Source organism: Equus caballus, chromosome 11, assembly GCF_041296265.1.
Source record: "Equus caballus isolate H_3958 breed thoroughbred chromosome 11, TB-T2T, whole genome shotgun sequence".
NCBI lineage: Eukaryota > Metazoa > Chordata > Mammalia > Perissodactyla > Equidae > Equus > Equus caballus.
In genome coordinates this window covers 42,243,658-42,487,450 of record NC_091694.1, presented here as the reverse complement: position 1 = coordinate 42,487,450, position 243,793 = coordinate 42,243,658, and the positions used below count along the sequence as shown (strand labels likewise).

Genomic DNA, 243,793 nt, shown 5'->3' with positions numbered 1-243,793 from the left:
GTAGAAATTTCACACTTTTGCAATTATCAACAATTTTAAATAAAAATATAAGGCACAAACACACACCTTGGTTAGCTGAGCAGGTTTAAGTGGGAACAGGTCAATATATTTTTTCTAACGTTTATCTGTGATGAACTTAAGTTTCAAAGTGTTATATGAGCAAATCATAATGCTCTCTTCTAAGTGATGAAAGCCAGCTTTCTTATTTAAGCATTATTCATATTAATAAGGCTTCCTTGTAAGTAATTCCTGCACTTAATAGGTATTCTAAGTGCAAGTTTGTGCAAAGTTTGTTGGATAAATAAACTAATATGAGTATTTGTATTAATTTATACGAGTTAGAACAGTCAACTCCCCCCAAGTCAAGGGAAAAATAAGTGCATTCATTTTGCTAAATCAAGAAAAGATAGGGAGAAGTACATGCCATCTACAAACCCAAGAGCAATGTAGCTTTGACCAGCCTCAGGGAAAGTGTCCTGAAGTTAGGCAGCCGGGTGTCAGGTGTTAATTACACCACCACGCAGCTGGGACTTCTTCTTCAGCCGGAAGTACCTTTGGACTGCCAGGAGCAGGAGGCAGAAAGGAAGAGGAGGGAGGGGATCAAGTCCCCTCAGCAGTCTGTTTTATCCAGAGCAGTCCATTTTTATTTGTTTAATATATTGGACTCCAATATATTGGAGTTTGATTTCAGGTGAAAATAGGGTTCTTTGCTTAAAAAAAGTTTGAAAAACACTGTATTAGACTCTAAGGTCTGGGAAGACTTTCAAATTGTATGTATTTAAATCACAATGTCTTTGATATTGGTTAATTAAGTTTTCAATATGTTTGGCAATCTAAAGTTTCTGGGAAGATTTTAAAAACCACAACTAGTTTCCTCAAAGATCAAAATAGAAATATAAACAGGAAGTGTCTCAAAACTTTGCAAATCCAGAATACAAGCTATGCTGAAGAGAAAACAAAGGGAAGGAATTCAAATAAAACAGATGACACATCTTTTTCAAATGTCACATTTAATGTTTTCACCACTGTACTTCAAATCTACATTGTACAAAGTGACCAGTAAGTGTGCCACGGTAATTGACCAACCTCTGAGATTGTACCTTTCACACCAGTGTCTTCTTGGGCTCTTTTGATACTAAACACGTTTCTCATTCAAGTGAATTGAAATGCTTCAGTTGGGTTGATTCTCAGGAGCCTCATAAAAAAAAAACAAAGATATTGCACCATCTTTGTTTAGTAATTCAATGTTTGTTTCTTTCACAGCAAATAATTACTTCATTGAAGTTAAAACTTCCAAACATAACTTATTAATAGTCTTCAAATTCAGCTCAGATCACTCAAGATGAAAATACTCTGCTAAATACAGATAACTTACAATAACTTTAACAGTTAATTGTCCATAACACACACCAAGGTTTTTTCCTAGACCAATTTTAAGACGATCCATTAGTATTCCTTGTACAGGTGAAAAACGATCTTCAATTTTCTTGACTTTTTATTTTTAATATAAAAGTTGGAAGGGACATTCAAGTTTCAAGTCTCCACATTGAACTTAAAAAAAAAAATAGTCATCATCAGCATGTGGAGGTAAACAAGCCAAGTTGTATAACTCCAGGAGGTAGAGGCCTTCAATTTGTATTCATATATACATATGCACAGAAGAATTCAGTGTTCCAACAGAAAAAAGAATTTGTCAAAAAGTAATAAGTTATTTACTACTGTGACATTTCAAGACTCCCACAGCTTTGCCTAAGGACACAAACACATTTGACATAATTCCCTATGTGCCTTTTTTTGTGGCTTTAAAATTTTTTTAAATTTGTTTTTGTATTTTATTTATTTATTTTTTACTGTCCAGTGCAGGAAAAGTCTCACAAAATTTCACAGACCTAAAATGTGCAAGCTAGTTCTCTCTCTATACAGCAATGTTGGAATTCTTTTGAAATTAGCCCAGAAATGAATTATTTACACACATGAAAGATGCATGCTTGGGGGTTCTTTTATGTAAGAAAGAGCAGAAAAACTTCTAATAAAAATAGATTAAATATATATATATATATTTATACTGGGTAAGGAAAACAGAAGTTTAGTCTCTCCTAGTCACAAACTCATTCTCTCTACCCACAACATTGGATTTTAGACAGCACACATCACCGTCACGGCTCTAATGAGAAGCTAATTAGAGGGCTTGATCCTTAGGTGGCATGCCCCTCTCCCTCCCCCCGAGGTGCAGCCACGATCAGCTCACGTGGCTCCATGATTGGTCGCAGGCAAGGTTTCTAGATTCTTTCATTTTAGAAAACCCCAAATTTTCAGGAATGGCTCAAATATCAAAATGTATGACTGTCCTTTGTGTGTGTGTGTGTGTGAACAATCTCACTTCATTTTAAAAAAGAAAAACAAAACAAAACAAAAACACAAAAACCCAAACTCCCAAATTTGGTTCAATTCTTTTGTTCTGAGGTGAGCCATAACAGCTGCACTAAATTCATAAAACATGTGCAACTCTGGGTAAAATATTTTTCTTCTAAAAGCACAACCACTTTACAAGATTAAAAGTCTAGTAACATTTCTAAATATTATTCATATCATACAAGTAGTGGTTGTTAATTTAAAACTTCATTAGTAAAATTACAGTACAAGCATGATTAACCTCCAGAATTGCAAATCCCAGACTCCAGTGGAAAGCTACATTACATCTTCAGTAGTACATTATCTTCCACCGTCACTCCCACACCAGAGGAGATGGGGGCATCTCAGACGGCTGAGCAACAGTGGAACTGGAAGAAAATGGAGACATGGTGAAATCAGCTGTTAACACCACAAACGGCAAAAGGGCAAGTCACTGTGCCTGTTTTGCTCTCTTCCTTTAAAAAAAATTGTAAAGTCCATTTCTGGATTTTTATTTGCTTCTTTTAGCTTCTCTAAAGCTGCATTTGTTCCAAATTGTTCGCTTAAGGACCTGTATCTATAGGGAGGCAATATGGTACAGTGGCTAATATGTGGGCTGGAAAACATGTCATTACTAGTTGTGTGACACCGAGCAAATTCCTTCATCTTTTCTCTTTTGGAAAGGGATAGATAATGCTATCCACCTCAGAGGATACTGTGATTAACAAATGAGATAATGTATGGAAAGTGCTTTCCACAGTGCCTACTTCATAATATAAAGTAATGGTAGCTATTAGTAATAATAATGTCTATAACCAGTCAGGAAAGTAACCTTAAAGGATGCAGAATTATCCATTTAAAAGTAGCCTCTCAAAATACAGTGACTTTAAGTGGGGATCTATTTTGAATGAGCCTCATAAGCATCCTTTTATCAAGTATTAGGTAATGGATAATCATTTAGCACTTGTTACCCACAGATTTATTCTACTGGTTATTTCCCATATCTGTCTAATGGTGCAACCAGATTCCAGACTTGAGGGTGTGTGTGTGGAACTGCTTTGCTTCCCGAGGGCCCAGGATACTGAACAACCTGCACCTGAAAGGTGTAAAACACCTGACTGACTACATCACTGACTCTTAGGGGGAAAATGTTCAAACACAATAATTTTAAACTGGAGAAGGAAAAGTGCAAATTAATTCCTTCTTTCTACAGAAAAATACATGAAAGAAATGACAGTCACCCTGGTTTAAAAAATTCTAAACAAAAATTTTTGACTTTAGTTCAATAAATTCAATCAACTTCAATATCACGTCAAAGCCAATTACAAGAGAAGTGAGAGGAAGGGAAAGAGAAGCAGGGAGAAGAGGGAAAAAGGAAAGGGAGAAAGGAAGGTGGGGAAGAAAGGAGGGAGAGGCTTCTCAGATCCAAATCCACCCTTTGTGTTGCTTTGTGATCCCGGAGCGAAACCCTGTTCACACTTCTCCTTTGCCACCTGGCTTGATGTTAGCCTTTGTCACCAGAGGGCGCTGGAAGGGCACTGCAGGGCCGCAGCACTAGGAAGCGGCTTCCCTTCCTGGTTCTGGTGTGCTTTTCTCCTGGAAGGCCTAGCTTTGGTCTACCCAAACTTTCTGGCAAGTTTTTCTGCAACTGAGCAGGCCTCTTTGATGGACCAGCTCTGTCCACACCTTTCGGAAAGTTTCTTCACCATCTTCACGCTGTGTGTTCCTGTGGCAATTACATCCTCTCTAAACCTTATGAGCCTTGGGTGGAGGGGTCTCCTCTAAGTTCTTAATTTCTTCCTTGTTGATTCTGCCTCAGTCTAGAGAGAGTACCTGCTTTCTGCATTTGCTACTTTAGGATCCTTCAGAATCCTCTTTCATGCCTTTTAGTAGTTAACCATTTTTTCCTAGTTAATGTTTCTTGTTATTAAATTTTCCCTGCTTATATTACTGGGTGTGTTTTTTCCCTCCTGACTGGACCTTGAGTGATACAGGGAGTTAGGGAAAAAGAAATCAAGAAGGAAAGGACAAAGAGAGACAGAGAACGAGGCTTGCTAGGTTCCGAAGTTGGTTTCTGGCTCTTTAACCACTAAGCCTGCTGGTTTCTCCTCCGAGTAGGACACACCAGCAGCCCACCTATGAAAAATACTTTTCTTGCTTGGTGGTGGGGATGGCAGTGGGAACCAAGATGAACATGTCTAACTCTAGGACAGTGGCTGCCACACTGATGCTCAGGAAGATCCCCATGTACATGTCAGGCAGCACAATGGTCATTGAAGGAAAAACTGCCAAAGCAACCACAGTGAATTGACGCCAGTGTAAAAACTAATGCTTAGATTTTTAATATGCTTTTGATTAAAGCCAAAGCTCAAAACAGAAACTTTGTGTTGGGTCTTTTATCTATGTTATCTAATCTAAATAAAAACAGAAATATGCTGAATAACAAAATCACAATGGCATCCTTTAATTCTAACTAGAAAGTTAGAATTACATACTTATAGTTACCTAATAAAGCTCTTAAAAGCAGCAGACTGAGGGTTGATGCAGAGAGGCACTCTGTTTCCTTTCTGCTGTTCCAAAATGAACTGGTGAATAATTTCTGTGGAGAAAACAAACAGCATACAACCCATGCCAATTTGTAGGCCTGGGAGCAGAGGATTCTCAGCTAACTCTAGCCAGCATCTGAACAGCATTTCCTACTAGTTTAGTTCAATCAAACACACACACCATTTAACAGGCAGAATCCAGCGGAACTTGCCCGAAACCAACATGACCATCGCTGCTAAACACAGGAAAAAACCCCCAAAGTGGCATTACATGGGTTGGAAACCCCATCAGGAGGAGGGGTAAAATGGTCTATAAATTTGAGAGTGACTGCACAGAGTTGGCATTATGAGTGAACTCTTCTAAAACTGGTAATTATGGTCTTTTTGAAAATCACTTAAAAAACCTCAGTTGGTGTCAGGTCCATTGTTTTGGGCTGGTTACTTTGGGGACTACTCTCCTTTCTAAAATGTCCTAGAGCAGACACTAAAATCATTCAGAATTCTGGATGTCATTAACCCCCAGCCCCACCCCACAGGAGATCATGTCGGGAAATTTCACAAGTAGACTATCAGAAATTCTCTTCTATTTTACCATCCAAGGAATGATTCCCTTAGTGGATGTTTATCCTTTTTTAAACTTTGCATGTTATATAAAAAAGAAGTCCAATATATTTCATTCAATGAAATCACACTGAGTGAATACATATTAAATACAGAGTCACACTCACTAAATAAGTCAGCTTTGAAAACAAGAAAACATCCATTTCTCTGCCTGACCTTCCCCTGGATGTAATATTAAATCAGCATTTTTATAATATGCATAGCTTTCTTGGCATATGTGCCCTGGACAAACAGCTAGGTGCAAGCTTGTAAAATAAAAAAACAGAGGAGCTTTGGTCACCATCCAGATCTCAGCTTTTCACGGCCTCTTAATGGAAAATGTTACTAGTTGTCCTGTCTGGCTGAAGGCCAAAAAAGATACTCACCTTTAACCTGTCGAACAGAACTGAGGTTCTTCTCAAAAGTGTCATCAAATTTGGGATTGGTGACAGGCTCAAAGTCACTGGTATAAACTCTTCCAGTAGAGGTGGAAAAGCAACATTTACACATACACGTGTGATATCGTAGTCGCCCTTCATCTAGGTAGGGGTGGGCTAAGGCATCCTTAGCGGATATTCTTTTGGACTGAAATCAAATTTAGAGACCAGCACATCAACACTACAGATAAACATGACTGTCCGCACAGGATCTTTCACAAGACATAGTAACAGTTTTACACAGTTTACACTTAATTTACAGTACACCCTGTATAAAGAGGGATAATTGAATTTGGAGGTGGGTAATGTAACAGTAGAGGAAGGATATGACTTAGGACAACAAACTACTGTTACAATCCCCCGTACGCCACCATGAAGCACTTAGAAGTGAGTTTCTGTTAAGATTCCGAGAAGTTCCTACCTTGAAACAGATGTCTGCAGGCTCAGAAATGACCAATATCATGACGTTTAAATCTGTAATGCTTTGGAGGGGATAAGTTTACATTTTCAATAACACTTATATTTTCTAAATATGTCTCAGTATTTAGAAGAGATGTGATCATGGCTGCAATTTTACGAGGCAGCCTGAATCTTTTATTCTCTTAGAATACCAAATCAACTTAGGGCAAAAGCTTGTCTGCAAGCTGCTGGAGTTAGGCAGCAGGGAAAGGTCTGAATGCCATGTTTTGATACCCAGCTCAGTTTGAATATCAGCAGCCTGTGGTTTTCTGGCACTTCAGATCAGAATACTTAATATACTAGTTTCAGGTTTACATAAACTCTTATACTTATTTCTCCATTAAAAAAAAAAGAAAAAAACCTGTCCCTCCTTTTAGCTCAGTGAACACATAAGTATTACTGAGACAAGGTAGATTTTAAAGGATTTAAGGATGGACTCAACAGTAGAGAGTAGAACAAAAACTGACACTTTGCCCTGCTTCCAATATGATCAAGCACTTCACATAACACAATTTAAAACGAGAAAACCATTTTGCACTCAAATAAACCAAAAATAACTAGATCATCCCGACTGGTTCTGGTCCCCTAAATAATAAAATGCTAAGTATTTCCCATAAACCTGGATTCCCTAAAAACATTTTTATCTCTGATTTTTTGCAATGCTGATGTTAAAAGGCATGTCATGACCTTACAGGATATGGTAATCACAAAAGAAAGCTGCTGTTTATCCACCACGAGGAGACAAATGTAGACTTGACAACCCTGGTTTTGTTCTTTTCGCTACTTGTCATGTTTTGTATTTGGTGATCCAGCTCTTCTGAAGTCTGACTCACTGGTACTCTTAGCAAGTAAACTCTTTCTTTTTTTCTAAATGAGTGCAGCTATTCTGGAGGTTCCACTGGGATAAAGGTGTACTGTCAGAACCAAGAGAAACAAGCTGGCTGACAGTGCACCTTGCTCAGGCCTCGACCCCTCTGAGATCTCAGCATCCCTGGCCAGTCTCCCAGCGGGACCGAGCTCTTGAGCCTCTGCATACTAAATCTGGTTCCTGGCCAAGTCTGCTTCTGTTTCTGATTGGCATGGCTGAGCGTGTCCACACAGGTGGCAGCAGTGATTGAATGTGGGTTTTAATTTTATCATCTGACCATTAAGTAATTTCTTCCAGGTGGCAGATGTCAGGAACTGGGTCCCTGTCAGCTGCCACCAGCAGCTGGAATCTGGTTTTCCTGTTGGTCTTTTTTCCTTGTCTTTGGATTCTGATATTTCCTGAAATTTGAGAATGCAGGGTTGAAAAGATTTTGGTATTTTCCCATCTATTGATAGCATGCTCTGTTTGTATGTTCTGTGTGCAACTATATATGGGGTCCTCTAAAAGCATCTTGCCTAAGAGAAGCCTTTAAACAAAAAGTAAACCAAATCCCTAGCATGTAATGATCAACTGTGATTTCCCTAAACAAATTAATGTCTCTTTAGGACATGTTAAACAAGGCTAAAGAAGGGAGACTGTCATTTTGTAAGGGGTATGAACACTGAAAAGAAAAAACTGTCCTGCTAAAATGAGAAAGAAATCACAAAATTACCCAAATTTTCAACAATAATGTTCTTTTGAAGAAACTAACAGTGCTTAATTATGTCCTATATATCTCAATTACATATCGTACATATCTTGTTTCTTTGATCAACATTTGTAATAGATATGAACATTTGTTTCTATCCTAGAGTTTGTTGCTTCATTGAAATTGGCTCTTCTAGTTTTTTCGTTCTGTTTTTTTGGTGAGGAAGATTGGCCCTGAGCTAACATCTGTTGCCAAACTCCCTCCTTTTGCTTGAGGAAGACTGTCCCTGAGCTAACATCTGTGCCAATCTTCCTCTATTTTGTATGTGGGTTGCTGCCATAGCATGGCTTGACGAGTGGTGTGTAGGCCTGTCCCCAGGATCCTAACCCATGAACCCTGGACCACCAAAGTGGACATGTGAAGCCAACCATTACGCCACTGGGCCAGCCTCTGGCTCTTCTAGTTTTGAATAAGGATTGATAAAATTTTCCACTTTAGAAATATGAAGTAATTCTAAGTAAACAAATTGATGTACTCTGTATACTTCTGACAGGAGTTAATACATCCTATTATGAGATTTCTAAAAATCAAATGGAGCAAACTCCTATTCCAATTAGCTTTTAGAAACAATATTAACACATTTTAAAGACATACAAAGGAATGGAAAGATTTTAGAAACATTATTCTTCCTTATGTATTAAATATGTTGGCACTTTAGAAATTCTTTCTTGCTTAAGTTGTAAATCAAAGATTAAAAAAGCTTTAACTGTGAGTTAAAATAATAGTCTTGGTTACTAGATTATAAAGTAAGCAGCGAAATATTTCTCTTAAACAACTTGAAAGTTTTAATATCTGGTATATAATTGTATGAGATAAGGAGGTCATGCGATAGTCCTATGCAAGATGACTCATTGGACATATCAGTCTGAGTTAATAGTTATAAAAATTTAAAACATCTCTGTTTTCTTCCTGATTTTACTGCCATGCACAAAGAATGCTAGCACAATATTCTAGTTTATACAAAGTTTAGGTTTGTTTTCTCACAAAAAGCCTAGTCATTTTGAATTTGATTTTTTTTCCTACTGTTTTTGCCAATCAGATAAACAAACTAGTATCATTTGTCTAAGATTATGGAAGTGCAAAATTGTGTTCAACTAAATTAGATGAATGACAATAGGTAATGTGTTTCTAAAAAGAAGTTAGTTTTTGGAATGCTACAAATGATAAGGACTTGATGTGTCAACTTAAATTTTAATCTCCTGATTCTTAGTTAACATTAAGACCTTACTAATATTAATTTGAGTTAATAACAGTCTTTGGATACCTGGACAACATAATTTTAATATACTTAGGCTCTTCATTAATACATTATAGAGTAGTCATCAATAAACAGTTAAAAAAGATGGGCAAGGGGCCAGCCTGGTGACGCAGTGGTTAAGTTTGCACGTTCCGCTTGGGCAGCCCAGAGTTCACCAGTTCGGATCCTAGGTGCGGACATGGCACCACTTGTCAAGCCATGCTGTGGCAGGTGTCCCACATATAAAGTAGAGGAAGGTGGGCATGGATGTTAGCTCAGGGCTAATCTTCCTCAAAAAAAAAAAAAGGTGCAAATACCTTTAGGTTAAAGTACATATGTATTTTTTTAAAGAATGTAAAAGAATGTGTAATGGTAGGAAGATGTGTATGCAAGATAACATATATATATATTTTTTAAAGATTGGCCCTGGGCTAACATCTCTTGCCAATCTTCCTTTATTTATTTATTTATTTAAAGTGGGAGGACATTTTATTTTATTTTATTTTATTTTTTTAAAGATTTTATTTTTTTTCCTTTTTCTCCCCAAAGCCCCCTGGTACATAGTTGTATATTCTTCGTTGTAGGTCCTTCTAATTGTGGCATGTGGGACGCTGCCTCAGCGTGGTCTGCTGAGCAGTGCCATGTCCGCGCCCAGGATTCGAACCAACGAAACACTGGGCCACCTGCAGCACAGCACGCGAACTTAACCACTCGGCCACGGGGCCAGCCCCAATCTTCCTTTATTTATTGATTTCTTTTCCTTCTCCCCAAAGCTCCCCAGTACATAGTTCTATACTCTAGTTGTAGGTCCTTCTGGTTGTGCTATGCGGGATGCCGCCTCAGCATGGCTTGATGAATAATGCTAGGTCTGCACCCAGGATCCGAGTCAGTGAAACCCTGGGCGGCTGAAGCAGAGCACGCAAACTTAACCCCTCAGCCACAGGGCTGGACCCAACAGATGTGTTTTTATTTGTCAAAAGAAAAAAGTGAATAATTCTGTATAAATTCCTAATAGCTATTGTTGTGCTTTAAAAATATTGCTTGTAGGGGCCGGCCTGTTTGCACCATGGTTAGATTCACATCCTCTCCTTTGGCAGCCTGGAGATTGCTGGTTCGGATCCCAGGTGTGGACCTATGCACCACTCATCAAGCCATGCTGTGGCAGGCATCCCACATATCAAGTAGAGGAAGATGGGCATGGATGTTAGCTCAGGGCTAATCTTCCTCAAAATAAATAAATAAATAAAATAAAATAGAATAAAAATAAAAATAAAAATATTGCTTGTAACTATTTATTGCCTTTAGATAAATTAAGATCTTTGGAGATTTGTTTACTGTCTTCACTACTTTGAGGTAATAGTTAATTCCATCTTTACAAATTGATTATTTATTATATCCCGTCCTTTCCAATATTGTTGATGTTATTATAATAAAAGAACCAGAGCCCTTTAATCTTATCATCCTCTGGTGGTTTCTGCTTCTTCCTTATATTTGCCTAAAGGCTTCTGCCACAATCTAAAGGTCAGGAAATAGTTCTTCTGTAAGAACCACCACGAGGGCCCCGGTAAACCACTGTGGTCAGGTACTCCTGACTATCGTCTTCAGGTTATAAACTGATGGTATAGCTGATACCGTGCCCACAGATGGCCACCTCTTAGACTGAGTAACTGCGGCAGGATTTCCAGGAATGTTTCAGTCCAGGAGCAGACACATGGCAATAGACTGCTTAACCCAAGATCAACAAAATAAGAATTAATTGATTACCTCAGACTAAATGGATAAATAAACTGATTTAATTATGGTTAATATTCTATTTTTAACGGATATTTTAAAAAACCCACAAAATTCATTTCTTTCTTCTTAATAAATAACTCTCAATTTTAACAGGTTTTAAAACCAGAATGACACACTCCTTAAAAATGCTATCTATTTCTAACTGAACCCTCAGAACTGGAAAGAAAAGAATTCTTAATATCAATCATAAACAAATAAAGCATCAGGCCAATTTAAAAATAATAATTCTGTAAAAAAATAACATATTGGTTGGCCTTGTTCTACAACACAATGATAAAAATGGTTAAATATTACGTAGTGTGCTTTACTAAATTCTTCCTTTTTTTAAAATGACCATGTAGTTATCTATATAGATTCAGTAAGAATCCATACCTCCTTCTTATAGATAAATCTAATTTGTAACTATGACCACACCGAAAGTTTCATTTAATTAGGCATGACAATTAAGGGATAAGGACTTCATTTCACGTGTAGAACTGACACCTAAAAGGCCTCCCAGGAACCCGCTTGGTATCCGCTCTACGGCTTAGGCAATTCCAGCCTCAGGGCTGTAAACACTATGAGCTCCTGGCAGGTCAGGAGCATTAATAAACATGGGATCTCAGAGAAAGAGGATACCTTACAGCTATAAGTCCTACAGGTAAAATCTGGTACAGGTGAGTCACATGGTTCTTGGTTCCTAATCTAAATAGAACTAATAAAGAGAATAACATATTTCTGACACTCAAAAGTAAATGTTAACCTCAGGGTCTTTACAAAATCCTCTCAGAGCAGACAGAAATTACCTCTGAAGCTTGAAGTTCTCTAGTTTTGTTAAGGATACAAACGCCTTTATATATTAATCAACATCTCTTATTAACTATGTAGATAAACTTGCTGAACAAAAGATCAAACTAAGACACTAATCACTAGCTCATGGAGAAAGTTATGTGGCTGAAACTGTCCTTAATGGCAGGAACGTGACCACAAGGAGGGACTGTGGAAGCAAGAACTGCCACTTTGTCTTGCTTCTTGTATCACTAAGCACCTCACATGCCAAAGTAAACAAAGGAAAACAAAAAATAAACACTAAACAAACAAAAAGTCCACTTTGTCCTCTGGAATGTAACAAAAAAAACTTGGTCACTCTCATTGGTTCTGGTCGCCCAAATAATAAAACCTTGACTATTTCTCACAAACCTGGACTCCCTAACAAAACATTTTTATCCCAAATCCTAGTTATGCTGATGTCTGAAGACAGTTCTCATCTTTGTGGATTTGATAATCATTTGAGAAAGCTGCTGTTTTCTAATCATGAACAGAACAACGTAAACTTAATAACTGGTAATTTTACAAGTTTTCTCTCCCTTTAAATACCTGTTGTGTTTTTATTTGGTGACTTCCTTGTATTCTCAGCAAATAAAATTTCCCTTTCTAAATGCTTCCAGTTTTGAGTCGTCTTTGACAACAGTTATTGGCACACACATGAATAATAAATATTCTTTGGATGAAAAAGTAAATGAAGAGCTGAACTTTGTCTCAGAAGAGCCAAGTCTAGAAATGGCATTTGCAAAAGCTACCATCTCAACAACCCAAAGAGTAAACATTTCCTTATGCAATATAATGGGCAGGCTTTTGCAAATAATGTTAAAAATTTTTTTCTCCTGATTTAACTTAGTGACAAACTCCTTTTACAAATATCAAGATAAACAGGATGGTACACTTCTTTCTCTCTCTTCACCTAGACACTTATGTGTTAATAATCAAACTTCTATGCGATGAGTGAGCATGATACACATGAACTGGGGATTGAAGTTTCTTTTGAAAAGTCATTATTTACATTGCCCATCTATTCAAAGCCAGGATATTTTTCTTAGAACACATGTATTTTTAATTCATAAACAAATAACAAAAACAAACACTACTTACTGGATCAAAGACCAACATCCTGCAAAGGAGATGAACAGCTTCATGTGTAGCCTGGCTAGACAGGGTATAAAGTACAGGAAGAGATGGCTGTGAAAAAATAAAGAATTCACATATGTGAGTGAGTCTTTGTGTAAGCAGATATGGAATACAGCCAATTTATGACAAGGTAAGTACCCAGCTCAAAAGATGTTTGCAGATAAATCTAAACTCAAAAAGAATGCGTATTCCCTTCATTATCCAGTCTTCAAAAGCAACACAAGTCATTGACTTCCAGTAGTATATTTTATATTGCATGATGACCCATTGTCGGTCAGAGCACAGAAGAGCCTATGAAAAATGAAATCTAATCCCATAAATATGGAGCTCCTGTTAGCCTTATGTTGTAAATGCTCTGGCAAGAAGGGAAGACCAAACATGCCTAGGGGTGGGAGAAAAGATTTAAAAGCTTGGCCACAGGCAAAGTTAAACGTGTAAATTGTGCAAAGTAAGCATATGAACTATATCTTGAGGCAACATTACCATAAAGTTGCTAAAACACTAGTCCTAAAGTAGCTATAGGATACTCAGGAATTTACAGAATCTTCTAAGAAAGTATGTCACTGCTTCTGCTGGTTCCACCTAGACTGCATATCTAACCCTCCTGCACTGTGGCAGTGAGATGGCTCTGAGGACCTGAGAAGCCGCAGAGCTTATACAGCTTGTTTCACTGCTCGGAGAGCCAGGGGCCAGAGCAAGTGACTGGCCTCACTGCTCGGTCTCCCCAACAGCAACACTAAAAGGTCTCCTTGTATCTCAATCACAGCCTCAGAATCCTGCTATGACAACTATTAATATCAAGTATTTTTACATATTTGCCTCCTTCCACCAAAGCCATATAGGGAAAACCAACAAGATCAGGAGGTTAATTATTCACTTTCAGAAAACCTGAAGTTGTCTTCAGGATCGAGGAGTAATAGAGGTAAGATGAGATGGGGGTTCTAGTTCACCAACTAATTAGATAAATTAACATGTGTGAATCTCAGTATCTTTACGTATAAAATGAGGTTGGACTACATGATCTCTGAAGTTTACCTTAGGTCTAAAGTTGTATGAGACTTGATAAGATTACTACAGATAAAAAGCATTATGTGCACGGAATCCATAGATAGTTGGCATTCAAATATTTGTTGACCAACTTGCTATTCCTTGGTACATTTATTTATTTATTTAAAGATTGGCAACTGAGCTAACAACTGTTGCCAATCTTCTTTTTTTTTTCTTTCTGCTTTTTCTCCTCAAATCCCCCGGTACATAGGTGTATATTTTAGTTGGGGGTCCTTCTAGTTGTGGCACGTGGGATGCTGCCTCAGCATGGCTTGATAAGTGGTGCCAAGCCTGCACCCAGGATCCGAACCAGCGAAACCCCGGGCCACTGCAGTGGAGCGCGCAAACTCAACCACTCGGCCATGGGGCCGGCCCCTCCTTGGTACATTTATATGTTTTCAGATAGAGAAGTTATTTCTTGTTAAAAATATGTAAGTCTATGGTAGCTCTGAAATTTCTGTATTAGTCAAGATAAAGGTATGTCTACAGAGACTGTGGGGAAGAGCTTCTTACTTAAGCTTAACTTACATATATTTTCCCAAAGAATTCTTTTATTGTGTAAAATGAAGTAATTTGATATTCTTGAAAGATGCTGATTCTTAGTTTGACTGTGAATAGCTGTCCTCTTTTTCACTGGCTTGTGTACGCTGGCAGCCAGATTCCAGTCAATTTATACTGACCAAAATGTCTCACCATAAGCATTTTTTCCTTTCTACTCGCAAAGTGAATTTACCCCTCATGCTATTTTTGTGGTGGAGGTATGTTATAGCATAGGGAACGGAACTCTGGAATGAGTACTAGAAGATGTGAGTTCAAACTCCAACTTTGCCATCACCAGACTCGGGTAAGTAACTTGACCCTGGCTTTCTCATCTAGCAGAGTGCACCAATACAGCTCTGCCTACCTACCAACATCATTACTAATCATCTAACATCCACCAAATGTCAGGCCCTGGGCTAGGTGTTGGGGCAACAAAGACGAATAACATCTCTTTGGTAGGTGAGGAAAACATACAAACAAGTGGTTCTAGAGGCCAGTGAATGGAGGATAGAGAACAAATTAGAAAGCAAAATTTGTAAGAATTGAGGATAATGGGATATGGGATGGGGAGCTCGTGAAAATCAAATGAGTGGATGTTAAGGCTACCTGAGATTTACCCCCCCCCAAATTTTATCTTTCTTTACAGAAATACACTTCAACACATACACTAAAAATAAGGCAAGGCTTATTTAAAAATCTAGGCTTCATTTCAGTCTAGAACAGTCATATTATAGGCTTTCTCCTTGTCTGTCTTTATATGCATGCTAAAAAAGGCACAGAGAAAACAACAGTTCAGTCATGCCAATACTGCTGCAGAAAGATAACCATTAATAATTTAGTTTCTGGGCCAGCCCTGTGGCCGAGAGGTTAAGTTTGCACACTCTGCTTCGGCAGCCCAGGGTTTTGCTGGTTTGGATCCTGGGCACGGACATGGCACTGCTCAAGCCATGCTGAGGCAGCATCCTACATGGCACAACCAGAATATGCAACTATGTAGTGGGGGGGCTTTGGGGAGAAGAAGAAGAAGAAGAAGAAGAAGAAGAAGAAAAGAAGATTGGCAACAGTTGTTAGCTCAGGTGCCCATCTTTAAAAATTTTAAAATAACAATAATAATTTAGTTCCTAGGATTGGCTCCACAGGAAAGATGCTGCATTTCTAATTCCATTTTCTTCCACTCTAATACACCAGCCATTATGGTTGGAACCAGTTGGGCCCAGGGTATCAGAATTAGACAAGAAGTTTATATTTTTCTTTTTCTGTTTTTAAAGATTGGCACCTGAGCTAACATCTGTTGCCAATCTTTTTATTTATTTTTCTTCTCCCCAAAGCCCCCTAGTACATAGATGTATCTTCTAGTTGTAGGTCCTTCTGGTTGTGCTATGTGGGATGCCACTTCAGCATGGCTTGGTGAGTGGTGCCATGTCCGCAGCCAGAATCTGAACTGGTGAAACCCTGGGCTGGTGAAGCAGAGTGTGGGAGCTTAACCACTGGGCCATGGGGTTGGCCCCAAGAAGTTTATATTTCTTATCAAGTGCAATTGAATCAATTTGAATAGGAGAAAATTAGAATGCTTAGAAATATGCCCTAAATATCTCCTTTGGAAAAAAGTTTTTGCCAATTCCTCCAACATTCACACACATTACCTTCCTCCTTTAAAATATACCAGTCCATTTTCTGTTGTTCTGCAAGTTTATAAGTCACTTAGCAATGCAGGAGTGAGTGAGTGCCAGTGCTGAAGCATGAGGAGAGGAAGCGTTATAAAGAAAGCTCTTTCAATGACTGTGATGAACTGTCAGTGAAATGAAGCAATGATGAGCTTCTGGACTCGGGTGAGAGGCCCTAAATGACATGCCACAGTCATCAACAAGCCAACAGCAGAGTGCTGGTCACTGCAGTAGTTGGCCAGGCCGTGCAGGTCCTGTTAGATGTTCCTGTTAGTTTTCATCTGGCAGCAAAGAAGCTGTGATCATCAGTCAACAAAGTTAATTGAGTATGAACAATGCACAGCGTACTATAGTAAGCACTTTGGGGATATATAAAAGAAACCCCAACCTGAAAAATAAGAAATTTGAACTGAATGAACTAAGATACTCTGATTCTATTAACTGTAAGATAGGGTTCCTGCCAGGAGACAGGACTATTTTCACCTTAGTGAAAATATTTTATCTATTTCTACCACAATTAGCTGAGAACAATCTGAGGAAAAATGAAGAACTAAACCTTATAAGAGATGAACAAAAGAACTAAGGACTGATAATAGGCTTTTCAATCCTATCAACAGGTCAATGCCTCAACAAAAATCTACCTGAATAGATACTTGGGCCGTTGCAACAAAGATTCCCTTCATCCAAGATTTTGAGTTGTAGAAGAGACAAATAAAAATACTGTACAGTGTTTTTGCCTGCCCAGCATTCCCTGACCTTTAGGGAACCACTCCCTTGTCACTTTCAAATCAAGTAGTTTGTCTGGGCTTGCTATCAGTCTCCCAACACCAAGGATGGGCACCTGACCCACGCCTGGCCAATCAAATGATATATTCCCCTGAGCAACATGACTGGATCCAGGATGGGCACAAGGTTTAGAACAGGTAAGGGACAGAGAATGGAATGGCTAACCCAACACATACCTCTAATACTCTTCTCCCTTATCTACTTTTATTATATGGGATAGAAAACACTTTTTTTTTAGTCTGTCTTGCTTTTGGGAGGCCACATATTACACAGTTCTGGATAATGACTTGTAAGCAAAAGTTTGCTAGGCATGCTTCTGGGAAAACTTTTGCTTTCTGGATAAAAGGGACAGATATTTCTAGTGCTCCCTCTTTCCTCCATTTTCTTGCTTTGAATGAGGATATGATCTCTGGACAAGCTACATCCATTTTGTGACCATGAAGTGCTAAGCAAGAGAGTATGAAGTCAACATTCTAAAGATGACAAAGCAGAAAGAAAGAAAGAAAATAACTAGATCCTTGATGACGTAATTGAGCTGCTATACCAGCTCTAGGCTGCCTACCTCTGAACTTCGTGATTCGACGAAAAAAATGAACTCCCATTTCTTTAAACCACTATAACCTAGATTTTCTATTACTCATCAAGAAACACGTTTCTAAGTGAATCAGAGACCTTCCAAATGTTTTTTCTGGATCTATTTGGGAAAGCTCTTTCCCAAAGGATTCATACGCTAGTCAAACATAGGCCTGGACTGCTGGTTCCACTTTTGCAAACACATAGGGGAAAGCCTGTCTGAAAATGAAACCAGTACACAGGAAAACAGAACAGAAAAGAGAGTCAGATTCCTGGCATGGAACATCACTTGACTGCCTGAATCCAACAGGGCCTGAAGTCAATTGTAGCTCAAGACTTTTCAGCTATATGAGCCACTAAGTTCTCTTTTTTGGCTTAAGTCAGTTTTAACTGAATTTCACTGGAAAGAGTCCTGACTGACACACCACATGGAAGTATGTATATTAATCAACTAATACAAGTAAGTTAATTTGAGGCAGTAATCTGTGACTTTAAGAAGATAGCCAATTAGGTTCTCCTTCTGCGTGTATATATATATATATATATATATATATATATATTTAAAAAGTCCCAGCAAACAATAGCACATATTTCTGTTTGTAAATATATGTAAATAAATGCATAGAAAAACATGCCTGAAAAGATATTATCAAATTAATCCAGGGGACTGGGATGGCATCAGAGGTAGCTAAGGATGACTAACTCTCTGTAAACTTCTTTTTACACGTACTCACATATTACTTGTGTATATACAAATGAAATTAAAAAACAAAAACAAAACAATCTGCTGTGAAGGTGTATGTGTCAGGCAGTGTATAGTGGCTGAGAACACAGGTTTTAGAATTAGAGAAATCTACTTTTGAGATCTGGCTTATGACCTTAAGCATATTATTTAACCTCTGTAACCCCTTATCTCCCATCTGTAAAAACAAACAATAAATGGTACATTATAGTGTCAGTCTAAGAAGTGGTTAGGACAATGACTAGTACACAGCAAACTTTTAACTATTGTTAGAAATGATTATTATAAGTAGTAAAGTGGTTATTTCCATCTAACTTTGAGTAGCTACTTAAATGGGAACTACTTGAAAGAAGCTTAGTTTTTCTTTTTATAGTCCAAACTCAAGAACTTGTATTAAAATTTTAGCAATCTAACTCCTATATTAAGTAATTTAGAATAAGTATATTAAGATACAGCTTGTCCCCTGAAGACCTCCAATTAGCTTAAGCAGCTTCACTGAGGATTACCAGGAGTCTTTTCTAAAAGTTAGAGGTTCTTTCTGTGTGCGTGCATTTTAATTTCATGTAATTAGTAATGTGTTATACATTCTGCCTTGTTCATAAGCTTAAAGAAAATTCATCTTAAATTTTTCTATAGGTTTTTGTAAAGAACTTTCATCATGGTAATACATAAAAAGGATCGAACCTTATCTAATGCCTTTTCTGCATCAATTGAGATAATCATGATTTTTCTCACTTAAAATGTCAAAGTATATTAATAGATTTTCTGCAGGTGAACCATCTTTGCATTCCTGGGATAAACCCCACTTGATCATAAGGATTATTTTTTTAAAAAATTATAAGCTATATCTATTATTTTAGAGTGATAACTTTGCTAATATTTATTAAACGTTTAGAATGCCAAACACTAGTCTATGCTCTCCTTACGTGCACTCTCTCTTCATCATTATAATAATTTAATGAGATAGGAACCATTTTTATTCCCATTTCACAGATGAATGAACTGTGGCACATGGAGGTTAAGTAATTTTCCTGAGGTCACAAACTGAGTTACTAGTAGAGCCAGGATTCGTATTCAGTCTGTCTGAAAATGGTACCGTACAACTCCTGGTACTCCATTCAACATGTTGTGCAGTGTAGTGAGCCTAACACTGATAGCCTACACTCTTAATCACTACAGTCCAGAGAAACATAAGCAGAGTAGGTATCTGGGGCAGGGCACTGAGCTAAGCATTATGCCCGTTGCAGAATAGTCATAATACACAGAACTGCATAGCTATATTATACACATTGCATTAGGGACCAAATTAATCTTTTAAAGTTAAAAAAAAAATTTAAGTGGCTACATTCTAAATCTGTTTGTGTGTGGGTGTGTATGTGTCCTCCAACCTCAGCTCTAAATGGCTATAACATGAATGGAGATACTGGCAAGGAGCTGCTAACAGTTCTAGGTACTTTTGCCATAAGCATCTTTGCCACAAACATTTCTACCACATAACTAATTGGCCGTAAGGCAATTTTGCCATAAAAGATAAAACAATGAAAAATAAGATAAAAGAAAGACATTAAGGACATAATGAAACATGTAGCACATATCTGCACTACATTTAAATGTTCCATCACAAGCCCAGTCCTCATATTTCACCAAATCATCCAAGCCAGATTCTATGCCAAATACCAAAATTCTGGCCACCTCATGTTCTCCACTATCAAACAGTAAAAAATTCTCACAAAACTTATACTCATCAGGAATCACATAGCCATTTCTTTTTCTTTGGTCGGAGGACAGGAGGAAGCTCTTGATTATTCTTTGCCTCCAACTTCTAATATTGCATGATAAATTTGGTAAAGACAGCATTAGAGAACAAGCTGTTATATCTAAATTAGTTAATGATAATTAATACTCTTGAAGACTGCTGTGAATGACTTGCCATAGATTGGTAAACTTTTGGTTTTGATGGGTGGGAGGGATGACTGTGCTCATGAAGGATTTGCAAACTGGTATGTTATCATTTTCCAGTATAGAATGCAATCTGGCTTTACACTCTCTTATTTCACACTTAAGTTTTATCACCGTTTTTCTAGTTGAAACCAAATTGTCAACCAGTTATTTTAACTTTTATGGCAAAATTGCCATATAGCCAATTAGTTATGTGGTGAAAATGCTTGAGGCAAAAATGCTTGTGGCAAAGATGTCTATGGCAAAAATGCTTATTGCAAAAAATACCAGACACGGCTACAGTTCTGGCAAACATAGTGGACACGGTTGCCAACAGGCTAACAAGAGGCATATAAGACATGCATCATGGACTAAGGGAAGAAGTAGTGAGCGGGAAGGGAAAATGTAGAACCTGACTGATGGCTTAAGGAAAGAGCTTCAAGGGTCTGTTAACTTGACAGCAGTGGTGGTATAACGATTAACTAGCAAATGTAGATAAAAAACTGAATTTCCATACTGGGGGAAAAACGGAACCAAGTAATATGCTAGGTTCATTTACATTTAATTATATATAGTAGGTTTAACTTATTCTATACAAATCAACCTGGCTTAGTGTTCAAGACCATGAACACCTGCCTAAGGAGACCATTTCCAGCACTGGTTAAAAGCTGTCTAAAGACGAGACTTTAAAGTCCCTGCAAAGCATTTCTAGCCTTTGAGCAGAAACGGTCTCCTAGTTAGTTTTACCCCATCGGTCTTCTGTTCAAAATCAAAATATTCCAATGCCAAGACTACCAGAGCTACCCCTAATCGTGGTGCTCTCTTAAGGCCATCACTAAACACAGTGAGAAGCAAAATGTTAAACTCTAAGAGGCATTACTTTTAAGAGGCCAATTCATGTAAAAATGTACCAGAAAGGATTATGCTAAACATCTTAACCTATTTAACTAGTTAAATAAATATGGAACTTTAAATTTTCCTTTCTTTCCTCCTTTGTTCTAGACAATAATATATTTACTATTTTTTACTTAATTGAAAGTTCTAGTTATCAGATTTTCAAAATTTCTGGTAGAAAAAGGACTCACTTGCCAGGAGTACTCAAAGGAGCACACACTGACTTTTGGTGCAGTAAGTTATATTTTCAGGCTGTTCTGGACAGCAGGCAGGAAACCCCTTAGGAAGTCTTGCTCTCTTGAGTGTGTTTAGCGATTCTTTGACATGAGAGTTAGCTGGCAACCAGTCGCAATAATAGTTAAAATTCCTCTAGAAGTGGGAGGGTGGCACCAGGGTGTCTGATCTTCAACACTTTTCATCATTGGCTACCTTTAGCCAGGCAAGATTTACTGACCTTTTAAAGAGGTCACTAAAAGAGGAAAACTATTTTGCTACTTCGAAGGACATATTTACCATGAGGTGTTGATAAATTAGTTTAATATTCCCAAGACTGGCCAATAAACAGATCATAATCTTTTTAGTTCCTTCTACAATAGAGAACCTCTTTCTAGGTTAAGACTTACTGTGCTCTTCTAAGGGTGTTAGCGCCTCATATTATTTTATTTTAGTTCTAAACTCAATGCAAGAGCAGGATGTAACCAGCAGGCGGCTATGTAAAATACTAGCATCTACATCTCTATTTACTAGTTTGGGCTGGTGCTAGAAGAAAACATGCTTTACCCACTGCCCTTCATGCCTGTGAAAAGGGAAGCTCTGGAGTCACACTAGAATGACAGAAAGGGGATGGCAAGGCCTTGACCAAATGTTTGGCTGGTAGTTTGAGAGGAGTGTCCAACTTGGTCTGTCATTTGGTCAATCAATCATATCAATCAGATCTTGTAATGATCAATCAGATCATCTAAATGCCCAATTTAAAAGAAAACAAGGCAAAGCCCAGGAAAACTAGTTGCTGAGTCTTCTTGTTAAAGCCTTCTCTGTTTCCGTTTGTTGTTCCTAGGAAAAGTATTCTCCTTACTCACTCTTCACATCATTAAGCTGTTTTGTCCAAAGGAGATTAGGACAAGTAATGTTTTCGTTTAACAATTCTCAATTCATTATTCCATTGGAAGGGAAATCCTGCCAAACAGATGGTTACCAAATGCAGATTCCGCCCCCTTTACCTGTTTATGAGGACCCCTGAGTATGTGTGCCTTAGCGCCTTCACAAGCCGTCCTCATTGCTTCCAGTGATGGTGTGCCCAAGAGATCCGTGATCAAATCCAACTTCAAGGAAACATGAAATACAGGTGGATGGTAAGCTCATGGAAACAATTTTTCATTACTCTTAAAATCATAGCATTAGAGATGAGGACCAAATCGGGGGGTGTGGCGGAACACTTTAAGGCAAGCTCCAGATTAACTGATAGGAGTCTCTACTTTCACTTTCTGGACTATTAAAAAAACAGAAAAATGTTTATTAGGAATCCACACGATAGAAATACAGAAAGTATGTTTTGGCAAGCATGGCCTTCTAAGGCTATAGTAGTTTAGGAGTCTGTACCTACCTGCCCTGAGGTCTTGATACCATAGCTATCTATGATTCTTGCAGAGGTGAACTGCTCTTTTGCTTATGGCTAATGACTGTCCTTTTCAAACAGTTAATGAATGGATTCTGATGCTTCAAACAGATTCAGGATCATCGAGAAGCTAATCCACAAATCAGCCACCTGTGATTTAGTACATACTCAGAACACTCACACCTGAAATGAAAGCTCAGCTATCAATGTTTGGGCCAGTACACACTCTTTACATTTTAGTTATGCTAGAAATCTCCTACATTGGCAGAAAACTGTGGTACTTAGAAATCTATGACACTGCATAAGGCCACATTTAGCTAGCTGGGCACAATAAAAGAGACCAATAAAAATGGTCTTCTCTTCCAGCCACAACTAGAAGGACCCACAATGAAGAATATACAACTATGTACCAGGGGGCTTTGGGGAGAAAAAGGAAAAAACAAAATCTTAAAAAAAAAAAAAAAGGTCTTCTCACAAACAAGTCTTTGTAGGCAGCAAACTACTGTAACAATTTTCTATAGTGCTACAATTGTTCTAACTTCATAACTAATCAGCAATAACATTTCATTCAGATTCCTCCAGGATGGAGAATTCTCACTAGAGAATACTTCTTTTCCTGGTTCTGGGGTTGCCAAATATAAAGTACTATTCTCTGCACTTATCTAAACCATGGGGTAGCCCTCAAAATCACTGCCCTCCAGCCTAATGGAGATACTTGAGAAGCTTGTTTTCTATAGAAGTAAAGATTTCCTTACAAAGCTTTTTGGGAAAAGGGTGTTGGTGATACTTTTGGACCTCTAACAACTACACTAAAGGCAGAAGGAAAGGACTGGCTCATGAAAACAAAGGGAAACATTCAGATAGTTGTCTAAAATAGGTCAGATCCATGGATGAGAAACATTTTTATGAAGTCTGCTGGTACTACAGTACCTAGGGTATTTATTTCTCAAAGACATACAGAAAATGGTACAGAAAATAACTATGTCCATTTAGAAGTTAGACTCTTGTCCCATTTTACATCTTGATTTCTCACCCCAAAATACACTGAAGATAGAGTGAGTTCTCCTTCAATGGCTACGTCAGACTGGCAAACTCAAGACCTACGTACTTCTCTAGAAAATGAGATATCTGAATCCCATTCCAGTTGTTTCACACGTTCCTTTATATATTCATTTCAGCAGCAACTCAAGATCCTTGTTCAATATATGGAATTTGAACAACCATTTAATTTTTACTTAAGCTTTTCTGCCAGCTTATTATGTCCAGATTTGATAGTTTTACAGGTAAGTCTGTTAAACTCTAATTTCTAAATTGAACAGTAAAGTAGATACTGTCAATAGTACCCAACATTAGATTACATATGATAATTTTTTATCACCAGGATTGATTTTTAAGATGCATATTTTTAAAAAGTAGACTTTGAATGTATAGCAGAGAAATAAATTTAAATGTTGATTATAGCATATATAGTTCCTAATGTATCGGTTAACGATTCTTTGTAGAAAGAGCATAAAAGAAATGATTCCATTTTTGGTCAAGTGCATGAATTATTTACAAAGATACACAGTAGTCAGGGTGATCTTTTAAATGTGATCAATCAAATCTTAACACTCCTTTGCTCCAAATCCTCAAATAGCTTTCCATCACACTTTGGATAGAATAAAATCCAAAATCCTTCTCAGGTCACCATGGTTGGGCTCTTTCTCTCTCTCTGACCTCCTCTCATATGTCCTCTTCCTTGATCATGCCATCCCTCCAACACGCCACACTTGTTCCTGCCTCAGAGGTTTTACTATGCTGGTTGTCTCTTTTCCTGGAACACTCTTTCCTAGTATCTTGCTCCCTCATTTCACTGGGGTCACTCCTCAAATGTTATCCCTTCAGAGAATTCTTTAATATTGCTCTGTTCCATCATCATTCTCTAGCCCTAACCTGGTTTAATTTTTTCTGCATAGAATTTATCATTAGTTGAGATTATATTTATTTGTATACTTATTTTCTCTCTCTTGTGAATGTTTCACAAAGGCAAGAACTAAGTTTGTCTTATTTACTGCTGTATCCCTGGCATCCTGGCACACCACCACCATCATAATTGCTAACATTTGCTGAATGCTCACCATGTTCCAGGTCTTACTTTCAGCTTTACTACTTCATTTAATCTGCACAAAAATCCTCAGAACAATTTAACTTGCTCAAGATTTAAAAGATAGTAAGTGGGAGAGCTAGGATTTGAACCCACCAATTTGATCCTACAGTCTGAGCTCATTTTTACATTATTTTCATGCAAACAGAAAATACGTGTAGTAATGAATTAGCTATAAAGGCAAACAACGCACATGAATGGTTTCTTAAACTACATTTTAATCAGCTTCTGATGTTCTCTGCTATACTTAAATATTTTAGCCAAATAATAAAGGTTGGAAATGTTTCTAAATGTTCAGATTTAAAGAAATCAATGCTCAAAATTTATATTCTAAGCATAAAGTATATTTAGTCACCAAGTACATTTTCAAGTCAGACCCATTCAGGTATAAAGAAGAGAGGCCCTCTAACAACTGAAGATTATACCTGTGCAAATTGTTACAGCAGAGTCCGCTGCTATGCATCAGTGCATGTAATAAAGTCAACACTCCCTCTAATAGGCTCGTAAGTTACAAAATGAATCTCTCTGTAATATTCAACTTCATAACTTTCTGAATTTTAAGTGAACCTGAATTCGCTAAAAGCAATTCAGTAAAATGAATAAGCCCAAGACATGTGTGCAAGATGGTTTTTCCTTTAAATCTGTAATAGAACTGAAAGCTACTAAAGCCTGAAGTGAAATCATACCTGCTGAATGGGACTCTGTGCCTGAAAGAGTATTCTTCGTCCTAGTAGTTCTGCAAAGATACATCCGACAGACCAGATGTCAATAGCATTGCTGTAATGACGGCTGCCCATCAGGATTTCCGGAGCCCGATAATACTGAGTAACAACTTCCTGAGTCATATGACGAGATTCATCTAATTCTTCCACTCTGGCCAATCCAAAATCGCAAATCTAAACAGAAAAGATTATCAAAATATTGTCAAATAGACAAATATATTTAAAAATGGAAAAGTAAAACAAAAAAACAAAAAATGAAGATCTTGATAGACCTCTAAACTTTGAAAAGCATTCAATAATACGGGTAGAGTAAATTTGTGTCAATACAGTAGTTGCCTCCCCTTATCCACGGTTTTCGCTTTCTGTGGTTTTAGTTACTCGAGGTCAATCCGAAAATACTAAATGGAAAATTTCAGGAATAAGCAATTCATAAGTTTTAAATTGCATGCCATTCTGAGAAGCATGATGGAATCTCCTGCCAACCCACTCCATCCCACCCAGGACATGAATCACCCTTTTGTCCAGTATATCCAGGCTGTATATGCTACCCGCCTGGTAGTCACTTAGAAGCTGTCTGGGTTATCAGATTGACTGTGTGGTATTGCAGTGCTTGTGTTCAAGTAACCCTTATTTCACTTAATAATGGCCCCAAAGTACGAGAGTAGTGATGCTGGCAATTTGGATATGCCAAAGAGAAGCCATAAAGTGCTTCCTTTAAGTGAAAAAGTGAAAGCTATGGATTTCATAAGAAAAAAACCATATGCTGAGGTTGCTAAGGTTTATTACAGTATAGTTATAATTGTTCTATTTTATTATTATTGTTCTTAATCTCTGACTGTGCCTAATTTATAAGTTAAACTTTATCATAGGTATGTGGGTGTAGGAAAAAACAGTATATATGGGGATCAGTACTATCTGTGGTTTCAGGCATCCACTGCAGGTCTTGGAACAGATCCCCCATGGAGAAGGGGGGACTACTGTATATAATTTGACCTTATTTGTATGAGAGGGAAGAAAAATCTCAAACTTCCATATTTCAAGGTAAAATAATGTATCTTAAAAATATGCTTCTCATCTTTAATCTGTTTTCAATTGATAACTAAACCAAAAAAACCAGCTGAATGCATATTTCTAGGTTTAATGTAAAAACAAAGCTATCTATTTTCAAGGCTATCTTATTGAGGAAGATATTATAAGAAAAAAAAGATATATCTTGAAGACTTCCTAAACTATGTTCATTCTCTTTATGGAATACATATAGAAAAATTTCTCTAAAGCTATGGGTTTCAAACTGAGTCCTGGTGAATCCAATTCTGAGGAGGTACTTCAGGAGTTCCATAAACATTTTACTTAAACTCCACATCTATCTATCTATTTAAAATACTAATTCATAGCCAAATGTTTGAATATGTCAAAATACAACACTGTAGAATAACAATGCTACTAGGTTCATTCATTTTTTCATGCCATAAATATTTAATTGAGGGCTTGTTATATTTTAGACAGTATGCTAGAACCTGGAGACATAACAGTAAATGAGAAAGGCTGGTTAATTTATGTGCAGACCTAGGAATAAATCTTTTCTTGCTATTTCTGTTTAACTGAAAAGTATGCTGAGGTTGCAAGGTGAGCTATTAGTAAACAGCAGCAGCACACCACCAGCAAGTTCTGCTTATTTTCAGGAATTAAGGTTTTCTTGATACTGGGCAAACAAAAAACAAAAACTGGGAGCACTGAAGATGAGATAAGAGAGTAATGGCCATCTAAAAGCTCCAGCATTCTCACTGATTAACTTTATGAGTCAATATTCTAAGTGGCGAAATAACACTTTTTGTTTGTTTTCTAAGTTGAGTTCCCAGGATGAGATTTTGTTTGAAAAAAGGGTCTGGCAACTTAAAAAAAGTCTGAAAACCACTTCTTTAAAGGAAACAAATTTTATCCCTAATTTTTGGCAATCCTCTCCTTCTGTCTTGAATCTACTACGTCTGGTCACATCAAATGAATCCATGTTTGTATGTGGGGATGAATCAGTATAAAGCAAACATCTTTAAAGCTTAAAATAGAAATAAACATTTCAGACCACAGAGAAAAACCATACCAAAAAGGAGAAAAAGCGTAAGCTGTTTATCAAATCCTCTCTCAAAGGCTAGTGTTCAAATAACACACAAAATTTAAAAACTCTATTACTTGGCCATGAATTTTTTTTTGATATCTTTTAAAACAAAACAAAACCAAAGGAAAGAACTTAAATCCTCTTTCCTATATATTTCTTGTATTTATATTATAAAAGAACTAACCACCCACCCGACAACAAACGTTTTCTGTTATAAAGCAAGTCCTTTGTTAAAAACACCAGTCTGATCTGGAGTCATTTTTGGTCATTTATCTGGAAGACAAACTAAACTCAAAGTAAGAAGTTCATATGATCAGATGACCAAAACAATATTGAGATTTCCAGCAAAATTATCCATTTTGTGCTTAATAGGAAACAAAATATATTCACAATATGAAAGCATACTAGTTTAAAAGAAATGTTTTATCCAACACATGGATAAGGAGAACAGATTAGTGGTTACCAGAGCAGAAGGGGGTGGGGAAAGGGTGAAAGGGCTAAGGGGCACATATGTATGGTGACAGATAAAACCTAGACTATCGGTGGTGAGCACAATGTAGTCTATACAGAAACTGACATATAATAATGTACACCTGAAATTACACAATGTTATAAGCCAATATGGCCTCAATAAAACAATCAAATAAAAAAAGTTTTATTATAATTATTTTTGATGAATTTGTACATTTGAAAAGAGAGAGTTAGTGTCCACAGCCTGGCGCTCTACTGTGGCTTTTAAAAATAGGCTGCTAAGACAAGTCAAAGGAACTGAACAAAATTTCAATTTGTCCTGATCTGTGCATTGTTTATTCCATAAACGACATTTTCCTTTAGTTACTCATTTATACAGTCAGAGGTTACAATATCATAACAGATGATTTGAAAAATGGACTTCAAGCAGTTAACGGCAGCAAGCATGAGAGGTTCTATACAAAATACTTCGTGAAGTTCTCCAAGTTTTTATTTATCTTTTTAAAATTAAAATGGATTATGAGGATAGGTTGTAGCTCTCTTTAAAATGTACAAAGGTGGCAGGGGAATGAACTCAATGACCTATAGAAAGAATATTTACATTAGCGGATTTGGGGAACAATTAATTTCTCTGTGGGAACAAAAGACTAAACTATAATATTAGTTGTTTTCAGCGAAAATATGAAAAATAGGGTTTTTTAATATATCTAGAGTTAAAACAGGAACAGAGTTCTTCAAGGCTATTATGAAGGGAGAATTTTTATTCAAAAGCAGTATAACACACCAGCTTTTAAAGAAAATTGGCCCACAGTTTAAAGCAAGCATTTAAAATAAAAAATGAAGTTAATATACTTATATACTTAGTTTTAATATTTAGTCTAACTGCCAACAAACTAAGTAATAATGACAATCTTGATTACTTTAAAGTAGGCAACATTTAAAAAAGTTTTTTTCTTTTCAAGTTTGAAATGTTAAGAATATTTACTTAATATAATACTGTAGCCGCTCATAAAATAGAGGAATTTTCATTTGCTTACACAGAGATGACACGGCTCTAGGAAGGACCTTAACTCTAATTTCTATGATGGGGAAAAGATGCTGGGCCTCTCACTAGTTAGGAGTTCTGCTAATACAAATATCTCTCTGAGATGGAGAAATGCACATATGTGGATTTTTCTATTTGTGAGCCACTCGAACAAAAGACAATGGGATCGGGGTGGTACTGGGGTAAAAGGAAAATTGAAACTGACAATTTGAGATTTCGGGGCTGCTAACTATACTTAATCCTGTAATCAATTCGCCTTCAGAGGAATAACTGGGGATTGGCTACTATATATGTGGAAATACATTTGACCCTTTTCTGGCTTCGTATTTTCACTTTTAAATGTTTCCACTTCCCTACTTTACTACCTCAGTCAAACAGCATATAAAAATGTTAGCTGTGCAAAAACATGAACAGCCTTCTTAAAAGCCATACTTTCATTCTCATATAAATAGAAGCTTACTGGTCTTCCAATAATTCTTCTGATATACACTTCCTTTAATGATGGAATAATATGGGGAAAAAAATCACCTTCTCTATTCTTCTTTGTAGTCACATTATAACTCCAATTTCAGTGTTTCCGAAAAATCATGAAAAAAGCCAAGATTACAAATTAGTTATTGTCATGACTGATGATACTGCTAGAGAAAACTGGGTTCCTTAATTTTTGGTAAAGTCTTGAAAATAAATTTAACTATTTCTTTCACAAAAACATGTTGTTTCTTAAACTTGCCTTGACCTTCTGATTTTTTTCTCACATATTTAAGTAGATTGAAAAGCTACCTTTAGAACACAGTTGCTGTTCACAAGGAGATTCCCTGGCTTAATGTCTCGATGTAAAATGCCAGCTGAATGGAGATATTTCAAACCTGAAATAGCAAACAGATTTAATTGCAGATATTTAATTCCTTTTACTCAACCAATAATTTGGGGAAAACCATAGAAACTCAGAGTACAGGATTTAAAACTGTTCCCTAAATAACTGCACAATGAGCATTATTAAAAGCTTGACTTAGTCCTACCTCAAAAAACTATAATTTTGTTACAGTAAAATAAAGTGTCATCAAAGATTTGCACTATCTAGAGATAATGTCTATAATTCAAAAGATTATTTAGGTTTAAGTATAGATAAGGTTTTTAGGCACTGGATTTAAGGTTGACCATACCAATATCCTTGAATTGCTCATAAGTGTGGCTACTGGAGCTCTGCTATTGATACTTTCAACCTGTGATTCTGAGTTTGCTCCAACAAAATAGTTCCCATTAGCCACCGGGGAGCCTTTCCCCAGACAGATTTTCATTGATGAGACAAATGCAGAAACTTGCCCAGGTTTGTTGGTAGTATTCTCCACCACTGAGAATCAAGAGGGTAATTAATTACTTTAAAAATATTTTTAAATATTAAAAAAAGACTTTTAATATTTTCGCACTGTTGATAAAGGTTACAGCTTCAGGGTTGAATCTTCTGAATAAGATATAGCAAATCAGATTTTTGACAAGTGTAAAAAAAGATCCAATACCTAATATCTTCTCTCCACACCCCCCACCAGAGAATGTCAACAAATGTATGGAAGGCGAACTTTCTAGTTTTAATATTATTCATGTGTTTTAATCCTTTCGGCAGATACTTTTCAATCTTTATAAAGAACGTCTTAATTCTACGAATCCCGTGGGAGAAAAAAGTATTTTGCTAGGTAAGAACACTGTTTCTTTACACAATTCTACATTTGTAATAACAAAATTCTGAAGGACAAACCCGATGGCCAGAAGCAGCTCTAAAAATGTCGGCTCAAATCACTTCTTTATCAAGTCAGTGGTCTTTAATGAGCCAGTCTGGAGAATTATTTAGCTGGCTATTTCAACCAGTCTCCTCCATGCTTTGGCTTTAAGAGTCATTTTGTTTTTTTACACTTGGACTCAGGTATGCTAGCCAACATTCTGACCAGGTTGGCTTGAAGAATGGATCTCATCCCACAGTTACTTTTCAGTTTAGTCATCTGATGCCAGCCACATACTCCTACTAATGGCTGTTTAGTAAAAACTTTGTGACAAACCATCTTGCTTATTTACCTACCCTAGATTAACCCACTCAACTGCCTAATGTATTAGATAGGGCCTTCTCTTACAGTGCTGAAAATAAGAACCATTTGGCCACCCTTAAAAGCCTCTTATTTAACATCAAGTATAGAGATTATTAAATATACCTTGGTTAAAAGAAAAAAGTCTTTAGGGAAAAGGAAAGCCTTGGAAAGTCAGATTAAAGTTCAAATGAGAAGAAAAATATTTCATTTATACAGTGACACAAGCTTTTTCTACAGAAAGAAAATCTTACCTCGCAAAATCTGATAAAGAAAAACTTTGACATGATCTGAGCTGAGTGGTTGAGGAGAGACGATAATTTTGTGTAGGTCACTCTGCATCAATTCTGTGACAACATATCTTGAGGTCTTAAGTTAAGGAGAGTTCAGAGAATTTAGCCCTCAATCCCCTCAGAGTAGGCACCAGGTCTAAAGAGTAACTTCCATTGTTTTTTTTTTTTTTTAAAAGATTGGCACCTGAGCTAACAACTGTTGCCAACCTTCTTTTTTTATTCTTTATGCTTTTTCTCCCCAAATCCCCCCAGTACATAGTTGCATATTTCTCATTGTGGGTCCTTCCACTTGTGGCATGTGGGACGCAGCCTCAGCATGGCCTGGTGAGCGGTGCCATGTCCGCACCCAGGATCCGAACCAGGGAAACCCTGGGCCACCGAAGCAGAGCACATGAACTTAACCACTCGGCCATGGGGCTGGCCCAAATAACTTCCATTCTTAAGGCTAAAAAATGCTTAGGGAAACAAAGCTTCTAGACAGCATGAGAGAGATGAGAATTCCATTCTTCACAAGATGAAACATTGCCAAAATTAAAGAATTTACTGTTTAAAAGTTAGCAAAAGTAAACAACCAAGTGCCTTTCCTGTAATTGGCATAATAAGAGAGAAAAATTATCGTCAACATTTTAAATGACAGCCAGGCTGAATATAAAGAGTGTGAAGTCTCAGATTCTATTCAGACATGTAACTGGAGCATCCTTTGAATGCAAACAAGAGAGAGTTGGTGGTCTCACTCTGCTACCATGGCACCAATGGAAAAGATGACAACCTACCTGTCAACTGTGGCTTAAGCTACTTTATGAAGGACGTACTCCTAAAAATGTGTAAAATAGTTAGTTCAAATCCAAGTCCTCTCTACAATCTTAACAACTTAATTCTTTTATTATTTATTATTTAACTTTTTATACATTTATACCTCCTTTCTAAATTTTAAGCTTTCTATGCTTTGTGATCTGTTATATCCTCAAGGCTTTGCTCAATCAACACGGGGCAGATGATCAAAGGCTGGGGCCTGGGGAGCACTGGAGATGTCTAATTCAGAACTCTCATGAAGGTCTTGTCTTTTGCTATATCTAGAATAGGACAGATTCATGTCCTACCCTACCCACAGTTAAGAACTCATTAAAAGTTTGGGTGAGTTTTATGATTTAAGTATAATCTTCCTTAAGACCAATGGAAAGGGCCCTTGACTTTAGGAGGTTCTTAACAGGTTTCAAATTCTTCTGACACCTTGTAAAAGTTAGTTTCGCATTCTGAGTAAAACACTAAAGCTTCCCTAGCCCTGTGCATATGAAAACAGGGAAAGGCACGACAAAAAAAAAATGGCATAGTTATTTTGCTTTCTTACATAGTTCCTCAGATCTTAACTGTCTTCTTCCAGGGAGATATTATGGAATCCTTGAAAGGACAACCCATCTGACACCCTGTAAAACACCTCTTATACTAGTCCTGTTCCACTGCTACTCTTAGAAGAAGATAAGCCATCTCAAGGGGCAGCTATAGTCTCAGAGTGCTTAGCATTAGCCATAAATAAACTAAGAGGGTCCTGGGACTCCTGTTTTAGCATTTACATGCTCGTTGTAAGGGTAAATGCATATAAAAAATAAAGATGAGAAGGAGTCTGCCTTCAAAACTTACAATAATTTTTAAAAACTGCTGCTTGGTCCTCTTCTCTTTTCACATTCACTCTCTTGGATAATCCAATCCCATGACTTTAAATAACATCCATGCTGATGACATCTAACTTTATATCTCTAGTTAACCTAGTTAATCTTCATTTTATTTTTTATTTTACACTTTGTCTATTTATTTTTTAATTTTCATTTATTTATTTTTTTCTGAGGAAGATCAGCCCTGAGCTAACATCTGTGCCCATCTCCCTCTACTTTATATGTGTGACGCCTACCAGAGCATGGCTTGCCTAGTGGGTGCCATGTCTGCACCCGGGATCCGAAGCAGTGAACCCCGGGCCGCTGAAGCAGAATGTGCACATTTAACCTCTGTGCCACCGGGCCAGCCCCAAATCTTCATTTCCTAAGTCCAGTCTTGTACATCAGACTGTCTACTCATCATCTCCACTGGATGTCTAATTGACATCTCAAACTAACATGTCCAAAACTATTCTCTAGCTTTCCCCCAAATACTTTCTAGCTGAAGGCTTTCCCACAGCAAACCTATTTTTCAGGCAAGTTGCTCACACACCACAAGCCTTGGAGTCATCCTTGATTCTTCTCTTTCTCTACCTCCAATCCATCAGAAAATTCTATTGGTTCTTTCAAAATTTAGCTACAGAATAGCACCATTTCTTATCATGTCCACTGTTACCACCCTTAGATTTCTAAAACACAGAGCCAGAATAATTTTTTTACTGTTACTTTTTTGTCTATATGTTGATGCTTTATTACATAGAATATATAATTTTTAAGGTTTTTACACTCTTAGTATGGTTTTTCTCGTAGGTTTTATTAATCAGATTCTTTCCAGAGAAATATATTCTACTTCATAATGAAGGTTGGTGAGGAAATGAGATTTGGCATGTAGAATTTACTTATAGGACAGCTTTTAGTGTCATGTTAGAATCATTCTATAAAAGGATACATATCAGTTAAATTACAATATTATCAGAAATATTTTGTTTTTCTTAATAGTTTAACATTTTTTCTTATAAAAATTTTGAAACACACAGAAAACTTGAAAGAATTAAACACTGATCATCTCTCTATGTCCACCACATTGATTCTACACTTAACATTTTGCCATATTTGCTTTAGTACACATTTATCCATGGTTCTCTCTATTTACCAATTCGTCTTACTTTTTGGATGCATTTCATAGAATGATCTTTTAGGATGAAAGCCAGATTATGTCACTCTGCTGCAAAGGCTTCCCATTTCATTTAGAGTAAAAGTCAAAGACTTTAAAATGTCTTTAAAGGGCTATACATGATCTGGCCATCTTACGTCTCCAAACTCCTCTCTAGTCACTTTCCTCTTTGCTATTCTCTGAACACGCTAGACACACACTGACCTTAAGCCTTTGTTCTAGCTGTTCCCTCTGCCTGAATTGTGCTTCCCCAGACATCTTCTTGGCCAACTGTTTCACCTCCTTTGTGTTTTTCCATGACTCTTCTGAATGAGGCCTACCTTGACCACTCTAATACTGTGTCCTGCACTCCTTACCCAACCCCCTCAACTAGCTCTACTTTTTCTTTTTTCCTTTAGTACCTATCCTACATAATTTACTTACGTTTGTTTGTCTATTTCCCCAACCCTGCTCCATGAGGGCAAGGGTTTTTGTTTGTTTTGTTTGGTCTATCCCAAACTCTCAGAAACAATGCCTGCACAAAGTAAGTCCCCTATAGCTATCGGTTGAATGAATGAACTAATATATATTGGATACCCACTAGATACCAGCCACTCTAAGTATTTTAAATATATCATCTCATTTAATTTTCATGGCAGTCCTACAAGGTAGCTGGTGGTATCCCCATTACAGATGAGGAAATTGAGGTTAACAGAAGACAAGTAACCTGCCTAAGGTTACACAGTAGCGAAATTTGGATTTAACTACATTTAAAATTCTTCCAATGGTTCTACACAATTTCAGATTTTATCTTATATTCTTTTTTTGTTATATTTTGAAAAACTATAATAAAATATGGTAAATGTTCATTGTGTTTTTATGGAAGAATTTCAGCTAATAAATGCAGAAGCAACGTCAGATTAGGAAAAAAAAATCACCACTGCAACTTCTATGATATTATGGATCTAGGCACTATATCAATGGCTGGTAAAACCACTTGAAAGAGATGAGGCTGACATCACCCCAATCTACCACTCAATCTTAGCAGCACTTAATGTGGGACAAGATATTATGTCCCTGTGATATGTACACCACTGCCTAGAAAGTATTCATGCCTTAAAAACCTTAATATATGAATCCTCTAGCTCTAATTATCAGTTTACAAGAAATATGGGGAATAAAAGAACAAAAGACACCATGAAGAGGGAATCAGCCAAACACACAATGTGGATCATCCTTCACGAAAAATTTCTCCAACAAATCAAGGACAAAAAATAAAATGTGTGTCTGAGGGGAAGGGAAGGTAGGAAGGAATGCTTGGGATAAAAGAATCTCAAGAGATATAATAACCAAATGAACTTTGTTTAGATCCTAATTCAAACAAATCTGATTTAAAAAGATCTTTGAGGCAATCAGGTAACGATAGTAAAGAATTAGCTAATTTTATTAGGTGTGATAATGACATGATAGTTACGTTTTTAAGGTCCTTATCAGTTTGAAATGCTTATTGAAGTATTTATAGGTAATACAATGTGATGTTTGGGATCTACTTTAAAATACTGCAGCCCTCCTTCTCAATAAAAAGCAATAGAGGAAATGAGATTGGCAAAAGGACTAATAATTGTTGAAGATGGGTATTGGTATATGATAGTTATTATACTAATGTTTCTACTTTTGTGTATTTTTGAAAATTTCCAAAATAGTTTAAAGCAGAATTTTTATAACTATATAGTGTTCTAATGTATCAACATATTATAATTCACTTAGCCAAACTGTCATTTTTGAAAATCCAAGTTATTTCTAATTTTTGTGTGTGTGTGTGTGTGTGTGTGTGAGGAAGAGTGTCGCTGAGCTAACATCTGTGCCAATCTTCCTCTATTTTATGTGGGACACCACCAAAGTGTGGCTTCACAAGTGGTGCTAGGTCCACACCCAGGATCTGAACCTGAGAACCCCAAGCCACCAAAGCGAAGCGCGTGAACTTAATTACTATGCCACTGGCCCAGCCCCTCTAATTTTTTTTTTTTTACTATTTTAAATAATCCTGAGATAAACATCCTATATATAAAGCTTTATGTGAATCTTATTTCCTATTGATATATTTCTTGAAGGGAAATTATGGTATCAAAGTAAATTATATTATACTTTTTTCTTTCATTTAAAATATCTTGTGAACATCTTTCCATGGTATACAATTCTTTTATATCATTTTAAGTGCTTAAATAGTATTCCATTTTATGTAATCTGTCATGACTTAAGCAATCTCCCATCACTGGACATTCAGGTTATTACTGTTTGACTGTAATGTAGCTCTGTGGGAGGGCTTAGAGCTTTATAGTTTGGTTTCATGAGGGATCCTCAATTGTGTATAGATCCTCTCTTGGGTTAATCCATTTCTCTAGAGAAGAGCCCTCCAAATTTCTGTCTCAGAAGGCTTAGGCCAGGCTGCCAGGGTTCTGTACAAGTCGGGGGAAGGGCCAAAGGCACCACAGCTCAGCTCATGCTGTCTCCAGGGAATAAAGCTTTTAGTCTTCTGTAGGATAGGAGATGATCATCTGAACACCTTACTACTTCTTACACAGGCTTGCAACCAATTCTGCGTTTAGGGCTATCTGTATCCCTACTTTCTGAGATACTTGATGCCTCCAATTTCTGAGCTGTTCTGATGTTCTCCAGCAAGAACCAACCTGTTTCTGGGTTCTCACTACTGCCAGCATAGGTTTTGCCTCTTCTAGTTTGAGAGTTAACCCTTCACTGACATTTTAGGGGAACTGCAAGAAGGGACTGCAGTAAAGATTTGTGTTCTTATCAACTTGTTTTTAGGTTGAAAATTGTTTACATGTTTATTGACCACATATATGTGTGAGTATGAGAACGAGAGTATGACAGAGTGTGAGAGAACTGTTTCTGCACTTTGCTCCATTTTCTACTGGCATGATAATTTTTATTTGTAAGAACGCTTTACATATTAAGAATATTAACCCTCTTACATACACTGAAAATTTGTTTTCCCACTAGGAAATCTTAGAGACAGAAAAAACCTTCTATTTGCACTATTAAACCTTACTCAGAAGTCCCAAGATTATTAAGCTGGTTCCAGAAATCTCAAGGGACAAAAACAAAGGCACATTACACAGGAAAAACAAAACAACAAAACAAAAACAGAAAAACTTCACAACTGTCATCACTGTATTAAATGCTGTCAACTTGAGGTTTTACCCAGGAAAAAAAATCCGTAAAGAGAGTATGAACCACTTATATGTATGGGATGTCAGTCATGTCTGCTGAGTTTATTGACAATTTTCTGTTCCCACCAGGACTGAAAAGTTCTTGCATGGATGTGAAGATCAGGTTATATTCTATTTTGCCTCACATATCTACAAAACTGGCAGCCAAGTTGTAATGCCAGGATCTTTCCTGTTAGTGACAGTTGGTATGCATGCAAGCAGCAGACAGAAAACATTTTAATTTTCAAGTTATCAGGTTGAATTCATAGTGCTGGCACTTAAAAAATCTTGCTTTGACTTATAAAAGGAACAAACTGATACAAAAGCCAAAAACATTCTGAAATAATGTCATATGCTTTCTTCTAACAGTGACTACATTTTCAAAAAAGGGGGAAAAGGAAAACATTGGCCGGCTGGTATGGGTACTATTCTAACCAGATATTTTATAATTACTCATTTCAGAAAAAAAACCCTTACATTTCATTTAGCATTACAAAACATTTATTTCCAGATCAGGGTGTTGTTCACCCTAACCTACTGAATTTGAACTGACGATACTGAACCATTTTTGACCAACAAAAGTAATTTCACATGTTCAACCTAACACAGAGCAAAGTATTACCAGATATCAAAAAATCAAAAAGGCATTCAAAATGCATATAGAGCATGATTTCAAATAAGTCAATTCTTCTATACTAAGACCATATACACATGTGCATAATTTCTCACTAAATATAAACCAGCAGGTATTCCCTTTGCTAAACACAAATGACTGGATTACCACATCACTGTCCTCAAGATCCGTGAACTTGAAAAACCTTTCACTCAACCTCCTGTTATAATATTTAAGAGAGAGTTTAAGAGTGCTACTATCATATCTCTGCTTCTTGAGAAGATGACAGGCTGGTTAAAAAAGAATGAAGGTAGGTTAATAAAGTCAATTTAAATAGAAAGTCCAGGGCAAAACCATAGAGAGCCCCTGTCCGCCTTCCTCATTTTGTTTACCCTTGTGCAGAGATGCTTTACCCTCCTCTAATATCTTTTAAACATAAAAGATGTAAAAGAGTGAAAAATTTCAAACATATAATCTTTACAAAGTGATTAAAACAGCCACTCTGCAGAGAGTAAGTTTTGTTAAGCTTTAGTTTAACAAAGTAAATTCTTCAGGAGAAATACATTTTTTTACTCCATGAATAAAAGTTTTTTCTTCAGAGAAAACAAGCCAACAACCAGGCTAATCTTTTAAAATTTTATTTCTCTGGAAAATACAATTCCTGAATTTGAAGATAGCTGCAGAAACTTAGAACCAACACACACCACTTTATGATAAGGTTTCTGCTTTGCTATAGCTAAAATCCTCTAAGTCTCAATCCCCAGCATAATGTCTCCCAGATGTCTCAACTAGTTGCCATGCCAACTAAAGCAGCTTAAATTAAATGAGGGCCTGAAAAGGCACCTGCATCACTCCAGGTCTGTTGCGCATTAAATAAAGCTCTCTTGACAGGGACTCAGAGGTGCCATTAACTTGAACAGCAGCTATCTGATTATTGTTTCTGAGTAATTTAATGAGGGTCTCCAAACAAGAGGGAAAACATGGTGCTCTTTCTCTTTCCTGGTCCTTCTAAATGGGACAGCCTCTCCAACAGCTGGTGTACCCATTGGTCAATGACTTTGCCAGGGCCTTTTAAGTTCCCACTGCGTTAAAGATAAAATATAGGACCAAAGATAGGGCTTTCAGGAGAATATTAACAGATTAAACATGTTTCCCTATTAAAACTCATCATTAAAAATATGATTGTAAAAAACATACTGTGCATGGTATGCCAACCTCAGAGTGATTTGAACGGCCCTGCTATAAAATAAATTGCCACTGATTGCAGCAATTAGTTAAGAAGCTCCATGAAATATGGATTTCAAAATGTACTGATTTGCTTCAGAAAAACGAATGATGCAAATTAACAATTATAAATGCATGGGGGGTGGGGCATGGCAGCTCTGATGCCTCAGGCGCCCAAGAGAAACCACAGTGTTTCTGTGTTGTTTTAAAGAGTTAAATTTTTTTTGTGATATTGATTATTTTAGAAGATTCTTTATAACGGGGCAGAAAATAGTCCTTTTGCTGCTTTCTCAAATATTATTAGTCACTGGGGAATATTACTTAATAGAAACACAAACTCAGGATAAAGAGGTTATGTGATTCACCCAAGGTCACATTCACAGTAAAAAGCCAGACTACCCTACATTTCCTGACTCCTAGCCCAGTGCTCTCTCTACCCCACCAAGCTGCTTCCCATAGGAGCTTGCTACTGTTCCCATTTCCTAACCAAATATCATCATAGTATGCAGATTACTTTGAAATAAAGAAAGGCTGAATTATTTTTAATTATGTGCTATGAGGAGAAGGAGAAAGGAAGCTAAACTTTTGCTGAAGCTACTTATGTGCCACTTTATATGTCACCTCATTTAATCCTCATAATACCTAATTTGTAACTATTCCTATTTATGAGAAGAGCACACCAAGGCTGGGAGAGGTTAAGCTGCTGACACAGAACTTGGATTCAAATCTAGGTTGTAATGATTCTGAAGTCTGACCCTTTCCATGAAATTTTGCCTCTCTCTGTTTACTATTAAAGAGACAAAATGAAATTCATGAGACCGACTTACTTGCATGTTGCAAAAACCAAGTTTCAAGCAAAACTCACAAATTCAATACTGCATTGCATGAAGCAGCTTTTAGAATCCCTTCCTAGCCATGTGCTTTAAACGGGAAGTCACTCATCATTCTTCAACAAATATTCTGAACAGCAGCATGTGCCACACATAGTTCTAGGCACTGGAAACGCAATGGTGTACAAGGGCATCACTGCCCTCACTGAGTTTACAGACTAACAAGGGAGATGGACAATTAAACAAGCAATTACAATATATTCACTCAAAGAGTGCAACAATGTTATGGCTGTTAAGCTCATAAAGCCCTTTAGGCACTGCTTTGGGATTGAATATGCCAGACTTGCCATCACATTGCCAACAGAAATAAGAGAAACAAAGTGGCACAACCAACAGATATTCTCCTAAAGAGATAAGTCTTTAAATTATTAGAATTGCTAAATTCCACTAACTACAGAGATTTAAACCTTTAGTTAAACATGTGAGAAACCATCAACGTTTCTTCAGCTCCTGCAGAATTTCTAAATTAGATGCACATTCTAACTGGCAATTTACCTATATATGTAAAAACACATACATACTTACATTTTATTTCCTAAAATGCTTCACTTAAAAAATTTTTTTTAAAACACGAGCTATAATAAAAATAAAAGCAATTAACATTTATTGAGTTCTCACTATGTGACATGCTCTTTCTAAGCACTTTATACGAATTATCTCTATGAATTCTCACAACACAGTGGCACGTTATTCTAAAGAACTAATTGTTCTCTTTTTGAGTTTTAAGTCTTTCCTTTTGGAAGGAAGTGAATCTGAAGATCTCTGAAGTAATTGCTCAAATCCACCCAAGCACTCTTATTCATTTCTTCTAGCACCTGAGTTGTGGTCTTAGTACTGTCACAAGAGGTTACAACCTCAAATAAGAAATAATCCCACAGTTTGCTTAGGGATTATCTCAGTTTGCTCAAGAAGTGTTCTTGAGCCTATACTATGTGACACTTTTAACATAGCTCACCTCATTTAATCCTCAGAACAATTTGGGACTATTCCCATTATCAGATCTAGACTGGGGATGAAGGAATGCCAGGTGGACAGGGCAAATAACGATATTCCTTTTGCCAAAAACTGAAAAATACAATGGTTAAAAAAATCACAGGCAAGTTTTTCTACCTCACACTCTCTTTGCCTCTGTCTCTTTCTACCTCCTGAGTATTTACTTTCTTCTAGTCTTATTCCTTTCACCCTTCTTTAGTCTAACTACAAAGCTTTTGACAACTCAATAAACATTTTCCTGTATCTATGAATCATATATGCTTATCTGAATACCTTGTTATTCCCTATTATTTTTTTTACTGGATGAGAACTTAAAAGATCAGCATGTATGTGTGTGTGTGTGTATATATATATGCGTGTGTATATACATATATATAAAACAGGGACCCCTGGTTAACTTTTTCCTTAAAACAACATAAATTTATTCTCTTACAATTCTGGAGGTCAGAAGTTCAAAATTAGTTTCATTGGTTTAAGGTCAAAGTAAGTATTCTGGCTAACTTTTTGTGTGTGGGCTGACAGAAGGCTAGACTAGTACCCTTGACAAGAAAACAAAACAAAACAAAACAAGTCTCAACTAGAGATTGCTGAAAATATAGGACAGACCTTTGGCGGGAGGGCTAAGTTGAAAATTAAGTTTGGGAATCATTAGATAAGGTGAGAAATAAATAACAATCTCTACTTTCTAAAACTAAATGAAATCTGCCAGAAATGAGGCATTAATTTTGCTTTTGGTTACAATCTTCTTTTTCTTTGCATAAAGTTTTTTTAAAAATTTTTTTCATTTCTTTCTTCTATTTTAAAAATCTGGATATTGAAGTTCTGAAGCACATCACCATTAATGGGTTATAAATTCAAACTTGAGGACATTCTTTAGAATAATGCACACCAGTGTCAACAGCAGAGCTGTTAGTGCAAAGTGCCCAAATATAATATGCAGGACACCCTGCTAGACTCCCACAAAGATTGCTGAGGAATAAAAGGTGTCCATGGCGGACAGTTTAAAGCAGGAAAAAGCAAAAATAAGGAATCTTCTGAGGATCAAAGAAAGGAGGTAAGAATATATTAGAGAAAGGCAGAGAAAAGAGAGGGGTGTTTAGGCTTAAAAACAGTTTTGTACAATCTTTGATGCAAAAAAGTTTATAGGCAAGAAGACTGGGAAACTAATCTAGGCTGCCAACTGCACCTCAATGGTAAGCCTCCTCTGACCTCTGGTATTGATTAAAGCAAACCTGTACTATGATCAATATTTGATTAACCCATCTTTATGTTGCTGTATCTGTTCTAGGAAGTAATTTAAGAATGCATGATAATCAGCCCCATGCCAGAAAACCTGACTATTTCAACTGTCAAAGGTAATTCTGCACAAAAAGCTACATAATCACCACAGAAACAAATGCTGACACCAAATTCTGACCTTCAATTATGAGTAAGATGATTGAATCCTTTTCTGTTTTTAGGAAGTCATGATTACTCAAGCAGTCTCAGAGGCTGCAGGACTGGTGCCAACAGCATCTTTGTTTAACCATCGTTATTAGCATCAATAAATACTGACTGGGTACCAAGTGGGTGTAGAGAGCATGCTAACTCAATGACAAAACAGAGAAACAAGGTGGATGAATACAAGGCAACATTCAAGAGGTTAGAAAAAGACTGAGATTGATATGTAAAAATCAAGTAGAGAAAACAAGAAGCAAAAAGATTTTGACGTACACGGACACAGAAACTTGATCAAAAAAAGAAAAACAGGTGATATTTATTGAGAGTTTTCTATGTGTCAGACATCCAGCTTTGAATTTGTTTTGCCGCATCTACTGATTACTCTAAGCGAAGAGGTTTAGAGAAGTGAAGGAAGGAGCCAAAGGTCATAGGCGACATGTGGCAGAGTTGGCACTAGATCCCAGTAAACCTCAGAAAAAAGGTGAAAGAAATAATTCTACTTTAGAAGAGAGAAAGCCAGGAAGCTCATTTTAAAAATGAGGAGTTACAGGATTGAGGCAGTGGGAGGCAGCGCAGTGTAGGCTTTGGAATCAAAGCCCACGTTAGACTCTTGACTCTGCCACTTCCTAGTTTGATAACATTAGGCAAGTTGAATAACTTCTCTGAGTTTGTTTCTGCATTCATAAAATAGGCACAAGGATATCTACGACACAAGGTTACTGCCAGGGTTTAGATGATGTACGTGAATCACATATAAATGTCTGGCACATAGGGGACAGGGATTACACGGTAGCTGTGCTTTCATGATGATCATCATCATCGTTATGAAAGGGAGGAACGGTACTGAGTTTATTAAATATCAATATGCCAGGCACTGTGCCAAATGTCCTACATACATTAACTCATTTATTCCTTGCAACAGTACTTCGAGGAAAAATATCATCTCCACTTATCACTAAGGAAACTGAGGCTCAAGGAGGAGTATTCAAAAACCTTTTTCAAGGTCAAAAGGTTAGTAAGTGACAGTAGTGGGGAATCAGAATTTGAACTTAGGATTGCCCGATATCAAAGTCCATGCCTTTGCCAAAATGTATGCCTGTGTTCTTATTTCTTCCCAACATTTCCCTCTCCCCTCAGGAAAAAGCCAAAAGAATATAAGTAAAAAAGAAACACAAAACAGGCAGCCAACTGAAAAAGCTTAAAGCTATTGATCCTAAAAGGAAAGATCAGGCAATCTCAAAAGGATATCACTGCTGAAGAGGAAAATTTTATTCACTTATTAATGGGGTCTCATGCCATCTTTGCTTTGTTTCGTTTTGAGGAAGACTGACCCTGAGCTAACATCCCTGCCCATCTTCCTCTACTTTATATGTGGGACGCTTACCACAGCATGGCGTGCCAAGCAGTGTGTAGGTGCACATATGGGATCCGAACCGGTGAACCCTGGGTCACCAAAGTGGAAAGTGCACACTTAACCGCTGAGCCACCGGGCTGGCCCCTCTCATGCAGTTTTTTGGCACCAAAAATCACTATGTCCATGATTGCCACATTCCTTCATATGGGGACAAAAAGATCTTTTCTTAGACCAAGAAAAGTTTTCTACAAGGCATATCATTGAGAGAGAGCTGGGGTTGGTTTTGGACAGACTGGAAACTGAAGGGAGCAATTAAAAGTGCTAATCTCTGTGAGACCTCTGTGAACCTCCACACAGGGACTCCTGGTTTTGGCAAAGAGCTTCTGGTAACCTGAAGAGTTTCTCAGTCTTGAGCTCAGGGTAGTAAAAATTAGCTATCAGATTGGTATCCTGTAACTGATTAGTGTCCCACATATCCAAAACAACACATACACACAACAAAACTTTGCTTGGCTCATGTATATCTTATTTTCCTTTGGAAAAAATCCTACTTCGACCTAATCCTGTTTTCTACCATCTGATTCTCTTGCCACCTCTAAGTGATCTATCAATAAAAGACTGTCAATGAAACACATAATTATTAAACCCATCACCAGTTGTACAATTCAGTGCTCTTAATATTTAATAATGACATTCATATCGTAGGCAGACAGCAAACTGATACAATAAGTAGTAAATACAGATTTGTGCTGGTGTGCTGTAGGTCTGTTAAGTTCCCCGAAGTACTGTTTTCAAATAAATTGAGTTGGTAGCAAGAGACTCAGCTGGTCTATGAAGTAGCTAAAAGCCCCACTGCTTCCCCATATCCTCCAATTAAGGCAGGTCTGATATATTTAGTGGCTTCTGAAACCTCTGGATCTCCACGTAACACATGCCTCCTGGTGTCTAGCAACCTTAAAAAATAGAAATAAAGTTAGAACAGTGGGATATGACAAAAGGATCAAACAGTCCTATGAGCGTCCCTAAACTTTCACACCTGAATTAAATATGCCAAGTGGCTAATAATCAGAAGGTTAACCAGAAGGTTAAGCAGTTCAAGAGAATGATAATGGGGTTATGAGGCTTTTCAGAGCTCAAATTAGGCGTGGCTTTGTTGCTATTCAATATTACCCTCTAATAGTTGGAAGGCTTAACACCAATTTATTCCCACCAGCTGGGAAGTTTGAGAGATATATTTATTTTTTAATGGAGAGGTGAAAAGACTAGATTCAAGCTTTAGATTTTTTTGGCTTCACCTGGAACACAGATGTTTCAAAGAGCTAGTGTGAATAAGTTGCTCCAACTATAGCGACTCTCTTGAAAGCAGAGGGAAAAAAAAATTCCAACTGTGAGTTGGAACTTTAAACCATTCTTTAAACAACCTCAAGATTTGCTAATACATTAAAGCTGAGGTAATCTTTATGCAGCCCGGAAGGGACTACAAATAGGAGGCGTGACTACTACTATAAGGCATAAGAAGAGGAGTGATTCCTGGGATGGCAGGCTGAAGGAGGAAATTATGGCCTATCTTTCTAATTAATAAGAAGGTTTGGTTAAGGTAATGGAAAAAGCAGTGAGATAGATATAATGTGGATGCAATCTGGATGGAGGGTGGGGGGTGCTAGTGAGTTGTACACTGAATATATTTTGAGGGAAGAGGAGACCAGGTAAGGGAATATGAGGTACTGAGATTAACAACCCATTCCCCATTAACAGTTCACATCTTATTTTTTTTTTAAACCTCTCTATAAACAGGCTAGGTATGTTACTAATAGGTCATTATGAAAGTCCATTTGTGTGTGATGAGTAGTTGGAATGCCATCTGTTGGTAGTGGGCGTGACACACTTTGCATCAGAAAGTTCATAGGAGTTCCTATTGTCTTTCAGCTTCATTAAGTTCTATCTCCTCTATAAGGGCTTCCCATACTACTTTTATAGCACTGTTCTGTCTGTCTGTCTGTCTGTTTACTTATCTATCTATCTATCCATCCATCCATCCATCCCAATTTAATCCTCAAAATAACTCTATGAGGTAGGTATCATTATTATTCTCATTTTATTAAACAGGAAATTGAGGAACAGAGAGGTTAAATAACTTGCCCCAAATCATACAGGTAGTGAGAGGCAAAGCTGGGCTTCAAATCCAGGCAGTCTGGTTCCAGACTCCATGCTCTTTGCCACTATAACAGATTTTCTTTTTCTCTTCCTTCCTTCCTTCTCTTTCTCTCTTTCTTTCTTTTTTTGGTGAGGAAGATTGGCCCTGAGTTAACATCTGTGCCAATCTTCCTCTATTTTGCATGTGGGACACTGCCACAGCATGGCTTGATAAGCGGTTTATAGGTCTGTGGCCAGGATCTGAACCCGTGAATCCTAGGCTGCCAAAGCAGAGCATATGAACTTAACCACTACACCACCAGGCTGGCCCCTAGATTTTCTTTTTATTACCTCAAGCCAGCAGAATGCTGACTAGGTAGGCCCTGAACTAATCATAAGGATTTTGAAATAAAGAGATGAGATCTTGTTCCTGTTTCATGATATGATAGTAAGTCACTAAACTCAAGACTGCTAAGGTCAGGCAGGAGAACTAAGGGAAGACCGAGAGTATGGCAGGCAGAAGGAATGGAGAAGGGGACTGACTGTAAGTGCTGCTATTTAGGCTCCAGTACCAAGAACATTGGAGTATTGGAGGAACCACAAAGGCTCTGTAGGGAGAAAAAAGGGAGACACTCACTGGTGAGTTTCCTAACATAACAATCCTCTAAGAACATGGGATGAAGGTCAATTTTTCACATTCCCATATTCAGGCTTGCCAACCAGTCTATGACTTAAATTGTTCCCACCTCTCAGACAAAAGAGAAAGAATAAAACTGATCCATTACCCAGCTTCTATAGTCCATAAGAACCAGGGAAATGTATAAACTATTAGGAATAAATGCTTACTATTGATGATAAGGTGTTGTGCAAATATCTAATAAGAAAGTACTGCTAAATAGCACTTCAATAATAACCATTTTGGCCAACTCAAGTTGTGTATATGTACAAAAATTTGTGATATGGTCTTATGTAAAAAACTACTTACTAGGTTCAAAACAATCTAGAGTTCAGAACAATAACAGGCTGACCTGCCTGCTTAACTGAACTGAAGTCTGAGAACAGATTTAATGTTCTGTATGCAATGAGAGACTGATGTTACATGAAAAACTATTAATGATGTGTTAAAAGCTTTCAGATAGCAAAATAAGGGTATTTAACTGGTTTAGCTGGATTGGGAGAAGAAAATGGAGAACGTGCCATATCAAATTATTCCCCAAAGAATGAATATGGACAGAAAGCTTTGAAAACACAATTTTAATCCCTAGTCTTCACTGACTTCGGATAATGAAAACTGGATCATTCTTTCTTCTGTTTCATATAGGACAGAGACCAACACCAAGCCAGATTATAAAAGAGAAATCTTGAAATATTAAATATTTATCAAGTAGGCACCATATTGATCAACAGTTCTACAATTTTTTTTTAAAGAGTCTTCATCTTTGTGTGATGCATGTTCGAAGAAACATGAGAATCAGGTGATTTTTCGAAAAAAACAGTGACTTTGTGGTTTAATAAACTGTAACATGCAGATACCCAAGTCTGGCTCCTTAAGCCATGAATTCTCTTATATGAAAAGTCCAAGAATGAAGCTAAAACATGCTTAAACCCATGTTAAGCACTAATTCTGAAATCCTGCCATTTCTGTTTGAAAGAAGAAAATCTCATAACCATAAACATGTGAGACTTAATAGTATCTCTTTCCTCACATTTTTTTCCCTGCCAAAATCAGGTCCACAGAAGAGGGAAATTTCAACCTAGATCTCAGGTAACTGCCTCTGAAATAAAAAGTGAGGACATTAAATAGCATGGATAATGACAATCTGGTTTATGGATATTGTTGATTACAAACAATGCTTTCCACGTGAAAGAAAAACAGCAATGCATCACAGAGAGAACTGCTTTCTCTTGTAATAAATGGTCAGCCCTAAATCTCATCATCATCTTTGCAACAAAAAGCACGGGCGCCTTTGCAACTAGAAAAAAATCAGTATGTTCTTCAATTAGAATCACTGACCTTTTCTGAAGCATGCTTGTGCTTCGCTATAGAAATCAATGGAATAAAAGGTCATGTTGTTAAAATGTTTGAATACAACAATCTCTTTCCCAGGCAAAGGCAAATTCCTTTTCTTTTTAAGGTAACTAATTTATTGTAAAGAATGTCAAAAATTAAAAAATTAAAACTACTTTTAATTTGCAATTTAAAAGTGACTAAAAAAAAATCAATTCTACCACTGGAAAAAAAAGAAAAAAATCTGGAAAGCTGTCATTCTACACACTCTGTCATAGCCCAGAAGGTTCTGTTGGCTGAATCCTTGTCATTATGGCTATAAACGCATATGCAATAAAACGGAAAGGGCATCCTAGAGAAAATGATGTTATTTCAAACCTCAATTCTCTTCTTCCCAAAGTGCCCTGAAGAGGGCAAAGGCAAGCTGTGTCTGTCAAATGTAGATGGTAGAGCTTGGTGATTACTAATCTTCCACCATCATAACCCTCCAGAGCAAATGCACATAAAACCCACAGATCAACAGCCAAGTAATAGAAGCTGAAGAAATGACTAGAATAGTCTCTACTTTTTCTGAATATAAAAAAAAATTTGAAGTAAGCTTCTCTACCTAGATTAGAAACATTTTACTTCTCCAATTTTTTTAATTCAAGAAGAGAAAGGGAAAATTCTTCAATCATCTCTTAATCCATTCAGACGATAAAGGATGCACTTATCATTCATATAAACTGTATCATGCTTCTTATGGCCAATACAATGAATCTTAACACTTTCTCCAAGAGATGAATCCTCAAATTAGACCCACCCACCTTTTCTTAATGGGTCTGAAAAACTTCTATGTCCAGACAATCTGTTTTCAAATGTTCTTGTGCCCAATAGAATTTGAGAGCAATTTACTCTAGTCTGATCTATTGTAAAGCTGCAAGAATGATGTCACTAAAACCTGAGAGCAGACTGCTATCAGTGGTATAAACCAACAAAACAGCATTCTTAAGGGCAGACAAGCGTCTCGATACACTGAGCTACGGATGCCTCCTTAGTACACCTACCCAGTACTACCCATCACCAGTGAGACTCATTTTCGGTTGAAGATTTTAAAAGATAAAGTGATTAAAAGGAACAGTTATGAAGGGCAAAGAGGATTCAAAATACACAGAGAACAAAAAATCGAGAAGAAGAAAGAATCTAAGACAGGTATATCAGAAGTCTGCTTCTGAGTACTTTTTATGGCAATTGAGAAGAGACGAAATAAAGCAGTGGTCCATTTAAAGCGATCAGCCTCCTCTGTCAAGATATAAAATCTGTTATATATCAAGTATATCTCAATAAAACTGAGGGGAAAAAAGATATAAGATCTAACATACCTTATCCATTTGTTCACAGTACCCGCTTTCTAACATTTACAGAATAAATATTCTATTATGCATTTTGATGTACCACCTATTAGCACTGTTCCATATCACTATTTAATTAGAACACCTATGCAAAAAGGGTTACATGGACCGACAAACAGAAATTAGATACTGCCTAAAATTGTGTGGAAAAATAAGAATACAACTGGAAATATTGAAAATATATTTATCCTTTAATAGGATATAATTATGCATATTAATTATGTAATTGATCTTGTATGGACTGATATAGGAAGGACTAGTGAAAATGTTTTATTTTATGAAAATTATAAGTTCCACATAAGTCTTCCAAACTCTTTTTGGGGGAAAGGGAAGGAAGGCAGAGGAGTTTTTATATGTAAGAAAATGTGATGAATATCTCTATTGCAAACCTGATTACTCAGATATTATAATTATTTGGAAATTATCAATCATCACCATTGAACCATGAACTCCTTAAGGACAACAGCAATGGCTGTTACACTTTACACTACCTGCTGGTGCATCTTTCCTGAGGGTAAAGTTCTAAAATTAGGGCATAAAACGAATACTGAGTATCACAAAAATCAACTGGGAAGATGTCATGCTGGAGACCAATATATCAAACTCTCATTAAACTCAACAGCATTATGTTCTCTGGTATTGGAACAGAGTGCTGTTTCTTTGATTGAACTCCATATGAAATAGCTGACTTCTGTTAAGGGGTCATGCTATATATAAGTACCTCTCTCAACACCAGAATCACACTCAGTTTGGTGACATGCTCTCACTGCAGGAAGCCTATGGGAGCTGAAACTACCCGAGGAACAGCACATTCTTGATTCGTATATCACGCTCACATTGGAAAAGAAGCTAAATGAATGCAATTAGGCATAAGCTAATTAAATTATCTCTTTCTCTTCTAATCATGCTAAAAAAAACCCCATACTGCATACACTTCAGTTTAAATGCATGAATCTGTGACGTCAGCAACATGGCAGTGTGAGCTCACCCGGAACTCTCTCCCTGTCAAATTACAACCAAAAAGAGCAACTGCTTTCCAACCCCAAAAAAAGAATCCTAATAACAGAAATTGTCAGAGACCCACAGCAGCCAAATGACGGAGGGCAGAGAGGCTGGAGCCACCCCTCGAGGAGCTGGAATGGGGTAAGAGAGAACTTCTCTCCCTCCCCTAGAGACTGGGATTGCTGCCGTGGGTGAGGGAAGGAGCCGGGGAGGGGCCATGTGTCCGGGGATCGTCCAGGACTCCCACCACCCGTGCAGCAGAAACCCTCTAATGGGGGAAAGCTTTTGCATGGGAGAACCCATCAAGGCAGGGCCCCGGGAGACCAGAGAGCGAGAGCTGATCTGCATCCAGGTTGGGCACAAGAGAAAGTGCCCCTCCTCCCCCAATCTACACTGCGCACCGCCATGGCGGCTGAAGGCGGAGGGCTCAGAACATGTGGCTCTTGAGCCCCATCTAGTGGCGACAGGCTGTAACTGCAACCAAATAATAGCATGCGCAAAAACCGCTCCTGTACCATCCAGCAATTTATAAAAGCTCCAGTCCACAAGAAAAACAATAAAAACACAGAATTATGTCCTGAGGACTTCGAAATAGGCAAACTAAGTGAAAATGAGTTCAAAATAGCTATCATCAAAATACTCAATGAGGTAAAGGGAAATATACAGAAACAAGTCAACGAGTTCTGGACTTACTTCACAAAAGAGATTGAAACTATAAAGAAGAATCAATCAGAAATACTAGAGATGAAAAATACAATGGATCAGATAAACAGAATACAGAGTCCCTGAATGTCCATGTAGACACCATAGAGGAGCAAATTAGTATAATCGAAGATAGACAGGCTGAATGGCTCCAGAGGAAGAAACAGAACTAAGAATGAAAAAAACTGAAGAGAATCTCCAAGAAATAGCAGACACAATGAGAAAATGCAACTTAAGAAAAATCAGAATTCCTGAGGGCGTGGAAAAGGCAAATGGAGCAGAAAGTGTGCTCAACAAAATAATAGAATAGAACTTTCCAAATCTAGGGATTGAGAGAGAAATGTGTGTGGAGGAAGCTTTCAGATCTCCTAGATTTGTCAATGTAAAAAGACCTACTGCAAGGCATATAGTAGTAAAAATGGCAAAACTGAATGACAAACAAAGAATACTCAGAGCAGCAAGGCAGAAGAAAATAACCTACAAAAGGAACCCCCATCAGACTTTCAGTGGATTTCTCTACAGAAACCTTACAAGCTAGGAGAGATTGGAGTGACATATTCAAAACTTCAAAGGATAAAAATCTTTAGCCAAGAATACTCTATTCAGCAAAAATATCCTTCAGATATAAGAGAGAAATTAAATCTTTTCCAGATAAACAGAACCTAAGGGACTTCGTAGCCACAAGACCGCCACTACAAGAAATCCTCAAGAAGGCTCTCATACCTGAAAAAAGAAAAAAAGGGAGAAAAGGGTCACAAAACACAGAGTAGGGAGACAAATAGATAGAATCAGAATAGGACAGCAAATATTCAACTATAGCATTAGGATAAAGGGAAGTAAATCACCAAAGCAAAGACAATCTTATCACTCTAACCACAAACTCACAACATAAGTTGGAATAAGAGATGAAAATAATAATTTAGGAGGGGAGGAGGAAAGGGACTGAAACAGTCTAGGCTAAGTAAGTAAGAGACCACCAGAAAACGGACTATGTTATACACGAGATTCTGAATACAAACTTCAGGGTAGCCACCACTAAACTAAAACACAGAACAGAGAGACAAAACATAAATAAGAAAAATTCTAAAAGACCCAGCATAAGAAATTGCAGAAGTCAATGGGTAGGCTAACACACAGGACGAGAAACAAAGGAAACACAGGAAAACCAGAAAACGAGCAACAGAATGACAGCATTAAGCCCTCATGCATCAGTACTCACCCTCAGTATAAATGGATTGAACTCTCCAATAAGAAGACACAGAGTGGTAAAATAGATTAAAGAACAACATCCAACAATTTGTTGCCTCCAGGAAACACAGTTCAGCTCCAAGGACAAACACAGGCTCAGAGTGAAGGGGTGGAAGACAATACTCCAAGCTAATAGCAAACAAAAGAAAGCAGGGGTTGCAATACTTATATCAGACAAAACAGACTTCAAGATAAGGCAGGTAAAGAGCGACACAGAGGGCCAATATATAATGATCAAAGGGACACTTCATCAAGAAGAAATAACGCTTATAAACATCTATGCACCCAACACATGAGCACCAAAGTTCATAAAGCAACTATTAACAAACATAAAAGAAGATATCAAAAATAACACAATAGTAGGGGAACTCAACACCCCACTCACATCAATGGACAGATCATCCAGACAGAAAATCAACAAAGAAACAGTGGAGCTAAACAAAAAGCTAAAACAGTTGGACTTAATATATAGAACACTCCATCCAAAAACAGCAGAATACATGTTCTTCTCAAATGTGCATGGAACATTCTCAAGGATAGACCATATGTTGGGAAACAAGGCAAGCCCCTACAAATTAAAAAAAATTGAAATAATAACAAGCATCTTCCCCAATCATCATGCTATAATGCTATAAAGCTAGAAATTAATTATAAGAAAAAAGCTGAGAAAGGCACAAGGATATAGAGACTAAACAATATGCTACTGTACAAGCAATGGATCATTGAAGAAATTAAAGAAGAAATCAAAAAATACCTGGAGACAAATGAAAATGGTAACATGCCATAGAAAGTCATATGGGATACAGCAAAAGCTGTATTAAGAGGAAAATTCCTCGCAATACAGACACATCTTAATAAACAAGAAAAATCCCAAATAAGCAATCTTAAACTACACCTAACTGAATTAGAGAAAGAAGAACAAACAAAGCCCTAAGTGAGCAGAAGGAGAGAAATAATAAAAACCAGAGCAGAAATAAATGCTATTGAAACAAAAAAGGCAGTAGAAAGGAGCAATGAAACAAAGAGCTGGTTCTTTGAGAAGATAAATAAAATTGACAAACCCCTAGCCAGACTTACAAATAAAAAAAGAAAGAAAGCTCAAATAAACAAAATCAGAAATGAAAGAGGAGAAATAACAACAGACTCTGCAGAAATACAACGGATTATAAGAGAATACTACAAAAAACTATATGTCAGCAAAATGGATAACCTAGAGGAAATGGATAAATTCTTGGACTCTTACAATCTCTCAAAGCTTAGTCAAGAAGCAGCACATAATTTGAACAGACCAATCACAAGAAAAGAGATGGAAACAGCAATCAAAAGCATCCCAAAGAATAAAACCCCAGGACCAGATGGCTTTCCTGGGGAATTCTACCAAACTTTCAGAGAGGACTTAATACCTATACTTTTCAAGCTATTCCAAAAAATTAGGGAGGATGGAACACTTCCTAACACATTCTACGAGGCCAACATCTCGCTGATTCCAAAGCCGGACAAGGACAGCACGAAAAGGGAGAACTACAGGCCAATATCGCTGATGAACATAGATGCAAAAATTCTCAACAAAATTTTGGCGACCTGAATTCAGCAATTCATGAAAAGGATGATACATCATGCTCAAGTGGGATTCATACTAGGAACCCAGGGATGGTTCAACATCTGCAAATCAATCAACGTGATACACCACATCAACAAAGTGAGGAATAAAAACCACATGATCATCTCAATAGATGCAGAGAAACCATTTGACAAGATCCAACAGCCATTTATGATAAAAACTCTGAACAAAATGGGCATAGAAGCAAACTACCTCAACATAATAAAGGCCATATATGACAAACCCACAACCAACATCATACTCAATGGGCAAAAACTGAGCACCATCCCCCTGAAAACAGGAACGAGACAAGGATGCCCTCTATCACCACACTTATTTAACATAGTACTGGAGGTTTTGGCCAGAGAAATTAGGCAAGAAAAAGGAATAAAAGGAATCCAAATAGGGAGGGAAGAAGTGAAACTCTCATTGTTTGCAGATGACACGATCTTACATATAGAAAACCCCAAAGAATCCATTGAAAAACTTTTAGAAGTAATCAACAACTACAGCAAAGTTGCAGGGTGTAAAATCAATTTACATAAATCAGTAGCATTTCTATACTCTAATAACGAACTAACAGAAAAAGAACTCAAGAACACAATACCATTCACAACTGCAACAAAAAGAATAAAATACCTTGGGGCAAATTTAAGGAAGTGAAAGACTTAACGAAAATTACAAGGCTTTTCTGAAAGAAATGGATGATGACATAAAGAGATGGAAAGACATTCCATGTACACGGGTTGGAAGAATAAACATAGTTAAAATGTCCATTCTACCTACAGCAATCTACAGATTCAACGCAATCCCAATCAGAATCCCAATAACATTCTTTACAGAAATAGAACAAAGAATCCTAAAATTCATATGGGGCAACAAAAAACCCCGAATTGCTAAAGCAATCCTGAGAAAAAAGAACACAGCTGGAGGCATCACAATCCCTGACTTCGAAACGTACTACAAAGCTACAGTAATCAAAACAGCATGGTACTGGTACAAAAACAGGTGCACAGATCAATGGAACAGAATTGAAAGCCCAGAAATAAAACCACACATCTATGGACAGCTAATCTTTGACAAAGGAGTTGAGGGCGTACAATGGAGAAAAGAGAGTCTTTTCAACAAATGGTGTGGGAAAACTGGAAAGCCACATGTAAAAGAATGAAAATTGACCATTCTTTTTCACCATTCACAAAAATAAACTCAAAATGGATAAAAGACCTAAAGCTGAGACCTGAAACCATAAGGCTTCTAGTTGAAAGTGTAGGCAGTACACTCTTTGACATCAGTATTAAAAGGATCTTTTCGGACACCATGTCTTCTCAGACAAGGGAAACAATAGAAAGAATAAACAAATGGGACTTCATCAGACTAAAGAGCTTCTTCAAGGCACAGGAAAACAGGATTGAAACAAAAAAACAACCCACTAACTGGGAAAAAATATTTGCAAGTAATACATTTGACAAAGGCTTAATAGCCATAATATATAAAGAACTCACACAACTCAACAACAAAAAATCAAACAACCCGATCAAAAAATGGGCAGGAGACATGAACAGACATTTCTCCAAAGAGGATGTATGGATGGCCAATAGGCACATGAAAAGATGTTCATCATCACTGTGCATCAGGGAAATGCAAATCAAAACTACACTAAGATATCACCTTACACCCATTAGAATGACAAAAATAACTAAAACAAATAGTAACAAATGTTGGAGAGGTTGTGGAGAAAAAGGAACCCTCATACACTGCTAGTGGGAATGAAAACTGGTGCAGCCACTATGGAAAACAGTATGGAGATCCCTCAAAAAATTAAAAACAGAACTACCATATGATCCAGCTATCCCACTACTGTGTATCTATCCAAAGAGCTTGAAGTCAGCAATTCCAAAAGTCCCATGCATCCCAATGTTCATTGCAGCATTATTTACAATAGCCAAGATGTGGAAGCAACCTAAGTGCCCATCAACAGATGATTGGATAAAGAACATGTGGTATATATATATATATATATATACAATTAATACTACTCAGCCATAAATAAGAACAAAATTGTCCCATTTGCAACAACATGGATGGACCTTGAGGGAATTATGTTAAGTGAAATAAGCCAGATAGAGAAGGACAATCTCTGTATGACTCCACTCATATGAGGAATTTAAACATGTGGACAAAGAGAACAGATTAGTGGCTACCAGGGGAAAGGTGGGGTGTGGGGTGGGCAGAAAGGGTGAAGGGGTGCACCTAAAACACGACTGACAGACAATAATGTACAACTGAAATTTCACAAGATTGTAACTTATTATTAACTCAATAAAAAAAATAACTAAGTGCAGGAATCTGACTCCACCATAAATTTAAAAACTCATTGTTCAGGGGCTGGCCCCGTGGCCGAGTGGTTAAGTTTGTGCGCTCTGCTTTGGTGACCTAGGGTTTCACTGGTTTGGATTCTGGGCGCAGACCCAGCACCACTCATCAGGGCATGCTGAGGCAGCGTCCCACGTAGCAGAACCAGAAGGATCTACAACTAGAATATACAACTATGTACTGGGGGGCATTGGGGAGAAGAAAGGGGGGGAAAAAAAGAAAAGATTGGCAACAGATGTTAGCTCAGGTGCCAATCTTAAAAACAAAAACAAAACTCATTGTTCAAAGAATGAATAAAGCAGAGATTTGGGGTTAGCTCAAGGTCTTGAGATAAAGCCTTAAACTTTTGAGACTTCACTTTGGATCCTGCCCTTTCACTGTCGATGTTGCCAGAACAAAAAGTTGCAAGTTCTGGCCTAAAAAATGATGTATTCTGACTTTCTTAAAGTTTAACGGCAGATGAATTAGGTCTTGTGGTTTTTAAACATTTGTAGATCAATCACAGTTAATTTGGTCATCAGAAAGTATTTACAATGGATTTACATGAAAAGCATCAACACATTTTGATAGTGGAGAGCTCACAAGTGGAGGAGTAAGCTGCATCCTTCCCTCTTACCCTTTCATACTACAGTTGGTCCCACTGCTATTGCTCAAAGATCTCTTAAAAATTACATGAGAGGGGCCGGCATGGTGGCATAGTGGTTAAGTTCGCACACTCCTCTTCGGTAGTCTGGGGTTTGCCGGTTTGGATCCTGGGTGTAGATGGGTTCACCAGTTCGGATCCCGGGTGCGGACCTATGTACTGCCTATCAAGCCATGCTGCGGCAGGGATTCCACATATATAGTAAAGGAAGATGGGCACGGATGTTAGCTCAGGGCCAGTCTTCCTCAGCAAAAAGAGGAGGACTGGTGGCAGATGTTAGCTCAGGACTAATCTTCCTCAAAAAAACCAAACCAAAACAAAAAAAAACATAACAGAAACTAATTCCATATGCTCTTATCCTTGTCTTTTATAACAGCCTTTACAATAATCCCAATCTTAGCTAGATGACACAAATAGCTGGTTCACATTTGCATAGTCAAATTCCCTCCAGTGGTCACTGGTAACTTCAACATTCATGTTCATACTCATTCTAATGCTTTAGACTAGTGGAACCCAACCCTGAGGGCACACTAAGATCACTGGAGAGAACTTTAAAAATACTGATTGATGCCTATGATCCAACTCAAACCAATTAAATCAGAATCTCTGGGATGTGGGGTCTGGGTATTCGTGCTTTTTAAAAAGTTCTCTAGGTGATTTTAACGTGCAGCCAGGGTAGAGAATCTCTACCCCTCAGTTTCTTAACCATCTGAACTCTAAGAACTTTCATTATAATTCTACTTCATCCACCTCAAAGCATGGCTCTACTTTAGATCTTGAAGTACTACAACTTGTTCTAACCACAAATTCCTCTCTTGGAACACAATCTCCATATTCAAACCACACTACTACTCCTGCTGAACCTGCTGTCTGCTTTCATCTCAACACTTGTCTTTGGACCTTGCTTCTCCCCTTTCTCACAGTATACCAAGTCCTCTTCTGATTTCAACTGCTTCATTTCCTTGTCCTGCCTCTGTAAATACCCAACTAGTAACGAAGATCAAAACGCAGAATGTTGAGTACATGGCTAAACAAGTCCCAATCAACTTCCAAGAATCCTTCTGTTCTCCTTTCACAATAGTCTGTGCACAACACTCACTGCCTCTCAGCCCCAAGAGTTGGGTCTTTGCTAAGGTGTTTTTTAATTTTTTTAATTGTGGTAAAATATATATAACAAAATTTACCATTTTTACATGCACAATTCAGTGGCATTAAGTACATTTAGTGTTGTGCAACTATCATCACTATCCAATTCTAGAAGTTTGTCATCATCCCAAATAGAAACTCTTTGTTAAGTTTGTAAAGTACACTTCTGATTCTGTCATTCCTCACCAAAAAATCTTCCACTGGGCCCTCAAATCCCTACTGAATAAAAATGAATTTCCCTAGTTCAACATTCAAGGCCCCCCATGACTTGGCCCCAACTAGCTTAATTTCTCATTATTCATGCATTCTAAACTCCAGCCAACTGGGTGATTTGCCATTGCCTAAAAGATGCTCCTGATACTTACTCCCTCCATCTGGAACATCCATCCTCCTCAATGCTACCCATCCAAATGCTTTTCATTCTTTAACACTCATCTGAAATGTCTTTTCCTCCATGAAGTCTTCTTATTTTTTTTCTACATGGAGGAACCTCTCCTTCTTTTAAAGTCCCACAGCACCTGTCTATATTCTTTGGGTACATTCTACTATATGTGATAGTTATTTCTTTACATCTTATCTCACCCACAGACTGTATTCTTCTTGAGGGAAAGCATTAAGAGGCAGCAGTGGGTTAACAGCACTCCCACCCCAGTGGACCAGTCAACATGGGTTTAAATCACAGCTCTGTCATTTCTAAGCGACTTTGGACAAGTTATTTACCTCTCTAAGCCACAGTTTCTTCATCTGTAAAATGAAGATAAGAGTAAAGTATTTAGAACAGTGCCTGACACATTAAATTAAAAAAACATTAAACAAATGAACAATTCATCTTTATATCTCGCCCCCCAGAGATTAGTACAATGTTAAATACAAAGGAGTGCTAAATGTTTGGCTGAATGAATAAATAAGGCTGAATGAATAAATATTGACTAAGTGGGGGTTAAAGTCAGGAATTTAGCTGCTCTTGGATTGTCTGCTAAGCTTTCCTCTGTTTTGCCTTTCTCTGCGTTTCTGTCCTAACCTTCAGAGGTAAAGAGCCAGAATTGGTGACAGTGGGTAAGTGAAAGTTTTTGTTTCTGTTTTAAATCATCAAATGCTTTTCAAGTAATCCAGCTTGGAAATGAACATGGGAAACAGTAAAAATCAGACCCCCAACGCTCTCAGGATACACTGATTCTTTTCTATCACTACACTTTCTAACCTATGTTATATTTATTATTTATATGATTGTATCCCCCGCTAGATTACAAACCTGGAGGACAGAGACTATCTTAGCCATTCATTTAACAAATATTTATTTAGCACCTACTATATGTTAGGCACTGTTCTAAGTGCTGGGAATACAACAGCGAGCAAAAGAGAAAAACATTCCTGGTTCTAGGAGTATAACTGATGCTTATGTTTATGGAATAAATGAAGAGGAAATTCTAATAATATAGGAATCTTCAAAGCTCCCAAGATGTAGATTTCTGGTCCTTTTTGGTACTGTTCTTGCACGAAGAATGCACTTACATATGCACATACACATTTCATTGTTTGTTCTTAGCTCTTCACTGACTCCTAAGATTCCCTGAGGGTTTCAAAGCACCAGGGAATCACGCATTGTGTTTCCTTTAAATTATAAAATGTTGCTATAAAATATAGTATACAAAAACTATCAATCAAACTACTACATCTGGGGAGCTAAAAACTACGTTACTACCTACCAAGGACTCTAACTGGCCGAAATGGACATATAGGTTTCCTCACTGTCTTTATGACAAGAGATTCCTGTTTAAACACCGCCTGCACAAGCCAAATCTATTATCCAAGCAGGGTCATTTTAGAAAATGAAAGGAAGAACTTGTTAATAATTATACTAGGACATCAGTTAAAATCCACAAATCCTGGCAAACCAGGACACATGGTCACTCCATTAGACTTCTCATTTCCACTGGTTTTAGGTTGTAACTGTTCTTTGCACAGAAGACCTGCACCACTCATATTCTTCTCCATAAAATGCTAAGATTATGTTTCAAGTCAAATATAAGCTTTTCCCAAAGCGAGCCAAATTTTTTATTTCCAACCCAGTAGGCATCCAGTACTTTCCAGGAAGGGGCTTGTTTATGTTCAGAGTCCAGAATCCTGACTGAAGCATGATAAATAATGTTTTCCAACCCAACAATCAGAACTGGGTTCTCTTGGATTAAATTTCAGTAAGCTCAAAGTAATTAAGTGCCAAACTGTTTTCATACAGATTTCCAAATAGAAACTCAAAGTGCAAATCCTTTAACAAGCTAAAAGTTCAACTCAGAAAAATACATAATCTTTCTTAATCATTAAAGAATATATTTTCTAGGTTGATATATTAAATTTTAAAAATATGAAAACACAAAAGCTAGAAGATACAGAGATCATGGTAGAATTTATTGCTCCTTCCATATCTGACTTGTGCTAAATCTGTTGCACCCTGTAGGTAGATTTATAAACAGTTATAATCCAGATACTGTCTTTTTAAAAGTTGCTTAAAGAGTTATCTAAAGATGTATGGTCTTTCAAAACCCAAGACAAATTTTGGGTGGGCACGGATGTAATCATTCTATTAGTTTCAGGGAAAAACATGATTGCATGATAGCATATGCTGATACTCTTACTGTACACTTGATTACATCAAAATGTTCATGGATCTCAGATTTTCTAAAATGATATTAACTATTCAATTAGTTTTAAGGAGACTTTCTGGTTTAAAATGTTTGTCTACTAAAACTTACATATGCAATATAACATCCAAATTTCCTAATCTTAGAAAAAAGTATAATGATATGGTATGTAGAATGGAAGACTACTTAAGGTTCTTTCCCTTTACAACTTAAATAACATGATAAATGCATATATATTTGACTCTATGAACTGACTGCTTTATCACGTAACTAGAACATCCATTAGATGCACAGCAATACACTTAGCACTTACCCAAAATGACAGAGCCTCAAACAGACCTCAAAAACAGTTTCTACAAAGCACAATTTCATGATCAAAGCACATATTTAAAACTCAAGATAATATTTATTCTAAAATCTGCAAAGACACAACAATCCTCCAATTTAAAAAACCACTGTCTAAAAGCACATGTAATGCGTATGCCATGTTTTTGAGATACTACAAAGGGAGCTAGTGATACATATTAAGTTGAAATCAAATAATAACTTGAGATCCTATTAATCTTCAATATAGTTTTAAAATTTATTTTATTTATTTTAATTTTTAATTTTTAATTTTGCTGAGGAAGATTGGCCCTGCGCTAACATCTGTGCCCATTTTCCTCTATTTTATATGTGGGACGCCTGCCACAGCATGGCTTGCCAAGTGGTGCTAGGTCCACTCCCAGGATCCGAATCAGCAAACCTTGGGCTGGCGAAGCGGAGTGTGCAAACTTAACCACTATACCACTGGGCTGGCCCTGATTAATCTTCAGTATTTTGTGTTTTAGATAGTAAGTTTTATTTTTCAGAGGGAAATTAAGGGAAAAAATTTTTTTGCTTTGGCTGCAACAAATTTGTTTGTATTAAAAAGCATATGACAGAAAACTTCCTATTACAATATTAAAAGAATTAGCAAAGACAGAGCACATATGTAAACAGGCATTTCTTACATATCCATTCAATAGCTGTTCTATTAATTTTTGGTATCCTGTACTCCAAACTAAATCATGCCTTCCTAAAAAGTCTTTATAATCCTGTGGCAATTACAGGTTTAATTTATTTATTTTTATTTTTATTTTTTTTGGTAAGGAAGATTGGCCCTGAGCTAACACCTGTGCCAGTCTTCCTCTCTTTTGTATGTGGGATGCTGTCACAGCATGGCTTGACGAGTGGTGTGTGTAGGTCTGTGCCTGGGATCTGAACCTTCAAATCCCAGGTCGCCGAAGCGGAGCACATCAACTTAACCACTATGCCATGGGGCTGGCCCCTAATAGTTTTTTATGTTAAGAAGATTCAGTGTTTTCCAAATGCCACCACCACTGGAAAATCATTTTTTTCTGTGCATCATTTTACACGTAGCTAAAAATTAGACAACAGAAAACAAAAATATTGAGGTTTACATTTGGAAGATTTTTCCACATCTGTAACCAGCAAATTACTGTGAAAGCAACAGATGTCAATTTTTTAACCTGAAGGTAAAAAATCTAGTAAAGAGTAAAACATTTAAGTAAATGTTTACCAGAGGGTCCCACAAATATTTTCTGGCAAAGGCTTTAACATTCACGAACAATTCTAGAGAAGGGAATTTCATAGAATCATTCCGCTAACTAATGAAATGGGCTGAAATCAGCTACCAACGCTATTATACCACCTATACCACTCATGGTTTTAAACAATAACTATGCTAATTTTTCCTCTGCTCTGCAAGTATTTGAAATAATAATGAATCAAGGATCTGCCAGACTCAATTAAATTATGGTCAATAATAGTAAATGATTGAGAACTCCTAGCTTATAGAAGCACACATACGGTTTTTAAAGGAATGACAGACCCAAGTACACAAAATTAATGCCTGATATAAACAATTTGTGCTTGAACTATAAGACAGAAATGGATATAATGAATTAGCTAAGTTCAGTAAGGAGACTCTAAATATATATGGCATTTATAAAATATACTCATATTCACCTATTATCTTATATGAAAACATTTTTTCCCTACAGATGGCCTATGTGCAATAAAGGGTTAAGTCAGCAGAGCTGGGCTGCCCAAAACCTAAACACTGTAGAAGACTTTTGGACTAGCTCCTGACCAGCTCCTAAGAGAAATAACCTTTGAGCCCTTGCAACATCCTGCCTCGTAAGAGTGTCTTAGTATACCCGGGGCTTTGGCCACACCAGATGGTGAGCTTCCCTTGTTGACAACATTTGCCTATGTTGCTATACTTTGTCACTGGGAGAATTAAGCACTATCTGTGCAATTCCACTGGGAAAGGACAACTGGAACTTTGTGCCTGCTTTCTTCTGGACTCTGCCTTACGCACCTTTTCCTTTGCTGATTTTAATCTGTATCCTTTTGCTGTAATAAACCATAACTGTCAATAGAACAGCTTTCCTGGGTCCGGTGAGTCCTTTCAGTGAATCACCAAACCTGAGGGTAAATTATTCTTTTAATAAAAAGGATTCCTTCTAATTTCAAGGTTAGTCAGCAACTTTATTTCCATTAAGGCAGAAATAGTATTTCACATTCATAGGAATGCCTTCCAGGACATGGATTCCCCTCCCATCAATTAAAAGGATAAAGAAGGTGGCTCCTGGCCAGGTGTAGGAAGTTAACTTCTGCTGAATGAAACAAGTACTGCCTCACTGCCACCAGCTCCCTCCTTTTCTTCAGTGAGGACCTAGGTAATCTTCAGAAAGGCTATGAAATGGAATCATTAATGCTTTCTCCTCAGTTGCTACTACTGACCTATAGTTGAGGAGAAAAGAACTTTCTTAATTCTTCTATCCTCAGTTAATTTTGTACTTTTTAAAAAAGGGTTGGGGCTGGCCCCGTGGCTGAGTGGTTAAGTTCGTGTGTTCCACTACGGGGGCCCAGGGTTTCACTGGTTCGAATCCTGGGCGCAGACAAAGCACCACTGGTCAGGCCATGCTGGGGCAGCATCCCACATGGCACAACTAGAAGGACCCACAACTAAGAATATACAGCTATGTACTGCGGGGGCTTTGGGGAGAAAAAAGGAAAAAATAAAATCTTTAAAAAAGGGTATGTCAGAACCATCTGGCCTAGCTCAAGAACTCTGGTATACAGAGACTCTTTATTAGCCAGGGGCTGGTCAAGGGCCAGTCTTTTCTTCGGAATGTGCAGGGCTGGAGCACCCAAGTCCTTTAAGTTAACCCTTTAACGCACAAAGGAATTAATTCCATAAAGGATTCATGGGTTACATTCTCACCAATAACTACAGCATTCAAGAGCTTTTGGTTTGTCAGATCAAAACATTCCAGAAGTGTTGATCAGTAACAATTCTATCACCTTATAAGGTTTCCCACTTCCCTAGTCAGCTTAACCGTTCTCTTTCCCTTCGGGAAGTTCTTAATTGCTCCCAGTTATCAAAGAAATTTTCAAAGACAATTGTCTAATATGGAATTACCTACCACCCGTGTAGAATGAAATTTTAGTTTATCTCACTGCTGAATCAGCAAAAGCGTCTTGCTATTATATTGGTTTCCATTCTTAGTCACAGGTCTAGTGTTAATAAAAAGCCTGGAGTGAATAAACTGTACTATCATGAGCTCACCAAATTCAAAGATTTAGGATTCCCTGTCCTTCACTTAAAGCTTTCCCAAGTTAAATACAGCACGATAAATGGTGATGCTTTGCCTAGAAACATCAGATGGACTAACCTATGTCCCAAGTTTCTTCATGCACAATCTCAGGAACTATTACCAGGCATTATTTTACAATTTATTATTATCCATGATACCTAACATACTATTTTTACACATTAACAGTAGTAATAGTGAATGTAAAAGCCTCTATCCTAAGAGAATCATATAGGCTGGGGCTGAAATCAAGAGTATAGAGTCAGTATACTGCCTGGAATTGAACCTCAATCCCAACACTTACTAGCTCTGTGATCTTGGTCAAGTTTTTTATCTTTTGTGCTTCAATTTCCTCTTTTGTAAAATGAGAATAATCACAAGATCTTCCTCAGATGGGTGTTATAGGGATTAAATAAACACATAAGTGTAAAGAACTTAGAATTGTGCCTGGCATCTGATAAAAAACTTATGTAAGTAATGGCTATTACCATCACAACCACCATTATTCCAAGGAACTTGGGACATTTAACTTGCCCTCTCTCTTTAATTTTTACCTTACTGCAAGTGGTAGAAAAAAGGGCAGTATTATCCTCTTGATTGACAGGCAGTTGTTGTATAGTGACAAGAGCACTTTATTGAGTTCCACTACAACACAGCTATCTCACTGATTTCATCTGCAAAATGGGGATGGTAACCACCTATCTCATAAGGCTTTGTGTGATGTAAGTAAAATATCTGTTCAGAAGTCCTGTTTTGTAGTTATCACCACTCAGGATATATTGGTAATATTACACTCTGTCAGATACTTGGGATTTCAAAATTACCTGGTTCCAGGTACTCAATCATTTCTGCAAGGATGAGATTTAATATACTTCAAGGCATGAACCCCAAAAGGTGCTATAGAACAAATTAATACAAAATTGTCCCCTTCTTTCACATTCTCTGGTTAGGATACATTTCTTCAAAATAGTCTATGTGTGGAGGTTGGAGGATGTCAAGGGCAGAGAGTACCTGAGAAAAGGAAGAAAAAAAAGACAAATTTAGAGAATTAAAAAGGAAACAAAATATGACATAAATGCAAGTAAATACTATTAACTCTTAAATGATCTAAGGATTAGTTACAATTTCCCACTGAGAGTAACTAAATTTATCAGTCAAGAATACAGTCCTAAACATTAAGATGGGTTTGTAAACTTACTATCTAAAAGACAATTCTACCTAAACCAAAATGAGAGAGGCAATTGGGTTTATACTACATGCTACCAGTACCCATGCACAGGAGAAAGTGTTGGAAAGAAACACCCTATTTTGAACAATCAGTGTTGCTCTAAGAACATGAGGAAACATATACGTACTACTCATTCCTTTATTTCTGTTCAAAAAATGTTTACTAAGTGTGTTCTACTTGGTAGGCTCTTGGGTTATACTGATAAACAAAACTGATATCGTCCCTGCTCTTGTGACTAGAGGAGAGGAAGGCATTAAACAAACAGTTACACAAATATATTATGACATTGATTATTATGAAGGGAAAAAGTACAGAGGAATGGCGAGAAAAATCTTCCCTGAAGTAATACTAAGGGGTGAAAGCCAAATCGGAGTTGGTCAGGCAATGAGGGTAACATAAAGGCACTGAGGCAAGAAAGTACCAGGAAGATTCTAGAAATAGAAATGTTAGTGCTTATGGAACATAGTGGGTGGGAGGAAAATAGACTGGGATAAAATAGAAGAGGAAGGCAGGGAATACACCACACAATATACCTTTAAATTATGTTAAGCATTTTGGATTTTATTCTAAATACAAAAAAAGAAGGCACTAGGGTGGGAAAAAAGGACTTTCAGGCATCTAGAATTCAAGTCCTTTATAAAAGGAGCATACTACCAATGTAACTTCTGCCATCAAAACATAACAGGCCTACTTCCCCTACTAGCTGTCTAGCTACTCTTTGAAGTCCCGTCTATGATGTCACAGCTAAGAGTCTGAACCTATCTTGCTAATGAGAAATACCAGGCTCACAGGATATGGAAAAAGTTATTTAACAGGAAATAAACTGTGTGGTACAAGTTCAAATTTTCTGATCTTTAGCTTAGTTTTTTAAGGAAAAAACTTTTATTATGGAGAACTTCAAACATATAAAAGTGGGAAAACAGTATAAAGAATATTCATGCAATCAATACCTGGCCTTAGTAGTTATCTACATATGGCCATTCTTGTTTCATCTATACCCTCTACTATCCTTAATAATTTTGAAGCAAATACCAGAGTTATTTCAGCCATACATCAGTAAGTATGTCTAAAAGATAAAAACTTAAAAAAAATACAGTTACCGAATCTAAAACAATGTTTTTAATACCATCAAATATCCAGTGCTCAAATTTCTAATTTTCTCATTTTTTTAAAAAAGTTTGTTAGTCTAAATATTATGGTTGATTGATGTCTTTTAAGTTTTAACCTATAGATTTCTCCTCCATCTCTTTCTTTTCCCCTTGTGATTTACATGTGGAAGAAACCTGGTTCATTTCAAATGTTATTCTTTTTTCAGCCAAGCATTTGTCACTTTAAAATTTTAAATTAAACTAAAATCTCCTGTAATGAAAAAGCCTTCACTCACTTTAAAACAGTTAAACAAAGATTTTAAAATAGTTTAGATGTTTTATAAAGAATATCTATCTTTCCTTTCTGAATTAAAATATTTATACTTGGAATCTTGGTATAAACAGAAAATAAAGAGATTTTCCAGTTTCTTAAAATAATTTTTATCATATGAAAGATAAATTATTTCAAGTATATTTTTAAAAACCTGTAATTAGTGTCACAAATTCACGTAAATTCATTTCTCATTATGTGATAGAACAATTTTTAACATGAATATTTGATGCTTGAGGAAGGCAGTTAGAAATCAGTGTTTTGCTTGACATCTTTCGGACTCTAAACTCTGTATCTGAACAACACACATCCTGTCTTGGAGGAAAACAGAATGCAATGAGTGACAGCGTCCATTGGACAAAGCTATTTTACACTTCAAATCTATCTTCTATAATTAGAGGTTATCTAGAGGAAAGTGACAACCATACATTTTAAACCTTGATAGAGAAGAATGAGGCTTTCTTACTCCAAATTTGATGAGGATTTTGGAGAAAAGCTATATAAAACAGGGTTAGACATTTGCACTAAAGCATTTAGCTGTGATTCTTAGCTTCAAAGGTACAATATTTTAAACTCTGCCTGGAACTTTTTAAACGGCTGTTGTTTTATACTCCCATTCTTTCTACCTCAAAATGTTTATCAGAAGACAGCATTCCACAGCGTTTCCAGGTGGTAAAAACAGTGCTTAGACCAGTAGAAATGATCCAGGAATCTCAGAAGTGTTGTAAATGAGTAAGTGGGAAGGAATAGTAGCAGAGTTTCAAACTCCAGACTTCATGCCTGACTCCCTATTTAAATAGCCCGAGAGTCCCTCTATAGCCCCACCATTATTTGTGGGAATAAAGTGTGTGAGATTAGCCTTATGATGTAAATAGAAGGACGCTTGTAAAGGCTCTGACTTGTAAAAAGTCAAAGTATCCCAAAATACCACCGACTCTTCAAAGGATCTGAAATACAAAAAAAGAAAGCAGACTTGTCTAATTAAAAAATGAACTAAAGTTACATCCTTAAATAACGGTCATTGCCGAACACTGTTCAGCACATTTCTCACATCTTTTAAGAATTGGACAAAAGCTCATTATGGTAGCTGCTTTTTAGAATTTTAACCTCTGCGATGTTAGAAGATTCCCTATAAATTGGTTACATGATGAGTAAATGGCTTAGTTTTTTCTAGCCAGCCTTTTATGTCTTTTATCAATAAAACATTTGCCACGAATAATCTCAAATCCTAAATATAAGGACTAGAAATTTAACTGTTCACAGAATCCAGTTAAACCCCATGTTTAGCAAAGGACCTATCCCCTCCTCATTCTCTCATCTCCCAGTAGAGTACAAGTTCTTTAAGGTAGAGACTACGTTACTATTATTTCTTATAGAGTTGTAACATATAGTAAAGTACACAAATCCTAAGTGTATAATTTGATTAATTTTTACACAAAGTGCATAATATGATGAATTTTGACTCCACAGTTAAAATCTAGATAAAAAAATTAAGCATTTCAACATCCCAGAAGGCCCCCTTGCTCCTTTCCAGTCAAAACCCACCCTGCTCAGAGGTTACCATTCTCATTTCCATCACCATAGATTTGTTTCGCCTGTCCTTGAACTTTACAAATTAAATCATAAAGAGTGAAGTCTTTTATGTTTGGCCTCTTTCATTTACTGTTATGCCTGTGAGACTCATCCATGTTGATGGAACAGAGGTTCATCCTTTTATCGATGCATAGTATACCATTATATGAGTGGAATATAACACAACGTACTTAGAGTACCGTTGGCAAACATTTGAGTTGTTTCCAATTTCTGGGTATTATGAATAAAGCTGTTATGAACATTCTTGTACATGTCTTTTGGCGGATTTATAGAGTCATTTGTCTTGAGTATACCAAGGAGCAGAACTGCTGGATCATTGGGTAGGTATATATTTAGCTTGAGTAGAAACTGCCAGTTTTCCAAAGTGGTTTTACAAATTTACACTCTCACAAGCAACGATAAGAGTTTCAGTGGATTCATATCCTTGTCAATACTGTGTATTGTCAGTCTTTTTGATTTCAGCCTTTCTGGTGGGTATATAGTATCCCATTATCTCTTAATCTAAGTCAGTTTCCTCATCTGTAAAATTGACATATCTCATAGGAATTTAGTGAGGATTAAGTGAAAGAAAACATGCGAAGCATTTAAATAGTACCTAGCAAATAATGAAAATCTGTGGTTTTAATTTACATTTCTCTGATGACTAATGACTTTAAGCATTTTGCTATATGTTTATTAGCCATTTGGTTATCCTCTTTTGTGAAATTCTTGATTAAGTCTTTTACTGATAGACAAAAATTCTTGATTTGTAGAAGCTCTTCATTAGATATATGATGTTTAGATACAGAATTTACAGTATCAAAAATGTCAAGTAAAATATTTATTACTAATGGACTACCTCAAATGCTAAATATTAATTTAACAAATTGTGCTATCACATAACATATTTTGAAAACAAGTTGTTTGTTAGATATATGTCTGAAGTCTGTCTTCTCATTCTCTTAACTTTTGATGAGCACGCGGTGTCCAGTTTAACAATTTTTTTGATGGTCAATGCTTTACTTGTCCAGCTAAAAAAATCTTTGCTTATCTTGAAGTCATGAAGATATTTTCCTAAGTTTTATTCTATAAACTTAATCATTTTACCTTTTGCATTTAAGTCTATGATCCATTTTGAATTAATTTATGCATATGTTGTGAAGTAGTTTTTTCATATGGATATCTAATTGATTCCTATTTATTGAAATGCCCATCCATTAACCAATGGATTGCAGTGGTGCCTCTCTCGTAAATCAGGTGAACATATATGTGTATATCAGTTCAGAGACTCCCTATTCTGTTCTATTAATCTATTTGTCTATCCTTGTGTTGCCTCGATTTCTGTAGCTTCATATATATCTCAGTATCTGGAAGTGTGAATTTCCAACTCTGTTCACCTTCTTCAAGATTCTCTTGAGAATTTCAGGTCTTTTCCATGTCCATAAACTTTAGAACATTTGTGAATTTCCACATATGCATACTCACAAAACCCTGCTGGGATTTTGATTGGGACTACACTGAAGATACAGCTCAACTTGGGGAGAACATGTTAACCACACTGAGTTTTCCAGTCCATGAACATGAGAGACTGTATTATTTTAAATGCATCAAGAATGTGCCCAGTACCACAAATTTTAGGTACAGAGCAAATAAAACCAAATCCACTGGAAATTAATCTACTCTACAGCATCCTTTGCCTTTTCATACTGCTTAGCAGTAAAACCATTAGCACTAATACTGTCTGCAGCTGAACAGCATGTCAGCATTCAGAGAAGGGTCCTATTGGGTCTCATATTGGTATGATTCTTTAGCCTGCTTATGAATTCAAAGAGGCCTTGTTTTGCGTCAGGTCAGACTATACAAAGGAAAGTGAATGATCATTCTTTGCTCCGCTGCCTCCTCTTTGCCTCCTCTACCCCTCTCTGGAGTACTCCAGAACTAAGACTGGAGAAAAGTAACTCCAAGAGAGATCACTGAGGTTATCCTTCCAGACTCCGAGATTTTTTTTTTCTATCACTTACATTTACTCACTCTTCAAATAGACTGACTGCCTACTGTGTGCTCAGTGCTATTGCCTGAGGACAAGAAAAAGCCCAAGACTTGTATTACAAGGGCTCTTAGCACAAATCAGTGGACTCTAACAGGGCTCTAAATGCACTTTAGAGGACCAGCGAAAGCCTAAAATGACATAAAAATTGTGTATGTGCATTTTTCAAAGAAAGGGTTCATAGGATTCATCAGATTTTCACAGAAGTACAAGACTGAAAAAACCTCAATTATCCCTTTCCAAGCTGATAAGATGACAATTGTGTGTGTGTGTGTGTGTGTGCATGCACAAGTGCATAGGCGAGAGAACTAGAAAATATTTTGCCAGATTTTATAATAGCTCAGATTCTGACTAGACACTAGTGATAAGCCTAAACAACATCAATCTTTAGAAAGATTGATTTCTATTTCCCTAAGTTACTACATCAAGGTGAACCTATTCTTTAAGATGATGAACAACCTGTCCTTTAAGAAGGAAAAAAAAAGTATAAATATGTGTGTGTGTATATATGTATGTGTGTGTGTATCTCAATCAGTCAGATCACTTGAAATCACTGAATTTGATACAGTGACTTTGAAGGTTCTGTTCAAAAGAAAATCCAAAGCCTTCTAGGGCTTTATAGCTATTTTCTGACACATAAAAAGCCACCCAAATTAAAATCCAACCTTCCTACAACAGCCAGGTTAATCTTTCTAAATGCCATTTTCATCATGACATTCCTTTCTTCTCCTGCTGTTTAATCAAATCTTAATCTCAAAAGGCTCATCTTAAGGTTTGCCTTCTCTATGTTTACAGCATCATTGAGCTTCTAAGTCCACAACAATTACTCTCTTTTCCTTAATATTTGGCACTTGTCTGCCACCATTCACCAGAGAAGTTTTTTAAAAAGCAGATACCTGGGCCTCAACCCCAGAGATTTCACTTGAGTAGGTCTGGGATGAAACCCACAAAACTGCATTTTTAAGGCTCACCTGGTGATTCTAACATACTTCTGGGTTTGGTTGCCCAGCTTTTTGCTATGCACAGAACACAGACTGTCCTGTACTAATGTTTAACCATGCAGGCAGTCTTCCCATAGCCCCGTTATCATAGTATTCATCACATTACAAAATTCCCTGAGGGTGGAAACCCCTAGAAGCTAACATAGTTTAGGGATATAGGATGTGCACAATAAACGTTCACTGAATCAATGAGTACAGGCTCTGAAGCAAGACAGATTTAGACTCCAATCTTGTGCCACCTTGACCTTGAGCAAGTTACTTAACTAAGCTTTGGCTTCCTCCTCTGTAGAGATAACAACCCCTATTTGACAAGATTTTTAAGGATTAACTGAATTAATGTGTGTAAATCGTCTAGCATACTTTCTGATACACAGTAACAAGTATTAAGCACCTGGTCCACCCTCCTCAACAAAGGACCATGTTTTAAAACTTTTTTGTATCCTCCACATGACCTAGCACTGTACTCTGTACACAGGACACAATTAATAAACATTTGTTGCCTGAACTACACCAAATACCAGTTCCCTCTTAGACTGGCATTCCACGCATTTCAGGGATGCCGGCCTTGAGATGCTTTTAGAGATAGATCTCAGAGAGCACAGCATAAATTCATTACACAAACAGTGGTGCCATGTCATCTTCATCTCCAACTATCTGCCTCACTTTTGAACATCCCCACAGAAGTCACAAGCACTCTCTTATGATAGTGCTTAGGAGCTCTAAACAGTAGTTGCTGTGTTTTAATAGGTATGATTTTCAAGAATTCAGTTTGTTTCTTTTCTTATACTACTCATTCTGACACTATCTTTGTAACTTAATTAGTTACTCTATAGGAATGAGTCATAAGCAAAGATACCAATATATACAAATAGCAGCCTATTACACCATCCCTCCTTTACAAAAGAAGCCAAGATAGGTCTGAATATAATAAACCATTGAAATCCTTAGGAAGCAAATTTCTGAAGCCTCATTTGAAATTTTCTTCACCATGTATATCTTTACTTGAGTCTCTGACAATGTATATAAAGTTTGTACTCTTTGATGTTGGGGTGGTGCTCAGGCGGATTCGAGAAATAAATAACTAAGCAAGCGCTAGACATCATTCTGAATCACTTTCAAAATCTGAGGAGCAAGTCATAAAATAGCAAATCGAGTGATATTTTGAAAGTTATTAAAACAAACACACTGCTGAACGGTTCCAATTGACTGAAGGACAGTAATAACTTTTTAAAAAGTTTAAGGAAAAGAGATTTCAATCAATAAAATGAAACACATCAAACCAAGGAGCTTCAAGTAAATCTAAGTTTGATACTCCTAGTTTTACCAAATAGTTCAAACTTTTACAAATCTCTCTCAAAGTGAGATCCACACTTTGGCCAAAATTTTAAAGGTTCCTGGGCAAACAAGTTTTTACTTCCGCAATTAAAATAGCATAGGTTGAGTACCAAATACAGAATGTGAGGCAGTTTTTCTTTTCACATGAAGTTGAAAACTAAGCGTCCAATGCTAACATCCTCCAGGTAAACTCTAACCGTGTCAAACTTTTAATTCAGGATTAGTTGAGGAGGAGCTATATCTCACACCACAATAATTCTATTTGCCCGTGAGTCTTGACATCTCTAAACACAGCCATAAATAAGCTAAGCTATGTTACTTTAAGAACTGTACTATTTTTTAGAGGAGATATTGTCTTCCTACATCTGTAACAATCTCTGATTAAAAAGATTAAAGGATAAAAATAAAGCATTTAAAATTAGGGGCCAATTATTTCCACTTAAATCACTACTCAGACCACATATTACACTGTATTTTTATGCTGAATATTAGCGTTGTTCCTCAGCTAAATATTAACATTTGCTTTATATCAATTAATATTTATCTGTCAATCGATAAATCTTAGAATTCACTTAAATTTGCTCATTGCTCACAAAAAGAGTCTAATTTGTCTCAGATTTCCAAACCCCTTAATAACTTACATATTCCCCTTTTAACTCTCTTTTGCTCTTTACTAATACAATTAAGCATGCTAAGGGAACAGTTCATCCCAAACACCAATTTCACTTACATTATCATGTTTAAAAAAACACAACATCTTCAATTCCCGGAAGACCCTTTTGCAAGAGACCAGATTCTGGAAGACGTTGGGCATCTTTTTGAGTGCTACTCTCTTTCCATCTCTTGGATCTGTTACTGACCTGAAGAAGCAATATTTGGGAGGAGAGGAAAAAAAGAGAAATCAATTCCAAACCTTGTTCTTCAGTGTTTCAGAGCATGACAAATATCTTTAAAACACTCAATATTAAATCCACTTAATGTGTAAGGTGTCAGTGAGAAAGAAGATTTTAAAAAAGTACACATCTATAATCAAAGAGAGTGTTTAGCCCACCCAACTCATCTGCCATGTTTTTTTCTTTTTCTTTTTTTAAATCCCTGTCTAAATTTCTAGAAACATTTACTCTTTCAGAGAGGTCACTTAGCAATACATCTGAGGTAGGAGGGCTATTTAGTGGTAAAGTCATTTTAAAAATGGAGGGAAAAAGTATATAGTGGAACATTAACATGGCTGAGGTCAAATTAGTTTTATGCTTTATTTTCAGAACCAAACTCAAGATAGAAGAGATGTTCATTCAGATTTTATCACAGTTAGTTTAACATAGAGAACACAGTTTAAATATTTCGGTTTCTTCTATAAATGAACATCCTTTAGTAATAAAGATTTCAGTACCATCAGTAGCTGAACAGTATTCCCTCCTCAGAAGTCTAAGTGCCAGCTTAGGGCTGTAGCTTCTAGGTTATGACAACCTCTTTTCTTTTGTTTCTCAGCTTTTAGCGTGGTAGCCGCCTCCTGTAGTTACTAACTGTCAGCTCGGTGTCCCCTTTTTTCCTCTTTTAGCTTTCTAACACCTGTATAACAAATTCCCTGTATTACACTTCCCTCTGTTTGAAACACTAGTGTGGTTTCCACTTTTCTGACTGGACCCAATTGATACATATTAATCAAATAGTTAAAAGAAACAAATCAATAAACTTGGAAAAAATATGACCAATTGGCCACTTGGCAAATTGATTTTCCATGAATTAACCTACAGCTTTTTTTCCTTCTACTTATCATCTACGACTGGTTGTCCTTGTAGAATTTATTCCTATCAGACCAGATTTGTTTTGCTAGATTCCTGCCTAACATTCCTAGCTACCATTATCTCTCAGTTCCTGTTTCAGTCATCCAATGCTTTGACTATCCCTCCCAGATATGTGTCATTTTAAAATCTAATATATGTCATCAATGCCTTTATCCAAGTTACTAAAGTTTAGAACAGGACTGAGAATAGATCTCTGCAACAGATACAACACTAGAAACTATCTATGAGACTGGCATCCAATCTTCAATTGTGGGTATGGTTATTCAATTAATTACTTATTTAATTAACCACAATCACTCAGTTTCTTTCTTTCTCTGTCCACAAGGAAATCAGACACTCATCAAATTGCCTTCCTGAAAATAAAGCATTCTTGTTATCTACCTGTTTGTCTGGAAATCATACCAAAATTTTCTATGAATTCCATGACTTCTTTATAAATTCATCTTAGTGATCACTAACTACTTCCTTTCCTAAGCGTTTGTGAAACTCTTAAATGGTGCATTCTAGTATTTTTAAACAGCATGAAGGCTCTACTTTCTTCCACTGATTGAAAATTTGGTAAAACATTAAGTATGATCATTTTTAAGTCTTCAATAGCTTGAAATGTAATTCAACTAGGCCAAGAGACCTAACATTCTTGACAGTTGCTTAAAAAATACCAATCAAAATCCACAACCCAGCTTAAAATCCACATAAACTAGGAAAGCAAAACAGGAAGGAACCTGAATTTAATATTATATTCAGACTGTTAAAAATATTTTTTTTTCCATGCAAACACATCACCTCTGTAGCTAGATACTAGAAAAGAAAAATGTCAATGAAATAGCAAGGAAGGAAAATTTTGGACTATATATTGCATTTAGTTGTCAATGTCTCTTGAGTCTTCTTTACTATAGAACGGTTACTTTGAATTCTTTGTTTTTCATGACATTGTCATTTTGGAAGAGTACAAGCTAGTTATTTTATAGACTTTTCCTCAATTTGAGTTTGTGTGGTGTTTCCTCATGATTAGATTCAGGTTATGCATTTTTAACAGGAATAACATAGAAGTGATGTCTTCTCAGTGCATCACATTAGGAGGCACATAACATCAATTTTTCCCATTACTGTTGATAACTTTGATCACTTGGATGAAGTGTCTGTCAAGTTTCTCCACTGCAAAGTTACTATTTTTTCCCTTTGTAACTGTGTAAATATTCTATTCCTTATCAAATTTTGACCCACTACCTTTAGCATCTATTGATGATTTCTGCCTGAATCAACTATTACTATGATGGCTGCCAAATAGTACTTTATTAATTTTAATCTTTATAATAGCTAGCTTGCACAATAAATATTAGTTTTAAAAATGGCTAAATTGATTTAACACAATGCCCCTTCCAAAGGCCTCAAACAACAATACTTCTTCCCAACTTCTGACTTCTTACTAGTCCCGACCCTACTGTGGTGAGGAAAGCTGCTTTAAGATAAACCCACTCCTGGCTCAAGGTTAGTACTGCGCCTTGTAATGTTTTACGGTAAAATCCACAAAGCCACATTTTATTATTCATGCAAAAGCCAGTCATGCTGGTGGCTGGTAACAATATAACTCTAATGAATGTGAATGGCAGTGCAGTAATTTCACGCCATGTTGAGTTTGTTCTCTCTTAACTTGAGGTAGCAGATGCTTTAGTTCAGCACAAACAGTACCACAGAACACAGATAAGTGTGGAAGCCTGTTACACAGGAATTCTTTTATTTTCTTTGTTACTGAAAGGCTTGCTGTGCTTAGTTTCTCTGCTGCTGCAATATCCTGGTTATTCCAACTGCACTTGTTAACAAAGCTCCAGCTGTAGAGATAATGAACAACATTTAGGGCAACTTTCCTCATTTCAGAAAAAAGGAGCCATCCTTCGACCTACAGTTCACTTACTGGTCAGTTACTTTCTCTAATAAATACTGGGTGCCCTAAACAAAGAGCATCTGTCATTTCATCTGATTACCTTCATAAGCATTCAAGTTATAGTATCAGGTATTTAATTCCTAAATTTTAAATTAATGTTTAATTCTACACACACTACATTAAAAATAAAGTTTTAAGGGTTGTGAGAAAGAATCCTTTCTTACATTTGCCCAGAGTACATCAATTCTTCTCTGTACTTAGAATACAAGTTCAACTGTTTTTTAAACAGCCAGAAGAATCCAGGAGCCATTCTTCAGGGAGACACAGAGTGAGTCAAAAGAGTACAATACCAAAACAGGAAGCTTTTTAGATCTGGTGTGGTCATTCTGTTGTATTTTCTTAATCCCAGGAAACTGTGATCATTGCCCCAAATCTGCTTAAATTACTGACAAGCAGAAGGGCTAGAATGAAACAAGAGTGAAACTTACTAGGGGGATACTTTCCCAGGCACTAGAATTTTACATCATAACATCTTTAAATTAGTATAACTAGCCAACAAGAATCTCCAAGAAATTATATGCTCATTTATTTTATGTAAAGAATCTTTTCTCCACATTTTAGCAGTTTTAAAGTTCATGTTTCTGATACAGGTTTTTAACTATTCAAAGCAAATAAATAATTTATAATGTGAATGCCTCAACCTGGATTAAGAAAATCAGGTTCTTCTAAACTATTTACATAAACTTGTAATCAGTGATCATCTATTTTTTGCTATACATACTACAATTACTATGTCAACTGTACCAACACTGCACACATCTCAGTAATAGAACCTCCTAACTAGACTCTAAATATTTAGATTATTACTTTCACATTCATTTTGAAATTCATTTCCTTAAAAGTTATTTTTACTTATATTTAGATTAAGTCTGCTTGGGAAAACAATAGCAAAGTCTGAGGCAAAAATTCTGACAATAAATAAGTCTAGAAAATGTATCTTCTTTGTACCTTAGTCCTTGTTATATGTTCAAGGACAGTATAGGTTAAAGAAAAAGGGGTTTATATTTGTCTCTCTGGTCTTTTTAACCACAATTTTAACAGACTATGGTTTGTGTGGTGACATAATTTACAGAGTTGCACGCTATTTAGAAGAACAAATCTTCTAGGATTCCCTGCCCCTACCCCAACACATAAAAAAGGATTCTTATCTTTCATATTTAGATAATTTGTTCCTGTGTGCTGACATAATTTACAGAGTTGCACGCTATTTAGAAGAACAAATCTTCTAGGCTTCCCTGCCCCTACCCCAACACATAAAAAAGGATTCTTATCTTTCATATTTAGAGAATTTGTTCCATCAGTTGGGGTTTTCTGATGTTTATGTTTATCCAAATTTGGTATTTGCTGAGTTAGCTCTATGCATAAGAAAGAGATCCTTTTTGTTTTTTTCCAGATACTTATAAAATGGTCCCCAAACTTGTTAATCTGATATTCTAAGGAAAAAAGGCCTTATACAATAGCTAAACCAAAGCAGTGAAATAGTTTAGTCTTTTTCTCATATCCTATCATAATACTATTGATCAGAAGCAAAACATCTACATTTAACTGGAAGAGTTCAATATGAACTTAAACATCCTTTAAGTCTACATTTAAATAAGTATAAACAGCAGTGATCCCAGCAGATGAGAGAGCACTGGGCCATTCTGATAAGGGAGGAGTAACAGGGAAGAGGCAAGCCCTCCAATATCAGGCTGTCATATTTATTTTCAAAGACTTGTGACTAGTGAATAAGACCTAACTTTTAAGATCTCCTCAACTCCCCACCAACAGTTATTGGTTAAGGTAAAATATAGGTGAAAAATCATTTTTTGCTGATTGTTGTTGTTTTAGGAATATTTTATTGTTCTTTAGACCATGAATTAATTAGTTCCATCCTTATTACAGATGCTGGGAAGATATAGAGACGACTCCTCCTCAGTCACTGTCAAATATCTCTGTGAGGAGTCTGACCGGCCTGCAGGAAAGCTGCCACACCGTCTTTTCAGTGGAGATTTTCTCATGTTAGAGGGTGAGCATGACAGAGCCCAGTCTGCCAAGTCTAAGAAGTTTTCATGGCCCACTAGCCACACTCCTCTCCTTAGAAACAGATCTATGAATACTGTGGCGAGGAATGGTGAGGAAAACCAGTTGCAATGAAGGAAAAGTTTCTGTACGAAGTCCCAAAGGAAAATAATTCACAACTGCATCTCCTTCTTGCATTTAAGCAACTTTGGGCAAGAAGAGGTTACAAAGGGTAACCAAAGCTAAAATTGTCATACAAAAGTGTGCTTGCTTTAATCCCACTGACGACTTCCTTAAGATAGGTGTTCAGTAATAGGACTACTTAGGAATATAAAGATTTTTTTAAAAACTAAAGAATGGCAATTGGATGCACAGTAGGTTTATAAATACAAAAGCCACTAAATGGAAGAAAAGGACAGTTTTATTCACACAGAAGGTTTACAACAATATGGCTTTGCCAATGTTAAAAATTGTAATGGATTTAGAAAGTTCACTTCATCAGAAAAAAAATTGTTTTTAGTTGCCACAAAGAGTGCTTTATCATGTAATCTTTTAGTGGCTAAGCTAAAATTTTAATAATTACTTAACATAAAATGTAAGTCCCAATATGCTATTAGTTAAAAGTAACTGAACATACCAATAGTAAAAAGTCATCTATGAAATAAAAGGGGAAATTTGCATATGGCTTAGAATTATGGCTATAAATTAAATGTCCATATTTTCTAGAGATGTACTCTTAAGGATATAGAGGTAAAATGACATTGAGATCTAAGATTTGTTTTAAAATACTTCAGTAATAAGGATTGCTGAAACAAATGATCATATCTTGATAAGCATTGAATCTGAGTGATGGGTATAATGGGGTCTAACTAAACAAAAGTAAAGAAAATGTATGTTTGAAAGTTTTCAAAATAAAAAATTGAAATGAAAAAATTTTTAAATACTACTTACATTAATATAAAAAATATCCTATATCTGGGATTAAAGCTAACAAAAGCTATGCAAGACTTCTACACAAAAAGACTGAAAAACATTATGGAGAGAAATTAAAGACATAAATAAATGGATATACTATTTTCATGGATTAGAAAACTCAAGATTGTAAAAATTTCAACTCTCCCCCAAAATGATTTATAGATTCAGTGAAATTAAAAAAAAACAAAAGGTTTTCTTTTTGTGGAACTAGAAAAATTAGCTCTCAAGTATTTATGGAAAGGCAAATATGCCAAGGACAGCTAAGACACTCTTGAAGAAGAATAAGGTGGGAAAAACTGCTCTACCAGATACGAAAACTTATTATAAAGCTACAGTAACTTAGTGTAGTTTTGCTGCAATAGACCAATGAAATAGAAATATGACCCAGAAATAGATTTTAACATATACAGACATTTGGTTTATCATAAAGGTGGCTCTGCAGATGCAAAATTGCACCTTACGCTATTGTTTCTCAGCTTCAAACCCATCCATCTAAACAGGGCTCTGCAATACTAGGGTTTTGGTTTTGCCAACTAGCTCGAAGTTAGGCTCTGACAATAGGAGGCTTTAGAGCTGGAGGAGAAAAAAAGGACTTGCTTCTTATTGTGAGCTTCCTGTCTGTCTCTGGTTTCTGTGTCACCCTATGACACAGCAGTGGTAGTGCCTTCCTATATAGTAGCAGCTGAACACAGTTTATAGTTTTCCCAACACATGCAGAACCAGCCTCACCGCATCCTCCACCCCAAACCCAGCAATAGTGAGCTAGTATCCTCTCCTTAGACATCTGAATTTCTGCAGGATGAGGTTCTAAGTCTTAATAATTCCAACCTCTTCTCTTTATTCTTCCAGTTGTGCAGGTGTAGCTGCTACTTCCATGACACCTTAGTGTCCTCTTCTTGTCTTTTTAGTTACCTACAACTTTAAACTTTAGTTACAAACAACTTTACAGCTAATTAGCAACCGCCCCCCTCTATCATTAGACTCTGTTTAAATGATTGGTGTGGTTTCTTCCTCCTGATTGGACCCTGACAGATACAACCTTCTTTTCAATGTATGGTATTGGAACAACTGGATAGCCATATGGAAAAACAGAATGAACCTTCAACCTTACTTCACTCCATAAACAAAAATAAATTCCAGGTGGATTGTAGATATAAATGTGAAAAGCAAAATCATACAACTTTAGAAGATAACATATAGAAGAATATCTTCATGATATTGGGGCAGGGAAAGATTTCTTCAATAGGAAACAAAAAGCCCCAATCATAATGGAAAAAAATTGATATATTTGACTACTTTAAAATCAAGAACTTCTTTTCATATCTGTACATTGTTAAGAGTAAAAAGTCAATTCACATAGTAGGAGAAGATGATTGCAACACACAAAATAAGGAACAAAGGGCTCTTATCCAGATTAATACAGAACTTCTACAAATCAATTTTTAAAAAGGGCTTGAATAGGCATTTTAAAAAAAAGGCTAATCCAAAAGGCCAATAAACATATGAATAGGAGCTTAACCTCATTAATCATTTGGGAAATGAAAATTAAAACCACAATGAGAAAGTACTATATAATCACCAGAATGGCCAATATCTAAGTCTGAGAATACCAAAAGTTTGGTGAAGACATAGTGCAGCGGCAATTCTTATGGACTGCTAATAGGAATGTAAATTGGTACAATCACTTTGGAAAACAGATTGGCTTTATATACTAAAATGAAGATACGTATACCCTGTGACCCAGCAATTTGACTCACATACCCAAAAGAAATGCGTACACCTATACACTAAAATACATACACGTGTGTTCATGGCAGTGATATTTGTAATACACTTAAAACTGGAAACAACTCAAATATCTATGAACAATGGAAGAGATAAAATTGCTGTATATTCATATAATGGAATACTCTATGGCAATTAAAATGAACTACCACTACACGCAACACAGATGAATCTCACAAACATAATTTTGAACAAAAGAAACCAGTCACAAATGAATAGATGCTGTAAGATTTCATTTCTATAATATTAAAAATATAAGCAAAGTGGAACTCTAATGTTTAGGGATGCATACACAGGAGACAGAAACTATTAAGAAAGGAAGTAGCTACCGTAAAAGTTAGGATAGTGGGGTTCTTAGGCAAGGAGGGCGGGAGATAACGATGGGGGGGCAAAAGAGGACTTCTGTGTGCTGGCAATGTGTTATTTCTCACATAGATGGTGGCTAGAGAAGGGTGTACTTTGTGATAAATCACTGAGCTGTATATTTTATTTTGTGTATATTTCTGTATGTGTGTTGTTATATAAGTAAAAAAGTAAAACAAACTTCCCAGTTAAATTTTTGAGCATAAAAAGCATTTTAGATTGAAATCTGTATAATGAGTAATTTTTAAAGAGGATGATTCTTTCCATTATTTTTCATACAGACACACATTTATAACAGCCCAATGGATTTTGTCTTATTTTTCCCTGTGCCACTGGCTCATTCTGTAGGGAGGAGTATACATAATATCTTTCTTCTGTTTTGGTAGAATTCCAAAGGAATTTGCTCGCTTCAAAAAAGTAAACGTTTTCTGTACAGAAGAATACGCTATTAAGAAACATTCCACAGGAGAGTGCTGTCAGCAGAATTATAGCAGAACTGCAGCCCCACCCCTAATCTCATCACTATCTCCTAACTTCTTCCATTGTGAAGCAAAATGCTGAAGCAGCTACAAATATATAGATGTGCTTCAGGTTTTTAATTAGTTAGCCTTTTAAAAATAACCAAAATGAAAAATATTGCAAATACAAAACAGGAGGCAGGACTTCCAGCTGTGACAAACTGAAGAGGTCAGCAAATCCTCTCCCCCCAAAACAACTATAAAACTGTCAAAACCAACCATTTCAGGGCTCCAGAAAACAACCAAAGACAAACGCCAAATTTAAAAGTGTTTATTTATAAAAAATTGTGGAACTCAGGGTAAGAACAGTGGGAGTCAGTGGCATTACTGCTTGAAGCTGCTCCTTACCCACCCCCGTTCTCCCACCCAAGCCTAGTCCATGTAGTAGTTGTACCTGAGCAGGGCTGGGCATGAAAACCAGCAGCTTCCCTGCCTGAGGCTGCCGATGTTTTTTGAAGTGGAGGGCAAAAATCCCACACACAGTGGTATTGAGAGTAAAAGCATTAAACTCAACAGACAAAGCCTACAGCTCTGCTGGCATGAGGCTGCTGTCCCAGTCGGGAAGAGGGGTAGACTAACAGAAGTCCAGAAACTTAATAAAGAAATTCTGGAAATGAGAGCCACAGGGGACTAGGTAAACTCTTCACACATCCCTGGCTAACTAGAGGCTACATATATGCTCAGAGTTGATCAGAGACCCCTAAACTCTCCACGTATCCATGGCTGACTGTCAGGCTCCCCACGTGTGAAGGGAATGACTGAGATGCTCAGAAAAAATCAAAGCTGGGCCATACTTGAAAACTAGATGAGCTCCCAAAAATACTCACAGATGGATCAGCAAAGGGTAGAAGCCTTACTGGCTCAAGATGTTTGAGTACAACTTTTAACCAATCACTGGCTAACCACTAAACTATGTAGACACAAGGGGGACGCCAAGAAGGCCAGGTTAAAAATTAAAAAAAAAAAAAAAAATGTGCAGAGACTTGAGTGGCTGCACCTCACAGGGGAGAAAGATTCTGCACATTAAGTCCAGTCCAGTTACTTAAATATGAGTGAACATACAAATAACAGTAATAATGACAACCTTGAGGGTGGGGAGGGGTACTGGGGAGGAATCAAATCCTGAGTTATTACATATATTATCAAATATGTCCAGTTTTTAACAAAAAAATTACAAGACATGAAGAAACAAGAAAACATGACCTATACTCAGGAGAAAAATCAGTTAATAGAAACTATTTCTGAATGGGCCCAGATGTTGTATTCAGAAAGACTTCAAAAACAGCTATTATAAATATGTTCGAAGAACTTCAGGAAAAGGTGTTTAAAGGATAAAAGAAAAATATGGTGACAATGACTAAACAAACAGGGGATCTCAATAGAGACATATAAACTACAAAAAAGAACTGAAGCAAATTCTAGAGTTTGAGAGTAGAATATTAGAAATAAAAAATTCACTAGATTTACCCAGTAGCAGATTTGAGATAACAGAATAATCAGTGAACTTAAAAGACAGATCAACAGAAATGATACAATTTCAAGAACAAAGAGGAAAAAGCTTGAAGAAAAATGAACAGAGCCTCAGAGACCTATGCAATAACACTGAGTATATCAACATCTATCTAATGGGATTACCAGGAGAAAAGGAGAGAGAGAAAGGGGCAGAAAAAAATATTTGAAGAAATAATGGTTTAAAACATCCCAAATCTGATGAAAAACAATCTATAGATCCAAAAAGCTCAAAAAATCCCACATAGGATAGACACAAGAGTTCTGCACCTAGATACTTCATAGTCAAACAAAGAACAAGTCAAAGACAAAGAGAAACTCTTAAAAATAACAAGAACAATACAATTAATGACTGACTTCTCATTAGACATAATGGAGGCTAGAAGCAGTGGAATGCCATATTTGCAGTGGTGGTGGTGGGAGGCAGGCAAAAAAATTCTATATCCAGCTAAAAAAGACCCTACCCTTAAAAAAAAAAACAAAAGGCAGAATGAAAACATTCCAAGATAAGTAATAACTGAGAGAATGTGTTGCCAGCAGACTTGCCTTACAGGAAATAATAAAAGAATTCCTTTAGTCTGAAAAGAAATAACCCCAGAGGGTAACTGAAATCCACAGGAAGAAATGAAAAACTAGAAATGGCAAACACATGGGTAAATAAAAGAAAACATTGTTGGGTTTATAACATATATGGACATAATACACATGACAATAACAGCACAAAGGTGGGGGGGAATTGAGTTCTATTAGAGCAAAGCTGCTGTATTTTATCAGAATTAAGATAGTAGTAATCTGAAATAGATTGTTCAGAAGTTAAGATGCATACTGCAATCCCCAGAATGATCAATGAGAAAACTAAAAAACCAAAAGGATTAAAAAATCAACAGATAAGTTCAAGTGGTCAGCCAAAAAATAGTTGTTTAACGCAAAAGAAATAAAGGAAGAATGTATGAACTAAAGAAACATGAGATATATAGAAAACAAAGAGCAAAATGGCAAATGTAAATTCAATCATATCAATAATTACACTAAATGAGAATGGACTAAACACTTCAATCAAAAGGCAGAGACTAGCAATTTCAAAAAAGCAAGATTTAACTATATGCTATCTATAAAAGACCTACTTTAGACTCAAAAATAAAAACAGGTTGAAAGTTAAAGGATGGACAAAAATATACCATACAAACAGTGACCATAAGAGAGTTGGAGAAGCTACATTAATGTAAGACAGAATAGATTTTAAGCCAAGAAATATTACTAGAGACAATAAGGGACACTGAGTAATGATAAAAGGGTAAAGATACCAGGAAAATATAACAATTATAAATGTATACATACTTAAAAATAGAGCCCCAAAATTCACAAAACAAAACTTGACAGAAAAGAAGAAACAGACAATTCAACAATTATATTTGGAGGTTTTAATACCCCACTCTCAAAAGTAGAACTACTAAACAGAAATTAAGTAAGGATAGAAAAGATAAATAACACCATCAACCAAACTGACCTAAATAACATTTGTAGAACCCTCTACCCAACAAGAACAGAATACACATTCTTCTCCAAGTACCCTTAGAACCTTCTCTAGGAAAGACAAATGCTAGGTCAGAAAAAAGTCTTAAAAAATTAAAAAGGACTGAAATCAGTTGCAGAATGTTTTTCATCCCACAACAGAATTACAAATAATAGAAAGAAATCTCGGAAATTTCCAAATATGAAAACATTAAACAAAACATTTCTAAATAATCCACGGGTGAAAGAAGAAACCACATGGGAAATTAGAAAATATTTTGAATTGAATGAAAATTAAAACACAATATACCAAAATTTATTGCATGTGGTTAAAGCAGTGTTTAGAGAGAAAATTTATACTTTTAAACAGCTATATAGGAAATAAAGGATTCTAGTAATATATAAGCTTCTACCTAAGGAAAACTAAAAAAAAGAGCAAATTAAATCCAAAGGAGGCAAAAGGAAACAATAAAATCAGAATAGAAACAACAAAATAAACAAAAACAAATCAAGAAAATCAATGAAATAAAAAGTTGGTTCTTTGAAAAGGTCAAAAAATTGAAAAGCCTTTAGCTAAACTGATCAAGAAAAAACAAAGATACAAATGGACAAAATCAGGAATGTAAAAGGGGATATCATTATTGACAATACACAAATTAAAAGGATTATAATGTTTAAGAACATCTTTGTGCCAACAAATCAGAAAACTCAGAAGAAACAGAAGAAGCCCAATAGAGGGGCCGGCCCCATGGCCGAGTGGTTGGGTTCGCGTGCTCTGCTTCAGCGGTCCGGGGTTTCACTGGTTCAAATCCTGGGTGCGGACACAGCACTGCTCGTCAAGCCATGCTGAGGCAGCGTACCACATGCCACAACTAGAAGGACCCACAACTAAAAAAATATGCAACTATGTACTAGGGGGCTTTGGGGAGAAAAAGGAAAAATTTTTTTAAAAATCTTTAAAAAAAAAAAGCCCAAGAGAGAGAAAAATTACTGAAAATGTCTCAAGAAGAAGCAAAAAATGTGAATAAACCTCTAACAAGAAATTGAATCAGTAATTTAAAATATTCCCTTAATGAACAGCCCAGGTCCAGATGGCATCATTCGTCAATAGCTCAAACATTTAAAGAAGAAATAGTACCAGTCTTTCAGAAATTCTTTCAGAAACTGAGAAGGGACTATTTCCCAACTCATTCTATGAGGCCAAAGCCAGACAAGATCACAAGAGATAAAAACTACACTTCAATATCCTTCACAAACATAATGCAAACATCAGTAACAAACGAGTAGCAAATCAAGTCCAACAACAAAATCCAACCCCCATTTATGATAAAAATATTCAATGAACTAGAAATAGAAGGGAATTTCTTCAACCTGATAAATGGCATCTATGAAAAAACACAGAGCTAACATCTTACTTCATAATGAATGACTGAATGCTTCTCCCTAAGATCAGGAATAAGGCAAAGATGTCTCTACTCCAGACATTTCTTTTCAAATTTTACTGGAAGTTCTTGTCAGTGGAAAAAGGCCCCAAATAAACAACCCCAGCAATTAAAGGTATCCAAATTGGAAAGGAAGAAATAAAAGTGGTTTTATTTGAAGATGACATGATCCTCTATGTAGAAAATCCTAAGGAATACACAAAAACGCTGTTGGAACTAATGAACAGGTTTATCAAGGTTGCAGGACACAAGATCATTATGTAAAAACCCATTGTTTTTCTATATACCAGCAATGACAATCTGAATATGGAATTAAGAAAACAATTCCTCACAACAAAGTTAAAAAGAACAAAATACTTAGGGAATAAATTTAACAGAAGAAGTGTAAGATGTATACACTATAAACTACAAAACATTCTTGGGATAAATTAGAGAAGATTTAAATAGAATATTTCATATTCATGAATTGGAAAACTCAATGTTAAGATGGCAATCCTCTCCACAGTGATCTAGATATTGAAGGAAATCTCAATCAAAATTGGAACCCTCATATATTACTGGTGGGAATGTAAAACAGTACAGCCACTTTGGAAAATAGTTTGGCTGTTTCTTAGGAAGTTAAAATAAACTTACCATATGACCGAGAAACTCCACTCCTTATGTATTTACATAAGGGAAATGAAAACATATGTTCACACAAAGACTTATATGTGAATATTCAAAGCAGTATTATAGACAAAACAGGAAAAAGTCAAATCCATCAACTAGTGAATGGATAAACAAACTGTGGTACATTTATACAACAGAATAAAAAGGAAAAAACTATTACTTACTAACACATAGATAGACCTCAAAAGCATGCTAAGTGAAAGAAGTTAGACACAAAAGACCATGATGAATAGTATCATGATGAATGATACTATTTATAAGAAATTTTTGGAAAAGACAAATTTACAGACACAGAAAGCATTTCAGTGGTTGCTCAGGGTGTGAACTGGAACAGGGAATTGACTGTAAATGGTTAAGTTTTTAGGGTGATAAAAATGTTCTAAAATTGGGTTGTGGTGATGATTGCGCGACAGTGGAAATTTACTAAAAATCTCTGAATTACATACCTATGATGGGAGAATTAGAGCATGTAAATTACACCTCACTAGAGCTGTTAAAACAAAAACAAATCATTACTTCAGAGTACCAACTATTTACAATATTCTAGGCTCTAATCTGAGTTTTTGCTGTATAATTCCTCCCCTTGATATTCACATAGCTTCTCCATTTATCCACATAGATCACATACTAATCACTTATTCCAAGAATAAGTGATATGTTTATAAAAATATAAACCATGAATCAACTTTTGGAACTGCTACTTTGTTCTATGGTTTACTTGTTTATTTTTCAAACAATACTATTTGATAATTATCATTTAATATGTCTGACAACCTTTTCATATACACTTCATTGCCATTTAATCAAATTCTTTAAAGTAGCTACCATCAAATTTAACATAGCAGAATCAACTGGTGGGCTTTAGAAAAAGAAACACAAAAACCAAAACAACTCTATTTCATTAAACTTGCCGCAGGCCTAAGCATTTGTACTTTTAAAAGCTCCCAGCTGACTCAGACTTTTAACCAGATTCAAGAACTATCACTTTAAACACAGCGCTTTTGTAACTTCAATGTACATAAGAATCACCCAGAATTCTTAAAATTTTTAAATGTAGATTGATTCACTATGTCTGGGGTGGGGAATGGAGATTCAGCATTTCTAACAAGCTCCCAGGTGATGCTGATGTTACTGGTAGCAAGGCTTTAAGACATGTCAGTATCTTACTTGGTTAAATATTAAACATACTAACACAGTAAACATGAGACTTTAATACATTTGGCCTTCCCATTAGCCAGGGTACAACTCCTCATTTCTTGAAACTTCTTTTATTCTGGCCATTAAAGCTTTATTGTTTACAAACACACATATTAAGCTAAAGTATTGTGTCTGATGCCCTGATTTTTGCAACTGCCACCTACAGGACGCCTTTTGATCACCTGGCTCTGGAGGCCAGGGGAGCTCACGTTCCTGGTCCCGTGGGACTGTAACGATTGGTGTCACCCAGAAAGGAGCTCATACTCCTGTTTGGCACCCCAATTTTTGTGACAGCTGCTGGGGTCACCTGTACATTGTCTGGCTCTGGTGGCCAGTGGGGCTCACACTCGTAGGTCCTACAGGATTGTAATCAATGGAGAAAGAGTTAAACAGCTACCACCTCCAGGACACAGCAAGAGGTAATACACCTCAGAACTCAGTCTTTCTGTGGAGGTCTATTAGCTAATCATCTTAATTACAGCCTGAGGGACAGGCTTCTAATTAAACATGCATCTAGGGGCTGACTATACTCCTCTCCAGAGAACTCACAGGGTGGGCGCTCTATTTGTGCTTACCCTATGACACACTCCAGGGCACCAGTGTCTCCTGGATGGGAGCTTTACACGCGTCTGGTACACCGTTTTTTGCAGCTGCTGCCCATGGGCAGTCCTTGATCGCCTGGCTCTGGGGGGTAAGGAGGTTTGCATTTCTGGGGTCCACAGGAGTGTGGCAATCAGAGAGATGGTTCTTGGTGGGCTGCTGTCCCCAGTGCAGTGCATAGACAGCAAACTGAGGCACACCCTCCAGTGTTTCTGTGAAGGAGTCCTCTTTGCTTGTCCTGGAGCTTTGGCCTGAGGGGCAGGCTTCAGGTTTGGCACACATATAGGGCCTATAGAGCTGCTCTCATGGAATAGGCTGTAGATGCCATCTTGGTGCTCTCTCTCTGCCTTGCTCCAGTTCACTGGTATCATCCAGAAAAAAGCTTATACACTCGTCTGGAGCTCTAATTTTTATGAGTGCCACCCAGGGGACACCTCCAGATCACCTGGCTCTGGTGGCTAGTAGGGCTTATGCTTACAGTTTCACAGGACTGTATATATTTGCACATTTTTAGAAGCTGATGTCTGAGGATCTGGCATTCAGTCAGCTGGAATCCAGGTGCTGAGATCCTCCACTTTGGGACAATAACAGGTCTTGGCATGTCCTCAACTACTGGGAACTATTGAAAATATAACAGGCTGTTTGAACAAGCACAAAGTTTGAGAGACAACCAAGAGGTGGGCCAGGGTTGAACAACAAAGCTCATCTCTTACCCTAGGCCACTCCTTCAAGATTGGGAGAGGTAGTTGTTTCACCTACTGTATAGAAACCAATTCAGAGAGTCAAGCAAAATGAAGAAACAGAGGAATATGTACCAAATGAAAGAACGAGCTAAAACTTCAGAAAAAACCATAATGAAACAGAGATAAGTAATTTACCTGATAAAGAGTTCAAAGCAATGGTTACAAAAATGCTCACTGAACTGGGGAGAAGAATGGATGAACACAATGAGAACTTCAACAAAGAGATGGAAAATATAAGAAACTACCAAACAGAAGTCACAGAGCTGAAGAATACAATAACTGAACTGAAAAATACACTAGAGGGGGTCAACAACAGACTAAATGAAGCAGAAGAAAGGATTAGTCAACTTGAAGACAAGAAAGTGGAACTCACCCAATTAGAGCAGCAAAAAGAAAAAAAAAGAATGAGAGCCTGGCCCAGTGGGGCAGAGGTTAAGTTCACACGTTCCACTTTGGCGGCCTGGGGTTCACCAGTTTGGATCCTGGGTGCGGACCTACGCACCGCTTGTCATGTCATGCTGTGGCAGGCATCCCACATATAAAGTAGAGAAAGATAGGCATGGATGTTAGCTTGAGGCCAGTCTTCCTCAGCCAAAAAAGAAGAGGATTGGCAGCAGATGTTAGCTCAGGGCTAATCTTCTTCAAAAAAAAAAAAAAAAAAGGAAAAAAGAATGAAAAAAAGTGAAGATAGCTTAATGGTCTCATGGGACAACATCAAATTGCCCACCATTTGCATCACAGGGCTCCCAGAAGGAGAAGAGAAAGGAGCAGAAATGTTATTTGAAGAAGTAATGGCTGATAACTTCCCTAACCTGGGGAATGAAATAGCCAGATCCAGGATGACCAGAGAGTTCCAAATAAGAAGAACCCAAAGAGACCCATACCAAGAAAAATTACAATTAAAATGTCAAAATTTAAAGACAAGGAGAGAATATTAAAAGCAGCAAGAGAAAAACAACTTGTTCTGTACATGGAAACTCCTATAAAGCTATCAGCAGATCTTTCAGCAGAAACTGTGCAGGCCAGAAGGGTGTGGCATCATATATTCAAAGTGCTGAAAGAAAAAAACTTCCAACCAAGAATACTCTACCCAGGATAGTTATACAGGAGTGAAGGAGAGATAAAGAATTTTCCAGATAATCAAAAGCTAAAGGAGTTTATCACCACTAAACTGGCCTTATAAAAAATGTTAAAGGGACTTATATCAGCTGAAAAGAAAGGGTGTTAATTAGTAACAAGAGACAATATGAAAGAATAAATTTCACTGTAAAGGTAAATATACAGTAAAGGTAGTGGATTAACCACTTATAAAGCTAGTTTGAAGGTCAAAAGACAAAAGTAGTAAAAATAACTGATTACAATAATTAGTTAAGGGATACGCAAGATAAAGGGATATAAAATGTGCCATCAAAAACATTAAACATGGGGAGGACAGAGCAATAACATTGAGCTTGACAATGAGATCGAACTTAAGTTAGTAACTTAAAATAGGCTGCTATAAGTTGTTATGTGTAATCCTTATGGCAACCACAAAACAAAAACCTATAGTAAATACACGAAAGATAAAGAAATATAAGCATACCACTAAAGAAAGTCATCAAACCACAAAGGAAGAGAGCAAGAGAAGAAGAAAGAGAGAAAAACTACAAAAACAGCCAGAAAACAATTAACAAAATGGCAATAAACACATACTTATCAATAAATTATTTTAAATGTAAAAGGACTAAATTCTCCAATCAAAAGACAAAGAGTGGCTGAATGGATAAAAAAACACGACCCATCTATATGTTGCGTACAAGAGACTCACTTCGGATGTAAGGACACACACAGACTAAAGGTGAAGGGATGGAAAAAGACGTTCTACGTAAACGGAGACCAAAAGAAAGCTGGAGTATCTATACATATATCAGACAAAATAGACTTTAAAACAAAAACTGTAATAAGAGACAAAGAAGGGCGTTACGTAATGATAAAAGAGGTCAATCCAACAGGAATATATAACATTTGTAAATATTTATACATCCAAGATAGGAATACCTAAATATATCAAGTAAATATTAAAAGACCTAAAGGGAGAAATAGACAGCAATACAATAATAGGAGGAGATTCTGACACCCCACTCACATCAATGGATAGACCATCCAGACAGAAAATCAATAAGGAAACATAGGCCTTAAAAGACACATTAAATCACTTGGACTTAACAGATATTTAGAGAACATTCCATCCAAAAGCAAGAGAGTATACATTCTTCTCAAGTGCAGATGTAACATTTTCCAAGATAGATCATATGTTAGGCCAGAGAATAAGTCTTAATAAATTTAAGAGGATTGAAATCATATCAAGCATCTTTTTGGACCATAATGGTATGAAACCAGAAATTGCTTAAATGAAGAAAACTGGAAAATTCACAAATACGTGGAGATTAAACAACATGCTACTGAACAACAAATGGGCCAAAGAAGAAATCAAAAAAACACTTTGAGACAAATGAAAATGGAAATGTAACATACCAAAATTTATGGGACGCAGCAAAAAATGTTCTAAGAGGAAAGTTTATAGTGATAAATGCCAACCTAAAGAAAAAAGTCTCAAATAAAAAACCTAACTTTACACCTCAAGGAACTAGAAAAAGAAGAACAAATGAAGCTCAAATTTAGTAGAAGGAAGGAAATAACAAAGATTAGAGCAGAAATAAATGAAATAGAAACTAAAAAGACAATAGAAAAGATCAATGAAACTAAGAGCTGGTTCTTCAAAAAGATAAAATTGACAAAACTTTACCTAGGCTAACCAGGAAAAGAGAGGACTCAAATAAAATCAGAAATGAAAGAGGAGATGTTACAACTGATAGCACAGACCCCAAATAGCCAAAGCAATCTGGAGAAAGAAGAACAAAGCTGGAGACATCATGTTCCCTGATTTCAAACTATATTACAAAGCTATAGTAATTAAAACAGTATGGTACTGGCATAAAGACAGACATACAGATCAATGGAACAGGATAGAAAGCTCAGAAATAAACCCACACATATTTTGTCAATTAATTTACGACAAAGGAGCCAAGAAGATACAATGGAGAAAGGATAGTCTCTTCAATAAATGGTGCTGGGAAAACTGGATAGCCACATGCAAAAGACTGAAACTGGATCACTATTTTAAACCAGACACAAAAATTAACTCAAAATAGGTTAAAGACTTGAATGTAAGACTTTAAACCATAAAACTCCTAGAAGAAAACATAGGCAGTAAGCTTCTTGACATAGGTCTTAGTGATGATTTTTTTGAATCTGACACCAAAAGCAAAAGCAACAAAAGTGAAAATCAACAAGTGGAACTACACCAAATTAAAAAGCTTCTGCAGAGCAAAGGATACCATCAACAAAATGAAAAGGTAACCAACTGAATGGGAGAAATATTTGCAAATCATATGTTTGATAAGGGGCTAATATCCAACATATATAAAGAGCTCATACAACTTAAGAGCAACAAATAATCTAATTAAAAAATGGGCAGAAGATCTAAATAGACATTTTTCCAAGGAAGACAGACAGATGGCCAACAGGTACATAAAAAGATGCTTTACATCATTAATCATTGGGGAAATGCAAATCAAAACCACATCTATTATAATAGCTATTATTAAAAAAGAGAAGAAATAATAAATCTTGGTGAGGATGTGGAGAAACAGTAACCTTTGTGCACTGTTGGTGGGAATGTAAATTAGTATAATCACTATGGAAAACAGTATGCAGGTTCCTCAAAAAATTAAAAATAGAAATACCATAGGATCCAGCTATCCCACTACTGGGTATTTATTCAAAGAACATGAAATCAACAAGTCAAAGAGATTTATGAATCCCTATGTTCATCACAGCATTATTCACAATAGCCAAGATGTGGAAGCAACCCAAGTGCCCATCAACGGATGAATGGATAAAGATGTGGTGTGTGTATATATATATGTATATATATATATATATATATACACACACACACATACAGACGAATAATAGTCATAAAAAAAAGACAAAATCGTGCCATTTGCGACAACATGGATGGACCTTGAGGGTATTTTGTTAAGGGAAATAAGTCAGACAGAGAAAGAGAAATGCTGTATGATTTCACTCATATGTGGAGAATAAACAAATACACAGATAAGGAGAACAAATTAGTAGTTACCAGAGGAGGATAGGTTCGGGGGGAGAGTGAAAGGGATAAAGGGGACATGTGTAGGGTGATGGATAAAAAGTAGACTATTAGTGGTGAACACAATGCAGTCTATACAGAAACTGAAACATAATAATGTACACCTGAAATCTATACAATGTTATAAGCCAATATGACGTCAAAAAAAAAATTAAAAATAGAACTATCATATGATCTAGCAATTCCACTTCTGGGTACTTACCTGAAGAAAATGAAAACACTAACTTGAAAGGATATATGCACCTCCATGTTCACCACAACATTACTTACAACAGCTAAGATATGGAAACAACCTAAGTGTCCATCGATGGATGAATGGGTAAGTAAACTGTGTTTTATATGTGTATACATATAAAAAATGGAATATTACTCAGCCGTAGAAAAAAATGAAATCTTGCAATTTGGGACAACATGGATGGACCCTGAGGACATTATGCTAAGTGAAATAAGTCAGAGAAAGACAAGTATCACACAATCTCATATGTGGAATCAAATAAAAATGGAGGAATGAATAAATCATAAAACCAAGCTCATAGAACAAAGAACAGATTAGTGGTTGCCAGAGCTCGGGGGTGGGGAAGTGGGAGAAACGGGCAAATTTTTTTTGTTTGTCTAGTTTAAATAAATTTTTAAAAGACTAAACATTTAGCAAAATAGAAGGGATTAGACAATAAGTATCTGTATAAATGTTATTTTTCCAAAACATAAGAAAAGCATCACCAAAAGGTGATGTGTTTCATTGTAAATAAATGTATATTTATTAATCTATTGTTAAAATATAGTAGTATATTTTAAATTTAAAATTTGCAGTGTTCCTAAATTCAATTGTTATGCTATTGAATTCTTTAGATTTTCTAGGTATGTTACTATCATTTGCATTGTGATAATTTCCTTTCCTTCTCACATATAGAAAGAAATGTGGTTTCTTCTTTTTTTTTTCCTTTAAACATTGGCTGATATTTGACAACAGACAGCATTGTTTCATTTATTTATTTTTTCATGGAATATGCCTCTACTTTTCCATTTTGGCTAATGTTATTTTTAATTACAAATATATAGGGAAAACTTTTCTACATAGGAAAAAACTATTTCCTTTATACTTTTTAGAGCTGTCAGAAATGGGTGTTGATTTTCATAAAATATTTTTAGAACATTTTAAAAGATTTTGGGCACATCACGATTTTCACTAGTTTTCTTTTTTAATTTACCAGCTTATAATCCTTGAGAGCAAGGACTCTATTATACGTATCTTTGTATCCTCCCAGTGCCTAGAACATCTTCCCTATCCTACGTCAATGAAGGTTGGTTTAACTGATTTTACTATTTCTCCTAGTAATGGAATGGATTATGTTAATAGTTTTCCTTACACCAAAGCAATTTTGAATTTCTACACTAAATCTCACTCAGTCATGATGAATATTTTCTTAAAATGTTGAATACCTTTTAATATGCATTCCATTTACATTATTTTACTTAGAGTTTTTTCAGCTATGTGTACCAAGAAGATTGGCCTTCATTTTTATGTTCTGGCCTTATCAGGCACTGTATCTGTTTGCCTCACAAACCAGTAGCCTTCAGTGTTTAGTACTTATTTATATGACATAGGTATTACATGTTGAAAAATATTCAGCAATGATTCCAGCAAATTTTCTTGTTTCTTAACGCAACTGATTTATTCAAAGTATCTAGTTGTGTAGTGTTCTAAATGTTTACAGTCTAGTATCTAAATTTTCATTAAAAACTATCGAGTTCAGTAGTTCTCATCTTAATTTTGTCTACCCTACTACTCTGTTCTGTTCTTAGATCCTTTTGAGATTAACTAGTCTATTATTTATAGATTTTGTTCTTGTTGAAACAGGCACATAGAGTTGAACAAAACTCTGTTTAGCTTTGCCAGGCTTATGAGTTGAATAATTGGCGTTAGGTTTTTTATGTCTTTTAAGCAGTATAGCTTTTTGTAGTATGTATTTCCTTTCTCATTTGGTTGAAAATCTGCTATGTTTTGCTACTCACTTCTAATCTTATTGCACCATAATCTGAGGATGCTTTATGTAAAATTTATGCTGAAAGTATTTACTAAGAAATTGTGTTTATTGAAATCTGTGCATTTAAAATAAAGCACATACGCCTACTATTTCCAGTTCACTGTCTCAAAATTATCTTATACTGAGAGCAATTAATTTTTGGTTTATTTGAACTAAAATTCTGAGTGAGATACTGTCTCCTCCTTGAGTGTTCTGGTATATAGCTCTTGTATTTATCAGTTTTTCTTTCTCACATTTTCCTGTTATGTAATCTAGAATGCATCTGATGGCATATAAGAATCATGATGTGTAAGACATATCTCAATTTTACAAATGAAGTTTTGGGATAAATACTTTATGTATTTTCATTATATATGAATTGAAAATAATTGTAAAATGGTAATATACAGGAAAACACTGTTTTGCTCATATAAAAAAGCACACTGTATAACAAACAGAATTAACTTGAGGATAATAAATTCTGAATATGCAAAAATATTCTAAAAACTAAAAATATTGAAGAAATCAATCTTGTTTGAGGTGTTTTCAATAAAATAGTTATAGTGAGGTGCACAAATCATTATTCTATGTATTTCACACTAGGTTCTTCAACCACGATAATGGATGCTTTAGGTTCAGGATAAATTTTGGAAAACATATTTGGAAAAAATGCAATAGCAAATATTTTAATTTACTCCTAGTTTTTAATTATGGTAAACAGAGCAATAAACGAAATAAATCACTCACAATAGGAACATCAAACACTGCAAATAATTTTTTTCATATTTTAGAGTTCTAAAACAGGGCTGCATGCAGCCTTGGCTCTGGGCACTGAAGCCTGCTGGCATCACACAGGGAGCAAAATGGCTCTAAATGAGCAGGGTGATCATAATTAGCTAATAGGGTCTACCCACACCCACCTGGGGAAATGGGAGTGGGCTCAAATGTTGCTAGTAAGAGATAACAAGGGCTTTCTTCTATAGTCAATCTCTGGGTAAATCACCAGGTCTTTTTCACAGATCCCTTAAGAAGGGGTAGGGGGAGAATCTGGCTGCCCTAACACCTGGCAGGGGTGTACCTGACGACTGAGATCTTTACTTTTTCCAAAACCCATTTTTCACCAGAAAATGACACCTGCAACCCTTTGAAGAATAATCCGTATTTTCTCCCACTTGAAAAGACAGCTGGAGGGAAGGAAACGAAAACAGAATTCCAGGTTTAGATCTCAAGCACATCAGCTTTTGGATCAAACAATTTAAAAATTTTATATTATCAGTTTAAACATATGTAGAGATTAATATAATAGATTATATAATTATAAACTATAAAATCTCAGGTAAAGAGGAGCGTCAGCTTCAGCCACAGCTCATTAGCCATGTTAGAGAAGCCACCTGTTATGCCACAGCTAGAATTTCAGGTGTATATTACATGGCAGGAGGATTTTCAATCCTCCTTTGGGATATGAATTTGAAAGACAGCGATGGGTGAAGGGAGGTGCCTATTTCCTTTCGTTATAGCTGAAACAGAAAACCTTGAACCAAGGTGAAGATTCAAGGTAGCAATCAGAGACAGTCAGCAGAATGTGGGTGAATACAAAAAAACGGTCTGCTGCCTGGCATTTTACTGAGGAGAGGGACAAATAAAACCACTGGAAGAATGGAAGCCTACTAAGTCAAGCAGGACTAAAGTGGGATTCAATGGTGAACAGGTTTAGTAGTAGGAGTTCAGAAAAGGTGGTCATAAGAAAGCCATACAACAGATTTAGAACCAGGACAGCATCAGTTTGTTCTTAAATAATTTCTTTCTTTCGATACTTATATCCAAAATACCATTCCAGGGAAAAAGAAAGGCTTTCCTGAACCTACAGGATTTCATATAAAAAAAATCTCAAGGGGCCAGCCCAGTGGTGCAGTGGTTAACTGCACACGTTCCACTTTGGCGGCCTGGGGTTAACAGGTTCGGATCCTGGGTGCAGACATGGCACTGCTTGGCAAGCCATGCCGTGGTAGGCGTCCCACATATAAAGTAGAGGAAGATGGGCATGGATGTTAGCTCAGGGCCAGTCTTCCTCAGCAAAAAAGAGGAGGATTGGCAGCAGATGTTAGCTCAGGGCTAATCTTCCTTAAAAAATAAAAATAAAAAAATTTTTTAAATTAAAAAATTTTTAAAAATCTCAAGACTATTACTACCACCTCCTACCAAATGATTGCCAATTACTTCCACATGGATCCTGAATCGCTCCATGAGAGCCTTGCTCTGCTTTTGTCAGTTTCACTTCGGGTAGGATGAAACTAACCATCAAAGTTATGAGGATGAGAAGTGTCATGTTTGTTTGCCCAAAACAGTCTATCTGAAAACTACTGCTTACAACATACAATAAAGATAACTAAAACCTAGCCCCTGTCTTCCATTGACTGGCTCCACTTTGATAAAGAAAACATGATTGTTTCTATATAGCAACTTGTCACCGGGTCACACAAATCTCCAAGAGAAACAAACCAGAGAAATAAGAAACTGCCACGGTCTAACTGAGAAAAAGGCTAGAAAAGCAGCTTTACATACTTCTATTTCAAGACTGTATCTCAAAATCCTTGCCTGTTTTTAGAGAATATAGTAGTTTCAGTGAGCAATGTAATAAAGTGAACATCAGGCAGGAAACATATTTGTCACTAGATAAAGGGTCAATGGGGGATCTCTTTCAAGTTGAAAAGGAATTCTGAAGTGTTTCACTTATAAAAGCAGCAACTACAACCAATAATAGAAATAGAATGAGAGTATACAAAATGATAAATGTATGAGTCAAAAAATTAGCAGGTAAAGTGGTCAGAATAAATGTTTCAAAGAGCTTATCAATTTTAAAACTGGTTCCCTTGAAACTTTAGTCTAACCTACAAACCTGCTAAGTTGAAGAAGATAGGACATTTTTGCCTCTTTTCAAAAGTATTTATTCAGAACTTGGTTTTAAAAGTTCATCACTGACATATTAATTTGCTACCACCATGATAACCAGATAAAATTTAAAATCTAAGCAGATTTCCAAATCCATTATTATCTCATCTGTAAATACACATAAAAAATTTCCTTAATTAAATCTTTAGAGCTTTAAATATAGTGACTATCTGAAGCAGCTCTTCTTGAACTGTTTTTAATATATGGCTGAATACAACTTTCAAACAAAAATTTTCACATTAACAAAAGTTCCAAAGATCAGAAAAAAGGGTAAATCAGAATCTTAGAAAGTGAGTGCAAAAGATTTTAACTCATAGTAAAAAGGTATGCAATGCATAATCTCAACGGTGGCTGGTTTACTAAAGTTCTATATTTTCAGAGAGTAATCTACAGGATTCATCCTTGTCAATCTCAAACAACATTTTTAACACACATATAAAGTTGCAAGAAACAAGGTAGGAATCACACATTACAAAATAAAACTTCCTTCCACTACACCATTGTTGTTTAGGACAGAATGGTGACTTCTAAACTCCCTTATGCTGGACCAGAAATCAGAAGTGCTATTCCTTTTTCAAATGGCTATTCTTAAGCACATAGCTTAAAAGTCCTCTAAAGAGTTACTAGAGCATATAATGAAGACAGATTAAATTTATATAACACTAGAAATGTTCTATTACTCTGCTTTGCAAAGACAAAGCTTTTTCAAAGTCAAAATCATACCAAAGATGAAAAAATAATAACATGGAAAAAAGATCTTCAATGACCCAAGATACACAGGAATAAATCTAATAAAGGATGAAGATAGATAGGTAATAGATGGATATAGATGTATAAAAATGTAAAATTTTACTGAAAAACACAAAAGATAACTTGAATAAACAGACTTAGAATAAAACACATTCCTGAAAGAGAAGAGCGTGGCAGACAGTATTTTCAAAAAATGGCCACAATCATACTACCAGTCCTACATGCTCTTCAAAACCTAGCCCTTCCTCTTATGGATGCATGGGCCCTGTCTTCTTCCCTTCCCTTGAATCTGGCGGAAGGCTTGTGACCAACAGTATTATTCAAATGCTGAAATTCTCCCAAACATAAACCAATTAAACAAAATCCCTCTCTCAACCTTTGGCTGAGCCATCATGTAAGAAGTCCAGCTATCCTGCAGCCACCATGCTGAAGTGACCACACAGAGATGCCTGAGAAGCCCTTGCTGTTTCAACCCTGGCCTATTTAAATTTTCACAGCCTAAGCATCGTTTATGTAATAAGCCTTCAGTTGATTCTAGCCTTCAGCCTTGGAGCTGTCCAGGCTGACACCAAATGGAACGGAAACTAGCTATCTCCACCGACCCTTCACCAGACTGCAGATTCACAAGCATGTTGTTTTTAGCCCTAAGCTTTCAGGTGGTGTTATATAGCCATAGTTAAGTGGGAAAATATTATTAGGATACAAATTACTAATTCATCTATAAATTCAACAAAATTACAATTAACACTCCCACAAGATTTTGGAGAAAATCTGATAAAATAATTCTGTGGTAGATCAAAGACGGCCACAAATTCCTGGATCCTAACCCACTAACCCTTCAGACTAAACCAACTCAGAGATGAATACCACTAAATGACCCTAGTTAATGTCATGTGGAGTAGAATTCCCAATCAACCTTGCCTGAATATCTGACCCACAATTGTGAATAAAATGATTGTGTTTTAAGCCACTAAGTTTGGAGTGGTTTACAATGCAGCAACAGATAATTGGAACAGGTTCTAAGATTTATCTGAAAGAATAAATATTGATAAATAGCTATGAAAATGATAAAAGAAGCAGATACTTTGCTGTCCAGATATAAAATGTAATAAGCTACAAAAGTTACAACATGATGGTATAGTATTAGAACAGATATACATATCAATTTTAAAAAGTAGAAAATTCTAAAACAAACCCAATTAGATATGAGATATTTGAGAATGCTAAATGTATTTCAAATCAATATGGAAAGGACATATTATGCAATAAATGGTACTGAGAGAGCTAACTAATTACTTTGGGTTGGGGGGAGGTACATATTTACCTTACATTTTTTGCCAAAACAAACAAAAGTACAGGTAGATAAAATATTTAAAGGTAGAAAATAAAGCCATAAAATCACTAGAGAAAAAGACAGATGAATATTTATATACTCTTCAAATGGGCAAGACCTTTCTAAGCACAACAAAAAGTAAGTCATAAAATAAAAATCTGTAAAATTTGACTATATAAGAATTATAAGCACCATAAGAAAAAAGAAAACCAAGAAAACATTTAAAAATATGATACTTACCTTTCATATATAAAGAATTTTATAAATTGATTAGAAAAACAGAAACAGCTCAATAGAAAAAACGGGCAGAGGGCATAAATATGGACTTCACAGAAAAATATATATGGCCAACAATTAAAAGAAAATTACCTGCTTAAAAAAAAGAAAACAATACTGATTGGAGGAAGGTAACAGAATCCAGACTGTCTATAATACAACATTCATAATGTCCAGGATACAACCAAAGATTACCTGACATATGAAGAACCAAGATAATGGAATCTCTATTTTGCTCAAGAGAAAATAAAATTCATCAAGTGTGACTCTGAGGTGAACCAGATATTTAAACAAAAAGACAAGGATTTTTAAATGGCTATTATTATGATCCTTAAGGTAAATCAAAGCATGCTTTGATAAATGAAAATTTCATCACAAAAATAAGAAATATCAGTACAAAAATAAAAACAAAAAGACAAAAGGAAATTACAGAGTTGAAAACTTAAGTTTCTGAAATAAAAAGTTCATTGAATAAACTTAAGAGGCAAATGGAAATGGCAGGGGAAAGAGTATATGAACATGAAGATAGGTCAATAGAAATTACCCAAGATGAAAAACACAAAGAAAAAAATAATTTTTTTAAAGATAAAAGAACCGTCTCGGGGGCCAGCCCAGTGGCATAGTGGTTAAATTCACATGCTCTGCTTCAGCAGCCTGGGGTTCTCCAGTTTGGATCCCAGGCACAGACCTATACACCACTCATCAAACCATGCTGGACTGCACCCCACATACAAAATAGAGGAAGACTGGCACAGATGTTAGCTCAGGGACAATCTTCCTCAAGCAAAAAGAGGAAAACTGGCAATAGATGTTAGCTTAGGGCCAATCTTCCTAATGAAAAAAAAAAGGGACCCTCTCAAGGACCTATATGATTAGATCAAATAGCCCAACATATTTGTGACTGAAATACCAGAAGGAATGGAGAAAGAAAATGGAACAGAAAAAAAATTATTTTTAGAAATAATGGTTGTAATTTTTCCAAATTTGATAAAAGCATCATAGTCAAACTGTTGATAATCAAACACTAAGAGCAAATCTTGAGCAGCAAGAGAAAAAGAACATATTATATACAGGAGAAAAAATAAACTGATTCACAACTTGCTTCTCATTAAGAACCATGGAAGGCCAAAAGAAAGCAGTATAACATCTTTCAAGTACCTTTAGAGACAAACAACCCATATTTCTGTATATTCAGAGAAAACATCCTTCCAAGAATAAAGGCAAAACATAAATATTTACAGATTTAAGAAAATAAAAAAATTAATTGGCAGTAGACCTACAATTCAAGAACTGCCAAAGAAAGTTCTTTAGGCTGAAGGCAACTGATACCAGATAAAAATATGGATCCTTACAAAACAATAAAGAACACTGAAAATGATAAATACCTGGTTAGCACAAAAACTTATTTTTTCTGTTTGCCTTTTCGAAACTCCTACTTCTTTATAAACCATAAAACAGTAACTTATTATCACTGTTTTGTGGGGTTCATAATGCACTACATATAACAACTATAACATAAAGGATAGGATGGTTTGGGAGCTATAACATTGCAAGATTTCAATATTTTATGAGAAGTAGTACATTATTAATTTAGGAGAGCTGTGAAATGGTAAGAATGTATACTGCCATTCCTAGGGCAGCTACTAAAAACATAATGTTTAAAGAAGGATGGCTAAATAGCCAAAAGGAAAACTGAAATCAAATTCTAAAAATATAATGCAAATAATCCAAAAGTAAGGAGAAGGCAAAAAGGAACATAAAAACAAAAACCAGGAAACAATAGAAAATAAAAAGTAAAATGGCAAACCCAAATCTGACTATATCACTAATTACGTTAAACACTAAGGAAATAAAAATTCAAACTAAAAGGCAGAGACTGTCAGAATGGATAATCAAACAATATCCAACTATTTGCTGTCCATAAGAGATACAGTTTAACCATAAAGACAGATAGATTGAAAGTTAATGAATGGAAAAGGAGATATCATGTAAACAGTAAGCATAAGAAGGCTGGATAGATACAATATATTTCAAGACAAAATTTATACAAGATATAGAGACATTGTACATACATAAAGGGACAATTCAAGCCAGCCCTGGTGGTCTAGTGGTTAAAGTTCTGTGTTCTCACCACTTTGGCAGCCCAGGTTCCTTTCCAGGTTGCCAAACCACACCACCCAACTGTCAGTTGCCATGCTGTGGTGGTGGCTCACATAGAACTAGAAGGACTCACAACTAGGATACACAACCATGCATTGGGACTTTGAGGAGGGGGAAAAAAGGACAACTCATCAGGAAGAAAGAGGAATCATAAGTGTGCATGTACCCAACAACAGAGCTTTAAAATAAATGAAGCTAAAATTTACAGAACTAAAGAGAGAAACAGACAATTACAAAATCAAAGCAGTGATTTTAACACCTCTCTTAGTAATTGGCAGAACAGCTAGGCAAAACATCAGAAAAGACATAGGTGACCTTTCCTTAATTGGTATTTATAGAACATAACACCCAACAACAGCAGAATAGAAATTCTTTTCAAGAGCACATGCTATGTTTACCAGGAAAGACCATATCCTAAGCTGTAAAACAAGTTTCAATAAATTCAAAAAGATTAAAATCATACAAAGAATCTTCTTTGGCCACAATGGAATTAAATTAGAAATCTATAACAATAAGATCAAGAGAAAACACAAATATTTGGAAATTAAACAACATCAGTGAGTCAAAAAAGAAATCAGAAGAGAAATTTGAAAATATTTTGAATGGAAGGATAATGAAAATACCACAATGCAAAATTTGGGATGCAGTTAAAACAGTGTTTACAGGGAAATTAATGGCTTTGAATGACTGTATTAGATAAAGAGAATTTTCACTTAAGAAGCTAGAAAATGAATAGCAAACGAAACTCAAAATAAACAGGAAGGAAATAATAAAGAGCAGAAATGAATTAAAGAAAAACAATAGATAAAAATCAATGAAACCAAAAGCTAGTTCTTTAAAAAGACTGATAAATTGCTAAGCCTCTAGCAGCATTGATCAAGGACAGGGGAAAAAAAAGAGTAAGAGAGGCCACAATTTATCGGTATCAGGAATCACTAAGGGAACATCCCTATAGATCCTGCAGCTACTGAAAATACAATAAGAGAATATTTTTTAAAAATTTTATGCTAGCAAATTTAACTACCTAGATGAAATGAATACATTTCTTGGAAGACACAAATGACCAAAATTGACCCAAGAAGAAACAGATAACCTGTATAATCTTATTATCAATAAAAGAAATTGTGTTCATAATTTTAAAACTTCCCTTAAGGAAAATTCAAGACACCGATGGCTTCTCTGGTATATTCTATCAATGTTTAAGGAAGAAAGAAAACTAATTCTACACAAACTCTTTCAGAAAATAAAGGAGGGAACAATACCCAATTCATTTTATAAGGTCAGTACTATCCTACTATCAAAAACAGACACAGACATCACAAGAAAAGAGAATTACGGACCAATATCCCTGAAGAACATAAAACGTAAGTTGCAAAGATCCTTAACAAAATGTTAGCAAATTGAATCCAATGGTATATACAAAGGAAAATTCATCATAATCAAGCGGGTTTAACCTGGGAATGCAACATTGGTTTAACTTCTGAAAATCAATGCAATTTGCCATTACAAGAAAAGAGAAAAGGAACACAATCATTTGAATAAATGCAGAAAAAGTACTTAAAAAAATTGAACACTTTTTCATGATTAAAGGTAGATGATAACTTTCTCAACTAGATTAAAACTGACAGGTAAAAATCACACTTAATGATGAAAGGCTGAATGTTTTCTAAGATCAGGAAAAAGGCAAGGATGTCTACTCTTACCACTTCTATTTATCAGTGTATTGGAGTACCCAGCCAATGCAGTAAGGGGGGAGGGGAGGTGGGAATAAATACAAAACATATAGGTGAGAATTTAAGAAGTAAAACTGTCTTCATTGACAGATGGCATGATCATGCATATACCAAACTCTAAGGAATCTACAACAAAGCTGCTAGAATTAATAAATGAATGTAACAAAGTTTCAGAATGAGGTTTATATACAAAATTCAGCTGTAACTATATACTAGCAATGAACAATTAGAAGATAAAAATTTTAAAAAACAACCCCATTTACAATAAATTAGAATGAAAAAATTATATACTTAGGAATAAATTTAATGAAAGACAGGCAACATTTATTCATTGAGAACTAAGAAATACTGCAAAGGGAAATAAGAGACAACCTAAATAAAGAGAAAATACAATGTCCATGTATTCATGTTCATTGGCATCAAAGACTTAACACAGTTCAAATAGCAAATCTTCCAAAATTGATTTTTAGATTCAATGCAATTCCATGTCTAGGAATTTACCCAGCAGCAATGAAAATATATATCCACATAAAGACTTGTACACAAAAGTTCATAGCAGCATGATTCATAACAGCCAAAAATTCAGTGCTTTCCAAATGCCCATCGAGTGACAAATGGACAAATTTAGAACATCCATATTATAGATGTTACTCAATATTACAACTCAATATTACAAACAAATGAAATATTAATAAACAAAGCAATGCGGACGAATCTCAAAACATTATGCTAAGTAAAAGAAGTCAAAGACAAAAGACTATGCACTACATGATTCCATTTGTTTGAAACTCTACAAAAGACAAAAAAACTACAGTGACAGAATGGTTACCTGAGATTGCAGGTGGGAGAGTGGACAAAGGACTGGGAAGAAACTTTTTAGTGTTAGAGACTCATTCTATGTCTTGACTGTGGTGGTGGTTGCAAAATTGTATATAATTACCAAAATCCATCAAACTGTACAACTAAAATGAGTAAATTTTATTGTATGTAAACAAAACCTTAATTGAAAAATAAAAGGACACACAATCAGAAAACAAAAGAAATGGTGCTCCACTTCACCAATAAAAGAAATGACATTGCAACCATGAGCTATTGTTTTTTCTCCAAAAGATCTGGCAAAAATTACACTTGTGATGAAAGGTGTTAATTAGCACATTTTTGTAGCATACTTCAGCATTGTATACCTAAACTCTTGAAAAATAAGTGGACCTTTTGACCCAGCAATTCTAGTTCTAGGAATTTTTACTACAGAAATAATCAGTCGAATTAAATAAGACTATATACAGAATGGTATTGGAAAGCTTTTCATAACGGTGACAAATAATTGGGAAAAAGCCCTATACGTCCAGCAATAGGTGATCAGTTAAATACTAAACTATCCATCTAATTAAAATGATGTGGCCAATAATATAAATGTGTCCTTACTGATGTAGGAAGATACACTCGATGGTTTTCTTCTCTTTTCCTGCATTCTATGCTGGTAGCTTTCACAAAAATGTTTACTCCCTACTTGTGAGAATTATGGTACAAACAAGTGACTAATAACTATCATAACACTCAGATTTCTAACATTAGAAGAAAAATAATCATTCCTGCCCTCTTTTACCCCACTTTGGGCATATGAGGCTATATTTTAAGTCTAATTCTTGTGATGACTAATGAGAAAAAAAAAAGAACATTTGGACTTTACTCACTATTATCAGAAAAGATTTGACATTAGCAACTGTTTTATTTCAAAAATGCTCTGGCCCACAAATTTAATTACTTTTAATAATTTACTGACAGTTTGCCCTGTGATAGATAAAGCAGTCACAGAAGGTTCTAGTATAAACTTTTTAGTTTTGTATTATTTGGGCCTCAGTTCCTTATATATAAAAGGAAAATCACAGGGTGCAGGATTAGGTCATTTCTACCTCTAAGGAAGGTTAACCTATTAAAAATCAGTCAACAGCTTTCAAAAATTATAGAATTGACAAATGCAAAGTGCCAAGAAATAAACCTTTGTCAACTAGTCTGATATACCTTGTTAATGTTAAAGAAAAAAAAGGAATAGGATCCTTATTAAATCTTGGTGAATTTAAACCCAGGGAACATTCACAATAACATAAAATGGAAATTCAATCTGTCAAGGAGACTAACAAAGACAGGAATCACAACTGAAAATCCTCAATGGTTTCCTAGTTGCTAAAATCTAAAGTCAATTACATTACTCGAAGACAGTGAAATGTATGAGTATCTGTCATTATAACCACATCAGCATCAGGTAACAAGAGGTCTAATACTCCCAACAACAACATGTAATTTCAAACAGGAAAGATCAATATGCTAGTTATTCAAGGTTAATAATTTATTGTGTCTACTGTAAAATAGTTTCCCAATCCAACTATGTCCAGATATTCAAACCAAGTAAGGATAATTCATTTATAAAGATGAAATATAACTTGGGTCTCCACCTCACAAATAGTACCATGTCTAACAAACTTGTTGTGCAACTCAGCATATCTTAATTCAAAGAAAAGGGTAAATAACCTACGTAAAATGTTTGTAAATTTGACTGTAACGAAGATTTAAGTTTTACTCATTTAACGCCAAATCAAAGAAAACAAGTTAAATATATACATATACACACAAGAAATGAAACTCATTTATTAAATATTTTTAATAAAGGAAACAATTACATTGAGGAGAATGGCCAATTATAACATTAGCGTAACTTAAAAATTTCCATAATCAATCAAGTAAATACTTTGGTATCCAAACATTTTTTATGCAGTTGCCTTCAGAAGTTACATGATAAAAATAACTTGTAGTATGGCTCTTATACTTTGGTGCCTCATTTTTAAGTTAAATTATATCCCAAATCAAAGTGAAATACAAGCAATTGGCTCATGCGAAGTTCCTCTAGATGAAGAAAAATAAAACTATCGTTAAGTCTGGCTGGAGATGGTGGTGGTACAATATGGTGCTGCAACATACAAGACATAGCCAGACAACACAAAGCATGAAACCAGGAAAAGGCTCCATCCTGTCACTGTTTAGAGCGCAGCGTCTCACTTACGTATTCTTCAAGGCAACTGCTGGGAGAAGAATGCACCTCTTATTTTCTAGCAGAAAAGGAAATGATTCTTTATCTACCAGTAGTAAGGGGTTTCTTAAACTGTTTCCCTGACACCAGTGATTTGTAAAAGTAAATTTTTATTACGGTCTCATTTCTCTCTCTTTTTTTTTTTTTTGAGGAAGATTAGCCCCGAGCTAACTGCTGCCAATCCTGCTCTTTTTGCTGAGGAAGACTGGCCCTGAGCTAACATCATGCCCACCTTCCTCTACTTTATATGTGGGACGCCTACCACAGCATGGCGTGCCAAGTGGTGCCATGTCCGCACCTGGGATCCAAACCAGAGAACCCCAGGCTGCCGAAGTGGAACATGTGCACTTAACTGCTGCGCCACCAGGCCAGCCCAGGCCTCATTTCTTTATTGAGGAAAATAAAGATGTCTCAATATTCTCTCTCTTTCCCTCTTCTCTCTGCTGCTTGGAAACAGGTAGAAGTAGGGAACTAGAGAAGTGTCTTCAAGATCTACATGGGCTTTTTACTGATTTATATCAACGGCCCATTGGAAGTCTCTCTTTTGATGCCCAGGTGTCAGGATTCCAATATCAAAGTTCAGGTAACCGTCTCAGTCCAAATGCAATGGTGGACAGACATTTTCTCCTTCTGTAATACTCCTTTGATTATATCCCCTTAGGTCTAGAGATCTGAGGCTATACTGTAGGAGGATTTAAAAAACATAAGAACACTTCGTTTTCAAAAACTCAAGTCTATACCAACTGAGTCACAATAGTAACAGTTCTGCAGGGTTTGGTCAGGCTACATTTTCTAGGCCTAATTATGTAAACTAGGCTAAAAGTAATATTACTCATGTGTGAAATTAAAATTTTACATAGTAGAATCAAGGACTTAATGTATTTTGTCATCCTCTCCAAAAATCAATTCCTATTTTAAGTCAGTATGAAGTCTAGAGTGCTATTTAAACTAGATTCTTCTGAAATCAGGTAAGTAGCCACCATTCTTTTTCAACTTTTCCAAAAAAGTATACTCTTGACCTATAACAGAATGCTTCTGCTGGGGCTGGCGCCATGGCCTAGTGGTTAAGTTTGGCGTGCTTTACTTCGGCAGTCTCAGTTCGGTTCCTGGGCGTGGACCTACACCAATCATCAGCAGCCATGCTGTGGCAGTGACCCACATACAAAATAGAGGAAAACTGGCAATGGACATTAGCTCAGGACTAATTTTCCTCAAGCAAAAAGTGGAAGATTGGTGACAGATGTTAGCTCAGGGTGTTATCTTCCTCAGCAAAACAAAACAAAAAAACACTTTTGTTGACAATTTCTTAAATATCACTATTTAATAAGGAAGGCATCATCATGAATGTGCAATTACACTTCATTTGTGAGGGAGACTTGGATGGAGAAACACATGGGAAATTTTGGAAAAGTTGAATTCTCCATTCTGGTTTTTTGATTTTAAGATAAGTGCAACAGTTAGAACACACAACCAAGAGAAAAGGACAGGAACATATTTGGAGAAAAGATGACTTTTCTATTTGAGCCAACTATTTTAGAAAATCTTAGAATACTTACAAGTGAGTGTCAGAATGCCATCTGGCTGTACTATTGATGTAATTTTTAAATGTAACTTTAAGGATTGATGTAACTGGGGGGACAAGGAGGAAAGAAGAAGATGCCTAATGGAATAATCACTTCAACTATATTTATTTTAATTGCAGCAAGTCTGGAATCATGATACCGTACATCCTAACCAAGAAGTGAATTTTACTGGCACCTTGCTTTATAATAAAGCCCCTGAAGATGGGGGTATACAATTATACTACATCCTGAGCAGTGGGATCCTTCACTCTAGAAGTGAGACTTGGATAGAGCGAGCTCTAAATTTCTTCCACAACAATATGAGTTATAGTCTAGAAAAAAAAAAAAGGAAAATAATTCCATCACATGTAGAAGCTACTAATCTGAGTTAGGAATGGAATGAATTGGATACACTACCATGTAGAATGGTCAGCAAACTCTTCACTAGCATCTAGGCCACTGTCCATGTTGACTACCCTCCTACTTTGAGGGGTACTGCACTGCTTAGGGGAGAAAGGAGATAAAACGGGAAGACTAGGATAAGGAGGCAGTAGTGTAGTGTAACACTTAACAGCACCATATATAACTCGTAGTCTCTTCTCCCATGAAGCCAGTCCTTTCCTACTACACAGAGCAACAATTTCTACTTGCAGTGGCTGATGGCTGTTACTTGTGCCTTCCCAATGTTCTTTCTCATCTTATTCGGATAAGCAGATCACATCCCCCCATCCAAAAAGACTTCTTAGGAAATTGAAAAATTGGAGCTGAGAAACGTCCCCTTTTGTCTTTGGTTAAAGAAAGGCTGTAAGGATGGGTACTGGAAGCTGCCTCTGCCACATCGAGAAAACAATTCAAGAAACGAAACACAATTTGCAGAGAAAGAGAAAAGAGACAAGAATCCTGATAATATTCAAGTCTTACATTTCAGATATATCTAAGGCTAGTTATACTTCTATCTATCTTGAGGTCTAGTTATGTGAACCAACAAATCTCTTTTGCTAATTTGAGACCCAAGTCTTATACCAACCTTTACTGGATGCTCATTTTCATACCTGTATAAAAATATTACTTTTGTCTCTCCTTCCCCTTCCCTTACAGATCACAAACACTGTAATTTTCCCTTCTAGCAAACCTCTAAGAGATGGCATTGTTTAAAATAATCCTTTTCAGATATTTAATCTGTTCATGACCGATCTTATGTTATATACTACCATGGATGCAAATCAGTAGCTCCTTCACCAAGAACTCCACTCATCTCTCCCAATGCTACTTCCCTTTCTGGTATGTAAGCCTTGGACTTGGTAAGCAAAAGACAAGTGGCTAACATGTCAAAGAATGAAAACTAAACCATTCTTTCTCACCATTCACAAAAATAAACTCAAAATGCATCAAAGACCTAAAGGTAAGACATCAAACCATAAGGTTTCTAGAAGAAAATGTAGGCAGTACATTCTCTGACATCAGTATTAAAAGGATCTTTTCGGACACCATGTCTTCTCAGAAAAGGGAAACAACAGAAAGAATAAACAAATGGGACTTCATCAGACTAAAGAGCTTCTTCAAGGCAAAGGAAAACAGGATTGAGGAGCTGGCCCCGTGGCCGAGTGGTTAAGTTCGCGCACTCCGCTGCAGGCGGCCCAGTGTTTCGTTGGTTCGAATCCTGGGCGCGGACATGGCACTGCTCATCAAACCACGCTGAGGCAGCGTCCCACATGCCACAACTAGAAGGACCCACAACAAAGAATATACAACTATGTACTGGAGGGCTTTGGGGAGAAAAAGGAAAAAAATAAAATCTTTAAAAAAAAAAAAAAAACAGGATTGAAACAAAAAAAACAACCCATTAACTGGGAAAAAATATTTGCAAGTCATATATCCGACAAAGGGTTAATATCCATACTATATAAAGAACTCACACAACTCAACAACAAAAAAATCAAACAACCTGATCAAAAAATGGGCAGGAGACATGAACAGACATTTCTCCAAAGAAGATATACGGATGGCCAATAGGCACATGAAAAGATGTTCATCATCACTGATCATCAGGGAAATGCAAATCAAAACTACACTAAGATATCACCTTACACCCATTAGAATGACAAAAATAACCAAAACAAATAGTAACAAATGTTGGAGAGGTTGTGGAGTAAAAGGAACCCTCATACACTGCTGGTGGGAATGCAAACTGGTGCAGCCACTATGGAAAACAGTATGGAGATTCCTCGAAAAATTAAAAATAGAAATACCATATGACCCAGCCATCCCACTACTGGGCATCTCTCCAAAGAGCTTGAAGTCAGCAATTCCAAAAGTCCCATGCACCCCTATGTTCATTGCAGCATTATTTACAATAGCCAAGATGTGGAAGCAACCTAAGTGCCCATCAACTGATGACTGGATAGAGAAGATACAGTGTATAAATATATACAATGGAATACTACTCAGCCGTAAAAAAGAATAAAATCATCCCATTTGCAACAACATGGATGGACCTTGAGGGAATCATGCTAAGTGAAATAAGCTGGATAGAGAAGGACAATCTCTGTATGACTCGACTCATATGAGGAATTTAAACATGAGGACAAAGAGAACAGATTAGTGGCTACCAGGGGAAAGGGGGGGTGGGCACAAAGGGTGAAGGGGTGCACCTACAACACAACTGACAAACAATAATATACAACTGAAATTTCACAAGATGGTAAAATATCATTAACTCAATTAAAAAAGAAAGACAAGTGGCTATAGCTGGGTTAATAATGCACTATTTATAATATACATGACAGTCATTCAAAGGTGCAAAAGAGAAAGGCAGCCTTATTGAAACATGTTCTTATTTTTAGGTTCCTAGGACAGAAACAATCTGACATCAACTTTCAAACTACTTGGGTTTGAAACTACTTTTGTTTTTGCTTTGGTGATGTTTTTGCTCAGAAAGCTGCGGAAAGAATCTAGCCATTCAAAAGACAGCAAATCCTAGGAAGTTGTGAAAGATTATAGCCTTTTCAGAGAGCTTAATTTTACCTCACAGAAACAAAACCAAAATTATTTCACTTGTTCAGAAGTTATTAAGTATCATCTAATGAGAATGTAACTGCTCCAGGCAAAATTTGTGAACCTATCATATTCTAGTAAAAGTATTACAGCTTCTTGCAGCTACCCTTGTTACTGAGCAATAGCCATTTTTCGCAATCTTTCTTGTCATTCTCTTTTTAGAGATATCGGGCTGAAATTCTACTGTATTCTAATGGAGACCATATCCTGACTTATGCAGTCTGACAGCTGAATAAGGCCTGACACACTGTTCATCAATTATTAACACTAGCAGAAACCATTAAAGAGTCTAGTACAACATCAATAAATTAGCTGAACAAATGAAATATATGAATAGTGAGAGCCTTTGATGTGCAATTTTCATGGGAAAGATTGTTACCTTCATTTTTCAAAAAAGAAAATTGACGCACAAAGAAGTTAACAAATTGGCTTTGGGTCACAGAGAATAAGTGACAGAACTCGGATTGGATTAAAGTCTGTGGGACTCTACAGTATATGTTCTTTTTTCTATACTAAGCTGCTCTCTCTGAACTCTCAAGTTCTACGAAGCAGCTATTACAAAACTGTCCCTCTCTATCTTCTAAGGAACCCTTTGACCACAATTATGTTTCACAGAATTCTTCTTTTTATTACAAATTTCTCCTCTTGGTATGCCTATGGAGTAAGTTAAGAGGAATATGCAGTGAGAACAGGGAGGGAGAGTTAACGGGGACCGCCCACAAAAGCTCTACTTTTGGAAGTGCTATTATATATAGATCAGCCTACTTTAGGAGTGCTCAATTTTGGTTTCATTAAGTATGTACGTATTTCAAAGCCAGAACTATATTTAAGAAACCTATTGTATATTTTTCCAGCATTTGGTCACAAGAATATTTCAAAGAAACCAAAGTCCTTTGTTTCATTAATATATGTCCCCACCTCCCCCCAACTCCCTTCCCAGTCAGTTGGGAGAGAGCATTTCTCAGAAATCTGGTTCAGGAAAACTTTAAAAATATAACAAAAATGAAACCATTTAGTTTCTTAGCTCTTTCTAACACAAGGACAGGACAGTCTATTCTGCTTCACCCTTATCTCGCCATCACTTGTTATACAATAGGTGTTTGTTGAAAGGGAGGGCTTTACTAATGTAAATCTGGTTAAAAAACAAGGAGTTTTAAAATATTGGCAATTGACTCCACTCATAGGTGGAAGTTAACATATAGACAAAGAGAACTGATCGGTGGTTACCAGGGCAAAGGGGGAGGGGGTAGGGGGAGGGCACAAAGGGTGAAGTGGTGTACCTAGAACATGACTAACAATAATATACAACTGAAATTTCACAAGGTTGTAAACTACCATAATCTTAATTAAAAAAAAAAAAATACTGTCAATTGAGCCTGAAGATGGAAGTACCCCAATAGGGGAAAGAGAAATCCTAAAATTCCAAAATATTTATATGGTTAATGGGAACAAGAAAATTCCCTTGCAAACTATGGCTTCCTCCAAAGAAAAAAATAAATATCACCAAAATGGAAGAATTACCACATACTGAGTAAATGTTCTAGATGTGTTTTTATTCTGTTGTAAAGAAACGTGTAGGGGCAAGCCTGGTGGCGAAGTGCTTAAGTTTGCATGCTCCGCTTTGGCGGCCTGGGGTTCACAGGTTCAGATCCTGGGCGCAGACCTATACACCACTTGTTAAGCCATGCTGTGGCAGCATCCTACATACAAAGTAGAGGAAGATTGGCACAGATGTTAGCTAAGAGACAGTCTTCCTCAAGCAAAAAGAAGAAGACTGGCAACAGATGTTAGCTCAGGGCTAATCTTCCTCACCAAAAAATAAAAATAAAAAATGATAAAGAAACATGTATCCACAAGTTTTCTGAAACTGCTAACATACTGTGTAAACATTTCAATGACCTAAATTCTTTTTTGAAGACAAAAATGCTGACAAGGCTTCCTTTTCCCTTACCCTCTATTCTCCCCCTTTCCTTTTTTTTTAATGCTATGATTAACACATCAATCTTAATATATTAACCTGGAAGCATGAGACCAAAGAAAAGTTGGTTTCGACAGAGGGACATTTTACTTTAGAAATGGGAAGAAAAAGCCACTGTGCAGGTGCTACATGTCACCAATCCAAAAAGGTTTGCTCTTTGGCAGCACATTTAAGAAAAACTTGTATATTGTTAGTTATAATGATTTCTAGGTCTTTCTTGCTCCACAAGGGGAGCCTCCCTGGCAACATTTCAAAAAATGATAAAATGACATTCAGGACATAGAAGACACACTAGTTGTCAAAACAAAAAAAAAAATCTGATGCCAGCATGACAAAGACTTTTTATTTTGGAGGATATGTAATAAGTACATTACTTAAAAAAAGGCTAAGAAGGCGACATTAACCCAGTATGTTTTACTTGGATTAAATGCCATAAAACTTGCAATGTCTCTTCTGGGATACCTCAAAGTGAAATCAACATGGGTCTCCTAACAGGAAAGAAAATGGTCCCACAGAACAGTCTTATTGGTCATTACTTTTTAAAGGAAACTAATAGGAAATAGTTCTTTTATCTATGCGAATAACTTTTATTTGGTAGATTATTGAAATGTAACTAACCGTGTGGATGAAAGTTATGCAGGGACAGTTATTTTATATTTAATAAGATAAAGCCATAGAAGCTGTAAGAACTATACTGACCTTTGTTCAAATCAGTGATAATATATATCAGACACATATGTAAACAAAGAAATTAGACACTTATTACCCAGATAAAATGTTTGTCATATCTGCTTCAGATACGTTTTGTTAAAATAGTAAATGCTATAGAGGCATCAAAAGACTGCCTGTCCCTCACTCACCATTATCCTGACTCTGGTGTGAATCCTTGATATTCATAGTTTTACAATTTTGATACATATGCCTATATCCATAAAAACATATATATTGTTTTAAAATTTTACATAAATGGCATCACATTGGCCTGAGTTTTTGCGTGTAACTTGCAATCAGCCTTGTTTTTAACATTTATCCGTGTTGATCCATCTAGATCTAGTTCACTTATTTTATGTGTAGCACAGTATTCCACTTTATGAGTACACTGTAAGCCCACAGATGCAAGAAATTCATTGAACCCCAAGCAGAAGAAACATGAATAAAATTATACCAAGACATATCATAATCAAATTGCTTAAAACCAGATGGAGGGTGGAGGAATTGGATGAAGGTGGTCAAAAGGTACAAACTTTCAGTTATAGGATAAAATAAGTAGTGGGGATGCAACGTACAACAAGATAACTATACATAACACTGCTGTATGATATATTTGAAAGGTGCTAAGAGAGAGAAGATCCTAAAAGTTCTCATCACAAGGAAAAAATATTTTTCTCTAGTTTTTGGTATCTGTATGAGATGATGGATGTCAACTAAACCTACTGTGGTAATCATTTCACAATATATGTAAGTCAAATCTTTATTCTGTATACCTTAAACTTATACAGTGCTGTAAGGCAATTATATCTTAATAAAAATGAAAAAATGCTTAAAACCAATGACAAAGAGAAAATATTAAAGCAGAGAATGAAGACATATTACATACAGAAAAATAAAGATAAGAATTACAGCATATCTCTCATTGAAAACAATGCAATCTAGAGGACAACCGAGTAACATCTTTAAAGCATTTAAATGAAAAAAACTGTCACCCTAGAATTCCATATCCAACAAAAATAACTTTCAAAACTGAAGATGAAATAAAGACTTTTTCAGACATGCAAAAATCAAAAGAATTCATCATCAGTAGACTTGCACTGTAGGAAGTGGTAAATCCATAAGCAGAAGGAAAATGACCCCAGATGAAAACCTGGATCTACACAAAGCAATGAAGAGCATGGGAACAATAACATAAGTAAATGCGAAGATTTTCTAGTATTACTTAAATCTCCTTAAAAGATAACTGACTGTTTAAAGCAGAATAATAACGTAGTGTGGGGTTTAAAACATATGTAGAAGTAAAATGTATGACAACAATAGCCTAAAGGTCAGAAGGAGAAAAATGGAAGTAGATTACTGTAACCTACATAAGTAGTTTACTTATGCTATACATAAAGAAGTATAATATCAACTGAAGGTACACTGTGATGAGTGAAAGATATATACTATAAACCCTAAAGCAACTACTAGAATAACAAACAATTATAGCTAAAACGCCAACAAGAAAGATACAATGGAGTCATAAAAAATACTCATGATCCATATAAAAAATTGATAAATTGGAAGTCATCAAAATTAAGAACTTCTCATCTTCAAAAGACTTTGTTAAGAGAATAAAAAGACAAGTCACCAACTGGGATTTACTTGAAAATCACATAGCTGATAAAGGATTTGTATTGAGAATTAAAAAAACTCTCAAATTTCAATAAAAAGAAAACAAACACAATTAAAAAAAAAAAAAGACTTGAACCAATACTTCATCAAAAAAGATATACAGATGGCAAATCACTAGGTCTTAGCAAAATGCAAATTCAAACTACAGTAAGATACCACTACATACCTATTGAAATTATCTAAAATTTAAAAGACTGACCCTACTAAATATCAGCAAGGATGTGGAGGAATTGGAATTCACCCACTGTCAGAGACATAAAATGGTAAAACTACTTTGGAAAACAGTTTAACTTAAAAAGTTATATGTACACTTACCGTATTATTCAGCGATTCCACTCCCAGGCAAAATGAAAACATATGTCCATGCAAAGACTTAGACATGAATATCCAGAGCAGCTTTATTTGTAGTAGCTCCAAACTAGAAATAACCTAAAACCATAGTATATCCCTACAATAGTTTACTACTAAGCAATAAAAAGTAACTATCAATTTGCACAAGATGGGTCGATCTCAAAATAAATATGCTGAGGGAAAAAAGTCAGATGAAAGAGAGTACATCCTATATCATTCTATTTACATAAAATTCTAGAAAATGCAAACTAATCTATAGTGGCAAAAAGCCTGGAGATAGCAGGAGGGGAGGGGAGGTAGCAAGGTGTGGAAAGGAAAATGACAAAGGGACAAAGAAAGCTTTTTGCAGCGGTGAATATGTTCAGAATCTTGATTGAGGTGACAGTTTCATGGGTGCATACACATATCAAACTTATATTGTACAATTTAAATATCTGCAGTTTATTGTATGTCATTTATAATTTAATAAAGCTATTTAAGTAATCAACCTGTTTTCTGAAAGGGTACAGACTTTCTAAGAGGAATAATTCTGAGGATCTAATGTATAATAAGGTACAATAGGTGATAATACTGTATTGTATAACTGAAATTTGCTAAGAGAGGACATAAGAGTTTTCACCAAAAAAAAAAAAGGTAAATATGTGAGGTGATGGATATGTTAATTAATTCAATTGTGGGAACCCTTTCACAATGTAAACTTCTATCAAATTATCACGTTGTACACTTTAAATATATTACAATTTTGTCAATTATACCTCAATAAAGCTGAAAAAAAATCTTCACCTGTTTTCATTAATCACATTATTGGTGTTGGTATGCTGAGTGCTGTGTATGTACTGTGAGATGAAACAAATGAATACTTACGTGATGTTCTACTTCTATCATTTCTGCCACCATTGAAAACCAGGATTCTCAAGATGTGAGAAAGGAGATTCAAGTGTAGGAGTCAGAGTTTTAATAATTAATTTCAATTTGAAGTATCAGTATGAGTTCCTGATGTCATTTTATCTTAAAAAGACCCGTGAAAAACCCTTGGAAAAAATGACCAATCCAAAAGGAATGAATACCTCTAGTGCACAGGGGCCATTGGAAAAATGGTTGATTCCAGGTGTGAGGTAGGAAATGTACAGGATGAGCCTGGAACATTTTGTCATATCTAGGCTACCAGGATTATGTCAAAAGGATTTGGGAGCCCAGTGCCAAGATAGTATAATTTGTACATCAATAAAGACAATAATTGCAACAAAATGAAAATATTTAGTTTAAATCTATAAGTTAATAATATTATTGGATCAATAATATTAATTGATCCTTAAGTTAACAATATTAATTAATGTTGGAGGATGCTAGTGAACCAATTCATTATTTTGAACGTGAATAAAGGAAACAAATTATGCATTTATTCCACTTTTCCTATAAAAACTATGCCTACCAACAAGTAATCAAAGAGAAGATGAAGTTTCACTTAATAGAAATATTTCAGCTACTAAATGAAGAGCAAATAGCAGAATTGGATTATCACCATTTTGTAAACCTTAACAAATCAATGGATCTAGGCATTAATCATCGATGTTTACTAATATCACCAAAAGAGAGACAACCCATATTATGTGCCTCCTGATTAAGTACATACTGCTACCTAGTGAAGTAGTCATGCCTACCTATGAAAAAAAGGAAAAACCAAACATGAATGTGATCAAGACTCTAGGTCCAACTACTAATAAACAGAAAACAGAACAGAATAACATGCTAAACCACATGGATGCAACCAGTAAATCTCAGTAAACTCTAAGAAAAAACCACCTAGACTCCTTAAAATTAAATTATAAGAGGGAAAAAAATGGAGAACTAGGGAGGGGGAACCACTCCTTGCTGTGGGCATTCTCAGAGTAGTCTAACCTTTCCTTCTTGGTGACCTCATCCACTGAATTAAGGTATAAACCTTATGACTGACAGCTAAATCTCTCAAACTGACACCACAGAGGTTGACATGTCTAAAGCCTAACCTCATCAGGGTTATAAATTCATGGTACTAAAAGGAATCTGAGAGATCAGCCAGTCTAACCATCTACCTAATATATTCATCTAATGCAAACAAGATCACTTTCCTCTTCAAAAACTTTGAACAAAATAAAGATGAATAAAATCCAAATTTCTTATCCTAACACTCAAAGCCCAATCTCTGTTTCTAGTTTTATCTCCCTTCTTCTCTTCTACATATATCCTATTCCACTGCCACACTAGGCAATAGGTTTTCCCCAAATATGCCGACATGCCATTACCTCATGTGCTTCCCTACCATAGCCCCATCTACTACTTGCCTTAGCTGAAACATTTCCATCGATGAGATCACAAATGATTTTCTTTCTTGATTTACATGCCTCGATACAACAATAATGGTGAATTATTAGCATTTCTGCAGTATCTTTGATATTAAGGATAAGAATATAAACACACAAAGGAACCAAGATATAACCAAATCTATGTTTCCAAGTTCAAATCAAATACCACTTGTTAATGCCTGCATAGCTGTAATTCACCTCTGACACACATTTCCCAAACTCTCTCTCATTTGGTACATATAGGCAGCCTATATAAAGGCTAAAAAATCAAATCAGATAATTTTTGAAGCTATAAACTCGAGGCATACTAGAAATGGGATAATAACCTTCACATAAATGTAAGATGGTTAACTTTTCTGTCTTTATGAAAACTCACTTATTTTGCCTGCCTGAGAGCAAAAGACTCATCACTCATAATCCTTATAAAAAGCATTTTGCTTACAGTTATACTCAATATCAATTTAACTCTTACTTTCAAATGAGACATAAGTATAACCAAGGTCTTTCTAACTTCATTAGAGTCACGCCTTATGCTGGAATTAGATTCTAAAGTTAAGGCAAAAAAAGTAAGTTCTTTAACTTATACAAATTCAATTATGCAGGTTTGGTAAAGAGTAACAAAACAATACAGTAAAACTGTATTTCCATATATTGTTGGTGAGTGTAAATCAGAACAATCTCAGGCAAAGACTTCTAGTTACCCTCCAACAGCAAGATCTCCTCCTTTTCCTAAGAAATAGAACTGCAATTTTTTTCAAGACAGCAATGCATTCAGCTAAAAGACCATATTTTCCTGCTCTTCTGCAGCTAGCATGGCCAGATGATTCAATTTTGTCCAGTGAAATATAGATGGAATTGCTGTATGATTTCCAGGAAGGATCCTTAAAAGGAAACTGTAATATGTTTTTCTTTGCCTCTAAGAGGGGTAACTAAGTGACTGAGGAGACAGATGGAAGAAGAAAATTTTGTAAACCCTTCTATATCTTTTGAATTTTGAACTATGTAAATGTCTTATTTTTTTTTAAAACCACATTAATTCTAAAAATCTATAGAATGAGGCCGGCCCAGTGGCACAGCGGTTAAGTGCACATGTTCCACTTCAGCAGCGTGGGGTTCGCCGGTTTGGATCCCAGGTGCAGACATGGTACCGCTTGGCAAGCCATGCTGTGGTAGGCGTCCCACATATAAAGTAGAGGAAGATGGGCATGGATGTTAGCTCAGGGCCAGTCTTCCTCAGCAAAAAGAGGAGGACTGGCAGCAGATGTTAGCTCAGGACTAATCTTCCTCAAAAGAAATTAAAAAAATAAATAAATAAAAATCAAAAAAACTATAGAGACTTTTAACTATTACAGGTTTAGTGAAGAAAAATTGCAATTTCAGTATTTATAGAATATCAGAAGGGATATTTGCTGTGGATGCCAAGTAAACTCTCTCAATTAACCAATTAATACACTCACTCCACAAGAAAGCAGCAGTGATTTTTTTAAGGCATCACAGAACCCAGGTAAACATTCCAGTACTCTGAATCTTATGTTATAAAAACATATACAAAATTAGTACATTTGAGTTCAGAACATGATAAAAAACAAACTCTAGTTATTTTCCCAAAATAAACCTAACAAATGGAAATGTATACTCCTCTTTCCTTGTTTAAATTTATTTATTTGTCAATGATGCTGTGAAAAATGCCCTTTGGGGAGGAATAGTATTAGAAACTCCCTTTTTGCAGGTTGAGGTAAACTTTATTTACTCCATGAATTCAGTCAGAAAATTTGCTAATAGAATAGTGTCAATGAAAAAACAAAGCATAAAACATGTGATACTTCGTACCTAATCAGATAAATTAAAAATTCTGAGCAGCTGAAATAAAGCAATTTTCTTGGCAAGACTTTTTCTGATTAGTCATATACTGAACTCTAATGCACTAAAATTGATTTCTGCAGCACACAATACTGCAAAAAATACAAAAAGCAAGGCTACAGAACTTATACCCCTGTTGACAAGTCACAGCCCAGACAATTCAGAAGCCTGGAAGACTTAAACCCCGTCACTGCCCCTTTTGGACTGGCAGTTGGGTGTCTGGGTTCTTTCTATTCCTAACTCTATCACTCACCAGGTTTCAGACTTTGGGTTAGACATTTAACAAAACAGTATTTTCCAACTCAAGAAACCTGTTTCATCCTTACAAGCTAGTGAAGTCGTATCGCAACATTTATTGTCATATGTGAACCTTTTTTATATACAATATCTCATTTAATCTTTATGATAACTGTGTAAGGTAGGTTCTTTTACTTTCACTTTACAGGTGAGAAAACAATACTAAAAGGAGTTAAAGAAGGTGTTCATAGTCACACAACTACTCAGTTCAGAACTTAGATACAAGCCAGGCTGCTGCCTCAGGGTCCAGTGCTAAACCCACTACACTTAACCCAGTGGGCTTTAATCTTCTCAAATACTGGGCTAATGGATCTTCTACACAATCTTAAACAACTGTATTATGATATGGTTTATTCATTCCACATTTGTTTTGTCCTAGGCATTGTGCAATAAGCAATTCTCGGGGCAGCTTGCTATCATGTGGGGAGAAAATTGGGGGACCACTCAACATATCTTAAACCTCTTCTCTGTTACTACTACTGCATGTTCTCTTCATATCTGTATATTACTCAAAGGTCATACAAAGAATTTTCATGGTTATTTGGTAATATGAAATCACACCTCTAAAAGAAAGATATAATATTATCAATTAAATGGCCAGTGAGATTTAAAATAATTAATGTGCTCATGACTTGTATTCAAACTCAAAATATTTAAAAACCCATGTCACACAAAGCAACGATTAACTGCTACAAAAGTATCATAAAACATACCTTCAAACAATAATATACATTAGAGTTACTGGTAAAGCTTTTTAAAAATGGATGTCTTTACTTCTAGAGATTAGAATTTAGCAGGTCTGGGCTGGGAACTAGACATCTGCTGCACATCCCTGGTTAACACTCACTACAAAAGCTTAGACTCTATATTTTAAGTGTATGTAATAATCTAGTACAGCAACCTTTGTTTTTCTGAATGGGATATAAAGGTCACTTCCCGTCAGTATCATATAGACTCACATTCTCCTCTATTCCAAAAACAGATTTGGTTAAAAAGTAATCAAAATCTCCACATATAAATTCATGTTTAGGGGTATAATCCAAAGAAGGGTGATTAATTAATTTATTAATTCAGCAAATACTTATCAATCACCTACATGGTGCTATTAGACATTATCACATACACAAAGTGAAGAGATACCAATCCAGACATCGAGAACTTTTCAAACTAACAATCAAACAAATACAATTAGATTCTAGAAATTGAGTTTCTTTATTGGTGCACATAATTCTGAAAACAAATGGAAGACGACACAAGTTTCTACATATCAACCAGCACAAGTGATAGTATAGAAATGATAGTATAGGAAAATGCAGATTGAATATACAACAAGGGATGTTCTTTTCCTCTTTTTATTTCTAAACCACATGACCGTAATTTCAAATAATCTTCTGCATACAATATTTGTGATCAACCAAAATACTTTTTAGGAAGGGCCACAACAGAAACCTTGGCATAGGGGCCGGCTCCGTGGCCGAGTGGTTAAGTTCGCATGCTCCGCTGTGGCGGCCCAGGGTTCAGATCCTGGGTGCGGACATGGCACCGCCCGTCAGGCCACGTCCCACATCCCACAACTAGAAGGACCTGCAACTAAGATATACAACTGTGCATAGGGGGAGTTTGGGAGATAAAGCAGAAAAAAAAAAATTGGCAAGAGTTGTTAGCCCAGGTGCCAATCTTAAAAAAAAAAAAAAAAAGAAACATTGGCATTAAACTACACAGTATAACCCATTCCATTGGTTAAAAATTCCCTTCTAAATGACTATTTAGGTGTAACTTTTTGGATAAATGAGAAATTTCTAAGACATACACCTGTATATGTTATGTTACTTTAGTTATTACAAACACAGTATTTCCTCAATGTTTACATTTTAAAGCTTTTTCAGCCAAAAGCACTCTACTCAATTCAAAATTGACAGGTTTTAGTGAAGACAAATAAACCCTTTTGGACCATCGACTTTAGAGGTCAACGTTATATTCTGCTCTTCAATTTCATCTCACAATCCAAACTGATCCCACAATAAGAAGAGCTGTAGCAAACACAGGAGACTGTGCTTCCGCTTTTAACCCCACCTACGCTTTTCCCCAGCCTCCTGTTCACAAGGACAGGGAGGCAACCTGGTTTCAGACAAAAAGAAATGATAAAAGTTGGATGAATACATTAGCAGAAACTCATAATTAAGCATCTGGGACTTGCAAAGCATTTTGCCAAACATTTTCTCACAATCCAGGTAACTCAAATGAATTTTATATGCCATGCTAGTATCCTTTTTTCCCCTTTTTAATAGCTAATAATGTTTAAAAAACAGAAGATTACATAGAAAACTATTTTCTTTGGCTGGGCCTGTCAGGAAAAGCCAGTCTTAATATGTTGCAGGTGCAAGATTTCTATTTAAGGAGTTACTTTAAAAACAGTGTGAACTTGGAGGAGGCGGGGTTCCCTTTATGCAGTTGACAAGCTTTCAGTGATGGGGTATAAAAGCATTCCTAACACATGCTCCTGAAGGATGATTTACTTAGGGACACAGAATTTGCTTGGAGATGTCAATTATCACACGCAAATCTGATAACAGGTAACTTTCAAATCAATGTAAAACCTGATTACCTTTGTTCTGGGTCTATGTGAAGGGTTAGCAGAGAGGCTTCAGGATAAAGCTCAAAGGTAAGCTTTACTCAGTCTTGCCCCATCATGGAATAGACCTTCCTCCACTTCTCTGTAATTTATATCTGTTGTCTGTGGGGAGGTGATGGGGGAAGGTGGACATTCTAGTTTTTAAAATTCATTTAATGCTGTACTATAATGACCGTTCCCCCCACCAAGAATGTATAACCATTATCACTTATTCTTTAAAAATCCAGGCCTAAAACCAAAATTGATTACCTCAAGGAATCAAATTTCTTGAACAAAAAGCATACAATTAAAAACATTATCTTTGGACCAGAGAAACCTTTAGAAGCAACTAGTTCTACCATTTGAATGTTTGGTTTTCTGTTTTCAACAAACTTCCAAATATTTGGCAAGACTATATATACTATGCTGACCTGCCAACCTGATCCATGAGATACTGCAAACTAATCAAAGAGCTAAAATGCCTGAAGATGCTACACTTGATACTGGTCCCACCCTGCTTCTCACTGAGGTTCTCCACTTCATTAGCATCATGAACTTATCCTGAATTCATAAGTGTGCTATGTTCCAATAATAACCATAATTTTCCCTAGACAGGCTTAATAATAAATTTAAATAATTACCTCTTTTGGACTGTCATAGTCCTAGCCTTGAGTGTCGTAATGTGGGGGAGTGTTAGGGATCACTTTCAGAATCTGATGAAAGTTAATGGATCCTCTTCTTAAAAAGAGACACACACACACAAAATACTGCATACAATTTCAGGGATTCACAGATCTTCTGAAGCTGATGCTGACCTGCAGGTCACAATATTATTTGTAATATTGGGAAAACTAGATATCCACATGCAAAGGAATCAAGTTGGACCCCTATCTTACACCATCTGCAAAAATTAACTCAAAATGGCTTAAAAACCTAAATGTAAGACCTGAACCTATAAAACTTATAGAAGAAAACATAGGGGAAAACTTCACAATATTGGATTTGGCAATGATTTCTTGGATATGACCCCAAAAGCACAGGTTGCAAAAGTAAAAATAGGCAAATGGGCCTACATCAAACTCAAAACTGTACCGCAAAGGAAAGAATCAACAGAGTGAAAAGTCATCCTACAGAACGAGACAAAATATTTTCAAACCATCTATTTTATAGGAGGTTAATATCCAGAATAAATAAAGAACTCCTACAACGCAAAAAAACACAAATAACTCAATTAAAAAAGGGTCAAAGGACTTGAATAGACATTTCTCCAAAGAAGATATACAAATGGCCAATAAGCATATGAAAAGATGCTCAATATCACTTATCATTCTGGGAAATGCAAATCAAAACCACACTGAGATACCACCTCACATTGTTAAGATGGCTACTATCAAAAAAACAAGTGCTGGCAAGCATATGGAGAAACGGGAACCCTTGTGCATTGTTGGTGGAAATGTAAAATGACGCGGCTGCTATGGAAAACAGTATGGAGGTTCCTCAAAAATTAACAAGTAGAATTACCATATGATCCAGCAATCCCACTTCTTGGTATATATCCAAAGAATTGAAAATAGGATCTCAAAGTGCTATTTGCACACCCATGTTCACTGGAGCATTATTCACAATAGCCAAGAGGTTTGGAAGCATCCATCCAGCAACAGAAGAACAGATATGGAAGATATGGTATATACATAAAATAGAATATTATTCAGCCTTTAAAAAAAAAAAGGGAAACTGTCATATACCACAACATGAATGAAGCTTGAGGACGTTATGTGAAATAAGCCAGTCACAAAAACAAATACTACATAATTCCTTTACATAAGGTATCTAAAGTAGTCAAAGTCATAGAAACATAAAGCAGAATATAGTTACCATGGACTAGGGGTGCATGGGGGATGGGGAGTTGTTGTTCAATGGGTATAGTGTTTCAGTTTTGCAAGATGAAAAGTTCTAGAGATCTGTTACACAACAATGTGCATATAGTCTGTTACACTACTGTACTGTACACTTAAAACTGGCTAACGGTAAATTTTATGTTATGTGTTTTCTATAATTTGAAAAAACAGATTAAAAAAAATCCTTAATAGTACAACAAGTCTAAGAAGAAAGGCTAAAGTTGGCTTTTAGGGAACCTTTAATGCCATGCTAGGGCTATGAATGAACTTTATTAACAAACGATTGAGAGAATGGGGTAGACAGGGTGCTATAAACCAAAATTTAATGACTACTCTGAGTCTGGCACTTGACTAGGCACATAAAATGCATCATCTCATTTAACCTTCCAAAAAGTCTGAAAATGAGTACAGAATAAAACGGAAAGTGGGTCAAACTGGTGATAAGGAGCCAAACTATGAGAACACTACAGTAATGCTGACATAAGGACATAACAGTGATAAAATTTACTAGTGCTGCAGCTGGAATGATCACCCAAAAAAGTCTTGAACAATTTCCTAGAGCAGGTTTAATTCTGCTGCCAAGAGGAAGATTTTGTGGGGTTTTGGTTTGTTCCATATAATTTCCTTTTTTAAATGGCAACATAATCATACAATCCCACAATCACGCTTCTTGGTATTTACCCAAATGAGTTGAAAACTTATGTCCACACAAAAACCTGCACAGGAATGTTTATAGTAAAGACTCATAATTACCAAAACTTGGAAGCAACCAATATGTCCTTCAATAGGTGAACGGATAAACTGTGGAACATCCAGACAATGAAATATTATTTAGCACTAAAAAGATATAAGTTATCAAGCCACAAAAAGACAAGAAGGAACTTTAAGTGCATGCAGGCATAGCTTGGAGATATTGCAGGTTCAGTTCCAGACCATCACAATAAAAGCAAGTATTGCAATAAGGTGAGTCACATGAATTTTTCGGTTTCTCGATGCATATAAAAGTTATGTTTACACTATACTGTAGTCTATGAAGTGAGCAATAGCATTATGTCTAAAAAAACAATGTACATACCTTAATTAAAAATATTTTGTTGCTAAAAAATGCTAACCATCATCTGAGCATTCAAGTCATAATCTTTTTGCTGGCGGAGGATTTTGCCTCAATGTTGATGGCTGCTGACTGATTATGGTTGTGGTTGCTGAAGGGTGGGGTACCTGTGGCAATTTCTTAAAGTAAGACAACAATGAAGTTTGCCCCATCAATTCCTCTTCCTTTCACGAACAATTTCTCTACAGCATGTGATGCTGTTTGATAGCATTTTACCCATAGTAGAACTTCTTTTAAAATTGGAATCAACCCTCTCAAATGCTGCCACTGTTTTATCAACTAAGTGTATGTAATATTCTAAATCCTTTATTGTCATTTCAACAATCTTCACAACATCTTCACCAGGAGCAGATTCCATCTCAAGAAATCACTTTCTTTGCTCATCCATAAGAAGCAATTCCTCATCCGTTAAAAGTTTTATCACGAGATTGCAGCAATTCAGTCACATCTTCAGGCTCTACTTCTAATCCTAGTCCTCTTGCTATTTCCACCACATCCACAGTTACTTCCTCCACGGAAGTCTTGAAATCCTCAAAGTTATCCATGAGGGCTGGAATTAACTCCTCCAAACTCCTGTTAATGTTGCTATTTTGATCCTTTCCCATGAATCACAAATGCTCTCAATGGCATCTAGAATGGTGAATCCTTTCCAGAAGGTTTCCAATTTACTTTGCCCAGATCTATCAGAGGAATCATAATGTATGGCCTTCCTTACAAAACGTATTTCTTAAATAATAAGACTTGAAAATCTAAATTACTCCTTGATCCATGGGCTGCAGAATGGATATTGTATTAGCAAGCGTGAAAACAACATTAATCTCATAGTACATCTCCATCAAAGCTCTTGGGTAACCTGGTGTGTTGTCAATGAACAGTGATATTTTGAAAGGAATCTTTTTTCTGAGCAGTAAGTCTCAATAGTGGGCTACAATATTCAGTAAACCATGCTGTAAACATATGTGCTGTCATCCAGAATTTGTTGTTCCATTTCCAGAGCACAGGCAGAGTAGAATTAGCAGAATTTTTAAGGGCCCTAAGATTTTTGGAAAGGTAAATGACCACTGGCTTTGAATTGAAGGTGCCAGCCCCGTTAGCCTCTAACAAGAGAGTGAGCCTGTCCTTTGAAGCTTTGAAGCCAGGAACTGACTTCTCCTCTCTAGTTATGAAAGTCCTAGCTGGTACCTTCTTCCAATATAAGGCTGTTTCAACTACATTGAAAATCTATTGTTTAGTGTAGCCACCTTAATTATCTTAGCTACATCTTTTGGATAACTTGCTACAGCTTCTACATCAGCACTTGCTGCTTCCCCTTGCACTTTCATGTTATGGAGGTGGCTTATCTCCTTCAACCTCATGAACCAACCTCTGCTAGCTTCAAACTTTTCTTCTGCAGCTTCCTCATCTCTCTCAGCCTTCATAGAATTGAACAGTTAGGGCCTTGCTCTAGATTGACTTAAGGGAATGTTGTGGCTGGTGTGATCTATCCAGACCACTAAAACTTTCTCCATATCAGCAATAAGGTTGTTTCGCTTTCTCACTTTAAGGCTGCGTATATGATTATACATTTGCCAAAACACATAGGATATACAACACAGAGTGAACCCTAACGTAAACTATGGACTTTGGGTGATAATAAAGTGTCAATATTGGTTCATCAATTGTAACAAATGTACCACACTGGTATAGGATATTGATAGTGGGGAGGCTGGCGGCGTGGGGCAAGAGGAGATGAGACGGATAGCTATGAACTCTGTACTTTCTACTTAATTTTGCTGTGAACCTTAAAATTCTCTAAAAAATAAAGTCTATTAACTTTTTTAAAATGGTAACAATCTATTTTATAAGATAATCAAAGGAGATTTTACAGTCATTTTTATTTCAATGCTTGGAAAAAAGGCATGTTACATCAGGAAATCTTCTAACAAGTAAATTTCAATTTTCTTCTATTGGATACGCAATGATCTAAACTCTCATTCAGCTATCTTTACCAAAAGTAATCACTACATTTTCTAGGAGAAAAAAAATAATGTACAGACTTTCCTGGATTGAAGCAATACTCTATTTCAGAATTTGAGCTGATTGAATAGAGGCATTAATAAGCTTCATTCAATGCCACTGTATTTGCTTATTCTTTTCAGTGTTTAAATAACAAATGTACACTTTAAGGTAGAAACACCCTTGTAAGAACTCTGTTCCATAAATCCAAACCATAAAATGCTTGAGAAAGACTAGAACTTTCTGTGAATCTGTATTTGTTAAAAAGAATTAATCTTTCAAAGCTTACAGAAGAGACACTTATGATAGCAACGTAATGTAAGGTTGATGTTATAAAACACGAAAATCTAGAATTCGTTTATCATCTCTAGTATGAATGAATAATAATTCATCACTGACAAGAAGCTGAAGTTTCCAAACATTTTCTTATTAATTCCCTCCTTATTAATGCAAGGTTTAATATAATAGTATTCTCTGCATCAAATTGATCAAGATGCCCAATTTTAATCTCTAGATTAATTAAAGTTTTAGATCAATTTACAGTGCCAGATGCCTAATAGGCTTAGAAACAGCTATAATTTAAGTATTCCAAGACAATTCTCCAGAATGACTTTTGTCCCCAAGGGTCGGCAAACAGAAGAAAGAAGGGAAAGGAGGTATGCATCTAGTATAAGAAAGAGAAGTACAAAGGAAAGACAGACAAGAACAGGAGAAGGAAAAAAGGGGCCATAGGTACTAACAAAAGAAAGCAGCAAGAAGAAACAATAAAAAAAGAGCTTAGGAGAGTGACATTAGCATCATGGCACAGTGAGCTCTTCCCTTAGTCTCTCCCCGCTAAGATACAACGAAAAGACATTCATAGACCAACAGAGGACATTCACACAACACAATAGACATCTGAGAAATCCATGCAGTCATACGTCTGAATGTGGGGGTGCTGGACCCCACGGGAGGCTGTGGAAGGAGGTAAGCAGATCTCTTCTCCCTCCCTAGTGGCAGCAATCTAGGGCACAGGAACTCACACGGTGGCCAGTGGGCAACTCTGGAGAAAGGGAAAAGGTACCCCTCCACTGGAACTCTTTCACTCTCAGGGTTGCCTCCCAGCCCAGAGGAATGCTCTAGACCAAGGTGGCTAAGCAATTGTGGAGGCATCCCCACCAAGCTGAAGAGCCCACGCAGGCAGGCAGTGAGTACAGAGCAGGAGCACATGGGATCAGGCACACAAAACAAAGCACCTCTCCCTGCCTCCCACCTGGCGCATCAGCTTGGCTGGTCAGCCAGAGCAGGTGATCCACACCAGAGCACCTGTGCTTATGTATGTAAAGCAACAGCAGCCAGTGGGCAAACACAGGCAGGCCCTGTTGGCACAGCTTCCACTGGAAAAGCACAACTGCCAGGGGTCATGGTGGGTTCAGAATACACAGCTCCTGCCCCCTCCAGTGGTGGCAGGTGGAATCTGCAACCAAATACTACCACTATGTGATGGCAAAAGCCCATTCCATCAAATAGCATGAAGAAGTATATGAACAGTTCAGACCAGAAGGAAAATCACAAGTACCAGGAAATCAATCCCGATGTCACAGAAATTTGCAATCTAAATGACAGAGAATTCAAAATAGTTATCATAAAGAAACTCAACGAGTTATAAGAAAACTCAGAAAAGGCAATTCAATGAATTCAGGAATAAAATTAATGAGCAGAAGGAACTCTTCACAAAAGAGATCGAAACTATAAAAAAAAAAACCATTCAGAAATGTTGGAGATGAAGAACACAATGAAAGATAAGGAAAAATCTGCAATCCTTAAAAAACAGAGCTGATATTATGGAGTACAGAATTAGTAATTTAGAGGACAGAAATATAGAACCGCTTCAGGCGGCAGAAGAGAGAGAACTAAGACTTAAAAGAAATGAAGAAATTCTCCGGGAAATATCTGATTCAATTAGGAAATGCAACATAACGATTATAAGTATTCCAGAGGGAAAAGAGAGGGAGAAAGGAGCAGAGAGATTGCTCAAAGAAATAATAGCTGAGAACTTCCCAAACCTGGGGAAGGAGCTGGAATTACATGTAACAGAACTCCTAATTAAGTCAATGTAAAAAGACCTTCTCCAGGGCATATATTAGTAAAACTGAAAAAAGTCAATGACAAAGAAAAAATATTAAGGGCAGTAAGGCAGAAGAAAATAACCTCCAAAGGAACCCCTATCAGGCTTTCAGTGGATTTCTCAGCAAAAACCTTATAGGAAAGAGTGGAATGATATATTCAAAATTCTGAAAGACAAAAACTTTCCACTAAGAATACTCCATCCAGTGAAAATATCTTTCAGATATGATGGAGAAATAAAAACTTTCCCAGATAAACAAAAGCTGAGAGAGTTCACTGCCACAATACCCCCCCCCCCACCACACCCCTACAAGAAATGATCAAGAAGGCCCTCATACCTGAGGAGGCAAAAAAAAGGTTTACAAAGCCTTGAGCAAGGAGATAAACAGACAGATAAAATCAGGAAATTGCAGCTCTCTATCAGAACAAGTTAGCAAACACTTAATTATTACATTAAGGATAAAGGGAAGGAAACATCAAAAATAACTATAATCACTTCATTTAATGGAGTAAGTTGTGACAACAATAACTTAAGACAGGGAAGAGGAAAGATAGAACCTGCTTAGACTAAGGGAATAAGAGGCTATCAGAAAATGGACTATCTCATCTATGAGATCTTTTACACAAACCTCATGGTAACCACTAAACAAAAAATCAGAATACAGACACAAATGATAAATACAGAGAAAACCATCATATAGAATCACCAAACTGAATTGGTAGTTGGAAATACAGAGGAAGAGAAACAAGGGAAATACAGTACAATGAGAAAACAAGTGATAAAATGGCAGTATTAAGCCCTCATATCAATAATCACTCTAAATATAAATGGACTGAATTCTCCAATCAAAAGACACAGAGTGGCTAGATGGATTAAAAAACAAGACCCAACAACGTGCTGCCTCCAGAAAACACATCTCAGCTCTAAAGACAAACAACACAGACTCAGAGTGGAGGGATGGAAGACGATGCTCCAAGCTAATGGCAAACAAAAGAAAGCAGATGTTGCCATACTTATATCAGACAAAGTAGACTTCAAGATAAAAAAGGCAATGAGAGACAAAGAGGGGCAGTCTATAATGATAAAAGGGACACTCCACCAAGAGGACATAACACTTATAAATATATATGCACCTAACTTAGGAGCACCAAAGTACACAAAGCAACTATTAACAGAACTAAAAGGAAAAGTTAACAGCAACACAATTAATAGCAGGGGACCTCAATGTAGGGAAAAGGGAACTCTCATACACTGCTGGTGAGAATGCAAACCAGTGCAGCCACTATGGAAAAAAGTATGGAGATTTCTCAAAAATTAAAAATAGAAATACCATATGACCCAGCTATCCCATTACTGGGTATTTATCCAAAGAACTTGAAATCAACAATTCAGAGACTTATGCATCCCTATGTTTGTTGCACCATTATTCACAAAAACCCAAGATGTGGAAACAACCCAAGCGCCCATCAACCAAAGAAGGGATAAAGAAGATACGGTGTATATATATGTATATAATGGAACACTACTCAGCCATAAAAAAAGACAAAATTGTCCCATTTTCAACAACATGGATGGACCTTGAAGGTATTATGTTAAGTGAAATAAGCCAGACAGAGAAAGAAAAACACCTCATGATTTCACTCATATGTGGAAGATAAACAAACTCATGGACAAAGAGAACAGATTAGTGGTTACCAGAGGGGAAGCAGGTTGTCGGGTGGGCATAAGGGTAAAGGGTCACATATATATATGGTTACTGACAAATGATAACGTACAACTGAAATTTCACGTTATAAACTATTATGACCTCAATAAAATAAAAACAAAAGATTTTAAAAAGCTGGTATGAAACACAGCATTAGATCAGTATAATTTTATGTATAGTTCTGACTATAATTCTCAATCTTCCATGCTACATTGTTACTTCAGAGGCAGAAGACATAGGTAGAGAGAACATAATATGCCAATGGTGAGATGAGTCCAATCACCACTTAGGATTCAGTTTGGTTACAGAGAGGACAAGTGTTTAAAATACATGTTACCAATGACAGCTGACCCTCTCCACCCTATTTCTTTCCTTCCATTGTTTTATAAACCATAGGTTCTCTGTATTTTATTAGCATAATTAACTTTCAACTTAAAACACATACACAGAGATGCACAGAAATGAGGGTACTTGTCAACCTTTTCCATTTTCAGGCAAAATACCAGGAGAAAAGAATCTTTTCTGGTAGAAAAGAATATAGCTCTCTCATACTATTTCAGCTCATCAATAGTAACTAACTTTAAAAATCATTCAAATTTTTAATTACCATTATCATTTTCTTTGAAAACCCAGTTCTAAATTAGAAATAATTTGAAAGAGCTCACAATCCTTTTTGGTCCCAAAACACTAGAACCATCACAATGGCAGCAAAACAAAATTCTCCTTTCCTGGGCCTGGCCTAGTGACATAGTGGTTAAGTTTGCACACTCCACTTTGGCAGCCCAGGGTTTGCGGGTTCAGATCCCAAGTGTGGACCTATACACCACTCATCAAGCCATGCTGTGGCAGGCATCCCACATACAAAATAGAGGAAGATGGGCACAGATGTTAGCTCAGAGACAATCTTCTTCAGCAAAAAAGAGGAGGATTGGCAGTGGATGCTAGCTCAAGGCTAATCTTCCTGACCAAAAAAAAAAAATTCTCCTTTCCTCAAAACAACTCAATTCATTTAAGACACATATGAAGAAAGGAAAAAAAAAATGGACTATCCATTTTACCTGTTTCAATTTGCTGTTTTGACTACATGGGGAAAGTTTTTAAAAGACAGATTTTGTTTGTTGATGGTTTTAGCCTTTATTTATATCCCACTCCATTCCAAAACAAATGGGAGGTAGCTAAGGAGGAAACATACAGTATAAGATTTAAAAAAAGAAAGAAAGAGAGAAGAAATAAGAGTCTGGGAGAAGGGGAAAACTGGGTAGGAAAGTTACGAAGTGAGGGTGGGGGGCTAGAAGGAGGTCTGTATGCAAAACATAAGCTAAAATATTCTACGTCTCTTGACCACAGAGGCTGCACATTTGGCTATGAGCTTTATAGCAGCCAAAGCAAAAGAGGAACACTTATGAACGGTTTTTAAATTACGGTATTTTCTCTCAAATACCCAATTTTGTCAAACAAGACAAGTAAGTCTGTGGGCTCAAGAGTTATGTCCAAATTCCAAAGAGATTGAAGACTACAAAACAGAGACAAACTTGAGGCACAAATTGTACAGAGATGCTGTTGTTTAAGCAATGCTAAGAAGTTGCCATACAGTTACTCTTGCCTAATAAATAATATGTAGGTGCTGCAGGGAAATAGCCCCTCAGCTAACATGGATGGAGAAAGGTTACTGCCATTTCTATCTAGTGATTACTTACATTTGATTCAGAATGTCCAGCAATTGTAAAAACAGCCTGTTCAGTAGTGGATCTTTTACCAAAGTAGTTGCTAGTTTCACATAAATCACCTTAGAGAGCAGGTTTCTACTGGAATATCATCAAGAGTCAGTTTGACAGATCTGTTTAATGCTAACAGTCTATTTCTGAATGTTTTAAAAAATTGATTTGTCTGCCAGATCACATAATGTAAACTAACAGGCTATAACAACCAATACCCCTCCTTACGAGCAATGTAAAGTTTTACCATATTTCATTTTTTTAAGATGCTAGCAATGGTAAATGTGCCATTATTTTATGTACCACCAAAAAGGAAAAATACACACACTATTTATTAAGATAGACTGATTATAAGAAATATTCCAATTGTGGAGATGTTAAAACAAAAAGTGGATATTACACAAATGTTTACATGTGAAACATGCTCCTTCAAGCAACATGAGCCAGCTTGCTGTCCATTCCCCAACCTCTGGTACTGGCACCTCCTCTTGCCTTCTTCCCTGATCTGCACCTTCCTCTGTTGTTAAATCAGCCAACCTTTGCTCTAGTTGGTCTTCTCAGCAACCTGTCTCTGCTCTCTACCAGGTTTTCTTCCCATCTCTTTTTCATACTGCTCCTACTTAATTCTTTTCTTCCTCTGTACATCTTCAAATACGAGAACAAATGCTAGGCAGAAGGGATATGTTTTTACAAAATCAGCTTCTCCAAAAGACACTCTTTTTTAAAATTGCGAGACAAGTATGATAGTCGCAAAATTCATAGAAAAAGAGACAAATTCAGGCAACAGGAAACACCACCATCTACACCCCCACCCCTGCCAAAGTAATCAAGATCATTTAGAAAAAGTCCTTTTTTAATTTTTTTAAAATAGTGCCCCAAAGCCAAAAATTCTCTTTGACGTTCCAGACACAAATTTTGCTTCCAGAAAATTCTACACATTTCATAATTTTAAAGTGAGCTAGAATTTAGAATTGGGATCTAAATCTCCATTTGTTCCAAAATCACACCACGGCAGCCCCTCTGGAGACTATAAGACAAATAACATTTTGGGGCTGGTCCCGTGGCCGAGTGGTTAAGTTCGCGCGCTCCGCTGCAGGCGGCCCAGTGTTTCGTTAGTTCGAATCCTGGGCGCGGACATGGCACTGCTCATCAGACCACGCTGAGGCAGCGTCCCACATGCCACAACTAGAAGAACCCACAACGAAGAATACACAACTATGTACCGGGGGGCTTTGGGGAGAAAAAGGAAAAAATAAAATCTTTAAAAAAAAAAAAAAAAAGACAAATAACATTTTAATCATACTTTAACATCTCTTTAAATAAGACCAGCCCAAGCAACTTACCAAACACCAAATAAAATTATTTTATCTTCAATATGTTGAATAAACTTTGCTTTAGAAGTTATTTTCTAAAAATAAACAGCACACTAAGTTATAACAGTCCTAGCCAAAAGCTTAAAATTTCAAGATGTGTTACAAAGATTTTGAGAGCTCGATTCAATAAACTTTAGTGAATGCCTATTATATACTAGGGACATAGAAATAAATAAAATCCAGTCTCTATCTTTGTGTCTACAGGGATATCTCCTCCTTAAGAAAGATGTATATAAAACAGTATGGAAACAAATGTAAGAGATTAGTTCATTCTGTTGGGGGTATAGATGGCAGTGGGAGTTGAGCCAGAAGGGGAGATTACCCAGAGAGAAGAAGAACATCTGAAATGAGTGACAAGTAGGATGCTTTTACCACAGTGGAAGTGAGGGAAGAACATTCTAAGCTCAGAGATAAGACTAAATGAGGACTTTATATTTCCCCTTATACTAAACTTTCTCACACTTCAAAAACAACTAGAGGTAACTCCCAAAGATACAAAGAGCATAGGGTAAAAGGAAATTAAGTTGAAAAACATACGTAAAATGCTGGATAAAATGTATTTTAAAATATACATATTTTTAAATATATGGCTAACCTTAAGGGGGAAGGAAAGGAATTCCTGAGGGCAGAAACAGGAAGAAAGCATAAATTCGCAAGAGTGAGGAATGCTATAGCCAGAGTGTTCCCTGGAGTTACTGGCCAGTCCTTGGGGGACCAAAGTCTAGGTTTTAATGGGCTAGATGACAGGAGGCCACCTCAGGCCCTACCATGGAGACAGACTGAATTAACAACACCTGTATAAATATGCCAAGATTCTCCAAAAGGCTGCATCCTTAGTAGGTGAAATAGGAAAAAAATCATTCTGCAGAGGGAGATGATGGGATTAAGGGTCTTTACTGGCTTTGGTTCATGGTAGAACAGTAAAACAGAAACGTCACCACTGCAAATTCTTAACTGCAAGTCTGTACTCCTGTGGGGCTAGAATTCAAACTAGTTGCGTTCTCTGAAAACCTAAGGTCAAAAATTTACTTAAAAGTAGCTAGTACCCCTAGACACACAAATCATCTCCGAAAAAAATTCTAATTCCTAGCCTCAAAAAATTATAACAAGTTCCAAAGACTATGAGCTCACAATTTTAAAACTCAAGAAGAAACAAGCACCTATGAGCCAGAGCTAATGAATAGCAAACTACAGAATTAGACCAACAAAGACTACAGATAACAGAATTATCAGATACACAATATGAAATAAGTATTTTTAATACAGTTGAAAAAATAAGGAGAAAAGTACGATGCAAGAATAGGAGACTATTAAAACTGGGTGGGCAGATTTGAAAATAGACAGCATATATTACACACAGACTTTAAATATGCATGTGAAAATTTCTAGGGCAACTGAAAGAACATAAACAAGGTATGAAACTTACAAATTAGGGTAAGGGGGTGGGAAATCTCAAGCAATTCAAAGCAAATAAAGAGAAGAAATATGAAAAGCAGGACATACGGAAAATATAAGATGGTAGAAATAAATTCAAAAAGATCAGTACTCATGATTGATATAGATGGATTAAGTATTTCACTTAAAAGATTGTCAGACTAGATTAAAAAACGTAAGCATCTTTTATTTACCAGATACATATAAAATATAAGAACACAAAAATGTTGCAAGCACAAGGGTAATAAAAGAGAAGTTAAAAAATATACCAAAACACTGAACAAAGAAAACTGCTGGCAAGTTAACTATTTCCAATTAGGGTGTAGAAATTAACAAAATACTTCTAACAAGGGGCCGACCCTGTGGCCAAGTGTTTAAGTTTGTGTGCTCCACTGCAGGTGGCCCAGTGTTTCGTTAGTTCGAATCCTGGGCACGGACATGGCACCGCTCATCAAGCCACGCTGAGGTGGCATCTCACATGCCACAACTAGAAGGACCCACAACTAAGAGTATACAACTGTGTACCAGGGGAGCTTTGGGGAGAAAAAGGAAAAAAGTAAAATCTTAAAAAAAAAATACTTCTAACAAAGAAAAAGGGTTGGATAAGCAACAACATCATAGTTTTGTGGTTGGTTGTATATGTGAAAGCTGAGAATTCAAAGAAATGTAAAATGAACTAAACTCCAGAAAGGGATATGCCCTTCCTAAGAGAGAAAACATCCAAAGCCCCTTTCATCCTGAGACCCAGTGGAAGGGGAAGAAAGCTGGCCACTAAGAAGGGTAAGGAGAAAACAACAGAAACTTTTTAGCAAACTTTTATTGTCTGAAAATGGGTTGGTTTGATTGACTAGAAACTTGAGGATCTCCAGTCCCAAGGTTTGTACCTTTTCTGCCCATTCTTTCTCATGAGGCCTTCAGTAAGACAGAGCAGCAGGACTGCTGAGAGAGATCCCCCTCAAGTGCCCATGGTGCCTTAACTGAGTGAAAGGTCACAGGCGAGGCAGGAGGGCCTACAACTAGTCAATGGCATTAAACAATGAAATTAAAAATAATAATACCATTTCCAATAACATTGAAAAACACTGACTACTTTGACAAATTAATTCTACAATAATACGGAGTTGCAATGGTTCTAGCATAGGCAAAATAATCCTGAATAACACCATGAAAGTCAGAGGATTTTCACTACCTGATTTCAAGAGTTACTTTAAAGTAGTAGTTCTCAACTGAAGGTGATTTTATCCCATAGGGGACATTTAGCATTGTCTGGAGACATTTTTGGTTGTCACAACTGGGGGATGCTACTAGCATCTAGGGGGTAGAGGCCAGGGATGTTGCTAAACATCTTTTAACACATAGGATAGTCACCCACAATAAAGAAGTACGAGGCCCCAAACGACAATATTGCTGAGGTTGAGAAATCCTACTCTAAAGCTACAATAATCAGTACGGTATTAACATAAGAATAGACAAAAAGACCAATGAAATAGAAAAGTCCAGACTAGACAATATTTACACAATCAAGCAATTTTCCACAGCAGAGCAAGGTAATTCAATAGAAAAAAAGTCTTTTCAATGAAAGGTGTTGTAAGAACAGGTTATCAATATTAAAAAATAAAAAAACCCTTAAAATCTTTATCTTACTCCATATATAAAAATTAGTCTGAGTTGGAAAAGTGACCTAAACATTAAAACTATAAAATTTCTAAAAAAAAAAAAAAAAAACCAAAGGAGAATACTTTCATAACCTTGGGGTCATGAGGGCAACATGGGTGAATTGCAAAAACAGGTAGAGTGAAAGAAAATTAGTACAAATGAGTACATATTGTATGATTCCATTTATATAAAATCTAAGAACAAGTAAAATTAATCAAAGATGATAAAAACAAAAAAAGTGGTTGAAGAGTGCATGGTGGAATTCACCGAGGTGAACTTCCTGGGGTGATGAAACATCGTACACCTTGATTTGGGTGGTGCTGACTACTGTCAAAACTCATCAAACTGTATACTTAAGATCTCTATAGTCTGTTGCATGTAAATTACCATAGCAATTAAAAAATTAATGTTAAAAAAAAGAAAAAATGGCAGCTGCATTAAACTTTAAAAAACTGTAAAAGATAAACTTTGTGAGAAAATAGGTAGTACATATTTGGAGGGTCAATCTAATAGAAGGATACAAATTCTAAACTTGGATGTAATAAGAGCTCCAAAATATATAAAAGGAAAAATTGAGAGAAGAGGAGAAATAATACAAATTCACTAGAGTAAGAGATTTTAACAATATATTTATCAATTGAAAGATTATGAATATAAAAATACATTTAATTACATAAATATTTAATTATATAAAATATATAATATTTAAATAACACACTTAACAAAGTTTATTTAATGGACATACACAAAACACTACACTAAATAACTGAAGAATAAACCTAAGTTTCAAGCACAATAGAATATTTATAAGAAGTGATCACATACTAGGCCATAAGGTAAATCTTGACAAATTCAGAGAAAATGGTATCATGCAAATCGCATATTCAAATCACAATAAAATAATATTACAAGGTAGTAACTTCAAAATAAGTATCAGTTTTGAAAATGAAAAACACACTTCTAAAAAATCTATAGTTTAAAGAAGAGATAAGATATACACAAATATGGCCAACCAATTTTTGAGAAAGGTGCAAAATCAGATCAATGGAGAAAGAACAGGCTTTTCAACAAATTGTGTTGAACAGCTAGATATCTATATGTAAAAAAAGGAAGCTCAGCTTAAACATTACACCCTAAATAAAAATTAACTCAAACATGGACTATAGATCCCAATATAAACTGTAAAACTATACGACCTTTAGAAGAAAACATAGGAGAAGTCTTCAAGATGTGTCAGGCAAAGAGTTTCTAAATGACACCAAAAGCATGATCCATAAAAGAAAAACCTAATCAACTGGACTTCATCAAAATTTAAATGTTCATACTTTGAAAGACACTGTTGAGAACTGGAAAAAAGCAACTACAGATTAGGAGAAAATATTTGCAAATCACACATCTGAAAGAGGATGTATATCCAGAATATATAAAGATTGCTCAAAGCCCAATATTAGAAAACAAACAACCCAATTTAAACACAGGCAAAGGCTTGAACAGACTTTACCAAGGACAAAGAAATGGCAAATAAACATGTGAAAAGACAGATGCTCAACATCACTAGCCACTAGGGAAACGCTAAACCGCAATGAGACAGCACTACACAGCTATTCAAACAGCTAAAATTGGGTGGTGGGGGGGGGGGGCAGGGGCGATGACAATACCAAATGCTCATGAGCATGTGGAGCAACTGGAATTCTCATGCATTGCTGGTGGGAATGTAAAATTGCAATCCCTTGGGAAAACAGTTTGGCAGTTTCTTATGAAGTTAAACATATACTTATCATTTGACTCAGCATTTACTCCTAGATATTTTACTCATGAGAAATGAAAGCGTAGTCCACACAAAGATTTGTATATGACCATTCATTGTGATTTTGTTGGTAATAGCCAAAAACTGGAAACCCAAATATCCATCAACAGGTGAATGAATAAAAAAGTTATGATATATAAATACAATGGAATATTATTCAACAGAAAAAAGGAGCAAAACTACTGATTCACGCAACATAAATCATAAGGACTGAAATGTTTCCACTGGATTTGGTACCTAGCTGCTAGTCAATAACAGGTTACTGGTCATTTATTTGTCAGAGCAGTTTGAGCTGTACAGTATGTGTAGGAAAGGAGTATATAGCAGACTGGGTGTAAATGAGAAGTGAAGAAGTAGAGACAATAACTGAAGACTAATCTTTCAAGGAGCTTGGCTGTGAAAGGAAAGAGGGAAGTTAGGTTGGTAATTCAGAGAATCAAAGATTGAATTTGGGGGTGAGCCTTGACCAAGTTTATAGGCTAAGGGGGAAAGGTACTATAGAGAGGCAGAAGTTGAAAATCTGAGAGAAGATGACAGATGGAACAAAGCCCTCAGAAAAACTGGAAGAGAATAGGATCCAGAAGCAGAAAAGTGGAGGAAAGCTGAGTAATGCTGACACACATACTTGTCTGTGGGTGGAACAGCAAGTTATCCAGTTCCGGCATCCTCTGGCTTTATTTTCTCTGTGAAATAGAGGATGAAGCCATCTGTGGAAAGTGAGGAAATGGTGGAGTAGGAACTTGAGGAGATTGATACAAGTTTGAAATAGCTGCTGTGGGCAGTAGAGAAAAGAACTGACTTGAGACAAGTGTGAGACTTGCTAGAGAGACTGGAAGTCCAGCAAAGGTTACAAACCACAAACTAAGTCAAACTGCCACAAAAGTTTCTAAATGTCTAGGGATGAGCCTCAAGCAAGTTACAGGATAAATGGAAAGGTACTCTCACCACTTCAGGCCTGTAATAAAGTCTGCGGTCCACACTAGGAGTAGCATTGACCTAGACTACTACAGTTGCCTTCTCCCAGCTTCTAGGCCTATTCCACTGCAAACCATTCTCCTCAGTACTGCCTGAATACACTATAAAAATAAAACTGATCATTTTAATCATCTGTTTAAGTCAGTCAATAGTGTTCTAGATTCAGATAAAATCTGAAGGTATTAAAATAGCAACAAGGTCATTCTTAATCTCATCTCTGAGCAATCACTCTCATCCATCTCATTTCATCTTTCACTCTAGTCATAATGAACTAATTCCAGGTCCCCAAAGGTACCATGGTTTCTCATGTCCTCATGACTTTGTACATGAAATTCCTTCTGTCTCAGATATCCTTCCCGCTCATACCCTGACCTTTCACCATCAAAATTTAACCTAGATATCATTCCCCTAATTTGGCCTATTACAAAAAAATGCACTGCATAATTGCAGGGGCTACCATTCACAATATAATGCTGTTAGACATGTTCCCTTGGAATTGTACAAACTGAGGGCCCAGGGATCTCACCTATCTTCCCACAGCAAGCATCCTGTGCCTATCTAGATGTGTATTTTTTTTTTTTTTTAAGATTTTATTATTTTCTTTTTCTCCCCAAAGCCCCCCGGTACATAGTTGTATATTCTTCGTTGTGGGTTCTTCTAGTTGTGGCATGTGGGACGCTGCCTCAGCGTGGTCTGATGAGCAGCGCCATGTCCGCGCCCAGGATTCGAACCAACGAAACACTGGGCTGCCTGCAGCGGAGTGCGCGAACTTAACCACTCGGCCACGGGGCCAGCCCCTCTAGATGTGTATTTTAACTGTAATTTGCTTACAAAGATTCAAGCACACCTTCTTCAAGGTAGGGAATAAGTCAGGGAAGCTTCCTTGGCCTCACAAATTAGACTAGGTACCATAATCACTCCGTTTTCTTCCACAAAACAAAGATGGTAAGTGCTAATGCAGAACAATAAAAACAGTTAATATTTATTGAATGTTTACTATGGGAGAGGCATCATACTAAGTATTTTATATGTATTGTCTCATTTAATTCTCATAAGACCCTGAGATAGGTATCATTATAATCCCTATTTTACAGAAGGGGAAACTGAGGCACAAAGAGCTAAAGCAACATGCCTAAAATCACATGGCCAATAAGTAGCAGAATGTGAATCTAGGTAAATTATCTCAAGAGATCTGTTATGTCTCAGTGCTCAAAGCCTAGTACACAGGTCTTCAATAAATGCTTGCTAAATTAAAGATCATTCTAAATTCAGACCTTTACATTTAGCCCTATTACATTTATTACATTTCTACTTGTCAATTTCTGCACATTATTCTTATAAGTGCTCTCTCTGAATACTTGTCATCTATTATGTTAGCCATCTTTCCTAGATCCTATTGATTTGGAAATTTCATAAGTCTTCTATGTTATTGTCCAAATTATCAAAAAAATGTTGCAGAGTCCTATATTTAGGTTCAGAAAATTATTTTTGACATCTCAAATCTGGACATTCATCCAATTGTGATTTCACTTAAGTAAAATCACAGCTATTTAAACTACTTAAAAAGGCTAACGAGTAGACCCATTACTTTGGTAGGATTTTCCATAAAACATGATTTTGCCTTAACTTTCCTCAAGGTTTGCAGTTTTCCAACAGGTAAATAAACACTCTTTTCTCATTTCATTCAGTTTAATTATTTATTAGCTTCCAAATGCACTTCTTAGGGTTTCTCATTTTGTCATGATTCCTTTCTGCTAACTCCCTATTTGTCATAGAAGGTCCAGAAGAAAAAGCAGGGAATAAGATGTTCCATATTACTGATTGAACGTTTATGAGGGTGCGGGGAGAAGTCTTCTGTAAGTTTGACTCTACAAATGACATCTTTGGAGAAAGGAACTAGGAACTTTCTTTATATAGACAAATACAGACAAAACATAAAAGGACTTTCAGACTATAAAATTATCTCCCCTTTCAGGAGAGCATTTTAGCAAATACTTTGTAAAGAACAAAGTTCAATAAGAAAGATACAAAAAATGACTAGTTTTAAAAATCCAAACTCTGAGAAATGAAATGAGAAAATGAGTAGAGTGAGGAAAAAATGGTGTACACACATAAGTCATCTTCAATTTTAAAATATTTTTCCTCTTGGAGGCTACATTAACTTTTATAATTGAAGTATGCTATCATCAGAGATTAATATTACTCACCCATGATGTTTATTTGGGGGTAAATTGTTCCAGTTGTGTTACCAAACTGACAACATAACAAACAGAAAAAAAGATAGGGGTGACTTAATCATTGTCTTAAAGATAAAACAGTTGTCAATCTGTCATAATTTAATAATTTTTGCTAAAAGTATTTATCATAGTTTACTGTGTTAATTATACAACACACATGGCTTTAATATTAAACTTTTCATCATTATCCAAAGACACCACAATACATTTTAGTAAATTTAAAATGTTTACCTAAAACATTGTACAATTCCAGGTTTTGATTTTAATAAGTTAAGGAATTTCTTTTAAATCTATAAATTCACTTTGAGAATCCTCAGTCACCCTCAGAGACTTTCTAAGTGTTATAAGAAGCTTAATAATGGTATTTACATTCAGTGAAAGAGAACTAAACGAAAGGAAATAGGCATAAAGTTAGTATTAGATACAGAATTCTTTTGGCCAGAAGGGCAAGAGGACAATAAAACTCAGAATTAAGCCACAACAGACTATGGAGTTACCGCTGCAGGAATTCTAAGAAAAAATGCCAACAACCTGCCCCATCTATAATTTTCTCTCTCTGGAGTTTCAATACCCTATTCTTATTTATGTAGTTTCAATAGGTATCACCTCTCAAATTACAAATTACATTCCATTAATTTTCTAAAAAGTTCATTTTATAATAATTTGAGAAATCCAATATATCTCCTGAAAAGCAAAACTGAAGGAAAGACTCATCAATGACTAGAGCATTAACTGAGTGGACTAGATGAAATGATATTTCTTTGTGTCTCTTCTACCTTTACGACCACATAATAAAGTTTTTAAGGAAATAAACTGCATTTCTAGTTTTGAAGAAGAATGGACCCTCATTAGACACTTCAATGAAGTACAGAGACACACACCCCTGCCACCCCGACAAACCATAGGATAACTTATATCAGTCTCAAACCCAAGTTAGGAACTCAAGTGATAGTGAAATATCACACAAATTGGCTGGTGCTACTTCGTCACTAGCACGGTTGAATCATAACTTAGGCAAGATAAAAATCATCTCTGGGATTGTTCAAAATCATTTTTCTAAACGTCTTTTTTCAATTGTAACTATAAGATAATGGACCCCCTTTAAAAATACCTCATAGAATTAGAGAATGGTAAAACACTGAAACTGGAAAAACGGTACTTCAACCTTCAACTCTCAACGACTTGAATCACTGGGAAAGTCTATGTAAAACGAACTACTCTTATTACCGTCTCTTATAGACCATGTTCCCACAGCATTTTGCTAAGAATTAGTTATTCTGAAGATGAAGTTTTTAAATAATAGCATGTGCTCAATATTGAAATTCAGAGGTTATTTCCTAAAATGAAATTCCCCAAATCTCAGATTCAAAAAATAACTGAATCATAGTGAACATGACGTAATCTACATAGAATTCAAAATATATTACGATGTACTTGAAAAAGAAAAGTAAAATATGTATGGAAAAAAATAACAGAATCATTACAATTTAAGTAAAGAGAAATACAATTAATTTTAATAGAAAAGAATTATTTTATTTGGTAACGTAAAGAAAGTGGTGAAACTTAGGCAAATATCTCTGAAGCTATCATAGACACCATAAAAAGTTAGCCAGAGAGAAATTTAAAAGGTATGCCTCATAGAACCATTTTTATATTTAACCTAGTTTGGCATTTCCTCTGGCTTGAAGAGCTTGAATAAATGGGGCAATCGTGCTCTAAGTACACAGATTCTGCATAGGCTCTTATTCATCTATTCCCTCAAAGATTCATTAAAATGTTGACAAAGAATAAAACAAACTCATCTCAATTATAAAGATTTGATTTTTCCTTTTTCTCCCCAAAGCCCCCCGATACACAGTTGTGTATTTTTTAGTTGTGAGTCCTTCTAGCTGTGGCATACAGGATGCTGCCTCAGCATGGCCTGATGAGTGGTGCCACGTCCATGCCCAGGATCCGAACCGGCGAAAATCTGGGCTGCTGAAGCGGAGCGTGTGAACTTAACCACTCGGCCGTGGGGCCGGCCCCAACTCATCTCAATTCTTAGTTATATTTGTTAACTACAAAAAAAGGAACCAAAATTTATTAAGTTACTGCATTCTCTATTTACACCTTTCTCTAAGGAGCTCAAATACTTAAAGTCCATTTAATCTTTATCATTTGTATAAAGCCCCCCAAAAAGCAAAACTAAACAATATATTGTTTAGGGAACTTGCGGGGGGGTAGGGGAGTGGTGATGGTTGCACAATTCTATAAAATTACTAAAACCCAATGAACTATATACTTTAAATGGTAGAATTTTATAGCATGTAAATTATACCTCGATAAAACTCTTTTAAAAATAAAGCATCAAAGAATGAGAAGACAAGCCACAGACTGGGAGAAAATATTTGCAAAAGACATATCTAATAAAGAATTATTATGCAAAATAAACAAAGAACTCTTAAAGCTCAATAATAAGAAATCAGAACAACCTGATTAAAAAATGGGCCAAAGACCTTAACAGACATTTCAATAAAGACATATAGAGGGCAAATAAGCATATGAAAAGATGCTCCATATCATATTTCATCAGGGAAATGCAAATATGAGATACCACTATACACTTAGAATGGCCAAAATCCAGAACACCAACAGGCACTCTCATTCATCACTGGTGGAAATGTAAAATGGTCCAGCTACTTTGGAATACAGATTGGCAATTTCTTACAAAACTAAATACACTCTTACTATACAATCCAGCAATTGTGCTCCTTGGTATTTACCCAAAGGAGCTGAGAACTTATGTCCACACAAAAACCTGCACATGGATGTTTACAGCAGTTTTATTCCTAATTGCCAAAACGTGGAAGCAACTAAGATGTCCTTCAGTAGGTGAATGGACAAACGAACTGTGGTACATCCAGACAATAGCATATTATTCAGCACTAAAAAGAAATGAACTATCAAGCCATGAAGAGACATGGAGGAACCTTAAATGCATACTACTAAGTGAAAGAAGCAAATCTGAAAGGCTACATACTGTGATATCACCTATATGACATGAAAAGGGAAAACTATGGAGGCAGTAAAAAGATCAGTGGTTGTCAGGGATCAGGGGGAAGGATAAATGAATACACAGAGCACAGAGGATTTTTAGGACAATGAAACTATTCTATATAATACTACAGTGGTAAATACTTGTTATTACATGTTTGTAAAAAACCATAGGATGTACAATACCAAGAGTAAACCTTAATGTAATATATGAATTTGGGGTGATAATGATGTGTCAATGTAGGTTCATTCATTGTAACAAATGTATCACTCTGGTTCAGGATGTTCACAGTGGGGGTGGCTGTGCATGGATCAGTGGGTTTACGGGAACTCTCTGTGCTTTCTGCTCAATTTTGCTGTGAACCTAAAACTGCTCTAAAAAATAAAGTCTATTTAAAACAAAAACAAAAATATGATAAAATAAAATAAAGCAGATTATACACTATGATTAAGCGGGATTTATCCCAGGAATGCAAGGTTGGTTTAACATTCAAAAATCAATGTTCAACATGCTTTCATGATAAAAGCACTCAACAAACTAGGATAAAAAAGAACTTTCTCAATCTGATACAGGGCATCTGCAAAAAACCCACAATTAACAACATAATTAATGAAGAAATACCGAATGGCTTCTCCTTAAGATCAGGAACAAACAAGTATGTCTTGATTAGGCAAGAAAATGAAATAAACGGCAGCCTGATTGGAAAGGAAAAGAAAAACTATCTCTATTTGCAGATGGCATGATCTTGTATATAGAAAATCATAAGGAATATACTAAAAAACTATTAGAACTAATAAAACAAGTTCAGCCAGGTTGCAAGGCAAGATCAATATACAAAAGTCAATTGTATACACAAGCAATGAGCAATCCAAAAGTGAAATTAAGAAAACAATTCCAATTACAATATCATTAAAAACAATAAAATAGTTAGGAATTTAACAAGAAGCATAAAACATACTCTGAAACTACAAAGTTGTTGAAAGAAATTAAAGAAGATCTAAATAAATGAAGAAAATTCCATGTTCGTGAATTGGAAGACAATATTGTTAAGATGACAATATTCCCCAAATTGACTTAGATTCAATGCAATGCCTATCAAAAATCCCTTCTGGATTTTTTGCAGAAATTGGCAAACTGATCCTAAAATTCATACGAAAATGCAAGGGTCCCAGAATAGTCAACACAATGGTAAAGAAAAGACAAAGTTGGAAGACTAACATTTCCCAATGTCATAACTTACTACAAAATTATAGTAATCAACAGTATGGTACTGGCACAAGGAGAGTATAAGTCAATGGAAAAGAGTTGAGAATCCAGAAATAAACTCTTACATTTACAGTCAACTGATTTTCAGCAAGGGTGCCAAGACCATTCAATTGGGAAATAACAATATTTTTTCAACAAATGGTGATGGGACAGCTGGAAATCCACACACAAAAGAATGAAGCTGGACCCCTACCTCACAACATACAAAAATTAACTCAAAATGGATCACAGACCTAAATATAAGAGCTAAAACTATCAAATTCTTAGAAGAAAATACAGGTGTAAATCTTCATGATCCCAGGTTAGGCAACACCTTCTTAGATATGACATTGAAAGTACAAGCAACAAAAAACAAATAGATAAATTGGACTTCATCAAAATTAAAAACTTTTCTGCTTCACAGGACACCATCCAGAAAGTGAAATGACAAGCCACGGAATGGGAGAATATATTTGCAAATCATCTATCTGATAAGGGACTGGTATCTGAATACATAAAGAAATTACAACTCAACAACAAAAAGAACCCAATTTAAAAATGGGCAATGTACTTGAATAGACATTTCTCCAAAGAAGATATACAAATAGCCAACAAACACATGAAAAGATGCTCAATATCATTAGTCATTAGGGAAATACAAATCAAAACCACAATGAGGTACCACTTTACACCTGCTAAGATGCTTACAATCAAGAAGACAGATAATAAACGTTAAAAAGGACGTGGAGAAATTAGAACCCTCTTACATTGCAGGTGGGAATAGAAAATGGTTCAGCCACTGTGGCCTCAAAAAGTTAAATACGGAGTTATCACATGCTAGATGACCCAGCGATTCCACTTCTAGGTATATACCCAAGAGAAATGAAAACATATGTTTACATAAAACTTATACATGAATGTTCATAGGAAGCATTATTCAAAACACCCCAAAAGTGGAAACAATCCTAATATCCAACAACTGATGAATGGATAAACAAAAAGTGGTACATCCATACACTGGAATATTATTCAGGCATAAAAAGAGATATAGTACTGATATATGCTACAACATGGATGAACCTTGAAAACATTATGCTAAGTGAAAGCAGTCACAGAAGACCACATATTGTATGATTCTATTTATAGGAAATGTCCAGAATAGGCAAATCTATAGAGATAGAAAGATTAATGGTTGCCAGGGGCAGGGAGAGTGGGGAGTGATTTACTAGTGGGTAGGAAATTTCTTTTGGTGATGATGAAAATGTTCTAAAGTTAAAATGAAAATTTACCGTGAATATACTAAAAAACATTAAGTTATACAGTTTAAATGGGCAAATTGTATAATCTGTTAATTATATCTCAAGAAAGCCATTAATTTTTTTTATTTTTATTTTTTGTGAGGAAGATTGGCCCTGAGCTAATATCTGTTGCCAATCTTCCTCTTTTTTTGCTTGAGGAAGACTGTTGCTGAGCTAACATCTGTGCCAATCTTCCTCCATTTTATGTGGGATGCCACCACAGCATGGCTTGATGAGCGGCGCTAGGTCTGCGCTTGGGATCCAAACCTGCGAACACAGGCTGCTGAAGTGGAGCATGCAAACTCAACCACTACACCACCGGGCTGGCCCCAAGAAGGCCATTTTTTTTAAAAAGTAGGTAATAATAAACACAAAATTCAGGAGGGTGGTTTCCTCTTGTTGGGGAGGTAAGGCAGATAAGTGGAATGGGGAGGTGCTTAAGGGCAGCTTCAACAGTGCTGGTTTTATGTTCTATTTCTTAGGCTGGGTTGTGGGTTCATGGATACTTTTTTTACTATTTTTTGTAACCTCCATCAGATATATTTTAAATATATCAATATTACATTTATTTGCTGGTTTAGGGAGCACAGGCCTGGGTGGAACCCCTTTTCTGCCACTTGTTAGCTACAATGCCTTAGGCAAGTTACCGAGCGGTAGCTTCCTACTCAAAAACAGGGACACTATCATGCACATCCTTAGGGTTATTCTTTAAAGAAGTTATTATTACAAAATCCAAAGTGAAAATCCTCTATACGTTTACCTCACTAAAATAACCATTATTTGTAGATATCCTTCCAGACTTTTCTAGAACATATGATTAAATTTTTTTATATTAAGAGGACAATCTTTAACACTGATTTTCACTTAATAAATTGTAAGCATCTTTCAAAGATAACCACTGCATTATTCACAGACATTTAGGTTGCTTTCAATCTGGGGGGATGACAAATAACAGTAAATAAACCATCCTTATATCTTTGATCGAAGTTCAATGATTTCTTCAGTCAAGGGGTGTGTGCATTCAATTTTGAGAAAGTGCTCTCCCAGGAAGTCTCTATCCATCTACACTATCATCAAAAGTTTCAGAGTAGTTGTTTCACCACAACATCTGCAACAATTGGGGAGTTATCGCCTATTTTAAAATGTTAATTTAGCAGATTAAAAGTGGTATCATTTCTGCCTTTCTTTATTAATGAAAGTGAGACTCTTGTAACGTTTTTAAACAAACTTTACTTCTTCTACAAACAGCCCGTCTCTAGCTTCTGCCTATTTTCAGTTAGGTTATTCACCTTTATTTCTTATTGATTTTAAGAGTTCTTTAAACATTAAAGATATTAACTTTTGTCTTTCATATATGTTGCCAATATTTTCCCCTAGTTTCTGGTTTTTCTTTTAGGCATTTTTACCAAACACACATCTTAAATTTCTACACAGACAAATCTAATGCTCTTTTCTTGCTTTGAAGCCAAGGTAAAAAGCTCTTTTCCCTCCAAGATGATAAAAAGTTATCTACATTTTCTTCTTATTTTGGCTTTGTTTTTTACATTTAAATCTTTAATCCACTTGGACTTTACTTTTGTACATGATGAATATGGATCTAACTTCATCCTTCCCCACCACTGGCTAAATATCCCCACAAAGATACAAAATAAACCAGTGGTGTGTTGGAACTGGTTCATACTGGCTCCTGAGAGACTGTTACATTTTCTGGAATTTGCAAGATGACTGTAAAACAGAGCCATTACTAAAAATCAAATTATATAAACTTCCAAGGAAACAAATCATATTTAAAACAAAGGTAATAAATACTCAGAAATCATTGCTTCCTAATCATTTCATTATGATTTATGCTCTTAAGGTTATTTAACGTCTATTTTATCTGTATGTGAAAATACTTTATAATGGTGTGCTACTTTGTTTCTTTTTCCAACTCAACATTTAGTGACTTCATCTTGGTAGCCTGAAATTGGCCATTATAGGAATATTTACACCACAGAAATTGGCAAGCCCTACCAACTAGGGCTTTCTTCTTTTTTCAGAGATCCTGTTGTTAAACATATACAAGCACACCACTGAAATAAGCCATTCTTTCCTCACTAATTTTAAAGAGGATCTCTAGCACTTACTAATTTGCCATTTATTCCTAAATTTATAGAAGAGAATAAGGAACTTAGAATTGAATGTATTTTTTTTCTGTTCTAGCATCACAGACTGCTTTGGTACGTTTTCATGTATTAGATGAACCTTTGGACACAGTTTCTATTTTTCTAACATGAAATCACAGCACAGCTTTGAGAATGTATTTTTCCTAAACAATTCAACAGCATTCTTAACTTTATGTAGATTATAGAAAGGAGTTAGCAAAATAAAGAACTATTTCAGGGAATAGTTGGTTACTGTATACTATTTTTAGATTAGGGCTCTTTACCGTTAAAAAAAAATCCAAACGCAAGAAAACAAAAATCACTACCATGGGGTAATCTAAATACCACTCTTGGTGTTCCCTCATAAAAATTCCTCCTTTGTATGAGGAAATAGGGATCTACACAATGGCAAGAGCCAGTGAGAGCACTCTTCTTTGACAGTCACCATCACGTAGAAAGTTAGCATTAGCAACTTTCAATACAACAACAAGCGCTTAATAAGAACACACCCAGGACCTCATCAGACTCTGGAGATGCAAATGAGACACTGCCCCAGCCTTTGAAGCTCTCCTCAGTTTTAGTGGATCAGTGGGTAGAGAATGTGTCACAAGTAGTTATAAGCATTTGCTTTTATTAGCACTGAGAGGGAAAGAGAGACAGAAACAGAGATTGATTTTGATTTGCCTTTTGAGAACAAGCATCCACTTTAAGAGGAAAAAGAAAATCAAGGTATCAAAACTGATTATTTAAAGTTTGCCCACCTACTGAGACAAGCTGATACGCCTTGGTAACTAGATCTTCAACATCTACACCAGCTAAAAGGGTGTCCCTATTTTAATGTTTTTCCTGCTGAGGTACTTTAAGAAGTCAGTGATTTATCTGCAGGTACCAATATCAACTACATCAAGTAAACCAGTATCTATTGCCTATGTATTTCCTTACCTGTCACAAGCCATTTAGATTTGAACTCTAGCTACTTCATTCTAAGTGTTTACGTTATGAAACTATGTAACAGCTCAGCAGTCTCAATAAAACAACCCCTTTTTGCACCAAAACCCAAAGACTTCACTTTTAAAGACTTGCTGTCAGTTGGTTTCTAGTAAGCATAATATCTCATATTGTAGCCTAGGGAGCAAACACAGCAGCTCCCCTTTTCATATACACAGTTGTGACTTGATATACAGAGTGATAATTTCAACCCTTTCCAATCACTAACTAATATTTTACACTTTAAAATCTACTTCTTAGGGATTTGTGCTATATATAGAAATAACCATTACCCTTTGGGAAACAATGGCTCATTTACTGAAAATGAGTTTAACAAAGGAATTACTTGGTACCAAAAAATACAGAGCAGTGAATTGGGTGACACAAATCACAGCCTCATCAGTTCATGTAACTGTATTAGGATAATTTACTTAAAAAACAAAAAAACTACAGTAACTTAAAATTTAGCTTCAACCATGTAATATCCTCAATCATGTCCTCTGTCACAAAATCGTGAAACCAGATCTTAGGTTCTTATTTTGAAAATGCCCCTGAACTCCCAATCTGAGAAAAATACCACAAAAAAAAAAAAAAAAAAAAACTTTGCAGAATGCACTATTTCTTTTCTGCCTGCAGCCTAGTTTTGACTGGTCTATGTTTCAGTTACACATTTGATTCACACTGAATTTTGTTTTAAGTATTAAGAGAATAAAGAGCATTCCAAAAGTCACAAGCTTGAAAACTTCCAGTTCCTTCTCTAGTTGGAGAGCTTGTAAAACTTATTACATGGAACAGTGAGTTGATGCAGTGACCATAAATTTCTTAACATTGTAAGTCTAAATTTAATCAAAACCCAGTCTCAGCAAGTTCTGTAGAAATAGCCTCAAAGCAGATAAAGCAAAAGTCACAAAATGTTATCCTAGAAGAATATTTTATGGGTATATCATTACATAATTCTTTCAAATTTTCTGAGGTTTAAAATTTTTCCAAAAATAAAAGGGGGAGGAGCACGATATCCTCAAAGCAGATATACAACACAATTACATTTAAAGCGAAAAGACTGAGTTGTTTTCCACCAAAAGTCTGTAGCTTGTGACATTAAACTTTTACCAGAAACCCTAGAGTCACTGGCACACAAAAGCAACCAACAGAGTATTCTAAACACTCCTTTTTTTTTTTTTTCAGATGCATTGTTCCTGGTTTCATTTATAGAGTTTTTGGTTCTATTTGTTTTGTATTGCGTTTATAGAACACTTCCTCCACTTTCAATAGGCAGTAAGTTGGACAGGTATTACTGGTAAAGTAACAAAAGAGCAAAGGTTCTGGCTCAGCCTCTAACCAGCTGTGTGACCTTGAACAAATCTCTTAGCTTCTCTGGGTCTTAATTTTCCCATTTACAAAATGAGGCAGTTACACTAAACTCATTCTAAAGTATCTTCCGACTCTTAATTCCTTTCTGATAGAGCTCTAGGCTTGTGAGCGTGAAAAAATTAGCCCTCCAAGAAAAAGGCCAAAATCTACCTTTGTAATGTTAGTAAAACAAACAGGATACAAAATTGTAAATACACAATGTAATCATGATTCCAACTCTAATAATATTACAAACATACACATTCCAGGTAAAAAAATTGGAAAAAAAAATACACCAAAATGCTATCAGTGGCTATCTTTGAGTTGTAGGTTACAAACAGTTTTTCTGTATTTTTCGTTTCCTACAATAAACATATTATTACTTTGATTAACAGAGTGGGAGGATGGAGTTAAAGAGATTATTTAATTTTTTAATCTCTTTTTTATGTATTAAAGGGAATTTTACATTTGGAAGGCATTCTAGAATTTGAATGAATTTTTCAAAAACAGTTGGAGTTAATCAGAAAAAAAAAATCTCAGTCACATACCTGATCTCTGTCAACAATTATACAAAAGCTGTTGGTTATTTGCCCTACATTAGTAAACTTTAAGGAGGTACTATATTTTTTCACTTATACTGAAACCAGTAATAATGATAGCTAACGTTTACATAGTGCCAGGCATAGTTCTAAGATTTTACATATATATTGATTCATTTAATCCTCACAACAACCCTATGAAACAGATACACTACTACTACCATTTTACACACGACAACCGGGAGGCACACGGAGGTTAAATAATTTGCCCTTACCTAATAAGGGGTAGAGTTAAGATTTAAATCCAGGCAGTCTGTCATCAGGGTTCAGGCTCTTAACTACTAAACCATACTGTCCCTCTGTACTTAAATGTTGTCCTCCTCAGATCATTCTTTAACTGCTTTAGCTCTCAAAGTCCTTCTAAACTACTTTTCTTTAAACTGAAAATAAATAATATGTAAGTACTAGGATAAAAAGACTTGCCAAACTTTTAACTTGCTAGCTTAAAATTATGATTCATTTCTAAGTCATTACTTCAAAGCTACAGGGAGTATAATTTAATCTCCATACCTATTACTCTGGTAAATAATATTACAACATCTGAGGAATTAAACTAAGTTTAATATCTAAGTTTATTAAGATAATTACTAAGTTTAATATCAGAATGTTTTAATAAAAGAAGGTGCTTTATTGATTGACTTTATTTGTCCTCATGAGTCTTCTGGGAAAAGAGTCCCTAAATCCAACTGTTGTACCTTTCTAAAATTTCTACTTTATTGAAATACTTTAAACTGTGTTGTAATTAATTAGTTTGGTTTTTAAAAGAATACACATCAATATTTTAAACACTGGCTTTAGTACACACCCAATTAATATCGCAATAACCCCAGTTACTATGACATGCAGAACCTGGGATAAGAACACAGAGGAAGCCAACCAATTAAACCTGGTTGAAGGTTCTCACCTAATTCTCTTAGGCAATTCAAACCCAAACCAAGTATACATGTGTCCCTTTTTCTGTACAGTATCCACATTGCTTGCCAATTTTTATGGGTTCAGGATTACTTGTAATAAAGCTCAAATTTCCCCACATCTGTATTACTAAATTTCTAGCCCTGTCAAAGTAAATATATAAATCGACAGTTTCCTATTTTAAAAAATTACAAAGAGAGGGAAGTAGAGGAGAAAATGGGGGGAAAAAAACTTTGCACCAGGCTGCCTATTAACTTAGATGTGCAATGAGACAATCACCAGATAATTGTACCCTTTGGGTACTCCTGTACTGGTAAGATAATAAAGTGAAACAAAGTCACCTGGCTTATTTCAATTTACTTACACAATTTGCAAATCTGCAGCTCTCTGCCATGGTACATTAACAAAATTAGCATGTAAGAAAAATCACCTGCTTATGTAAATTGAAGGATGGTTTTTATCCATGCAGTCGGGAAAGAAAAAAATTAGCTGCAATCTGGGTCAAATGACTAATTTTATGTATTTGTTCAAATGTCTCTCTTCACCTTTTCTCTGTAGCTCAGAGCAAGAATTTTAGGTCAAGGAATGAACGGATAAACAAAAAGTTTCTGTGTTGTCCATTCCCCTGTAAGGGGTTTGCTGCCTGACACAACTGAGCTCTAAACTACTTAAATTGAAAGCAAGACTGAGAACTTTATCTAGATAACAAAACCACAACACTGAGAGAAGAAAGAAAAGAAATCAATGGGGGATATCTGATCTAACTGGGAAGGAAAGCAAACATGGCAAGGATCAGGTACCAATTTTACCTTCTGCTACTTTAGGCAAACAAGGCTTCAGAAAAGAAAAGGAAAATACTCCAAATAATTCAGGGCAGGCAGGACGACTTCTCCACAGAGAACACTATTTCAGTTTGCCCTATAATGTACCCAGTCAAGTTCTTCTGAGTTTGGTATAAGTTAGATGAATTCGTTCTTGGTCATTAATGACTGCTTTCCCAGCATCTGATGCTGGAATTCATCCCTCCTATTTAAAACAGACTCCATCTCCAGGTCCAGGGGTGGACCTGATTGCTCCAAAAGTAATCCTATCTCCACTGACAGTGATTGGTTCAGAAATGAATATACAATCCAATAAAGGCCAAAGAGACTCTAGAACTGTGCTGGTTAATAAGGCAGTCAGCAGTCATAATGGGCTACTGAGCACCTGAAATTTGGCTAGTCCAAATCCAGACATGTTGAAAGCGTTAAGATACACACTGGATCTTGTACACTTTGTATCAAAAAAAGAATGTAAAATATCTAATAATTTTTACAGTAATAACATTGAAATGACAATATTTTGGATATAGTGAGTTAAATAAAATATATTACTAAAATTAATTTCACCTGTTTCTTTTTACATTTTTAACGTGGCTACTAGAAAATTTAAAATCACGTATGTGGCTTGCATTATATATCTATTGGGCAGCGCTATGGGTTTGCTGAGGGCTTCTGTGAAAGTGCTCCCATCCTATTGTGAAAGAGCTTTAGGAAGTCACGCCCCCTCTCTGTCTCTGGGCATTGTACACCCTGAACTGCTACAGCCTTAAAGCTGTGACACAGCTTATTTTCTGGGAGGTCTGTCTGCAAACTAGTAAATTCCCTACCCAAATTCAGAATATAAAAGAGATTCCCCCCAAAAAACCAAAACATTTTAAATCAACTTACTAGTTAATGTAAGCACTGGCCTCCAAGTCATTACTAACAAAAAAAGACAAAATACTTAATATTCGACTTTATTTAAAAATCACTGCTCCAAGTATTTAGGAAAGCAAGCAAGTCTAAAGCACTAAAAAGGTAACGTACTATCAGGAAAATAGCATCAAATTTACATTTAAGAAGGAATTAATTGCCCATTTGCAAATAGGCAGGCTCTTCACAACTGAACCACAATATGTATAATCCTCACCGATAAGTCAGTAATAGGAAAATAAGTCTCTTGGACAAACGGCACATTTAAAATCTGATTCCAAATTTGAAAACTCTATGAAAGTTATCACACTGGAACAGGGTTACATTTATCTCATTCTTCCTTTAAACAACTTTAGAAGCTATTCAACATCAGTAGTCCTGAACAAAGTTGTCTGGTAGTCACTAGCAGACTCTACATGTCCACAAATAATGCCATGAATTTACAAATTTTGCTTTTGCTTTACAATTAAAATGTGCTTTACAAATTTTAATGTGATTTTATAATAGAAATTTAGAAAACACAGGATTTTACAAATGAGGAAACCAAGACAGAAAATTTAAATAATCTTATCAAGGTCATAGAATTGTTGACAGCAAGGCGGGGACCAGAACCTTGGCTCCTAACAAATTTAGTTTAGTATTCTATTATCCTACCATTAAAAAAAAATTCTTCCCAAGGAAACAGCACCTTGAACATGATAACCATCAAGTTCTCTGGACTATTCAACTAGAAATAAAAACAGGATTTAGGAGAATTTTATTAATAATAAAAGTGCTGCTTATACTTAAGATATTCCTTAGAATCAAACATATATATACATCAGAGGGAAAAATATCATACACACAATCATCCTCTCGAATGCCATCAATGATCTACTTGCTAAATTCCATGGCCTTTTTTCCACCCTCATTTTCTTTGTCTTTTTTATCTGCATCAAAAATCACTCCCATCTTCCTAACAATCTTCTGCCATGCGTAGTTGTCAATCACTACGAACACATTTTTCTATCTGACTGCCCTTTAGATCCAACCTCCAATAATTTCTTCCACCTACAACAGAACATTCCCTAAGGCTCAGACCTCAGCTACCTCTACTCTTCTATTTATATATCTAAAAAATAAAAAAAAAAAACCATCAGTTTGAATAAATCACTTCCTTACTTAGAAACTTTCAATGGTTGCCATTCCCAGTGTTTCAACCTTTTTCATTATTGCCTCCTCAAGAGTGTTTTTAGACATTTTTCTCCCTAATCACCCCCCGACTCCAATGAAATTTTAATACCATACATATGCTGTATAACTGTTCATGTGGTGTATGTATATATGTGCTTTTTTCAAAAAAGAGTCAGATTTTTTTGGTTTCTCTCCCAAGTACCAGTGGGGTCTCAGCTCTTCAGCAGGACAGTCCAACCTTTTCAGGATCTAGCCCTAGCCTGCATCTCCACCTTTATCTCCTATCACCCCCTGCATTGCATTTTATATTTCAGCAACTCCAGTTCTGGAGTCTCCTGCATATGGCCCCATCCACCTAGAATACCTTTCCCCATTAGTTGACTCGATCATTCTTGAAATTCAGTTGAGGTATTATCTTTTCTAGGAAGCATCCACACTTTCCACAGAAATCCCTCCTCATGTTCCCATAATATCCATGGACTATCTGTATTGCTGCATTTATGGCAATGAATTATAATTATTCACTTACAAAACTCTCTCCCCCACTAGATCATAATCTCCATTAAATCCCTATCATCCAGCACAGTGCCTGGCAACAGTCAACACACAATAAATGAGTATTCTAAGAACAAGTGAAAATAATATTTTCTCATGTTTTTATTTAACGGTTTCAAATTTAGTTTCAACTGTCCATCAAGACTCCCTGAAAGCAGGGATGTATCATTTTTCACACTGTTTACTTAACTGTAAGCTCCTTCAGGACAATATTATGACATCTTTATATCCCAGTACCAAGCACAGAACAGATAATAGCAGAAGCTTGGTAGAGGTTTGCAAAATTATTTCTAGAACTAAACATCCTCATTAGTGCCTACAATAGTGCTGGTCCATAGCAGGTTGACAATAAAAATGCACTGACTAGAGATTTCCAACAATATCAAAACCTTCTACTTTTTGATAGTAGATATGATTCAACCAGCAAACTAATTCAAAACTCAGATGTGAAACTGCTTTTAGGTAAAGAGCATCAATCATGATCAATGGCAGACATCCCTGTATACACTCCCTCTACTCACACAATAACAACTATTAAAGCTCAACTCAATGTAGTTTCCTTAGAAGTCATCTTTTCATAATGCCAGAGTGCCAGTGCCAGAATTTTTTCTAACGTCTCTTTGCTAGGTACCTTAGAACTACTGACTATGTCTATGATGACTTGTCACATGCTTATTGACAGTATTACAACTATTGCCTCAGGCACTCTCTGTGTTACCCCCAAGCAACAAGAGGATCAAACTGACAAGCTATTTTAGTTAGGAAATCATTGTTCATCTGCACTAGATGACCCAATCAACAAATAATTCACTGGAGTATTATGGATGCACAGAGAATCCTAAGTAAAACCCAAATATAATCTTATAATGCTTCTACCCAATGGCTTCTTTCTCTTTCGTTGGATGACAAATGGAAAAGTTTCTCTGGCCTTGACAATTTCCATCAAAGAAATCCAATCAGCATATTAAGGAAATATACAGTATATAAACAGTTGATTCTTGAACTGCCAGGATCATCAACAAATCTAATAAAAACCACCAAGAATAGCCACTCAATTCTACAATATAGAAGTCAGTGAAAACTCTAATGCTCCAAGTTGTGAAGATAATAAAACATTCCAATACTCCATTAGAGGACAGCTTTTTATATCAAGGAACATTTCTATAGTTGCCTATGCTTTGAGGGTAAAGCCCCAGAACTTAGATTCAAACAATATTCAGTTGATACATTTTGCAAATATTCTTCTTCTAACATAGCATATGAAAGGGAACTATAGGGGCCAACCCCGTAGCTGAGTGGTTAAGTTGGCGCGCTCCAAATCAGCGGCCCAGGGTTTCTCCAGCTTAGATCCTGGGTGCGGACCTGGCACTGCTCATCAGGCCATGCCGAGACAGCATCCCACACAGCACAACTAGAAGGACCTGCAACTAGAATATGCAACTATGTACTGGGGCGGGGGGAGGGGGGGGACTTTGTGGAGAAGAAGGAGGAAAAACAAAAAAAAAAGAAAAAGAAAGGGAACTATATTTGCCCCCAATTCTTCTTCAAGACCTGCACCAGTGGTACTAATTGATGGCTAAAAACGTTGTATATAATTTCGAGGGATACTGTTGTTTCAGCTTGTTTGAAAAGGCAATTCTTTCTGAAATGTCTTTTTTTAATAAAAAATATTTGTCTTTCTTCTTCTAAGCTGATATTCAACAGTGTAACATGAAATTTCTCCCCAAGAATAAAACGAGTTTCTTGTGTTGTGGTTTTGTTTTATTTTTGGTTTTCGAATACAATTTGGGTAATCTTCTCAGGAGCCTAAGTACAAAACGACTTCCAGACTGTGGAGTTTCTATTGCCAAGAAACCAGTTCGATATCATTAGATTGTGTTACTTTATTCTCTAACTCTCTTTGCTTTCTCTACTCTATGACCATGAAACTACAGTTTCTAAAAGTAAGTTCGTTTGTAGTTAAAATTAACAATATAGATCTCCACATTTCTGGTTTCACACGGATGCTTTGTTATGTCTAGAAGAGCAACCGTTTCCTTTTTACGGTGCAGGCTTCGCTTCTTCGAAGCCCTTTTCACAAAGCAGACCCCGCAAAGAATCCAGCTGTGGCTGTTAATCTTGGCTGATAGAGAACCTTCTCAATACTACAGATTCTTAACCTGTAAAATAGGTTAACAGTTAATAACAAAATACACTTTAGTATACTACTCTTTCTGATGCAACTAACTCCAGGATTTGCCCCAAACATATCCCAAAAACATTCCCCATTTTTCCAAATTATAGTTTGCTATTTGAGGAGGAGGAGGAGGACCAGAGAAAACATCAGAAAAAAATGATGCCTCTAATTTTCACAAGATGAGCAAGCTCGACAATCTCCGCCATACATAAGGATTTACACTGAATAATTTTTCATTAAATCACACATATTTCCCCCATCTCACTGGGATCTTCTTTAGCTATTCACACATTTTCATCCAAACAAGCAAAATGAATTTCCACTAAAGCTGAACTTTGACAATGAGGATGTCCTTCACTTGTTATATCCTGAGAAGAAAAAATTAATTTCCTTCTCAGTACGTAAATCCATAATACTTTCTAAAACAGTGCAAATGATCTAACTAGAACACCTATCAAGTCCACACAAACATGTATATTATACAATTTTTATGTGTTTGTTTCTAATTGAGAGAACAGGACAGAATACATCCCCCCCAACTCTAAATTCAACCTTCCTATCTCCCTGGCAAATAGTACAACTAAGGGGACACTCCACGGTATTTAAAGTCATGTCTCCAAAAATAGTCTGCATGTTGATTTCACCTGGTAAATCGGACCATTTATGAAGCCACTTCCATGCACATTAACACGACAATTTGATTTTTCTACCAACAGTAACTATGACAAAAACAGCTAACATTTATTGAGTGCTTACTGTGCTAGACAATGTATTCATTGGTTTAGAAGGATTACCTCATTTAATTCTCGTACCAATCCTATGAGACAGGTGCTATTATTATCCTCATTTTATAGATGAGGAACAGAGAGGTTAAACAATTTATCAAGATCACACAGCTAGTAAGTAATTAAGTATCACTACAGTGATGCTTATGTTTTGAATTACTTAAAGCAACCTGCTGAAAATATTAGACTAATAAAATTCAAGTTTTCCAACATTACTTGGAGGACAAAGGCAAAAGACCAAATGAATCACAGGTTCTTTGATCTTTCAATTAATCAGATAAGTAAAAAACACTAATTTTATAGAGTAGAAGGTTTTCCCAGACTCACTCTTATCAAGGTGGCAATAATGTGCCATTAATTCAATCTATGATATTTTAGGTTGCCAGTGTCAAAACTGCCCAGGTTTAGCAGTCCTCAAACCTCTCTCCATGTGGTTAACTTCCTCCAACTCTCTAAAGTATACACTTCATGAGCCCCTGAATTACAGTATTATACTGGAATACTCTTTGTCCCAAAGTTGTCACATCTTTAAGCACAGCATACTTATTTTCCTCTGGCAAATGTGAACTACAGACAAAAAGGTATTTATAATATCCTCACCACATGACTGAGGTTTCTGTTTCTGGGTGGTTTTGTGTTTTGGTTTTGCATCATGAAAATGTCCATATAGGCATTTGGAAGGCTTGATATCTGATAAAGAAGGTCAAGGTATACATGATCCTTTGATAACCCATGAACAATATTCTATCAGTGGCAATGAATGTATCTTAGGCTACCCCATGATCATATTACCAGGTAAAGTGGAACTCTCTGAGATAAAACACAGCAGACAGTTGTTAATGAAACCTTAATTGAACTGTCAAAGCACCATCTTGACCAGCAAGCTAACAAGTAATTCACCAGTTTTACACAACTGTCCAATACTGATAAGTTATTCCACTAGTTAAATTCAGCAGAAAGATAAATCAAGCCTGGTAGACTAAACTGTTTAGCGACAAATCTGAATAGCAAAATGCTGTATCACTTCTACAAATATCTCTCCTTGTCCACACAGAGGAACAACAATATCCCTCAAAATTATAAGCAACGTTTTTAGCCATCAGTTAGTACCAGTGGGTGCATGTCCAGAAAAAGAAATGAGAGCAGATACAGTTCCCTTTCATATGCTATGTCAGAAGAAAAATACTTGCAAAATACATTAAATATATTTGAATCTAAGTGAATCTTATAATGCCCAAGTAGTTACATGGTGCTTTGAATCAAATGAGGTATCGCTGGAAGAATATTTCTACGTTCCATTTTAATCATTTTAGAAAATAGTTTTTTCAGACTCATTAGGTGCTTTGTAAATTAAAAAGAAAAATTCTGGTTCAGTTAGTTAAAAATATCTTTAGTTTAGGTTTCAGAATCCTAGTGCAAATTCACTCTGGTTTGGTGTTCAAATCTCTAGTTTTAACAATCTTACTCAGGTCATATAGCAGTTAAATTCCAAATATAATAATCAATTCAGACAGCAAGTCATCAATATGTAAATACAAAAATAGAAAACCATTTGCATACTAAAATACACACCTGGAACTCTTCCCCTTTTTTCATGCCAAATTTTATTTCACCTGTGACAGCTGATAAAAACATTCAACGCAGCTAACGAGAAAAACTTGGTTAAAGAACAAAGAAGGACCTGACCAGGAGATCAAGTAGCCAAGTAGCACAGATGCCCCAGCACTGTACTAGGTGCTGGGGAGAAAAAAAACGTTCTCTAGTAGACACAGTCCTTACCCTCAAGGGGCTTACAAATGTAGCCAGTGACACAAGGCAAACAAAACAACTGGTGTAGGACAGAAGATGGTAGGCAGAAGGAGGTACTTCAAGTGCATGGAATGAAGTCCACACGGGGCAAAAGGGGTCAACCAATGAAAGAATCTAGAATGGTTTCAAATGAAACACATTCGGATTTTCATATATTGGTAATTCAGAATACCCACTACCAGAACGTTTGCTGTGGGAGATGTTTCAGTACTCCACTTCCTCTCCTCCCTCCCCTTTAAAAAAAATCCTTTCCCTTAGCACCGACTTGAAGTTAAAACTTTTACAAGTCAGAGCACCATTTGATTGAAATGTAGGTGAATAACACCTTTAGAATATAGTCAAGAACGCTGCAACCCATTTCCCTGTCAGTATCTCATTCTTAGCACTGGATGCAAAGCACTAAAAAGAAAGAAAGCATCCAGGTCTAAGAAAATCCAAACAAATTCTCAGTAAATCAATGACAAAATTTAAAGCAAGAAACAACCTTTTTCCTGCCCACCCTTCCCCCTATCCCTCAAGCTTTGAAATCCTCAAGGGTAAGGCAAGGAATGGAAGTTCACAGTGCAATCCCTGAGGATAGGATACGGAAGGGAAGAGAGGAAGGCAGGAACAGGCAGGTCCCTGAGCAGAGCGACTGAAGAGGCACCATTATTGACCACACTCTTTCCCACCAGGAAATCCCACACACCTTGGAGAAGGGAGCGCTGCAGCAGCAACCTCCATGGAGAGCTAGCTGGGAAAACACCGGAATCTACTAGTTTAAAAAAATATCAGATCACTCAGTAACCTAGACGATAAAATCTGAAATAAAAATAAAGATGGCCCGATATAATGCAAAACATGATACTCATATCAATTACAGCCTGAAAGACAATGACAAAAGGAGATATCTACCAGGCTAGTTCCAAAGAGTTCATTTTCCTGTGGTTATGGGGGCTTTTCTAGATGTTAACAACAATCTATTTTCGAATGCACTGAAAACATCAATTCATCTATCCACACCAGAATACTTAATCCTTGGGAAGAAAACTGTTTGCTCTAGTTTTGATAGGAATAGGACCCTACAATGATAAATACATTTTATTATAAACTACTAATCTTCATCAGAAGGGTAAATAGACGAAGTGTTGCACATAAGAAGCCTTTAGACTTTCAAAAATATCCTAGCACTAGCAAAAGTAGAGTAGTTTCATATGTTTAAAAAGTATACTTCCTACTACAGCAACCAACGAACAGATAACAGCAATTTAAGAGGCACTAAATGACACTAAATAACACTAAAACATTATACTGAATGTGGGCCACTGCATAGCTACAGTCTACTGACCTCATTTGTGGTACTCATGTGTGATGCTATATTTAATGCATTCTTATCAAAAGGCTAAAGCTACATACTTCCCAACTGTAGCTTTATGGTTTAAAATAAACCACTCAAGCAACAACGTAACTGGTTCAAGTAAGAACCCTATCTTCCTTCTGGGGATCAAGATCACAAAGTAAGCAACGAAAAGACGGGAAGGATAGCAAAGTATATCCCAATGACAAGGCTATCATAAGGAATCCAGTCTGGGTCAGCTGTGACATTTGCTACAATTGGACAACTGATTTCAAACTAAATCAAACATGAGAGATGACCAAGGTCTTTGGAGGAATAAGCATTTCATACATTCATCTATTGATCCTGCATTCAGTGGCTTGCTAAGGTTCTAACCAAAAGTTTGGTAGACAGCAAACTTCTTGTGTATTACTCATCAGAGGGTGCTCCACCAAAATGTGCCATGACTCAGAAAGTGTAAGCGCAGATAGCCAACGCAGTAGGCCTCTTTACCACCTAAGCGGGGGTAAGTGGCTTCCTACAACTGAGTTGAGAAGCTTGCTCCACTTGGGTCAACCTGGAGAAAACCACGAGAGATGACTCTCCCAGTCACAACCATAAGAAACCTCGAGACGTTGAGTCTTTCCTATGATACTCACCAGACGACACCAAAGGCTCCGTATCCGATAGGTCTATCCGGCTCAATATCCAGCTGCTGTTGTGGATGATGCGAGTGCTGATGATGGTGCGCCTTAACTGTGGCAGCTGCGGCAGCCTGTACCTGAGCTGGGGCTGCTGCAGCTGGTCCAGGAGCCTGACCCGGTGCCGGTGATGGGAAATATGGCTGTTGTTGCCCAGGGTTTAACATGGCTGCAGCTGCGGCCGCTGCTGCGGCCGCCGCAGCTGCCGAAGAAGTATGCTGCTGGACAGGGTGTACCGCAGCAGCCGACCCCGGATGAAGATGGTGTTGAGGGTGGTGGTGGTGGTGGAGGTGAGGAGGAGGGAGGTGTGGAAGGTGGTGGTGATGGTGGTGGTGGTGACCTGCTGCTGCTGCAGATGTACCGCCATTGTAAGCCGCCATCATTTTTGCGTTGGCTCTTGCGCCACAAAGAGACATTCAAAAAAATGCCCTTTGATTGGAAAGCAAACTGGGTCAAGCTGTCATTTGGCCATTTAAAAATGAAGAGAAACCACTCACTCCACCTCAAAAAACATGGAGCGGAACTGGCTCTATGTCTTCATCAGTCAATCCAAACGAGTTAGAGGATCGTGGTGTTTAATTTTGGGGTGAGCGTGTGTGGAAGGGTGTGGGTTGCCAAAAAAATAAAAGAACATAAAAAAAGGAAAAGAAAACAAAAAGGAAAAAGGGACCCCTTCCCCCCAGGCTTCCTGCCACAAGTGGGTACTAAAACTCCATCCTTACTTCGGGGGAGGTTCCAACTTTGAATGTGGGAATAAAGGCCAAACCTCCCGACCCCCTGAACTCCACACACGAAAAGGATCAGGTAACACACCACCCTTGGAATCTTGTAAGAGGGTTGACTCATCTACCCCTTCCATTCCCACATCCTTTTCTAAACACCTACCACCTCCTCAAAAATACAACTGTAAAAAATTCCAACCACCCCAAATTTTAAAAGATAAGGGGAAATTTTCAGGGAAACCAGCTCTCCCCCCCGCCTCGAACTCTCAGGCCTTCCTACATCTCCCCCTACTCCTGGTCAGGCTGACCTGATTGGAGGGGGGGGGTACAAAACTTTCCCGAACAGGAAAGAGCCAGGGAAGGAGGCAGGAGGGACCGTGAGCAGAGGAGGCGACAGGGCAGGACGGAGAGGAGAAAGAGAACCGGGGCAAAGTGAAGGTAAGGAGGTGCAGGGAGGAATGAAAGAGAGGTGGGCAGCTCTCGGACGCCCAGAGGGAACCGCCCCGGGATGAGCTCAGGGACCCGGGGCCAAAGAATACGCGCCCCGGGAGGCGGGCGGGGTGCAGTCGGAAGCGGGCTGACTCCTGCCCCCGCCGCCGGCTGCTTCTGCTGAGGAGGGTTGGGGGGGAGAGCGGGTGGGTCCCCCCAGCGCGACGGCCCCCGCAGGGCTCAAGGCTGCTCCGTCTCCCCCCCTCCCCCCCACCCGGCTTCCGTCCCCGCGGCCGCTTTCTCCTCAGCCGCTGCGGCCGCTTTCTCCTCAGCCGCCGCCTCCTCAGCCGCCGGTGCCGCCGCGGCCGGACTCACCTCCCCTAGCAAAGCCGGATAGAGCGGAGCCAGCGGCGGACACGCGCAACCAGCCGCCGAGGCCCCGCCCCCGCCTCACACTGACCGGCTGCCCTGGCCAATCCACGCCCACCTGTCCGCGTCCGCCTCCAATCCTGGGCCGGGAGCTTCAGACAGGCGCACTGTTCGACCAGTGGCAACAAGGTGTGGGTCTCCTGGGGAAATCCCGCCTCCGACCCGCGATGGACAGAGAGAAAGACCAATCAAAAGGCAGAGTTTGATCTGACCGACAAGGCTAAAAGCGAATTAAAAACCAACGATCTCCGTGACATTTTCATTTGCCTCTCTCCTCTTTTCTTTTTCTTCTTTTATTTTTTTGGCAGGAGCAGGAAGCTGCGTGATAATCCCGCCTGCAAAAGCTGGAAGAGAGGGTGGAATGAAAGAACCAATCATCAGCCGGGAACCAAGAACAGAGCAACCAATCCTTGGCTTGAAGATGAAGTGGGATGGGACTGGGGCCAGATAGACACTTGATTTGACAAATGGAAAAAAAGATTGAGCTCGGTCCCACCCTTCAGATCTCCTATAGGTCAGGATTGTGGAGAATTCGCTGTCATATCAGCGACGACCTCTTCAGGGGGCGGGGCCAAGTAAAGGGGTGTGGTCTACAGAAAAGGGGCGGGGCCGAGACAAGGAAGGCGGGGTCCAGATCATCGCTGGTCTATTGACAGGAGCAATCTAGTGTCCCATTTTAAGATGTAAGAATTGGAGAAATAGGATGAGCAAAAAGGGGTGTTGAGCTTGAGAACCTGCAAGGTCCAAGGTTACTAAAGAAAATAGTCATAGAAGAAACTAAGTAGACTGATGGTTCATAGCCCAAGGCTGGTTCTCCATGGCTGATCCTGATCTTGGCAAAAAGAGGCATTATCTCCAGCACTCACATCCACTCTCAGTGGACATAAGGTTATCCATACAAATTAAAACAACGACAGTAATACACTTAACCACAAAAATGACAGTTTTCTCCTGTATTTTCTAAGTCAATAAGTTCTTGTCATTGAACTCTTACTAAAATAACATTTCTTTCACTTTCACATAACCTCACTCATCTGAATTTACTTTTCTTTTAAAATATGAAACAATAAGCTTACAGATCCTTATCCTTATTACAACTCTGCACTCAGAACCCTGGAGATCGTCTATGATTCCTCTTTTGCCTGCCCACTCTTCCCCTTCTAATCAATCATCAAGTCTTAAACACTTTGAAATACTTCTAGACACCCCATCTTCTCCCCAGTTAGCACAGTACTGTATTACCCAAACTTACATCACTGACATCTTTAACAAATCTCCCTGCCTACAGGCTAGCTCTCCTCTAATCCATCCTCCACTGAGAGCATAGCATTCTTTTAAAAATACAAGTCTGACCATGCCCCTACCCTTGAATAAAGTCAATAAGTTTAAATAGCGCAACACCATCTGGTTCCCGCCTTCCTCAACAGCCTTATCTCTCACCTCCACCCTCTTTGCTTCAGACATTCTGAACTTTTTTCAGTACCTCAAATGGTTTGTTGCCTCCAAGCCTTCCTGAATATCTTTGGCCCAAAACACTCCCCACCCACCTTCCACTCCTCTAACTTATCGTTCAGGCTCCACATAAATTTTACTTTCTTTTTCTGGAAAGCTTTCCCTAACCCTGTTGCAGACTATGAATTTGGTTCTGTATCTCCATGGCACTGTCTCCCTCATAGCACTGAGAACTCTATATTTTAATTGTTTACTGAGTTTGACCAGGATACAAAGCCTGTCTGTCCCACTCAGTGTCATATGCCCGGTTCCTAGGGCAGTGTCTAAAAGGTGAAGAAACTCAATTAAGATCTGCATGAGTTACGGAGTGCAGGAGAAGCGGGTACCAATCCAAGCTCTGCCATTTACTAGCTTTATGGCTTAGGCAATTTAGCTAACCTTTCTGAGTCTCATTTGCCTCAACTGAAAATGAAGATAATAATATGTGCCTCATCAAGTTGAGGTGAAGATTAAATGAGGTGATGTATTTAAAAGTTCTTGGTAAATAGTGAAAGTTCAGTATATGTTCATTCTCTTTCCCTATCCCCATCTTCACGTAATATTTGGGATGCCTTTCCAATTTCCCAGTGCATGTCAGTGTCCTCCAAAGAGTAGTTTCCTAGAAACTTCTTAGAAATGCAAAGTCTCAGGTTCTACCCTAGACCTACTGAATCAGAATCTCTTGGCTGGGGTAGGGGGCCAGGAGTCTGTTTAACAAGCCCTCCAGGTGACTCTTACACTCAACAAAAGTTTGAGAAGCACTGGCCTAGAGAAAAAGGGCTGAGTCCTCTTTAACTTTGTTTACTTTTCAGCACCCAGTATAGTACCTAGGACCTTGAAAGTGCTGGATACATGGGAAATAAAGAAATACATCCAATCCACCAGAAAATGATTACATATTAAGAGCTGCTTATTCCTTCCACAAACATTTATTGAGCTGTGTCTAGGCATGGTGCTAGGTTCAACAATGGGGGAGGGGAGGTACATGAATTAAAGTCTCTGCCCTCTGGGAGCTCTAGGTCTGGTGCAGGAGTTTCCAAAATGGTGTGTGCACACTCCGGGTGGTGCACAAATGAGCCATTAGGCTCCAGGAAGAAATTAATACAACTTCTATTTCTGCCTATTTTTTATTGCATCTTTTAAAAATGTCCATTTTGTCAGTGTTTTATAATGTACATAATATATGTAGTGTACATACATATAATTTATACATAAATAAAAATACATAAATTGGAGATACATGCTCAAAAAATTTTATCAAAATTATTGGGAAATCACTGGTCCAGTGACCATTTAATGTTTCTGGTTTAGATCAGCTTTGGCCGATGGAAATAATGAGAGCCCCATATGAACTTTTAAATGTTCTGAGTCAGATTAAAAATTTAGAGGAAACAGGCAGAATTATTTTTAATACATTTTATCTAACACAACGTATTCAAAATATTATAATTATAATATTATTATACCATGTTACGTAATCAATGTAAAAAATTGTATGTGTATTATATTTTGATACTAGGTCTTCAAACTCTGGTGTATATTTTGCATTTACAGTACATCTCAATTTAATTAAAAATTCAATTTCCTCAGTCACACTAGCCACATGTCAAGTGCTCATTAGCCTCATGGGGCTCATGGCTACCATATTAGACAGCACAGATCTAGATCATGGGTTTGAATCCCTGTTCTGCCCCTTACTAGCTCTGTGATCTTGGGTAAGTTCCTTAACCTGTCTTAGTCTGAATTTCCTTGTCCATAAAATAGAGAAGATCCCTGACTTCTCCAGTCGTTGTGATGATTCGAATAGACAATAATGGAGAGCACAAAGCCCAGGGCCTGCCTGGCTCCTCATCAGTGGCAGTAAGTGGGGTGTTTATTATTAGTATTACAATCCAAGGCAAAGTGTCTTAAGTGTCAGATGAGAAATACACTTTGGGCACTGCTCAGCTCATGTCCCCAGCATTCCATCCACGTGGAGCTGGTCTGACAGCCACCCAGTTCCCCTGAAACACATCACCAGACAGTACAATATCCGGCCCTCTCCATTGCGTTCCATTTTCAGGAGCTGAGCATGATGAACGGAGAAGTCGGAAGTGAGTCAGCAGGATAGCACTTAGAGCCTAAAAAAGCAAGCAGGACATCAGAATGCATAAGCAGGAATAGAATGTGCAGGAAGTGGGAGGTGATCCCTTTTTTCCAAGAACTGGCTCCCCCAATGAGTTGTCTGTGGAGACTGTACAACTTGGGCCAGGCCTGGGGGATTACAGGACTACAAAGGGAGCAAGTCACAGTCAACAGCGCTGGGTGCTCAACACATGTTATCTCATGTGATAAATCATCACTACACTCCATTTTTAAAATGAAGAAACAGATTCAGGAAGGCAAAGAAACTTACCGAACTTCACAAAGCTAGGGAGTGGCCGGCTCCCCAGTGTGTAGTCTTCCCACTGCACCACACAGCTAGAGGGAATGGTGGGGGAAGCGATGCTCTGGAGTACAGGGAAGAACAGGCCGAAAATCCTTCCATTTTTCAAGCCTGACAGCCAAGGGGCTTCCTCACTGGGTCCATGATACCTTGTCAACATTTTTTATCCAAAGCTTCCGGAGGTGGGAGGGAAGAACCACCACTGGCCTTTCAGCGGCACACCCTTCTGGGTCATGCTTCCTCCTGCAGGCCTGGAATATCCTTCCACCTCTTCTACCCAAGAGTTACTCACTTTTCAAGGCTCTGCTCCTGGAACCTCAGATCTTTTGTAAAGCCTTTCTCTGATAGGAGGCCTCCTGGATCTCTTCCTCTAAGTGGAACTTAGACCTTCAATGTCTGCAACATTTATTTGAAATACGTGATGCTGTGGAAGACTTTCTACTATGTGACTTGGGGCACTTAACATTTTTGAGCTCCAGTTTCTTCATCTGTGAGATCAGGGTAGTAATATCTATTTTGAAGCAGAAAGTAATACAATCAGCCTTCTGCATCCCTGGATTCAACCAACCGTGGATCAAAAGGCCTGAGATGGTTGCGTCTGTACTGAACATGTACAGACTTTTTTTCTTGTCATTATTCCCTAAACAATACAGTATAACAACTATTTACATAGCATTTACATTGTATTAGATATTATAAGTAATATAGAGATGATTTAAAGTATATGGTAGGATGTACATAGGTTATATGCAAATGCTATGCCGTTTTATAAAAAGGACTTGAGCGTCCATGGATTTTGGTATTCACAGGGCATCCTGGAACCAATCCCCAGTGGATATGGAGGGACAACTCTATCTACTTTGAAGAGATATGGAGAGGATTCAATAAGGTCACAGCATTGATATGAAACACCTAGCACAGTGCCTGACACAGAGTAGACACTCAATAAAGGTTGCTTCCTTCCCCACTTCTATGTATTGTTTACTGATCAATTTTTTTCCTGGCGTCTCCATTTCTAGTGCTCTTCTGTTTGGGGAACTGGGTGGGGGGACGAAATGTGATACTTAAAACTTAGTAAACTAAATTGCTTTTCCTATTTCTCCTCATCCATTTTCCTGTGCCCCTTCAGGCTCTCTAGAGCCTTGTGACAGGGCATGAAGCTGTCACTGCCAAAGTAAACCTGGAGGCTTGATAAAGCAGAGTGTGAGCAAGCCTGCAAACCTTTGAGCATTTGGTCAGGCTATGGGACAAAGGGCATGTCCACAGTCAGTTACAGGGACACATAACAAGGGAAGCCAGACAGGACAGTGGAAGGATCAGTCTGGGGGCAATACAGCATCAGAAGTCAGGAGCAACTAAAATAGAGATGGGACATGGTAACAAGCTGGAAACTGGATAAGGCCAGACAAATCCAAGTTCATGTGTTGTCCAGGTCTTCTGCAGAGACTCTGGGCCTTCTTCTGCCACAGCTGGGCCTCTACTCAACTCAACAACACAGCCCGAGCCTCACAAGAATTCCCTTAGCACGTGTCTGAGGACTTTGGCCTCATCTTACCTCTCTCCATCTTTCCATTCCAAAGCCCAGGACCAAATCTTAGCCCTGACCCACATCCTTGACCGTAAGAGTCAAGCAATGTCCAACACTTTCCCCCTTCCCAGGTGAATCAGTGATGAACATCTTATCCCAAAGTTAGTTTTATTTAAAAAGTTGCAATATAATATAATAAAAGTGTTATGCTTAACATTCGTAGGTGCCCTTTATTACTTGGACTTCTTAAGTCAAGAAATGAAAGTTTAACTCACATGCATTGGACATACAACAAAATAGGAATGTTTCATAATGTTATACAGGTAAATGTCCTATGGATCCATTTTCAGCTTAAACTCCAAATATGGCAAGATACTTTTCACTAAAAGGGCAATGACAAGGCTTGCACAAAACTTCCACTTATCCGCTCCCAACACGTCAAGTTACAGAGCTCAGCTTCGAGAACAGAATAAAAGTGGCCCTACCCGTAAGTCCTCAAAGATGGTGGTCCCACATCAGAAAGAGAGCTGCAGCCTTAAACAGCCACTCCTAGAGTTAGCAGGTGAAGCCAAGTTCTCCAAGACTACAATGAGAATGGGGTAGGCATAAGCCTGGTTCCCAAAGCCTGGTTCTTGCTGCACACTGGAGTCACTTGGGGATCTTTAAAAAATACTGATGCCTGGCTTCAGAGGTGTGCTAGTATATGTTTAACAATCAACTTTTTAGAAAGAAAAAAAGCGCTCTGATTTGTGCCCATTTCTGTGTTATAAAAACTTCCAACATAGTTGATTTCAAGCTACTGGTATGACTTCCCTGAAGGTGAAGAGATATACACAATAGGGTCTCCCAAGCCAGGTGGCAGCTGACCACTGCTTAGCATCCATCTCATTTAATTGGTATGGGCTGTGACCTGGGCATCAGGATTTTTAAAAGCTTCCCAGGAGATTCTAACGTGCAGCAAAGCTTGGAACCTCTGGGCTCAGGGGCCTCATAATAAAGGTCCAGAAGGAAGAAACAGGCCACTTGATTGTCTTTCAGTGACAAATATAGCCAACGGCTAGCTTGTAATACTTGCCTCCTCACACCTATCCATTTTCTCCCTCTAGGAAACTAAATCATCAGCAAGAAGGTTGCTCAGTGGGCATGGTCTCAGAGCACGAGTTGGTGGGAGTGGGGACGTGGAGGGGAGGCTGGTGGGAGATCTGAAGAACCAGGGTCATTGTGCCAATGTAATTGTCTGACTGGAAATTTCTGGTGGTGCTGGAAACACTGATAAATTTCTGTTCCAGAACACCCCTCCAGGATGTCATGAGTCCTCTAACCATCTTTATTCTGACTGAGTGGCAAGCACTTGATTCACTTAATTCTTAATCGTTATACCTTCAGCTGTGCTGATTGAGCCCTAGGCGTTTTGGTTGAAGTGTTCCTAAATCTCCACAGGGGAGGTGGGGGAGGAATGACGTTTTCTTCTATAGATGGCCGCCTGGGCCCCACCTCTGGGTTCCCACAGCCCCTTCTGCTTATTTCTGTCAGGGTACTTATCACACGGCATTACAGATGTTTACTTGTCTGATGCTCTGGGAGCTCCCTAAGGGCGGAGACTGTGTTCCTATTTTTCTCTGCATCCCCAGTGCCCAGTGTTGGTTCTTAAGCTGAAGAAAACTGAGCTCATCTATCACACTATAAAGCACTTTAAACTTATGTTTAAAAATGCAAATAGATTCTTGTTTTAAAAATTTCAAAGTTTTCTATTTAAGCAAAAATCTCCCTTGACCCTCTCATCCAGTCCTACTCTCCTCAGAGGGAACCACTATTACCAGTTAAGTGTGCATCCCAACTAGATGATTTTATGTGCATTAACATGCACACATGCACACCGCACATGTAGAAATATATGGTTTTATTTTTTGTTTTTAAAATGCATGCTATTATATCACACATATAGTTTTTATCAGAGGCTTTTTCACTTAACAGTATGTTTTGGTGATCTTTTCATAATAATCTATTTATTGATATGTTTTGTTCTTTCAAATTGCTGAATTCAGAAGGAGCCCCTCAGACCAGGATTCAAGTGCAAGTACTTTATGTGGGAGGTGATCCCGGAAAATGCCAATAGGGGAACAGGGAAGTGGGACAAGGAAGGGAAAGAAGCCAATAAAGGGTGTTTTATCAAACAATCATCACTGTAGGTAACCAGAGCTCGAGTCCACTGGAGAACTCTGAGAGCCAATGTACGACACGAGTGTAAAACCCTCTACCTAAATAGAGCTGGAGTATTTATCCATCAACTCCCATCTACCACTGGTTGAGGACTGCTTCAGAGAGGCATTAATTCCCTAGTACTTTGGGCTTGCCAGACACCTGGCCAGAGAGGGCTCTGGTGACCAGAGAAAGCCCTCAGTCAAGCAGATGCAGGTGCTGGCAGTTGGAAGTCTGCCAGTATACATACACATGGTAAGTCCTGGGTTATATCGGTGGAGCACTGACAGGGTCTACTACAGAACAGACGTGCCTCACTTTATTAATCCATTTCCCATTTAAGTTGCTTACATTTTTTGGTTTTTACAAATAAGGCTTCAACAAATGTTCCCATCCATGCTCCTTAGGCACACGTGCAAATATTTCTTTAGGATAGATGCCTACAAGTGGGGTCCATCCGTTACAGTGTTTCTCTCTAATTTTACTCTCCTAGGCTGGGGGACGCCTACTGAGATGCGCTCTGAACTCCAGGCTGCAAGAGTGTGGACTTCCTCTCTTCCTTAATCTCTCAATTTGCCCTTTCAGGAATTCTTCCAAGATTAAAGAGCTGAGAGCATGCAATGACTTTCCTACTACACTGTATGTGATTGTCATGGTCTCATCTTTTCTCTCTACAGGCTATCCCTATGACTCTACCCTTGTCTTCTTCCTTCAAAACCTGTTGCTGCTGGTATATTCAGATTGTAAGTAGTATTCTAGTAATAAAAATAAAATTTTGGAGCAATGGGTTTCTTCTAATGGTTGGATCTTTCACCTCTATTTACCTGCATAGGCAACCCATCATTTCCAAATAAAGAGCACATGTTCAGAACCTGAGACTGCATCTGTGCAATCCTTTTTACACAGCAGCTAGTAGAAGGACACAATTAGGAATTTATAAAAATTTTCAATTCAAAATTTTATTTGTACATTTTAAATCAACTTTATTGAACTGTAGTTTACATCCAATAAATATTTTAAATTCAATGAGTTTTGACAAACATATAGACCCATGTAATCACTACCCCAATCAAAATAGAGAACATTTCTATCCTTGTCCCTTTCCAGTCAATCCTTCCCACTCCTGACCCAAGGAACCACTTATTTGCTTCCCATCACAATAGATGAGTTTTCCTGTTCTAGAACTTCATATAAATTTTGAGATTCACCCATGTTGTGGGTTGCATATATCAATAGATCTTTTCTTTTTTATTACTGAGTAGTGTTCCATTGTAGAGAAGGATCACAATTTGTTTATCCATCCACCAGTTGATGAACATTGGGATTATTTCCACCTTTTGACAGTTATGAATAAAGCTGCTATAAATATTTGTGTATAGGTTTTTGTGTGGACATCGGTTTTCATTTCTCTTGAATAAAGACCTAAAAATAGGATTGCTGGATCATAGTGTAAGTGTATGTTTACCTTTAAAAGACACAGCCAAACTATTTTCCAAAGTGATTGTAACATTTTACATTCTCACCAAAAGTGTATGAGCGTTCCAGTTGTTAATCTTCACCAGGGCTTGGGACCATAGTCTTTTGAATTTTAGCCATTCTAGTGGATGCATAGTGGTATCACTTTGTGGTTGTAATTTGTATCTCCCTTATTACTGATGGTGGTAAGAATATTTTCATGTTTTCGTTGGTCATTTGTATAGCTTCTTTTGTGAAGTGCCTATTCAAATCTTTTGCCCATTTTTTAAATTTAGTGTAGGTGTCCTTTATATATTCTGTATACAAGTCTTTTGTTGGATATATGTATTGTGAATATTTTCTTTCAGTCTATGGCTTGTCTTTTCAAATTTTCTTAATAGTGTTTTTGTAGAGTAGTAGTTTTAAATTTTGAAAGTGCAATTTATCCATTTTTTCTTTTATGGCTTTTGTGTCCTGTCTAGAAATCTTTGCCTACCCTAAGGCCATAGGATTTTTTTCTTATATTTTTATCTTTTTACACTTAAGTCTATGATTCACTTAGAGTTTATTTTTGTGTATGGTGTGAGGTAAGGGTCAATGGTTCTTTGAGTCCCCCCCCCCCAACTTAGATACATAGTTGTTCTAGTATCATTTGTTGAAAAGATTATCTTTTCTCCACTGACTTACCTTGATACCTTTGTTGAAAAATCATTTGACCAAGTATATGTAGGTCTATTTCTGGAAACTCTGTTCTGTTCCATTGAACTGTGTGTCTGTCCTTACACTAATACTACATTGTCTTGATTAATATGGCTTTATAGTATTTCTTGAAATCAGGTAATTTAAGTCTTCCAACTTTGTTCTTTTTTCCAAAAATTGTTTTGGTTATTTTAGATCATTTGCACTTCCATATAGATTTTGTAATCAGCGTTTCAATTTCTACTGAAATAAAATGGCTTCTGGGATTTCGATTGATCTTTCATTGAGTCCATAGATGAACTTGAGGATAATTGACATCTTAACAATACTGTCTTCCAACTCATGAACATAGTATATCTCTCTGTTTATGTAAGTTTTCTTTAATTTCCATGAGTAAACATAATCTTAACCATAATCAGATCTTAAACATAATATGTTATATTTATCTGGAAGTATTTCAAGATTTTGTAATGTTATTATAAATGGTATTGGTTGTTAAATTTCATTTTCCAGCGTTTCACTGTTGATATATAGAAATACCATTAATTTTTATGGTGACTTAGTATTCTGTGGCCTTGCTAAATTCATTTATTAGTTCTAGTATCTTTTTTCTAGATTCTTGAGGATTCTCTAATCTTATTAATTTGTAAATAAAACAGTTTTATCTATTCCTTTCCAATATTTAGGCCTTTAATTTCTTTTTCTTGGCTTATTGCACTGGCTAGGACTTCCAATGAACTGTTGAATGGAAGTGATGAGAACAAACTTCCCTGTCTTGTCCCCAAGCTTAAGAAACTGTCTTCTACCATTCAGTCTTTCAGCATTAAGTATGATATTTTGGTAGGTTTTTCACAGATGCTCTTTGTCAAGTTCAAGAAGTGCCCCTCTAGTTTTAACCTGTGAGTATTTTAAGTTCCATTTGTTTACATTTCAACATGCTACAAGATATTGGGACTCTAAGTCTTGGTTCTCTTTTCTTTAGTGATTTGGTATACAGAACATGGTTTTGGAGTCAAATAGACTTGAACCCTGCCACTTTCCAGCTATGTGACCTTATTCAAATTCACGTCTTCTGCCTCAGTTTCCTCACTTGTGGAATAAAGACAACTTAAAATAAAGATAAAATTTAAAAGAATTAATTTTGGGGCCGGCCCCGTGGCCAAGTGGTTAAGTTCATGCGCTCTGCTGCGGCAGCCCAGGGTTTCGCCAGTCCGGATCCTGGGTGCGGACATGTCACCACTCATCAGGCCACATTGAGGTGGCATCCCACATGCCACAACTAGAAGGACCTGCAACTAAGATATACAACTATGTACGGGGGAAGTTTGGGGAGATAAAGCAGGAAAAAGAAAAAAAGAAGAAGATTGGCAACAGTTGTTAGCTCAAGTGCCAATAAATAAATAAATTAATTAATTAAAATTATTAATGTTTCAAGGTTATTGTGAGTGATATTTGGTCTGCCTGTGTATATCTGACACATAGTAGACACTCAAAAGAAATTATTATCCTCTCTCCATCCCTTGCCTTCTCTTAGTAATATGCTTTTGACTTTATAATGACATTTATAATGTCTGCCCAAATTTTGCAATAGGGTTTTTTTTTAATGGGTATTGGTCACATAGGAAGGTCAAGGTCTCATCAGTGGATGACAGCTCCATGGGTTGCATCAACAGGTGACATCCAATCAAGTACTTCCCTTTGCTGACTGCAGATTCCATAATTACTCCCAGGCTCAGATTTCTTGGGATTAACATGTTGTCCCAAACACTACAAAAACAAATGCACTCTTCCAAATGATACCTAATTATATCACGTTCACTGCTTTTAATAGTATATCCAGAAAGAATGATTCACAAGTCTTGGCTCCAATTCAGATATACAGAGAAACTTTATTGTTAGTCCATACACATGTCTTCTTGGGCCTGGAACTCTCCAGCTCTGAGCACAGCAGGAGTCAAGGATACTAGGGCAAAAAGTGTAAAAATGATGTTATAACTCCCAGAGCAGTGATTCCAAATGCCAGTCCCAGAGCAAGTGCCTGATGGAGTGTTTCGTACAGACCTCTGTAGAACAAGAAATACGAGGATGATTTGTGAGTTCTTCATAAAGCTAAATGTGATTCCCCTTATTCTAAGATTCTATCTCTCCTACCTTTTTGATGTGAAAATGTCCCTATGTTATTGTTTTATGATGATAATTATTTATTATCCTTGTTTAGTGAACTAAGTTAGCAATCTTATCTTTATCTACCACACACCACCAATTAAAAAAACAAGCTCCTGGCCTGAGAAATAGCAAAGTATATTTTCCAGGAGAACCTCAATATGCCTAGATTGGTGCCATGGTAACAGATTGTCTATCACTGTTACTACTCAGGGCAACTATGGACCTGCTTGGAGTCACTTCAGAATTCCAACCTCCATCCTCTGACCAGGGAGCACTGGCTTCAGTGATAGAACTGCAAGGAACTGAATACAGAGGGCCTATGATGCTCTAGTGGATTTAGGTCAGTCTCACCTGACCTGAAAAAAGTATAATTGTCAATTTTGTGCCTTTAAACAGGGGGATGTATTGGACAAGTTGAAAAAGATATAGAGATGGATAAATACCAAGAGAAAGGGCCCATGTCAACATGTTGAATATTTGGGGGAACCTCGGATTTGTGGCAAGCCTGATGTAGGGCATAGAGACAGGATCATGAGTGCGAAGAAGCTCAGCCAACTTGTCTGAGGCTTAACCTTACAAGCCTCCGTTTCCATAGCTGCTAAGTGGAAATGATCACCCTGCCTTGTCTCTCTGGAGTGTTTGCTTGTGGATTGAATGATAATGGATAAGAGAGTACTTTGCAAACTAGAGCATCCCAGACAAATTTAAGAAATGACTTTTTTACGTTGTTGACAATTGAGAAGGCAGCATGTCTAGACACATGACATAGCTCCAAGCAATCTCTTTACTGAGAAAAGATGATGGAAATGTACACGGCCTGTAGGCTAAATACTGTCAGAACATGTTATCTATCACCAAATAAATCTGGAGAATCACATTTTTAACGCCGTGTTCCTAAACCAAGTAATTAGGCAGAGAGGCTCAGCTCTGGTGAGATGCTGGTTGCAAAGTGGGGTCTGAGATTCACAAAAGGACTCCCAAGGTCCGTGTCAACAGCTCACCCTTCCATATTCTGGATAAACTTCTCAGACCATATTTGGGCTGCAATGATATGCTGGTGTAAATTCAGAAGATGGGTCATCTGAAGACTTATCCTAGCATAAGAAGATTTTTCAAACAACAGTAAATTATTTTAATTGCTCTGAAGTCCGTGCTGTTAGGATATATTCAGATCATAGTCAGTTCTTTAATAATAACAGTTATCATTTATTAAGTACTACCTAGGCAGGGGTACAATTTTAAGTTCTTTGTATTATCTCATTTAATCCTCCCAACAACCCTATGAGGAAGGCACTATTGTTGTCTCCTTTTTTTGTGTGTGAGGAAGATTGGCCCTGAGCTAACATCTGTTGCCAATCTTCCACTTTTTGCTTGAGGAAGATGGTCCCTGAGCTAACATCCATGCCGGTCCTCCTCCACCTTGCACATAGGACACCGCCACAGCATGGCCCAATGAGTGGTGTGCAGGTCCGTGCCAGGATCAAGTTGCCAATCCCGCCACTGAAATGGAGCGTGCAAACCTAACCACTATGCCACTGGGCCAGACCCTCATTGTCTCCATTTTTAAGTTGAGGAAACTCAAGCATAGAGAACTAAGTACCTTGCCCAAGGTCATGCTTTTAATAAGTGATGGAGATTGGGTTTGGACAAGGCAATTTCACCTCAAGTTTAAACTTTACTGTTCCTTTCTTTTCATTAAACACATGCTCTATTCCAGGCACTGGACCAGAAAGCTACAGAAATTAATAAAACCAAATCTATGCCTATAAAAAACACTCAATGTAGTGGGGAAGAGGGAGGCACAGATAATTATAACACAATGTGGCAAGTACTACGATAGACATACTTCTCTCTCTTACCCTGATGTAGTTTCCTCCAAAGCATCCCTTATGGCCACCTAACAAACTACATATTTGCTTGTTTATTTATTCTCTGGCTCCCTCTACTAAAACTATAAACATCATGAGGGCAGGGTTTTTGTTTCGTTCACTGTTATATCCCTCTATCTAGAGGGAGTTCTTGGCAAGTAAATATATTTAGAAGCTGCCTTCGAGGCACAGGAGTGGAAATTAAATAAAAATGAACGAGAATGTCTCAAAATGTCACATGATTCTTTTTCGGTGATCTGGACTGACAAGATCTATGTGGAATGCTGTGTGCCGAAAAGCTTCAGGGAGAAGAAAGAACATCAGCTGGAACTTAGGCAGCGAAGTCTCCCTTTAAATATCCTCGAGTTGTTTTATGTGTGTGGACATATACACTCCAGTCCATCCCCCCACCTCCCTCATCCTCTCCAGTCATGTCGAGCAGATTGTCCCTTTTCCACAAACTGACATACCTTCACACATTCTGTTCCCCTTCCTAGAGGGCCCTTCTGCCGAGCCCCCTCCTTTCCTCCCCTCCCCTCTGATTTACCACCTCAGTTTATTTATGTTGAATAAACATGAGTTTATTCAAAACTCATGTCGGCTGTTGCTTCCTCGTTGAGATGGCCTACCTCTGTGCTCCCATAGCACCCTCTACAATTATTTGGTACTGGAATCACGGTTTTGTCTCTGGCCTTACACTGAAGGCTCCTTGAGAGCTGAATCCATGTCTTGTTCAGCCTGTATTTCCAGAACCAAACACTGTGCCTGGTGTGAGAATGACACTCAGGAAATATTTTTGAATGGCTAATGGGAAAGTCAATCATCCTCTCTCTCTTGACACACACACACCTCATTGCAAGGACTATGTCCTCTAATTCCAGGACTCCTTTCACTAAGCTGATGAAAGTGCTCCACATGGAAGTTATTCAAGATAGTTTGGATAAAAACAACCATAAAAAATATAAAGGATAATTCCATGAGAGTACTTGTACTACTTGTACTTATAAAACATGGTACACACTTATACAAAGCTACAAAGTAAAGTAGTGTGCTCATTTTGCTAGAATTAACAGGAAAATCAAGGAAACAGAATAGAAAGCCTCTAACAAATAAAAGTATGTATAAGTATTATTTTATGAAGGTGGCATTTTCCAATCAATTAGGAAATGGTGGATCATTCAGAAAAATTCTCGGACAAATTGGTTAAAGATCTGGGGTGAAATGAAAACTTAAATCCCAATATCATACCATTTGTTAAAATAAATAAAGAAGAATTTAATAACAAGTCATACTATTGTTTACTGTGTACTGACCTAATGCCAAGCATGTCACAAACATTAACTAATTTGAGTATCATGACAACTCTATGAGGTTGGTACTATTCATTTTACTTCTGTCTTCAGATAAGCAAACTGAGGCTTAAAGAGTTTAAGTTGACCAATTTCTCGCAGTTAATAAATGGGGGAAACTGGTATTCAAACCCAGGGCCTCTTACTCCTGTAGCTCTTACTCTTAGCTACTACTCTATAGTACTTCTCACTAAAGAAGTGCAAACTCTTGAACCACAGAAGAATTATAACTAAAAGAAAATACTTGGGTGCCATGTCTCCTTAGCCACTTCTGGTCTGTGATAGTTTATCAGACTTTTCTTGTTCTTGATGACCTAGAAGGTTTTGAAGGGTTCTGGTAAAGTATTTTGTAGGATGTCCCTCAATTTGTGTTTGTCTGATATTTTTCTTATGGTTATACTGGGGCTATGGGTTTTGGTAGGAAGGTCATAGAGGTAAAGTTCCATTCTCAACACAGCAAATCAAAGGCATGTGCTATCAAGATGACATGTCACTGTTGATCTTGACCTTGGTCACCTGGCTGAGGTAGTGCTTGCCAGGTTTCTCCATTGTAAAATTACTCCCCACCCTCCTTCTCTCATAGTGGACTCTTTGAGAGCAAGTCACCAAGCAAAGCCCATACTCAGGGCAGAAGGGGACTGTCTATGTCCTTTTGCTTTGTTGAGGAAGACTGGCCCTGAGCTAACATCTGTGCCCATCTTCCTCTACTTTATATGTGGGATGCCTGCCACAGCGTGGCTTGATAAGCGGCGCCATGTCTGCACCCGGGATCCGAAGCAGCGAACCCGGGGCCGCCATAGAGAAACGTGTGAACTTAACTGCTGTGCCACCAGGCCGGTCCCTTGTATGTGTCCTTTTGATATAGCTTCCTGACTTCCTTAGCAAGGCAGCTCACCACAGAACAGCAGCCGCTTTTGGAGCCTCTACTCTCAGAGAGATCCCTGTGGGTGGTCTATTGAAAATTTTGGAGAGGGTGATATTTAGAAGCCTTTACAAACCATACTCAGCTGTAAAGGGCTTTGTGCAACCACCCTGAGATTAATAGTAGGGGAGAGAGGCCACCAATGGACAGATTTCCAGGGCTTGTTGATGACCTGTCCCCATTCTAGATCCAACTCTTCCCAGCTAAGGCCATACCCTTTATCTAGTGTTTGACCCCCACCAATACCTGTATAGTAGGGCTCAGTAAATGTTTATTGCCTGGTGGATTTTTTAACTTGAATGTACTCATTTGCCCAATTGCAAGATTCTCCAAGGCTTTATGTATGCTGGCACAAGTCAACACCTTTTTTATTTAATGGCATTGATAAATATTCACTTAAATAAATTAATGTACCCATCTCAACTGTTCCCTTTGTCTATATGGACAAGTTCACATTCCAAAGCATGTGACCCTAATGCTAAAAATAAAAATGATGCTTCAGGCTTTATGTTGATACATTTGTTGTGAGCATTAGATGAGATGATGTAAAGCATTTTACACAGTACCTGGCTCATAGTTTGCACTCAATAAGTATTAGCTATTGTTATTGAGAAATAGCAGGCCTTTTTTATTCTTATTTTTCTTGGCATTTGTTAAGTTATGCCATTGTGCCAGAAACTGCATGGATGGAAAGCTAAAGAGAGAGTAAGGAGATGGGATGAGAGGCGTTTCAAGATTTATTAAATTATGAATACAAGAACCTCACTTCTTATAAAAATAGAAAAAGTGCTAGAAATGCAGCAATAGGTAAAGTATAAGAATGTGCATCTGAAAGTAGTGATATAAACCAAGTATATGAGAAAGACCAGCTGGACCTGACCTTGCTTTTGTGTGTATATGTGAGGAAGAGTGGCTCTGAGCTAACACCTGTTGCCAATCCTCCTCTTTTTGCTTGAGGAAGGTTGGCCCTGAGCTAACATCTGTGCCAAGCCACAGCATGGCTTGATGAGTGGCGTATATCTGCGCCCAGGATCCAAAACTGTGAACCCTGGGCTGCAGAATTGGAGCATGCCGAACTTAACCATTACAACACTGGGCCAGCCCCATGGCCTTGCATTTTGATTTATTTATTTAAAAATATTTAATGATAATCTACTAAGTGCCAACCATTGCATTAGGTGTTGGGGATACAATACTGAACAAGAAAGATTTGGTTCTTGCCCTCATGGAGTTTACTGTCTACTGTTTACTATTAACTGAGACAGCAGTTAATAAAGAAGTAAACAAATGAATATGTAATTACAAATTGTGATGAATACTGCCTATGTCTAATAGACAACTCAAACTCAACTTACCCAAGCTGAATTCTTTGTTTTTCCTCTGCACCTTGTCCAGTGTTCTTCATCTCTGTAAATGGAACCAGCCTTCACCAGTTACTTAGGTCAAAAACCTTGAAGTGATCCTTGACTCAGCTCTTTTTTAATATCCTAGACAATTCTGTCCTTTGGCTTTACTTTCAAAATGTATCCTGAATCCAACCTCTCCTTGTCATTCCCAAGACGACCCCATTATCCAAGCCACATCATGTCTCACCAGGAATACCCAATACATCTCTCTGCTTCTATCCTTTCTTCTGGGAGATCTATTCTCCATACAGCAGTAAGAATAGTCATCTTACTTATGACTTGAAATAGTCATTTTAGCATCTCCTCAAAAAATATAATACCCAGGAATAAATGTAGCCAAGGAGGTGGAAGACTTGCACACTGAAAACTATACAGCACTGCTGAAAAAATTTAAGGAAGACTTAAATAAATGGAAAGATGTCCATGTTCATGGATTAGAGACTTAATATTGTTAAGATGGCAATACTACCCAAAGTAATCTACACATTCAATGCAATCCCTGTCATAATTCCAATGACCTTTTTTTTTTTGCAGAAATGGAAAAGCCAATCCTCAAATTCATATGGAATTGAAAAAGGCTCTGAATAACTAAAACAAATATTGAAAAAGAAGAAAAAAATGGAAAAACTTACACTTCCCAATTTCAAAACTTACTGGAAATGTACAGCAATCAAAACAGTGTGGTGCTGGCATAAGGAGAGACATACAGGGGTCAGCCCGGTTGCACAGTGGTTAAGTTCGCACGTTCCGCTTTGGCAGCCTGGGATTCACTGGTTTGGATCTCGGGTGCAGACATGGCACCACTTGGCAAGCCATGCTGTGGTAGGAGTCCCACATGTAAAGTGGAGGAAGATGGGCATGGATGTTAGCTCAGGGCTAATCTTCTTCAATAAAAAAAAAAAAAGGATAGACATATAGACCAATGAAAGAGAATTGAGAGTGCAGAAATAAACCCATATATTTATGGCCAGTTGATTTTTTTTTACAAGGGTGTCAAGGCCACCCGATAGGTAAAGAATAGTCTCTTCAACAAATGTTGCCAGGAAAACTAGATAACTACATGCAAAAGACAAAGTTGGATCCTTACCTCACACCATAAACAAAAATTAGCTCAAAATGGATAAATAACCTAAATATAAGAGCTAAAGTCATAAAACTCCTAGAAGAAAATGGGGATAAATCTTTATGATCTTAGATTTGGCAATGGATTCTTAGATATAATACCACAAGCATTAGCAACAAAAGAAAAAACAGATAAAACTTCATCAAAATTGAAAACTTTTGTGCATCAAAGGACATTATTAAGACAGTGGAAAGACAACCTAGTTAATGGGTGAAAATATTTGCAAATTATACATCTGATAAGGGCCTAATATATGCAACATATGAAGAACTTTTATAACTCAACACCAGAAAGACAAACAACCAATTTAAAAATGCACAAAAGATTTGAATAGACATTTCTCCAAAGAAGATATACAAATGGCCAACAAGCGCATGAAAAGATACTTAACATCTTTAGTCATTAGGGAAATGCAAATCAAAACCACGATGAGGTACCACTTCACACCTACCAGGATGACTATAATAAAAAAGATAATAACAAGTGTTGACAAGGGTGTGGAGAAATTGGAACCCTCTTATGTTGCTGGTGGGAATGTAAAATGGTTCAGCTGCTGTGGAAAACGGTTTGGTAGTTTCTCAAAAAGTTAAACTTAGAATTATCACATGACCCAGAAATTCTACTCCTAGGAATATATTCAAATGAATTGAAAACTAGTACTCAAATAAATACATGTACACGCATGTTCATAGGAGTGTTATTCACAGTGGCCAAAAGGTAGAAACAACCCAAATGTCCATCAGAGGGTGAATGGACAAGCAAATTGTGGTACAAACATGCAAAGTAAAGTTATTTAGCCATAAAAAGCAACAAAGTACTGATACATGCTACAATGTGAATGAACCTTGAAAACATGCTAAATGAAAGAAGCCAGACACAAAAGATCACATATTGCATGACTCCCTTTATATGAAATATTCAGAATAGGTAAATCCACAGAGACTGAATGAACATTGGGATTGCCAGGGACTAGGGGAAGGGAGAATGAGGAGCAACTGCTTAATGGGTACAGGGTTTCTTTTTGGGGTGAAAAAAATGTTTTGGAAGATAGAGACGGTGTTTGCACAACATTGTGATTGTACTACATGCCACTCAATTGTTCACTTTAAAATGGCTCATTTTATGTTATGTGAATTTCACTTCTTTTTTAAAGTCCTTTTAAAGAGAAAGTCACATTATGTCACCTTTAGTGGTTTTACATGAGGTTGAAGGGTCAGCTTGAGCCATATCAAGCAGAACTTTATGATCAAGCTTCATGGGATGATAAATCATGATCAATCAAAAGCCATTTATCTCATGAAAGACCACTGTCTCAGGGACCAGAGACAGCACTTTCTCCACCTATAAGCAGGGAGGTCAGAAGGTTGCTTGAAGGAGCAAGGGCTTAGCCCCAGGGATAATAGATTGAAGGATGGCTACTGACATCAGCCTTGGGTGGACTGATTCATCCTTCTCGTGATAGAGATGGTTTGGCCAATGGTCCATGATGCTCTAGATCTGATTGTTGAGGCTCCCTTAGGGATGGGCATTACTAATCCTTGCTTCAGCATCTTGCTTTTGTCTATGTTCTCCTGACTGACCAACTTTCTCTTTCCTCTGCACTACCCACTTGTTTAATATGACATATTATTTAGGCTTGTTAGTACCTTCTCTTATAAAGAGGAGCCCCTGTCTCGTTCAGGTTATTATGCATGTGTCTAATCCCGTTCATTATCTCCTTTAAGGTCTAAGTTGTCTGTGTGTGTATGTATGTGTGTGTGTGTGTGTGTGTGCGGGTGTGTGTATATGTGTTAATGGGCACCTCATTGTAGACTCCATGTAGCCACAATACTCTCAAAGTAACCCTGGTGGCTGGGTAATTCTCAGTTCAATGGTTCTCAATTAGGACTAGAGGTGAGGGTGTTGCGTGAGTAAAACAGGCAGTGAATCCAAATCACCTCTGGAGCTTTTCTGAACTTTACATGGTTGACACCCTACCCCACCGCCAACTCTGACAGACCAGAGGGTTGGGGTGGGTGGAGAGGACAAGCATGAGTATTTTGGATAAGCTCCACAGGCAATTCTGAAAATCTTTCTCCTCCTCCCCAGTCCTTGTGAGAATCCTCATAGACGTCAAGGAGCCACTGATTGTAGCTTGGAACTTGAGACGCATAGACCCTTGTATCAAAGGAACTATGCCTTTAATCTGTGAATCCAGAGCCCAGTTGCTTTTGAAGAGACAGGAAGATCCCACAAGACTTCCTTGGATACTTCTCCATCAGCCAGGTCTTTGCCACTATTTTTGTTTCAGAACCACCCACCTAGTTGAGGCTTCTTTCTCAGGAAAGACATTTAACCACCAGAGTTCTCACCCACCAGAGAGTGGGAAAGAAGAGGCCCGGTGGCAGTGGGAGTTGCAAGGCAAAAAGAATATCTGTCCCCTGATGACAGATTCCACCCCTCCTCCTTTTTTGCAACAAGAAGACTGACTAAAGGGTTTTAGAGAGTGAAGGAAAGTAAATGACTCCACGATCACTTTTGTGGTGGTAGAGGGCAAAGATGCAGGTTGAATTTCTTTGCAAATGATTGGATACCCCAACTCACTTGGAATCTGGGTTGGTGAGATAAGCAGAGTGTGATGCCAGCTTCAAAGTGTTCCAATTGCAGAAGGTGGTGCTTGTCAATAGAGGTGATGCTTTTCCATGGGAGATTTGGAATATATACAAGAGGAAAAGGAATCAGCATAACTGTTGGAATTCTAGCAGTATTGAGTTGGCTGTTTGATTTTTTGGGTCTGAACAACAGTAAGATATGAGTGGTTTTTGCAGTGGAATTTTAAGTCTATCGGCATATCAGTAAAAAAAAAATGCTTTTAGCGCAATGTACCAGAGCATGTTCGGTGATAGTGAGAATTGGCTCTGCCCCAACCCTTCTCCCTCAGTTTCTCTCCCTACAACCAAAGGCCACACTAAGAGCCTCACCCTAACAGGTGGCCAAATTAACACAGCATGGGATGACTAAGTGCTTTAGAATTGCAGCTTCCAAAATGGAACTGATTCCTTGGACAGACACGGCCAGGTGTGGCAGCCTGCTCTCAAGCCAATCAAAAATCAGGAAAGAGTTGCTTTCTGCTGAGTTTGTAAACTGGCCAGATGTGGCCTACAGAAATCTTTTGTTTGGCCCACATGATATTTTTGAATTTTAATTCGAACAAACATTTGGAAATCTTGATTTCTGGCCTTTTTTATTTTTTTAATCAGAAGCTCTGGAAATACTGAACCTGTGTTTCTGCATGGCAAGGATTGACTGGAACTGAGAAGCATCATCTCCCTTTAGGCAGTTTGCCTTAGTCCCCACTACTCATGCAGCTCATGAATGTGCTGTTATACCCATTTGAGCTCAGACTTCCTTCAGTGTGCAGGCAGCAGTCAACATGTCCCAGAATGTTCAAAACTGATAGGAGAAGCATCAGTCCCCTATGTAGAAGATCCCAAAGGGAACCTCCAAGTGCAACCCCCCTCAAGCTGTGATGGGGGAAACACATGGGAAGTTCTGTGGAGATAAATTAGAAGCCCTCCTGGAAGAAACATATACCAGATGGCAAAGAATATAGTGGCTCCTCTGTAATAGTGCAGAAGAGCTTAGCATTAATCCCCGAGGAAACAGTTTATTTCTAGGCTCATTGGATATGCAGTAATTCTCAACTGAAGTGAGTGTGTTGGGGCTGAGAAAGTGTCACTAGTATTGACACATGCCTTCTGATTGAGAACCTCTGTCCTAACCAGCCTCTAAGTCCTGTGTGATCATTTCCATGGGGACTGTAGTTCCTCTTTCAGAATTGTGCCTTGGCTCTGAATCCCCAAGGATTGTTTTATAACTAAAGGCAGAAGGGGGAAGCCTGAGGCTTATAAATGTTGCCAAGAGAAGTGCCTCCCAAATCTGTCTGTGCAGCAGACTCACTTAGAAATCTAAAAATTCAGATTCCTGGGCTCTATTCCACACCTACTGAATTAGAATATTTAGAAACAGGGTACACGTATTTGCATTCTTAATATGTCCACTAGCTGATTCTGATGCAGCCTAGCACCAACCGGTGGTTCTAAAACAAACTTTTGAGAGGCATTCACATGCAGATATGGAAGATGCCCCTGAACCTCCCACATTCATCCTGGAACCAGCAACCTCGTGCCCCACACTCAGTCCCTATCGTGCCATCAGAGCCTTTTGCCTTATTGGAGTCCCTGAAGTCACAGATAGGTAGTATAGCCTGGTGTTAGGACTGATGTGAGTTTGAATCTTGCCTCTGCCATTTGCAAACTGAGTGGCCTTGAGTAAGTTATGACCCCTCCTCAAGCCTTAGCATCCACATCTGTGAAATGGGCATACTAATACTTCCTAGGGTTGCTGTAAGGACTTGTTGAGATAACATGTGTAAAGCATCTGACTGAGACTTGCTTACATGGTAGTTATGCAGCAAAGGCTGTTTCACTTCCCAGAAGTGAGATCAGCTGAGCACTCTTAGGAAGTCTTAATTAGGACTCTGCCTCCAGGCACTGTAAGACCAGAGTGCTGATGTCAGCCCAGGACTTAGGCGAAGAGATGAAAGACCCCAACTTAAGGAGCCCTGAAGACAACATGCAGCTTTTGACATTTTAGCTTTATATGTCAACATTTAAGAATCTGCTCTCTTTGTTAATGAATGTATAGTTCAATTCAGTTCCTTTAAAGAAAACAAAACTATTCCCTTCGGCAACAGTTACTATTCTCCTCCTTCCATAGTCTGTGCCTGTCTCTGGGGGAGAAGAGAGAGAAGAAGTATTTAAGCTATATACTCTCAATATAAGACTAGAAGACCAAGTCCCCCAAAATGTGCCCTTAATCCCTTGATAATTTGTGAAAAGCTAAGCAGCTACACAAGCGTTTTCCTGAGACATGGAAAACAAAGCCAGAGAGAATAAAACTCTAAAAGACATTAATTTCAAACCAGCAGGGGCTCATTAAAAAGCTTTAAAAAGTTATACTGTTTGCAAAACATAAACTTTATGTCAGAATCAGCTTCAATAGAGAGCTGTACACTTCCTAAAAAGCTGAAGACAATGATACAGGTTTAGAGAGTGTGTTTATCCAAGCAAGTTTTTAGAGATATAATCTAATCCGGTTTGTTTTGAAATCAGGTATGTTTTCGGTATTACTAAATGCCAAACCTATAGACTCTAACTCCAGTGTTTGAAGCTGTGGCAAGAGCAAGAAAGGCAGGGAAATCCTGATCAGAACCACGGGCAGAGGCCAGGTTCCGGAATTAGAGTAAGGAAGTCCTGGGGAAGGAGCTGTCCATGTACTTGGTGCTGATACCCCCAGAGGGGAACCCACCGTGATGCTAAAGGCAGAAGGAGTGTATGAGACAATCTTGCAGTCAGTCCTAGGAGAGCCTTACTTAGTAAATTTAAGCACCTCAAATCTGGGTGGGGTATTCCTGGATCAGGATGGAATACACCTGAATCAGGTAAGGCTGTCAAAGCCTGATGCCCTTGCTCTGCCCAGACATAGAAAATAACCTACAAACACCACCAAGCGCTTGGGGAAATCACATCCCAAGAATCTTGCAAAGGGGAAGGGGAAAGGAATGGACATTTATTGAACACATAACCGCCTCTGTTAGGTTTTTTGCTTCCATTACTCATTTCAATTTTATGAGACAAGTATTATTACTCTTATTTCAACTGCGGAAACTAAGACTCAGAAAGATTAAGTAAATTTATCTAATGTCGCACAGCTAGTAAATGGTGTGTCCCCCTCCTTGAAATTCAGCCTCTGTATGTGAAATCTACCTAACTTCCAAGTTTGTATCCTTTTACCACATGAAATTTACTGAGGGCTGAAGCCAAGACCTGGGTGGAATCATGCCTGTTGGATGGAAAGGAGGGTGGCACTGGGAAATTAAACTCAGAAAGCAGGGATTCAGGCCAGGATCTGAAGGCACCATATTAACTCCATTGCCTCTTTTCTGTTTGATAAGAACATTTGGTGAAAATAATGTTCACCTTCTTCCTCAACCAGAAACCCATCACTTCTATTTACTAACAAGATGTTTATCAGTAAGAACAACTCTGCCAATAAATGGAGGTGATCTCAATTATGATATCCTTCTCCCTATAGAGAGCCCTAGGGCATTCAATATGTCCCAAATGAACTAATTGCTCACCTCACCCTATTTTTCCTCTTATCTTCTCTGTCTCAGCTGTTTCACTGAACTAAGCTGCAAATCTGAGACCCATATTTACATCTTTCTCACACTTGTTCTCCTAACTTGGCCAAAGTCTGCTGGTTGATGTTACCTTCATATATCTTTGCAGCTCTTCCATTTATCATTTCTATTGCCACTGCCCTGGTTCACGTCATCATCATTTCCAGCCTAAACTATTGCAGTAGCTTCCAAACTGGTTTCCTCGCTTCCAATTTTGTCACCCACCAATCTATCAAAGTAGTCTGAAATGCAAACCTGACTATGTTATTCCCCTATATTTAACGTAGTGAGCATAGTGCTTAAGAGTGAGAACTTAGGAGCCAGGGAACTTGGGTTTGAACCCTACTTCTGTCATTTCCTATGTATCCCTGTACAAATTACTTAACTCTCCTCTACCTTAGTCTCAATATCTGTAAAATGGGGGTGAGAATAATGGCGCCTACCTCAAAAAGTTGTTGTTGAGGATTAAATAAAATAATACCAGCCATTTCCTCATTTATCTGGTCCCCTTTACAGCAAAACTCCTTGAAAGAATTGTCTATACTCAACGGTCTCCAATTTCTTTCTTTCCTTTATCTTTGTATTTTTTAGAAAACTTTTTGTCATAGAGAATTTCAAATATACACAGAACAGAAAATGGTTTAATATATTCCCATGTGTGCATCACCCAATTTTCAATAATTATCAATTTGTGACAAATTTTGTTTTATCTCCCACCCCTTCTCCTTGATTATTTTGCAGCAAATCCTAGACGTAGCATTTTATCTATAGATATTCCAGTCTGTACCTCTAAAAGATAGGAACTCTTTGCCAAAGTCTCAATACTATATCACATCCCAAAACCATCAGTCATTCTTTAATATAATCAAATATCCAACCAGTGTTCAAATCTTCAATTATTTCAAATGCCATGCCTTTCCCCCCCAGTTTGTTTGAATTAAGATCTAAGGATCATTCATTGTAATGTGTTGATTTACCTTTAAATCTCCTTTAATCTAGAATTTTCCATTTCCATCTCTTTTTTTCATTTTTGCAATGTTTTTGTTGAAGAAACCAGCCATTTTTCCTGTAGAGTTTCCCACAGACTGGATTTTTCTGATTGCCTCCCTGTGGTGTTGCTAAATGTGTTCCTCTCTCCCTGTTGTTTTTTTAAATTGATAGTTTGATCTAGAGGCTTAATCAAATTCAGGATTCTTTTTATTCATGAGTACATGTCTTTTCATAATACCAATAGTGAGCATTGTTTAGATTCAATCATTCATCAGGGGCTGCACAATGATGATATTCTATCATTCCTGCCTTATTTGCTAGCTGAATACTTCTGTAAGAAGGAACTTCTCCTCACCAACTATTTGGTTATCCTGAGGGAAAAGAGGATAAATTTTTTATTTTTCCCTTTTATTTACTAATTTCAAAAAAATGAGTTGGTTTACTCCCATTTTCTTCTAAACCCACTCTAATCAGGATTTCACACAAACACACCCCTCCTACACACACACTACACCATTGACTCTACTCTTGTTGAGGTCGCCAATGAACTGTATGTTGCTAAACTCAAAGGTCAGTTCTCGTTCCTCATATTGATCCACCAGCAGCATTTAACATTGAGGATCAACCTCTCCTTCTGGAAACACTTTCTTCACTTGGCTTTGAGAATGCCACACTCTCCTGATTTTCTTCTTGTCTCACTGGCCACCCCTTTTCTATCTCCTTTGCTGGTTCATTCTCATTTCCCTAAACTCTTACATTGGAGTTCCTTAGAGCTGTCTTTGAACCTTGTCTCTCTATATCTACTCAACTCCTTGGAGATCTCATCCAGTCTCATTATTTTAAAATATCATTAATGTGCTAACTACTTCCATATTTATATCTCCAGTCCATCCATCATCTTCAAACTCCAGACTCACATACAACTGTCTACTTGATATCTTTACTTAGAAGTCTACTAGGCATCTCCAACTTAACCGATGTGAAATCTAACTCTTAATTTTCTCCTAAAACCAGCTTCATTCACATTTCTCCCCATCTTAATTAATGGCAACATCTTTCCAATTGCTCAGGCCAAAATTCTTAGAGCAATTTTTGAATCCTCATTTTCTCTCATAGTCCATACCTAATTTGTGAGGAAATGTGTTGATTCTCCTTTCAAAATATATCTAGGATCAGATCACTTCTCATGCCCTCCACTGCTACCATGCTGGTCCAGGACACCATCTCACACCTGGATTATTGCAATAGTCTCAAGTTCATGCTGCCTTTCCTGTCTTTATCCTCCACTTTCACTTGCATAGCTACCACTCAAAATTTGAGACTCAATTCAGTCATCCCTTCTTCACATAGCAGCCAGAGTGATCCTTTTTAAAACATGTCAGATCATTTCACTTCTCTCTTCAGAACCCTCCAAAGGTTCCCATCATACTCAAAGCCAAAGCCAAAGTTTTTACGATGGCTTACCAGGCCATACATGATCCGCACTCCTTGCTTCTTCTCTGACCTTGTCTACCAGCCTCCCCTCACTTTCTCCATTCTAAACACACTGGCCTCCTTGAACAAGCCAAGAACACTCTTGCTTCAAGGCCTTTGTATTTGCCGTTTCGTCTGCTTGGGACAGTCTTCCCTTCCTACGCTCTTGCCCCACTCTCTTACTTCTTTCAAATCTTTATTCAAAAGTCACCTTCTTAATGAGCCTATTCCTGACCTCCCTTTTAAAAACTGCACCTTCCCTACCATCATTATGCCCTCTTTCTGTACCATTGTACTTATCACCATCAAACATACCATCTATTTGCCTCATATGTTTTTTGGCTTGCTACTCCCACTTGAATGTAAGCTGCAAGACGGTGGGATTTTTATCTGTTTTGTTTTGTTCACTGCTATATCCTACAGTCAAGAACAGAATCTAACATATGGTAAACTCCAGGGATGGCTACATGGGTGTGCAATCAGTGTGGCTGCCTAAGGCCCACTCTCAGAAGGGGGGCCCTGCACTTGGAGTTTAATGCTCTGTGGTCACCTTCTTGAAATTCTTAATAATTTTATTTTTGAACCTGTGTTCTATAAGTGAAGTCTGATGGGATGATGGAGCATGCTCCAGGGGTTTGGAGCCCCAGCTCACATGTGATCCTGTACCTGCCACTCCCCACCTCTTAGGGATGGGTTCTCATCTACCTGCTCCTCCACCCCTACTCAGCAACCACTGCCACTCTATGCCCCAGAGAGGAGCCTTCAGCATGGGCACTTGGAAGGTCAGAGTCAGGTACGTGTGTGCCCATTATACAAGTCACAGGACGGGGCACTGGGCACCTGTGATGGTCTGTACTTGCCCTGCCAGTGTCTCTGTGCTCCAGGAATGCAACATTAAAAAGCAAATAAAAAAATACCATGACTGGTGGAGAGAGAGACTGCAGAAGAAAATAAAAAGCTTCTTCTTGCTTTTGAACAAGGGCCCCCACATATTCACACTGTACTGAGCCCCACACACCATGTCACCAGCCTTGTAGTGCTCAATAAATATTTGTGGGAATGAATGAACTAATGAATAATATATGTAATGCTCTTAGAAATATCTGGCATGTGGGAAGTATTCAACAGAAGTTAGCTATTATCAGCTATTGCTTTATTAAGTAGCCACTTCTTGCTTCAAGTTTAACACTCAAGTTACATCCAGCTATAGTTTTCTCCCCACTTCATGATGTTTCTGGCCCATATGTCTTTGCTTATTGTTTCCTCTGCTAGGAATTCTTTTCTCTTTTCCTCTCCTTCACTTTCACTTGCATGGCCACCACTCAACTCAGTTGTCCCTTCCTCCAGGAAGTCCTCTCTGGTTTTCCTGGGTCAGACCCTCCCCTCTGTGATCCCCCTCTCCATTCTCTTCCTCTATCAAGGCGAGTCTACGGCTGAGCTCCATCCAAAGGCCCAGAACTTCGTTTGGCGGGGTTTGGAATGTGGCTATGCCACCAACCAGTGTAGGTACCTATTTTTCCAGGAGTGAGACCTCCCCCTGGCTCCCGAGTTGAGTAGTTGCTCTTCCTCTGCCTCATCCCTTATCTGGAGCCAGGTTGACTGCTCTACCTTAGTCCCCAGGGTCCCAATAGGACAGGGACTTGCCTGAATCACATTCTACTATTAGGACACTCATCTTTGTTGCAAAAACGGACATTTCGTCTGGAACCATGATGCACTTCTGTTTAGCATTGCATTTTCTTGTGTCTAGCCTTGTGCATTTTATTTTTATGGGTGCTTTTTAACATCTCTGAGCCTCAGGGTCTTCATCTGTGAAATGGGGGTAAAAGGGTCTACCTGGCAGTGTTGTTGAGAAGTTCAAATAAAGAATCCCAGCCCATAGTGGAAGCTTGGAAGATGTCTGCTCCCCCTTCTCCCAGGTGTATTATTAGCCACTAGCATGAGCCCTTCCCATTGGCAGACACTTTCGGGTTTCCATGCTGCTGTGAACACTCTTTATGCTGCCCTACCTCCAGCCTGTATATCACGCTGGTCCTGCCTCAGTGTTAGTGACTATCTCCCCAGTTGGTCCTCCTGGCCTCTGGAAAAAAAAAATCATTGTTTTGATTCAAGTGTGATAAACAGTGATTGACAGGCCTGAAAAAGATGCTGTTGAATAATAACAAAAAAAGCCTGTAATTATTCCCCTTAACCTGTCTGTTATCCCATCTGTTTAATTCATTCTTTGACAACTGCCTTTCCACTGCCTGCTTTAACTGTTTAGGAATAAATTATTTTGAAGAAATGTGTTTTCAAATAAATTCGTTAAAGTTAAAATGTTGACATTTGGAACTCTCTATATTCTGAATCTGAGCTCCCCTGGCCTCCACCAAGAGACTGGGAATCACTCTTGCTGGGGAACCATCAGTGATGGCAGCTCCAGAGGCATCCAGGTCTAAGAGAGAGAGATCAACTTCTGGTCCTTGATCCTTCACAATTAGCCGGGCAACTTTTGGGCAATCTCTTACCCTCTCGAGATAGCTTTTTCATCTGTAAAATGGGAACACCCTACATACTTCTTGGAATAATGGATGTAAAAGCGCTTTGGAAATGCAAAGGATTATTATTATTCTTACATGGTGCTCAAAATACCATCAATTCAGTGAAAGGAAAAGAATGACTGACTTCAGGCTGGTTGCCCCAGTGCCTGCTCTTAGAACTCAATCTCTGACCTTGGCCTCTCAGGCAGGGTCCTCTGCATGAGTCCTCACATCTCTGTAGTGAAGAGAGACAGCAAACCCTTCAGGGACTCTCCTGGGGGTGTGGCTGGGACAGGGGTAGAGGTGGAGGATGGGAGAAAGATGAAGGCTTTTAGGAGGAGGGAGAAGGTGGAAGAACACCGAATTTTACTGGGGGAGTTCAGAGCCATGGGTTTTGTGGCCCTTATCTTGATTATTATTACTCTGCCACATCACTTGATCATCTGCCCTGCTGTTGCTGGGCCCTGGGGATCCACAAGTTACCCTGGCAGTCATTGTCAGGAACTTGGGCATGGTTCAATCCATGGAGTGGGCTCTCTTGGTAAGGAATCTATTGTGGTCTGCATGAAGCCCCCAGTGGGTGATGTTAAGGGGAGGAGCCTGAACGAGGAGCGGAAGTCCCTACCTAACCATAAAGACACTTCTTGGAGTCAGGCTGATGGCTGAGCATCACTCCTTTAGAAAGGATCTAAGCATTAGACTAATAATATTAATAATGAGCATTTTGAGCACTACTGTACGTCAGTCAGATACCAACCAGGGGGACTTCCTGCCCCTCAAGATATGAATAAAACTGGCTGCTCCCCACCAAACCAGCTCTGCAAACTGTAGAAGTCTTAACTCCTCCAGCAGATTTCTGTGACTGGAGATGTGTGTTCCCATGGCCAAATCTGCCTTCAGGCTCCTCTGTCCTCCAGTGTGGCCTTCTTTTGCATCAGACCATTCCAGACATGAGATCCAGGGCACTTCTTCCATTTCCACAGCTATAACTTCTCACATCAGCATTCACACAGTTATAGCGTGGGGTGGAGAGAGACTCGGAGGGAAGAGGCCACACACAGTGCAGCTGGAGTTGTTCTCTCTCTTCTCTTCTCTCCTCTTTCCTTCTTTCTCTTTCCTCCGCTGCCCCAATTCCCCTTTCTCTTCCTCCCCTCCTGATCCTGGCTTGCTTTGAAACTGACATAACTTTCCCCTCTCTATTTATGAAAAGTAATTTCTAAATGCCATGTGGTATCCTAGACTGGATCCTGGAACAGAAAAAGGACATTAGTGGAAAATGGGTGAAATCTGAATAAACTCTATAGTTTAGCTAATAGTACTGTACCATATTATTTTTTCAGGTTTGACAAATGTATCTTATAAGATGTTGACATTGGGGCAAACTGGGTAAAGGTGTACAAGAATTCTCTGGATTATTTTTTTAAATAAATAAAAAGTCTATTTTTTAAAAAAAGTACTTCCCTTCTTCTTGCTGATGTCTCAGCACTGCCTCTGATGGTCCCATCTTCTACCTTAAGCTCTTTGTCAGGAGAGTTTCCCAGCCAACACAGTTCTCTCCCTAGTAGAATTTCTAGTGCCAGCTAAGATAATACAGTTTTCTCTGTCTTCCACCAAGAGTACATTATCTTACTTAATCTGTACAATAACCCATGCGACGTGTTATTACTCAATGTCCAGATTTGGAAATTGAGGCTCATGGTAGTTAAGTATTGTGGCACAGTAAGCAGCAGAGACAGAATTCAAATTCAGATTTTTATTCCAAAACTCATGCTCTTAACCACTGTGTTGGCCTTCCTTTCTTTTCTTTTGAGAGAGGTTATACTCTTAGATCACCCTTTAACCTCGTTATTTCACAAGTCAAGTTACCCTGGCAATCATATCGTAAGTTAATTATTTATCCCATCCAACCATTGATTAATTCAACAGACACTCATTGAACATACCATCCTGTGTGCTGGCTGCGTTCTAGGTACTAGGGTTCCAGAAACAAGTAAGACATGACTCCTGCCTTCAAGAGGCTTTAGCCTGATTCAGGAGACAGGAAAATAATTTCAAAACAATTAGATAAGCCCGGCTTTTAAAAGGTGGAAATAAGGGGCAATGGGGAGCTATGAAGAAAGGGTTCGCCTACACCTTGGGCTGCAGGAAAGGCTTTATGTAGGAAGAAAGGCTTGATTTGAATCTTAAAGGATGAGTAAGCATTTTCCAGGAAGAGTCAGAAGTAGGGCTAGGGTACTGCAGGCCAAGGAAACCACAGGAGCAACGGCATGGAGGTGTGAAAGAACACCCAGGAAGCGTCAGCACTGTGGCCTGCTGGGAGCACAGGGTGTCTGTGGGAGGGTCACGGGAGGTGAAGTCAGAGATGCACAGGGCCCAGATCATGGCTGGGGGCATGCTTAAGAGATTCAACTTTATCCTCTAGGTGATCATGGAGGTGCAAGGATGACTTTTTTTTTTTTTGAGGAATATTGGTCCTAAACTAACATCCATGCCCATCTTCCTCCACTTTATATGTGGGACGCCTGCCACAGCATGGCTTGACAAGCGGTGTGTAGGTCCACACCCAGCATCCAAACCAGTGAACCCCGGGTCACTGAGGCAGAACATGCGAACTTAACCGCTGTGCCACCGGGCTGGCCCCAATGATGACTCTTAAGGAAGGGAGTGACGTGCTTGGATTTGTGGGTCTGGCTGATGTGAGAGGAAGGATTAAAAGAGGAAACCCTCCTAAGTTTGTCACTACTTTGCCTACTGACAAGCATAGCCTCATGGGTGCTGGATGTAGGTAAGCCTGGAGTTGCTTGTGGTCATCGAGAAGGCCAACAGTAGCAACAAAGAATGAAGTCAATACAGACAGGGAAGCAGAGCTGAGAGATGGAGAGAGTGACAACGTCCCTCAGAGACATCATTTGAGCCCCTGAATCCAGATGTGCCTAAAGCTGTCTCTAACCCCACCCCACCCCACCCCATCCTTCTGAGTTATATGAGCCAACAAATCTCCTTCTTGGCTTAAGCAAGTTTGAGTTGAGTTTCTGCTCAAGTTATTGAAACTCTCTGTGTCTCAGTTTCCTCCTCTGTAAAATGGGTGTAATAATATTATCTAACTCATAGGACTATAGTAAGAATTAAATGAAGTTTTATAGATATAGGTATAGATATATACACACAATACTTAGTACTATGTCTGGCACATAGAGAGCACTCAATAAAGGTTAGTTATTACTATAATAATTATCATCATTATCGTTAAACTCCTGGGCTTAAACCCAAAACTGCCAATCTGAGCCTACACTCCCCGTTGCTAGCAGAAGGACAGCTGTACTTTCCATCAGCTTATTCTCCAAAAGCTCAGGATTTGGCAGTTGCTGGCAGAGCATTTTAATGTGGCTCAATGTTTTCACTTTTGTCATTTTGTTGTACCTGCCCCCTAAGGCAGCTGAAGCAGAGAAATCCCCAAGAAAAAGAAATAAATAAAATAAGAAGCTGTGAGGAAGCCTCTTCATTATTCTCCAAGTTCAAGCTGTTTTTCAGGGTATCTTTCGTTAAGCAGGTGAAGACTTGGAACCCAGTGGATCAAAGCACAGGTTGTGGCCCCTGGAGGTGACAGATTGGGTGGGTTGGGGCTAGCAGGGGTTGGGGACAATATGGGGAGGCTTGGCAGACAGCAGCCAGGGCAACAACCTATTCTGGAAGCCATAGTTTTCAAATTCATGTAACGGCATGAAGATCACCCATCAATTAGAGCCACAGATATTCAGAAGCCAGCTTAGAAAACTTAAAAGATTATTTTTAACTACACATCCCAGACAGCCGGGCTGGCTCCTCTGGCAGCTCTGTCAATCTCAGAAAATCTCAGTTAGAGTCATGGAAAGTGACAGCAAGGGAAATGGTGGTCCAGAACAGCACTCCTCTTGGGTGTGCAACAATTGAAGAAAAACCTTTAGACTAGGCAGACCCACCCACCGACCACACCAACATGGCAAATAAGAAGCCCCTTTCTGTTATCAGTGTTCATCCGGGCCTTCCACCTGCTCCTGCAGAATCAGAATCTTTCAAGTTCCTGACTCGTTGGTTTTGTCTCTTGCCTTTGGCCCTGCTCTTTCACTGGAATTTAAAGATGAACTTCAGCATCTCTACTTTGACCTTTAGTGGTCTCAAGGGCAGCCTGCATCTTCAGTCAGTCTGCTTTAGATAACACCCTACCTGGCTGGAACCTCAACATGTACAGATCCTTCCTGACTCTTTTCCTATCGTCCCACCCAGGGGGCATTGGACAGCTTTCCTACTCTTCTTCCTTCCTTCCTTCAGAGAGTCTGATTCAATAAGGCTGGAGTGAAGATCTAGGATCTAAATTTTAATGAGTACCTTAGGTGATCTGGTGCACGTGGTCTATGGATCATGCATTCAGACACATTCCTTCACAGCTTCCATGAACAAGGTTCTGGAGTCAGATAGTTTTGACACTGAGTCACGCCCTTGCTTTTTACTAGCTATGCGATCTTGGGCAAGTTACTTCCTCTCTAAGCCTCAGTTTCTGCTTCTTTCAAGTTTTGTGAGGTGTCTGACCCAGCATTTAGAAGGGGTTAAGCAAATGACAAGTGTCAACTATTATTCTATACTGTTGGTAGGGGACTCCAAAAGTCAAGTTCAAGAGATGAGAAAAGCTATTGTCTAGGGAAAAAAATTTAAGCTTCAAGAAGAAAGGAGTAGGGGCCGGCCCCGTGGCTTAGTGGTTGAGTTTGCGCGTTCCGCTTTGACGGCCCAGGGTCTTGCCAGTTCGAATCCTGGGCGCGGACATGGCACCGCTCATCAGGCCATGCTGAGGCAGCATCCCACATGCCACAACTAGAAGGACCCACAACTAAAACTACACAACTATGTACCGGGGGGCTATGGGGAGAAAAAGGAAAAATAAAATTAAAAAAATAAAAGAAGAGAGGAATAAAGTTAGCACGCATGCCTTTTTGGAGGCTGGTGGCGGTAAAGAATTAATCCCACTAATTCTGTTCAGTACACCTCCAAAATGGCCCCTGGTGATCCCCATCTCCTAGTATTCATGCCCTTTGTTTAATCCTCTCTCCTTGAGTGACTAGTGACACACTTCTAGCAAATAGAATATAGCAGAAGTGATGGAATGGCACTCCTAAGATTAGGTTGCAAAAACACTGTGGCTTGCATCTTGGGTGTGCTCTGTCTCTCAGATCACTCATGCTGGGGGAAGTACGATGCCAAGTGAGTAACTATGGAGAGGCCCATGTGGCATGACGAGGAACTAAGGTCCTTAGTCCAACATCTTGTGAGGAACTGAAGCCTGCCAACAGCAATGTGAACGAACTTGGAATTGGATCCTTCAGCTGTAGCCAAGCCTTCAGATGAGACCACATCCTTGACCAAAACCTCACAAGAGAACTTGAACCAGAAGCATCCAGCTAAGCCTCATCCAGATTCCTGACTCATAGAAACTATGAGATAATAAATGTTTTTGTTTTAAACCACTAAACTTTGGGGTAATTTGTTATACAGAGAGAGAATACAGCATCTCTGCTACCTGGGCTTTTAATTTAGCTCTCTTCTGCCTTGGGGCTTCTCCAAGGGCCCATTCAGCCTGGTGATAATTAGAACTGGGAGACTGGAGTGTGTTGAGGGCACTGGAGTTGCAGGAGAGTGCGGGGAATAGCAGAAAGTAATTTCATGATGATCTCATCCCATGGAGAATGGCTGTGGAGGGACACAGAGGCTGGAGAATAAAGCCTCTCTATGGTGCAAGTCTAGCTGAGTTGGGCAAGGCCTTAGTGCCAAGTTTGGGCTGAAAGTGTTAAGGGCTGTGGACATCCCCCTGGCAAAGTTGGAGTTCCCAGTGGGTCACAAGAGACAGGATGAAAAGTGAGATGGAATTGGGGAAGCAGTACAGAGATTGGAAGCACCATCTTTAGTGTCCAAAGGACGAGGCTCAGCTACTTACTAGCTGTATGACCTTGAATAAGTTGTTTAACCTCTCCGAAGCAAACATTTAAAGCAGAGATTATAATAATATCCACTTTGAAAGGCATTTTGAAGATTAAATGGGATAATGCAGGTAAAGCTTTTAGCAGAATGCAGGTGAATAGTTGATATTGCTATTATTACTGGAAGGGGCCCAATGTGGAGGTCCTACCTAGATTGTTTCTGCTGGCATCTGGGCAGGTGGTAGGAACCAGCAGGGTCTTCCAAAGCAGCTTTGTGGAGGGCAATTTGGTGAGCCTCTTCCTCAAAAACAAATGCATGAATAAAAGGCCAATGGAGATACCAGAGACCACCCTAAAAGGGGATAGGAACATCAGAAAATTCATATGAGAAAGCCCTGCACACTGGGGAACATGGGATAAGCCTTCAGCTGTAGCTCAATCCTCATTTGACATAAAGAAACTCTTACAGACAGCTTATCCTAAGAAGTCAATGAACAAAAATGGGCAAAGGTTCTCATCTAAAAGTCATGACTCATGGTTCTCCAGAGAATTCATACAGGAGCAAAACCCAGGAGGGTGAATGCACACCTCTTTGATGTCAGCAATTTTACACTGAGGAGAAAGCATCAGTCTAACGAGTTAGAAAACCAGATAATATTAGAAGAGAAGTGATGCTTCAGAAATGATACCAAAGTATTTGTAGAAACAATTACAGAAAATCCGTAATTATAAAGGATAAATATGATTGATCATGGTTGGGTATAAAGATTTAAAAGGATGAATAAATTGATTAATAAGAATATATATGATCACTTCTCAATGTTTTCAAGGGTTCTTCCTGAGTCTGGTACATTTAGAAAATTATATACGTGTTGAAGTTGCATATGTGAATTTATTATAATTCTGAAGGTGAAATACTGCATGCAAGGCCCTACAGAGTGCATGACATGATAAGGCTGCCCGTGTATGATCTGGCCCTAAAGTTTTTGAAACAGTAGGTAGAAGCAGAAAAAGTGCTCATTTATAATTTACAGACCATCATTTTTCTGTATCTAGATTTAGAAACCTTAATTCACCTTTGGGGAAGACTGCTGCTTTAAGAAAATCTCCGAACAGCCTTTTAATTATCCAGATGTAAAACATTGTACTTACTCATTGTTCTTGAAGGAAATGATGACATCATCGTTAAACTGACTGTAGATATTGATAACATAAATTACAACTCTATAAAGCTGCCACTTACTGGACACTTACCATGAGGGCCTAAGAACCACTTGGGATGCTCATTAAACATACAGATTCTGAGCCACTCTTTGGAGATCTGATTCACTAGGCATGAGGAAAAGCCCTGAAACCCACAGGCAGGCTGACCTTTCCTCAAATGATGCTGTGGTTTCAGGCTTTTCCTTCATTATCCTACAGCCCCGATCCTGAGGATCCTGAATTGCAGAAAAGGCAACCAGCCCAACGTCACACAGCTAGTAAGAGGGGGAGTAGGGAGCAGGACCCAGGTCTGTCTGATTCTCACTCTACCCTAGCACGAAAACCTCTGCAGAGTTGGGGTATGGAGCGTTCTACTGGATTGAAAGTGCAGGCAGCATGGTGCTTCTAGAGAGACCAAGCCTGTCGACTGCCCTGGGGAGGCCATAGGCATCTGTCTTAGGAAGACCAGAGCGTAAGTTGTCCCAGTCTGTGAGTACCTAGGCACAAGCCTGACCCTTGGAAGACGAGCCATTCATGCTGGTGTCCTTGTCATTCCACTGTAGGCACCAGAAACTACCAACTGGACTGATTATTATTGCTGTTACTATTACAAAGAGGCTGCCACCCCAGACCAGCAAAGAAAATTCATATTCCCCAGCTTCCTTCTCCTTCTACCAAGAAGGGAGTAAATGTAAAGTGTTGGATGACTTGGTTTCTAGTTCTTTCTCTGGTTGATGACTTGCTACAGTCTCAGTGACTTGTTTTGACCTCAGCTTCCTCCCATTTTCTTACGCGATCAACAGCAATTTTCCTTGTACCAACATGACAAACTTTTTGACATGTTTTTTATTTCCATATTCCCAGAAGCTAGCAGGGTATCTGACACATAGTAGGCAACTGGTGAAAGTTTGTTGACTGCATGAATGAATGAACCAATGACCATTCAGATGTGGAGGAAACTCCTAGGTACCTACAGCTCTGCTCCTTAGGCATCCCCGTCTCTGGTCTTAAAAAGAGTCCCTTACCCTGCACCTGATGTCATCAGGCAGGACAAAAGAGGCAACTTTGGCACAGATATCTCCTGCTTAAGGGAAGCCCATTGTGTGAAAACTTACAGTTATGGGAATAATAAATTATGATGATGGTGGTTCTTTCAAACAGACATCTGTGAGGAAAGATAAGCAAGACCTCACTATAAAGGCCTTACACTTGTGCCCAGGGCCTGGGAAAGGCTGTCAAGAATACAAACAAGGAAGGGCTGTCACAAAAGACAGAAAATTCTTTCCTATAGTCATTATTATGCTTAAAAAAAATGAAGTAACATTTTGGTGTGTTCCTTCCAGTTGTCTTTATTTGCATGTTTCTTTTTTTGTTGAGATTGTAATGCATATATATTTTCGAATCTTGCTATTTTTTTATTCCACAAAACCTAGCATTTCCATATGTCGTTATAAACTCTTCATAAATATCCGTTTTAGTGGTTGACTAATACTCCATTTTCTGGATGTACCATAATTTATTTAACCATTCCCTTATTGTTGATCATTTAGTTTCCAATTTTTTCCCTATCATGACCAAGTAATTCTGCAAAGAAGATCTTTGTACATTAAACTTATTCCATATTTAAGATTATTTCCTGACGATAGCTGATCAGGAGTTGAATGCTGGATACCAGAGAGGTATACTCTTGTGATTCTTGAGGATATGTCATCGCTAATTTGGGAGATATTCTCATTGTTCTTGAGAATCTAGGCTCCTGATTAAGGCAGGCTGAGTGCAAACTCTTGCTCTGTGTGCACGTGGGCACCTTGGTTGACCTTTCTGAGTCTCAGGTCTTCGGCTCTCTGGGGTGTTTGCCTCTCCTTACAGAGCTGTGGTGAAGATGAACATGTAACATACGCAAAGCTCGGTGCTTGGCATAGAGTGTGCTCTACGTAACTTTGTCTATCTTGATTACCAACAAGGATGGACCTTTCCACTTGGGCTTACTGTCTGTTTATACTTCTGTGTGTGTTTGTGTATGAATTAAGACGTATTATTTTAGAGTGAAAAAAACTAAACCAAAGGGGACTCTAAAAGGGAATATTTATCAGGCAACTTACTGGACAAACCGCTTTTTCTCAAGTTGCATCTAACCCCAAAGATAGGGAGCAGGTACTTGTGCCCTGTAGTTTCTGTACACATCTCTCATTTTTGCTAGTTCCAAGACCTATCATTTCCTGTCATTTTCATCATTAAATGTTTCCTTTAAAACTAACTACATTCTTAAGTATGATTTTTATTGTGTCGAGGGATCCCATGGGAATATAGTACCAATTGTGGAACAAATTCAGAGGGAAAACTGGGTTTGATTTCTGGAAATCTGTAGTACCGTCAACCTCTCGGGGAGCACATTTCTCTGTGAATCCAGAGCTCCCAGGGCAAGAAGCTGAGCAGGGCAGGCTGGGGCAGCTTTAGCCCTGTAGGAGCACAGAGCAGCCGCTGTGGCTTCCCTTCGCACTGACAGCATCTATAAATCCATTTCCTGTCTTGTAATTATGTCTCATGCAGTAATTAGCCCCTTCATATCAATGAAGCCAAATTTCCATGTGTAATGGAGTGAAGCCTGAGTGTACGAGACGAATTGAAATGCGGCTTTGGCAGGAGGGGGCCTCAGAGAGCTCCTTGGGGGCAGGGAGGACAGTCCTCCCATTTGCAGAGTCCTGCTGTGTGCCAGGCAGTCTGCACCCCTGTTTCTTATAACCCTCACTCTGAGCATCCTCTCCAGCCCCTTCACCTTTGCTTTCATTGTCAGAGCGCAGCTCCTGCACACTCCCTCAGGTGGAAGATTGAACTCATCAGCGGCACCTTGGTGACCATACGACCCACACCAAAGGCTCCAAGGGTGCTGAAGAAGGAGGGGGCCGCAGGAGCCAGCCAAGGTGAGCTCTCTGGAGGCCTCATTCTCTCCCAGAATTTCACCTGGACCAGAGAGCCTTCACAGCCCAGAGGCAGGCAGGCATGCATGGAGCCAGCATCAGGGTGGGACTGAGGCCCTGGCAGGCACTTAGGGTCCCAGGAGCCCAGAGCCTGCACAGGGACCCCGCTGTTGGGGTGAATATTTGGGGCATCCCTGCAGCCCTTGGGAAAACCAGGCAGGGAAGCGTGGGCAGACACAGAGCTGGGAACTGGGCAGGAGGAGTGGGTGGGTGCCAGCTCATGGCCTTGAGGAGGGAACTCAGTCTTAGTAACCAGAAGACCACGTGTCCCTTTATCTCACCCTCCTCCACCCTCCTCCTCTCCTTTCTTTTTCCTCTCACTCCTTCTCAGGTGTCTCCTTCCCATGATCAGGCTGTGTTTGGGAAGAATCCATAATCCTTTAGCCTGGGAGAAAATTTTACGAGATGGGGAGGGCGGGCACAAATTGTCAGGAAGGCTAAGACATTGGATTAGTCCTGAATCCTTGAGCAAGCTACTCGGATACTGCCAAGTCCCTTAGATTCCTAAAATTGGGATAATAGTTGCTGTCTTGCACATCTCACTAGACTGGGGAGTACATGGAATATGTCCCACTTTGATTAAAGTATGTGCTGGGTTTTCAGTGACATGTCTGTTGAAACATGTATCAATGCATGTTTATATGTATGTGTGTGCACATCCCCAACGTCACACGTGCAATCAACTGAATGAATAATAACTACTTACGACTTAGTAACCACTTGCTCTATGCCGGACTCTGTCGAGGTTCTGCATCTATTCTTTTATTTAATCCTCAAAACCCTATGAGTTTGGTATTATTAGCCCCATTTTGCAGACAAGAAAACTGAGACTCCAGGTTAAGGCAATCTCGCAAGGTCATGAACCTAGTAAGTGTTAGAGCTGGAACTTGAAATAGGCCTGAATTCTGAGTCTAGTCTCAAACGTTGTGCTATTTCTAAGAATCTGGGCTTTTCACAGCCTGACGTTTCTGGACTCAGAGGAAGGATATTTCCCAATCCCCTTCCCCTGGGCTGACTCCCACCTTCCAGTCCCATTGTGGCTCTGGTTCAAAGTGATCTGATCTGATGCTTGAAATGAGAACAGCTTTGGGAGTGTGCTGGGACTTTCATCTCCGCAGAGACTTAAGATGTTTCTCCAGCCCCCTCCCCAACACCCAGGGGACAAAGAGCCTTAGCCAAGGCTTCAGGCTCAGGAGAGTGGTGCTGGGGACTCTGACTGGGTGATGGCCCTTCCACACCGGAAGGTGGCTGCCTGAGGATGGGATGCCTCTCTCTCTCCATACTGCGTTGAAAAAGCATTGTACCCCTTTGACTTCTCCTTTACCCGCCTCTTCCTTTCCAACCTGGTGCCCTCTTTTTCTCATTATACAGAATTCTGGAAGGGTTCCCTGTAAATCCAGCTTCTGTGCCAGGTAGGAGACCCCTTCTCCATCTTTGCCAGTTCAAAAAGTGAGCTGGTAACGGATGTTGGGTTCTAGGGCCCCAGGTTCAAATCTTGGCTCTGCCACTTTGCTGTGTAATTTGACCTCTCAGGGTCTTCATTTCCTCCTCTTTTTTTTTTTTTTTTTAAAGAAGGGGCTAATAACCCCTATTTTAAGGCTGGTACTAAATTAATTAATACACACAAAGGACTTGGCACAGTACTGAGTATGTATTAGCTGCCCAGTTTTTACCCCATGTTAGGCATTTCACAAAGTGCTTTACACACATGATTCTCATTTAGATCACACATCGACTCTATGCGGTAGATGTCATTATTATCCCCATTTTAAGAATGAGGAAACCAAGGCTTATGGAAGTTAGGGTCACACAGCAAGTAAGTGAGAGAGCTAGAATTCAAACAGGACTGCCTGACTTTAGAGCTCATGCTCCTGATGGACCTTAAGTCACTGCACTCCTCAAAGACGTCCTCGTAAAGAAAGCCCCGGATGTCTTCCTCATCCCTTTCTGGGGTTTTTTAAGGGAAACCCCTGCTTTCTGAAGATGGATGCAGCTGGCTCATGTCATGTGATGAGAGGTGGGGACAGTATGGTGCTTGTGACCTTGTGGTGAGCTGGACCCTGTGATCACCAGGGTCCCCTCCAGCACTAATACTGGCAATACTGTCTCAAAAGTGACTTATAAGGGATCTAGGGGTGTCTGGCAGAGTCAAGATGAGATTTGAAGGATCTTAAGAGGTGAGACAGACAGGGCAAAAAATAAACTTTTGCATTAATCCATTATCCTAATGATCGTCCTAAAGATAAACTTGATCAGATATGAGCATTGCTAAGATTGATTTGCCTAAAATAAGAATCTCATTTGCATTTTTCTGATTTTCTCCTACTTCATTTAGCCACATCAAGACATCTGCAGCTTTCACCAAGGACAAACATTTGAAATAGATGGATATTGCGATATTGCCCATGTGTATGCATGGGGCATGGGATCCTTCCCACCCACCTGTGTGTGAGTTGTAATCTCTTTGACAGAGGAGAGGAGGACAGTGTAGGGAACTTCAAGGTCACAGCTCTGGCTTGCTAATGCAAGGTCAGCTTTTTCAACTTCCCTTTGATCACATTTTTAACTTATATAGGAAATATGTATCTATGGAGCCAAAGAATATGCCTGGGTAAAACGGATCGGAGAAGATCCTCACAGTCTGGAGTCTGAGTTAGAAGATGTAATTTCACGTATCTCTTTTCATTAACTATTCATATCAACCCTGACAGGTAGCTAGGGCAGGCATTTTTATTCTCATTTTACAGATGAGGAAACCGAGGGCCAGTGAGGTTAAGGTATTTGATGGAGGTTATATGCTTTGTCAATAATATCCAAGACCCCTTGACTCCTAATTCTGTCTTAAACCTCCTGACTTCCAGGCCAGGGTTCTTCACTGTTGGACTCAGATGTCTGTGAGCAGCTCTGGGAAGAACCACTTCTCTCAGAAAGAATGACTTGGTCCTGATCATACAAAGACTACACCTTTTATCCATTTGACCTTTGAGGATCTTCATGGGAGAGAAAAGGCTGGTGAAAATATCTGAGAGCTGTTGAGCATTTGTGCGTGTTTCCTGGCAGAACTGATCACAGATATTACAGACCCATAAGATCATAGCATCTAAGCTACAGAGAGATCCCACTGACCCCATTCCTATCTCCAACCTGACGACCAGACTTCTCTATGGCCAGCCCCTCTTCAATTTGATTTGGGGATTAACTCTTAGAGTGGAAAGATGATGGACTGGAATCAAGTAGTCATGGGTTGAGTCCTGGCCTTGCCATTAATGTCAGCAGTTGTTCATAAAGATGTCCTCTGTGCGGAATTTAATTTATTCCATTATTTAATTTAATACATTATTTCACTTTAATTCCACCACTTTGCCATGAGGCAGATTTTAATGTTATTGTTCCCATTCCATGCATAGGAATTCATGGAGGAAGAGACTAAACAACTTATCCAAGTTAGACAGTCTTGCTTCCTGATTCCAAATCTTATATATATTTTTAAATTTAACAGCAAAGAAAAATAGCTAATACATTCACTTGGCTCAAAATTCAAAAGATACAAAAAGAAAACTGAAAAGTCTCCTTCCTGCCCTGTCCTCCAGCCAGAGTCCTCCTTCCTGGAGGCCACCGATTTCACCAGCTACATGTGTTTTCTCCCAGAGACCTGTTATATGTATACGAGCAAAGAGGTCAGGCCATTGTTTCTGCTGTTTCTTTTCTTTTTTGGTGGGTGCATAAATCCTTTTTTATTGAAGAGCTATTGTTAAAGTTCTATATATAAGACAACAGTGCAGTATTGATTTTGGCAATATTAAGACAAAAGGGATATTTTTAGTTAAACATACTATATTCTTTCAACGTTCCTGCCTTTGCTCTTGCTTTCCCCTCAATACAAAATGCGTGACTCCTTACTCACACTCCTCATCGGGCAAGCTCTTGGGCATCTTTAAGGATGCAGCACCGGCGTCATCTCCTCTTGAGAAAACTTCCTCAATTACGCCCTCTCCCTGCTCGGGGTTATTCACTCCTTCTTCATATCCTCACATTTTCCACACTGTCTTCTAATTATTTGTTAAACTAATGGTATTCCCAAATAGCCGGCTGGGTCCCAGGAGGACATTCATCCGTTCACCACCAACGACATATATATATTGAGAGATTTATATATATATATGTATGTATACATATATATTTTTTTGGTAAAGGTCTGCTTTTTAAATTTTAAGTGGCACTAGACTAAATACACTATTCTGCTTCTTGCTTTCTTAGAGCTCTTTATTATAGAAAAATTTCACACGTATATAAAAGTAGAGAAAATGGTATGAACCCTCACGTAGTCATGAGCCCACTTCAACAGTGATCACACCTGGCCATTCTTGTTCCATCTACACCTCCAGCCCTCTCCGCGCCCCTTGATTGTTTTAAAGCAAATCCCAGACATCAGATCATTTCAGCTATAAATATTCAGCATATATAGCTAAAAGAAAGTGACTTTGAAAAAACATAACCACAACATCTATCACATGTGAAAAAAATATATCATAAATTATCCAGTCAGCATCCAGATTTCTCGGATGGTCTCTCTTTTTTTAACAGATGCTCCTCTGTTCCAAATCAAAATTCAAGTGAGGTCCACACATTGCATTTGGTTGATCCCTTACTTTTTATTACCTAACAATATTCTTGGAGATCATTTCACATGAGAACATGAAGAACTACTTCATTCGTTTTTCCTCTGCAGAGTATTCTTTGTATGGATGTACTAGAATTCATTTAACCAGTCTCCCGTTGGTGGACGTTTAGGTCATTCCAAACCTTTTGTTATTACAAACAATGCTGCATTGAATAACTTTGTAAGTACGTCACTTTGCACATGGGGGAGTGCGTTTGCAAGATAAACTCTTGGAAGTGGAATTTCTGGGTGAAAGGATATGTGTATTCGTAATTTCAAAAATTACTGCTGGATTATGCCTCACAGAGGTGGTGCCCAAGCCATCGATATTCCACCAGCCACGTGGGTGAGAATCACTTACCCTGTACCCTCCTCTGCAGCACCATCCCCTCTCAGGCCTCGGTCTGCGCGACTCCCTTTCCCTGGAATGTCCTGTGTCATCTTGTCCATCTGGTGAACTCCTATTCTTTAAGGCTCAGCTTAACCCTCCGCCCAACCCAGGCTTAGGGTTGGTGCTCTCTCAGTGCTCCCAGAGACCCCTTTTCGTAGCACACACCATACTTCACACTGGTCCTTTTTGTTGACTCATCTCTCTCCTCCACTGCCTAGTGAGATCCCTGAGGGTATAGATCAAAGCATGGAAGGTGGCCTCCATAAATTGGGCTATACAGGTGCTAAAGGACTGAGAGGTCTGGGTCTTGTTCTAATGGGAGTCCAGGGACTTCTGCTGTTTCCTTGGGTGGAGCAAACCCAGAGTGGTGGGTGCATCACCCACTTTTATAACCCTCTGGTGCCCAAGTATCGGAGGCCAGAAACAACCCAAGCTCCACGTTGCTCCAAGCTCCAGATGGCAATGCATCACTGAGGCCGGGAGGTCTGATTACCCTAGTCCTGCAAGTTGTTTATGGATTCTGACCTTTCAAATTGTTTTCTGTTTAATCTGGGCTAGAAGACCTTGATTTTTGTTGTTTTAAAATCTAGACTGTCTTCCCACCCCACAAATGAAACTATCATCCTCCAAATGATTATTATCTGGATGGGGAGGAGCAGAATGAGGCCCCACGAGAGCAAGTTAGGCGGGGCAGGTGGGAGTAATCCCGTGTGCCCGAGGAGGGGGAGGGCACAGCAGATGGCTCCCCAGGCAAGCCTCAAAAGCCAGGATTAAAAAGTAATTTTCAGCATGCTGAAAATGGGACTGCAGATTTGGGTCATCGCAATTAACTCTTTCCCGCCTGTAGGCCGGAGCCTTGGGGCCAAAAGGAAGTGTTCTTCCTAGGAGAGATGCTGGTGAGAGCCCCTTGGTTTCTCCTCCCTGGGCCTCTTCTTGAGGAGCGAGCTCAGGCCCTTAGGATCAGTGTCCTCTCGGAGACGAGGCTCCCGTTTCTCCTCAATGTAGACTGTCAGAGGGAAGTCCCTCCCAAGGCTGTGGGAAACATTGTGCCTCAAGAGATTGAGTTCTTACCAGAGGCCAAAAGTGCCAGCTCATCCTGTTATCAAAAGAACCTCAGGTATTCACCCCACACAAGATAAAGTGCTGCCTTGCCAATTGCTTTCTGGGCTAAAGAAGCTACTGTTCTTTCCTCAAACAGGATCTGTCAGTATCTGTCCCTGTTACCTGCCCCATCTCCAACAATAGTTCCTTTATCTTAAAAGCCCATGTATTGAATTCTTTTCCCTGAGGAATGATATTTTTTTCCCCTACATTCTTGAACTATAGAATTGCAATTAATGGGGTTTCCCTTTTCTCTTTGTTTGCCAGGAAGCTCAGAGACAAATTCACAAACTAATTCCGTGGTCTCCATGAACGCATTTTATTTTTCCACCTATCTTGTTATTCTGTTCTAATTTACATATTCCCTTGGTCCTGATTTTGTTTTTCCATTTATATTGCATGACATTGCTGAATGTATATCCCATATGTTATATCAAATCCTTTGTGTAACTAGGTAGAGTATAAATAATTAAATACAGAAATAATTCACACTTTCATTCACTAATTTTCACTTTTAAAATAAGCACCTGTTAGGGGCCAGCCTGGCAGTGCAGCGGTTAAGTGTGCACAATCTGCTTCAGCAGCCCGGGGTTTGCTGGTTCGGATCCTGGGTGCGGACACGGCGCCACAAGACAAGCCATGCTGTGGTAGGCGTCCCACGGATAAAGTGGAAGAAGATGGGCACGGATGTTAGCTCAGGGCCAGTCTTCCTCAGCAAAAAGAGGAGGATTGTTGGCAGATGTTAGCTCAGGGCCAATCTTCCTCAAAATAAATAAATAAATAAGCACCTGTTAGATGCTTAATACTATAGTAGATGAATGGCTGATACAAATAAAACACACTTTTTGTTTTATCATTTAAGCATTTATCACCTACTATGTCCCAGGTACTATGTCTAGGACCTTTTATGTCATCGATCTTAACTTATGTTCAGCAACAACCCTCTGACATAAATAATTAAATGAGTTGGAATGCAGAAAGCCCTTAACCCAGTGCCTGGTACGGTGAGTACTAAATAAGTGGTGGCTATTCTTATTAGGTATACTATTCTTATTTTAAAAGAGGAAACTGCAGCTCTAACAGGTTAAGTTACATTGTTGTGAGAGTTTAATGTAAATGATGAACCAAGCGTTGGCAGATAGCAGGTTTCACAGGCATTTCAGGTCTTTTTGGCTCCCCAGAATCCATTGGCTTTTCTTTCAGTAACTGTCTGTTTATTTCTGTTTGGGAAACTCCTCTCTGTATTGTTTTTGTAGTTCATGTGCTCTGGGCCAGTCTTCATCTCCCACTCTAGGGCAGGAGCACGTGACTCAAGCATGGCCAATCAGTGCTCTGAATTTACCTAACCGCAGTAATTGATTCAGAAACACGTAACTCAGATTTGTCCAATCAAAGTGACTCCTAGGATTCGTGTGGAATTCTTTTTCCTTTTTTTTTTTTTTGAGGAAGATTAGCCCTGAGCTAACATCTGCTGCCGATCCTCCTCTTTTTGCTGAGGAAGACTGGCCTTAAGCTAACATCCATGCCCATCTTCCTCTACTTTATATGTGGGACACCTACCACAGCATGGTGTGCCAAGTGGTGCCATGTCTGCACCCGGGATCCGAAGCTGCAAACCCTGAGCCGCAGAAGCGGAATGCATGCACTTAACTGCTTGCCACTGGGCTGGCACTCATGTGGTATTCTTGAGAAGAGACTTGTTCCCTTTACTGCTAGGCATGAGCCTGACCATATGTATTATATGCCTGGAGTTTGGGCAGCCATCTTCCTCCTCTGAGTAGAGAGCCCATTTGATAATGGAGCCAACAAGAGAATGTGGAGTCTAGAGATGGAGAGAGTGAAAATGGGTCCCAAAGATATCGTTTCCCTGGGTCAAGCCACACCTAAAGCCAACAAGATGTGTTCCAGGCTAGTTTAGTTGCTGATCCAACAAATTGTGTTTTTTGCTTAATCCTGTTTGAGTTGGGTTTCAGTTACTTACAACTAAAAAGATCCTAACTTATGCAAGTCATTCAATAAATTTTTGTTCCTTTTCTTTTTCCATTTAATGGGCTTGCTCAATGTCACAGCTAGTAAGTGGCAACATCAATATTTGAACCCAACTCTCGCCCCAAAGCCCATGTATATTGTGTTCCCTGCCTATAAGAACTTGCACTGTAGTTGGGGTGCCAGATGGAGACAAATGAAACAAGCGGATGATGAGCCAAGGCGAGGACAGCTTGGCCATTGTGTAGAAGCTATGGGCATCGTGCTTCTGGAGCACCCTCACCCTGCACTCTCCTCCCCAGAATCTGTAAATGGTCTGAGAGAAGCACAAATGCTGATTCACAGACATGCCAGCTGGCTCTGTGTTTCTATGCAAGGAGCTGATGCTTCCCCTGCTTATTTAAAGGAGAAATCTTCCTAGAGCAGAGGCTGGGTGAAACAGTCAGAGACACATCCCCAGCACTGGGCTCCAACTCACCACGTGACTTCTCTGGTTGAGTCATCTCCTTCCTGAGATTGGCTTTCTCTTCTGCAAAATGAAGCTCAACAAATGAGGTACAAGTGAGATCTCATAAGTCGTTAAACCAGAAGTTTGCCTCTTGGTAGCCCCGCCTACGTAACTGCAGGACTGGGGCTCTTCTCTCTGGCATATCTGGGAGTCTTTGAGGGTGTTTGTGAATAAGTCCCATCTTAAACCATCTCCATAGCTTTGGAAAGACTCTCTGCTCCGCCAGCTCAAGGCCTCGTGTTGCCCACGCAGTCACCACTGCCCAGAGTGCCCTCTGTGTGCAGCACTGCCTGCCTCTGGACTGCCCCTTAGCATGCTGCCCCTCTGCCCTGGACCTCTGGTGAGGAAGGAAGGTCCCTTCCCCTCTCCTGTTCTCATGCAGAGACTCTCCAGGGAGTTCCCTGCTTTTTGTATCGTGGTAAACTCGTAGGGAAAGAGAGCCGGGCTGTGAGCTATTGGGAGGTTGAATGAGGCCCGGGATCTGCAAGTTGTGTTACTTTCAGGGCATCTCCCTGCCTAGGAAAGAGCACAAGCTACACACAGGAGGACGAAAGAGCCAGTGTCCCCGCTCAAGGACAGCTTCAACAAGTGTGAAAGATACTATTGTTACAGGCAGCACATTCAAAAGAAATAAGCCTGGTAAGACAGAATTCTGCAAGGCAGCTGCTCATCCAGTTTTGTTCACTCTGGGTAGCAGAATTAGAACCCTAAGAATCAGCTAGGGCCCACCCCATTCAGGATACAAAGGTGATTAAATACCGTGCTGGTAAAAGCTTAAAAACTGAGTCTCCAGAAAAAAAGTGTTTATTATACATTTTATGTAATTTAGTATAATTTATACATATTTATTATAAAATTTTATAAATTGTATAGAGTATGTAGCACACGATTTACAAATAATGAAATACACAATGCTTTATTGTAAATTCCATATAGCCAATTGATTCTCAGAATGCTTTTATTGACCTTTGTGAACTCTTGTGTCCGTAGCTAGACTATGGTTGCAACTCAACCATGATTTGACAAAATCAGACTATGAGTAAATGCTTGATTATTATCCCATTCATCAAAGAAGGCACTCCTGTGACTAAATGAATGAGTATAATTCCAATACGAATGTCAGTTGATATTTTCATTTACGTTAATGAATAAGACAAAAGAGAAACAACAAAGATAGATATCAGAATTTGATTTGACAGTGACATAGTGACTTTGCTGAATCAGGTGGTAGTTTTTGAATGCTGAAAGAATATTTCGTCAATTTTTTGTGCTAGTCACAATGTAACAGTGATAAACACAACATGCATTTAAATGGAATCTGCATTACCAACATTTTCTCCATCATTTTCTTAAGCCTATACAATCAACAGTTTCCATGGTCTAAATACACCCACCACGACTGATTTCAGCCTACCAACACGAAGTCACTGAATGCGGAAGTGGGAATACATATAGTATTTCCACCATATAGACACACAATAGATGCAAATAATCTCAAGATCATATATGATAATAAAATGTAGTAAAATAATTAGAGAGTGATGAGTTTTGAGTGTTTATTACCTTTGTTTTTAATGTAATTTATTTCACTGTAAGTATATATAATTAAGTTTTTATCAATGGCTGTATTAAAATAACCAGCTTGCAAATTTCCTGAAAATTTAACAATTGGCTCTTGTAAGCCAGTACAAGCTGGCTCCAGCACTCTACTGCCAAGGATAGTGGCAAATCACACTCCCGGCTCAGACCGCATTTGGTAAGAGAACTGGATCAATTGCTCAGCATACTAATGCCTGGTGAACTTTTAAGGCAATCCTGCTTTCCTACCTGACATGGTTAGCCATGTGGTCAATGGAGCAATTCCGGGCCACTGTGGATCCTCTAGGCGGGAGCTTCTCCAAGGGTGGTCCCTAGACCAGCAGCCTCAGCATAACCCCAAATGTTTTGGGAATGCAAATTTTGGGGCCCATTGCCAACCTGCTGAATCAGAACTTCTGGGGAAAGGACCCTGCAATGTTTCCAATGTTTTGGATGCAGATTCAAGGTGTTTCTGATGCGCTCTCAATTTTGATGTTCTTTCCTGAAGGCTATAGTTTGAGTGGTACTGCTCTTTGGTGTGTCCCACATTGTTCTTGCCCCACGCTGGGGCTGGTGGAGTGTCAGCTTTTTAGTTCAGAACCTTTGTTACTTCTTCCAGGTGCACTCCAAGTGCAGTGGTTAGGAAGAGTTCTCGTCAGTTGGTCATGGTGCAAGGCTGCACCTCCATCCAATATGCTTTGCAAAACGGTGCTATGGGACAGGTGCTCCTCTAGCCTCTCTGCCCCAGGGCTCAGTGCCCACGTAGTCTCTGGAATCAGTATTCTCCTGCACTGTGAACACAGCAGGGTGGTTTAAATTGCTTTTAGTCAGGAGAGGGGTTTCCCGCTTTGATTGGGGGTTCAATGTAGATGCCCTATTTGTGTGCTGTCCTGTGACACTGAAAGTTAAACATTCTTCCTTCCCTGTAAATTAGCTGAAGCGACAGAGATCCTGGGTCAAATGGGCTTAAACGATAAATAATTTTATTATTTTTATATCTGAAGTCCATGGGCTTTGGGGTTATTCTTTCAAAGGCTCAGCAACAGCATCAAGGACCCAGGTTCTTTTCATCTCTCTCCTATGCCAACCTCCATACTAGTTCACTCTTAGGTTGTTAGCAAGATGGCTGCAGTGGTTCCAGCCATCACAGCTACAGAGTATAAAGTCCAGAGCAGGGGTTCTTAACTGAGCTCAGTGGACAAACTCAGGGAGCCATGAACCTGAGTGGGAAAAAGGATTACATCACTAACCTCTAACTGAAATTTGGTATTTCCTTCCGTTATGAATGTGGACAACAAACTACAGTAGTAGTAGTGTACTGTGGCTTTGCCACCAATAGAAATCACATGTATTTTCACATAACATTACAATTGCGAATATATCGTGAACTATCATTTATGCTTAACCCCACTTTGAAATTATAGTAGTTATTAGACCCACCACTAGATCTTGATATTGAATGTGTTAATAAAGTATAACATATATTATTATATCATAAATATGTTGTTTTAATATTTTACTCACTGTATTACATTATAATTGTTTGCATGTAATTTATTTTATGTATTTAAAATATTCTAAGATGGAGTCCATAGAATTCATTTGGCAGCCAAGGAATCTTGGCACAAAAAGGAAAAAAAAAAGGGTTGAGAATCCCCAACGTGGAAGAGGAAGAGAGGCCATCTCCTTCCATCTTTCTGGTGTTTCTGTCAAGAAACATCATATCTTACTGGCCAGAACTGGGTCACATGACATTCTGGAACCAATCTTTGTGAAAGGAAATGGAATTACCCTCGGACCAACTAGGGCCCCCCCGGTCAGGGTGTGGTCAGCTTTCCCTGAGGCTGGAGCTACTTGGGGCCTAGTGGGCATCAGCACAAACTGGGGCTCTGTTAGGAAAGAGGACAGGGAGAACGGATGCTGGGTAGGTAGCCCCTCTGGTGCTGTGGGTCAGGAGTTGCTCAGGGGGCTGCATCGCTTTCTGCCGTATATCAGAAGGACAAGACTGAGATGAAAAGAACAGCATATTTTTATGTGAACGCTTGGGGAAACGTGAGAGGCAAGATGGGCTTTTTACCTCTCCAGAAAGTTTGCCAGAGGAAGGTATGCATAAATGGAGTCTTGGAGAATGAACAGGACTTAGCCAGGAGAAAGATGGAAAATTGTTCCAGAATGTGGAAATAGCATGTGCGGAGGCGGGCCATGAAAAGGCATGGTGTGTGCTGGGAACTACGAGCAGTTTAGTGTTTGGTAATAGAGGGAGTGGAGAGAAAAGAGGCTGGAGAGGGGCCTGGGTCGCCAAGATGAAGGGCACTGGGTACCAAGGTTGGGGTTAGAATTCTATCCCGGTGAACACAGGTAGTTTCTGAGGGGTTTTAAGTAGAGCGGTGACGTGATCCTATTTTGTTTTTCTGAAAGATCATTCTAGCTGTAGTCTGGAGGACAGACAGAAGGGAGCAAGCCTAGAGGCAGGGAGATCACCTAGGAGCCTGCTGTTAAACCAGAGGAGAGATGGTGGTCTGAACGAAGGGGGTGCTGGTGGGGCTGAAGAAGAAAGAAGGGCCCTGATGGAACTTAAGGGCCTGGCTGGATATGGCATGAGGGTGGTGGTGAGGGAAGTGGATTAGACCCAGATGACCCCATGTTTGTGACTTGAACCCGTGGCGGATGGTGGAACCATTGACTGAATGAGAAACAGGAGGAAATGCAGTTGGGGGCAAGGAGAGGTCAGAGCAGGCAATGAGATCATAGGTTCAGAATTGGACAGATTGTGATATAATTCTGGCTCCTTTTGGTCTTGGCATTCTCATTTCTTGTATTTTTCTCTGAAAGCTCAGAACCTCTGCAACTTTGCCACGAGGCTGGGTCTCAGGGCTCCAAGATCTCTGTGGAGATAGGAAGATGTGGTGGAGAAGGGCTGACACTCAGTGATATAATTTTTGGTCCACTGCCCCAAAGACTCACTAAAACAATAAAACCACTAATTCTGTCTCCTAGTATACCGGGAAATGGAATCTTTGCAGGAAAACCGAGTTGTATATAATTATAGGCCTTTAAATAAGTATCACAGGTGATATTTAGCACCAAACAATGAGGTGTTGAAGACTTTATTGTTTTCTGTCCTGTTCGTGGAATGAAATCAGACTCAGCAGAATTCAGGGACTTTTAAAGAGATTTGGAAAGTGACTCTGAGCCAAGGTGCTTGCCACTTTACAGAGTAAATTAACAAGGTAGGAAGAAGCTGGAACTTCAGCCTGGGGAAATGGTTAATTGCTTTGCCCTCTAGTTATTGTTTTGGTCCTATGCTTGCTGCAGAGTGTAGCATTCCAAGAGAGCGGCTATAAATTTCACGGCGGGGGAGACCTACGCGGGGGTGGGTTGGAGGCAGGAAGGGCAAGCAGTTATTGATGCCGAGGTTAATTATCAATCATGGGAAATATGTACCTTTTTTAGGCAGTGCGGTCTAACAGAACTCTTCCATTTTGGCTTCTTCCTGTGTTCTCAGCTCTCTTCCCCCGTTCACACATATACATCGGTACCCATAAGCAAAGCGTATGTATGCACGCATGGACCCATTCAGCAAAGCCTCGGGGCGGCCATTGTTTTAGATGGATGTATGTACACAGGGTCCTTAGTCCCGGAAATTAGTAATCCAGGTCGTTCAAAAAGAGGATGCCTGGCTTGAAGAAGCAAATTTCATGAGGAAGCAGACAACTGTATTGATTTCACAAACCCTATACTCCAGCCTACCCTGTCCTGAGACTCTTGTCATTACTATTTCTCAACTCCAGTCCTGGACTTGGAGCTAGACAGAATGTACCAGTTATGCCGGCCCTGTCCTTAGGAGCTGACAGGCAAAGGCTGGTAATAGTCACATGACTTTGGCTGTTGGGGGTGGAGGTGGTGGCGGCTGCGGCTGCTGCTGCTGCCGCTGCGGGTGTTACCTGGTGGGTGGGGTGATGGAGAGACAGGTGGGTTCTTTCACACGTCTTACGTTTGTGAAGGCGTTCTGTGCTTGGGAGCTGTTTGTGTCTTTGCCTTGCAAGCTGTTGGATGCCTCTGCTCAGACAGAGGCTGATGCCCTAGCACACGGCTCTGCTCAAGTGCTGCCTTAGGAAGGCTTCCCTTGTAGCCAGGCTTGTCACCCGGGTCCTCTCTCCAGCATGTCCTCTCTGGCAGGAAGCAGGCATGCAGACTGCCAGAGCTATTCTGACAGGGCTGGCACAAGGAGCTGGGGAGGCAGGAGGTGCCTGCAGGCAGGGGATCAAGTCAAGGGAGGTCAGCTCTGGGCTGGGCTGGCAGCTGACTCCAGAGTCCAGCGGTCGGAGAGGCGGCCAGAGGGCCCTGCCAGTAGCGGGAGTGTGAGCTCTGCTCCACGGGCCCAGGCCATGTGCTGCTGGCCTCGTGGGCACTGCCTGTGGAGTAGGGGATTATAGGCGACAGGCTGGTGATCTGCAGATGAACCTGGTCTGATTCAGACAAGGGCGGCGATAACAGAACAGCATTTCCCAAAGTCTGTTCCACTGAACATTGAGTCCATAGAACCTAAAAAGGATGAAAGGGTTCTGGGATTATATAAATTGAAGAAACACTGAGTTAAATAAAGAGCAATAGATCTCTTTACTGAAAAACTTCTCAAACTTACAATTTGCTAAAAAGTATAGTCAACTTTTAGGCAGAAATTAAAGTATATAATGTTTCCCAAACCTGTTTGATTGTGAACTCTTTTTTGGTGTAGCATCTCTAGGGGGAAGGGTTCCACGGAACATACTTTGGGAAATACTGCCTACGCTCTCCTTGCGTACTGTGTTTATGTGAGCAGGCTCGGTGCTCAGATCCCGGTACCAAGATGGTGGATTTTGAATCCAGCCATTGGTAGGGCTATTCTAGGCCTTTAACTTTGGTATTTCTTTCAATATCAGTCAATGAATATGTCACAGAGAGTCCTGTAGGAATCTAGACTTCTTGATATTAAAACAAGACTGAGGATCTTAAGTTGCTTTGCTCTGAACTGCACAAATGACTTAAGGTGGTGAAGGAGGAGAGAGAGCTAAGAGGTGTCTGCCTGTAGTAGTGGTGGATGCCAGTGGTAAATAACCTCAGCCTTGAACAATAGAGAAGGCAGAACTAGTGTGAAGAAGAGGAACCTGCAGAGAGCGTAAGGCAGACATTGCAGGACTGAGCCAAAGGGAGCAACAGGGTGTGACCAACTGGATTCCGGAGTTGGATGGACCTCATTCAAATCCTGGCTCAACTGTTCATTGGATGTGGAATCCAGGCAAGTTTCTTAACCATTCTGAGCCTCAGTTTCCACAGGTATAAAACGGGGTTAGTAATAGTACCTACCTACGGGGTATGTGTGGGGAATAAATGAGACAATACCTGTCAATCACTTAGCACATGATCTGCTACAAATCAGGAGCTCAACGAATGTCTTTAAGTTTTGGTACAGGAACAAATATATGTCAGCTAACAGAAGGGACCAGGGAATGAATGTGCACTGCTGTACACAGAAGGCAGGTGGACAGGGACAGAGTGGATGGGTGGACAGAGTTACCTTAGTGTCTTCAGGATAAGTGAGTTGAAGGAAGGAGAGAGGCGTAAATATAGAATTAGTTTTCTGCTTCTGCAACATGGGACAACCTGGCTTCCACTTGGCTTTACTATCACCAGTCCGTGTACTGATGGGAGAAAACCACTAACATGTGCAGTAAACTCTACCCTGTGTCGTTTAGGGTCTAGAATCCTTTGACATGCCAGGGTGGTTCTGCAACTGGCCTCGGGGCTGGGGAAGGGATCTCTGCCACTGCAAGCCTGGCATCAACTCATCAGAGGGAAAGAAAAGGTCACTGGCATTTTGGGATGCCTGGAACCTAGTGAACCGAGCAATGAGGTCACCAATTCACCCTCTGGCTGAATCCCGTCTTGTGAGGTGATTCACATCCTAATGGAGGGGAGGAGGCGAGATAACGAGCAGCTGCTTCTCCCGCTCCCTGTGTATGACGCTGCCTCCAGCCAGGCACAGGCAATTTGAGGAAATGATCTGAGAGTTCAAGGTGAGGCCTGAGTGTGGTGAAGAAGTCTGCACCACATGAAGGGAAAGAGAGGCGCACCAGGCTTGTGCGCTATTAAAGCCACACCTGGCTAATTTCAAAGAGCATCCTCCTTCATGTGGAAAGGCTTCTTGGCAAGTCCCTGCCTGGTTCTCTGAGGGGTGATAGGTGAGGTAAGAGGGCTGGCGGGGCTGTTTTGTATGGTCTCCAGAATGGCATGCTGCAGTCCCTGGAAAGGGTTCTGCACTCAGGCAGTGTTTACATCGAACCAGAAATAGCATCAATAGCCAACTTACTACATGATGAGCTTTTCCACGTGCTAACTCTCTGAGTCCTCGCAACCCTCTGTGGGGAGTTTTCTCCTTAGCTCCATTTTGGAAATGGGGGAACTGAGCCAACGACAGGTTGAGTAACTTGCTAGAGGTCAAGTTAGTATTGAGAGCCAGGATCTGAACCCAGGCAGTGTAGCTCCTGAGCTTAGGTGCTGAACAACTGTGCTATTATGGGATTTAGCGGAGATGGAACTCAGTGGTGGCCTAGGTCAGATACGTGGGGAAGGAGGCTGAGCTCCTTGTCTGGCCTGGTCTGAACTCTGAGAGGCAGGGTTGTGGCAGACGGCTGGCTCGGGAAGGAATTCAGGCCAGAACCAAAGATCTGAAGTTCAATCGTCTTGCGGACAGAAGCAAAGAACCACAGAGGCAGCTCAGATACATTTGCCTGAGTAAGTTGCTTGTGATCCTTGTCAGTGTTTATTGCCCCAGCTTCCTGCGTGATATCTGGGGGATGCAGATGGAGTTATCTCCTGGCCCTGTGGTGGTCCCGTGTGCTTCAGGGGCAAGAAGATTCTGATACCCAGGAAGGAGGAAAAGAGCATTTAGAGCTATACAGGCTTGGCAGGAGTTGAAATCCAGGTCTAAATTGCAGTAACCGTGTGACTTTGGGAAAGTTATTTAACCTCTCTGAGACTCAGCTTCCTCATCTGTAAAATGGGGATAATGCTGTATACCTCGCAGCATTATTATGAGGATTAAATGAGATGATGAACGCACATGACACAGTGCTTGGGGTGTGGTAGGTGCTTGGTCAGTGTAGGCTCCTCAGCATGCTTGCCATCTTCTTCCTCTTTCCTGGGAAAATCTGATTGTCTAGGGTGAATAAAAAAAGAATAAGAGAAGGGCAGACAGCCCTGGTGGTCTAGTGGTTAAGATTTGGGGCTCTTGGTACCACGACCCGGGTTTGTTTCTCGGTCGGGGAACCATACCACCTGTCTATCGGTTGTCATACTGTGGAGGCTGCATGTTGCTGTGATGTTGAAAGCTGTGTCACCAGTATTTCAAATGTCAACAGGGTCACTCGGGCAGACAGGTTTCAGCAGAGCTTCCAGAGTAGAAGTGACTAGGAAGAAGGACCTGGCCATCCACTTCTGAAAAAATTTTCCATGAAAACCCTATGATTAGCAGTGGAGCGCTGTCGGATACAGCACTGGAAGAGGAGAGGATGGCGCAGAAGGCCCAGGCAGGGTTCTGCTCTGCTGTGCATGGGGGGTCGTCAGGAGTCTGAATTGACTCCACAGCACTAAAAACAAGAGGAAGGAGGTACAGCTGGGGGGCCTGCGGCTCCTGCAGGTCTTCTCAGATGCCTGTGGCAAAGGAGAAAGTGATTTCTGATTCCACTTGTGCTTGGAGAGGTCAAGGGTGCAGAGAGAAGCCCGCTGGCCCTGCCTGGCTGCTTCTCTGTGATGGCGATCACCATGACATTGATTCTGCCCCAGGAGCTGATAGCAGAGACTGCAGACACAGGCAGGATGGGGCTGAGGTGGGCCTGAAGGGACAACTGGGACCCCAGGCAGGGAGCTGCACCTTCGAGAGGGCTCAGACCTGAGGAGGTCGCCCCGAGGCCCTGACTGGAGATGGAGGACAGGATGGTGACTCCCACCTGGCAGAGGAGTAGCCGCTGAGGGGTCCCGGGTTTGGCCCACAGTTACTCCCTTCCTTCTCTTGCTCTTCCAGGGAAAAGCAAACTAGGTGGGTTGTCTCATGGGCTGCTCAACTTGCCCTCTGAGCCACCAGGAAAGAAAAAGGCTAGAGAGAGCAGGCAAGTGCAGTGCAGTCATTCCTTCATTTATTCAACTAATGTTTACTGAGCACCTCTCTCCTCCATGTGTCTCAGGCCACAGGCTACTTATGCAGGCCTCGCTACACAAATAGCACACTGCCTAGCAGTGTGACCTGAGTCAATCGCTTAAGTTCTCTGAACATCAGTTTCTTCAGCTGTATAATGCGAAGGAGTCACCTACCTGGCATATGGCAGGTGCTCACTGAATTTTGTTTCTCTTTCTTCCCCGTTTTCTCCTCCTTTCCAAATGTGTGCTGAGAGAGGAGGAGCAGAGGCTGCTAGCACTCATTTGCATGTGATCTGGTATAAATGTGGGGTGTTTTTTAAGCTAGGGAGGGGGAGAAGCTGCCAGAGGCCCACTTTTGTCTTCCCTCGCTCTGCTGTCCATGCCTGTTTCAGTTATCTACTACTGCAAAACGGATCATCCCCAAAAGTAGTGGTTTAAAACAACAACAATCGTTTTACTACTCTCTCTCATGGTTCTGTAGATTAAGCGGACTTGGCTAGGTGGTTCTTGCCCAGGATGCCCTGGGCAGTGCAGTCAAATGTTAGCTGGAACTGGAGTCATTTCAAAGGCTTCCTCACTCACATGGCTGGCACTGAGGCTGGCTGTTGGTTAGGATCTCAGCAGGGGCTGCCACCCAGACACCTGCATGTCACCTCTCCCTGTGGTCTGGGCTTCCTCACAGTATGGCGGCTGGGTTCCAAGAGTGAGAGTTCCAAGAGAACCAGGTGGAAGCAAAATGTTACTTCTGCCATAGTCACAAGTCTGCCCAGCTTCAAGTGGAGGAAATGTAGACCACATCTTTCCATGGGAGAATCATCAATGTCACATTATAAGAACACGTGGGATGGGAGATCTTGTTGCAGCCATCTTGGAAAACACAATCTGCCACACTGCCCAACCAGGAAGGCTTTTGGCTTGACTCCCAGGGGGGATGTGGTTCCTGCATAGAGAAGCTCAGGTCCCTTGAGAAAAGCCTTTGGATATGAGGTGGGGGCCGGGGGTACAATCACTGCCAAGATTGTTCTTGGAACTCTGGGATTCTGGAATTGGATTACATTCTCCCAGAGGGCTATGGGGCAGGAATATGGAGAAAGGGAAGGACAACAGAGCCTGGCATTATGGGAATCTGTTAGGTTTAAGAAAGAGCTTCTAGTCTTTCTCTGGCAGTGTTCTGACCTTCTTCCAGGACACCTACTTAAGCTATTTGAGGAGGGCCCTGGGGACTCGGAGGATGGGGAACTACCCTCGGGTCAGAGGTCAGGGGGCACTGACCTTGCCACCAGGGGAGGGTGGCTTCAGCCTTCTCCTGGTATCTCTGTTCTACCCCCAAAGTGAATGGCCGTTCCTAGGCATCAGGAGGTGATAGGCTGATCTCCTTTATCTTATGCCTGGGACAAGCCCACCTCCTGCATAAACAGAATCATTGCACAGGTCCACCATCCCACCTGTTCCTACAAACTTAATAAATATGAGAGTGAGTTTGGAATTAGTCTTTTAAAAAATAATTCTCTAGGCAGAAATAGAATGAAATCCATGGAAATATACACGATCACTCTCCATGAAAAATAAAAGAGAGAGCTCTCCCTGCTCCACCTCCTGGTGAATGAGGCAGAGATTAATCTACTGAAATCAAGCGTATAAATTATACATGGATGGGAACTGGCTCAGGCATAAGGTGTCTGATAGGGTGCTGATGGAAATGAAAATGAGGCTTGAAAGATCAATTCAGCTTTTGAATCAGCTCCAGTCCTGCTGATGCCCCCGGGCCTGCCTGGCAGAAAGACTCTGACTTATCAAATTAGAAAACGCCCCATCCCCAAACCTTTGGAACACGCACCTTCAAAGTAATTGCTAATGTTTTGGATGCTATTTCTGTGCATCACCAGAAATAATAAAAAGGCAATTAAAGTTTGAAGGCCCGTATTTTTGCTGCCTGATGGCTGATGTAAATCAAATCCACCTCTTCAAAGGGGTAGATGGGAAGTTTTATGGTGTGGGCTAATGCCTGCCAAGGGAAGAGAGGTGGGCTGAAGTCTGGGACAAGTTTCACTTGCGATCTAGCCATTGCTGTGTGGTCCTCTGCCTGTCATTTAACCACTCTGGGCTTATTGTTCTTCCATCCATCTACCCACTTATAAACTTGCCTATCCATTCAATTAACTTTGTGAGCACCTACTATGTGCCAGACACTATACTATGCACATATCTAGCGTTTAATACATATAATCAGTACAAACATAAATATAGCAATTTCCTGTCTTCAAGAAATTCCAGGTCAGAGAAACACAAACAGATAAATTGTGATACCACCTTGTTAGTGGTAAACCAATAAACCAGGGTGCTTTGATCAGAGAGTTTTAAGATGGACAGGTTTATAAAGGAAGAGAGACTGTTTTGCCTGACAAAGAGGATTACTCCCCACTAATGATCATCTGGCCAGAGCTTCACAATGTGTCCTCAGAGAGTCTTTAAGATGACCTCTGTGGAGAAAGAAGAAGAGGAAATAAGCTTAGATTGCAGCGCGAGCTATTTAGGTGAGGTAGAACAGAACTTGACCATGCGTGCTGCAGGTGGACGAGGGAGATAGTGACGGGTGATGTCGCTCCAGGAGGTTGGGGCCTTCTCCGCATCTGCAGGGCCTTGCACAGGTCTGGCTCAAAGAAAGAGCTCCCCAGAGTTTTCTTTAACAAATGAATAAACAAATGGCCCATAACCTGGCATTATTTCAGGATGGAACGGATCCTGCCTTAACTGTACAAGCGAGGCGTATGCTTACCTAACAACCGGCAGGGGAAGATGTGGCCCTTCCCAGGCTGTGATGTTTTTTGTACCCATTTGAACTGATGACTCACTCCCTTTTTAAAACGATGTTATTCACAGTATAATATACGCACAGCAAAGTGCATAAATCTTAATGGAACAGCTCAGTGAAGTTTTACTTATGTCCACACCCATGTAGCCACCAGCAGATCCAGGTACAGAACATTTCCTGCTCCCCACAAGGCTCCTCCGTGCCCTTGCCAGCCCCGCACAGGAAACCACTGCTCTGACGTCTCCCCTAACTCTTTCTGTAGACTCTACCTCCATATTCCCATCCTGTGTGAAAAGAAAAAAGTGTAAAGGTGAATTCGTCTTCATGCTAGGAAAAAAAAATTAACAGGTTGATTTTTCCCTCCTGATGTCAGAAAACAGAATCACTAACATCAGCTTGGGCAGGGGCTCTGCACACCTAGGTCAAGGGCCCCTCACCTGCTCAGGAAGCAGAACGCCTTCTCAGTGTCGATGCATTCCACAGACCCCACGTGAGAACAGTTGTAGCCTTTTTAGTGTCTTTTGATTAAGAAGATAATGACCAGTAGTTACCAGGCGCTGGGAGAGGGGGAGTAATGCGGTGTTAGCATTTAATGGGTGCGGAGTTTCAGTTTGGGAAGATGAAAAAGTCCTGCAGGTGGATGTATAACAGCATGAATGGACTTAATGCACTGAACCGCACACTTATAAATGGTTAAGAGGGTAAATTTTTTTTTTTAAAGATTTTATTTTTTCCTTTTTCTCCCCAAAGCCCCCCAGTACATAGTTGTGTATTCTTCGTTGTGGGTTCTTCTAGTTGTGGCATGTGGGACGCTGCCTCAGCGTGGTCTGATGAGCAGTGCCATGTCCGCGCCCAGGATTCGAACTAACGAAACATTGGGCCGCCTGCAGCAGAGCGCGCGAACTCAACCACTCGGCCACGGGGCCAGCCCCTAAGAGGGTAAATTTTATGTGTATTTTACCACAACAAAAAAATTAAAAAGATAAAGTTTCATTAAAAAAGGAAAATCATGACAAAAATTCCTGTGCATTCAGTGACTGCTTTAAAATAAAATTTTAGTTTATTAATACCTATCAATTTCATGTTCATTTGAAAAATAATAGTACATGTGAGTGTGAGAACTATTCTTTTCCCCACCAACAGACAGTGTCAGCTACAAAGATTCCAGACCCCTGCCTCCTCTCAGTGTCTGAGACCCACAGATCGAGATGAACTGTTCCCTTCAACACCCTTTGGTGAGGACACAGAGGCTCAGAGAGGGGTGTGACTTGTCCAGGCTCACACAGCTGGTTGCAGCAGAGCCAGGATAAGACTTCCGGGCTCGGGTTCCTCTAGCAGGTGCCCTTGTCTGCGCCACCTCTGTTCTGCAGCAGCTGAAGACCACATGTCCTCCTCTGAGCCTCTGTCTTCTGTTTCCTGCAAATACTTAACTAGATGTGATTACCAGCTTGGGGACTCCTCATTGCCTGTCCCATCAAGGCAGGAAGTAGGATGGACAGCCACGAGGTGGGGCCTACTGATTCCTTTGTAATTTGACCCTGAAGCTCAGGGAGGAAGTGGGGGCTGGTACAGGCTCAGTCTTATCATCAAGGCTGTGTTACAGCTCCTGTGAACAAGGACAGATGCACCTGGAGGCACAATGTTCAGAGCCAAAGGCTGGGAGTCCAGTTTCAGAATAGAGGTGCTGTCAGAGGCGAGAGTGGGTGCCTTGGCTATTTCAGCGAGAGCTGACAGTAAGGAATTCTTCTCTCGCACAAGCTGTGCAGAGCATTTTGTATTGTGGGCTGTCCTGCCTCCGCCTTTCCCTTTCCCAGGCTTGGTGGCTGCTGCTGCTCCCCAGCCCCCTCCCCGACACTGCTAATGACATCCAATTAATTCAGCATAATTTGGTTCATTACAAGCCCTTAGATTGGTAACAGTGTTTTCTCGGAGTGCAGAGCAGCCTTCCCAGACTTTCTCAAAGGGACCAGCCTCTGAGTCTGGGATGAGGGTGAGAGCAGAGTCCTGCTTTATCTGCCCACTTGGGTAGCTAGGAGCTGGTGGGTGCCTGAGATGCTGGGCTGTGCTCACCCCGCAAAACACGGCCTTCTTGGTGCCCCCACGGCCCTGGTTAAAAGTATGATGGGAATGGGGACGCGGCAAGACACCCCAGCAGGAACATCAGGCCACCCTCAGGGCCTGCCAATAGGTGCCATCCTTGTGGGGCTAGAGATGCTAGTTCTGTGTGGAGTGGGCCCGACTCGATGACTGTGGGAGTTCCTGCAGGGGCCTGGGGGAAAGGAGGCCCCCGCTGTGGCCGAGACCCGGGGAGGCAAGGTCTGCCTTATGGGTCTGGCCTTCAGTTGGGAGGAAATGCTTAGAAGAGTCAGGACCTGCCCCAACAGGGTAGGGCCGTGGAAGGAGTGCTGGGCCACAGGACCAGGAAGGGTTTCAGAATCAGGCAGGCCAGGACTGGACGCATAGCCCATACCTCACCCATGGTGTGACTGCAGGCTCCTTGATCTTTACTGTCTTTGATTAAGAGCAAGATAATGATACCTCATTCATTGGACTGTGAGAACAAAATGGGGTGACGGGAGGCCATCAACGTAGTGGTTAAGGGAGGGGTCTCGGCAGCCAGACGGCCCAGCGTGCAATCCTGGCTCCAAACTTTTGTGACCTTGAGTAAGTCACTTCACCTCTCTAAGCGTCCGTTTCCTCATTTGCAAAGTGGGGATGACAAAACAGTATCTGCCTCACAGGAGTGAGGACGGTGAGGATGAAACCAGCACTTGGCAGAGTCCTGGCGCATGGGAGGTGCACGGTACATGTGGGCTTTCATTAGTTTTATTACTGCTGGGTGTGGAGTGCCCAGCACCCCACCTGGAAGGAACATCCTGAAGGCTGTGACACTGGTTACCCCATCCCTCTCTCTGATGACTTAAATTCCTCCTTTATAAATAGAGAGATTAATCCCTACCAATCTCAGAGGGTTTCTATGAAGCTCTTCCAGAAAACCCGTCCTAAGCACTCTCCTTTCCCCCGCAGGAGGAAATGACCTCTTCCTTGTGCCCACTGCTAGGACGCAGCCTTCCATCCGGGCCTTGAATGTGTGGGTGTTGGTGGTTATTCTCTTCTCGGGAGCAGGGACTGCGAGGACCGTGGCGTTCCTGCACCCCCACAACTCACCCAGCACCTGGCACGTGGGAGACACTCAGGGAACATCTGTGGGGTGAGCCGGTGTCGGCTCGAGGGCCCTGTTAGCTGGATGCTGGGAAGACACGTGTGAGAATGAGCAGGAAGGCACCTGTGTCAGTGAGTGGCCACCCTTTGAGCGGGTAGCAGCAGGGCTTGTGCCCGCCCGGGCCCCACACCTGCCTCTTTCTTAGACACTAGAGTCTCTGAAACCCTTGGGATGCAGCAGAGGAAAGGATTGGGATGGAACAGAGGGGAGAATTATGCAACAATCCTGTCCCTGCTCATGCCCCAACTCTATAACCGATCCTCACCCTCGCTTAATCACCAAGTCTGCAACAGGAAAGTGTCCAGGGAGCTGTTACAACTCGGGAATGCCCGGGGCTCACCCCAGACCAATTAAATCAGCAATCCCTGGGGGTGGGACCCAGGCGTGCATACTTTCTTGTCAAGTCCTCAGGTGATTACAATGTGCAGTTAAGGTTAAAAATATCAGATTGTCTAGGGAAAGACACTGTTTCAGAGTCTGAGGAGCTGCAGGATTGAGCGATGTGTCTCAGCAGCCCCATCGATTCAGGCTCCCAGCAGTTGCTGTCTTAGAGGGGAGATGGAGAGAATTACTGACACTTACTGGGGCTCCACGATGTACAGAGCCCCTGGTCTGGTGCTGAAGGGAATATGGCAATAACCCATAGCAAAGCTCATGATAACAACATTTATTAAGTGCCTGTTGGGGGCCAGGTACTTAACAGACATTTGCTAATCCTTGCAAAAATTCACAAAATTTTTATCCCCAGTTTAGAGATGCAGGATGTCGCAATGCTGTCAACACCCTGCCCGTCCTCACCCTCATACAAGACTGCTTACTACAAACATCTGTGCATTGGGGTTTTTTTTTTCTGGCCAAGGGAGCCTGCTAGGACCACTCACAGAATAAGCTGGAAACATCTTCAACGAACAATAGATGGAGAATTGGTGGATAAACACCCGTTTTATCACTTCTTGCTGGGACAGCTCTGAGATTTATTCTTCACCCGTGATCTCTAACTTTGCTGCCTATTAAATCACCTGGGGAATATAAAAAGTTTTTGCTGCCCAGGCCACATCCCAGGCCAATTAAATCTGAGCCTCTGCGGGTGGGACTCAGGCATCTGTATTTTTTAAAGCTCCCGAGTGATCGCAGTGCTCAGCCAAGCTGAGAACCTCTAGTCTACATTATCCCCCAGGGCTGCCCAGGGGGGTGACTTGCTGAATGACGCCCCCTTTTTGGGGTTCCTTCCTCTCTTTGTCTCTTTCCCCCATTTGCCTCCTGGTGCTTCCTGGGATCACCTCCCAATAAACTTCTGAGAGTGAATTCTGGTTTTAGGTCTGCATCTGTGGGACTCCAAGGAAGCTGAGATCTGGAAAAGGTGTCTTGCCAAAGCCTCACAGCCAGGACAGGGCAGAGCTAACGTTTGAATTCCTGCTTTCCACAGACTTTGCAGGATGATGGAAGACACAAGCATTCAGAAAACGATGATATAAGACCAAAGGAAATGAAAGATCACATAGATTTTCAAACAAATGCCAGTGGAACACTAAGAAAACAAAAAAAGAAAACCAAACCCAACCCAGCAAATAAATGTGACTGGGAGCCAGGAAAGCCTTCACGGAGTCAGGGTCATTTATGCCAGGCAAAGGAGAGGGATTTCCCTAAGTGGAGCTGTGGGGCAAGATCATGGCCTGCGTTGGACCAGCAGGAGCAGAGGCCCAGAGACAGAGCCCAGGGCAGATTTGGATGAGTGAGTGGTCAGCTGGGACGTGATGTGAGCTGGGGATGGAAGAGGTGGGGTCCAGGCTTGGGCAGGCCTTGAAGATCAGGAGGTCCCTCTGGTCTCCCAGCCCTGGAGTCCTTCCTTTGCTTCCCACATTGGATCTCCTTCTAAGACATGGTGGGCAAAAGTCTTCTTTTCTCTAGAATCCTTTACCCAGACTGTGAGGGAAAGGGACCAACCCAAAGCCCTACCTGAGGACGTGGGTGACAGAGGGAGAAAGAAGTCCACCAAGGTCAAGTCCTGATGGTGAACCCGGACTGCTTATGAAGGAGAGCCATCCCACAGGGACAAGGTGACAGGGTTTGGGGGTCCACCTGACCCTGCCCTCTCTCTCCTCTCTCCACCCACCTCTCTGCCGCTCATAGCACTAGCCTTCTCAGGTTCCAAAAGGTTGAGTCTGCTCCATTGCAGGGCCTGTGCCTCTGCTGTTCCCCCTGCCTGGAGAGCTCTTTCTTCACATATCACGGTGCCCCCCGCCCCCAGCTCAGAATTCAGCTCAGACGTCACTTCCTTGGAGAGGCCCTCCAGGGCTCTCCTCCCTCCCCACAAGTCTCTCTCACATCACCTCATTTTATTTTCTTTATTCACACAACACATCTGAGATTCATCTTAGGCCTATTTCTGTTTCCTTCCTTATCCTGTTAGTCTCCCCTTCCAGGCTGCATGAGAGTAGGCAGCACTGTCCCCGTCCTGTGTGTGTCTGGCCCGTCGGCTCCCAGAACGGTGAATGATCGAACTCAGCAGCCCGGGAGGGCCATGCAGCGGGGCCTGGTGACAGGAGGGGGTCTGGGTAGATTCTGGGGACTGAGAGGGAGGGCGAGCTGTCTTTGCTCTCCCACACTGCGTTTGTGATGATGAGCTGTGTTCCAGCTCAGGCTGGTCTAAATGAGCAGTTCCTAACAGTGACCAATCGATACGGATAGAGGAGCTAAATCAGGTTAAGACCCAGCTCTCCCGGGTTGGTGTCACACCATAAATGACTTTCTAGCAGCCCAAGGTCACCCCACTCCCATCCTCCACTGCTCATAAGGGGCCCCTTCTCGCGTCCCAGGAAGCCTGGCCAGCCTTCACATGTGTGTGCTTTAGGCTGTTGCTCTTCTTCTGGACCCCCTCCTTCTCATCCCACACATTAGAATGCCTTTTCTTTCTGCATTTTATTTCTGTGCCCAAGGTCTGAGGTGGTCACGTACACGCTGACATTTAAAGACCCAGCCGAGAAATCAATCCGTATGGTCTGTCCTTCAGCACCTCAGGAACCTGTGTGGCTGAGCCCGGCCTCATCTGGCTCACACCTTATCGATTTGTAATGGTATCTGTGGGCTGCTGAAATTACATGTGGAACCTGCTTTAAGAATAATGGGAGGCAGTGTAGCAGAGTGGTCAGGAGCCTCGGGAGCCAGACTACCCGCACTTGAATTGCAGCCTCTGTCAGTTGCTGGCTGTGTGACCTGGTCCACTTGCTCAACCTCTCTGAGTCTCCAAAGGGATTCGAATGGCGAATCTACACTATAGGACTGCGGTGATGATAGAATGAATTAATAAACGTAAAATGTGGAGAATGACACTTGCTACACAGTGCTATCTAAATGTTAGTTACTGTTATTATCTTTGGACTGGGGATAGAAACAGTACCCACCTCCCGAGATTGTTATGAGGATGAAATGAAATAACTCACGTAGAATCCACTTAGCATGTTGTAAATACTCAGTGGATGTTAGTCCTGCCCCCCAACTTAGGGAGACGCAGTCTGGTGAATACAAGCCAAGGATAAGGGTCCCCTGAAATAATGATAAGAATTAGGAGTAAGAGGGTTTGATTTGTGAATTGACATCCTACCCTTGGCTGGAAGACGGCTCTCACGCAGAGCGTGGTAAGCCTGCCATGAGGCTGACTGGGAGTTGGGCAGAAGGAAACTGCTTTGTCTCAAGGAGCTTGTCCAGTCTGCGGCGAGATGGGAGGCCATCTGGGCTGGGGGTCACGGGTCCCCATGTGACTCCTCGAGCCTGATTAGTGAGCCGTAGGAGGTAGAAATCCTCCCCCCAAGGAGCTCCGGGCTCCTGGTTTCAGATACAATGTCCTTTTTATATCTACCCTGTGTCTGGGCCAGGACCTGATCATATGCCTGTTTGGATTGAGGGCAAAGGGGAGAGAGGGCCAGGAGGGAGAGGATTAAGAATTACCCAAGTTCCATAAACATGACCGGAGACAGCCCTTAGGACTGGAATGTGACAAAAGGAAAGTGCCTGGAGAAATGCTGTGTCTGCAGGAGGGAGAGGGGAACCAGCCATAACCGGGCTCTGGGCTCTGAGTTTTACATACATTCACTATGCATGGAAAACCCTGGGAGGACCGAGCAGAAGCCGGACTCTGAAGTCTGAAGTCACACGGCTAATAGATGGAGGAGCTGGGATTTCATTGTGCGGGTCAGTAGCTTGATGGAGTAGAGACAAAACAGAAATCTGCCAGGGTTTACCCGGCACTCTGCAAAGATCAGTGTGTTGGGGAGATGCCAGTATTCAGGCCGCTAGAGAGGACAGTTCTGGTGCAGGTCAAGGTTAGTGCGGCTGTAGTTTTGTGGACCATGCCTCCAGATGCTCTCTTCCCTTGACTCGCATTCTGTGTTCATCTTCGGATTATTATCTAGTTCCCAGGGCCCTTGCTGGCAGGAAGAGGCATCCAGATTGCAGATGTACTTGTTCCTGTTCCTGGCAAGACCCACTTCCCACCGTGACTGACAAGTTTTGGACCCAGTGGCAACGTGGAGTAGAAGAAAGAGCATGGATTTTAGAATGAGACTGGCTCCCCGACTCATTAGCCTGCAAGTTCCTTAACCTTTGTAAGATGCATTTTCCTCCCTTATTTGTAAAATGAGGTTTACTAAGATCTACCCTGAGAAGCTATCGTAAGGAATGCCTAAGCTAGTACTGGCACACAGCTGCAGCTCAATGAATGGTAGAGATTTTCCAAACGCATTGACATCCTGATTTGTCAATCAGTCTTTTGTGAGTTCGTCTTGCAGCCATGGAGTAGCAACAGAGTCAAGGTGAGAATTCCATCAGGTTCTTAGATCTAGAGTCTGAGATGCTGACCTTTGGGAACGCCCTGAGAGAAGCCTGGGAGCTGGATCCCTGGAGGGACAGGAGGTGGTCTGAGGCAGATGGTGAACCCAGAGGAGTGTTGGAGGAGGAGAACTGAGGGCTAGGGTGCTTGTGAGTCCCCAGCTCTGAGGAGGCCCCAGGAGGCCAACCAAGCTGAAGGCAGGAGCCTGGGTACCCAGGAATGGCAAGGAAGCCAGAGGCTGGGCCAGCCCCATTTCCACCTACCACCTGCACATCCACAGACCCTGGGGAGATTTGTAAAAACGGATCCTTGGCCCATCCTTGAAAGTTCTGATTGAGTGGATCTGGGTTGAGGCCCATGAAACTGCGTTTTTAAAACATTCTCTACTGCAGAACAGTATGTATAGTACGCTACTAATATATATATTTATATATATATATATATAAATATATATATATATTTGCATAGGCTTAAAATATCTCCAAAAGGATACACAAAGCCCTCTAGTAGTTGCTTATGGGGAGAACTGAGGTCAGGTGCAGAAAAGAGATCTGTTTTTCATTTATACTCATCTGTGGGACTAGAATTTTCTTTATGGTGTGTATATATTAAAATAATTACATTTATTAATATGATTTAAAAAATAATTTGTTGAGGTAAAATTCATATTACATAAAATTAGCCATTTTAAAGTGAACCGTTCAGTGGCGTTTAGCAGATTCACAATATTGTGCAGCCAGGAACTCTATCTGGTTCCAAAACATCTCCATTACGCCCCAGTAAACCCCTTACCCGTTAGGCAATTTCTCCCCATTACCTCCTCCCCCAGCCCCTGGCAATCACTAGTCTTTGTCCTGTCTCTATAGATTTGCCTATTCTGAATATTTCATTTCATTTTATATCATTTCATATACTTGGAATCATAAAATATCTTATCTTTTGTGCCTGGCTTCTTTCACTTGGTGTAATGTTTTTGAGGTTCATCCACATTGTAGCATGGATCAGTATTTCTTTCCTTGTTATGGCGAATAATATTTCATTGTATGAATATACCATTATTTGTTTATCATTTATCTGTTGATGGATGTTTGGGCTGTTTGCACCTTTTGGTTATTGTGAATAGTGCAGCTATGAACACATACATACATGTACTTGTTTGAGTATCTGTTTTCAATTCTTCTGAGCATATTCCTAGGAGTGGAATTGCTGGATCACGTGGTAACTCCATGTTTAACTTTTTGAGGAACCACCAAAGTGTTTTTCACAGCACCTGAAACGTACATTCCAAGTAATACAATTTTTTTTTTGGAGGAAGATTAGCCGTGAGCTAACATCCACTGCTAATCTTTCTCTTTTTTTGCTGAGGAAGAGTGGCCCTGAGCTAACATCTGTGCCCATCTTCCTTTATTTTGTATGTGGGAGACTGCCACAACGTGGCTTGATAAGGGATACATAGGTCTGTGCCTGGGATCCTAACTGGTGAACCTTGGACCGCCAAAGTGGAGTGTGTGAACTTAACAGCTATGCCACTGGGCCAGCCCCCTAAGTAACATAATTTTAAAGATTCCAAAGGTATTGGGTACAAAAGAAGAAAAAAGCAAGCTCTTAAACTTTTGTTTTCTAAATTGGAAAACTTAAATTTTTGCCTAAACTCTAAATGGGCTCTTGGTGCACAGCCTGATTGGACCTTCTGCTCCATGGCTGGGACAAAGAGCGGGGCTGGCTCGCTATCCTCCTCCTGCCCACCTCTCACTTGCCCTCCACACACAGTCACTTGTAACTTATTGTTACTGACTTTGAATGGGAGTTTTCAGCTGCTCCATTCTTCTTCTTTTTGTTGAAGGGCTGTCAATAGGACAGGAATTACAACCTTAGCTGCCGTTATCTCTGTCATCTGACTAGCTGGCACATTCCCAGCTGCTCTTCTCAGGGAATTAATGCCCTAAGTGTGGATGGCAAACGATGAAAACCCAGCACATAAATAAGGAGGCAGGGAGCACACCACTGACACTCCTGGGGAACTGATCAACTTGGCCCCATGCACCATACTTATTGAGCCCAAGCTCCAGGGCCATTTATCCACAGGGAAACAACCAGTCTTCCTCCCTTCCTTCCTCCTTCCTTCCTTCTTTCCTTCCTCCCTTCTTCCCTCTCTCCCTCCCTCCTTTCCTTTCTTTCTTTCATTCAACAAACATTTAGGGAATGGAGCACTTAATCTGTGTCAGGCACTGTTCTAGATATTTTTATGTTGTGTAAAACTCATAATGGAATGATATTATTGTCCTCAGTTCAAAATGAGGAAATAGAGATTCAGAGAAATTCAGAAGTTTTTCCTAAAGTCACACAGCCAGTAAGTAGTGGAACCAGGACTTGAAGCTGGCTTCCCTAGTGGCATAGATTATTTTGAATTCCTTTTCTCTTCCTCTTCTTTCCTGTCTGTGTCCTTCTGTCCTTATTTCTGTCATGCTCCGAGTGCCAGGCACCCCAGGTAGACACTAAGGATAGCGTAGTGAATAAGATGCGCAGGCGCGAACTTCTTCCCACCGCTCTTTCTTTGAGTCCTATGTGACCCCTGGGCATTATCTCAAACGTATTCAATTTTTTTTCTCAAATGTTCTCTCTTACATAATGAACAGATGCAGCAGTTGAAAGAGCTGTGATATTGAAGATGAATTAAATTCAGGTCTGGGTTCATGCCTCCTTCTATATAGCCCCAACAGCTCCTGCTTCAAAGATGTGATTAGCAAATTTGATCATGCCCCTCCCCTGGTCCAAGGCCCTGCAGACATTTCTGTGATGTAAGAAATGGTAAAGACCCAAGTGGGGCTCTCCATGTGAGCTGAACCGCACAGAAAGGTTGGGGAGAGCATTATAAGAAGTGCTTTTCTGTGCATAATGTGCAAATTCATGCATGGAGTGGCATCAGCAGGACATCAGGCCATGGAGGCATTTCTCCAAACCGAAAAGCAAGGCAAGGACTTCAAGGCTGAAAGACCACCTCCCCTTTGAAGAGGCCCTCAAGACATGCACACACCCAGTTCATTTGTGTACGGCACCCATCCCTGCCTTTGTCATAGTTGATTCAGTTTTTGCATATTCAGGTGAGTTTGTGCTTATGTTATGCAAGTAAACATATGCTGAGAGGTAGCAATGTTTATTTTAGTGGGAGCATTTATTTTAATAGCTTTATAAATCACACCAGGATTGCATTTATAGCATCATTAAGGATCTGAAGGGTCACTTAAATGTTTCAGCCAGACTTTGTTGCTGCAGTTTATGGGAGATATTATATGCTATCAAAGGTTTATGGTAATTCTGAGCAAGGCAGAAGGGTGGGAAGACTGGCGCCTGCTTCCTGCTCCCCCCGCCCCCATACCCCAAGTATCTCCATTTGAAAGTGAAGGGTTGTAGACAGTGGACAGGTCCCTGTGTTCCTGCTGATCTCCTCTTGTGGACTAAAGAGGTCAGGATTTGGAATCTAGAGACCAAATTCCAGCTCTAGGCCATCCTGCTGTGGGATCTTGGACAAATCACTTAAACTTCCTGGGCCCTTGTCCTCAGTTGTAAAAAAAAAAAAAAAAGGAAGAGAGAGAAATGGGAGTGATAATAACACCACTTTACCTACGAAACAACATAACATCCCAAGGTTGTGACTAGATCCAAGCGAGATAAAGGCGTGCTTAGTAAACTATATGGCGTTTATAATTCTCCATCCTCACTCCACTGCTGAGGTTTAGGACGGAAATGAACCAGGAGCCTCTGAAGGGGGGCGAATTTGTTTCTTGTGGCTGCCATGAAAAATTACCACAAACTGGCGGGGCTTAAAACAACAGAAACTCATTCTGTCATAGCTCTGGAGGCCAGAGGTCCAAAGTCAAGATGTCGGCAGGGCTGGTACCTTCTGCATGTTCTGAGGGAAAATCCATCCCATGCCCATCTCCTACCTTCTGTGGCTCTGGCAGTCCTTGGTGTTCCTTGGCTTATAGACATGTCACTCCAGTCTCTGCCTCTGTCTTCACATGGCTTTCTCCCTGTGCCTCTGTCTCAAATCACTCTCCCCTTCCTCTTATAAGGACACCAGTCCTTGGATTTCGGGCCCACCCTAGTTCCAGGACGAGCTTATCTTGAGATCCTTACCTTAATCATACCTGCAAAGCCTCTATTTCCAAACAAGGTCATATTCACTGGTGCCAGGGGTTAGGACTTGGACATATCTTTTGGGAAGACACAGTTCAATCCGCTGTGGAAAGGAAAGTTTAAATCCTTTTCAAGGGAGGAGACTAAAACTAATGGCAAGGGTGGAGATCGGGATGATGGGTAAGGGTGAGAAGTATAAGGGATGAAGAGTGTGGAGGTTGGGAGGGGCAGCGAGGGGAAGCTGGCTTTTATGTGGTGTTATCTGTGAGGTGCAAGGGCAGGACCAGCACCTCCAAAAAGCCAAAGTGAACCAGACTCCCCTTGTCTCATGCCAGAATAGGAGTCCAGAATTTGGTACCTACTGGTATTGCTCTGCTGGAGGCAATGATGAGCGTGGACTCTGGAGTCAGTCAGCCTGGGTGTAAATCCAGGCAGTATACGGTTGGGTAAATTACTTAACATCCAACTTAGGTTGGGTTCCCTTGAAGCAGAGCCTGGAACAGGATTCCGGGCACTTGATTTATTGAGGGAGTGCTCTTGGGAGAAAAGGGGTGAGGGAAGCAGGGGAGGAGAGGCAGACGGATCTAAGCAAGGGTGCAATTCCAGCTAGAGTCTAGCTTTTGCCTGACCCCACAGGCAGCTCTGGAGGATAAATTGCACCATAGGGTTGGTCCTACCTTCAGATCGTCCCATCCTACAACAGTTAGTCATTGGCTGAGGGCTACCACAGTCGGGGGAGAAGGAGTGTGTCACTTCGCTAGGTGAGACCACTCTCATTCAGCCAAGGGCAATTCTCTGGAGAGGGGGAAGCTGTGAGTCATTAGCAGCCAACACATAGCAATTGGGGGATGGGTGCACCTACCTACGAAAGGGGGCTAACAGTGTTCACTACACTTAACTTTGAAAACTTTAGTTTCCTCATCTATAAAATGGAGCTAATAATAGTAACTATCTCATAGGATTGCTAAGGGGTTTAAACAGGTTAACATATGTGAAGCTTGCCACATATACACGTTCAGTAAATCTTAGCCATGATTAGTGTATTCTTTATTGCTGAGTAACAAATTACTCCAAAATTTAGCAGCTTAAAACAACAAATATTTATTAGATAACTCAGTTTCTGAGGGTTAGAAATCAGGAGTGGCTTAGCTGGGCAGTTCTGGCTCAGGGTCTCTCATGAGATTGCAGTCAAATGTCAGCTGGGGCTGCATCATCTGAAAGCTCAGCCGGGGCTGGAGGGTCTACTTCCAAGATGGCTCCTTCACATGGCTGTTGGCAGGAGGCCATAGTTCCTCACCACATGGACATCTTTGTAGGCTGCTTGAGTGTCCTCACAATATGGCGGCTGGCTTCTACCAGAGTGAACAATCCAAAATGGAGAACAAGGTGGAAGCTGCAATGCCCTTTATGACCTGGTCTTGGACATCACATGCCATCGCTTCTGCTCTATTCTATTTGTTAGAAGCGAGTCATTAAGTCCAACCCATACTTAAGGAGAGTCCCACCTCCTGAAGGGAAGAGTATCAAATAATTTGTGGAAATTCGAATCCGCCACAATTAGCTATCACTAATTTCTATAGCAAGCTTGGAAACTGTTGTGTTGCCTTTCAAGGGAAATTTGTGTTTGACAAATGAACACACAAGTG

The 243,793-nt window shown here is 38.7% G+C and overlaps 1 protein-coding gene across 1 annotated transcript; it reads right to left on the bottom strand.

Annotated features, from left to right (window-relative positions):
* Positions 1–993: 993 nt before the first annotated feature.
* On the bottom strand, positions 994–168,821 carry NLK (nemo like kinase). The gene is made up of 11 exons (XM_001504107.7): positions 167,168–168,821; positions 74,090–74,219; positions 65,713–65,768; positions 31,647–31,753; positions 30,098–30,183; positions 25,653–25,862; positions 22,429–22,530; positions 12,989–13,075; positions 5,924–6,122; positions 4,897–4,990; positions 994–2,780 (listed from the first exon to the last, which is right to left on the bottom strand). The coding sequence occupies exons 1-11, from the start codon at positions 167,623–167,625 to the stop codon at positions 2,726–2,728; spliced, it is 1,584 nt and encodes a 527-aa protein (XP_001504157.2). The 5' UTR covers positions 167,626–168,821; the 3' UTR covers positions 994–2,725.
* Positions 168,822–243,793: the final 74,972 nt, after the last annotated feature.

Coding starts and splice junctions, on each gene's coding strand:
- NLK (XM_001504107.7), bottom strand. CDS start 167,625: ATGTCTCTTTGTGGCGCAAGAGCCAACGCAAAAATGATGGCGGCTTAC. Junction 31,754..65,712: donor ATAGACTATTTTGAAGAAAT/GTATCCTAACCA, acceptor TAAGACCTCAAG/ATATGTTGTCACAGAATTGA. Junction 13,076..22,428: donor TCAGGGGTCCTCATAAACAG/GTAAAGGGGGCG, acceptor ATTTTTTCACAG/CCATCTCTTCCTGTACTTTA.